Source organism: Diceros bicornis, chromosome 13, assembly GCF_020826845.1.
Source record: "Diceros bicornis minor isolate mBicDic1 chromosome 13, mDicBic1.mat.cur, whole genome shotgun sequence".
Lineage (NCBI taxonomy): Eukaryota > Metazoa > Chordata > Mammalia > Perissodactyla > Rhinocerotidae > Diceros > Diceros bicornis.
The window spans coordinates 49,562,072-49,768,482 of record NC_080752.1 but is presented as its reverse complement, the minus strand read 5'-3'; the positions used below and the strand labels follow the sequence as shown (position 1 = coordinate 49,768,482).

Sequence of the window (206,411 nt, the reverse complement as noted above, 5' to 3'; positions counted from 1 at the left end):
CCAAACCTAAAGCAGAAATGAAGTTACTAAAAAGCAGCATCAAAAATCTGACCACTCAAGGCAGAAGTTGTCAGAATGGATATTAAACCACCACCACCACCTCCAAACAGAATTAACAGATTGGTATAATTGTAAACTCGATTTACGAGAGAGACAACTAAAAGATAACAGAAAGACTGACAATAAAAGGACAGTAAAGACATAGTGGAGGCTTTGGTTCCCATTAAGACAATGAAGTAGCATAGGCTACGGGCTCCCTCCCCAAAAATTAACCCTAGAAAAACAAAGCACCTTAGGAAATAGCACCAACCTGAGGAACTATCACCAAAAACCAAACCAAAATCAAAACCAACAAGAAGGGCCGGCCCCGTGGCTTAGCGGTTAAGGGCGTGCGCTCCGCTACTGGCAGCCTGGGTTCGGCTCCCGGCCGTGCACTGACGCACCGCTTCTCCGGCCATGCTGAGGCCGCGCCCCACATACAGCAACTAGAAGGATGTGCAACTATGACATACAACTATCTACTGGGGCTTTGGGGGAAAAAAAAAAAAAGGAGGAGGATTGGCAATAGATGTTAGCTCAGGGCCGGTCTTCCTCAGCAAAAAGAGGAGGATTAGCATGGATGTTAGCTCAGGGCTGATCTCCTCACAAAAAAAAAAAAAAAAAAAAACCAACCAACAAGAAATCCCCCCAAATCCAGTAAGAACCCCCAGGAGACTGAAGTCATCATAAACCGTAAGGGGAGGCAGGACATCAGTGAGATGTCTACTCTTGCTGTACATGGGACAATCAGCCACGTCACTGGTGTCAGGGGGGCACTGTCAGGGCAGCCCGGAAGCTCTGCTGGCGTGAAAAGTGGGATGGGCTAGGCAGCTGCTCCTGAGATTAAAATCCTTTCCCCCTCCAAAGCCCCAGGGCTGGTAGATGACAACTAGGAATTGTCGTTGCTTCCTGAGGGGCTGAAGATAAACCTTCGAGCAATTGCTGGTGGGGTGGTCCACAGTGACTGTGACATGCCGAGAGGTCACAGTCCCCTTCTTAAGCTCGTTGGGAAGGACAGGGTAGAGACTGGCCTTGGCCTTTCACCAATAAACACTACCAGACAGAGGAACTGGGGTTCTGAAGGAACACGAGCTCATAGGCCAGAACAACCAGATGCAGCCTGAGAAGTACAAGCCCCGGCCCCCAAAGACAGCAAACTCAACATAGACTATCTAACCAGGAATTGAAAATAAAGCTAAATAAATATACAAGGCAATATTAGCAATATGAAACAGGAACAAGAACCAAGTGGAAATATTAAGTATAAAAAATATAATGAGGGGGGGCCGGCCCGGTGGCGCAAGTGGTTAAGTGCGCGCGCTCCGCTGCGGCGGCCCGGGGTTCGCTGGTTCGGATCCTGGGCGCGCACCGACGCACTGCTTGGTAAGCCATGCTGTGGCAGCGTCCCATATAAAGTGGAGGAAGATGGGCACCGATGTTAGCCCAGGGCCGTCTTCCTCAGCAAAAAAAAGAGGAGGATTGGCATATGTTAGCTCAGGGCTGATCTCCTCACAAAAAAAATAATAAATAAATAAAAAAAAAATAATGAGGGGCTGGCCTGGTGGCGTAGTGGTTAAGTTTGCGCACTCCGCTTTGGCGGCCCGGGGTTTGTGGGTATGGATCCTGGGCGTGGACCTATGCACCACTTGTCAAGCCACGCTGTGGTGGCATCCCATATATAAAGTAGAGGAAGATGGGCACAGATGTTAGCCCAGGGCCAATCTTCCTCAGCAAAAAAGAGGATTGGCAACAGATGTTAGCTCAGGGCTAATCTTCCTCACCAAAAAAAATAGACAGAGTTGTATATGGTTATATGAATATGTGTATATATTTGTTTATGAACTGATTGATTCTAACCACTGACAGGGCATGGAAACAATTTTACCTTAGTAGCAATGAGTGTACCAAGTGCTAAGGCATTAGGGCTCCATGGCTGATTCCAAGCCTGGGGCAGGGAAAGCATAAAATAATCCTGGAACATATTGAAAGCTGAAAAAATGATGGGGACAATGTCAGAAGGACATAGGAGCCAGCCAGGCGAGGCTTCCATGGGTCAAATCTACGACAGTTTGAGTATCAAAATAAATGAGTATCAGATTACAGCCTAATGACTAGGAATCCATGAGTCTATACTGATATAAATAAATGACTAAAAAATTAAAAAGACTCAGTATGAATTCTATTAAAAAAAATCTAACAATTTAGGGCAAAAATGATGGAAAAAAACATTATCAGGCAAATATTCACCAAGAGAAAGCAGGGGAAGCAATATTTATTGCATCTGATAAAACAGAATTCAATGCAAAAAAGAAAAAAGGTGGGAGATTATATACTGATGAGAAAGAACAATTAATTAAGAAAATGTAAATATCATGGATATTAGTACACCTCAAAAACAGCCTGAAAACTGACAAAATTGCAGGCGAGAAAGGGAGGATGGATAACCTTAGGGTTAAAACAGGAAATGAAAAAACTCCAACAATGGACAAATGAAAACTATTATGTCTGAATCTGGAAACACAGCTAAAGCAGAACTGAGAGGGAAATATAGATTTGAAATCATTTTTCATTTTCATGAAATCATTTTCAGGAAATAAGAAAGCAATCATTCAATTCAATAATTTAAAGAATGAACAACAGGAAAAAACAAGAGAAGAAAAACAGTAATAAAATCAGAAATAAATGGAAAAGAGACTGACAAAATCAAATGATGGTTCTTTGAAAAGATTATAAGACTGATCAGCAAAAAGGGAAAATGCAAACAGAATAACAAAAAATACAAAATGGAAATAATTATGAACCATATGCTAATAAACCTGAACATATAGATGAAACTGAGAAAATTGTAGAGAAATATAAAAATTCAAATTGACAAGACATCAAAAACTTGAATAGACCAGTGAGCATTAAGTAAATTAAAATGGCATAGACTTCCCCTTAGAGGGTTAAAAAAAATAAACAGAATTAAAAATTTTATAGTTTGACTATACTTTCAAGAACAGAAGTTTTATATAAGTTGTTCCACAAAATGGAAAAGCAGGGAAGGCCCGGTGTGTAGTGGTTTGGCGTCCTGGGGTTCACAGGTTTGGATCCCAGATGTGGACCTACTCACTGCTCATCAAGCCATGCTGTGGCAGCATCCCACATACAAAATAGAGGAAGACTGGCACAGATGTTAATTCAGGGCCAATCTTCCTCACCGAAAAAAAAAAAGGAAAAAAGGAAAAGGAATAAAACTTGCCTAACTCTTTTTGAGACTAGTGTTACCAGTGATTCCAAAATAAGATGAGAATTCAAGAAAAAAAACTTAAGAAATATTTCATTTGTGACTACAGATACAAAAACAAAACAAAAACCAAATAAGATATTAGCTAGCCAAACCTAACAGTATATATATATATTTTTAAATCAACAAGGGTTTATCCAAAGAATGCGAAAACCACTCAACATAAAATCTACCAATGTGCTTCACAACATTAATAAAGGCAGAAAAGTAAGATGACTACTACAATAAATGCCAAAAAAAAACAAAAAAGCATTTGCTAAGTTCAACACATTTATAAGCGAAAGAAAAACTCATGACAAACTAGGAATAGGAGGAAATATCCTTAACTTGATAAAGGTTATATATCTAATCCAATAGTATATATAAAAAATACATCATGATCAATTAGGGTTTTTTTTCAAGGACTGCCAAGATGGTTCAATATCAGAAAAATCCATCAATGCATTTCCCTAAATGAATAAACATAAAAATTATATGATCATATAGACACAGAAAAAAAGCATTTGATAACACTGATCTTTTATTTAATGAGGCAGGGAAAATTTCTTAGTAAAAACCATCAAATTTCTTTAACTTTATGTTTAAGATTACTCTCCAGATTGTATATACAGTTCTACCTTTATTCTTGCAATATGTAAGGGCTTTTAAATCCCTATATCACCACCAACACTTGGCATTGTCCATTTTTCTAATTTTGGCCAGTCTTAAGGATGTAAAGTGATAGCTCTTTAAAAAAAAAACCATGATGGGGCCGGCCCGGTGGCGCAAGTGGTTAAGTGCGCATGCTCCACTGCAGAGGCCCGGGTTTTGCCGGCCTCTGGGATCCTGGGCGCGCACTGACACACTGCTTGGTAAGCCATGCTGTGGCAGCGTCCCATATAAAGTGGAGGAAGATGGACACGGATGTTAGTCCAGGGCCGGTCTTCCTCAGCAAAAAAAAGAAAAAGAGGAGGATTGGCAGATGTTAGCACAGGGCTGATATTCCTCGCAAAAAAAAAAATCCCATGATTACTAATAAGTTTGAAAATCTCTTCATATACTTGTTACTCTTTTGGGTTTCCCTTCTATGAACTATCTATTCATTATCCTTTGTTCAGTTTTCTTTACAATTCAGCAGTTTTTTGTATATTCTAGATATAAATCCTTTGGTGGTTTTACACATTGCAAGTATCTTCTCCAAGCCTGTCATTTGTTTGTCAAACTTGATTGACAAAAGTCTTTAATTTTGATGCAAAATTAATCTTTTTTTGTTTTCTCCATATGGTTTGTGTTTTGGGGGATTTTATTTAAGAAGCTCTTTCCTTCCCCTAGATCACAATATTCTCCTATATTTCTACTAATTTTATAATTTTACCTTTCATATTTAGACCTTTAATCCATCGAGAGCCCACCTTTGGACTTAATGCTAGTTAGGTATCCTGTTTAATTTTTCTCCATGTAAAAAGCCAGTTTTCCAACATCATCTACTAAAACAAACATAGGGGCCTTGTGTATTACTTCATTACTAAATATAGCTTTTGTTGCTACTATCTTTTCCTTTTAATTACATTATCTAATTGGCTATTGCTCTTGTATAAAAATGCTTGTCATTTTTATAAATATTTTGTAGCTAGCATCCTTACTTAAATTTATTTTTACTAGTTTGTTGTTTCTCTTGGTTTTTTTATATAGATGTTCCTGAACATCTGAAAATAATGACTTAAAAATAGAGTTTTATTTCTCACTTTCCAATATTGATAATCTCTTTCTTTCTTTTTCTTTCCTTACAGTCTGGATCAGAGCTTCTGGGTCTATGTTAAACAGTACCATGATACCGGGCACAGTAGATCTATTAATTAGGATACTGATTTGGCTACTTTATTTTTTTATGTGAGGAAGATTGGCCCTGAGCTAACATCTGTTGCTAATCTTCCTCTTTTTGGTTGAGGAAGCTTGGCCCTAAGCTAATAAATCTGTGCCAATCTTATTCTACTTTGTGTGAGGGAAGCCGCCACAGCATGGCTTAATGAGTGGTGTGTAGGTCCACAGCCGGGATCTGAACCTGAGAACCCCGGGCCGCTGAAGCGGAGAGCGCACATTTAACTACTATACCACCGGGCTGGCCCCTGGTTTGGCTACTTTAATGGAGACCAAATAACAATGTCTTAAATAAGATGGAAGGTTTCTTTCTTTCTTATGTGAAGGTCTGAGCTAGTAGGCAGTTCAGGAGATAAGTGGCTCTGCCCCATGAGGTTAATGTACTTTTGATATACTGCCCTTTCCCACAGAGACAAAACTGGTTTGCCATGACCACATTCACATTCATGCCCATGGGAAAGGGGAAATTAGAAAAGGAGGGCAAGACCTCTTCTTTTAAGGACGTGGCCTGGTAGTTATAAACTCACTTCTGCTTCTATCTCATTGATCAAAACTTAGTCACATGTTCACAGCTGGTTGCAAGGCAGCCTGGAAAATACAATCTCTTACCAAGAAAGCTACTGCCCAGCGAAAACATGGGGGTCAGGGGTTTCTGTTAACGAAGGAAGAAGTGAGGAGACATATATTGTTGTACAGTTGTCTTGTTCCTAAGTGATGGTATATAACCAGTACCAAGTAAAAGGAATTTAAGAGTTTCTCCAATTAAAAAAAAAAAACTATATCACATGCTCTTCTTTTATCTATTGATATACCATGTATTTCTTCCCTTTTTCAATGTAGTGAAGTATATCAATGGATTTTTGTGATGTTGATTAGTATTGATATGCATTTAAGCACATAAGAATGCATGATTTATTATATATAGCATTTAGTTATTCTAAATATGTGATTCAAATATATAGAATTGATCATGTAGGGTATTATGTTTTGCAGAATCTGAAGCACTGAACTTAGTGAAAATTCAGACTGTGGTAGGGGAATTAACATTTATTTAAAATTTTACTACATGCCTAGCAATTTGTGCATGTTATAATAAAAAATACTTGACATCTGAAAGCCTACTATGTACTAGGCACAACTTATAAAAGAGTTATTATTACCCTCACTTTATGAGAAACTGAGGCACAGAGAGGTTAAGTAATTTACCTAAAACAATATAACCAGTAAGTGGAAAGACTAGGCTTCAAAGCCTTGGGACTTCCTACTCTGTAACAATGCCTCTCAATTATTATTTTTTAAATGATGATAATAAAGTATGATGATGATAGACAAGAGGAATTGGGGGTATTATTGCTTAATTTTTTCCTAAAATTTCAACTTGCTATCATAGGGAACACCTTTATATTTGCATGGAAAATTAAAGATTTTAATTCACATGGAAAACTAAGATTCATTTACAGAAATTCATTTTACTTTAGACTTTTTGGAAGACAACTGTTATACAAAATTAGGAATGCCACAGGGCAGGGAGACAGAAACCGTCACTATGGAATATGAAGGTATATTTGCACAACACCAAGCAGCTCTGGAGTCTGGGGAAAATGCCATTTAGTCCCACATTCCCAAATTAAATATGTATTTATACTTAAGAATGGACACATTCTTTATTCTAATCTCACAATCTCAAAATCATTCGAGCTGAACTAACGCCAGCTTTGAAAATCTCAAAAAAGTTTGCCTGAAACAAAATATATACATGGTACCTGATATTTCTAGCTTTCAGAGCTTTGAATACAGTTAATAAGTTAACTAAAAACTGGAATAAGTCTTTTGATGGGAAAAAGAAAACAACTGAAAAGACTTTGCAATGAAACAATATGTTTACTGGACTGAGTAAAAATCAAATAATTTATTTTCTCAAACTGCTCTCTCTGTAATAATACCATCTGTTGGGTAATACCAATAAGGTCAAACAGAAAAAAATACTTAAAATTCTTTCAAGACATAAAAAAAGGAATAACTCACCCATCAAATACAAATATACTATTTTATTCTAAGGGAATATTTCTGTGGTTTCTGCAAGAGGAAAACCCAAAAGTGGTTAAAAAACAAAAAAGAACAGAAAGAATAATTTAGATGTTTCTCTTGATGTCTTTTTTCTCCCCTGGAAAAAAAATGTAATTTTACATAATTTTAATAAAATTTAAAAAAGCAAATAGTCTGACACACATAGCAACAGCTACGCTTATGAGGAATGACCAATAATTAATCAATATTTTCTTTTACAAATTAATTTAGTGTCTGGACAGCTCTGTGGACTAACATGCAATTGAAATCCTGATATAGTCACTGACCCCGGTATTGGCTGTTCTCAGTTAAAAGATACAGATTTTTTTATCTCTGGTGTTTCATAACAATTTATCTACTACGCCAACAATGTTTTTCATACAGCTACAGAAGGGGAACTGTTAGTGTTTATACAAACCATAAAATTCGTATAGTGGGGACTATTACACCTGACGTTTCTGGACAGTTTATTGGCAGACTTATCAGACAATCCAATTGTTTTTCCTCCACACCAGACAAGGTCTGGAAGTAAGAAGTTTTTCAGTCAGAAATGACAAACACAGATGGAATTAATCATACAGAATTGGGGCAGATTTACTTCTTTCACACAGTTTTCGGTAACAAAAATGAAATTTGTTACAGGCAGAGGGACAGAACCATCAAGTACACAATTTCAAAAGGCCTACTTTTTAATTTTTATTGTAGTTAAATGACTTTCATTTATTTATTAAAAAAAAAAAAACCTGCCACCCCATCTAAAAAAATGGGACATTGAAAACTCCTTCAAGGTTAAAACTTCTGAGAGGCTTTTTGGACTTCTCTCATTTCTATTACAGGGTCAGGTTAGTCAGGCTAAGGAAGTTCTGTGATTGGTCAACATCATAAAAGCTTTGATTCAAAATTCTGTGGGGAAGAAACTGAGAATGGAGATGAGGGAGATGGATTGATATGCCAAACACACCTATGACTTGCAATCCTCATAGAAGTACTAAAACAGCTAGAGTTTGGAATAACGCTATAAGAAGACCTGCTTGTGGATACGCAAGACAGTCAATGTCTCTGTATCCCAACCCCAGAATCCCTATTTTCAAGTTTCTTAGGGCAACGAGGTCATCTTTCAAATGCTTTGTATAGGAACATACTAGAACCTTTTCTACCATAATTCTGATAGCTAAGTAATACTGTGTCTTTGTGGAATCACCCACAGGTTTGCCAGAGTAAGGAGAGAGACTATCTGAAATGACAAGGGCCTCCAGAAACTGGTGTAAAAGACAAAATAAGAGGAATTATTTGGGAAATAGGAAGATAAGACAATGGGAGAAAAGCTGCCATTTGGGGATAAAATGAAAACAAAAGGAGAACCCCTATTTCTGTGTACCACAGCTCGTGCTATGAGACAGCAGCAATAAAGGGTGACACCCAGAGAAGTGGGCTATTTAGTGGGTTTTCTACAAACATTTCAAGACACTTGGGAGGGGGTTCTATTGGGCTCCATAGATTTTCTCTGTGCATAATCAGTTTGCAGAGTTTCAGCCCCTTTACCTTAATTTATCCACATCCAGACCCACAGCTGAGAAGGCTAGACCCAGAAAGTGAAAGGGACACCTTACTGTGCGAACAGCAGTGAAGGCCTTTTTCCCTGATGTGAGGGGCCCATGGCAAAAGCACCAGAGGCTTCTATCCTTCACAGAATTAGCTTGGCAGTGAAAATCAAAATCAAGACCACTTCACTCTCTACCTTTTAAAGAAAGTTGAGTATTTTTATTGGGTCTTCAAGTGTGGGTCCCACAGTCCTCATCTGATGTCACTCTTAGCTCTGTACTGATGTCTCCCCTGACTTCTACATAGGGTTGGCCCAAGTCACCTATTGCAGCCAAGGTTTCACTCAAAGCTACCTCTCTAAGGTCTAAGGTTACTATGGTAGAGTTTTATACAACAGTTTTCCTTAAAAATATTCCACAATTTGTTATTCCCAAACAAAATAAGATTATGCACCACTCAGAGAAATTGGTTAGTCATTCTGAAGATGTCTAAGAACTATATCACTGCCAAAGAACATTTCTCAGTTCATATTCTTTCCTTCAATTTTCATTTGTACATCCACACTGTGGTTCACGAGTCATCTGTTTTCTATTATCTTATAATCAAGTCAAGAGGACTTGGACTATACATCGTTTTCCAAAGCTGGATGCATTCACAGTTTGGTGCATACCAATGTGTATGAAAATAGGAACCCCACGTCAGCTTTAATCTGACAATTCAACATCAGAGTCTTCTGATTTGGCTTTGGCAAGTTCTTCGTGTACCTCCCTCACCATGAGAATACGTGTTAACATGGTGTCCAGGGTCCCAGGGTCTATTGGGAACGTGGAGTACCACATGGGGCTGTTGGGAACACAGGAGCGCTCAGGTTGAAGGTAAAACACATCATTCCTCTGCTTCACACTTTCAGAACTATCCACAGAAAAAAAAGAAAAAAGAAAGAAAATTGGGGATCAGAGGGTAGAGGCAATGCATAACTATTCTTTAATATAATGGCTCTCAACTTTTCCCTACTGTGACTAATATCATAGGCAAGCAATGTATCCACAGAGATAAGTAAGTTTATAGGCATTTTTCCCCCAGGACCAATCTAACTCTGTATCTTTATTCTCACACTCAAGAAATCACACTGGACTGGAAGTGAGTATAATGTTAATAGAAGACAAAGTATAAATCCTTCACAAACTTTAGTACTTAAAACACCACTAGGAGCAACAAAAAAATTCAACTCACATGTGACAACACTATGGCTGAGAACCACATATCCTCAGGGCCCAAAGACCTGGCATGAACCCCCAGAGCACTCAAAACACACTAACAAAGGGCAAACCTAGTCATTATATTTTGTTGAGAAAAAAGTGCTTTAGTGTGGATCTTATAACTCTAGAGTCAAAAAGTTTCTGTAAGAAAATAACCACTAAAAAAATTTTAATTCCTTAAAATAGTTTTTCTACTTATAGGTTTAGTAGTATGACCTTTCCTTGACATTTCTTTTCTATGTAAATAATAAAATCACAGCAGTTTAGATATCACATAAGGCTGAGCAACAGCTGTAAAGATCAAACGGCAGTGATTCTTGCTTTTGAAGAGATTTTTGGAAAGAAAATTATCAAGATAAAGCAATTTTTTTCTTGGTTCAAAATCCAGGCAGATATGAGAATGGGGAAAGACGAAATTAGAGGTAAATCCTTGTCTAAAGTCACAGGCCAGCTACATTTCTGATATTCAAGCATCTGAAATCCAAAATATGTTAACGCTCTTCTGACATGTGCTATATCTAGTTCAGACGAAGATCACGTACCATTTTGACAGGTAAAACTCATAAAGTCGGACTGGGCATCTTAGTGGGTTGTCAGTATTCTCTGCCATCTCCACACCCACTGGAACCTCGTCATCTTCATTTCGTTTCCTCTTGCCAACAGTTAGTTTATCTTGAGACAGGAGATAATAATCAAAAGATTAGAAAAATCTTTTATTCAAGTCTCAAAACACCCAATGAGCTTTGCTTCCAGTCACAACTGTCACTCCCTCCCCCTTCCTTTCACTTACTCATTCAACAAATATTTAGTGAGCACCTATGGAGGTGCTAGATATTATTTTAAGTGCTGGGTTAATAACACTGAACAAAACAAAGTCCCTGTCCTATAAAATTTAGGTTTCCCTGCTGACCAAAATGGGGGCAGCATGGCAAAACATAGGGTGCTGGAGGGGATGACTTAAACAGATTTTATTAGGCACAGGGTTCTTAAGCCACAGAGAGAGAAAGCAGGAAAAAAGGGTTCCATGTGCTCTTCTCCTACAGTAGAGATCAAGATAGAAGCTGTCACCTCTGTCTGAAAATACGTCTACTGTGGAGCATTTGTTCAAGTTTCTTTTATTTGCCATAGTATTATGAGAAATAGAGTCTTTGGTGGCTAAAGAAATTCTCAGTAAAGTTGACCATTTGATAAGAAAAGAGCAAACTCTTTTTCACCAACGGAATTTTGTAGAGGCCAAGGGTTATTAGAAAGAAGCTAGGGTGAAGACGTGGAAAGTGGGCTGTTTCCCGCTTGCTCCATTCAACCTTGAAGAGAACAGTAGGTGATCCGAGAACCTGAGGAAAAAGGTCTTCTCCTTCTTCTTCTCTTACAGCTGCTCTTAACAACTGGCACAGAACTTTCCTCAGCTTCCTGCATTAGCTATTAAACAAAATTCATCCCAGTTTTCTATTCAGAAGCTACATAAATAGAAAGACTTTGCCATTTCTTCAGAAAAGAAGCTTACTTACTACCAATTTTGTCAAGCACCTAATTAGAAAACAGGGAAATGTTACCTGATTGCCTCCCCCTCCCCCAATTAATATCAATTAAGAGCACAACGTGGGCTATGTATGAACAAAATGAAGGAAAAAGGACAGAGATGTGATGAAAAAGCAAGATAATCTTAGTATTTTCTAAAGTAAAGGAGCAGTTGAGAAAAAAGTTAACACAAAGATGAACATCACAATTATTCTTTATAGATTTTAGTTTCAGTAATTTTAAATTCTCACATTCAAAATATATTTCACTCTTATCCCAAGGAAGTAACAACTTAATTTTTGGAATTTTAGAACTTACAATTTTGGTCAAAATTAACAAATTTAATTTCTAGTTCCATAATACCAATATTAATTCTTTTAACATTAAAAACAAACTATCATTTAATAGGCTGTTTTTAGAATGCAAGACCATAAACCTTCTAATAAAATTGTCACTGCTGATATTATTCTGTACAAAAGGAGTATACTCTAGGCCAGCTTTTAAGTTCCTTCAGAATTTGACAATTAATGTTAACTAAAAAGAGGTGCACTGGTCACAAAAAGATTCAGAAACAGTAGATTGAAAAGTTAAGCAGGTTCCTTTTAACTAGCAATTGACTCATCTGTTGTCTCTAAGTCAATGATTCTCAACCTTGGCTGTATATTTAAATTCCCCGGGAAGTTTTAAACTGTAGATTATTGGGGCTGTAACCTAGACCAATTAAATAAGAATTTCTAATTTAAAAGCCAATAAAAGTATACTGAAGCAAGTGATTCCTCTCATTTTGAGGCAAGCCTTTAACCTAGCCTTGAAAATAAAGAAAAGTATTTGAATGTTATACTAAAGCTACACTTACCCATGTCTAGAATTTACAATTACCCCTCTGCGATAAGTCTCTATTTGAATACTAATAAGACTTCAAATAGAAACCTTACGAACTCCACCACACACCTGGTTCGGACTCCTGCTTTTGTAATGGTGGGAAGAACCTCAGATATGTCATCTTGGTACTGTACTTCAGAGTCCTGGTCCGTCTCATCACATGGGCAAAGGAAAGTTTCAAGTGCTCAGTAACATTCTTTAGTTGAAAGTATTTGGTATTGAAGAAAAGGAGGGTGTTCAAGAGGACGATTGGTGAGTAAGCGCCCAGCTGTTTGCACTCCCACAAATGCTCTTCTTCAATGCGAGAGAACATGTAACCTGGACAGAAGAAGGGGAAAAAAGAAGCAGTACTAAGCTCCTGCTAAGCAGGACTAAGTAATTTCTAAATTCCCAGACAGGAAGATACGAAGGAAAAGACTGATTGTTCCTCTTTCCCCCTCTCTTCCTTACACAGAAAAACAGAGAAGGCACCACAGAGAACAGGGCAGATGACTCCACTGAAGTAAACACTGTGAGCATACCCCTGAAACACTTTTAATCTATTGTTCTTCTAGACCAGGGGTTGGCAAACTTCTTCTGTAAAGAGCCAGATGGTAAATATTTTAAGCATTGTGGGCCATAGAGGCTCTGAACAACTTTGCTGTTGTAGAAGATAAGGAGCTGTAGAGACAACATATAAATAGGTGTGGCTATATACCAATAAAATTAATTTACAGACACAAATTTGAATTTCATACAATTTTCATGTCACAAAATATTATTCATCTTTAGATTTTTTCCCAACCATTTAAAAATGTAAAAACCATTTTTAGCTCAAGGGCCATACAGAAACAGGCAGCAGACCAAATGTGGCCCACAGGCCACAGTCTGCAGACTGCTGTTTGAGATTATTATACTTCCTGTTAACTGGTTCAATTTTATTTAGCTAAGATCATTAAAAGGCAGATAGCTCCCTCCCTCCACCCCTCTTATTTTAAATTTATATTAAGAATGATTACTTCATGATAACTTATCTGGGATTTTTCTTGAAAAGCAGAGGTCTTGCAGAAGAATTAAAATAAGGACACCTTTAAATGCACCTTCCTCGCGATACCCCTTAAATGCAGGTCTTTCCTAAAGTTCTCTCCCCAATCCTTTTTGTTGCTGCTTTTGCATTCTATTCTTGGGAGACTATCTACAAACATGAATTTATTACTTCCAAATCTATGTCCCTACCCCGCTCTTTGAATGCTAAATGCATCAAGCCACCACATTGCTCAGAATGCTTCAAAGGTGCTCTGTAGCCCAAGAGAAAGGGGCACAAATCCCTGAGCATCACGTTCAACCTCTTCATTCACAGCCGAGGAGCCTGAGACCAAGAGTGAATTAGAGACTTGTCCAACAACATATGGTCAGAGACAATTCGAGAATGAAGACTTAGCTCTCTTAACAACCAATACTACAAACTATTGGGAAAGGTCCACTGCTGAGAGGTAGAGTCTAGGAGAGCATGTGGCAGCTACTGGCACAGTGTGCAACTTTACCAACACTGCCAGATCCACAACAGCTTCTAGAAAGTAAATGTAACTTCCAGTTGTTTTTGATCTTCAACAGGTAGTATCTGCACAGGCACTGTGTGGAAATTATAGTTTTACTACAATAATCACTAATAAAACAAAGACTTTCTCTTCAAAAGTCCAAATATGTTATAAATCAGGACAGAAAGATAAAATGAACAATTTATAAAAAGATAATCATAAAACTTAAGCAATTTAAGAAGGCACATCATGAAAAGAATCAAAATAAAAAATAATCATCCTACCATTAGGAAGTATTGTAGGTTCCCATATTTTCAAGAGTTTGGTAAGTTCAATCATAAATCTGGAATAGGGCTCAGTAAAAATGTTATCTATTCTACCATTTTCAAACAGGTACTACGAGAGAAAAAATGAAACATATATGTTGATACAAAGACAACACAAGTTTTTTTAAAAGATTTTAAGGAATATAGTTTACCCTTAATTTTCGCCCTTACAATATCGTGAACCATTTTAAGGATACATGTTAAAAATACCAGGATTCGAGCTAAAGATGCCTTTCACATGAACTGACATTATCTCAAGCACTGAGCTTGCAAGATAGAGTTTTCTATTTCCTTTTTAAAACTTGGATGGTCAAAATAATTACAGTGAACAACATATGTACTTTTTACTCAGTACATGAAACTGATATACTAAAAATTTGCCCTTATTCGTATTTCCCAAATCATTCTTCTAATTCACAGTGCTGCAGACGTGCTCTCAGTTTTTGCTTGTTTTTCAGCCTACTTAAAAGATCACCTCCTGCACTACTACAGTTAGCTAGTGTCAGGTGACCTGAGGATACCCAAATTTAAAATCTACTTATTTGGAGCTTTCTAACCACAGGTCTCAACTCTATGCTCCACAACTCAGCCTTCAAAAAGTTCAAGTCTAATTATAGGACATAAAACTATGCTAATTATAACCATCAAGAACCATATCACAGGATGGGACACAAGCAACAGCTTGGGTAAAGTACTGGTAAAAAACATTTTGAGGGTGCAGGACAGGTCAGATAAAATCACTCGGGAAACACAATGAGCATTTACAGAACAGCACAAGGTAGTATAGTTACATGTAAACATCTTTTGGTGTTTTTAAGATTCTGCATTTTTAATTTATTTATCTATATCTATCTTGGTTTCCTGCTTTTCTATCAATGTATGACTTGGAGAGAATTTTTATTTCCACTTAAATGTATTTTGGCTAATAAAAATTACACACTATTTCAATGTGCATTTTTATAGGCCTCGTCAAAGGCAATTTATGATCGTATTGCCAGATTACAGTTTTGTTGTTGAGAAGTATCCTTTTTCTTTTAATCAAGTTATTTTCGCAACTTAAAAATATTATGTCCTCACTATGGAAAATGTTTAAAATACATAAAAAGTGGAATAAAGATGTACTGAAACTCACTACTCAAAAGTAACTCCTCTTGACATTCAGGGGTATTTCAATCTTTAAAAAAATTCCTTTATAAATACATAAAGTTGAGTTTGTACATTTAATCAAATATATGAGCACATATAGAATACTTTTTAAAAAAATCACTTCCCGCTTTGATAAGGAACAAGACAAAAATGCCTGTTCTTGCCACTTGTATTCAACATTGTATGGAAGTCCTAACCACAGTAATCAGGCAAGAAAAGGAAATAAAAAGCATTCAAGTAGGAAAGGAAGAAGTAAAACTATCTCTATTTGCAGATGATATGATCCTATCCATAGAAAATTCTAAAGAATTCACAAAAAAACTAGTTGTTAGAGCCAATAAATGAATTCAGTAAAGTTGCAGGATATAAGCAACATGAAAATCAATTGCAATAAACAATTCAAAAAGGAAATTACAAAAACAATTCCACTTACAATAGTATCAGAAAGAATAAAATACTTAAGAATAAATTTAACCAAGGAGGTACATGACTTACACACTTAAAACCATAAGAAACTGGGGCCCGGCCCAGTGGCATAGTGATTAAGTGTGCGCACTTCACTGCGGCGGCCCGGGTTCATATCCTGGGCACACACCGAGGCACCGCTTGTTAAGCCATGCTGTGGCGGTGTCCCATATAAAGTGGAAGAAGATGGGCACGGATGTTAGCCCAGGGCCAGTCTTCCTCAGCAAAAAGAGGAGGATTGGCAACAGATGTTAGCTCAGGGCTAGTCTTCCTCACAAAACAAAAAAACAAAAAAAACTACAAAAAACTGGTGAGAGAAATTAAAGAAGACCTAAGGAAAACATCTCATATTGATGGACCTGAAGACAATACTGTCATGCACCACACAATGACATTTCAGTCAGCAAGGGACTGCATATATGACAGTGGTCCCATAAGATTAGTACCATATAGCCTAGGTGTGCAGTAGGCTATACCATCTAGGTTTGTGTAAGTACTGTAAGGGATGAAGAAACTTTTCTCTACCCTTCTAGGTTCTTCTGGCTGCTCTAAGAATTAAATTGACATGAAACAGATTAGCAGGAGAAAAACAAACTAAAGTTTAATAACATGTATACATGGAAGAAACCCAGGAAAATGAGTAACTTGCCAAAACGGCTGAAGCCCTCATGTTAAATACCATCCTCAGATAAAGACAAAAGATGATGTTGGAGGTGGAGAGAGTAAGGGACTTCAAAAGGAAGGAAGACAATTCACAGGCAGGTGAAAAGGAGCAAATGTTTGGAAAACAAATGCTTGGCCACATAGAAACACAGGAACACAGAGAGGGGCCCAACAAACAGGCTTTTCTAGGTTCCTCCCTGTCTACCACCTAGTTCATGTTATGCTAAGGTGATAGCTCGCTTCCTGAAACAGGTTTTTTTATTGGAATTCTTTTAGGCAGTTAAGGGGGAGATAACAAGAAAAACTTTGAGTCTTTTGTTTCTTAAAAATAATCAGCCTAAAACAATCCTCATGTTAACGAGACACATTTTGGGGTGGCAAATTTTGTTCCCCTTCTGTATACTCTATGATGTTCACGCAATGATGAAATTGCCTAACGACGCATTTCTCAGAAAGTATCCCCATCCTTAGGTGATGCATGACTGTACTGTTAAAATGGCAATATTCCCCAAAGCAATCTACAGATTCAATGCAATCCTATCAAAATGTCAATGGCCTTTTTTTGCAGAAATGGAAAAGCCTATCCTAAAATTCATAGGGAACTGCAAGAAACCTCAAATAGCCAAAAGAATCTTGTGGAATCGCACTTCCCAATTTCAACTCACTGCAAAGCTACAGTAATCAAAACAGTGTTTACTGCCATAATAATAGCCCTGTAGACCAATGTATTAGAATTGAGAGTCCAAAATAAACATACATATTTAGTCAAATGATTTCTGACAAGGATATCAAGACCACTCAATGGAGAAGGAATAGTCTCTTCAACAAATGGTGCTGGGAGAACTGGATATGCACATATCCCTACCTCACAGGAGATATAAAAGTGAATTCAAAAGGGATCAATGACCTAAAAATAAGAGCTAAAACTATAAAACTCTAAAAAGAAAACATAGGGGTAAATCTTCATGAACTTGAATTTGGCAATGGGTTCTTAGACATAACACCAAAAGCACAAGCTACAACAGAAAAAATAAACTGAACTTCATCAAAATTAAAAATTTTGTGTATCAAAGTACACTATCCAGAGAGTGAAAAGAAAACCCAGAGAATGGGACAAAATATTTGCAAATCACATATCTGATAAGAGTTTAATATCCAGAGTATATAAAGAAATCCTATAACTCAACAACAAAAAAACAAACAACTCAATTAAAAAATGGGCAAAGGACTTAGACATTTCTCCAAAGAGGACATACAAATGGCCAACAAGTACATGAAAGATGCTCAATGTCATTATTCATTAGGGAAATGCAAATCAAAACCACAATGAGATACCACCTCATACCCACCAGATGACTATTAAAAAACAAACAAACAGAAATTAACAAGTGATGGAGAAATTAACAAGTCAAGGATGTAAAGATAATGAACTCTCAACTCTTATCCATTCCTGCTGGGAACATAAAACAGAGCAGCCACTGTGGAAAACGGTTTGGTGGTTCACCAACAAACTAATCAGAGAGTTACCATGTGACCTTGCAATTCTACTCCTAGGCATATACCCAAAAGAATTGAAAAATAGTGTTCAAAAAAAAACTTGTACCTGAACGTTCATAGTAGCACTCACTATTCATAATGGAACAAATGGTGGAAACAACTCAAATGTCCATCAACAGACGAATGAAAAACAAAATGTGGTATATCCAACAGAGAATATTATTCAGCCATAAAAAGAAATGAAGTACTGATTCATGCTGCATTCATGTAAACCTTGAAAACACTATGTTAAGTGAAAGAAGCAAGACATAAAAGGCCACATACCATATAATTCTACTTATAGGAAATATACAGAATAGGCAAATTCAGGGAGACAGAAAGCAGATTTATGGTTGCCAGGGACTGGATGGAGCGGGTAATGGGGAGCGACTGCTTAATGAGTAGACTGTTTCTATTTAGGGTGATAAAGTTATAGAACTAGATAGTGGTGATGGTTGCACAACATCATTATTGTACTCAATGCCACTGAATTGTACACTTTAAAATGGTAAATTTCATCTATGTGTATTTTACCATAATATAGATTAACATTACACTACACATATAAGTTTTGTAAGTTACTTTTTTAAACCTATGTCTCTAAGAGTTTTCCATGTCAATTCGTATAGAAACAATTCATTCCTTTTTAACTACTGTATGGTATTCAATTACATATTATAGTTGACTGAGCCATTACTCTTTGGATGAACACTTAGGTGGTTTCCAATTTTTTCCTGTTATCTAATTTTTTGCTGTTAAAAACAATGTTACAATGAATATGCCAGTATATGTCTTTCTATGTACATGCGTGTGCATTTCTTTAAGGAGAGATACTGATCAATGGATTTGCTAGACTGAAGAATCTAGATGCATTTAAAGTTTTAATAGCCATTGTCAATTTGCCCTTTGAAAAGGCCTCCAACAGTGCACATGTATCTTCACTAATACTTGGTACTATCAAACTTCTCAATCTTTCAAATTTTTAATCTATCTGATAGGTGAAAATTTGCCCAGATTACAGTTGAGCACCTTTTTACATTAGAGAGGCAATCCAACATAGTGATCATAAGCATGGACCCTGAAGCTGAACCACCTGGGTCCACATCTGGGACCCCGCACTTACTATGTTTGAGAGCTTAGACAAGGTGTTTAACTCACTGTGCCTCAGGTTCCTCAGGAGAAAATGGTGATGATAATAGTTCTTACACGTCATACGGCCACACTAACAATTACGTGAGTTACTATATGAAATGAGCGGATATTAACACATTGCATACATAGCAAATGATTGTTAGGTGATTCTGGTACATTCCGTCCATTAGCAATCTGTTGATTTTCTTCTGTGACTTGCCTATTTGTTTCTTTGGCCAATTATCGTCTTCCCAACTAATGTTAACAGTGGTGGTCCAAGTGTTGATATTATAGTTGAGTTTAGTCTCTTTCTTTACATTTTTATGTTTTTGAAATTCTTTACAATTAGCATATTTATTTTTATAATTAGAAAAAATAAAAGAAACACATTAGAGATGTCAACATAAGTAACTTTTTAAAATTCCTTACAGTTAAGGAAAGCTTATTTCTTGTCAAAATTGATAAAGGGTTCATAATATTTACTTCCTATAACAATCATCTGACAATTTGTTAACTTATGGCCTCTTTTTAATAGTACTGTTATATAAAGTCGTTTATTAATATAAACAAGTAACAGGATAAATATACTAGAAAAAACTTTCATAGGTTTATGATTTGTCTCACAAATTAGAGTATATTTTATATATAGCAGAGAATCTGATATAAAAGGACTCAAATGTTTTTGACTGACATCGTGGCAGTGACCACCTGTGTTTTGGTTATATTCAAATCATTAGAATATTAATAACTACCACAAAACATCTTGACATCTGCACTGATCAAATTAGAAAATATTCTTTAGATCCATAATATTGTACACTCCCAGAGTACAGGGAGTATGTCCAGAATCCTCACAATTTTTACCTGAGCAAAATGCATGCATGGCACATAGTACAGGCTCAATAATTTTTTTGAAAGAATCTATGAAAGTCCTCTTATATGTGAATTTTAAAAATATCTTTTACAGTCTAGAAATTGGATCAAAATATAATGGGAACGTATTAAATAACAAAGCAGCTATTTTGATTCTGTGGGAAAATGAATGCTGCTTGAATAATTAGCTACCCATCAGAAATGTCATTCATCAGAAATGTACTTGTAGCATGGACAAAAATGAATTTCTGGTGTATTAAAGATGTCAACCTGAAAAAAAACCCAAATATTTTAGAAAGAAATTCATGAGAATTTGAATTTAAATATTCAAGCAGGAAGACCATCTTAAGCAAAATGGAAAACCTAGGAACTATAAAGGGAAATATATGCATACTGGACATAAAAAGGAAAACTTTTTGAACAGCAAAACATAACAAAAACTGAAAGAAAAATACTTGAAAAATGTATTTCAAACACTTATATTAGAGTTAATATCCTCAATGTAAAAGAGATCCTACAGATAGAAAGGAAGAATCCAAATGACCAACAACATAAAGACATTCTACTTTACAAAAAGGGGAAAACACAAAGTGGAGCCACAAGATGCCATTTTCTTAATGCATCAGAATAATAAACATTAAAAAGAGGAGTGGTCAAGAGGATTCAAGAAATGGGCACTCACACACACTGCTGGTCAAACTGTAAATTACTATAACCATTTTGGAAAGTAATCAGAAAATATCTTAAAATTAGAAAAATACATATATGCTTTAACCTAGAATTAAAAGCACAAGTTCATCAGGTATGCAAACAAAATATTTACTGAAGCATTGTTTGTAAGACTAAGGGGGTGGGGAATAACCTGAATATATAAAAGAGGAAAGGCTGAATAACTGGGATATTCATACTCTGCAATATTACGCAGGTTTCTTTTTTAAAAGGAGGAGTGTGATTTATATTCACCTGGAGGGATACACAGATTGAGAAAAGCAAGTTGCAAAAAATGTGTATGGTATGGGCCCCATTTTGCTAAAAACTAAGCAAAACAAAAACTATTAACAAACATCTATACACATGTATAAACGTATGGCATAGAAGAAGGTAAAGAAGGACACTTACCATGCTGCAACACTGGTTACCTCGGGGAGTGGGAATGGAGGGAGATAAACTTTTCTTTATATGCCTTCACTTACTGTTTTAACAGTTACACTGAGCACATACTACTTTTGTAATCAAAAAACAAAACTTTAAGAACAAATAAATGCCTAAATAAAATAACACCCCCCAACCCAAACAAATGGAAGAACATCTGGCAAATAGAGAATAGAAAAAGTCAACGACATCCAGAGTTCTACCACACCGAGATGATAACCACTGTAAACATTTTTGGTGCATTTCTTTTGATGTATTTATTTGACTGGTTTTGAAACCACTATATGTTAACATACAGTGATACACATAGAATTTATACTCTTATTTTGTTCATTTCATGCTTTAATATTAATATTTTTACTGTTACTAGAAGTCACTTTGTAAACAATTTTTACTGGCTACATAATATACAACTTTAGAAATATACCATAATTTACTTAACCATCACACTTTGGTGGACATTGAGGTTATTTTCAATTTTGTGCAATGAAGATGTCTGAATTTGAGTATCAGCTTGGACAGACTTCCAAAAAGTGAATTACTGGCAAGAGTATGAACATTCAAAAATATTCCTAAAACATATGCTCAAAACTACTTTTTAGAAAGTATGTACTAATTACCACAGCTATGAAGGCAAACCCCATCTCATAAAACTCATATCAACTAGTGTTACAATTTTTTGATTTTTGCTAATGTGAGAGACAAAATAATAGTATCTATTATTTTAATTAGCATTTTAAAAATTTAAATAAGACTACATGATTTATACAAATACATACATATATACACATACAGAGTCATCTATGTCACTTCTTTTGTGAATTGCTGTTTATGCCTTTTTTGTCCATTTTACAATAAAATGCACCATCCTCGATTTCTGTTATTCTAGTAACAGTCTCAATTTAGCTTACAGAATGCTATATGATCAAGACTTTTAAATCAGGGCCGGTGGTTCATTAAGAAGACGGTACTAGGAGCAATACCAAACAACCAATATACACTATAATTTTTCAGCTTAATTCACAAGTTCTATCAGAATTATTAAATGTGCAATAGATTTTATAACAATTATTGAATTTGATACCTGCTGAATTCCAAGGCACAAGTATAAGATACTGTCTGGATCATATTTTTCACCATTTGGTCTCCGCACCTCTTGGATAAACTGGCATAAGCCCAAACTCAACTCAGCAAAAGTACAGGACAGAATATCTTCCTTCAGCTTGATAGAGCGGACTGTGGAAAGGTAGAAAACATCTGAAATATTAACTTGCAGGAAACATAGTAACACTCCTTGATTCACTGAATAAACATTGACTACTACTGTGCTCCAGGCACTGCGGTGTACACTGGTGAATACATGGATTAAAGACAGATCCTGATCTCAAGGCGTTTTTAGCTAAAGAAATAAAGACAAGACAGTGCACACAGTGTAATAGGTGCTATAATAGAGGTTTCACTTAAACAGGATTCTATGAAAGCAAATGAGGGATATCTAACAGACAGGGAAGGATCAGGTTAGATTCTGGAGGATGTGACACTAATGCTAGACCTTGAAAGGTGAAGAAAAATTAAACAAGTGGATAAAGAATTCCAATCTGAGGATATAAAAAGATTTTCCAAAGTATATTCCACAAAATACTAGTCATGCAAAAGCTGGAGAAAACTGAGTTTCTAAGATCTGATAAATTTGGAAAACAGCAGCATATTATATCTGCCTCTAAAGAAATCACAATGGTTTTTGGTATAGTAAAAGCTCTGAGGATATCTGCAAAAAAGAATGCTGTTTAACTTTAACTCAAATTTATTTGAATATAGAACACTTCAAATAACATATATCATCTTTATGCCCTTGGAAATGCTGGAATACTGTATGTGCTTGGCCACAAAAGTGAAAAGGTTCAGAGGATTTAGGAGTACAGGAAAAAAACAAGAAGGGCAGATGGGGGCATATCATGGTAAGCCTCATATATGATATCAAGATGTTGAAGAGAACTAAGAACTCAATTTTAAACAGGAGGGTTATCCGATTTGATGTGTAGAGATCATATTGCAACAGACTGGTCCACATTGTGGGATCAGAATTGAAACACCCTTTCTAGTTATTGCTCTTCTGCATTTAGACAAGTTTGCATATTTCCAAAGATATACTTGAGCTCCCTTGAGAAGGTTTTGCAAAAGGTAAGTGGTGGTTCATGACGGCAAGGACCATGTTTGACCTGCTCACCCAAGTACCTACCACCATGCTTGGTACGTGATAAATATTCAATAAGTATTTTTTCAATGAACGAGTAATAGAAATGAGTAGGCATCCCCCATGGCTATTGCATTCAGGCCTGGTAGTCTAATACACTATTATCTCTCCATTCTCACCATCCCTCTTTCTTTTTTAAAACAAAGAGTGCTGTGGCTCAAAAGTGAATGGTAAAGGGCCTGATAAACCTCCATAACAGGAGTCTATTTATATCATTCTGGAGCAGAGAGATTACACTTGATCTGTAGGAATTCATGAGTCAGTCACAGACCAGAGCAGCAACTAACTGCTCCAATAAGGAGGGTTATATGCACCCAAAACCCAGCAGGGTAGACTGAGGTGAAGACAAGAGTATATGCAATCACCCAGATGTTAGAGAGACGCTATATAGTTGGAAAGGGGCAAAAAAATCTAGTTATAAGGACATACTCATCCATTCCTGTCCCATCTCATTCCACGAAGACTGTTCAAGTATCTTACATAAAACACAGATAATAAAAAAGCAAAATATAAACTGAAAACAAAAGTTTAGAATAGGATGTCAAAACCAGGGAAAAAAGAAAGCTAATGTGGGCTCTAAAATTATACACCGCTGCTCTATTTGAACTCTTTACTGGGTTCCAAATTTCCTGGCACCCAAAGCAAAATCCACAAACATGGTCAGTTATACAGAGCTCACTGTTAGGAAAAATTCCTACAGAAAAATAAAGGTTTTCCAGGTATTTTTCTCAAAAAAAGAAAAAGTGTCACGCTGGGTTCTGTATGGGTTACTCTACAGACACAGGGCTCAAGAAGACAGATTTGAGCCACTTGCATAGGGTTAGAAAAAGAAACAAAATTCCTTACATTTGCATCACAAATTCATGATCAGAAAATACAACCTTATCTTTATAACAAGCTCTTTAAAATTGGAAGTAGGATATTAATTTCTTTTTACTATAAGACTTCAAATTTTAAATAATTTTAAATATTCCATTTATAAATTTAAAATCAACAAAGATATTACAAGTAATTCAGACCATAAGGAAAGAAATGAGTTTTACCTCTACAGCCTGGCTCTGAGGATTCTTGAGAGAGTGCATGGTCTTGAGCACTTCCTAAGGGGTCAGTACATGGGCTAGATGAGGCATGTTCAACTCCTGACAAGGAGAAAAAATAAACAAGAAGTTTAAATAAAAATGGGAAAAAATTTAAGTAAAGCCAAAACCAAAGTTTTATGGGATTTTTGACCTAGTATTTATCTCTCTTGAGAAGATTTATAACTTTATTGATATTCCCCCCACCTCCTAAATTAAGACACAAGTTCATGTGTATTTACCGCCACATTTCAGATCCCCCTGTTCTTCCTTGGCATTTTTCCACTGAACCCAGTTCTTCCAGGCATTTACCCCATACATGTATTTCAGTGTCATCCCAGACACTGAGCACCCTTGAAAGGCTCCTTGAATAAGACTCCTGGGCTCCACAGCTACTATAGACTTCTTCCGTCCCTGTAAGAAGTCCAAAAATTTACAGAACATAAAATTTAGTTTCGGATCTTTAAGAATCATGGTTCTCAAAGACAGAAAGGGCATAAATTTACAGAATATGGAATTTAGTATTACATCCTAAAGATTCAGAGTTCTTAGAACTAGAAAGAGCTTCAGAGATTACCTAATCCAATCCATATGAGAAAAGAAAAAAAGAGTTTAAATGTACAAGATCATATTGTAATAATTACTATTTAAGTACTTACTATGTGCCAGATACTGGACCCACACAATGAGGTATGAATAACAGTTATTACCACTTAGGTCTATTTAATGGAACACATGAATAGATCATATTCTGGGCTATAAAACAACGCTCAATAAATTCTCTAACTACAATGGAATTAAGTGAGAAACCAATAATTGAAAGATGTTAAGAAAATCCTCAAAAACTGGAAATTAAACAACACATTTATAAAAACCCCAGGGGTCAAAGAAGAAACTACAAATGCAGTTAGAAAATATTTTGAACTTACGTGAAAATTATCAGAATTTTCTAACAGTGCTAAAGCAGAGCTTACAGAGACATTTATAGTATTAAAATGCTTCTATGGGAAGTGAAAAAAATCTAAAACCAATAATCTAAGCTTCTATCTTAAGAAACCAGAAAAAGAAGACCACATTACAACCCAAAGTAAGGAATATCAAGGAAATAATAAAAATAAGAGCAAAAAATCAATTAAAAAAAGAGAGAGAAAACTCAATAAAACTAAAAGCTGGTTCTTTTAGAAGATTAAAAAAATTGATAAATCTCTAGCTAGAACAATCAAAAAAAACAGAGAAGATACAAATTACCAACACCTGATCCTACAGACATTAAAAGGATAAGAGAATGTTGTGAACATCATTATGCCAATTAACTTGACAACTTACATGAAATGAACAAATTTCTTAAAAGATACAAACTAACAAAGCTTGCCCTAGAAGAAAAAGATAACCTAAATAGCCCGAGAACTTGAATTCATAGTTTAAAACCTTCCCACAAAAAAATTCCAGATGGCTTCACTGTTGAATTCTACCCAACACTCTAAGTAATTATATAAATTATATTTCAGAAAACAGAAGAGGAGAAAACACTAACTTGCTTTATGATGTTACCATTACCCTGACAGCAAAGCCAGATAAAGTCATTATAAGAAAACTACAGACCAATATCCCTCTTAAACAGAGACACTTAAAACCTTAACAAAGTATTAGCAAACTGAATCTAGCAATATATAAAAGAATAAATTCATTATAAGAGGGTAGGGTTCATCCCATGAATGCAAGGTTAGTTTAGCATTTAAAAAATCAATGTATTTCACTATTTTAATAGACTCAGAAAAGAAAAACCCAGATGATGATTTCAATAGATGCAAGAGATCCACCTGACAAAGTTCAACACAGAATCGTGACAAAAACTCTCACCAAATTAGAAATAGAAGAGAAATTCCTGCACCTGATAGAGGCCATCTATGAGAAACCTACAGGTAACTTCATACTTAATGTTGCAAGACTGAACACTTGCCCTAAGACTGGGAACAGGCATGAAGGTGTGCTATCACCACTAACATTCAACGTGGTACTGAAGATCCTAGCTAGCGCAATAAATCAAGAAAAAGAAAGAAAATGCATTAAGATTGGAAAGGAAAAAGTAAAACTGTCTTTATTCACAGATAATATGATTGTCTACATAGAAAATCCTAAGAATTTTAGTTCAGCGAAATCACAGTATATAAAGCCAATGTACAAAAACCATCTCTATTTTCACACGCCAAAGGAATACTAGAAAATGAAATTTAAAAATAATACTATTTACAACAGGATCAAAAAATTTTTTAAATACTTAGATAAATTTAACAAATATAACACTTGTACAATGAAACATATAAAACATTGTTGAGAGAAATTAAAGATGATCTAAATAAAGCAGAAAGATACTATCTTCATGGATTGGACAGCTCCTAATTGCTAAGATGTCAATTCTCTGCAAATTGATCTATGGATACAGAACAGCTCCAATCAAAACTCCAACAGGATTTTTAATAGAAATTGACAAGCTGATTCCAAAATTTATATGGAAATGCAAATGACAATTTTGAAAAAGAAGAACAAAGCTGGAAGACTTACACTCCTGACTTCAAAACTGATTGTAAAGCTACAATAATCAAGATAGTTGGTACTGGTATAAAAACAGCCATATAAATCAATAGAACAGAATGGTTTCAGAAATAGACCAACACATATATGGTCAGTTGACTTTTAACAAAAATGTCAATGTAATTCAATGGGGAAAGGACAGTCTTTCCCAAGAGTGGTACCAGAATTACTGGATATCCTTATACAAAAAAAAATGAACCTTGATTCTTGCCTCAACTCATACATAAAAATTATCTCAAAATGCATCACAGATAAACCTAACAGCAAAAACTATAAAACTAGAAGAAAACATAATAAAAATATCTTAGTTACCATAGGTTAAATAAAGATTTTTAAATGGGATACTAAAAAGCACAAAGTGTAAATAAAAGAACAGAAAATAATAAAGTAGACATCCTCAAAATTTTAAAATTCTGTTCTTCACCATTAAGAAAATAAAAAAGGAAGTAAAAGAATAGGAGCAAAAGATATATTTGATAAAAAAAATTATATCCATAGTAAAGAACACTTACAACTAAATAAGATGATAACCAACCCAATAAAAATATGTGCAATAGTTTTGAATAGACACTTTACCAAAGAAGATACACGAATGGCAAATATGCATATGAAAAGATGCCCAACATCATTAGTCATTAGGAAAATACAAGTTAAAACCACAATGAGGGGGCCAGCCCCGTGGCTTAGCGGTTAAGTGCGCAAGCTCCGCTGCTGGTGGCCCGGGTTCGGATCCCGGATGCGCACCAATGCACCGCTTGTCCGGCCATGCTGAGGCGGCATCCCACATACAGCAACTAGAAGGATGTGCAACTATGACATACAACTATCTTCTGGGGTTTTGGGGAGAAAAAGGGAAAAAAAGGAGGAGGATTGGCAATAGATGTTAGCTCAGGGCCAGTCTTCCTCAGCAAAAAGAGGAGGATTGGCATGGATGTTAGCTCAGGGCTGATCTTCCTCACACACACACACACAAAAACCACAGTGAGATACCACTATACATTCACTACAATGGCTAAAATTAAAAACTGATACTACCAAGTGTTAGCAAAGTCATGGAGCAGATGGAAATCACACATTGCTGGTGGGAATCAAAATAGTACGCCCACTTTGGAAAACAGTTTGGCAGCTTTCTTACAAAGTTAAAAATATACGTACTATAAGATCCAGCAACCCCCTCCTGAATATTTTTCCTCAAATGAAAACATATGTTCACACAGAGATTTATACTAAAATGTTCATAGCAGCTTGATTCAAAATAGCCCCAAAATGGAAACAACTCCAAATTTCTATCAACTGTTAAACAGTTAAATGAATTGTGGTTTATCCATACAATGGAATGCTACTTGGAAATAAAAAGGAATGAACTACTGATACATGAAACACCATGGATGAATCTCAAAAACATGCTAAGTGAAAAGAGTGATACACAGAAGACTACAAATCATGAGATTCCATTTATATGACATTTTAGAAAAGGCAAAGCAGTATCGTTTTGCATTAACCTGCAAAGCAGATTGATGGTTGTCAGGAGCTGGAGATGACGACTGACAAGGTCACAAGGGAAGTTTTTGGGACAGTGGAAGTGTTATGAATGTGGTGGTAGTTACGTACTGAATATATTTGTCAAAGCCCATGAAATTGTACACTTAAAATTTATGAATTTTTAAATGTAATTGTAACTTAGAGCTAATTAAAAAAAATAAGGCTATTATTCTTTTAATTTTTGGTATGGGAAAGGTCTGTCAACATGAAAAACAGTCCATGTGAACTTCACTATTATACTACACTATACAAAATAGTGAACCTCATTATTATAATACGTAAAAAGAAAGCTAAATTTAAAAAAAGAAAAGTCCACAACAAGGATTATAAAAAGATTTTTAAAGTAAACAAAGCAAAACAAAAAAAACCCCTCAATTATAGAAATAAAAATAAATGTCCCTGCTAAAAGAAATGTAAAATAAAAGATACAGTTCTTAACTACAAGAAACAAAAACAAAAGCACAAAAATACAACGTTGTAAAACAATGTATGGAATTCCTCAACCCTGGCTGATACAGAGTTTTATAAACAGGAGGAACTAATAAACACAGATAGAACGAAGGAAAGAAAATACTAGAAAAATTAAGCTACTGCTTACTCTTCGTCTGGGCTGGGGGAAGCCATCTCTGTGTCGTCGTCTTGTTCGGGAACGTGCCTGGATTCCCTGTCCTTTATTCAGTGGGTCAAAGGATTCTATAAATAATCAGCAGAAAGCATAATGTGAGGTAAATAACTCCTAGACTTAAACAAAGACTTAGACTGGGGGAGGAAATATCAGGTAGTCATTACTATACTCATTATTTTGTTTGTAATAGAATAAGAATTTTACTTATATACTTAAGAGAAATAAAGGATATACAACTTAAAAACTTCAATAACAATCAAGAAAACCTCCTATATGGTTACTGGGGGAAAGGTAAAAAACAAAACAAAACAAATTAACCACTTATAAGAACAATATGGTACAAATTAATGCCTTCACAGGCAGGGACCATTTGTGCCCTAGATTATTATCACACATTATAACTGCTTCTAATGTCATTTCAGCATTGTACCAATGTTTTAAAATAAAGGACTTTCAGCAGACAGGTTACACTGTACAAACCTGATGGAAAATCCGCTTCCAGATCTTGTTCAGTTTCCCCTTTTGAGAATTGCTTCAGTTCTGAATCAGCCTCCTGCACTGCATTTGACTTTAGGGCATAATGATTCAACTCTTCCTCCCAGCTATGTGGAGTAGATACTGCCTCTGATTCAAGATCACCACTGTACGTACTTCCTTGGTCTAGAATACACAGAAAACAAATAAGCCCTCAAAATAAGATAGACTCTTGACATGCTCAGAAACCTTCCTGAACCCCTGAATACCAAAAACTGAGATTATGGTTGCTGAACAATTACCTAGGTACACTCAAGAATGAAGTAACTTGTTCACCAGCCTCACAGAACTGGATTCATCTCTTTGGCACACACCTTAAAGCAATATCTCACTTAATCCTTAAAACCAATATTTGAGGTAGTTTTTATTATTCTCATTACAAATCAGCACATAATCATAGACATCTGATGCCCCCTACAAATAGCTAAAATTGCAAATATTCAATACAAGGATGCTAATACTTTGTGAGTTTGTATCACTAACAAAGGATAATATTTCTAAGAGCCAAACATATTTACAATCACAAACCTTTTTCAAATATCTTGGTGTCTAGAAAGAGTTCCTGTTCAGAAGTTTGGGATCCTAAAGAAAAAGAAAAGCACATAATAAAACAACTTATATGTATAGTCATGTATCACTTAACGACAGGGATATGTTCTGAGAAATGTGTCGTTAGGCGATTTCGTCGTTGTGCAAACATCACAGAGTGTACTTACACAAACCTAGATGGTATAGCCTACTACACAACTAGGCTATATGGTACTAATCTTATGGGACCACCATCATATATGTGGTTCATCATTGACCAAAATGTCGTTATGCGGTGCATGACTGTATACACGAAGCAAACTGCATCTCAAATGAAATGACTGCCCTATACACATGAATCATACTAGGGAGTTCTAGGTAACTAGCCTTCATATGCAGAAAGAATGACTCATTAATAAAATCAGGCATTAGTGGTAAATGCGGTTAAACAAATTATGATTGATAACAGTGGTTACACTTCTGGATAGCAGTATGAAAGAAGTCATGAATAAAGAGAGACCTTTATTTTGAATTTTACACTCTTGTGCTATCTGAAATAACTGTTTTTTACAATGACAGACATACACACACACACACACACAATACTTATTCACAGATTGACAAATCTGCTCTAAATTGCTTTTTTCCCTCCAAAATATAATACGCTTTACCATTGCATTAGAAAGCCAATAGACTTAGAATATAAATATAAGTTACATGAGCAATCAGCACATGGAACTAAACAGAACACAGTTCTATCAATTATAAACTTCTTTAAAAGTAAGAAGCTTAAGGATTCAAATTACCAAAACATCAAGTTTTTAAAAAAAACCCAGGAAAATTGCTTCTTTCCCCTAAAATCAAAGATCAACTAGCCAGATCCCTTCAGTTGGAATTCATTTCTCCCTCTTTACGTTTCTAAACCATTTGATTTTACTTACACTATAGTGATTACAATATCTGTCATGAAGCTTAGTCTTGAAAGTTCTTCTATCTGACTCAATTGTAGGCTAAGGCAAACCCATGATATTTGCACAGAGGAAGCACTTGATAAATGTTAACTATTAATGTGAATGGAGAAGCCAACTTAAAATGAGGTTTATCATCAGGAATTGCTTAAACTTCCAAATTCAATATCAGAAGTTAGAAAATCAAGCATAGGAGCAATATTCTAAGACATTAAAATCTACAAATAAATGAATCAGAATTATGAGATTATACACTAAAGAGCAAAATGAGACCAGAAACATTGGGATAATAACTAACAAGCTTTTTATCCATCTCTCAGAATATGTATGATTTAAAAACTTACTAGCAACACAAAAGAAAAGTTGACTATAGTTTTTTGAAATGCTACAGTGTTTGGAAAATCATCTAGCATTTATTATGCAAAATCAAAACCCAGTAGCTAGCTTTCTAAAAACCATCACTGAAAAAAAGAAAAAATTGTCAGGAAAAGAATTCTTTCTTGACTTATCAGTGATATATGGAAAGGCCATTGTGAAAATTCATCTACGTATTTCAACTATCTTAAACATTTTCTCTCTCTCTTCTTATGATTGTCTCATCTTATATCCAAAATTCAAGGACGTGCTAATTAAGGATAGAAACCTTTCTGGAATATATATTACTAGGCTCTGGTTAATAACATTTGCTTTGGAGTCAGACCTGGATTCAACTTCCAGTTCCATCACTTCCTGGTTGCATAACCAGGGCAGATATAAACATCCTATTTTCCAAATGAGGAATCTGAAGTAAAAAGTACAGTCCTCAAAGGGGTGTTGTGTAGATTAATGGAGGCGATGCCATAGTGCATTTAGGACAATGTGTATGGTAAGCACATAAATCTTAACTATTGTTATCATCATTATTCTCTACTCATAAAATGGGATTTATCTGTGAGTCATTTTGAGCCAAATGTTTTTCATCCTAAGGTTCTATTTACATTCTACCAACATGCTGGTTATTATATAACAGGAATTCTTATCTGGGAACCATGGCTTTGATTACTGGGATAAAATCAGAAAATCATCATGAACCATGGATTTATAGGTTATTTTCCTGGAATCATTAAGAACTAAAAACTGTATTGAATATCGATACTTATTTGCCTTTATAAAAAGGATAGAGCTTTCAAAGGTATCAATAAGTTTAACAAATCCACAGACCTCGTATTTAAACACAAATAAAAGAAACTCCTTGACTGTATGATACTTAAAATTACTTGAGTTGCCTGAAAATCTGTGGGTGTGTTTTTTCTTTCTTTACTTTAAAATTCTACCAACCTCCCTGGGATAGAGTCTTCTCCTTTTCTTCATCTTCTGCAATCATTTCTGCCATCTCAAGGAGATCAGCTTCAAATGGATGTGAGGGAAGCTTTTCCTTAACGTCTTCGATACTCTCGGTGACTTTATCTTTGTTATCCATTGAGGGTGGAATAAGCATAGGGACAGGCATCTGAAAGACCAAGGATAGACTGAAGAGTTTCTTAGGCAACACGTTCGTCATCAAAACTATTAATTGTGAGGCTGGCCCGGTGGCATAGTGGCTAAATTCGTGCGCTCTGCTTCGGCAGCCCGGGATTTTTGGATTGGGATCCCGGGCGCAGTTCAGATCCCAGGCATGGACCTAGGGACCACTCATCAAGCCATGTTGTGGAGGCGTCCCACATACAAAATGGAGGAAGACTAGAACAGATGTAAGCTCAGGGCAAATTTTCCTCAAGCAAAAAGAGGAAGATTGGCAACAGATGCTACTTCAGGGCCAAGCTTACTCACCAAAAAAATCCTATTATTTGTGAGATGATTTAAGTACTACAATAAAAATGCAAACTATTTCTATTGCTGATGATTAAAATAGTCTTGCTAGTTTGTTTTTATAAGACTACAGCCATTTAAATAAAAATTGAGTAAAAGCTTTTCTGGACACTCAACAAAATATATCTCTGAAGCCTCTAAAAGAATAATTATCTAACACATTTTTGTTTTGTTTTTGATTATATTTCTTGCTTAACATATTCAAACAACTGTTTCCCTTAAGAATTCAGTACCAATGAAAAATATGCTTCCAATAAAAAATGAATACATTTTTCTTTAATAAAAAGTGAGAATCATGTAAATCATAGTATTCACCTTTCCACTCTTGCTAGAATCTAGGATTCTAACACACACAGTTTCTGATCTTTTTCTATTTGAGTGGTCGTATAGTGTATGAAACATGATAAAAAAGCTATATCATAGCTTTTTCTGAGAAGGCAGGGTACAAATAAAAACAGTTCTTTATATAAGCCATATTAAGTAATACAGTAATATGATAATAGCCAACCAGAGTCAGGTATATTTTACCAACAAGTGAAAAGTATTTTTAGGGAGCTGTAAAATTTTAATTGAGGAAAATGTATACTAGATTAGTCTTAATCTCTAAATGATTACTCACTGGAACTGGAATTCCAAATGGGACCGGTGCATACTGAGTATAAAGATGAAGAGGTATGGGCACAAACACTGGTACGGGAACTGGCACCACAATGATCTGGGGCTGACTTGGAGTGTCTTCTAATTAAAAAAATGGCACAAAAAACAAAGACGGTTAGAAACACTGTAACAAAAAATTTTTAAAAGCATATAGAGATTTATAGTTTAAAAGACGTGTAATCAATGACAGGAAGTGTTCATAGAAAGGAGAAATAACTGAAATAGCAAAGAAAGGCTTGAGTTCAGCACTAACAAAAAGTGGGCAACACAATCATTATCAACAATATGAGGATAAAATGAATGAAAGATAGAATCTGGATGGACGAATGGGAAGGACTGGAACAGTGACCTTAGAAGAGGGGTATGGAAAACTGCTAACGTGAGTAAGTAGTGTGAGTAAGTAGTGTATGTTCAAGAAGAGACCGAATAGGTAGAAGGACCATTTTTGTAAGGCTAGAATGCACATTTTAAAACCATTTCTAGTTGATAGCACGGAGCTACTATAAATCTGCTAGCACAGAGTAATGTGACGAAAATGGCATTAAAAAAGATTAATTTGGCTGCCATCTTGGCATGGAACAAAGAGTATATAAAGTGTAAAAGTAGGGCCAGCCCCAGTAGCCTAGTGGTTAAGTTCAGCGCGCTCTGCTTCGGCAGCTCAGGTTCGGTTCCTGGCGGCGGACCCACACCACTTGTCTATCAGTGGTCATAATATGGTGGCAGTTCACATAAAAAAAAGAGGTGGCGCAGCGGTTAAGTGCACGCACTCCGGTGTGGCGGCCCAGAGTTTGCAGGTTCGGATCCTGGGCGCGCACTGACACACTGCTTGTTAAGCCATGCTGTGGCAGCGTCCCGTATAAAGTAGAGGAAGATGGGCACGGATGCTAGCTCAGGGCCAATCTTTCTCAGCAAAAAGAAGAGGATTGGCATCAGATGTTAGCTCAGGGCTAGTCCGCCTCACAAAAAAAAAAAAAAAAAAAAAGAGGAAGATGGGCAACAGATGTTAGCTCAGGGAGAATTTTCCTCAGGGGAAAAAAAAAGCTAATTTCTCTACGCCTCAGTTAAAACAAACAAAAAATAAATAAATGAAGTGTAAAAGTAGGAAACGATTACAATATATAGAACTAAGGCCGGCCCCGTGGCTTAGTGGTTAAGTGTGCACTCTGCTACTGGCGGTCTGGGTTCGGATCCCAGGCGCACACTGACGCACCGCTTCTCCGGCCATGCTGAGGCCGCGTCCCACATACAGCAACTAGAAGGATGTGCAACTATGACATACAACTATCTACTGGGGCTTTGGGGAAAAAAAAGGAGGAGGATTAGCAATAGATGTTAGCGCAGAGCCGGTCTTCCTCAGCAAAAAGAGGAGGATTAGCATGGACGTTAGCTCAGGGCTGATCTTCCTCACACAAAAAAAAGAACTAAGATGATGAGGGCCTGAACTAGGGTGGTTATGATACCTACAAAAAAGAATAAATATATACAGCAGATGTTCTAAGGTATTAAAAAGATGAAACAAAACTCAGAAACTAACTTAAATATGAGTAGGGGAAAAAGCGAGAAAGATGGAGGATTCGTTCAATTATTTCACAAGTATCTATAGAGTCCTTTCCATGTGCCAGAAAAATATGCTAGATAATTATAAAATCACTAATGTAGGAGAAAGGCAATGCTAGTGACAAGAAGAGAAAAGGTGACAATTTGACTAGGGTTAAAGGTTGGAAATAACATGGGGTCAATTTTACCATGGTGCAGTGGACATAAAAAAAAACACATTACATGATTATAGATGTCTGAAAACCAAGCTACACAATACTAAATAAACCACTATTGATACAATAAAAATATAGGACTAAGTTATCTATAGCATTGCTATTCAATGTGGTCCACAGACCAGCAGCATTGATATTACCTGAGACCTCGCAAGAAATGTAAAACCTCAGGTTCCACTAAATCAGAATCTACTTAATAAAACTCCCAAGTAATTCATATACATACTAATGTTTGAGAAACACTGGCCTACAGGATAATCTTCCAGATCTAGGAATCGAGGATTTCTTTCTAATTTAAAAATTCTGGGACTTTCAGATGGCAGCGTGAGGAGCTCCACAGACCTATTCCCTAGTGAAATAAGCAAAGCTGGTGAAAACTGTTAAAAAACCACCATTTAAATTCTTTGGAAATTGTCCTAAGGGCATATAGCAAATATAGAAACATTTATTCAAGAAAATCTACTAAAATGCAGTAAGGACGCTAGAAGTCTATAACATTTGATCTATCACCTGCTCCACAGCCCCAGCTCAGCCAGTTCAATCTGACAGAAGCTCCACTCTGGGTGGGTATGGCCAGGAACATAGTCTCCTCTTCCTTCAGCTCCCGATCAAGGGTTACCATATCTCACCAGGAGGAATAGGCCACCATCATTTCTCACTCCCTCCAACTTAAGGTGAACAAGTTAATTCTCAGGTGATTGCAGTCAACAGGCTGGGGGCTCCCTTCCTCCACCTAGCTGCCACCCACAGGATAGAGGCCCTACTCCAGGAACTGCAGGCCAAGAACACTGGGGTCCCAATCACCCCCACCCCACATCACTTGTAGGGGAGAGATTCCAAGCCAGGAGAGGGAAGCTGAGAAGATCAGAGGCTAGCACTGTTCCCAGCATCCAGAGAAGTAGCTCAGAGATTTTGCCTGGGGGGGAGGCAGTTCAAAAGAAAAGAATGCCACGAAGCTCTCCCCAAAGGAACTGACTATTTGAAATAGTCTAGAAGATAATAATTCCTCTTAATTAAGACCCTGTCTACATAATTCCAAAGTCTATGCTTACTCCATAATATACAGTGCCATTAATGAGGAAATTAAACGAAGTGTTCACAGTATGGTATTATCAATTAACTACCTTCTCTTTGCCATAACTTGTTAAATCTCAGATGGTGAAAATACCTAACTCACAGGGATGTTGTGAGAACTAAATTGGGCAATGTATATAAAGCAACCAAACACATCACCTAGGAAACAGTAGATACTCAATTAATGTAAGCAGATCCCACATTCCTTTCCCCTAAAAAAATGAAATGAAGAAAGCACAAGGAACATACCTGTCTGGCATTCTTTGTTTTGAGTATGTGGTTTGCAAGAGGTGGCTTTAGTCTGTGTGATGGGTTTGCACAATAAAGCTTTATTCTTCAAAAGTCTTGGAGGCTGGGAAGGTGGCAGTTTCAGGGCATCTGTTTGTGTACTTGCCTAGTAAATAAATCAGAAACCAAAGAGGTTTTCAAAAGCTTATCACTAATTACGAGAAATATTATAATTTCGAAAGAAATACTATATTGGAATTACATGCAAAACAGAACATATTCAACTAAGTATGTAACCATACAATTTCCTGAAATATCAGTAGTGATAAAGGAATATTTTGATAACTATATATTGACTCCAAATGTATCAAATTATCAGTTCTGGTTACCAAGAAAAATGCTATTTCTATTGTATGACATTGTTGATCAATAACAATGTTGGCTGAGTTTAAAATGAGAACTGTTACTTCTTGACTAAGTCTTTTTTTTTTTTTTTGGTAAGGAAGATTGGCTCTGAGCTAACATCTGTGCCCATCTTCCTCCATTTTTTTTTTTTTTTTTGTGAGGAAGATCAGCCCTGAGCTAAGATCTGCCAATCCTCCTCTTTTTGCTGAGGAAGACTGGACCTGGGCTAACATCCGTGCCCATCTTCCTCCACTTTATATGGGATGCCACCACAGCATGGCTTGACAAGTGGTGTGTCGGTGTGTGCCCAGGATCCGAACCGGCGAACCCTGGGCCGCTGCAGCGGAGCACGTGCACTTAACCACTTGCACCACCGGGCCGGCCCCTTCCTCCATTTTTGTATATGGGATGCCGCCACAGCATGGTTTGATGAGCATTGCATAGGTCTGCGCCCAGGATCCAAACCCGCGAATCCTGGGCTGCTGAAGTGGAGTGCATGAACTCAACCACTACGCCACCGGGCGGTGGCCTGAGTTAAGTCTTAGAAGACTTAGTTTCATGATAATTAGAAATAACAGAATCACTTATGATCATTTAAGTAACTTGAAAAAAGATGATGTGAAAGTTATTCCAGAGACCAGGAAACACTTTAGAAATGCCACTGTTCTAGTTATAAGTTTTTCTCATTATTTATTTTAAAAAAAATACTGAGTAAAAAGAAAAAACGCAATGCTTATTTACAGCATAATCTCCACTGGATGGGAAATACACTACATTTTATAAATATTTTATTTACAGGGCCGGCCTGGTGGCATAGTGGTTAAGTTTGCATGCTCTGCTTCGGCAGCCAGGGGTTCGCAGGTTTGGAACCCCAGGTACCGAGCTATGCACCACTCATCAAGCCATACTGTGGTGGCATCCCATATAAAAGTGGAGGAAGGTGGGCACAGATATTAGCTCAGGGCCAATCTTCCTCAGCAAAAAGAAGAAGACTGGCAACAGATGTTAGCTCATGGCCAATCTTCCTCACCAAAAAAAAAAAAAAAAGTATACATTTTATTTACAATCTGACTACATTACAGAATGCTCCAAAAACCTTTTATGCCTGAATTCTGTACAATTTACTTTAATTCTGTACAATTAAAAACAACAACTTTCAGTAATGACACAGAGATAGCAAGCATTCAAAGAAATTAAAGTACCTATAAGATCTAATTAAATAACCAGAAAATCCTGTTCCTGAACAAAGATTAAATGAGCTCATGCTATTTATTTTATATAATAAATAGAGAATAAAGGAGGGCAAATTAGCTTAGACATATTCATACTGCATAAAAATGGAAAATAAATACAGTGGCAATACCAACAAAAATAATAAAACTTACATCCCCAATGATTTTCGCTGTTACTGTTGGAACTGCACCTGACACAAATTAAAATATATATTTAGGATCTTATACAATTATTTAAACATCAGCATTAAAAGCTTGGACAATAAACACAAAGTCTTATAATAAAAACATGTATTAATTTAATTCACGGGAAGACTAGCATCTGCAATATAATATGAGAAAAAGAGATCTGGAATTTATGAAAACACTATTTAATGCCCCAGCAGCCCACAGTGAGCTACCACTCCTAATATGAATGTGTCAAACATATGAAAAGGATCACTGACAGAAAAAAGGTAGAGAACCACTGTATTCAACCTCAAAAAGGCTAGATAAATGCTTTCAAACCAAGCCATACCTTGTAAGACACTGTTAGAATTCACTGTGGGCTGAGCAGCAGGAGCACTTGCTAATGATACTACATTAGCTATAACTGGAGTTGAATCTTTTCTTAGAGATGGGGGCCCTGCTGAAGCAGCTGGCACCATGGAAATACTTGCTGATCAAAATAAACAAAAATAAGAAAACCTCATGTGATTTATATGTACATACATAGAAACCAACATCTCAAGGAGATTAAACAACGCTTTCAGGTTAAAGTAAACCCTATTGGAGCAAAGAGTCACTTCAGTATTAACTAGGTTTTTTTCTATTTTTTAATTAGCAAAACTTAAAAGTATTCTATGTACTTTCTCTTGTATAACTATGCATGTGGTATATTTTAAAAGCCTTGTGATTTAGATTCTATGTCCTTTGTTTTATTCTCAAATCCTTTCTTAAGGAAGTCAATTACAAAACATTAACTGCCATTCTTCCCCACAAAGTTCTTACAGAGTTTACTTGATTCAATATGCTCAGAGAAAACAAAAAGAACTCATTTTACAGGGCCTTAATATAAGGTGTTAAACAAAAAGAGATTTAAATGTTAATGTCATTTGAACAGAACGATATTTACATTTCATGAAATTGACAACCATTTAAAGTTTCCAATCTGTAGAACAGTAGTTAGTACCTGGCATTGATCAAAGACTAAAGTTTAATTTTACCTGCATTGTTTTGTGAAGGTGGGTCACACATACTTTGTTGATTACAGAACATCAAGATACAAAGCAGGTTACAGAAATGTTTCATTTCTCCTCGCCATTTCAAGGACTCACTGAGTTTACCCTGTCGCTTACAACCATCACATTTGGCCATCTGAAAAAGAAACAGAAGACAGTAAAGGAGTAAGAAACAAATTATCTGTGGTCTGACAGAATAAAAGCAGGACACACATAACAAGTAAGGAAATTAACTTAGAATTTAGAGCACAAAAAATGAAGGTTAACTCTCCTAAAATGGTAAATATTTATCTATCAATAATTTTACACTAAACATTACAAAAAAGTCACATTATAGAGACATCAATAAACAGTAATTAAAAAACATAGTGGGGGCCAACCCGGTGGCATAGCGGTTAAGTTCATGCACTCTGCTTTGGTGGGCCAGGATTCGCCAGTTCGGATCCTGGACGTGGACCTACGCACTGCTCACCCAGCCATGCTGAGGCAGCGTCCCACATAGAGCAACTAGAAGGATATAGAATTATGACATACAACTATCTACTGGGGGATTGGGGAGAAAAATGGAAAAAAGGAGGAAGACTGCCAACATATGTTAGCTCAGGGTCAATCTTCCTCAACAACAAAAAATAGTGAAATGAAAATACCTATCTTCCTCAAAGACTTCAGAAGACAAATTCATTTTAGTTAAATACTAAATGAATAAAATTATAATTTTAAATATTTTAATGTCTTAACATTGATATGTCTTCTACAAGGAAATTAAAAACAAAAGGAATACAACTTCAGTGACATTAAAATTTTCTTAAATCATATATTAATACTGGAGAACATAATACATTTAATACTTGAAAGTTTTAAATCATTAAAATTGCCCTTTCTACTCCACAAAAGAATAAAAGAATAGAATAATGTATGCCCTAACTTGAAAAACCCAGGAATGTGAATTACATTTACCTGATAGAACAGAACTGTATACTTGGACATGCATTCTTCACAACAGAACTCTTCCACCTTCCCCCCCAAATTATTCTGTACCAATTTGGGAGATGTCTGTAAACAATAACTGCACATTTTACAGTGATTTCCCCAGCGTTTTGCCAAGTCATGTTTATAAAGCAATTTGCAACCTAAAAAATCAGGAAAGATAAAGTTAACATCAGGGAGAAATATTAACTATCTACATCTTTCATTTAAATGCCCTAAAACAAAGTTTTCACAGTTGGGTCCTCACCAATTAGTAGATCAAGAGATCAATTCAGAGGATCAATACTATCATTTTCTTTTTTTTAAACAAAATAAGACAGGATAGAAAATATTACAGTGCATCACATTTAGTAAAAGCCAGTTTTGCTTCACGAAACTTGTTTTCTTCGGTTATGTGATAAGAGACTGGGTCACAATGTAAAACGTATTTCTTCTTTTGTGTCGTGATCAAAAAGTTTGAAAGCCACTAGTTTAGGAGGCTAATCTTGTACAATGTAAGAATAAAACAAAACACTCTAAACATGTAAAATTGTCTTCTAAATAAAGAAGACAATCTAGCTCATATCAATTTGCATATTCAAATCATTTATATTCAGAAATGTAATGGCTATATAAAACAATAAAAGTATAATCTTAGGATGCTACCAAAATTTAAGAGTTCCCTTTAGAAATAAGTGCAAGAACTAAAAGATCCCTATCAACCCGATAACATTAAATGTTTTTCACAATACATCATCTTCTGCAATACACTTTGAGGATCTTTTCCTTCATTTTAACATCTATCTGAGATGAAGGATTAGATCAGAAAAGGGCAAACCAAGTGTAAACAAAACAAAAAGGCTTTGGTGTTATACACAAAGGATAAAATAGATAAACTTACATAGTAACAGCTTAAATCATCAACTACTTTTAAAACAACCAACGTGCTCAGTAGGTAAGATAATCTTCTGTCTTTACCTTCACTACAGAACGACTTGTCAGCACCTGAGAATCGCACAGTCTCCTTTACAATTTTCTCAATTTTACAATATTCACACATTGCCATTACATTATTTATTTTCTTATATTCATCGGAACAATTCTTGCCACAGAACTGAAACATTTTACCCTGCAAAGAAATGATCATTAAGTACTAATCAAGCATTTGGTTTATCTTACGGAAATCCTTATCTTTCTTACTTTCAAAACAAATAGTGTAATTTTGAGACATGAAAAGCCATAAAGAATTTTACAGACAGACCAGTTTATACTCAAACTCTTTATCATGACCCTATACTTTACCTTATAGTCAAGAAGTTCTGGTTTTGTGGCAAAAAGACGGTTACAGTGCTGACACTTGAGTTTTACAACACTTCGTGCAAACCCAACGTGTTGGGATTGGGCAGCAAGACGCTGGAGACCAGCTGCAGCAGAGCTATTGATGGAGGTGGGAGAAACAGCAGAGGTGTTACCTCCTCCTGCTGACACTGTTGAACCTGTGGGGATGCTTACAATTACTTGGCCCTGAGATAAGGGCACTACTGAAGAATTCATCCCTGTTGGTTTGTTGAACAAATTCTGGAAAAAACAAACAAACAAACAAAAAGATCAATCTAATTATTTGTTCAAACAAGTAAGGACTGAGTGCCTAGGTATGCCAGATTCATTTATGAATAGGCAAAAAAAAAAAAGCTGCCTTTGAGCAGCTTATAACTGAAGGGGGGAAGTGTCATTTATATCCAAAAAAATAAAATAATTTAACTAATAATCTTCTCCAAAAATAATATCCTCCCGGGGGCCGGCCCCTTGGCGTTCCGGTTAGGTGCTCACGCTCCACCGCTCGCGGCCCGCGCCGACGCACCACTTGTCAGGCCGTGCTGTGGTGGCGTCCCATATAAAGTGGAGGAAGATGGGCACAGATGTTAGCCCAGGGCCAGTCTTCCTCAGCAAAAGGAGGAAGATTGGCATGAATGTTAGCTCAGGACTGATCTTCCTCACAAAAAAGATAATAATAATAATAATATCCTCCCAACAATCTGGGTAATAATAGTATCATTTAATTTTACAGAAGGTAATTAAATGACATGCCTCCAAAAACAGGACGAATCAAAGAACCCAAGTTTAATAGGACTGAGATAGAAATTTAGCAATCTAGGAACTAGCAAACACCTAATAAGTTAACATTACTATAGTAGGCGACAAACTGACTGGAGAAGAGGAACATTCCTGAAGCCATACCTGGAAAGCTACCACACAACTGTAGCTGCAGAAGTTGCGTATACTTCCATCTGACATGGCTAGGTGATACTGAGGGATTGCTGAGGTTTTACAACTGTTACATTGAACTTGTACACCTTAGCAAATCAAAATAAAAACTGATGAGTAATATATACAAATGTGCATATATTTATCTCATATATTTACATGAGAAAGTAAGTATTATGCAATATGTGAAAATTCAAGGGCCAGGTTAAGTTGCAGCAACTGAAACTAAATCACATCACATATAGACAAAAACTAACAACATTAAAAATATTTCTTTTAATTTAACGCTGTCACAGTCTACCCTGAAACTACAAAATAAATAAATCTTGAAATAAGTCAGGTGTGGACAAAGAAAATACATTAAAGAAGCCATAGGGAATTCTTTTGGTAAGGGGGAAATGCACAAATAGGCAAGCAAGTAAACAAACAGAAAATAACCATCAAGGTAATAGGTGATACTTGATAAAACAGATCTGAAATGTTTTAAATTTGCCTTAAAAATCAACTAAATTTGAACAAAAATCTATACTATAAAAACAAAATAATAACCATAATTTTTTTCAACTATTATATTTACATAGTTTATGAAACCAATATTACCTGCAGAAGTAACCATTTTAACTCTGTAAGCAGATAAGCAATTAACAGAACAGAAAAGCTCTGTCTTTCCCAAGCTATTGGTATTTTCAATCATTTCTGCTGAGGATCTCAATGATTTGCAAAGCGCACATGGTGTAATTTTGGCTGATTTCTATTAAGAGAATAAAATAACATTCATTTTTACCAAATTACAAGTAAAAGCATAATTCTTTGAAAAGTTTAAACTTAACACTGAAATAACTGAAATATTTTAAATTCGTGGCTTTCAAACTTTTATGATAACAATCCTCAGTAAGAAATAAATTTTACAAAGTGACCTAGTACACACACAATTCTGAGGTTCTGTGTTTCTGTATTATACATGTATGTATATAAAACTGAAAAAAGCTTCATAAAATAATATATATGATAATAACATGTGATGCAATTTGATATTGTCTATTCTATTCTATTTCATTAAAAAATAATGCTGGTCACCACCCAGCAATTTTAATTTTGGGATTTATTAATTGGTTGTAACTATAGTTTAAAAAATGCTATTTTACAGGCTGGCCCGGTGGTCTAAGCAGTTAAGTGCACGCTCTCCGCTGCGGCAGCCCGGGGTTCGCCGGTTTGGATCCCGGGCACGCACCAACGCACCGCTTGTGGAGCCATGCTGTGGCGGCATCTCATATAAAGCAGAGGAAGATGGGCATGGATGTTCGCCCAGGGCCAGTCTTCCTCAGCAAAAAAAGAGGAGGATTGGTAGATGTTAGCTCAGGGCCGATCTTCCTCACACACACAAAAAAGGCTATTTTAAAAAATTCCAGGGGCCAGCGGGCCAGCCTGGTGGCGCAATCGGTTAAGTGCGCGCGCTCCGCTGCAGCAGCCCGGGTTCCCCGGTTCGAATCCCGGGCACGAACTGACGCACCAACCGTTAAGCCATGTTCCATATAAAGTAGAGGACGGTCCATATAAAGTAGAGGAAGATAGGCACGGATGTTAGCTCAGGGCCAAGCTTCCTCAGAAAAAAAAAGAGGAGGATTGGCATCAGATGTTAGCTCAGGGCTGATCTTCCTCACACACACACCAAAAAATTTCACAACAGGGAATTCATGCTCTAACACTATCCTAAGAATTGGAAGAACCTCCCCACAAAAGGTGCTATAGAAAACCATAAGATATGAATTAAATGAAATTAATAAACTTATTAGAAAATCTACTGTCAAATATTCTACAATAATAACAACAAAGCACATTGTAAGCAATGAAGTGGGAGCAAACTTTTGACTATCACAGGTGTCCATATATAAACAACGGAAGAGTCTGTTATCTTAAGTTCCCACTCAATCAGAGATTCAGCAGCAAATAATGCTAAACACTATTAACATGTCATACATTCAGGATAACTTGTAAATTATACCCAGCACCCATTAAGAGATTTTAAGACCTCTATTCCCTCTTCAAGGACAAATTTGTTAGACTTGCTATTAAAACAGATACATGTTAAAGTGAGCATAGTTCTGCATTCTGGAATGTCTTCTACATCTCCAAACCTATTTCTCCTTTCCTCATCCATCAGGACTGCAAACACAAACTTAATTTATAAGAATTAGGTCAAGAGTTATCTCTGTGAACTTTTTGCAAATATTCTCATCTTGCCCTATCAGGTAGAACTGACCATGCTTCCTCTGTGCCCCACTGTACCCCATAATACTTCCATCATAGCATCTCTACTCAGTTATATGTCTTATCTCGCCCAGGAGACATGTAGCCCCCTCAAAGCAGGAATCACATCTAATGTTTATTTAATGAATTATATATAAGAAGAAAAAAAAGTAGCAGAAATGACCATCTTCAATGTACCAGGTTCTATACTAGGTGCTTTCTCATTCTTCTTCATATAATCCTAACAAGATCCCAGTGACATAGGCAGTATAATGTCCATTTACAGATAAGAAAATGGACTCAGGGAGTTTAACTGCCTTCCCCAAGGTAAAATTCTATTTGAATAGAAAGTCTAGGAATCAAACCAAGACCTGCTTTACTTCTAAATCCAAATTCTTTCTCTACACCACAGTACATATTAATATGTGAGAAATTTAATAGGTATTGGCTAAATTAAAAATAATAAATAAGTTTAAAATTAAGATATCTCAACCTATTTCCCCTTCTCTTGTGGAATATGAACCATCTTTCAACGAACTGAACCCAAGTAACTTTTAGTACTTGATACAATATCAAAAATAAGTCTTTTGGACAAGGATAAAGTATATGAAAATATTGGAGGTTTTTTTCCCCTATGGGAGCAAAAACATGGCGTTTCTAAAGAAAGGAATAAATAGTAAAGCTAAGCCCTTTTAATGTGTTTGTATATTAACAAGAAATAAATGGAAATACTGTATAATGTTTAAAATCCCAAAATCATTGCAAAGATTTAAGAACAATTTTTTTAAAATTTCCCAATCAACATTAGTAAATTCACCAATTTTGGTAGACTGTATAAAAATTCACTATTCTAAGATAAAGAATGATCAGCAAATGCACTGAAACACAAAGGCATTGTAAAATTAAAAATGTAAAAAGTTCTTAATATTCTTTTGGGTTTATCAATTTTAAAATCTAATTTCTGATCAAAATTTACTAACAAAATTATAAATCTAGTAAAAACAAAACTGCAAGAAGACATTTGTCATACAGAATTCAACCAATTCATCCTTTACAACCCTTGTCAATTCACAAAATAATACATAACCCACATTTATTTCTTCTGTTTCAGAAGAAAAGAAGAAAACCTTTTGAGCAATTAATGGTAAGATTTTTATTTTCTGAATTGCAGTTTCAACCATATGGATCTGATTTCAAGAATACATAAGCAACTTGGACCTTACCTTGTCAAATAAAAAAGTATATATATGCAAACCAAAATATATTTCAAAGATTAGAAGGCTATACACCAAAAGGATGGGAGTGTGTATCTCTGGGAGATGCATTATTTTTCTTCTTTGTGCTTTTCTGCATTTTCAAAAACATGACTCATATTTGAAATAAAAAAGCCATATCCTAAAAACACATATTGCAAATGCATGAATAGAAATACATATTACTTACAAAACTCTATATGAGTTTTTAACACGCATTTGACAAATACTATTTATATATAAAAAACACTAATTAAGCTAATAATAAGATCTTAATATTTTTGTAACAACATTTTCATAAATAATTTCTACCAAAAATTTAGATCCTCCTGAAATGAACAAAGATATCACGATTAAACATGGTCATGTACCTGCTTATATGCTGTGACACACGTTGAACTACAAAACTTCTTAGACTGTCCCTCTATCTGAAGCATGTGGCATTGTCCAGAGCCACTGTAACAGTAACCCCCACAATTCTCACAACAGTTCATGGTGAGGTTGTTAGCAGAGCGAAACTTAGAGAAGCAGGCATCACTGCAAAGTTTATGTACCACATTCTGGTAATTAACTTCATGTCGAATCTAGAATTAAAAAATAACAACATACAAACAAGCAGAGACTATCAACAGCTGTACTTTAAGCACGAACATTAGACTCCTCCTCCCAATACAGTAAAAAGATAACTTACAACAGCATTCTTCTGACACATGCTGCATTTGGTTGAAATGCTATTCGTATTTATGGTAACAACAGGTTTTCTTTTCAGTTCATATGTTGACAAACATGATTGACTACAAAAATCTTTACTTGTGGTGGTATTTTCAAACTGGGCACTGATTACATCCTTTGGATTTAAAATGTCTCTAAAAATGATAACAAAGATAAAATAAGCCATGGTGTATAATTCATTTTTTTCCTTTTTGTGAGCTAAAATAATCAAACAGAGGCAATTATATGGTAGGGAAAGGGCATTAATATTTAAGTCAGAAAACCTGGATTTTCTTGGATAAACTGATAAATTACTTTGATCTTTAAGTTCTGTTCTATAAAATGGAACTAATACATGACTTACTTCATAGAACTGTTGTGAGAATTAGTATGTTTCAAGATTAAAAGGATATCAAACAGTTATTATTCACCATTTCTAGTAGTTGGGATTAGAGGAGATTTTAATTTTCTTCTTTAGGCTCTTCCATATTTTCAAAATATTCTTTAAAAATAATATTATACTAGAAAATTTTAAAAACCACTATCTTTTAAAAGTAAAAGTACATTTTGAACTACACAGTGTATATTCTAGCATGGCTATATAAAATCGAACATTTCCCTATCTAAATAATTTATTTGTAAGCCTTAGTAGCAAAGGCATGAAGATTAAAACCCTAATGATTAAGGCTCCCTACCACTCCATGCCTTATCCCACCCCCAAATCAGTCTTCCTACATAGTTGTTTATCAGATAGTTTATGTGTAAACCATTTTAAAAACCAATTTTTAAAAATACCTCGATGAAAATTTCTAAACAGTGTCTCTCTCCCATGGGTACACACTCACATAATAGTAAATAAACTGTGTTATATTCATTCCTGCATCTTAACCAGATTATACTAATGAGGACTTTTTAAAAAAGATTACAAATATCTCTGCTTCAATAAAAGATAATGCGAATCATCACAAGGAATACCTGATATTGTGCTATGCTCTAATACATAACTCCTTACTTCATCTTCTATACTTAGTAGCTTCAAACTACTCTACTTCCTGCATTTTATTTTTTGCCTTTACAGTTACTTTTCATTAGGTTTTAACGTATTTCATTTACATAAGTATTTACTGAGCAGTCATATTGAGACAGGCACTAACTAAACCCTGTGTCAAGGTGTGGTACAAGCATGCACTCAAGGAGCTCACAGTGTGTTGGGACAGACAGATAAACGATATATAAAATACCATAACAGAAGCATTCTTAAAATATAAAAGTATAATAATTTTGACACAGATATGTATAATGTACCATAGAAATAGAAATGAAGAAACAATTATTTCAGACAGTATGTGACATGAAAAGCTACCCAAAAGAAGGTGACACTTTAGCTGGACCTTAAGTAGGAGTTTCCTAGAAGGTTAAGGAGATAAGGGATGGGGAGTAGCATGGAACAAGGCAATGGAAGTATAAAAGTAGGTACTTCTCATTGCTCTCAGTATGCTTAGCGTCCAATTACATTACATCTTATTGTAGTAGATTACATTTTATGCAGAATGAGAAGGAGCAATCTTACTCCAGATAGTAAAATTCAGAGATGGCACAGACAATTCTTAAATGGTTACTTCTTTGAGTGCCATTATATCAAGAAATCTGATCTAACAGTATTAAAAATTACCTGGAGGGTAATTATCTCTTTTATGTAGGATTTGAAATAGATTTTTAAAAACATATCGTTAGGGGCCGGCCTGGTGGGGCAAGTGGTTAAGTGCCCGCGCTCCGCCGCGGCAGCCGGGGGTTCACCGGTTAGGATCCCGGGCGCGCACCGACGCACTGCTTGTTTAGCCATGCTGTGGCGGCGTCCTATATAAAGTAGAGGAAGATGGGCACGATGTTAGCCCAGGATCAGTCTTCCTCAGCAAAAAAATCTTTTCTATCTCCACTTACTAAAATTAAATTGAAATTTTTCTTATAGGGATTGACTTACAATTTAAACCTGTTTGACTATACGGACTGTCTGGGGGAAAAAATGCACGTGCCAAAATTAACCAGCTATGTGATACTGAGCAAATCTCTAACTTCTTTAAATCTAATTTCCTTACATATAAGGTACAATCAAATTCAACAATGTTATAATCAGATAAACCAGACTATCCCAAACTCTTGCCATGACTGTGTAAATAAGAGGAAAAAAGGGGAAGGAAAGGTAAAACGGTGAAAAGGAGATGAAAGAATAGTTCAGAAAGTGAAATAGAGCACAAGGAAAACCAGAACGATTAGTGGTTGAGGACTGAGCAACAAGAGAAAAAGGTATGCTGTAAAATGAGAAAACGGGAAAAGACAGACAGAAAATGAAGAAGAAAAAGCTGAGGCGATAAGGCAGGTAAGGAGTCCCTGAGAGAAGAACAGAAAGGGGTGAACGGAAAAGAACAAGGGATAAGAAAAGGGTACCAGAGTAAGTGAATGAAGAAGCAGAACAGTTGAGAGTCAAGGAATGACAGGTTGAAAAAATGGAAAATTTATGAACAAGACCAAACATAACAAAAGAAGAAAATGTAATCTTAGAGAATAATTGAATTTCATAAAATCAAGACAGCGATAAAATATGACACATAGGTAAAAATGACCTATCTCCAGATAATGCTAGGCAAATACTAGAGACCAAAGGGATGTAATAAAATCAGATGAAAAGAATCACATGTACGGACAAGAATTTAAAAACACAGAAAGAGGGCACACATTTTAAAACTTCTGTGAGTTTTCTATGGTCATTTTGAAATCCACTGATAAACCTTTGAAAGAAGTATCTATGACTATTATTATGAAAGGAGAAATACCTCTGAAATTTTAGAAAGTGCTGATCCCTAAAGTAAGAATTAAATAAGGAAGTATAAAAAGAAGTTATGTGAAATTATTTCATGGCAAAATAGACAACAGAAAAAAAAAAACCTATAAAAATTATAATTTTCATGTTGATTTAATCTTAGAATCTGATGATGAATATACCAGAATATAGAAATTAGACATATGGCATGTAAGCACTCATTTTTAAAAGCATCTTTCATAAAACAAACAGTATAAAGAAGTCTATTATTGCTAAATTAAACTTGAAACATGAAAGGATGTGCATATAACTAACTTCTAGAAAAACTTCTAACTACATTCAAATTTCTTTTAAGTCTCTTATCTATATGCCTTTTTCCAACTGAACCAGAAGAGGGAGCATCTTTTCCCCTTGCCAGACAGGGAAAGGGCAGAATCCATGGAAGGAACTAAACACAAATATCTAAACTTATAAACCATGGGTTTGAGTAGTTTAATAACAGAGGTCAAAGTGTTTCAGAACAAGAGCATTATCCATCTTTTTCTGGACTTAGTTTCTAACAATCACTCTCCAAAATTAGCCAAAATTAGTTCATATTCCTCAAATACATCAGGATGACCTTATTACTAATTCTGTAATCCTTGTATTGACATGTCTAAGGTTATATTTTTTTTGTTAAACACTGAAATGGAACATCTGAGGTACTTAAGAGATATTGTGAAGATAAAAATATATATACTAGAATCCTTTTAAAGTTAAAAAGTATTAAATGAATTCCAATTACATAATAGAAAACATAACTTTAAATATTTGTTGGATTTAAGTATTTATTACCTAGAGTTACAAGATAAAATATTGTGGTCTACCCCTAAATGGTGTAGTTCTTGTTGTATAAAGCATCTCAACTAACAAGAATAGAAAGGTTGGTTTCAAAAACATCTCTTAATGTACAAAAGGCACATTATTAAAGTTAAAAGAAAGCTGAGCACCTAGCATCCAGAAAGACTGAAAGCAGCAACAACATGTTGGTACAAAATAATCTGATATTTCTCAAAAAACATGGAAATGTAGAAAATTAAACAATACGCAGATAAGAACAAAGTATCTTAAAAGAAAGGAAATCAACAAAGAAGATAATTTAGAATTCTGCTATACTTTGAGCAACTTGAACAAGTTTTCTTGGTGGGAGGAGGCAGTGGGCGGGCAGGTGGAACTGTATATCCAGTGAGGCACAGTGTGGAGCAGAAGAGCTGAGTGGACCCTTTCCTCTGATAAGCAGTTTGCCCCTTCTGGAGGATTTTTTTACAACCAGAACAGGAAACTCGAACAGCTGTGGCTGGAACTGAAGGAAGCATTTTATTCATGCCAGATGATGCCAGTGAAGGCTGAAAGCCAGTAGTCAACTGCGGAGCTTAAAAAAAAAATTGAAAGAAAAAATGTTTTACTTTTTACCATGAATTTTAAGTGTGCATCCTTTCTTTCTCTTCTAGAACTAGTCTTGAAACCCAACACTAATTATGCAATATACAATTAAAGTTATTCTAAATGGGCAGAGAGAACTGCCTAGTTTACTAATACAAGTAGATACTTCCTCTCACTCATACTGGTCAGAATAAATAAACATGATTAATTTATTCAGTTCTTTTTCTTACCAAGAGGACTGCCACTGACTGAAAACACAGCACTAATTTTCAGTTCCCCCTCTTGAGTTTTTTGCTGTTGGCCATGACTATACTCCTTTAAAAAAGAAAACAAATAAATAAATATGTAGAGAAAATAAATACAATGTATCTTTAAAAACCCAGACGTTCAAGACATTTTACTATGGCTACATAGGGGTGGAAAATATTTACTACATTAACACTAATAAGAAATTATAGCAAGCAAACTATCATTACAATAAGGGTATAATATGTTTGTATATGCTGAGAGAGTAAGAGGCATAAAATGAAAGTTAGCTATCTAATTAGCCTGTAGCACTACTAGATATTTACAAATAATTTTTTAAAATTCTTAATATTATTACAGTAGTTTAAGTTGCTATTTATCTATTATAAAAGTAATACACACTCACTATACAAAATTTAGACAAGTAGAAATAAGAAAAATATTCTAATCACATTTCCATAACCCCAAAACAACCACTGTTATTCTTTTGGTATATGTCTTTCCAGTCTTTTCCCCTCTTGTATTCAGAGGTTTTATTTCTCTATACAGTTGTAATTATACTGAATGTACCATTCTTATAAAATGATTTTTTGATCACTGAATCAATTGAACATTTGCATATTATTACATATTACTCCAAAATAATTTCTAGTGGCTAAATATCAGTGTTTTGTAACTTGGAGTCCAAGAATTCCTGAGGTCTACTGATGTACTCTAGGGAGTCTGAGAATTCTAAAAGAATATAAACTGTCCTTATTTCAGTGGTGGTTTTTTTTTTTTTTAGTGAATGTAAACATATTTTAGTCCTGAATAACCACATATAACTGAGTTATACTATAAGTTTTCAGTGCTGTTTTTTGCTTTTATTTGCTGTTATTTGCTTTTATTATTGCATTGTGAAACCCCTAAGTGGTAGATTTAACTTTTAATTCATTGTTTATTACACTGAAACTTACAAAACACAGCAAGACCTCTAGACTTCTTACTGATGGAGTTCTCAGGCTACTCCATCATACTCTCTTTTTGGTGGTGAGAAGTGTCTGTACATTAGTCAAGTTTAAGAAATACTGATAGATATTATTTAATAGACATATCAGATTACACAGGGGTAATACTGGGGTGAGGTAAGAGAGGCACTTGCCTCATGCATAAAATTAAGGCATCAAAAATCTCAGTAATCAAGATAAATAATACTTGAATGCAATTTTTAAAAATCAAAAATGCAAAACTCTATGACAAACAATATACCAAAACTTTAAATGAATAAAGACAGGATCAGTATTACTGATTTTTCCCTTGGCCTCAGTCTGCAATTTGATGGCCATTACAAGGCATTGAGATTTAGAACCACAACCCAATGTTGGTCCATTTGTTTCCACACATTTGCTATTATCAGTAATGCCATGATGAACATCTTTGTGAATACACATACTCTCATAGTTGGGATTATCTCCTATGGAAAAGATCCTTAAAGTGGAATTACTAGGTAAAAAGGTATATAGTAAAAGTTCTTGACACACAATGACAGATTGTTTAAAAAAAACTTCTTCATTATATTTATTCTAGCAATTTGTGAAAAAAGTCATTTAAAAGTCTTTTCCCACTGTTGTTTCATTTTGCAATTCTTTTTTTAATATCCATTTACAAAAAAGCATTATAATGTAACAATATTAACTCTCTGTAGCATCTGTTATCAACATTTCCTCAATATGTACTTTGAATTCATTTTTATGTACTGAAGTTTCCATTTTTATGCCAAAAATCTGACAGTTTTTACCTCTGTGATTCCTTCCATTTCTTACAACATTCTACCTCTACAACAAAATACTAAGAAAGTGGTTTCATTGTTTATAATACAGTTCTTTAATCAGAGGTCAGCAAACTTTATCTGCAAAGGGCCAGATACTAAATATTTTCTACTCTGCAGGCCATACTATCACAACTACTCAACTCTGCCCTAGTAGAGCAAAAGCACCCATAGATATGTAAATGAATGAAGGTGGCAATGATCCAATAAAACTTTATTTACAAAAACAGTGAGCAGAAAAACAAAAATAAAACAGAAATACAGAGGGCAGGCTGAATTTGGTGTGCTGCTGATAATTTGCCAACTCCTGCTTTAATCTGTCTGAGATTTATTCATTTTGATATACAATGGGCATTTTTCTTTATCTTTCTCTGAATAGCTGGTGAAATCTTTCCATTCACCATTAACATATCAAATTCCTTAAAAACTGTCTCTTTTGTGGCACTCTACTCTATATCATTATCAGCCTGACTAATCATATGATATCACACCATCCTAATGAAAATAATTGTGGGATATTTAACCATTTAATAGAGTTTGCCACTATCAACCTCTCTATTTTTTAGAACCTATGTGTAACACGTGCATGTTTGCATGCCTATGTATTCTTCTTCAAAACATCAGAACCTATTGATATTGTCATCAGAATTGAATCAAAATTATATCTTAATTTAGGAATAACTGACATCTTATACATTTTTTAAAAAGTCTCTCCATTCATTCAAGTTGTCTTTTACCTGATATAAGTACTTTTTAGTCGCTTTGCTGTAAGGCATAGCATATCTTTTCACCACATTATCTACCTGGGAAACAAATGATTTACAGAAATATTTCTATCTTTTATATAACTAAAATTCAACTAGCTACTCCACTAAACTTTCATGAATTCTATTAATTCTTACCAGCAAACGATGATAATTTTGTCTCCCCTTTTCCATTATTTCTTCTAATTTCTTTAACATGTATTAGGTTGAAAATCCAACAAGAGTTAAATAATAAGGCTGACATCAGTAATTTGTGTTCTTTTAGTAATTATTAACAGGTTTCCATCATTTTACTTTTAAATTCAATGATTGTTATTGATCTGAAGTAGGTATTTCCTTACCATGATCAAGAGAGTATCTATTGTAAGAAATGCATAATGAATTACATGAGATGTCTTCTGGCATCGATACATCTATATAGTCTCACTGGCATACTTGAATGGCCTCCAGTCAGCTCTCTTACTGTCTGTGACAGTGATTTCAAACTTCTGATACATCCCTGAAGCCTCAAGTACATATTACTTACGTAATATAGTAAAATAAAGCATACATCTTAAGTACTCTGCTTGTACACCCCACAATGCCTTCAAGGCAGAATCATGTTTGTTAGTATCCCCCCAACAATGACTAGTTTTATAAATATTTAATAACAAATCAATGACTAATAACTTGAGAAGCAAAAAGCTGATGACCCAAAATCTTTCAGAAGCAGAAAAACAGGTGTCAAAACAAAATTTAAGAAATCCTTTACCAATACCTTTACTTTCTTTGTTTATTATAAAGAAAGGTCCATATCAGTATTTTAAAAATGAAGAACCCAGTTCCTATAGCCAAGTTAACTTGACATGGCTAAAAACAAGCCCCAATATTTAATAACTGCATTCTATTTTCCAAGACTGTATGACACACTACTGTGACAATTAATTAATTTGCTTTCCCATCCTAATCCATTTACTTCAATGAGAGATTACAGATTAGCTCCCCTTTTATCATGAGCAAAAAGAAAAGAAAAAATTCATGATTCAGTAATATTTACTAATTTCCAGCTTTTAGAACCTATAGAAAAAGGGAAAAGGGAAAAACAAAGTCTCTGGCTCTTTAAAGTTTCTATTTTAAAACCTTCTCTAGGTATTTTTTTAAATTCAACAATTTTTATTTATAGAAATTTGGTAGACTAATATAACATAACCTTGATTATGGCCCTAGATGGGCTCTTTCCTGACCATGTGGCCTTGAGTAATTAACCTCCATGAACTTCAGCTCCCTCATCTACAAATGGAGTTAATATCATCTACTCTGGCCTTCTTATATAGGAGGATGAAACAACACAGTACACATAAAAGCATCTGAAACTGTAAAAATACTACAAAAAATATTATAGTAACATGCAACAGAATTTGAATGAAGAAACTGGGAAGCCAAATGATGTTACGCTAGTAACAGAGGCAGGAGGATGACAACTGGCGAACCCAGAAAGTCATAACTGAAGAAATAATCTAGAGCAAATGAGTAGAAGTAGTTAAATATATATACATACATTTCAGCACATTAGTGATTTAAATGGGAAGGTAAAGAAATTAAGACCAAAATGAATTATGTAAAAAGGAGAATTAGGAAGTGAGCTGAAAGCAAATCTACAAGTTACGCAAAGAGAAAAGCCAAGGGAGTTTTGACAAGGTGCAATGAGCTAAAGCTATAATCTTCTTAAACCATGAGAAAATTACTACTACTAATTGATGGTCAAAAGTAAAGGCTGACCACAACTGTTAAATCTATCAGTATTTTATGAGAGTTAGGTTATAGTACTGTTGTAGAGACTAAGAAAATAAAACGTTGGAACTCCCTTTTCCAGTCTGTGGGAAATGAATAAGCGTGATAAAGCATTAGACATTATTGAACAGCAAGGAATACAGACTTCCAGCGGTCACAGGGGAGAAATACCTAAAAGAACAGGACAAGAAAGAAGAGAGGAGGAGAAGAGGAGAGGAAGGGGGAAGGGAGGGGAGAGGAGGGGAAGGGGAGGAAAAAGGAAAGAAAGAACCAGGTATTTATAGTTTAACATGAAGCCCCATGAGGGATTTCTAGAAGAATTATCAGCTGTCTGATCCTACAGGATTGGTATAGCTGATAACAGAGAGGACTTCTCAGAGAAAACCTAGCTTCACCCACTCACACCCTAGGGCTGCCTTATTGTGGGATAAGGGTAAAAAATGCTTCTGGACCTTATGCCCAGGACCTACACACAGCCCTGCTTAGTTCTCAAGAGTCCAATCAATCAGATGGTGAGCCTTTGGGGAAGGCTCTTCCCCACAAACATTACAAAACTTCATATTCGCCATTTTATAACCCAGTATTACTTTGAATAGTGTATAAAACTGCAGGTGTTTCTGTGTCCTAACAGTTCCATCCTATTGGCATTCTCCAGCCACTGGAAGCTCTGATTGTTTTCAAAACAGTAATACAAATAACCCTTCCTGAGGCCATCTTCCCCCAATGTATTTGGTCTTTGCTATAACTACCTTTTCATCCCAAGGAAAGTGTCATTGCGTCATGTACGGAGAACAAGTGATGCCTTTGGTATCCTGCCAGCATTATGATTTCTTATGATTCCCATGTCCACACTGTGGCATGTAAAAAGACAGGAGATCTGCCCTGTATACAGACACGGTTGTGATCTTCTGAGCCATATACTGCCCCGTGAACTTTTCCTAGGTGTCAGGACATTTCTTTACCCCCAATTTGAAGATCAAGATCTCCATTTTGCCTGCTTCAGTTAACATGCTTTCAATCTACCATCTATTCAAATATTTTCATATTCCTTCTCTATCATTTCCTTCTTTGTAGCCACCACACTCATACCTATCCAACTCCTACAGTTTTATCATCTCTACCCTACACAGCTACCTTCCACCGGGCACCATGGAATTCTCGCTTAACTGAATATTGATCTGACTCATATAAATCACCTACATCTATAAATCACCTATTTTTCCATCTCCTTACTCTAAAACAGTGGTTCTCAATAGCAGATGTTTGCCCCTCAGGGGACATTTGGCAATGTCTGGAGACACTGGTGGGGTGGGAGGGAGAGGGGGGTGCTACTGGCATCTAGTAAGTAGAGGCCAAGGTTGCAGTTAAACATCCTACAATGCACAGAATAGCCCCTCACAACAAAGAATTATCTGATCCAAGATGTCAACAGTGTCAAGGTTGATAAACCCTGCCCAGAGACATCTGAATGAAAAAAATCTCTTCCACAGAAATCTCACATTCTCAACTCTCCTAATATGATAGAAAGATATAGAAAGGTAAGCTTTCTCCAGATAAATGTCATTTCAGAGAAACAGCTAATTAATGCTATTTTTTACTTCTCAGCTTCTGAATTCATGCTATCTGTATGAAACACAGACCACCCTTAAATAATTGCTACCTTTGTGTACTCATCCTTTGGATCCCTTTCCTACATTCCAAAATGATTACAGCACCTGATATAACTTTTTTCTTCCATTCCAACCACTGCAATGTCATTAACTGCATGGATAACTTTGCTGACTTCCAGACTTCACAGTTACAGGATCTCTATGACTTTTACCTCCAGAGTAACCTTGAAATAGCAGAGCTCTATCCTTACACTTATTACTCAAATTTGGAATCCTTTACCATCCATCAAAGCCTCTGTTACCATCTACACACTAATCCAATGAACTGGTTCTTCAATCAGTTAACCCTTCCAAAGATAACTTGTCCATTAATCCCTCCTGAAAAACACTTAAATCCATACAAAGCCTGTACTTTATTAGCAGTAACTACAAAAAGCTTATTATCTTATATAAACTCAAGCACACTATAAACTCATAAATCACCATAAAACTTCAGCCATGTCTACTGAATCAATCTCAAATCCTTGAAGACTCACACCTTCCCTAATACTGTACTGAAATTGTAAAAAATCACAGAACAGTGGTATTAAGGAACAAAGTGGATTAAAAGCCTTAAATACAAGTCAGGAAAAGTTTCATATAACTCTTGTTGACTCCTCAACTTTATTCTCACAAGATAATTCAAAATGCCTCAATCTTCATCTAGAGTCTCCTCACCCTGTCAACAAACTACTTTACGTCTCAATCAAGAACTTCCTCTCTCAAATGAATAACTCATGTGTGGAACAAAAAGAAGGGGGAAAAAAAAAAAGGCGAAATGTTTACTTGAGCATTGTCAGGTTCATCTTTAATTCTGTCTAGTAGTCCCTGCTGTGGTGCCATTGCTTTGTCATACTCATCATCCAAAGGTTCTTCTTTAATTCTAATATTTGATGCAAAGGAATTCCCCAGTTCCGAACCAATGGATTCTTTATTGGCAAATGGATAGCTGGAATCCTAAAACACAATATAAAGGATTAATAAATATTCAGATTTAAAAATTATTCCTCTTCAGGTTTAACACCCAAAGAAAAGCTATTGGAAATGAAGAACTCTATGGACATTCATTAGAGTTTCTAGGCCTAAAAGCAAATGTGATATATGTCTAAATATCAAATACAAATGAAGAATCTAAGAGCTGAGAGTTCTTAGGACATCTCCAAAGATGTCCTTAACCAAATAATAAAGTAAATAAAAATCAGCACTCCACCTAACACATAGAGTCACAGTTTAGAAAATGACATAAAGAAAACTTTGACACTTGCCACAGTTACAGCAATCTACATACACACTGAAAACTTACCCTAAAGTTTGTTTCTGGGGTTTGTGGTAAATGGGTATGTAATGTTTCTTCAACTTGATTAGCTATTGAAAGAAAAAAAAAAAACAAAAAAAAACACATGTATATGAATAACAAATCTTATAAAGAGTGACCTAAAAAGCTATCATTTGATAACCACCTCTCTTTTCCAACAAAGATGTTCATTAGAGTGAAATGGGTCCCAAAAAATACCCAAAAGTTAGTTTCACTCAAAACAAACAATCTGGCCCCACCTAACTTTTAGCCTCACCTCACACTTTTCCTTGCTCAACCTAAATAAAGTGGTTACTTTATTTACTATGCTCTGAAAATTACTTGTATTTGTTCTTCCTCATTTCTGCTTACATCATTCCAAGTCCCCTCTATTTATCCTAATCTTTATGGTCTTCCTGACTCAGCTCAGTTCGAAATTCACCTCTCCTCTATAAGAGAGGACCTCACTTCTCCTCTATAAAACCTTTCCTGTCCACTGAGTTAAAAATCATCTCTCTTCTAAGAATACCCCAGACAGACTGTTTCAGTTATTTGAAAGAAATCTTCTTATACTGCCTTATGACAAACTCTTCTACCACTGTCTGTAATTATAAATTAAGTCTTATGCTATTCAACTGGTCACTGACACTCCTACTACTTGTCTTGTCTTTTCCCTTCCACTTCTTAACATTATGTCTCCTGAGAATAAGTACCCTCATAATTTATCCCCATAGGGATATTGAAAATATATATTTAATAACATACATTGAAAAATATAGTATACCCTTGTACAGCCTTGTACATAATGGATACTTAAATTGTTCTTTTGAACAATACTGATTTGTTCTTTCTACCATATTTTTCCTAGCATTGTCAAAAGAAATATAAGGGTTGGTATATTACACCCTGCTTTCCTTCACATCTACTGAACATTTATTGACATATTACTATTTTCACTGCATCAGGTTAGGTCTCAAAAATACAAAGATGAATAAGATACCGTCTGGCCCTCAATAAACTCCTATCTTAGTAAGTAAGGCAAAACAAATAGAAAATTATAATACTGTATGATAAGTACTGTAAATAACGATGTATGAACAAAATGCTATGGAAATATAGATAAGGAAACAATTTATTCATGATGTAGAAAGGTTAGGGATGACTACAGAGTAGAAGAGGTTTATGAGTTAGGCACTGTTGGATAAGAAGTACTTTTGCAGGCATATATACAAAGAGAGAAAATGACATGCAGGCAAACGGAACAGCAGGAGGAAAAGGAGGCAGAGAAATATGAAAATATATAATATATTCAAGAATGAAACTGGAGATAAAAGTATAGGGTATACTGGTCAAAGAGGCTCAAGAAGAGCCTCAAGAAATTTCTAAAACATAAAATAGAAATGTTACCAAAATGAAAAACCCTCCCTATTTGGACTAATTGGTGGGACAGCAGTTTGAATTAGTGCTTACAGCACAAAGAAGTTAATCCAACTTCAGGTTCCAATGTTCAACCAAAGAAAATGAACAGGTGATTCGAGTATCTTGCCTTCTCATCAAAATATTGCAACCAGGGGAGGGAGAAATGAGGTTTAGAGCTATTTTTCAACCATTTATACCATTACCAAAAGTTACTGGGAGAAATTCAGTCACTCTGCAAAGAACAAGGATAAAAGAAAAATGACAAGCTTACAATGAATTTAACTGTTCATACTTCGCTTAGTATCAGAAGTAATAAAAGCTATATTATTATCAGTACGTTGTTATTTATTGTGTTTTATGGCTCTATTCCAACAATTATTACCTGCTTTATCAAAAAAACTGCTTTTCAACCTTGAATCCAACTCTTTATGGGGTTTATCCAACCGTTTTTCACGTTCATGATAAGTTAGGTCTCTATTTTTCTCCTTTCCAGAAAATGTCTCTTTGCTGTTTTCTCTCACTAGACTAAAATCTTTCCGTATTGATTTAAAGACAGAAACCTGATCAAACTGTTTAGGAAAGTCTTTTTTTAATTTATTTTGAATCTGTATTTCATTTTCATTGTCTGATTCATGCTGTGTGACTCTTCTCTCTACTTCCAAGCTATCATCAGTATGAACTGAAGAAACAAGATTGTCCTTTGAACTAAAATCCTGTTCATCCTCATTGTCACTACCAACGACTGGAATTCCTGCAAGATCCCCAGAGTTCAAAAAATAATCATCTTCATCCAGCAATGAATTTTCAGATCCTGTTTGATTCGGCATTCCATAAGACATGCTGTCAAGGGTAGGAGTTAAGTTGTGGTCTATATCTTCAGACATTTCTGTATCCATGATACCACCACCTTAAAAAGTAAAATACTGTTTAGACAAACGATAGTGCTAAAGATGACCACATTAATAAGGCCTGTCTGGTATTTAACCAAATATATATTTTTTTCTTTTCAAACAGAATATAGATAATAGTACCGCAGTATTCAACTAGCACTTATTGATATAGGTGTGACAGATACGACTATCCCTATCTGACAGATAGGAAAACAGGGACCTAAAGCTTGAGAAACTATTTTAGGTTAGAAAAGAAGACAATGTGATATAGAAAAAAGAGTACCAACTTCAGAATCAGACATCTCTGTGTTGGAATCACAGCTTGATCACTAAAAATCTATGTGATCCTGAGAAGTAAACTTTCAGGTTTCTTTATCTGTAAAACAGTATAATACTCACCTTGGAGATTAACTTGTGGTGAGGATTAATGATAGTATGTATAAAGGGCCTACTAACACAGTGACTGATATGTAGAAGTGAATATAAAAGTGATAATTATTGTAGTGATTATTCTGGGGAGCTGAAATTAGAACCCAGGTCTCTGGTCTGAGTCCCAATTTCTCCGTACTAACTCTAATAAACACTTAATAGCAGTTAATGTTTACAATGGTAAATATTTAAACATAAAAATAAAATTTATCCAAGCTGGAATAAATTAAAAAACTGTTTACTATTCAAAACTACATGCTCAAGTCTCGCCCGTTCCAAAACAAAAAAATCTCTCAGCCCTGTATTTTTTTTCTCCTGCCCTCATTCACCTTTCCTTCACAGTCAAACTTCTAAAAAAAAGTCTACATTGGTTTGTTTCTACTTCATCTCCCAATCATTAATCCTTTGAACTTAATGCAATCTGGTTCCCAACTTCTAATTGGAACTGCTTTCACTAAGATCATCAATATCTCCTAATGGTCAAATCCAATTGATTTTTTCAATCCTTACGTGGCATATCCCTCCTGGATAAAATTCTTTTGGTTTCTTTGACACTATATTTCTTCCTACCTTTCTAATAAGTATATTGATTTATTTCATACTCCTCTTCCTCTGTTTATGTGCTCAATATTCCAGTTCTCTTCTCATTTTATACACTCAGACTATTTTATTCACCACCATAGCCTTGACTTTTGCTGTTGACTTCCTAAGCACTTTAGCTTAGACCTTTCTTCCAAGATTCAGATGTTTATTTGTATTCAGCGAGCTCTTACAGGCCCTCTAGGGACCTCCAACTTAGTACCTCTAAAACCAAACTCATCATGTTCCCATTCCAAGCATACTCTTCTTGTATTTCCACTACTTGTTTAACAGTATCACCAAGCTATCAGTTTGCTCAAGACAGAAAAGAGAACCACTCTAATTCTCCTCCCCCCTGGACAAATTCTGTCAACTGTACTACTTACTACCTTTCAAATCCATCTCCTCTACTTGGCACCATTCCAACACTCCACATCTCTTCCTGTTAACAGTGCAGCAACTCAATCCATATGGCTATCTAGAAGGCAACTATATTCTTACAAACCCTACCCCCAAATCGCATTTAACTGGTCCAAAAGCAGACAAACTGGAACTGATAAAAACACAGAGGGAAGATTATTAGTGAAAATATCAGTCACAAACAGTCTTGTTTTTATTTGTTCCTGAAGTCTTCAAGTGGTTAGTTCTTCAAATCATTCCCTGGATTCCATGACCCAGGATAAACTCCTCTTTTTGTTTAAGTTAATTTGCATTGGAGTACTTGTAATGAAGTCCTACCTGATACAGGGCCCAAATGAAAGCTTTCCTCAAGTTGCCCTCCTCCATAAAGACATCAGAATTATCTTTCTAAACCATAAATCACTTTATATTATACCTTCCCTTGAAATCCTTCAACAGCTCCCCACTGCTTAAAGTACTCACTCATTCATTCAGCACATATTTATTGTGAAACCACTCTCTGGTAAGCACTGTGCTAGAATCTAGGGATAAAATGATGACAAAGATAGCTATGATTCCCCCTCCTCGCAGAACTAAAAAAAAAACAAATAGAGGAAAAAAAATAATATTAGAAAATCACCATTTTTACTTAACTAAATAATAGTCAATTCAAACAACAGATGCTAAAATCTTAGGAATATCTACAACTTACTTTCACATGGCATACCACAGAGAGAGAAGCAGGGGGAGATGAGAGAGCATGCACAATATTATAGATATTCATCGTACTGTTCTTTCAATTGTTCCATTTATTTGAAAATTCTCATAATAATAGAAGGTTAGGCAGAAAATAGAAATAAAGAAGCAGAATGTTAAAACACACACATACATATAGTGTGATAAATCTACCAGACTGTAAGCAACTAAAGGTCAGAGTTAGGGCCTTCTCTATACAACAGTTTATCCTTAGTACCCGACCACATAATATGTGCTCAGTAACTGTTCCATGAATGGAGGAATATGCATTTCATGTATATGAGAAGTCAATACAGTCATGTGCTGCATAACAACATTTTGGTCAACAACAGACCACATGTACGATGGCGGTCCCATAAGATTAGTATCATATAGCCTAGGTGTGTAGTAAGCTATACCATCTAGGTTTGTGCAAGTATACTCTACGATGTTCATACAGCAAGAAAATTGTGTTGATGCATTCCTCAGAACAAATTCCATCATTAAGTGACGCATGACTGTACTAAACAGTAATATTGCAAAAAACTTTCAAAACTCTATGTTTAAATTCAGGATATGGTATTGGGAGGAAAGGGTAGCCACTTGGAAAAACTGGATCCCTAACTCACACCAAAATAATACCCAGAGGTATTTAAGGATTAAATATAAAAAATAAAACACTAATACTACTACTAATAATAATACCATGGAAAAATTATTTTTAAGTCTTAAAGTGGGGAAAAGCCTTTCTAAGGATGACACAAAATCCAGAATAAAAGACCAATTTATTGAATAAAAGACTAAAAGATCAAATGTGACTAAAAAATTCCTAAAGAGAAGAAAACACAAACCAAACAAAAAGATTAAGGATAAACTGGTTAAAAAGATTTTACTGCACTTTATATCACAAATGGTAACTTTCCTAACAAAAAAAGGTCAGACTCTTATCGTTTAATAAAGATACAAACAACCAAATACATATATAAAAGCAAAGGATTCGAACAAATATTTCACAGGAAAGGAAACACTAAGGTTGAACTTTGCTCACAAATGAAATGCAAATTAATAATGCAATGAGATACCATATTCACATAGCAGATTGGTAATGACAAAAGGTTTTGATAACAGCTTGGCAGTGACGCCATAGGCCAAAGCTGTCAGAATATGGCCCAAGACCAAAAAGTATACAAAGAAGAGTTTGTGACATACACCATATGTGAGCTGCAAAACCTAAGATATTTACTATTTATTTATATTTAATATATTTTTATATATCTATTTTTAATATTAAAATTTTAAATTTTAATAGTAAATATAAATATTTATATTTAATGTATCGATATATTATTTAATAGTAAAACGTTACTATATTTACTATATATAAGATACTTGGCCCTTAACAGAAAAAAAGTTTGCCAACCCCTGTAGTCAAATAATATCTATCAGTCAGAGTATAAACTGGTACAAGCCTAATAAAGAGCAACCAGGCAATATTTATGATACTTGAAATACACATACCTCTTGACCCAGCAATTCAACTTCTAAGAATTTATCCTATAGATATAATCTCACAAAACATCTATGAAAAAGAACATTTATAGCAGCAAAGACTGGAAACAGCCTACCTGTTCATCAGTGAGGCTAAACTAATTACAGTACATAACCCACAATGGACTATTACATAGTTGTTAAAAAGAATGAGGCAGCTTTATATAGTTTCCAAGGTCAATTAAGTAAAAATATCTACGTGAGGAAGAATATACCTACATATATTATGCTATCACAACTGTATTTTTAAAAATTTACGTTTATGTATAATTGTTTACACATAAAAAATATTTTCATTGATTTTTCTATGAAAACCAGATTTGGGTGGCTGGAAGACAGAAACACTAACTTTTCAAAGCATACTCTTTTGTATCTTTGAGTTTTGAAGCACATTCATCTATTGTCAATTGAAAAAAATTTCTTTATCCTTATTTGAGACTGCACTCAAGATTTAAAGCTTTTTCAGAGATGGCAATTTGTAACAAAGCATTTAATTTGAATTTGCAATTTTGCTAGTTATCACATGAATTTGTAGGCTGCATAAAATCTTATGAGGTTAAAATCTAAGTGCCAGCTGTATTAATATATGTAATTCAATGGAACAGAATTCTACTCATCCTTGTGACCCATATAATCAAACACTAAAGAAACACCTTCTGTTTCTCAGAGCCTAGATCTACAGAACAAAACACAACATATTATATTTAGGAATCACAGTAACTAGTGAAACACTGAGAAGCACAAATTGCTCATGAAAGATTCTTAGCTTTTAGATACTGTGAACATGCTTGGCATATCTGAGGATAAGCAAGGACTGTATGGCTGGAACTGAATGAGCAAGAGGTGCTAAAAAATGAGAAAAGAAAAAAGCCAAAGGATAGGTCTATTAGGAATATGCAGACCATAAAAAAAAAAGCAACATATTTAAGTGTGAAAGGAAGTCACTAAAAGATCCTGATGAGGGATTAACATGATTTATATTTTATAAGGATGACCCTAGCTTCTGTATGACTACTTTAAGGCTGTTAAATGTTACAGGGAGCGAAGAACAGAAGCAGGAAGACCAGTTAGGAGGCTACTGCGATAATCCAAGCAAAAACTGGTGGCTAAGACCAGGACAGTAATAGTGGATATGAGAAGAAGTAGTCAGATTTGGGTACATTTTGAAGGTAGAGGCATTTCCTGATATAAGAGAAGCTGGAAATGAAAGAAGTCAAGGACAACACAACAGAGTGCCATTTCTGGAGATGGGAATGCTAAGGGAGGAACAAACTGAAAGGGGTAGGATTAATAATGTGGTTTTAGACCTGTTAATTTTGAGAACCTTATTAAATCTTTAGAGATATCAAGAAGGAAGTGGATATATTAAAGAGGAGTTAAAGAGGAGACTTTGGCCGAGAAATGACATAGGGACTCATCAATAAAGAGATGGTACTTAAAATTAATGGGACTAGATAAAGATCACCTAGTGAGTTTATTTACTACAGACTGAAGAGAGTTGAGAGTCCTGAGATACTTCAACATTTAGAAATCTGGTAGAAAGGAAGGAATCAAGAAAAGAGACTAAGACGGAACAGCCAATGAGGGAGGAGGAAAACTAGGTGACTGATGTCATAGAAGCTAAGAGAAGGAAATATTTCAACAAGGAAGGAGTGACCAACCATAATGAATGCTGCTGAGATAATAAATAAATTTATTAATATTGGCAAAGCTGAAATGAACTTCTAACTTGACAAGAGCTGCTGTATCATGGGAAAATAAGTGTACAAGCTGCAGTGGGATGATCTCAATAGAGACTGAGAGGAGAGAACTTGGGAACCTTAAACATAGACAACTCTTCAGAGGGGTTTTGCTCTAAATTAAAGAAAATGAGCAGAAACTCAACTAAAATCTGGAGTCAAGAGTTTTTTTGACTTTGTTTTGTTTTCTTTGTTGGTTTTTTATTTTCTGGAAAGATTTTTTTTTTTTAGGATGGAGAATATTACATCTTATAGTTTGGTCATGGACAGGATCCAATAAAAAGAATAACTAAAGAATACAGAAGGAAAATCTTTGTGCAACAGGGGATGTGATCAGTACATAAACTTCCTTTGTAAAAGAATGAAAGGAGTACATGGGTTAAATGCAGGTAAGTTGTTAGATTTCATGAAAGGAGAATGAAAGGTATCTCAAGCAATTTAGGTACAATATTTGTGTTTGATAATGAGAGTAAATTTCATGATGCCAAGTCAACTTTTACTCCCTGTCCTCCTTCTTAGTCCTTGCTTTAGTGGCAAACTGATACTTGTATACTATACCCAAGAATCATTTCATTTTAAGGTACAATCATCAACTAAAGAATCCAATAACCACATAAATGAACACTGTGAAAGAGCTGTTAGTTACTTTCACTGCCAATATATTACTTAATTCCTCTCACACGTTTTTGTTTTTAATCAAAGCATAATTTTCAGAAATAAACTAATATCAATTATTATTTCAACTTTAGAAGTCATAGGTGTCTAACAATTATCTGAGGTTGCTTTTCTCTCATATAAAGGAACAAAGAATAAAAAGAAAAGAAAACACAAACTCCAAAGAATGCAAAAATAAACAATAAGCATAAAAATGAGATAATCTTGGTTCATTTGAAATAAAAGCTTAAATTAGCATTGTTTTGTCAGTGAAATATCTCTAAGAGACAATTTATTATTATTCAGTAAAATACAACTGGAGTGACATCAGCATCACGGCAGAGTAAGTTGTTCCCTGTGTCTCTCCCATCTAAGTTACAACTAAATGGACATTCATTAACCAACAGAGGATTCCCTACACAGCACAATAGGATGCCTGAGAGATCCATGCAGCCATACATCTGAAGGTGGGTGGACTGGATCCCAGAGAAGCAGAGGAACTAGACGAAAGGACCCCTCCTCCTCCCTGGTGGCAGCAATCCAGGTCACGGGTCCTCACACAGCAGCCGGTGCAACTATAAGAGGAGGCAGGGGCAGCTGGGCCTACACATGAATGCTTTCAGAGTGGTAGTCCAGCCCATGGGAGCGCCCACTGTGCTGTAGTGGCCGCACCCATGGGAACACTCCCAACGGAGTGGTGGTGGCTCAGCCCCTGTGAAGAAGCCCCATCCACTAAGAGCAGCAGGTCAGCCAAACCTCCAGGGAGCACAGAGCTGGCTCACACAGGAAAGAAAGTGCCCCTTCCCTCCTACCTAGTGCAGGAGCCTAGCCAGTCTGCTGCCAATCACAGCGCTCCTGCCCACAAGAGACCGACCCACTGATGGAGCACAGAGGCCTTGCCTGCACATGTGTGTGTGACCCATCAAGCAGCTGCGGCCAGCGTGCAAACAGCCCTGCAAACACAACTTAGAGCAGATGGGACCAAGTCAGAAAACACAGTGCCTGCACCCTCCCCCCTAGTGGTGGCAGGGAGAATCTGTGACCTGATACTACCGCAAATGCAGTAGCAAAGGATCAATTCATCAAACACCTTGAAGAACTATAGTAACACTTAAGAGCAGAAGGAAAATGACAAGTCTCCAAGGACTAATACTAAAGTCACAGAAATTTACAATCTAAACGACAGAGAATTCAAAATTCATAAAGAAACCCAACAAGTTACAAGAAAACTCAGAAAGGCAGTTCAATGAGCTCAGGAGTAAAATTAATGAGCAGACGGAATACTTCACCAAAGAGACTGAAACTCTAAAAAAAAAAAAAAAAAAAAAATTCTGGATATGAAGAACAATGAATGATGGAAAAAATAATCTAGAAACCATAAAAAATAGAGTAGACATTATGGAGGACAGAATTAGTGATTTAGAGGATAGAAATACAGAAATGCTACAGGTGTAGGAAGAGAGAGAAATAAAATTTTTAAAAAATGAAGAAATTCTTTGAGAAATATCCAACTCAATTAGGAAAAGCAACATAAGGACTATAAGTATTTCAGAAGGAGAAGAGAGGGAGGAAGGAGCAGGGAACTTGTTCAAAGACATAATAGCTGAGAACGTCCCAAATCTGGGGAAGGAACTGGACTTACAAGTACACGAAACCAATAGAACTCCTAATTACATCATGCAAAAAGACATTCTCCAAGGCACATAATATTAAAAGTGTCAAAAGTCAATGACAAAGAAAAAATATTAAGGGCAACAAAGCAGAAGAAAATAACCTACCAATGAACTTCTATCAGGCTTTCAGCAGATTTCTCAGCAGAAACCTTACAGGCTAGGAGACAATGGAATGATATATTCAAAATAGTGAAAGACAGAAGCTTTCAGCCAAGAATAGTCTATCCAGCAAAACTATCCTTCAGATATGATGGAGATATAAAAGCTTTCTCAGATAAACAAAAGCTGAGGGAGTTCATCTCTACTGGGCCTGCCTTACAAGAAATGTTGAAAGGAGCCCTCCCAACTGAAACTAAAAAGCAAAGGTTTACAAAAGGAGACTCCTCTTCAGCAAGGAGATAGATGGATGGAATCAGAATACTGCAGCTCGATATCAGAATAGGCTAGTAAATAATTATAAAAGACAAAGGGAAAGAAAGCATCAAAAATAACTATATAGGGGCTGGCCTGGTGGCTAGCGGTTAAGTTTTTGCACTCCGCTGCAGCAGCCCAGAGTTTGCAGGTTTGGATCCCAGGTGCGGACGGACGCACCGTTTGCCAAGCCATGCTGTGGTGGTGTCCCATATAAAGTAGAGGAAGATAGGCACAGATGTTAGGGGCCAGTCTTCATCAGCAAAAAGAGAGGATTGGCATTGGATGTTATCTCAGGGCTAATCTTCCTCACACACACACACCAAAACTATGTACAATTGCAACAAAAAGAATAAAATATCTAGGAATAAACTTAACCAAGGAGGTGAAAGACCTATACAATGAAAACTATAAGACATTATTGAAAGAAATCAATGATGATGTAAAGAAATGGAAAGATATCCCATGCACATGGATTGGAAGAATAAACATAGTTAAAATGTCCATACTACCTAAATTAGCAATCTACAGATTCAATGTAATCCCAATCACAATCCCAATGACATTCTTCACGGAAATAGAACAAAGAATACTAAATTTCATATGGAGCAACAAAAGACCCCGAATAGCTAAAGCAATCCTAAGAAAAAACAAACAAAGCTGGAGGCATCATGATCCCTGACTTCAAAATATACTACAAAGCTACAATAATCAAAACAGCAAGGTACTGGTACAAAAACAGACATACAGATCAATGGAACAGAATTAAAAGCCCAGAAATAAAACCACACATCTACGGACAGCTAAACTTCGACAAAGGAGCTAAGACCATACAATGGAGAAAGGAAAGTCTCTTCAATAAACGGTGCTGGGAAAATTGGACAGCCATATGCAAAAGAATGAAAGTAGACCATTACCTTTCACCCTACACAAAAATTAACTCAAAATGGAACTAAGACTTGAAGGTAAGACCTGAAACTATAAAACTCCTAGAAGAAAATGTAGCCAGTACACTCTTTGACATTGGTGTTAGAGGGATCTTTTCGAATTCCATGACTGCTCGGACAAGGGAAACAAAAGCAAAAATAAACAAGTGGGACTTCATCAGACTAAAGAGCTTCTACAAGGCAAAGGAAACTAGGATCAAAATGAAAAGACAACCCACCAGTGGGGAGAAAGTATTTACAACTCATATATCTGACAAGGGGTTAATTTCCATAATACATAAAGAACTCACACAACCGAACAAAAAAACATGATCAAAAAGTGGGCAGAGGATATGAACAGACATTTTTCCAAAGATGATATACAGATAGCCAATAGGCACATGAAAAGATGTTCAACATCACTAATCATCAGGGAAATGCAAATCAAAACTACACTAAGATATCACCTTATACCCATTAGAATGGCTATAATCACCCAGACAAAAATTAACAAATGTTGGAGAGGTTGTGGAGAAAACAGAACCCTCATTCACTGCTGGTGGGAATGCAAACTGGTGCAGCCTCTGTGGAAAACAGTACGGAGATTCCTCAAAAAACTAAAAACAGAAATACCTTATGATCCAGCTATCCCACTACTGGGTATTTATCCCAAGAACTTGAAATCAACAATGCAAAGAGGCTTATGCACCCCTTTGTTCACTGCAGCATTATTCACTATAGCCAAGAAGTGGAAGCAACCCAAGTGTCCACTGACAGATGACTGGATAAAGAAGATGTGGTGTATATATATATATATATATATATATATACACAATGGAATATTACTCAGCCATAAAAACAGACAAAATCGTCCCATCTGCAACAACATGGATGGACCTGGAGAGTATTATGTTAAGCGAAATAAGCCAGACAGAGAAAGACAGACACTGCGTGATTTCACTCATATGTGGAAGATAAACTAACACACCGATAGAGAGAACAGTTTGGTGGTTACCAGAGGGGAAGGGGGTTGGGGGGTAGGCACAAAGGGTGAGGGGCACATTTCTATGGTGACAGACAAATAATGGTGTACAACCGAAATTTCACAATGTTATAAACTATTATCACATCAATAAAAAAATTGAATTTAATTTAAAAATCTAAAACAAAAAAACTATAAACACTTCAATTCAGTCACAAACTCACAAGACAAAAAAGAACAATTTGTGACAAAAATTACATAGAAGGGGAAGAGGAAAGGGGTGGAACCTAAGAGGCTATCAGAAAATGGACTATCACATCTATGACATTTTTTATACAAACCTCATGGTAACCACTAAAAAAATCAGAGTAAAGCCACAAATCATAAATAAAGAGATAAATGAGAAAGCCATCACAGAAAACCACCAAACTGAAATGGCAGTCAGAAATACAAGGGAGAAGAAATAATGGAAATATACAACAACTGGAAAACAAGAGATAAAAATGGCAGGATTAACCCCTTATATATCAGTAATCACTCTAAATGTAAATGGATTGAATTCTCCAATCAAAAGACACAGAGTGGCTGGATGGATTAAAAAACAAGACCCAACAATATGCTGCCTCCAGGAAACACATCTCAGCTCTAAAGACAAACACAGGCTCAGAGTGGAGGGATGGAAGATGATACTCCAAGCAAATTAACAAGCAAAAGAAAACAGGTGTTGTCATACTTATATCTGACAAAGCAGACTTCAAGATAAAAAAGACAATGAGAAACAAAGAGGGGCAATATATAATGATAAAAGGGACATTCCACCAAGAGGACATAACTTATGAATATATATGCACCTAACGCAGGAGCACCAAAGTATATAAAGCAACTATTAACAGACCAAACGGGAGAAACTGACAGCAACACAATAATAGTAGGGGACTTCAACACCCCACTTACATCAATGGATAGATCATCCAGACAGAAGGTCAACAAGGAAATAGTGGAACTAAATGAAAAACTAGACCAGATGGACTTACTATATATATATAGAACATTCCATCCAAAATCAGCAGAATACACATTCTTCTCAAGTGCACAGGGCACATTCTCAAAGACAGACCTTATGCTGGGAAAAAAAGACAAGCCTCAATAAATTTAAGATTGAAATCATCTCAAGCATCTTTTCCAACCACAATGCTATAAAATTAGAAATCAACTACAAGAAAAAGGCTTGGAAAGTCACAAATACGTGGAGACTAAACAACATGCTCCTGAACAACCATTGGATCAATGAACGAATCAAAGGAGAAATAAAAATATACCTGGAGACAAATGAAACTGAAAACACAACATACCAACTCTTACGGGATGGAGCAAAAGCAGGGAAATTTATAGCAATACAGGACAACCTCAACAAAGAATAAAAATCTCAAATAAGCAACCTTAAACTACACCCAACAGAACTAGAAAAAGAAAAACAAAGCTCGAAGTCAGCAGAAGGAGGGAAATAATAAAAATTAGAGCAAAAATAAATGAAATGGAGACTAAAAAAACAATAGAAAGGATCAATGAAACTAAGAGCTGGTTCTCTGAGAAGATAAACAAAACTGACAAACCTTTAGCCAGACTCACTAAGAAAAAAAAAAGAGAAGGCTCAAATAAATAAAATTAAAAATGAAAGAGAAGAAATTACAACAGATACCACAGAAATACAAAGGATTATAAGAGAACACTATGAAAAACTATATGCCAACAAATTAGATAACTCAGAAGAAATGGATCAATTCTTAGTCTCAAACAACCTCCCAAAACTGAATCAAGAAGAAATAGAGAATCTGAATAGACCAATCACGAGTAAAGACATTGAAACAGTAATCAAAAACCTCCCAAAAACCAAAAGTCCAGGACCAGATGGCTTCTCTGGAGAATTCTACCAAACATTAAAGGAGATTTAATACCTACCCTTCTCAAAGTATTCCAAAAAATCAAAGATGACAGAACACTTCCTAACTCATTCTATGAGGCCAACATTATCCTGATACCAAAAGCAGACAAGGAGAACTCAAAAGAAGGAAAATGACATGCCAATATCGCTGATGAACACAGATGCAAAAATCCTCAACAAAATGTTGGCAAATCGAACACAGCAATACATTAAAAGGATCATACACCGTGATCAAGTGGGATTTATACCAGGGACACAGGGATGGTTCGACATCCACAAATCAATCAATGTGATACACCACATTAACAAAATGAGAAATAAAAACCACCTGATCATCTCAACAGATGCAGAGAAAGCATTTGACCAGATCCAACATCCATTTATGATAAAAACTTTCAATAAAATGGGTACAGAGGGAAAGTACCTCAACATAATAAAGGCCATATATGACACACCCACAGCCAACATCATCCTTAATGGTGAAAAACTGAAAGCCATCCCTCTGAGAACAGGAAGAGGACAAGGGTGCCCACTCTCAGCACTCCTGTTCAACACAGTACTGGAGGTTTTGGCCAGAGCAATTAGGCAGGAAAAAGAAATAAAAGGTATCCAAATTGGAAAGGAAGAAGTGAAACTCTTGATGTTTGTTGATGACATGATTCTATATATAGAAAATCGGAAAGAATCCACCAGAAAACTATTGGAAATAATAACAACTATAGCTAAGTTCCAGGGTACAAAATCAACTTACAAAAATCAGTTGCATTTCTGTACACTAATAACAAACTAGCAGAAAGAGAAGTCAAGAATACAATCCCATTTACAATCACAACAAAAAGAATAAAATATCTAGGAATAAACTTAATCAAGGAGGTGACAGATCTATACACTGAAAACTATATGACATTATTGAAAGAAATCGAAGAAGACATAAAGAAATAGAAAGATATTCCATGCTCATGGACTGGAAGAATAAATATAGTTAAAATGTCCATATTACCTAAAGCAATCTACAGATTCAATGCAATCCCAATCAGAATCTCAATGACATTCTTCACAGAAATAGAACCAAGATCCTAAAATATATATGGAACAAAAGACCTCGAATAGCCAAAGCAATCCTGAGAAAAAAGAACAAAGCTGGAGGCATCACAATCTGTGACTTCAAAATATACTACAAAGCTATAGTAATCAAAACAGTATGGTACTGGCACAAAAACAGACACATAGATCAATGGAACAGAATCGAAGGCCCAGACATAAAACCACACATCTATGAATAGCTAATGTTTGACAGAGCAGCCAAGAACATACAATGGAGAAAGGAAAGTCTCTTCAATAAATGGTGCTGGGAAAACTGGACAGCCAAATGCAAAAGAATGAAAGTAGACCATTATCTTACACCATACACAAAAATTAACTCAAAATGGATTAAATGCTTGAATGTAAGATCTGAAACTATAAAACTCCTAGAAGAAAATAGAAGCAGCACACTCTTGGACATCGATCTTAGCAGCATCTTTTCAAATACCATGTCTACTCAGGCAAAGGAAACAAAAGGAAAAATAAACAAATGGGACTACATCAGAATAAGAAGCTTCTGCAAGGCAAAGGAAACCATGAACAAAAGGAAAAGACAACCCACCAACTGGGAGAAAATATGTGCAAATCATATATCCAATAAGGGGTTAATTTCCTAAAATATATAAAGAACTCATACAACTCAACAACAAAAAAACAAACAATCAGATCAAAAAATGGGCAGAAGACTGACAGCCTAGTGGTTAAAATTCAGCACTTTCATCGCTTAGACAGCTCGGGTTCGTTTTCCGGTCTCAGAACCACACCACCTGTCTGTCAATTGCCATGTTGTGGTGGAGGCTCACATAGAAGAACTATAAGGACTTACAACTAGGATATACAACCATGCACTGTGGCTTTGGGGAGGAAAAAAAAATGGAAGATTGGCAATAGATGTTACCTCGGGGTGAATCTTTCCCTTAAAAAAAAAAAAAATGGCACAGGATATGAACAGATATTTTTCCAAAGAAGATAGACAGATGGCCAACAGGCACATGAAAATATGTTTAACATCACTAATTATTAGGGAAATGCAAATCAAAACTACAATGAGATATCACTTTACACCTGTCAGAATGGCTATATTCATAGCCATAAAAATAACAAATGTTGGAGAGGATGTGGAGAAAAGGGAACCCTCATACTCTGTTGGTGGGAATGCAAACTGGTGCAGCCACTATGGAAAACAGTACGGAGATTTCTCAAAAAATTAAAAATAGAAATACCATACGATCCAACTATCCCACTACTGGGTATTTATCTAAAGAACTTGAAATCAACAATCCAAAGAGATCTATGCACCTCTATGTTCACTGCAGCATTACTGACAATAGCCAAGACAAGGAAGCAGCCCAAGTGTCTGTCAACTGACAAATGGATAAGGAAGAAGTGGTGTGTGTGTGTGTGTGTGTGTGTGTGTGTACACACACACACAATAGAATACTACTCAGCCATAAAAAGGACAAGATTGTCCCATTTGCAACAACGTGTATGTACCGGGAGGGTATTAACGTTAAGCGAAATAAGCCAGACAGAGAAAGATAAACACCGTACGATTTCACTCATATGTGGAAGATCAACAAACACATGGATAAAGAGAACAAATTAGTGGTTACCAGAGGGGAAGAGGGTGGAGGGGTGGGCGAAGGGGATAAAGGGGCACATATGTACGGTGACAGATAATATCTAGACTATCAGTAGTGGGCACAATGCAGTCTATACAGAAACTGATATATAATAATGTACACCTGAAATTATACAATGTTATAAACCACTATGACCTCAATAAAATAATTTAAAAAAAAAATTTTTAATTAAATACATTTCCTAAATGATAAAGTCTCTTTAAACTATAAGATCAAGAATGCAGTTCAACAGTTACAAATCCAATAAAGCCAGGAATCATTAAAAATTGAAACATATATGCCTTAAATATTTATTTTTACATGGGATATATAAAAGCACATTGGCCAATCATTTGACGATCAGTCAAGACTTTGAGAATGGGTATGCTAATTTGAGTTCTTTCTCCAACAAATCACATCCATAATGCAATCTTCTGCAATTTTGGTTTCTTTAAAGTAAAACGAGATATGAAAGATATCTGACCTCCATGTTTTTACTGACTTACCTAGTAACTCTTCCTAAAGCATTCATATTATTCACAGAAACAACTCACTTTTCAGGGTAAATTTCATTAGTGTAAAAACAGTGCAATTAAAATTATATAATTATGACAAGTACTATAAGAACAAACAAGTTTGGGAACAACTGACTCTTAGTAAGCATGCAATTCATCAACAGCTGAATCATGTGACTTTCTCTGAAAATACTGGATGTTTCTTAACAGTCATTCTAGCCTCATCCCTTAATGACAGACCCTGATTCTCATCAGGGCACACTTACAGTAATAGAAAGAATGGTTAATTCCTATTCATGATTCTAAGCCGAAAAAGAATCTTAGCTATTAACAGGCCAATAACCAACAGAAAACTTTTCATAGAAATGGAATAATAACTAGACTACAAAAATCTAGTCCTCTTTCAAACTGCAGGTATCAACCCACTAGTGAGCCAGGGCCAGGATTTTTTTTTTTTTTAAATAGGTTAGAATAGAAAACAAAGTACATCATTCAGAGCGACCATAAGTAATGCTACAAAAAACTTTTGTGTGTGTAGACACACATACACACACATAGGTCTCAATGTAAAATATATTTCTAACAGTGTTTCAAAGTTAAAAAAAACACAGTGGTGATGGATGTTAACTAAACTTACTGTGTAATCATTTCGCAATATACACATATAGCAAATCATGCTGTACACCTAAAACTACTGAAAAGTTATATGTCAATTTTATCTCAATTAAAACAATGTAAAAAACAAAAACAAGCACCCCTAGATAATTTTGCTTCTGGTGCACAATAATGCTTGAGGATCACTGAGCTAAATAAAGCAATGCTTCTCAATGATTACTGGCCAGCAGAATCTCTTGCTAAGCTTACTGGGAATAGATTCCTGAGCTCCACCCCCAAAGATTCTGGTTCAGTAGATCAAAGGTAGCTGCCAAGAATTTGAGTTCCAACATACTCCCAGGTGATGCTAACACTGCTGATCCACAAACCACACTTTGAGTAACTAACAGGCTCTAGTTTTTTTGAAACACGTATAAACAAAGTGCAGATAAATCATTGCACTCAAGAGTTTGAAAGCAATCTTCAGATTCACCCAGTCCAACCTCTTATTGGATGGTTGAATTTCTTCCACAAAACCCCCAGGTGGTCAACCAGCTCCTTGAATGTTCTACCAACAAAGATGAACCACTGAACACTTTACCACACCAGAGATGAACTATTTACTTAAATCAGATCAATCCCTACGATCTATGTTAATTGCTAATGAAGATGAATGAGTTCTCTCAGGGATGAAAATGACTAAAGACTACAGCTCTCTTTTCTTGTTTTCATTTAAGTATGTGTTGTTATTGTGGTGCCCTTGTTCACTCTACACATTCAATGAGGAGAGATGAGACTCCTAGGTGAGAGTCACAGAACTTACCTTCACTAATTTTTGCTATTATTAGTTCCCATAGGAAAAAAAAGTTTGAAACCAGTGGCATATTCAGAACAATCTCATTTTATAACTTACTAAAAGGTGATTAACAAATATTGACACTTGAAACACCTCTGATAGAAATTAGTTACATTTTACCAATTTCAGTAGTCTACTTGTGCACTATTAAGGCTATAAAAATGTGATTTTACAGCACATTATAAAACATCATATAAAACAGATAACCATTTGTTCTTCACTATGAGGACAACTAAAGTAAAAACAACAGACTACTTTTTTGAATGTTCACTGTTATTTATAGTGCTCTGAAAGCAATGATCAAGAAGATCAGAGATATCTATAAATTGATACAATCAGTATGTATGTACCTAGAAACTGTCCAGGGTCTATTAAAACTGAAACACATTACCACAACAGAATATCATACAATTTAATGGAGTAAAACATTCATATATTTTTATGATGTTTCAATATTTCAGAGAGCATATTACTTTTATAAGCAGAATAAAGTAAAATTTTAACAAAATAATAAAAGCAAAAGTAATGTATGCCAATAGCTGCAGAAGCACAATGCCACAGAGGTACAGAAAGACAATTCCAACTGTGTCCCAATCTACAGTTCCACAACATTCCTGCTATTCTTCCTTCTAATTTCAAATTTTTTGTAACATAATTATGTTATTTATAAAATGAAACCTTTAATTTTCATCTTCTCTCCCTTCTTGTTACACCAGATTTTAGCTGGTATCCCTTTCTATTCAGATAAACAAGGAGTTGTTCAAGTCCTGAGCCCAATTTTTTATCCTAATCCTTATAGCGAGGAAAAAATGCACTGTTAAAATAATCATTTTTAAGGCTTTAAAACTGTAGAAACAAAGTAAGCTGCACTGCTTTGCCCTCAATGGCATCAGTACACTTTTAATGACGTCACTTTATTACTCTCATTAAACACAAGATACACCAATTCTACTACCTCATATTATGTGCGACAGTGAGCAACAGATACTTAAACAAAGAAAGAAAAAATCCTACTTGAACAACTTTATCTACAGTAGGGGCTGGTAAACTACAGCCCTTGACCAAGGGATGGCCCCTAAGCTAAGAACAGTTTTCACATTTTTGGAAGAGTAGAAGAAAGAAGAAGACAAAAGAAAAAGGGGGGTGGGAGAAAGGAAGAAGAGAATATATGAGAGCCCGTATTTGTTGGCCACACCCAACAGAGCCTAAATGTTTACTATTTGGCCCTTTATGGGAAAAGTCTGCTGACTCCTATCTACAGGAATATTGCTGAGTGTAGTTCACACAGTACCATTAGCATTATGCTAGAAAAACATAGTGAGCTAAGTAGGTCTAGACAACTCCTTAGGACAATCATCTATAGAAATATTTCTGAGTTAAATCCAAAATGATTTAGAACAGAGATTGTCAATTGGGCACTAGCTACAATCAACTGATCATAAAACTCCATCCACTTTCAGCCATGGCAGAGTACTGGTACCAGAATAATACTCCTGCTGTGAATAAGTAAAAAACTGGACAAAATATACGAAACAAACATATTCAGAGTACGGACAACAAGCAACACAAGACTGTGATCTCTGAGAAAAAGGAAACAAATGAGGTGACTGACCTTGGCTTTCTGCTTGGGAACATTTAGCAAACCCCAGTACAGAGAGAGAACACTCAAGTAGAGCACACCAGTCTTGATAAATTGGAGACAAGAGATTGAGAAAGCTGAAGCAGCTAGTATCTGCAGCACAGCTTACCACAGACAGGCAATACACATTGAAAGAGCACTAGAAATTCTTTGGTTAAACAGTAACCAGCACATGAGACAGTGGGGGTGGTTTATGCTTGTGTGAGGTAAGGGGATATACGGGAACTCTATCCATTCTGCTCAATTATGCTGTGAACCTAAAATGCTCTAAAACTTAAAGTCTACTTTTAAAAAAGAAAAAGAGATCTTGTCAAAAACCAGGGAGAATCAGTGGAGAAAAGTCACAGATTAAGAGCAGGGCTAAACTAACTCTCAAGTAAAGTCAACCCTAGAGCTGCCCTAACAAGGTTTAAAAACAAGTCTCAAAAAGATCAAGCTGATCCAAAGCAAACTAAGCGCATGTCAGAATAAAATTCAACATTCCTTAAAGGAAGAAAATACAATCCTACACTCAACAATGTAACATTAACAATACCAGCATCCAATAAAAAATGATCACATGGGCCGGCCCCGTGGCTTAGCGGTTAAGTGCACGCGCTCCGCTGCTGGCGGCCCGGGTTCGGATCCCGGGCGTGCACCGACGCACCAATTCTCCAGCCATGCTGAGGCCGCGTCCCACATACAGCAAGTAGAAGGATGTGCAGCTATGACAGACAACTATCTACTGGGGCATTGGGGGAAAAGTAAATAAATAAAATCTTTAAAAAAAAAAAAAAATGATCACACGTTTGAAAAAGCAGGACATGATAGCCATAACCAGGAGAAAACTCAGCCAACAGAAATGGGGCCAGAAATAATAGAAATAATGAAATTAGAATTAGCACGCAGGACTTAAAAAGTTATGACAAATAAGTAAAAAGATTTAAGGGAAAACATGAACATAAAGAGGAGAAAAATAGAGACTATATTTTTAAAAAAGGAACTCCTAAAACTGAAAAATATAATATCTGAAATGAAAAATTAACTGGATGGGTTAACAGCACATTAGACAATGCAGGAGAAAATAATAGTGAAACAAGAAGACAAAGCAATAAAAAAATGTAGAGGGGCCGGCCCCGAGGGGTAGCGGCTGAGTGCGCGCGCTCCTCTGCTGGCGGCACAGGTTCGGATCCCGGGCGCGCACTGACATACCGCTTGTCCGGCCATGCTGAGGCCGCGTTCCACATATAGCAACTAGAAGGATGTGCAACTATGACATACAACTATCTACTGGGGCTTTGGGGGAAAAAAGGAGGAGGATTGGCAATAGATGTTAGCTCAGAGCCGGTCTTCCTCAGCAAAAAGAGGAGGATTAGCATGGATGTTAGCTCAGGGCTGATCTTCCTCACAAAAACAAACAAACAAACAACAAAAACAATGTAGACAGAAGCACAGAAAGAAAAAAGATTGAAAAATAAGGAACAGACTATCAAACTTGTGACACAATATTAAGTAGGCCAACATATGTTTAATTGGAGTTGGAGGGATGGGTATTTGAAGAAATAAATTTTTTCCCAAAATCGTTAAATTTAAAAGTGCTGAAAGAAAAAATGCTGTCATCCTAGAATTCTGTAACAAGAGAAAATAATCTTCAAATAGGAACACGAAATAAAAATATTTTTAGATGAAAGCTGAAAGATTATGTTACCAGGAAACCTGGATGACAAAGAAATGTTAAAGAAAGTTCTTTAATAGAAGGAAAAAGACACCTCCTGGAGACCTAGATCTCCACGAGAGAATGAACACTGGAAACTGACTAAATTAAAAGTAAAAATAGACAACTCCATAATAATAGTTAAAGAGTTCAACATTTCTCTGCCAGTAATTGATTGAAAAAATAGTCAGAAAAATAAGTAAAAATATAAAAGACCTGAAAAGATGCTGTCAACCAACTGAACCTAAATGACATTTATAAAATATTAACCCAAAATGGCAGAACACATATTCTTTTCCAGTATACAAGGAACAATCACCAACACAGATCAAACAATAAATGACGGAAATATTGTATGGTAGAATTATCAAATAGTGGAAATCACACAGAATATTTACTTTGACCAAAATGGAATTAAATCAGTACTCAATAACAAATGCACATTTGGAAAATGCCCAAATATTTAGAAATAAAACAAAATACTTCTTAAAAAAAAAGTCATTGGTCGAAGAAGAAATCACAAGGAAAATTAGAAAATATTATGAACTGAATGACAATGAAAACACAACAAAATTTGAGAAGTACAGTAAAAGAAGGGCTTAGAGGGGCTGGCCCGGTGGCATAGTGGTTAAGTTCACACGCTCCGCTGCTTCGGCGGCCCAGCGTTCCAGGTTCGGATCCCAGGCATGGACCTACACACCGCTTCTCAAGCCATGCTGTGCTGGGCATTCCCATATAAAGTGGAGGAAGATGGGCATGGATGTTAGCCCAGGGCCAATCTTCCTCAGCAAAAAAGAGGAGGATTGGCAACAGATGTTAGCTCAGGGCTAATCTTCCTCACCAAAAAAAAAAAAGGGGGGGGGCTTAGAGGGAAACTTACAGATTTTTATGCTTCCCTTAAGAAAGGAAAAAAAGTCTAAAATCTATGACCTAAACTTCTACTGTAAGAAGCTTAGAAAAAGATAAAATTAAATCCAAAGTAAGAAGAAGGTATAATAAAGATAAAAGAAAAATCTATGTAATAGAAAACAGACAAACACTGGAAAAAAACTAATGAAACCAAAAGCAAGATCTTTGAAAAGAACAAAATTGATAAACCTCCAAACAAACTGATCATAAAAAAAGAGAGAAAAATACAAAATGACAAACAAGCACATGAAAAGATGTTCAACATCACTAATCCTTAGAGAAGTGCAAATCAAAACTACAATGAGATATCACCTCACACCCATTAGGCTGACTACTATCAAAAAAACAAAAATAACAAATGTTAACAAGGATGTGGAGAAATTGGAACCCTTACTGTTGGTGCAAATGTAAAATGGTGCAGCTGTTACGGAAAACTGTATGGTAGTTTCTCAAAAAGTTGAAAATAGAATTATATGATTTCAAAATAACTGAAAGCAAGGACTTGAAGAGATATTTGCATACCATGTTCATTGCAGCATTATTCACAATAGCTAAAAGGTAGAAACAACCCAAGTCCCTGTCCATTGATGGATCAACTGATAAACAATATGTGGTATATCCATAAAATGGAATATTATTCAGCCTTAAAAAAGGAAGGAAATTCTGGCACATGCTATAACATGGATGAACCTTGAGGATATTAGGTTAAGTGAAATAAGCCAGTCACAAAAAGACAAACACTGTATGATTCCACTTATATGAGATACCCAGAGTAGTCAAATTCATAGAGACAAAGCAGAAAGGTGGCTGACACAGCCCAAGGGAGGAAGAATTGAGAGTTGTTGTTTAACAGGTATAGAGTTTCAGTTTTGCAAGATGAAAACAGTTATGGAGAGTGGTAGCACAACAATGCGAGTGTACCAACACTATTAAACTGTACACTTAAAAATGGTTAAGACAGTAAATTTTAGTTTATGTGTATTTTACATTTAAAATATTTTAATAAAATTAATACAAAGAAAGTTGAGAGAGAATAAAAAGACACAAATTACTGATATCCCACATGAAAGAAGGGACAGCACTAAAGATTTCATATAGACTAAAAATAAATTAAGAAAATACTATAAACAACTTTATAGCAATCAATTTTAAAATACTATGAACAACTTTATGATAATACATTTAAAAATTATTAACAACTTTATGGAAATGAATTTGACAGCTTAGATCTGCAATGTCCAATACAGTAAGCCATCGTATATACCATATTCATGAATTGAAAAACTATTATTTAGATGTCAATTCTCCCCAAAATGATCTACAGATCCAACACAATCCCAATCAAAAGCCCAGGAAGCTCTTTTATAGAAACTGACAAGCTGCTTCTAAGAAACTGCATGAAAATACAAAAATCTAGAACAGCAAAACAACTCTGAAAAATATGACTTAGAATATCTAATTGAATACAAAACTAAAATAATCAAGTGTAGTATTTGCCTAAGGATAGACATATAGATCCACAGAACAGAATGAGTCCAGAAACCGACCCAAACATACAGATCAATTGATTTTCAACAAAAATGTCCAAGTAAATTAATCAGAAAGAACACAATGAATGGCACTGATACAACTAGACATTCATATACAAAAATTATTTATTTTGACTCTTACATTACATTATATAAAAAACTAAGTCGAAATGGATAATAAACCTAACCATAAAAGCTAAGGCTAAAACAATAAAGTCTCTAGGAAAAAACAAGTGTAAATATTCATGATCTTGGGATAGGTTTCTTAGAGCACAGATCACGAAAATATAATAATAATAAAATGAGACTTCATCAAAATTTAAAATTTGTGCTTTTCAAAGGACACCACTAAGATAACGAAAAGACAAGAGAATGGATGGATAGATGGATGAGTGGATGGAAAGAGATATGGAAAGAGATACATACATAAATACAGATGGATGGAGATATAGAGATATACCCATCTATTTCTATCTATTGATCTATATGACAGAAGACTTGTATCCAGGATATATAAAAAACCTTTTCAACTTGATAATAAAAAGACAAACAATCAAATTAAAAAATGGGCAAATTGGGCCAGCCCCGTGGCTTAGAGGTTAAGTGCATGCGCTCCGCTACTGGCGGCCGGGTTCGGATCCCGGGCGCGCACCGACGCACCGCTTCTCTGGCCATGCTGAGGCCACGTCCCACATACAGCAACTAGAAGAATGTGCAGCTATGACATACAACTATTTGCTGGGGCTTTGGGGGAAAAAATAAATAAATAAAATTATAAAAAAAAAAAAATGGGCAAAGATTTGAACAGACACTTCACAAAAGAACATTTAAGAAGGGCGACCAAACACACTGAAAAGATGTTTGACATCATCAGTCAGCAGGGAAATGCAAATGCAGCAAAAAAATCACAATGCAAAGCCACTATCCTTCCCACTAAAAGAACTATAATTCAAAAGACAAAGGGACCACTTGAACGAAAAGGACAAATTCCTTGAAAAATACAACTTACCAAAGATGAAACTTGACACACATGAAACATAAAATACATATAACCCTATTAACTATTTGAAAAACTGAATTCATAACTTAAAACTTCAAACCAAGAAATCTCCAAGCCTCTATGATTTCGCTGGTGAATTCTATAAAACATTTAATAAAGCTATAACTCTAATCATACACAAACTTTGTGAGGAAAGTCTTTAAGAAAATATTAGCAAATTGAATCCAGCAATATATAAATACTAATATTCTTCAGCCATTCCTCACGGTAAAATGGGAAGATTAAAAAAAAATGTAATAAAGCCTAAGCCTATGTGACAGAAATCAACAATAATTAGCCCTAAATGACCAAATATGAGAACTACTTAACTGGAATCAGAAATTAGTCAAAGGTGACAACTATCTTCATATCATTTAATGTAATCCTACAAGTTTAAGCAAAAACAATAAATTATATAATTTGAGCCCTCACTGGGAAAAAAAAAGAATACTTTTAGTTGATAGGGTTTTATGTCGGGAAAACTACAAACTTAAATTTTAAAAGACTACTAGACTTAATAAGGGAATTGAGTAAGATAGCAAGACTATTCTTGCAATAAGAATCCAGAAATGAAAAAAATACTCCATTTGAAAAGGTCACAAACCAGATACTTAAGAACAAATGATACAAGAAAAGCACAATACACACTACTTGAAAACCACTATAAAATTTAAGTGAATGGCATAAAGTAAGATCTATATGATAAGATGTAGTCTGTTCCTGAATAGAAAAATATAATAAAAATATTGATTCTTCCAAGAGTAATATATTAATGTATGAATTTTCTTTTCTTTTCTTTTTTTTTGTGAGGAGACAGCCCTGTGCTAACATCTGCCAATCCTCCTCTCTCTTTGCCGAGGAAGACTGGCCCTGGGCTAACATCCATGCCCATCTTCCTCCACTTTATATGGGACGCCGCCACAGCATGGCTTGCCAAGCAGTGCGACGGTGCGCGCCCGGGATCTGATCTGGTGAACCCCGGGCCACCGCAGTGGAGCGCGCGCACTCAACCGCTTGCGTCACCAGGCCGGCCCCTGCATTTTCAATTAGAATTCCAACAGAGTATTTTTGGAAAGTGAATAAAATCATGTTAAAATTTAGTGGAGGAGTAGCTTAAAGAAAAGCTTTAAAATAAAAAATAAAACTAAGGGGCCAGCCCAGTGGTTAAGTGGTTAAGTTCACACATGGATGGGCATGGATGTCAGCTCAGGGCCAATCTTCCTGAGCAAAAAGAGGAAGACTGGCAACAGATTTTAGCTTAGGGCCAATCTTCCTGAGCAAAAAGAGGAGGATTGGCAACAGATGTTAGCTTAGGGCCAATCTTCCTCACCAAATAAATAAATAAATAAATAAATAAATAAATAAAATTAAGACAGTAGCTTGACGTATAGCAGATAAATGTCTATACCCCACAGCCAATAAATATATAGTAATAAAATATTTGTTATAATAAATACAAACAATAAAATCAATGATACCGGTATAGAAATAAATGTTAGTATTTAGTATTCATTATTAATATATAAATATTAATAGAATGTAATAGAAATTTCAAAGAGACTCCCATATATATAGAACTTAAATATATCTCAATGGTGCCAATTCAGTTCAATGATGAAAACATCAACTACTTAGATGAAAAGATGAATTATTTAACATATAGCAGCACAATTAGATACTTGTCTGAAAAAAAAAAGTGGACCCCAATCTTATCCTACATCCAAAAATAAAATTCAAATTAACTAAGATTTACATGCTAAAATATAAAATAAAATGCTTGCAAGACAATCCTTTATAGAGTAGATTATAAAATTTTATTGAAAGCATTAAAGATTTAAATAAACGAAAAGACACACCAAGTTCATACATAGGAAGACTCAATATCATAAACATGCCAATTCTCTCTCAGTTGATCTACAGACTCAAGACAATTCCAATCAAATTCTCAACAAGATTTTGTTATTTGATTTTGTCTTGTTACGCACTTGGCGAGATATTTCTAAAATGAACGGGGCAAGAATAGGCAAAACATCCCCGAAGAATAATTTTCAGGGATGTGAACCATCAGATTATCAAGACATATTATATAACTAAATTAATTAAAACAACCTGGTACTGGCACAGGAATAAACAAATAGTCCAATGGAACCGTAACCGAGAATGTGGGAAAAAGTCCACAGATACACACTATAGAGTAGCACTGCAGATCACCAGGAAAAGGAAATGGTATTTGACAAATGGTGAGACGATTTGTTAGCATTATGAAAAGAAATAAAATTAGTTCCCTAACCCAAGCCATATAAAAAATTAATTCTAGAATAACTCAAGAGCTGCAGGTAAAAGGCAAAACCAACAAAAATTTTAGGAAATAATATAGAGGTCTTTCTGATCTCAGCCTAGGAAAGATTTTCCTAAATAAAATGAAAAAAAAAAAAGCCAACCATAAAGGAAGAGACTGATACATTTTTTTATCATTCAACTACATTAAAATTAATTTCTGCTTATGAAAAACTTTATAAAGCCAAGTACAAATTAGAAGTTATCTGCAATATTTATAACTGACAAGTTTCTTCTTCAGAATATTCAAAGAACTCCTATAATTCAGTTAAGAAAAGAACAATCCAATAGCAAGTAGGCAATAGATTTAATTGAACAGGCATTTTACAGAAGAGGAATCAGAAATGGCCAATAAACGTGAAATAAGTTCAATTAAATTATTATTCAGAGAAATGCTTTTTTTTTTTTTTTGGTGAGATCAGCCCTGAGCTAACATCCGCCAATCCTCCTCTTTTTTTTTTGCTGAGGAAGACGGCCCTGGGCTAACATCGGTGCCTATCTTCCTCCACTTTATATGGGACGCCGCCACAGCATGGCTTACCAAGCAGTGCGTCGGTGCGCGCTCGGGATCCGAACCAGCGAACCCCGGGCCGCCGCAGCGGAGCGCGCACACCCAACCGCTTGCGCCACCGGGCCGGCCCCGAGAAATGCATTTTTTTAAAAAAAAATGAATTCCATGTTCTATCTATCATATTGACAAAGTTTAAACGTCTGATAATATCAAGTGTTGGCCAGAGGCATAGTGACCAAAACTCTAACCAATGACAGAAGTGTAAATGGATAAAACTACTTAGGAAAATAAGTTTTGCATTTCTAGTGAAGTAGAGAATGTACACACCCTAGGCCTGAACAATCACCTTCCAATATACTATACCCTAGAGTAGGGGTAGGTAATATGCCTGCATGCTAAATCCAGAAGTCACCTGTTGAATTTTTGTATAACCCATGAGCTAAGAACAGTTTTCACATTTTTAAATGGTTGGAAAACAATCAAAAGAAAAATATTTCCTGACACCTGAAAATTACGTTAAAGTCAAAATTCAATGTCTATGAAGTTTTATTGAAAACAAACAAGTTCATTCCTTTATGTATTGTTTATGGCTGCTTTCATGCTACAAAGGCAGAGTTGAGTTGTTGCAACAGAGAGAATATGACCTATAAAGCCTAAAATATTTACTATCTGGCCATTTAGAGAAAAAGGTTGCCAATCCTCATACTAAAGCAATAGGTCTTAAACTTTTTTTTGACAGAGACTCACCATAAGAAAATAGATTTTACATTGAATTCCATACATGGTACTTTCTTGTATGTATCAGAAAACATATATGAGGAACGTTCACAGAGGAAAAAGTTGTACTAGCAGCCCCGTGGCATAGTGGTTAAGTCCGGTGCGCTCTGCTTCGGCAGCCTGGGTTCACGGGTTCGGATCCTGGGCACGGACCTACACCACTCGTCAAGCCATGCTGTGGCAGCGACCCACATACAAAACAGAGAAAGACTGGCACAGATGTTAGCTCAGGGCTAACGTTCCTCAAGCAAAAAAAAAAAAAAAAAGAGGAAGATTGGCAACAGATGCTAGGTCAGAAAAAAAAAAAGAAAGAAGAACTAGAAACATGAAGAAGTATATAGACAACAGACTGAACTTGAAAATTATGTATATTTTAAACATAAGACCTAAAACTATAAAACTCCTAAAAGAAAACAAGAGATAAGCTTCATAGCATTGGATTTGGCAATGACTTCTTGGATATGACACCAAAAGCACAGGCAACAAAAGCAAAAATAAACGAATGAGACCACATCAAATTTTTTAAACTTCTGCACATCAAAAGAAATCATCAACAGAGTGAAAGGGCAACATATAGAATGGGAGAAAATATTTGCAAATCATACATTTGATAAGGAATTAATATCCAGAACATATAAAGTACAAATCAACAAGAACAAAAAACAAATAATCCAATTCAAAAATGGACAAAGGACTTGAATAGACATTTCTCCAAAGATGATATACAAATGGCCAATAAGCATACAAAAAGATGCTCAGCATCACTAATCATTAGAGAAATGCAAATCATAACTACAACGAAATATCACCTCATAACCATTAGGATGGCTACTACCAAAAACACAGAAAGTAAGAAGTGTTGGCAAAGATGTAGAGAAGTTGGAACCCTTGTGCACTGTTAGTGCAAATGTAAAATGGTGCAATCGCTACTTGAAAATAGTATGGCAGTTCCTCAAAAAATTGAAAACAGAATTACCATGAGTCAGTAATCCCATATCTGGGTATATATCCAAGACAAATGAAAGCAGGCTCTTGAAGAGATATTTGCATACCCATGTTCATTACAGCATTATTCACAATAGCCAAGAAGTGGAAGCAACCCAAATGCCCATCAATGGATGCATGAATAAACAAATGTGATATATCCATACAACAGAATATTATTCAGCCTTAAAAAGGAAGGACATTCTGACACATGTTGCAACACGGATGAACCTTAAGTGGGGAAGGGGAATTTTTGTTCACTGGGTATAGACATTTCAAGATGAAAAAGTTCTAGAGATCCGCTGCACAATAATGTGAATCTACTTAACACTACTAAACTGTACACTTAAAAATGGTTAAGACGGTAAATTTTACATTGTGTGTTTTTTAACACAATTTTAAATAATTAAATAAATAAAAATCATAATATATTTATAAAATGAATTACTATACATCAGTGATGAATGAATGCGAGCTACATGCATCAATACAGTCAAATCTCAGGAATACATAATAAGAAGGAAGTGATAACACGTATAGTATAAATTCAAAAATAATACAAAGTTCATGAACAAGCAAAACTAAACAAGATATTGATTAATAATGTAAATGTGGTAAAAACTATAAAGAAAAGCAAGAAAATAAGCAAAATTCAGGATATAACTGTTTGGAGTGGAGAACAAAATGGGACCGGGGAACTGGCATCAAAGGCATGATATTTTCTTATTTCACATTTTTTTAAAGCTAAGTGGTAAAGCCGAGAGTGTTTTTTTTTAAATATATCTCACATTATAAATATTTTTTGTGTTTATTTAATACTTTATGAAAACAGTTCTCTAAATATTCCAAGAAACTCTAGGATAGCATAAAATCAAGGGGTAAGGAAAACTTTTTTAACCATGACGTTAAAAAAGATCAAATTTTTGTATGTTAAAAACATTTGTTTAGGAAAAGATGACATAAACAACAGGAAACAAAGCCAGGGAATTCAAAACCCCCTACTCCATTATCAAAAGAACTTTAGGTCGCGCATTCTAAAAGTTAGATTTTCTGAATGAACAAGTGATTGTCTATCTTTTTTTTTTTTTTTTTTTTGTGAGGAGATCAGCCCTGAGCTAACATCCGCCAATCCTCCTCTTTTTTTTGCTGAGGAAGACGGCCCTGGGCTAACATCGGTGCCTATCTTCCTCCACTTTATATGGGACGCCGCCACAGCATGGCTTACCAAGCAGTGCGTCGGTGCGCGCCCGGGATCCGAACCAGCAAACCCCGGGCCGCCGCAGCGGAGCGCGCGCACTTAACCGCTTGCGCCACCGGGCCGGCCCTGATTGTCTATCTTTTTAAATGTATACCTGAATCTTCTTTCAGATTTATCCTTTACCATGCTTACTATGACTTAGCTTAACAACTATTATTACAGTATAAAACAAGGCTACAACTAGACATGAAAAAAAAAACTTTAAGAAGTGAGCAAAGGATATTCATTTATTTAACAAATATTTATGACTAGACAATACAAAGGAGCCAATCCAAACATTAAACTCAATAAAAGCTGCTTAAATTCAAATTCAATAGGAGTTAAGAAAATACAAATTAAAGTTAACATTGTGATACTTCACATCCATCAGATCGCCAAACATGAAGAAGAATTATAATATACAGTGATGAAGGGGAAAAGATGTTGTTATACATTTCTGGTGGAAATGTGAGGCATTAAAGCTTTTTTGAAAAGGCAGCAACACCTATTAAAATTATACATACCCTTTACCCCACAATCCCCACTCTCTGTAATCTATCCACAAATATAAAACCACTAATATATAGGGACATACATTAAAGGATTTTTAACGCATCATTGTTTATAACGGCAAAAAAACTAGAACAATATGAACGCCTAAAAACAAGGCAAACAATGACTTGTACATCTAAATCATGGAATGTTATAGTATAAGAGTTGGAGCTCTCCCAATTGAGGTGAAGGGATATCATGAAGTACTGGAGTGAGAGAAGTGAGGTGCAGAAATGTATGTATATGATGCTTCCATTTGTTAAACAAAAAGCAAAAACCCTCAAAATCCTTACATATGTCTACCTGTATACATTTGTGCATATAATGATTTTACGAGCATTGGAGAAAAACATGAAAAGCTACCTACAAAGCTGTTGACATGGCTTATGAGGAGTGATGGAGACAAGGAGATGGAAAGGAGAGGCTAAGCCCAAAGAAAAGCCAAAGTTACTCTTAAAAAATCATATATGATCCAATTCATGAAGTTTGTGTTTATGTATTATAGGAAGTAGTTAATGTTGTGAAGATCCAAATACAGAGCTATAGTATCAATTTTTTTAAAGCCATCTTCTGGTTTAAAATATCCTAAAACAGGATTATATGCTGTGACAGCAAGCAGATTGTATTTTCCAAATATGGTTGCAACAGTACCTCCCATCTACATGCTTTTCTACAACATGACCTTGACCCTACTCCTATCAAGAAGTGATGTCTATGTCCTCTTCTCCTGAATCTGGGCAGGCTTGTGACTTGCTTGTAACCAAAAGAATGTGACGAAAGTGATGCTGTGTGACTTCTGAAGCTAGGTGAGAAAAGATGCAGTTTCTGCCTTATTTGCTGAATTACTCTTTTGCTTGGAGCCCTGAGCCACCACAAAAGAAGTCCAACTACCCTGAGGCCGCCATGCTATGAGGAAGGCAAGGCAATAGGGAGACCATGAATAGGTGCTCAAGACAGCAGTCCCAATCTTTGAGTCCTCCCAACTCAGACTAGACATGAATGAATGTACTTCCAGATTATTCCAACACCAAGCCAGTGAGCTTTCAAATCTCCTCAGCTAAGACCTAAGACACACTGTGGAGCAAAAACACAGACATCTCCCATATACCCTTTCTGAATATCTGAGCCACAGAATCCATGAGCATAATAAAACTGTTGCTGTTTTACACCACTAAATTTGGGGTGGTTTGTTAAGCAGCACATTATCAGTTATCAGAATGCAAATTCAAATTGTTTTATTAAATAATTTAGACAATAGGCTCTAGAAAATTATGTTAACTGACTTAAAAAGTGACACTAGTGATGACAAAGTCAAATTTCTAAAATATGCATCTTAGCTACTTAAATAAAATTCTTTCACAAAATAATGGGGAGAAAAGCATTATTTTCTAAATTAATATTACTTAACGTAACGAGGTTTAAATACATATACAGTTAAATTAACAAATGATCAGGAGACATCTGACTTTCATCCATGTCTGAGAACATATATTCTAGATGGCAAAAATTTTAGTTTCTAGATTTTTTCATTGGAAAAATGGGTGAGAACCCTGTAGAAACATCTACAATATACTTTTACTCTTTACCAGTCTCTTCTACTACCGATCAACGTAAACTAAAATTCACATACAACTTATGCCTTCTTTTCAGTGTCGAAGTTTTTGTGCCACCATTCAATTTCCAAGATAATAATCTTGAAATATAGCTGTGAATTGTTTGCAAAAATATACACCTTTCAGCAATACTATAGAGATAAAGCAAAAATTAGTTTAGTCCATTTCACTCAAAAACTTGACACAATTTGTTTAATTCAAAAAGAATTTATAACTTTATTTAAAGAACTATATATTTAATAACTAAACTACTACTGAATAACTAAAAAATGCTTGAGAATAGTGAGGTGTTTATATAGCCAACGTCATCTCAATTTTGTACCCACGTTTACACCCCCAAAGAAGACTTCAGGCTTTGGCTTTAACATTTTCATGAAGAAGATACTCCTTCACAATGTTGGAAGGACCCAAACAATATTCAGCAATAGACTATGTAAACAGAAATTTTTAAGTTGTTCTGGGTTTTAAAAAAAAACTGCTCAATTTATCAGTTCTTTTAAAAATTGAGCTGCACTGATAGGACAGATATATTATAATTCAAACACAAACCGATGTTGATACTCCATATGGAGCCACAAAAACTTGTCATGGTTAACACCCATTAAAATATTTGAGTTACTTTACAAATTATTCCTTTATTTCTACCAAATTATTATTATTCTTCAAAACCTGTGATTCCAGTGAACTAGGGGGCAGTTCAGAAATAGGTAATGAAAGATTTAAAAGGAGGGGCTTTGGAGTTAGGTAAACTACATTCAAATCCTGATTGCTGCCCTTAAAAGCTAAAAAATGTCTCTAAGCCTTAGTTTCCTCCTTAGTAAAATAGAGACTGTTCTAATAGCTTTGTCTAGAGGGTTGGTATGGCAGAGACTGCATACCTAGTAGCAACTCTCCCCCTTTTCCTTACCAAGAGATCCCTGATTTTATTGTTGGCAACAATGTGCTCAGCTAAAGGGTTACAATTCCCAGTTTTCTTGAAGCTGGGGTGGCTAATAAGATGTAAACCAAAGCACACAGGTAGAGTTGCTAGGAAAGTTCTTTAAGAGGCTGATTCTGTTGAGAAGAGTGCCTTTTTGCCTTTCTCCCTAACCCACCGCAGGCTGAAGATAAAGCAGCCATCTTAGAACATCAGGGAATGGAAGCCATGTGCTAAGAATGTGATACAGAAAGCCAGAAGGCCTCTGGATTCCTGATAACCAGAGCCATCTTATCATCTGGGCTTCTTTAATATGAAAAATAAATTTCTATTATGTTTTATACATACTTGAACCTAATCTACTAGTTAATACGATTAAGATTTTTAAAAGATAACATATGTAAAGTTTTTCACAAATAAACTCAAATGCTACAAGAAATCAAAATAATATGAATAATTTTTGGAATCCAAATAACTGTACTTCATGAACAAATCAGCAACGCTCTTATTTTTTCCTTAAAGTTGCCAAGTCTGTTATATATATATATGAGTAAGAAAATTAACCATTGGTGAATGACCAGGTGGTTATCTTAGAGTCATTTAATGAATAAAAGTCCTCAATTTAAGGAAACAGCTATCTGAATGCGTTAAAAAAAAAAATCTCAGGGGCCGGCCCGGTGGTGCAAGCGGTTAAGAGCGCGCGCTCCGCTGCGGCGGCCCGGGGTTCGCTGGTTCGGATCCCGGGCGCGCACCGACGCACTGCTTGGCAAGCCATGCTGTGGTGGCGTCCCATATAAAGTGGAGGAAGATGGGCACAGATGTTAGCCCAGGGCCGTCTTCCTCAGCAAAAAAAGAGGAGGATTGGCGGATGTTAGCACAGGGCTGATCTCCTCACAAAAAAAAAAAAAAAATCTCAGGGGGGCGGGCCCAGTGGCGTAGCGGTTAAGTTCACGCGCTCCACTTTGGCAGCCTGGGGTTCACCAGTTCAGATTCCGGGCACCGACCTACACACTGCTTATCAAGCCATGCTGTGGCGGGCATCCCACATATAACAAGTAGAGGAAGATGGGCATGGATGTTAGCCCAGGGCCAGTATTCCTTAGCAAAAAGAGGAGGATTGGCAACCGACATTAGCTCAGGGCTAATCTTCCTCACACACACACACACAAAAATCTTGGGGCTAGCCCAGTGGTGTGGTCGTTAAGTTCACGCACTCCGCTTCGGTAACCTGGGGTTCACGGGTTCAGATCCCAGGCGTGGACCTACACACTGCTCATCAAGCCATGCTGCAGCAACATGCCATACATAAAGTAGAGGAAAATTGGCACAGATGTTCTGCTCAGCAACAATCTTCCTCAAGCAAAAAGAGGAGGACTGGTAACATGTTAGCTCAAGGCCAATCTTCCTCAGCAAAAAAAACCTCTATTCTATCAACTTCTTTCAAACTTCACCTAAACTGGCAATGGTTAAGGAAACAAGAGTTATGATAATCCACTGTATCAGTCACTTTCTATATCACTATGTATCTTAAAAAACCCACAGCACAAATTCTCCTGACAAATGATAAAGTAGAAGTTGGACAACTCTTTCTCTTTTGACTCACATAAAATGATGAAGGCTTTTTTTCTTTTAAATCTTTCATTGAAAATACTACATTTTTGGAAAGTCAACTCAGCTCTTTCACGTTTAAACCAAATTTCCCAAATTTCTCACTGATGCGGTTAGGCTCTATCAGCTTATGAGTACCAATAATTAGCATATAATATTATACTTTACTGAAATTCCAGAGGGCTATACCCTAAGAGGGCTGAATTTGATCTACAAAACAAATATTGGAAGCCCCATGTCCTGGTGATCTTGGGCAATGAATGCTTGGTAAGTCTAGTATTATACTAGACATTTTGAGGCACTTGCCTGAGAAACAGTGAATCTCCTTTTTTCTGGACATGGACCTCAAGACAAGATGGTGGGCCTTGAACGACCATCTTTGGAATCAGACACTTCCTGAATATCATCTATGTAGCAATCTGCCCTCATCTCTCCTGGACAGGTGTCTATGATGTTCCTGAATCCTCTTCATGGAGAGAGGCCAGTCTCCTCTCTTCTCTGCCTCCAGAGACTTCAATAGCCCCTTAATGATAAAGTACCAGAGAGGAGGAGATAAAGAGTAATCTTTACTGCACCACTTGCACTCTGTTTGTAAACCTCCAGCCTAATAAAACAAAAGCACCAGGCATCAGAAACACAAACCCCAAATGTTGGGTGTAGGAACCCAAGTACAGCAGCTGGTTTACTTTTAAGATTCCTGCTACCACTTTTAAGATTGTTGTTACTGCAGTATCTTTAATAAATAAAGCATCAGATTAAAATCTTCATTAGAAAGCTGTTTGATTAATTTCTATTACCAGTATACAGACTTGAGCAAAGCAGAAGCAGGTAATCAAAAATTATTTGGTGAAAGTGTGAACAGTGGCTGAGGGATACCTTCTAACAGTCATGTTTTACTTTCTGACCGTTTTCGCTGACCACACATGATTGGTTCAAAGATAAACATCAAATCCAAGCTGGCCCAATCATAATCTTTTTCCCAGGAACCTGAAATTTAAAATGGATATACAGAAAGACTAAAAGTCACTGGAGCATAACTGCTTTCTGGCATTACTAGAAAGAGCAGGCCCATGATCTCCTTTCATTGAGTTCCCTGGAGGAAATTTGTTCTTAACCTCCTCCCTATAATCTGAGAAATACCCCAATGTATTTCTAAAGTTTCTTCTGCATAAGCTAGCTGGAGCCTATTTTTGTTGCCTATATGCAACAAAAAGGAGATTCAATCACTAAATACACTGATGATCAGGAGAGCCAGTACCTCTCAATATGTAATCTAAAAAAACTGTTATCTCACAAAAATATTAACAAACTAATTCCAAAGAGAAAGAAGGTACTCACAGATCCTACTGGTGAAAGTAAACTTAAAAAACAAAACAAAACAAAAGAAATGCACATTGCCCTTAACTCAGGAATTCTAGATGACAAAATTTATTCTTCATAAACAAGTGCACAAACATCCTTTGATGTTTCATCAATTCTATTCTTAGAAGCTATCCTACAGAAACACTGCAACAAGTAGACAAAGATGTGTATAGGAATACATATTCAATATTGTTTATAATAGCGAAAAACTGAAAATAATATACACACATATAAAAGAGGAAGTTGGTTAAATTACAGTATAGCCACACAGTAAAATATTAAGTAGCCATTACAAAGAATGCAATAGGTCCAAATTCACTGACACAGAAAGATGTCTAGGCAGTTGAATGAAAAAAGCAGAAACAGTATTCATAGGATCCCTACATACATACATAAATGCCCACCTACTATATATACATCCATAGAAAAAAGTCTGGAAAGATATATATTAAACTCTTAAAATTGGTTATCTTTGGAGAATGGTAAAGACAATGGCTTTTATTTTCTGCTTTACTCATTTTTGTACTGTAAAATTGAATGTATTACTTTCATAATCATAAGAAACAAAAGTTTTTTAAGAAAATCATGTAACATGGAAAGAATATAAAGCGAAAATTAAGAGACTCTCTAAACAAAGTAGAAAACTTTGCTGAGTGTTGGCTAAGTTTAGTATCAACATCTATACAATTCACACATAAGCAAAGCCTTGCTATATTTCAATATTAATAACCATGAGAATAAAGTATTTACTTTAAAAAAACAGAGTAAGACTCTTACAATTCAGATCAACTTGCTGAAAATACTAAGAGTGTGAGGAGATCTAAACTAAATCAAATTGGACCATCACATTAACCAGCCCTAATGAAACACTGTTATAGATAAATGCTCTATCTAGACTTATATTTATTATCTATCTAAAGACATGATTGGTTTTTTTCTAAAATGGTACTTACAGTTCTCTACAATTTCATCAAAAACTGCACCAGTTTTCTGCTCAAACTGAAAAAGCAAAAAAGGAAAGAGAAAAGTAACATTACCATCATGTTCTTCTATCAGACTTCTTGGTATCCCTCCCTGCACCCCCAAGAGCTGTAATTTGCAACCAAAAGTATACAAATACACAACAGCATAAACAAAAACACTGCCAAATAGAGTAAAATAAAATTGAGAATGAACAAAAGAAGTTCTCAGGCCAAAGCTCCCAAACCAAAAACAAAGAGATAAATACACGCCCTCTCTATAAAAAAACTTACTTATTTCTTAAAAATCACTTTTATGTCACAAAATACGGAGGATCATACATATCAAGGATCATATTTGTAATAATACTAAACAAAGCCAACCCTTATTGAGAACTTACTAACAGTTACTGAGAACTATGTAAAACTTCAAATCAAAACTGAATAGGACAATCAGCATCAATAGGTTTTGCTCTTAGGCTAAAGGCAGAAATCTGCTGCACTTTAAACAAGAGTTGGCCATGTTACAGGGATGGTTTCTGTTGGAGTATGTTAGGGCTTAGGACAGAAGCAGAGCTAAGTTTGAGGTAATTTCAGACCCTCAAAACAGATAAAGAGGAAAAAATGTAAAGCAGCGGCAACTCCACCCAGGAGCTAAAGACACTAGCATGTTCCACCCCTAATCTTTAAAGGTCTTCTGACTTTGGCAAGTAGGAGCCTTCCAGCCTCCTGCTTCCCCGCCTACCTCTCATCAATGAGGGAAGAACACAAGAAAGGCTGCTTCTTGATAAATCTTGCCTACTAAAACCCAAAGTGTGAATCCCCATTCAAGGGAGAAACTTTTAAAGGAAAAAGAACTACCTAGTTACCTACATAATGGCTGAGGAAACACAACAGCTAGCTATAGTAATCAACACGATCTGATATTCATAAACATCAACAGACAACCAAGGGTCCCAGGTTTCTGAAAGAAATTAACTATGTGAAAGAGACAGTTCCAGGTGAATAAACAGAACAACCACTCCAGAAAGAAACAATTAATTTACAGAAAAGAAACTTGTAAAAATTATTTTAAGTGGTATCTGAAAGGATACAGGTGCAAAAGGCTAAACACAGACAGCCATGAAAAGAAGACATGAGAGAATATTTGGAAACAAGAAAGTGACTACAAAAATAAAAATTTTATTGGACAGGCTAATGACAAAGTTTCCAATCAGTTTCAAAAAAATAAAACAAAAAGTCAAAAAGTTGGAAAAGATATGTTATATGACGACATAAAAAAACTGAACCAATTGATCTCAAAGGCATCCCCTAAGACAAGAACAATGGAGAAGTGAAATAACAGAAAAAAATTTCCCTGAACCAAAAATATGAATATTTGAGATTAAATGGGCCCACCAAATACCAAAGAGAAATGATTAAAAGATACATCCTGGTGAAATTTCAGAATTCCAAAAGAAAACAAGAGGAGGAATACAAAAAAATATAGTGCAGGTGATTCATAAAACACATTTAATGTAACTGAATTCAACTATACAAACAATGAAAAGGAAAGAAATAGCAAAGTCCACTCTACCTACCATTGCACGCAACAACTTATGCTCCAGAATGAAAGGGAAATGGGAGATGTGACTCTGCAAGCCAAAGAATGAAAGCACTTGTCTGCACTAAGAGGTATCCAAGTGTCTAAAGATAAAGCACTTTTTGTACAATACTGCCTCTAGACACTTTACATGGTGCTCAAAGAAACTACAATCCTACTCAACATTACAGAAAAAGAAAAAAAAAATGGTAGTGATATTACCAAGGGTGGTATAGCTATACTTTCTGGGTAGCTTAAAGAGATTTTCTAAGATAATTTGAACTATGTGCCATTTCATCTTGTGAGCTGATTATAAAACCTAACTCCTAAGACTGTTCTACAACAAGAATCACATGATATCACATTTCTCCTCTGCAAGCTGGAACACAAAAAGATCAATGACTTCTACATTCTAAAAAGGAAAAAAAAATTGGAATTTAGACCACTCAAATTTTATTATAAAAAATATTTAACAAAATGAAATACATTAATTAAAATTATACTGGATACAAAAAAATAATACAACTGATTACGACTCAGAAGAAATGAAGAAACTCAGATGGGAAGAACATCAGGTGTTGACACTTTAGAAGACACTCTTACTAGCGGCAAAAATTCCAGGATTAAATTTCCTTCTCTATGGTTCAAAACCAAACCCTTGTTTTCCTACTTCTCTCTCCCTTTCAAATAGAAAATAAAAAACAAAGACTAAAACATTGTCTCTTGACGCCAAACAATCTATATGCTTGTTTACAGACATAATATCATCCAGCAAGTCCCTTTTGCTGACACTGGGTACACATTTCTTTTTTTTTTTTTTATAATTTTATTTATTTATTTTTTTCTTTCCCCCAAGCCCCTGTAGATAGTTGTATGTCATAGCTGCACATCCTTCCAGTTGCTGTATGTGGGACGCGGCCCCAGCATGGCCAGAGAAGCAGCGTGTCGGTGCGCGCCCGGGATCCGAACCCAGGCCGTCAGCAGCGGAGTGCGCACACTTAACTGCTAAGCCACGGGGCCGGCCCTGGGTACACATTTCAAAACCACAATTACAAAATAGATCAGTGCTGCCTAAGGCTCGGGGTGGAGGAGAAATAGAGAATGATTGCTAATTGGTAGAGGGTTTCTTTTTTTGGGGGGCAAAAATGTTCTAAAATTGATTGTGGTTGCACAATTTTGAAAATACTAAAAACTATTGAATTGTGCTCTTCAAATGGGTGAATTGCATGGCCTATGAATTATATCTCTATGAAGCTGTTTTAAAAACACATTGCGCAAAATACTTTTATGAAGTTTAGGTATTAAAAACTGAAAGACACTACTGAAACAAGATTAACTAGGGAGATGTTATGTGGGCATACAGTACCAGCAATTTTAAAGAGTATTTTTTAAAATATACATTCAAATGTGTTAAATAAATGTTTAATACCATGAAGCCCCTCAGGTGCAATTCCTATGCTAAAAGGTTACCTCATTTTAATGCAAACCTCTTTATGTATTTGAACTTCTTGATAAGGTAGAGTATCAATTAAGGGAGAGTCTATCTTGGACTCTCTCTGATTTTGTTTTGTTTTGTTTTTATTTGTTTTAATTCAAACCTGCTGGTAACTACTTACTTAACATCGTACAAGCAGTTAACACTAACACTGCTCTCAATTAAAAGATGGCCAGCTCTCCAGAACACTGCTTGGCCTATAATCTCACCAACTGGGTAACAACAAATTTACAAGTAATATTTAACTCTGTGATAATATGATCGTTTTACTAAATGTGTTTGGGTGCTTCTTGTCCAATCTGTATATTTATAAACAAGAAATTGGATATAAGCAGCTAGTAATTTAGCTTTGAAATTAATGTCCTACTACTTATCCCTCAAGTTTCATGAAAGATTTAAATGAACTTAAAAGCCAAGATGATTTTCTTTTTAAGAATCTGTAATAAATTCTGTAGAGGCAAGGATTTTCTCAATACTACAAAACCAAAAGTAAAAATTAAAAAAATAAAAGAAGGGCAGGAGGAGGGTGAAAGGAGTAAAGGGGCATATGTGTATGGTGATGGCAATTAGACTTTTGGTGATGAACAGGATGCAGTCTATACAGAAGCTGAAATATAATGATGTACACCTGAAGTTGATATAATGTTATAAACCAAAGTGACCTCAATTAAAAAATTTAAATTAAATTTTAAGAAAGCAAGAAAAAAGAATAAAATATACAAAATAAACTGTGGATACTGATTTAAGACAAAAAAATACCAGCTCGTTTCTAGTTATCAAAATAGTTTCATGGATCCCACCCATTGACTTCAAAATATGTAACTGTTGCATATTTAAACTTATAAAATAAATGTCATCACTTTAAGAGGTATGACAGCTTCAGTCTCAAATTACTTGAGTTTGAATCCCAACTCTGGTGACTTACCAGCTATGGAACTTTTAGCCTCAAATTTCCTCATCCATAAAATATAGATATAGTGCGATACCTACCTTCCCAGAACTGTCAGGATGATTAAATGAACAGCACTTAGCATGGTACTTAGCAAATTGTTAACACACAATAAATGCAAGCTATTATTATTACACTAATAAAAGATATCTTCCCTTGTTTTAAAAATTAGGGTTCACTACAACATTTCATTTGTAAAAATGTATCCACTGCTTGAAATAAAAGGAAAGCAATGGGCAAATGACTCAGTTCCCTGTATTTAAAAATTAAGCACCAGAGGGGCTGGCCCTGTGGCTTAGCAGTTAAGTGCGCGCACTCCACTACTGGGCGGCCCGGGGTTTGGATCCCGGGCACGAACCGACGCACCGCTTCTCGGGCCATGCTGAGGCCACGTCCCACATACAGCAACTAGAAGGATGTGCAACTATGACATAGAACTATCTACTGGGGCTTTGGGGTTTAAAAAAAAAGGAGGAGGATTGGCAATAGATGTTAGCTCAGAGCCGGTCTTCCTCGGCAAAAAGACGAGGATTAGCACGGATGTTAGCTCAGGGCTGATCTTCCTCACCAAAAAAAAAAAAAAAAAAATTTAAGCACTGGGGATAAAGTACATTTTTACTTACAAAATAAAACACTCAAGTTCCCTAACCCTGGATGGGAGGAAAAATCAAAATATACTGTGAATTGGTAAACATACCATCTACCTACCCACCAAAAAAAAAAAAAAAAAAAAGACAATTAGAAATTTATTGGATCCTGGACCAATAATTTTTATTTTTAAGAAGTTAATTTTCTTTTCTATCCTCCATACAAAAATGATGACACTTCACAAATTCCCTGGACATAACTGACAGAATGACTAACACCATAAACATTATTTTCAAACTGATTTTAATACTTGTAACAATTTGAGAGTTTATATGACAAACTTATTCAATGAAAACTAAACGACAAAAAAAATAAAAATAAAATAATAAGGATAAAAAAAAAAAAACAGAAAACTAAACAACAGACCAATAGCTCTAAAATAGTTTGGGGAGCTGAAGCTGGGTTTTTCAATGATTAAGTAGAAACTGAAAACTGTCAAATGTCCTTCATTTTCTTCCTCTCTAAAACCTACTCTTTTCATCACGGGTCCCTTTTTCATTTTAGTGGCAGCCCCAACACCCTAGAAGTCAAACCAAGAACTCTCAAAATTAGGGTATTCCCCCCCATTCCCTTCAAGTGATCAATAGAACTATCGTCTCTCTATCTAACACATCCTAGTGTTTTAGATAAATCTCTGCTCTTCATGGTGAACTATCCTATACAGGAGGTCAGAAACTGCTCTTTAATTTAAGATCTGAAGGATGATTAAGAATTAAAACAGGTGAAAATGTGAGAGAGAAGATTCAAGAAAAGAACAGCAAATTTAACAGTTTTTAGCAGAAGAAAGAATAGAGAATTCAAAGAACAGAAAGGCTAGGTGGATTCGAATTCTGGGAGTAAAGCAGGCCAGCACTGGAAGATAAAGCTGTTGACAACTCATGGGCCAAACACTGCAGGCCATTCTTCACAGACAGGGTGACCACATATTCCAGTTAGCTGAAAGCATCTCAGTTTACACCTATCAACTCCATGTAACTGATAATGTGCTCCCTTTCACTCGCAAAAGTGTCTCAGTTTGGTCAACCTAAGTATTAGTTCTGTTTAGATACTGGGTTTTACCCTAAGAAAAACCACTGAAGGATATGGCAGGAAGGAAGATCTGAGTTCTGAAAACAATCACTCTAGCTATGAAGTCAAGTTATTTCTCACTCCTACCCAAAGTTTGAATCACACTATTCTCATATTGTTTTCTCCCTACTGGGAATGTCTACCTGGTGAAATCCCACTGCTTCTTCAAAGTGCAACTCTTCAGTGAGGCCTCTTCTGATAACCCATTTAGAATTCATTACTCCTTCTCCGTAGTACTTGATTTATATTTCACTTACACTTGTGGCACAGTTAACTTACATATATGACAGTATCACTTTCTAGATGAATTTTTTCACCCTGGAATGGATACACACAGGCACTAGCACATTGTACTGCATAATCTCTCAATATCTTTTTTATTAACTGAATGCCGTAACTTTGAATTTCTCAATATTTGTGATGCAAAACCTGCAAGATGCTCTAAGAAAAAAAGAGTTCTGTGATCAAATACAGGAAATATAAATCTCTTTTTTTGGTGATTAACAATGCTTGTTAACTTATTAAATGCTAAGAAGTTTAAAACTAAAGAAATCTGCATTGCTTTGTTTTGCCAATCATTTCCAAATGTACTTGATCACAGAACCCTTTTGAAGGACAACATTTATTAACACACTACAGAACGACTGTGGGAAATGATGCTAACTGATGCTAGCATCAGAGGTTCGTAGGTTTTACACATTTTAATACAAGGTCATTTTTTAACTTAGCAATATACTCCAAAATAATATTTTTTAGTTTTTTTTTTAAATAATCATGCCATTTGACCATCTGTGGTTTTCACAAGTATCGTTATAAGCAAAGACTTTTTCACTTGATAGTTTAACAAATACATAGAACAGAATGTAATTATTTAAAATGCTAAAGAATATTTCAAATTATCAGCCAAGTTTAATAGGGAAATATTAAATAAGAATAGTAAATACTTGGTTCCTAACACTCTCTTCCTACTAAATCTCTCCTTCCACCACTAATCAGCCATAGCAATCTTTCTTACAAAGTATAGATATGTTATCAGAATTGTTCTCAACTCAAAATTCAGGTGTCCTTTAATAATCAACTGAAGTTGGCAGGCAAGATCAAATATTTACCATTTAATTACCATTAAAGTGGTAATATTACCACTATTTTACCCTGTTCTGAAAGTACTAGTCAATGCAATAAGAAAAAAGAAATATAAAGTATCAAAATAGTGAAAAAAAAGTTATTTTTTTACAGGTAATATGCTTATCTACTTGAAAAATCCAAGAGAGCAGACTGAAAAAGTATGGGAAATAAGAATACATTTCAACAGTGACTGTTTACAAAACGCAACATTCAAGAAACCAACAGCATTCCTATGAACCAACAACAATTAATTAAAATATAAAGGAAAAACAAAGATCCAATTCAAAATAACAACTACATATAAAAAGTTCTGAAAATATTCTTACGAAATGTGTAAGATTATTATGAAAAATACTTCAAAATTTTTCAGAGGGTAAATAGGTGATATATAATGTTTACAAAAGGGAAAAATCAATACTATGAAGAACTCAATTTCCTCACAAAATAGCGTGGAGTGAGTGCGAGGAAACTAGATAAAATCATTATCAAAGACATCTGGAAGAATAAAGGTAAAAAGAATATTCAAGAAAATGTTGAATTATAATCATAACAAAGAGAAAAATATGTCCTACCATATATCAAAGGTACAATAACTAAAATATGTGGTACTGGCACGGCAACTAATAGACAGAATAATGAAACAGAATAGAGAACACAAAGTCCAAAGTATCCTTCAGAATTAGAATATGACCAGTAACCATTTCAGGTGGAAAATCTGGATCACCACCTCACACTTTACACCAAAATGAATTCCAGATATATTAAAAACAAATTGAAACACTAGAACACTTGAAAACAATTCAAACACTAGAAGATAGGAAAGTCTTTTAACCAGAAACAGAAACAAATATTCTTCAGAAAGTTTAACAAACTTAACCATATTAAAAATAAAAATTGTTTGGAAAACTTAAAGACAATCTAGGAAAACAGTTTGTATTAATACATACAAAGCAGTCTTAGAATCCACTAAGAGTAGCATCCAATAGAAAATGATTCAAGACCATAAACAAGCACCAAACATTCAATCTCACCTGAAAGCAAAATTAAAATGAGATATCATTTTCTCTCAGACTAGCAAAGATACAAATAAATGAATAGAGATAGAAATTCTCCTCTTACTTTTTTTAAACCTAAGTGTTATCTAGGAAATTTCTCATTACACAGAGATTAATGCACTCTTTTTAGTGGCTACAAAGTCTTTTATTGTACTATTTTGATGGACATTTAGGTTGCTTTGAGATTTTTTTTTTTAATGCATAGTTGTCATCCTTGTACATATCAGTTGGCTTATATATGTGAATGTGTGTGTATGTGTGTGTTTGTGCGTATATATATATATATATATAAAATCGATTCCTAGAAGTGGAATCATGAGGTTAAAGGGCATTGGCATTTAAAGTTTGTTTGTTTGTTTTTTGAGGAAGATTAGCCCTGAGCTAACATTTGTTACCAATCTTCCTGTTTTTTTTTTTTTTCCTCCCCAAAGCCCCCAGTACATAGTTGTATATCCTAGTTGTAGGTCCTTCTAGGTCTTCTATGTGGGATGCCACCTCCGCATGGCTTGATGAGCAGTGAGTAGGTCTGCACCCAGAATCCCAACTGGCGAACCCCGGGCCGCCAAAGCGGAACACACAAACTTAATCTCTGTGCCACTGGGCTGGACTCTCAAGTTTTGATATATGATACCAAATTGTCTACCAAAAGCATTCCACCAATATATATAGATACCAAGAGAGTGAGTTCCTGTTTCTCAAGAACTTCATAACTACTTGGCATGAAGTTTTTTTTCATCTTCCTCAATTTGGTAGGCAAAAAATGTTATCTCATTGCTTAAATTTGAATTTGTTGTTGTTTTCTGCATTTCATTGTTTTCATTTTCACTTCTTAAATTTTGAATAAGAATCTTTCCATATAGTTATTAACCACCTGTGATTCTTGTTTCTATCTATTGCCTGATTATGAAATTTTTTAGATGACCCGAGGCAGTGGTTCCGAAACCATTTTAATTAGTGGTTAAACACTTCGCAGAAACCTCACCCTGTGCCTGGCACTTTTTTCAAGCACTTTATGTGACTTAATTCAATTTCATCCCCATACAATCTCATCAAGTAAGTACTGCTAACACCTCTATTTTATAGATAAAGAAATGGAAGCACTGAGAGGTTAAGAACGTGCACATACAGACAAACACAGTGCTCTGAAAAAGGCTCCCCACAAAAAGTCCAAATTACCGACTCTTTAAAATACGGCCCTATCTTCCTCTATTGCTTCATCTTTTCCTGTCTTCATGTTCCCATTACATCCCATCCCCAAAACAAATGCTCTAGCTATTATGAATGACCTGTAGCTCACCTAATCTTTCAGGTAGTTTCACACCTCTGGACCACTTTGCACAGTGCTTAAGCTTTTCCAGTATTAATTCAACAGTAAACACCTAACGCAGCTTTCATGACTGAGTTAAAGTTACAACTCCTTAATGATGCCATCTCACACAACCCACACACACACAACTTCCTGAACAAGGTAGAATTCACAACTCTCTTTCCTAGCACTACTACAGGAGATGTGTCTATGATGGCAACTATAAAAATTTTACTCCAAAGTTGGGGACGCTACAAGGAATCAAGTACCCATACACATTTCTGAAGCTATATCATGAAATACCCCATTCTTTTGGTAGATCAATCTGCTAACAACTAACAGGAGTTATATAAATATGGAGTTTTAACCCCATTTTGGAGACTATCTGAAAAAGAAATCAATAAAAATTAACACTGTTTTTATACAAAAGCCTTTAGAATTACATAAAAATTAAAAATAGTTTCTTTTTTAACAGAACCTAAATAAAATCAAAACCCTGTAAAGACTTAGAGATTTCACATTTCTCAAAGTAGAGGGCAGGTTGAATTATATCCTAGTCTAGAGAGATTTCTGTCTGTTCCTTTCTGCTGTAAGCCTAGCACCTACAACAATGCCAAACATGTAACAGAAGCCCAATAAATGTTTGCTGAATGAAAAAACTTTTATTAGTTAATAAGTAATTTAAAACTTGTTTATATTAAAAACTTAAACATCCTATGGTGGCCAGCCCCGTGGCTTAGCAGTTAAGTGCGCGCCCTCCACTACTGGCAGCTCGGGTTCGGATCCTGGGCGCGCAACAACGCACCGCTTGTCCGGCCACGCTGAGGCGGCGTCCCACATACAGTAACCAGAAGGATGTGTAACTATGACATACAACTATCTACTGGGGCTTTGGGGAGAAAAAGGGAAAAAAAGGAGGAGGATTGGCAATAGATGTTAACTCAGGGCCGCTCTTCCTCAGCAAAAAGAGGAGGACTGTCATGGATGTTAGCTCAGGGCTGATCTTCCTCACGAGAAAAAAAAAATCAAATTCAATTGTGAAAAGCTATCAACCTAAAATGACTTCTTTACACAACAGCTAAGGAGAGAATTAAGCTATCCAGAATTAAAAAGGAAACAGAAAAGTCATTTTTGAATAGGTGGATAACGTCTCCCTTTCAGTCTGAATGTGGAGAATGCTATATTTACCCTTACACGTAAACTAAAGAAGAAGGAGAATATGTGTTCCCGTGATTCTTTATAACATGTTTGGAACTATTAAACTACACTTTTGACACCAAGTTTTCTACTCCAAAATGATGTATAAATTTGGTTACTAGTTTGGAAAATCAAGGACATTTATAATAAAATCCATAAATGTTCCTCAAAGAAAATATTTTCAGGGCTTCCTAAAATCTATAGCAAATATGAACTTGTAAATTATAAGACTTACAACAAATAAAACTTTTCTTTAGTTACTTAGGGTAAACATAGAAACCTCAGATCCCTCAAACTGTCACAACCCAAAAAAGTAAAAATCAATCCAAAGAAATCTGCTAATGCTTTGTCCTCATATGTTGACAAAAAATTGAAGGGCCAACTGATGTCTAGCTTGAAAGTATCTGTGGAATGAAGACAGAAGGCAAACAAAGATTACTCAGCCTGCAGATACCTGCAGTCATATAAGAAACCTTTGAAAAAGAAGAAAATCCCAGAAGTAGTGGTTCTCTATGTGTGGTTCTTGGACTCTTACAGGTCTCCCATAACGCTTTTGATTCCCACAACCCTTTCACAAATCCCCAAAGTCAAAACTATTTTCACAGTAATACTGAGACAAAATTTGTATTTTTACTGGGTTGACATTTGCACTAATGGTGCAAAATCAATTCTGGATACAATTACTGGACCCTTAGGCAGTGGTACTGGTAGTCACTGTATTCATCACTGCCCAATAATGGCTGTCATGCATATATATTAGAAATAAAATAGGATTTAAATATTTTTAAATTTCTTAAAGAGAGATTATCTCTTGTAGAACTAACCAAATATCATCAAGTACTTCTATTTAAAGAATAATTATTTAAAAGCAAGCCCAGTCAGTTCAGTCTTAATTGTAATTAAAATATTTATTCCTTTAGTGATATCCCATTAACTTTTTCTATCGTGAAAAACATTACCAAAATCTAAATTCTTTGTGTTTTTTCCAAAGCCATAATTACTGTAGGGTAATGAGATTGTATATAATTATACTTTAGTATAATATTTAATACATTAAACAATATAATATAGCTAGAGACCAGAAGGATGAAGCTTAAATTGTCAATAAAAAATAATTATAACTAAATTTCCATAGTTCTTAGGTTTCAGACCTAATTTATATAGTGTCATGTTATATTAATCCCAGATGATCTAACAGACCAGCAAAAAGGAAAGCAATAAAAAGATATCTAACAAGTATGAAAACTTAGCATTTCTGGGTCATTCACCTTATACAAAACAAGAGTTATTTGTCTTTTTGAATGAACATTTTACTAAATGCATACATACTCTCTCTCTCTCTAAAGGTGAGGAAAAGACATAATGTATATAAATTAGTTATCAGCATGTTACCTGCTGGAAAGTAATCTAGTATTGTGCCTTCCTAGCTATAGAAACTGGATGCACTCAATCACGTCTCTAAAATTCTTAATTGATGAAATGTCTATAAATCCTGTTTTATTTTATTTTATTTATTTATTTTTTGTGTGAGGAAGATGAGCCCTGAGCTAACATCCATGCCAATCCTCCTCTTTTTTTGCCGAGGAAGACCGGCTCTGAGCTAACGTCTATTGCCAATCCTCCTCCTTTCTTTTCCCCAAAGCCCCAGCAGATAGTTGTATGTCATAGTTGCACATCCTTCTAGTTGCTGTATGTAGGACGCGGCCTCAACATGGCCGGACAAGCGGTGTGCCAGTGCGTACCCGGGATGCCAGTAGCAGAGTGCGCGCACTTAACCGCTAAGCCATGGGCCGGCCCCTAAATCCTATTTCAGAATTTAGATTAACTGCTCATTTTTTGCAAGGACCCACACACACTTGAAACATACCTCTTTAAACCAAGAATATTTACCAATTTTATATATATATATACAATAAATTGTATGTGTATATATAAGAATTGATATAAATAATCTCAATATATAGTTCTATAATATTCAAAATCTTCAAATTATCACGTATCACTTTGATAAGCAGAAAATAAAATTTTAAGCCCCAGTAAGTTATATCATATATACATTTAAAATATAATATACATTTTTAATATGACTTTTTAAAAAAGAAACGGCAACAACTGATAATATAGTAAAGGCTTTTATCTTAGCCAACACACAAACATACATCCTTTACAAATCTCCTAACTTCTAAAATTGTCCCTAGGAACAAAAATAACAGCTAAAAGCTTACCTTTAACATATGCAGGATAGACATTTGTTGCCACATTATTTCCAACAACGAAAAATTGCAAGAATCCCTCCACATGGAAATAATTAAGTGATTTATTAATACAAATTATACTATGGAAATCTATGCAGATTTTACAAAGAATAAGGTAGAAAGTTCTGGAGATGGGTGGTCATGATGTTTGCACAACAATCTGAATATAATTAATGCCTGTGAGCTATAAACTTAAAAATGATTAGTGACAAATTTTATGTTATGTATACTTTACTACAATAAAAAAAAAAAGAATGAGGTAGATCTGAACATATTTCTTTGATGGGACACATATACTGAGAGAAAATAGAGATGGTTTAACGCTCTACAACAACTAAGGATAGACACTTTTTAAACTAATAGAAAGACAAAACGTCTGAACACAGAAATAGAAGATATTATGAAGAACCAGACTGAAATTTTAGAACTGAAAAATTAAAAAACCAAAATAAAAACTCATTGAGTGATTACCAGGGGCTGGGGGAGGGGGTAATGAGTCATTATTATTTACTGCGTACAGAGTTTGAGATGATGGAATAGTCGTAGAGATGAACAGTGATTACACAATGTGAAAGTTATTAATGCCAATGAATTATACACTTAACAACGGTTAAAATGGTAAATTTTACGTTATGTATATTTTACCACAATAAAAAAATTCATAATGAATAAAACTCAAACAAACTCTCTATTCATGGGCTCAACAGCAACACAGAAATGGAGAGGAAAGAGTGGTGAAAACAGATTAATAGACTACCTAATCTGAATAACAGAGACAAAAAATATTGAAAAGAAATGAACAGAGCCTCAGAAATCTGTAAGACAATATCAAAAAGTATAACATTCTTATAATCAGAATCCCAGGGGGAGAGAAAAATTGTAGTGTAGAAAAAATACTTGAAGAAACAAAGGCTGAAAACTTCCCAAAGTTGAAAAAAGACATATATCTGCAGATTCAAGTTAAGCAAACCTCAAAGAAAATAAATCTAAAGATATCCACACCAAGACACTCATAATCAAACTGCTGAAAACTAAAGACAAAGAAAAAATCTTTAAAACAGCCAGAGAAAAACAACACATTACTTATCACTGCAGATTTATCATCAGAAATCTTGGATGCCAAAAGAAACTGGAAAAACATTTTTAAAGTGCTGAAAGAAAAGAACTGTCAACCCACAAATCTACATACAAAGAAAATACTCTTTAGGAATAAAGATGAAATAAAGATATTCTCCGATGAGGAAAACTAGAAGCATTCACTGGCAGCAGACGTGCTCTAAAAGAATGGTTAAGGAAGGCTCTTTAGCCAGAGCAATTAGGCAAGAAAAAGAAATAAAAGGGATCCAAATTGAAAAGGAAGAAGTAAAATTGTCACTATTTCCATATGACCCAATTTTATATATAGAAAACCCAAAAGAATCCACCAAAAAACTATCAGAAATAATAAATGGGTACAGTCAAGTTGCAGGATACAAAATCAACATACAAAAATCAATTGCGTTTCTATACACTAACAATGAAGTAGCAGAAAGAGAAATTAAGAATACGATCCCATTTACAATCACAACAAAAAGAATAAAATATCTAGGAATAAATTCAAACAAAGAGGTGAAATACCTGTACACTGAAAACTATAAAACATCGTTGAAAGAAATTGAAGACGACACAAAGAAATGGAAAGATATTCCATGCACTTAGATCGGAAGAACTAACATAGTTAAAAAGTCCATACTTCCTAAAGCAATCTACAGATTCAATGCAATCCCTATCCAAGTTCCAAAGACATTTTTCACAGGACTGGAACAAAGAATCCTAAAATTTATATGGAATGACGAAAGAATCTGAATAGCCAAAAGAATCCTGAGAAAAAAGAACAAAACTGGAGGTATCACACTCCCTGATTTCAAAATATACTACAAAGTTATAGCAATTAAAACAGTATGGTACTGGCACAAAAACAGACACACAGATCAATGGAACAGAATAGAGAGCCCAGAAATAAACCCCCACACCGGCGGACAGCTAATTTTCGACAAGGGAACCAAGAACATACAATGGAGAAAGGAAAGTCTCTTCAATAAATGGTGTTGGGAAAACTGGACAGCCACATGCAAAAGAATGAAAGTAGACCATTATCTTACACCATACACAAAAATTAACTCCAAATGGATTAAAGACTTGAATACAAGACCTGAAACTATAAAACTTCTGGAAGAAAACATAGGCAGTACGCTCTCTGACATCAGTCTTACCAGCATCTTTTTGAATACTATGTCTCACTAGGCAAGGGAAACAAAAGAAAAAATAAACAAATGGGACTATATCAAACTAAAAAGCTTCTGCACAGCAAAGGAAACCATCAACAAAATGAAAAGACAACCTAACAACTGAGAGAAGATATTTACAAACCATATATCTGATAAAGGGTTAATATCCAAAATATATAAAAAACTCATAGAACCCAACAACAGAAAAACAGACAACCCAACTAAAAAATGGGCAAAAGATCTGAACAGACATTTTTCCAAAGAAAAAATACAAATGGCCAACAGGCACATGAAAAGATGTGCAACATCACTTATTATTACGGAAATGCAAATCAAAACTACACTGAGATATCACCTCATGGCTATCAGAATGACTCTAATTAACAAGTTAAGAAATGACCAGTGTTGGAGAGGATGTGGAGAAAAGGGAATTCTCATACACTGCTGGTAGGAACGTAAACTGGTGCAGCCGCTATGGAAAACAGTATGGAGATTCCTCAAAAAATTATGAATAGAACTACCATATGATCCAGCTATTTCACTGCTGGGTATTTATCCAAACAACACGAAAACACAAATGCATAAAGATATATGCACCGCTATGTTCACTGCAGCTTTATTCACAATAGCTAAGACTTAGAAGCAACCTAGGTGCCCATCAAGGGATGAATGGATAAAGAAGATGTGGGATATATACACAACAGAATACTACTCAGCTATTAAAAAAAAAAAAAAAGATGAAATCTTGCCACTTGCAACAACATGGATGGACCTTGAGGGTATTATGCTAAGTGAAATAAGTCAGATGGAGAAAGTCAAATACCATATGATCTCACTTATAAGCAGAAGATTAAAAACAACAACAAACAGATACATAGATACAGAGACTAGATTGGTGGTTACCAGAGGGGAAGCAAGGAGGGCAAAAGGGGTGACAGGGCACATGTGTACGGTGACAGATGGTAATTAGTCTTTGGGTGGTCAACATGATGTAGTCTACATAAACATCAAAATATAATGATGCAAACCTGAAACATATAATGTTATAAACCAAAGTTACCTCAATTAAAAAAAGGTTCTTTACACAAAAGTGAAATGATATCAAAAGAAAATTAAGAATATGAGGAATGAAGAGCAAGCAAGAGAATTGGTAGCAATCTGAATAAATATAACTATTTATAAATACAGACCATTCTTCTACCCTTGACTTCTTTTTCACTTGGTTGCCAGTTGAATGTAAAAATTATAACATTATATGATAGGGATTTGGTATGTATATGTAATATGACAACTACAACATAAAGGGGGAAAATAAAACAGCCTATATGGTAGTATCTAAATTTCACTTAATGTGAGAAAATATTGATTCTAAGAAGCCAGTCTCAAAACGTTACATACTATATGAGTCCATTTATGACATTCTCAAAAAGACAAAACTATAATGACAGAAAACAAAACAATGATTGTCAGTGGTTAGGAGGGAACAGAGAGTATGATTACAAAAGGAAAGCATGTGGGGGTTTTTTGGGGTGACATAACTGCTATGAATCCTGTTTGTGGTGATGTTTACAGGAATCTACACCTCAGTTTAAAATTCATACAAGTATATACCAAATATGAAAAAAGAAATTTTAGCATATGCTCATTTCTAAAATAAAATATATATATAAAGGTAGATAAATTTATGCATAATTGCAAATAAATACATTTAGTAGTAAAATTACAAGAGATTTTTATCTTTTCTTTGTACCTTTTTTAATCTTTCAAATCATCTACAATGACTAAATGCTGCCTTTATAATAAAAATAAAATGATCAAAAATAACCAAAACATACTTAACTAAGCTAAGAATATGCTACTTAAATACAATTCCTTCATAGTATTATTTGGGAAATGAGTAAATGAGAACACTGTAAAGTGTTCTGAGATGTCAAAGTATAAAGTTTAATCATAATGGCAGACAGCTGCTATCCCCTGCCCCCACTCCCTCTCACAATCTCTCTCTCAAAATTTACTAACAAATAATTACAAGGCTTCTAAAAAGTCAGATGAAACTGTACAGTCACACGTAAAAAAATGAAATTGGACCACTATCTTACACTGTACACAAAACCTAACTTAAAATGCATTCAAGACAAACATAAAACCCAAAACCATTAAACTCCTAGAAGAAAATATAGGTGGTAAGCTCCTTAACTTTGGTCTTGGCAATGATTTTTTGGATTTGACACCAAAAACAAAGGCAGCAAAAGCAAAAATAAACAAGTGGACTACATCAAACTAAAAAGCTTTTTGTACACCAAAGGAAACCATAAACAAAATGAAAAGGGAACCTACTAAATGGGAGAAAATATTCACAAATCATGTGTCTGATAAGTGGTTAATATCCAAAATATATAAAGAACTCATACAACTCAACAGCAAAAAAACAAATATTCCGATTAAAATATGGGCAGAGAATCTGAATAGATATTTTTCCAAAGACATACACAGAGGACCAACAGGCACATGAAAAGATGTTCAACATCACTAATCATCAGGGAAATGCAAATCAAAACCACAATGAGATATCACCTCAAACCTGTTAGGATGGCTATTACCAAAAAGATAAGAAATGACAAGTGTTTGTCAGGACGCGGAGAAAAGGGAAACCTTGTGCACTGTTGGTGGAAATGTAAACTGATGCAGCCACTATGGAAAACAGTATAGAGGTTCCTCAAAACATTAAAAATAGAACTACTACATGACCCCACAATTCCACTTCTGGGTATTTGTCCAAAGAAAATGAAAACACTATCTCAAAAAGATAAGTGCACTCCCATGTTCACTGCAGCATTATTTACAACAGTCAACACATAGAAGCAACCCAAGTGTCCACTGATGGATGAACAGATAAAGAAAATGTGGTATATATACAGCAAAATATTATTCAGCCATAAAAAAGAAGGAAATCTTGCTATTTCTGACAACACTGATATACCTTGAGGGTATTATGCTAGGTGAAATAAGTCAGAGAAAGACAAATACCATATAATCTCACTTACACATGGAATCTAAACAAAAACAAAAACAAATGGAGCTCATTGATAAGAGAACAGATTGGTGGTTGTCAGAAGCAGGGGTTGGGAGGTAGGCAAATTAGGTGAAACAGGTCAAAAGGTACAAACTTACAGTTATAAAATAAATAAATCCTGAGAATATAACGTACAGCATGGTGACTACAGTTGATGTATTGTATATTTGAACGTTGCTAAAAGAGTAGATCTTAAAAGTTCTCATCACAAGAAAAAAAATTTTGTTATGGTGATGGATGTTAACTAGACTTACTGTGGTGATCATCTCACAAGATACACAAATATCAAATCATTATGTGTACCTGAAAGTAATATAATGTTATATGTCAGTTTTATCTCAATTAAAAAAAAGAGATGATGAGTCAGGATAACCTACAAAGTTTCTTATGTGTAATCCCACTTTTCAGAATATATAATCATTATACATACATAAATGATCATTACAAAGTCAACCATTAGACTAAACTATTCTGGCTTTTGAAATTCTTTACTATTCAATTACCCAAGAGAAAACAAAATTATCCTTTCTTTGTAAGATAAACTTAAAACAATACTTGGTTCAATTTAAAGAATGAATATGTTTATTGAATAAATAATACAAACATGAAGCTATTCTTATACCTCAGGGAAAACATACTGTTCAATCTATACCAAAGAAATAAGCTAAATTTACAATAGTGCATCCAAAAAATAAAGCTTACTGAAATAACTATTTTCATAAAAATTCCCAAACTTGCAAGATATATACCCAAAGTTTTATAACTAATGACATAAAATGTCAACAATTAGGTCACCTTGTTTCATTTTTCTTACTTAATGAGCTTAACATCCATATTAAGTCAGGACGCTATCCGTATTTCAGAATCTCTCTCAAACCCATCCACCATTTCTCTCTAAATTCACTATTATCACTATAATACGTCATTGTCTTCTGTCTTCTGTCTCTCACACCATTTTTCCACTCTCGAACAAATCTGCCTCCTATAATTTTTAAACTTACATATGTTACTGATTTGGTATTAATGATTTGCATGAACCTTCCAGAAGTACAAAATTTCCTTTTATCACCAACTCGCACTACAAGAATTCACTTTGATTCTGCTACTTCAAACAGAACACTACAGTAGACTAGTTCAGGGGACCAAGGTTCTACACTAGCTCAAGCACCAATTTTGAGACATTGGACCTAAAAGTCTGAAATTTCTTTCTTTTTTTTTTTTTTTTTTTGGTGAGGAAGATCAGCCCTGAGCTAAGATCCGTGCCAATCCTCCTCGTTTTGCCGAGGAAGACTGGCCCTGGGCTAACATCTGTGCCCATCTTTCTCCACTTTATATGGGACGCTGCCACAGCATGGCTTGACAAGCGGTGCCTCAGTGTACGCCCCGGATCCGAACCTGGGCCGCCAACAACGGAGCGCACGTACTTAACCACTACGCCACTGCGCTGGACCCTGAAATTTCTAAATGACTGAATTCCTATTTCTTGAACACCCAGTATGAGATCGCTAGTTTGTATATACCATTATATTTCATTTCTGTGGCACACAGTAGGTGCTCTATACATATTGTTAAATGAATAAACAACATTAAAAATTAAGTACTACATGCATTTATAGACACACAGATAACACAACTTATGACTAAATTCAGCTTCCCCAAGGTTACCTAATTGGTAAGTGTCAGAGACAGAATTTGCACCAAAGTGTAGAGATTTTTCCACTGCATTCATACTCTGAGGAGTTTCTAAACTGTGAAGCATCAAATAAATCTAAATCTACCAGGTTTTTACTACCCATCCAATGTTTTCTCACCCTATTCCATGATGTGGATATTCACACTCAAATTCAGTAAGTTTCCTTATCATTCCCACCACATACAATTAAGGAATTTCAAAGATGAAAGTGATATTAAGATAATTTAGTTTTAGCATAGACCTCTCATTTTATATATTATGAAATAAAATAAATTACCCAAGGACACAGAGACAGTTAATATGTCCAGTTCAGTCACTCACCAACACATATTTGTTGAATATTTGCCTGCTACAAGTCAGGCACAAAGTGCTAGTCACAATGTTAAAATAGAGCAGGAAACAAACAAAGAGTTCCTGTATTCCTTCACAGTCTATTAGAGAATATAGATATTAAACAAAGAACTACAAAGTTAGATGAATGCTATCATGGAGAGGAAAAACTGCTATGGTATTTAATTAACGAGGATTTACCCTAGATTATAAATTAAAAAGGAATCTTTTAGATCAGAAGGATAAAAAAGCATTTACTATGGAGAGTTTTAAGGAGAACAGAGAGTATACAGAGAAATTGAAAGAGGTCCACAACAATTACAAGAAATGGGGAACTGGTGTAAGAGAGATGTGAGAGAAAACTAATTACATAATCAGGGCCATGTATTCCCAGCTATGAATGGTTTTTGACTTTATCGTATGGTTAATGGAAAGCCACTCAAGAATTTTAAGTAGAGGAGTAATGTGATTAAATTAAAGATTTTAAAACATCACTATGGAACATTTTGTGTCAAGAAGTAAGAAAAGACTAACAAGCTGGTAGGTATCTTAAAAAAACAGAAACTGGGTTGGAGGGGCTCCCACAGGCTGAATTTAGAATAATCTGAGCATCAAAATAAATAATGGCAACAATGGATCATAATACATTGATGTAAAAATCCATGAAACCACATTGATACTAAAAAATAAATAAGCATACATGGAAGTAAAATATAAGACAAGGGCTTAAAAGATGATGAGGGGAAGGGGAAGGACCAAGATAAATGGAATATACCACTGTAAAGGACAACAAATAATACAATTTTTAATGGTGATACTTGATGCATGTTGTAATCGCTAGGGAAACCTCTAAAAAGAAGTATCACACAAAGAAATACAGCTAAACACTCAAAATGGAACAACTTCGAAAAGGATGCAACCCAACTATGATATGGGAGGAACCAAGAATGAATGGGATAAACAAAAAAACAAATATCAAGGGCCGGCCCAGTGGTGCAAGTGGTTAAGTGCGCGTGCTCCGCTGTGGTGGCCCAGGGTTCACGGGTTCGGATCCCGGGCACGCACTAACGCACTGCTTGTTAAGCCATGCTGTGGCGGCGTCCCATATAAAGTAGAGGAAGATGGGCATGGATGTTAGCCCAGGGCCAGTCTTCCTCAGCAAAAAAGAGGAGGACTGGCACCGGATGTTAGCTCAGGCCTGTCTTCCTCACAAAAAAAAAAAAAAAAAAAACAAATACCAAGATGGAAGATGGAAGACTTAAACACAACTATATAAGAAATCACATTAAATCTAAAAGGAATAAACACCACAACTAAAAAGTGTCACACTACAGAAAAAGGCAAGACCCAACTACATGATACTACAAAAAACACATTTTAAACATAGAGACACAGATATATTGAAAGTAAAAGGGGAGAGGGAAACATATACCATTAAATACTAAGCATAACAAACCTGATGTAACTATATTAATGTCAGATAAAATAGATTTAAAGAGAAAGAGTATTACAAAAATAGTCATTTAATAATGATCATCAACAAGATGTAATTCTAAATGTGTGGTAACTAACACAACTTCAAAAATTATGAAGCAAAAAACAGAACTAAAGCAATAAACATAAAATCTCCAACTATGATTGTAGATTTATAGCTCTGTCAGTAGTTTTAGAATAAGGAGACACAAAAAAGAGAAAAATTTAACAACCGTACCAATAAAATTGATCTAATTGATACTTATAAAAACATCAAGCAGCTGTAGTATATACTTCTTTTTAATATACTTCTTTTTAAGTGTACATAGAGCAAGCACCAAGACATACCACATGCTGAACCATAGAGAAGCATCAATAAAAATAAAATAATTAAAATAATAGAGGATATATTCACTGACCTCAGCAGTATTAAGTTAGATACCACTAACAAATAATACCACCAAAATCTGTATACTGGGGCCAGCCCCAGGGCTTAGCCGTTAAGTACGCATGCTCCGCTGCTGGCGGCCCAGGTTCGGATCCTGGGCGCACACCAATACACCGCTTGTCAGGCCATGCTGGGGCGGCGTCCCACATGCAGCAACTGGAAGGATGTGCAACTGTGACATACAACTATCTGCCGGGGCTTTGGGGAGAAAAAGGGAAGAAAACAAAAAAAAAAAAAGGAGGAGGATTGGCAACAGATGTTAACTCAGGGACGGTCTTCCTCAGCAAAAAGAGGAGGATTGGCATGGATGTTAGCTCAGGGCTGATCTTCCTCACATAAAAAAGAAAAAAAAAATATTAACAAAATCTGTATACTAAATATGCTTCAAAACAAACTATGTAAGTAAAAAAAAAAAAAATCACAGAGGACATAAGAAACTATTTTCAACTAAATGATAATGAAAACAAAACTTACCAAGAGTTTTAGGATGCATTTAAAGTAGTGCTTAGAGATGTTTATAGCTTTAAATATTTGTATTTTAAAAAGGGGTGTCAAATCAGGAAGCTAGGAAAAGAGAGCAAAGTAAACCCAAAACAAGTGAGAAAAAGGAAATAAAAAGATATGAGCAAAAATCAATTAAACAGAAAATGGAAAATATTTTTAAAAATGAGTGAAATCAAAAGTTGATTCTTTCAAGGCCGGCCTGGTGGCATAGTGGTTAAGTTCACGACCTCTGCTTCAGCACCCTGGAGTTTGCGGGTTCAGATCCCAGGCGCAGACCCACACACCGCTCATCTAGCTCATCAAGCCATGCTGTGGTGGCATCCCACATACAAAATAGAGGAAGATGGGCATAGGTGTTAGCTCAGGGACAATCTTCCTCACCAAAAAAAAAGTAAAAAAAAGAAAAAGTTGATTCTTTTAAAATATCAATATAATTGAAAAACCTCTAGCTAGACTGATCAAAGAAAAAATAAAGAAGACACAAATTGACAATATCAGGAATCAAAGAAGGGACACAACTACATATCTACAGACATTAAAAGGATAATAATGAAATATTTGAATAATTTTACGTCAATAAATTCAACTACTTAAGATGAAATAGATGAATGCTTCAAAAGAATCAATTCATCAAAAATAAAACAAGAAAAAATAGAAATTCCTGTATCTATTTTAAAACTCAAATGATTAACTGAACGTCTCACAAAGAAAATTCCAGGCCTAGATGGGTTTATTGGCAAAAACATCAAACACTTAAGAAAGATATAATAGCAATCTTACCCAAACTTTTTAGAAATTAAAAGGAATATTTCCAAACTCAATTTGTAAGACCAGTATTACCCTGATACCAAAACCAGACAAAGACAATACAAAAAAATAGTTACTAATCAACACTGCACATGAATATAGATACAAAAATTCTTATCAAAATATTATAAAATTAATCCACCAGCATATAAAAATATTATCCATCATGATTATATAAACCTTACTGCAGAAATGCATGGTTGGTTTAACATTCTAAAAGCAAATGAACAGACTGAAAAAGAAACTATGAGATCTTCCCAATACATACAGTAAAAGCATCTGACAAAATTTAACGCAATTATGTAAAAAACTCTCAGCTAATAATAATCGAAGGGACTTTCTAAACCTGAGAGATGGAATCTACAAAAATTCTACAACTAACATAATACTTGATGGTAAAAGACTAAATGCTTTCACTCTAAAATTTGGAATATGGAAAAGATGTCCACTCGCACCACTTTCATTCAACATTGTACTGAAAGACCTAGCCAGTCCAATGTTGTAAGGAAAACAAATAAAAGACATAATAATCAGAGCAGAAGTAAACCACCTTTATTCAGATAATATAATCATATGTACACGGACAATCCTAAGAAATTTCCAAAATGCTTCTACAATTAATGAATTTAGCGAGATCTGAGTTAAAAGAGGTAAAAATACAAAAATCCAATTTTATTTCTATGTACCAGCAACAACACTCGAAAAATGACATGTTAAAAGTATGTATATATTCATGTTAACTAGACTTATTGTGGTGATCATTTTGCAATATATGTAAATACTGAATCATTATGTTGTACACCTAAAACTAATATAATGTTATGTCAATTATACTTCAATAAAAAAAATGTATGTATTGAGATTCTGGGAAGATGGAAAAGTAATGAACCACCAGGATTCTGAGTCCTCACCTAGACAAAAATTGCACAGGCAGAAATCTGTCTGATGTAACTATTTTGGAACACCAGAGTCTACTGAAAGCTTGCAAAACTTCCAGGGGGAAGGTTTGGAAAGGAAATTTCCGTCAATTTCAGCTAAAGGCAGAGGAGCAGCTATCCATCCTCCACCACCTCCAGCTATGTGGCAAGCAGCTGTACAAACCTTCTAGGAGTAGCCTGTGGGAACCAGGGTGGGCAAAAATGACCATGTCCTCCAAATATCAAGGATCTGTGCAGTAATTCCTCATTGCTGCTTCTGATCACAGAAATGAATACACAGAGGCAGGTGGTTGTTTTTGTTGCACCTCCCCCCACTGCTACAAGTTGCTCCCCTTCCAACTGGTGCCCTTTTCCCCTCTTCATTTTCCCCTTTTGTTCCCATTTGGGAGCTAGACATTAAAAACTAGGACATTCAAAAGCAACTGCATAAACAGAAGACATTAGAAAGTCACCATGCATATCAGGGAAAGGCATAGACTGAGGGAAGACCTGAGAAGACTTTCAGTTTACACATCAGGCTGATCCTAAGCACAAAGATGAACTACAACAATCAAAAAAAAAATGCAAACTCTGGGAAAAGGGAAGAATCAGATTTCCAGAGTTACCATATTAATAAATTGAAATGTCCAGTTTTCAACAACAAAAAAAGTCACAAATAACAGGAAAGTATGGCTCATACAAAGGAAAAACATAAACTAACAGAAATTGTCCCTGAAAAAGACCTGATAGTGGATCTACTAAACAAAAATATTAAAAGAATTGTCTTAAAGATGCACAAAGAACTAAAGATATGGAGAAAGTCAAGAAAACGATGTATAAGCAAAATAGAAATATCGATAAAGAGATAAAAAATCTATAAAGAAACCACAAAGAAAGTCTGAAGACAAAAAGTACAATAAATGAAATAAATGCACTAGAGGAGGGCCGGCCCAGTGGCATAGTGGTTAAGTTCACATGCTCCACTTCAGCGGCCCAGGGTTCGCAGGTTCAGATTCCAGGCGCAGACCTACACACCACTCATCAAGCCATGCTGTGGCAGGCATCCCACATATAAAGTAGAGGAAGATGGGCACGGATGTTAGCCCAGGGCCCATCTTCCTCAGCAAAAAGAGGAGGATTGGCAACAGATGTTAGCTCAGGGCTAATCCTCCTCACCAAAAAACAAAATAAAACAAAACAAACAAAGAAACAAAAATTCACTAGAGGGCCAGCTCCAGTGGCCTAGTGGTTAAGTTCAGCACACTCCACTTCGGCAGCCCAGGTTCAGTTCCCGGGCTCAGACCTACACCACTCGTCAGTGGCCATGCTGTGGCAGTGGCTCACATACAAAAAGACGAAGATTGGCAACAGATGTTAGCTCAGGACGAATCTTCCTCAGCAAAAAAAAAAAAAAAAAAAAAAAATTGACTAGAGGGATTCAAAGGCAGATTTGAACAGGCAGAAGAAAAAATCAGCAAACTTGAAGGTAGGACAATGAAAATTATCAAGTCTGAGGAATAGAAAGAAAAATGAACAGAGAGTAAGGTACCTGTGGGACACCAATAAGCAGACCAATATATACACTCTCAGAGTCCCCAAAGGAGAAGAGAGAGAGAAAGGGGTAGAGAGAATATTTGAAGAAATAATAACTGAAAACTTCCCCAAATTTGATTAACGACATGAATATAAACACCCAAGAAGTTCAACAAACCCCACATAAGATGAACTCAAAGAGATCCACACCAAGATACTTAGGACAGCTAAAGACAAAGAAAGAATCTTGAAAGCAGCAAGAGAGAAGTGACTCATCACACACAAGGAATCCTCAAATAAGCATATGAGTAGATTTTTCATCAGAAACATAGGAAGTCAGAAGCCAGTAGGCTGATATATTCAAAGTGGTAAAGGAAAAAAAAAAAAAAAAAACAGTCAACCAAGAATCCTATATCTGAAAAAACTGTCCATCAAAACTTAGGGAGAAATTAAGGCATTCCCAGATAAACAAAAGCTGAGGGAATTCATTACCACTAGATCTGCCCTGCAAGAAATGCTCTAGGGAGTCCAGCAGTGTGAAATGAAAGGACACTAGACAGTAATTCAAAGCCATATGAAGAAATAAAGATCTCGATAAAGGTAAACACATGGGCAATTATAAAAGGTAACATTATTGTTAACTTTGGTTTGTAACTTCAAATTTTGTTTTCTACATAATTTAAGAGACTAATCCAATTTGAAGAATTCTTTATGTTTTTGGGCACGCAATGTATAAAGATGTAATTTTGTGACATCAACAACCAAAAGAGGTGGAGTTCGAGCTGTAGAGGAGCATAGTTTTTCTCTGTTATTGAAATTAAGCTGGTATAAATTCAAATTACAGTCATGTGTCACTTAATGACAGGGATGCATTCTGAGAAACAGGTCGTTAGGTGATTTCATTGTTGTATGAACATCATAGAGTCTACTTACACAAATTTAGATGGTACACCTAAGCTATATGGTACTAATCTTATGGGACCACCATCACATACGTGGTCCATCATTGACCTAAATTTCGTTATGCAGCACATGACTGTAGAGTATTATAGCTTTAGAATATTAAATGTAATTCCCACAGTAACCACAAAGATAATAGCTCTAGAATATGCACGCAAGGAGATAAGAAGGGACTTTAAACATTTCACTACAAAAAATCAACTAAACACAAAAGAAAACAGTAACGCAGGAAATGAGCAACAAAAGAGCTATCAGGCATAGAAAACAACCAGTAAAATGACAGAAGTCCCTCCTTATCAGTAATTACCTTAAATGTAAATGTCTTTAACTCTCCAATCAAAACAGAGATTGGAAGAATTAATAAAAACACATGATCCAACTGTATGCTGTCTGCAAGAGAATCACTTTAAATCCAAATATACAAATAGGTTCAAAGTAAAAGAATGGAAAAAGATATTCCATACAAACAGTAACCAAAGAGAGCAGGGGTGGCTATACTAACATGAGACAAAATAGAATTTAAATAAAAAGGTTGCAAGAGACAAAGAATGACATAATATATTAATAAAAAGGTACAATACAGAAAGAAGATAAAACAATTATAAACATTTACACACCTAATGACTAGCAAAATACATGAAGCAAACACTGACAGAATTAAGGAGAAAAATAGACTGTTCTACAATAATTGTTGGAGACTCCAATACCCCACTCTCAATAATGGACAGAACAATTAAGATAAAACAATTATAAACATTTACACACCTAATGACTAGCAAAATACATGAAGCAAACACTGACAGAATTAAGGAGAAAAATAGACTGTTCTACAATAATTGTTGGAGACTCCAATACCCCACTCTCAATAATGGACAGAACAATTAAGACAGGAGATGAGTAAGGAAACAGAGAATTTAAACAACACAATAAACCAACTAGACCTAACAGACATATACAAAACACTCTACCCCACAATAAGAGCATATACATTCTTTTCAAGTGCACATGGGATATTTTCCAGAACAGACCATATATTAGGCCACAATTAAGTCTCAACAGATTTAAAAATATAGATATCATACAAAGTATCTTCTCCAACCACAACACGATGAATTTAAAAATCAGTAACAGAAGTAAAACTGGAAATTTCACAAATTTGTTCAAATTAACATACTCTTAAGCAACCAAAGGACCAAAGAAGAAATCACAAGGGAAATTAGAAAATACTGAGAGACAAGCGAAAATTAAAATACAACATACCAAAACATATGGTATGCAGCGAAAGCAGTGCTAAGGGGGAACTATACATTTATAAAGACTTAACTTATAAAAAAAGGAAGATCTCATATTAACAACATAACTTTACAACTTATGGAACCAGAAAAAGAAGAACAAACTAAACCCAAAGCAAGGAGGAGGAAGGAATTAATAAAAATTAGAGCAGAAATTAAAAAAACAGAGAACAAAAAACGAACAGAGAAAAATCAATGAAACCAAAAGCGGATACTTTGAAAAGATCAAGAAAATTGACAAATCTTTAGCTACATAGATCAAGATAAACAGAGAGAAGACTCAAATTATTAAAATCAAAAATGAAAGTGAAAACATTACTGATTCTACAGAAATAAAAAGCACTACAAGAGAATGCTATGAACAATTTTATGCCAACAAATTGGATAACCTAGATAAAATGGGCAATTTCCTAAAAACACAAAACCTACCAAGACTAAATTATGAAAAAATAGAAAATCTGAATAGACCTATAACTAGTAAGGAGATTAAATCAGTAATCAAAAATCTCTCAAAAAAGAAAAGTCCTGGACCTGATGGCTTCACTGGTGAATTCTACCAAATATTTAAGGAACTAATACCAATCCTTCTCAAGCTTTTCCCAAAAAACTGAAAAACTTGGTGAATTCTATCAAATATTTAAAGAAGAACTAATACCAATCCTCCTTAAACTTTTCCCCAAATTGAATCCTAACACATTCTATGAGGCCAGGATTACCTGGATATCAAAGCCAGACAAAGATACTACAGGAAAACTATAAAACAATATCCCTTATGAACACTGAAGCAAAAATCCTCAACAAAATACTAGCAAACCAAATTCAGCAGTATATTAATTCTACTGACTAAGTAGAATTTATTCCTGCACTACAAGGATGGTTCATCATATGAAAATGAATCAATGTAATTCATTCATTTCATTAGCCACATTAACAGAATGGAGGGAAAAAATACATGATAATCTCAATTGATGCAGGAAAAACATCTGAAAAAATACAAGACCCTTTCACAATAAAAATGCTGAACAAACTAGAAATAGAAGGACACTATCTCAACATAATACAGTCCATATATGAAAACTCACAGCAAATATCATACTCAATGGTGAAAGACTGGCGGAAAAAGCTTTTTCTCTAAGATCAGGAACAAAGCAAGGATGCCTACTTTCACCACTGACATACAACATAGTAATGGAAGTCCTACACAGAGCAATTAGGCAAGAAAAAGAAACCAAAAGCATTCAAACTGGAAAGGAAGAAGTAAAATTTTCTGTTTGCAGATGATATGATCTTAAATGTGGAAAACCCTAGAGATTCCACAAAAAAACTGTTAGAACTAATAAATGTATTCTGCAAAGTAGCAGGATACAATGTCAACACACAAAAATTAGTAATCACTTGCATTTCTATACACTAACAATGAATAACATGAAAAGGAAATTATAAAAACAATTCCATTTACAATAGCATCAAAAAGAATACAATACCTAGAAATTAATTTAACCAAGAAGGTGAAAGAATGAAAACTAAAAAAAATTTCTAAAAGAAATTACAGAAGACATAAATGGAAACACATCCCACATTCCTAGATTGGAAGACTTAATATTGTTAAGATGTAAATACTACCCAAAGTGATCTATAGATCTAATGCAACCCCTATCAAAACCCCAATGATGTTTTTTGCAGAACTAAAATAACCCATCCTAAAATCCATATGGAATCTCAAGGGACCCTGAATAGCCAAAACAGTCCTGAAAAAGAACAAAGCCAGAGGACTCACACTTCCTCATTTTAAAACTTACTACAAAGATACCGTAATCAAAACAGTGTGGTATTAGCAAAAAGACATATAAACCAACGGAATAGAGAGCTCAGAAACTCTCGCATATATGGTCAAATGATTTTGACAAGGGTGTGCCAAGACCGTTCAATGGGAAAAGTACAATCTTTTGGGAAAACTGGATATCCACATGCAAAGGAATCAAGTTAAACTCTTATCTCAAACCACATACAAAAATTAACTCAAAATGGATCAAAGACCTAAATGTAAGGCCTAAAACTATAAAATTCTTAGAAGAAAACAAGGTAAAAGCAATGACTTCTTGGGTATGACACCAAATGCAAAGGCAGCTAAAGAAGAAATAGACAAGTTAGACTTCATGAAAATGTTAAAATTTTATGCATCAGAAGACTGTATCAACAGAGTAAAAAGGCAACTCACAGAAAGGATTAAAATATTTACAAATCTTATATCTGATAACAGACTAATATCCAGAATATACAGAGAACTCCTAAAACTCAACGACAAAAAAAAATCACCTTGATTCAAAAATGGGCAAAGGACTTGAACAGACATTTCTCCAAAGAAGATTAACAAACAGCCAACAAGCACAAGAAAAGATGGTCAATATCACTAATCATTCAGGAAACGCAAATCAAAGCTACAATGAGATACCAACTACACTCATTAAGATGACTACTACCAAAAAAACAGAAAACAATAAGTGTTAATGAGGATGTGGAGAAATTGAAACCCTTATGCCTTAGTGATGGGAATGCAAAAAGGTACAGCTGCTGTGGAAAACAGTACGGTGGTTCCTTGAAAAATTAAAAATAGAATTACCACATGATCCACCAATTCCACTTCTGGGTATACATTCAAAGAATTGAAACAGGGTCTTGAAGAGGTACTTGTACACCTATGTTAGTAGTATTCTTCACAACGGCTAAAACCTGAAAGCAACCTCGGTGTCCACCAACAGAAGAATGAATAAGCAAAACGTGGTATATACATATAATTATTTAGACTTCAAAAGGAAGGAAATTTTGACAAGTGGTACAACATGGATGAAACGAGCACATTATACTAAGTGTAATAAATAGAGACAGAAAGTAGGATGGTGGTTGCCAAAGACTGGGGGAATGGGAAACTATTGTTTAATAGGTATAGAGTTTCAGTTTTACTAGATAACAAGAGCTATGGAGATGGATGGTGGTAACGGTTGCACAACATAATAAATGTATTTAATACCACTGAACTGTACACTTAAAATTGGGTAAGATGGTAAATTTTATGTTACATGTATTTACCACTATCTTATTTTTTTTAAAAAAAGGAAAATAAAGAGTTTTTCAGATGTACAAAAGCTGGAAGAATTCCATCACCAGCAGACTAGCACCTTTTAAAGGTAAGTCCTTCAGGAAGAAGGAAAATGGACACCATCTGGAAATCAAGGTCTACCCAAAAGAATGAAGAGTACTAGAAATGTAAATATCTGAGTGTACCAAGTATAAATGTTTTGCCTCTCTACTCCAAATCTACTCTTCTCAGCCCTGCTTTGTGATAAGGAAGCTGGCACCTGCAAACATTTCCTTGCCAGCTGGCACAATGTTAACCTTTGTCAGCAGATGGTACTGGAGGAATACTCCAGAAGGAACAGGGTTCTCATCCTATTACACTGTGCTCTAACCTGCTTGCTCCAGTGGAGGCTAGTGGTTTGCAAGACACCCAGTGGCGCTCACGCCAGGTGCCAACTTCCCACCAAGTCTCAATGACACTCAAACACAACCCCATGGGTAGTTTCCTAGCAAGTTTTGTCAGCACTCCAGAGGGTAGCTACCCAACAAGTTTCAGCAGCACTCCCATGGGCAGGAGGTTTCCCAGAGAATTATGTCAGTGCCCAAGCTGGCTTCTTAGGCAGGTTCAGCAAAGAGCTTCCCATAGTGACTTCTGTCAGCATCCCAGAGGGAGGTTTCCTGCTTGCCAGCAAAAATCTACAGCAACTCAAACTTCTCCAGCATCCAGTAGAGCATACCCTCTCCAACAAGATCTGAATTTCAGCCTTGAAGCTGGGAGATGGGGCATCTTCCAAGTATGTTTCATCCCTGTTACTCTGCCTCAGGCTAAAGGTAGTGGCTGCTCCCTCTACCTGCTACTACATATACTTTACAGTTCTCCTTCCCCATTAGGGTTAATTCTGTTACTGGTTAATAATTCTTTATATTAAACTTTCCCTATTTGAATATTGTGTGGTTTCTCACCTCTGACTGATAAAGGACTGGTAGTGGCAGTGGTCACAGCAGATACACCCACAAAGATGAGATTTGGAGACTGGCCTGGTTGTGTCCTTGGGCTTAAGCATAGGGCTCAAGCAGGAAATAGGATGCTAGTAATCCCTGGCATGCAGTGGCATCAGAGGTAATCAAGCTATCACATGTGGGTGACTGTGATGAAGTGCCAAGTGAAGCAAGTGCCTTGGGAATCCAAGCGGCTGTTGCACTTGATTGTTAAGGCAGTAATGATGACTACAAGGTCTGTTATGTGAGATGGATTCTCTAAGTGCTCTTGAGTAGATACAGATGAAAATAAGCTCAGGTTCATTAATTCTCAGATCAAATCACAATCTGAGAAACAGCACTTTCACGACAATATAAAAAAAATCTCAATTCCTGTAACTATAGGTTGATACTGTTTAAAATTAAATGCAAAATTTAGGGGCCGGCCCCGTGGCTTAGCGGTTAAGTGCTCGCGCTCCGCTGCTGGCGGCCCGGGTTCGGATCCCGGGCATGCATGGACGCACTGCTACTCCGGCCATGCTGAGGCCGTGTCCCACATACAGCAACTAGAAGGATGTGCAACTATGACATACAACTATCTACAGGGGCTTTGGGGGAAAAAATAAATAAATAAAATTAAATGCAAAATTTAATTGTACAAATAGCTGAAGTACAACACCAGATAAATTCATAGTCTCACCAAGGTTCTCATGTGAAAGTAAGAGCAATGACTAGGAAAAAATGGGACCCTGAAACTTGGAATGAGAACATGTGGTTGAACTAGAATGAAAAAGACAATTTAAACCTCCAGTGGAAGTAACTTACCCTTCTGTATTTAAGGAAAGTAGCCTTCTTTTGCTTGAAAATCCTGATATCCTTATGTGCAGCAAACGACTTGCAGGAGAATGTTCATTTTCCCCAAGACCAACCACAACCAACCTTGTTGCCACTAGACCTAGAACTAGGTTCAAATCTCAGCATGTTATAGAGGGACAGGTACACCCTAAGACCCAAGAGGAAACAGCTTACACTTCAAAAAATGCCAAGATTTTACTAATATATAAAAGCAAAACCCTGGTGGATATGTGTGAAAATAGATGCTAAGGGTATTAGACCAAGGAGATTAGAATTCATTAACATGGATGAGCTTACTACAGATTCTATATTTAATGTGTTAGCCTGTGCAGTTGGAGGTGACTCTAACGGCTTACTTGTTGATTAAAACTTATACTCAATAATAACTGATAATTGTTAGGGAAATGCAAATCAAAACTACTCTGACACTAACAACGAACCTTTAATGAGGCTGAGATACTAGAGTTTCATTGGCATTATGTGGAAGAGGAAATCTGAAGGCTTAGGGAGATGGGAACACTGGAGTGGATTTATCCTCTGCAACCTGTACACCTACCACCCAACAACATTCCCTGAGAAGGCCCAGAAGACGCTACATTAGTGGAGGGAGCACACACGTTTGAAAAGCTGTGTGGCTGCTCTCTTTTGTAGGTCAGGTATGACTGTAGGGAATATCACCACTGAGATAGCTCCCTGATTTCACTGGGGATGATGGGATCCCAAAGTAGCAGAGGCCAAGTGGCAGCACTTAACCCCAAGGATAACGGCAGTAGGGACATACCAGTACTCGGAATGCTTTAGCTCACAGGGATCTTTGACAGTGGCTAATTGATTATGATGTTCCTAGGAATGAAAAAGATGGGCAACTTTAATCTATATAACAGAAAAATGCCTAAATGTGGCGGCCAAAAGCTAACTTGAGTCATCACAGTGGAAATCACAGACATTCACCCAGTTTCCAGACCTAGTCAATTCACAGACCCATAGCCTCTTGATTAAGGAGATACTGGGTCCCCTTGAGGAAGGGACCCACACCATAAATCTTCCTCCAAGCCTTCCCCAAAATGACCTACAGCCATTTAGTAGAGCAGTGGTTTTCAATCAGGGGCAATTTTGCTCCCCAAATCTAGAAAATTTGGCAATGTCTGGAGGCATTTTTGGTTATCACAACTGGGAAGTTTTACTGACATCTAGTGGGTAGAGGCCAGGGATGCTGTGAAACATCCGATAATGTATACACAACAGCCACCACAACAAAGAATTATCTGGCCTTAAAAGCCCCTACATGATCTAGACAGTTATCTCCTGATCTCATCTCCTAGTGCTCACTACCTTGCTCATTCACCTTCAGCTACCACTTCTCTGCTGTTCATAAAACATGCACAGCACTCTCCTGCCTCACAGCCTTTGCCCTTGTTGTTCCCTCTACCTGGAATGTTCTTCCTTTCAGATAGCCACATGGCTGGCTTTCTCATTTCCTTCAGATCTTTGCTTAAATGCCACTATTTTAAACTGCAATGCCCCTTCCACCATAGCACATAGTATCCCCTTTATCTGCTTTATGTTTCTCTATAGAAATACTCCATTTTAAATACTCTATATTAATGATTGATGAGCAGTTCTCTCTCCCATCACTACAGTGTAAACTCCATAAGAGCCGAGATTTTCTCCATTTTACTCATTACTGTATCCTCAGTACCTACAATGGTTCATCATACAAAATAGACACTCAAAACATTTGTTGAATGAAAGCATGAATGGTGACTGAATGGAAATTAGAGATGTGGAGCACTGAGGAATTCTAAAGGTGACTCCTAAAGTGGTTATCTACTTTTATCTGCCCAGTATCCCATTCTTCTGAAAACAGTCACTACATGTTTGTCAGATATTTCAAACACTTTTTCCTTTGGAAAAATATGATAATTTTTCAATGTAGTCAAATCTATCAATCTTTTGAATCACATTTTTCTTGGTTTATGCTTAGAAAGGCACTCTCCCTATCGAGATGTTATATATACCTATACTTTCTCTGGGTACTTGAATAGTTTCATTTTCTTATATTCATATATTCAATGCCTCTATAATTTATTTTGGTATCTGGAGTGAGAAAAAGATCTAACTTTGTTTTTTGCCCAAATGACCAGCAGATTGTCCAAAGACGATTTAATGAATAAGTTATAACCATATTCTTATATATAGACATGAATCTCTTTGTGCGTAATACTTTGAGCATTCCTATACCGATATTATACTCAAGATCCTGTAGAAAAAGGTACCCACCCATTCCCCTACTCCTCCATGCCTCCTATTATTCTTCTAATTCATAACTGTTTTGGCTATCTTTTACATATTTATAATTCCTAATGAACTTGATCATTGTTTTCTCAAACTCGACCCTCCTCACCATCAAAAAGGAAAACAAAAATCCTATTGGGATACTGACTGAAATAATATTAAATTTATGGGACATATACATTTATAATATTAAGTTTTCCCATCCAGGAACATGGTATATCACTCCATTTTTTCCAAGAGTCATCAAAGCATAATGGTTATAGAGTCTCTGGAATTTGGAGTCACACAGCCTGAATGGGTTCCAATCCCCTTCTTCCTCAGTCTAGCCAGCTAAACAACCCTGACAAGGCACTTTACCTCTCTGTTATCCTCAGACATAACACTATATTATAGGGTCATTTTGAGGATTAAATGAGTTAAGACGCGCTTAAAACAATGCTCAATAAAGATTAGTTGTTGTTGTGACTATTATTATTACCATGTCCTTAGGTAAAGTCTTGTCATTTTCTTTAAGTTTCACATATTTCTTATTAAGTTTACCCCAAGAAATTTTAATTTTTGATTGCTTTGTGAATCAATCTTTTTTTAAAATATATTTTCCAACTACTCATAATCCAGTTGTCGGGTTTTGTAGATTTTTTTTATTTTGTAACTAGGCATTTTACTGTTCCCTGTTATAACCTTAATACATTTTCTTCTTTTCCTCCAGCTTGTTTTCATTTTTCCTTCTTAGCCCTGAAACATCTTTACTGATACTCTTGACATTTCCAGGGAAATAGCTATATCATCGGAAAATAATCATTTTTTTGCTCCCCAACTTTCCAAGATTTACACCTCTTACTTCTTTTCCTCATCTAACTACATGACCTAGAACTTCCAGAACAGTAATAAGTAATTCTGGTAATAGCAGGCATCCTTCCTAAATTTCAAGGGATGTTTGTTGGACTCTAATACACACATCTTATTATGTGAAGGAAATAACCCTCTATTCTTAATTTTACAGATAGAGACTTTATCAGAAATAAATACTAAACATATCAAGGTCTTTTTTAGCATCTTGATGTAAGATCTTTTCTATTTTGGCAAATATTTTCAAAAACATAAAAGTAAACTGTTCCTCAAAGGTTACAAAGATTAGAAACTTCGGAGGTTGTTCTTTGACATTATTTACCAATTCTTAAACAGTTATTGGCCTATTCAGGTTTTCTACTTAAATCAACTTTGGTAACTTATTTTAGAAAAGCTTCCATTCTTTTTAATTTATAGATGTATCAGCATTGAGTTAATTATACACAGACTAGTTCAAGACATTATCCCCAATCTATTTATCATTATAAGACTTTTCTTCTCCTTAATACTACGTATTTCTCTTTTTCTCCCCTCAATTAGACTTATCAGAAACTTGTTTCCTTTATTGGTCTCTTCACAAAGAATCAGCTCTTATTTTTACCAGTCTATAGATTTTCTATGCCTTAATTCATTTTTTCTAACACATTACTTTCAACTACATTAATTCTTCCCTTGTGGTTTCCTCAGGTTTATTTCATTGTTCTAACATATAAAGCTGAATACGCAATTCATTTTTTTTACACTAAAAGCATTTAATGTGATTTTCTTTAGAGTATAGCTCTGCTTATACAGCAAGTTGTGATACGGCATGCCCTCATTGTTATATTGTTTTTTTTTTAATTGAGGTATAATTGATATATAACTCATTATATTCTAAACATTTTGTAACTGAAGTTAGTTTCACTTGTTTAACCCAAGAGTTCCTTAGAAGTTTTAAAATTTCCAAATGGTTGGGCTGTTCTAATTGACACTTTACTCATTTCAGTTCTATCGCACTGGGGTCAAAGAATGTAGTCTCTAAATTTTTAGGTTTTAAAATTTTCCATTTTTTTCTGAAGTGTAAATTATGATTAATTTCTGTAAATGTTCCATGGGAGTGTAAAACGAGGATGTTTTCCCCATAGTGTATGAGTTCAATTAAACTTCAGTTCCTCTAAACCATTTAAATTTTTGTTTTATATACTTGAATGCAAGGTTTTTTGATACATAACAATTCATGGCAGTTACATCCTCAATATGAATTACATCTTTTACAAACATAAAGTCAGAAATTTGTTAGTGGCAGTTAATTACTTTTCCCATGAATAGTTTCGTTTTAATATTAAAATTCTAATTTTTGCTGCATTTGCTTTATACATCCTTTTATTTATTTATTTATTTTTTGTGAGGAAGATCAGCCCTGAGCTAATGTCTGATGCCAAACGTCCTCTTTTTGCTGAGGAAGATTGGCCCTGAGCTAACATCCGTGCCCATCTTCCTCTACTTTATATGGGACGCCACCACAGCACGGCTTGACATCGTTTTATTTTTAACTTTTTTTAGTTTCATTTCATTTAAGATTTCTCTTATAAGCAACATGGAGATCATATTCCATATGAGAATCTTTGTCACTTAACCTTTTTAAATGGTCTTCAAATGAGTCCAATTATTAACGTGCAAAATACCTAGGACACAGATTCCTACACTGAGTAGAAACTCCAAAGAACATTTCTAAATCTAAAATTTAAGACCATGTAACTTTATAAAGTGATCAAGTGTTATGGTCTCTAAATACCATTTCCCACTATAAGGAACCAGGGCTCCTAGGTGAAATGGCTGACTTCAGGTCTGGACTAGGGAATATACAGATAAGCCTCATTAATCTTGGACCAAAAAGCAAATAAGTTATCAAAGACTACGGAGGTCATGACAAAATGACTCAAGATCTAACCTGAAGGGGCTTTTACTGACCAAAGATGGTACAATCGACTGACATACAATAAATATACAGTCATTGGTCACTTAACAACAGGGGTACATTCTAAGAAATGCATCATTAGGCGATTTTGTCATTGTGCAAACATCATAGAGTGTACTTACATGGTATAGTGTACTACAGATGGTATAGTGTACTACACACCTAGGCTATATCGTACTAATCTTATGGGACCACCCTTATATAGGCAGTCCATCCTTGACTGACACATTATTATGCAGCACATGACTGTATATAAATCTATTTAAAATTATTTATCCTGATACTCTCCTCATTCCCTCAATCCCAAAAAACAACCCTCACTGGTTGTGGAGCTGCCTCGGCACCAACTCATTCTTAAAAATGACAAAGAATCAAGCATTTATCTTATCTTTTCTATATTAACAATATTTCAAGGTACAAAGGAAACCAAATAGGGAGAGTTCTTCTATATAAAATAACCATAGCTAATAGATACTGGAGAAATAAAAGAATTAGGAAACCATCATGAAATGAAATGGTGAACCAAGAAATAATTATCAATAAATGCTAAAACCATTAGATCAAAAAGTGAAGGGGTTTTCCATTAGGTCAAAAAGTGAAGGGGTTTTTTTAATATATGGATTAGGCTGACATCAGCTGAAGTAGGATGAACACCACTAAAAGTGATGTGCTTCCACTAGTGGTGTCATAGGAAGAACATAGCACCACCTATGAAGAAGTCTTTCCAAAAAAGCAAAACTAATTGAACCTGAATCAAATCACACATCTAACAAACAGTCTACAGGGAACATGAGGGATAGAGGTACATGTTCAATGACACCAGGATATAATCAGCAAAACCCAGAATGTGGGAAATGCTGCAGAACAAATCATCCAGTGTCTTCTAAAAATAAATGGCATTTTTCAAAATGGGGAAATTTATTGATTAAAAGAGAGTAAAGAGACATAGCAACCCACAAACCTTGTTTTAGCAATACATGAACCTGTTTTAGCTCCTATCTTTTTGAAACAAATAAGAAAGTTTAATAGAGTATTAGGTGATAGTAAGGAATTATTGTTGATTTTGGTCAGTGTGGTAATGGTATTATGGTTATGTCTTTTTTAAAAAGAGACTATTTATTAGAGATACACACTTTATGTATTAGGCGAAATAAAATTTGTCTAGAATTTGCTTTAAAATATTATAGGGAAAGAAATGTGGGAGGAATAGATGAAGCAAGAGGCAGAAAGTTCATGACTGTTAAAGAAGAGGAATGATGAAGACATGAGCATTAGTTGAACTATTTTCTCTACATTTATGTTTGAAAATTTCCACAATAAAGGTTAAAAAAAAAAAAAGGAGTGATCAACTAGAAACCTCTTAAATGCAGAGTTGTATTCCTCACACTAAACAAGCAGCTTTTTTCTGAATAAAACTTCTTACAACACCCCTAAAAATAACTCACTATTTTGGGGCCTTTCTGTATTCTTTTCTTCCAACAAATGGCAACTAAACAAATAAAGCAAATCCTCCTTTGTTACAAAAGACAGCACCCTTTTTTCTGTTCATCATGATCAAATCCTGCTTCATTTAAAGTAAAATTATTTTCCATATATAAAAATTATAGTAAGGAAAGTATTTACTTCTCTAATATGTACGTTAAGACAACAAACATGAAGAAAAATTGAAGGACAGTAAGCATGCATATATTCTAGACCTATCTTTAGAGAAACATTTCAACTTGGACATAAATTCTACAAGAAATCATATAAAGAAGCAAGGAACTTACTATGATATATTGAAATTCAAGAACTTCTGAAGATGTCATAGTCAATTTCAAGAGAACAAAAGGGTTGAATGAAAGAATAACTGGAGCAAACATTTGCTTCTTAAGTAATTCAAGTGTCACACAGAATGGAAGGCACGAAAAGAGTAATGTTCATTCCCACTTCCTGGCAATGACTTCCAAGGCTTCCATGACACTATCCTGGGGCTCCTTCTCCTTCTCCTGTGCTTCTAGAAATTACCACCTACTATATGCTAGGTATTTCATGTTCACTAACCTACTGAAACCTAATAAGAGTTAGATAGTGTCTTTATTTCCATTTTACGCATGAAGAAACAAAAACCACATTACTGACAAGTTGTTAGTGCCTTCGAGTCAATTCCAACTCCTAGTGACCCCCTCTACAGCAAAGCAGAACCCTGCCCGGTCTTTTTTTGCTCCATCCTCTCACCCTCTGGCACTATATCAGACAATGCTCCGCTACTATTCATAGGGTTTTCACAGCCAATTTTTTGGAAGTGGTGGCCAGGTCCTTCTTCCCAGCCTGTCTAGTTTGGAAGCTGCACTGAAACCTGTCCACCATGGGTGACCCTGTTGCTATTTGAAATACCAGTGGCATAGTTTTCAGCATCACAGCAACACAGCCGCCACAGTATGACAACCAACAGACAGGTGGTGTGGTTCCCTGACCAGGAAACGAATCCAGGCCACAGCAGTAAGAGCACTGAATCTTAACCACTAGACCACCAAGGCCGGCTACTGGTAAATACCAGGGCCAAATTCTACTATGACAGCGGTTCCTATGCTGCAGTCCTCCACCTTCTCCCCCATATTCTATTTCAGAAGGTCTGGGATAAACAGGGACTGGACATTTGTGTATACTGTGAGGGAGGGAAGACGGAATTGCCCCAGGGAGTTCTGAAGCATATTGCTAATTAAAAATAAATACACCATGATATGTTTTCTTCTGGGTCCTCTAATGTTATCTATCTGCTGATTCCCACAAAATTAAATTTGTGTCTGTGTGGGTATTTCACCAGCCTCAATCTCAATTTCTGCTCTTTGGAAAACACTGTTAAGAAAATGAAGATGGGCTGTAGACTAGAAGAAAATATTTGCAAAACACATATATAATAAAGGATTTGTATCCAAAACATATAAATAACAAAACGCAATGTAAGAAAACATATACTTATATGGCCCAGCAATCCCACTCCTAATTATTTACTCAAAGAAAACGAAAAATATATGTTTATAAGAAACCTATAGACAATAAATTCAGACCACTTTTTTCTGTTAAAAAGAAAATGTTGGGGCTGGCCCCATGGCATAGTGATTAAGTTTGGTGCACTCTGCTTTAGCAGCCCAGGGTTTACAGGTTTGGACCCCAGGCACAGACCTACCCCACTCGTCAGCCATGCTGTGGCACCGACCCACATATAAAAGTGGAGTAAGACTGGCTTACTCCAGATGTTAGCTTAGGGCAAATCTTCCTCAGCAAAAAAAGAAAAAAGAAAATGTTACTGAAGACAATGTTCATTACATTAATCAGTGTCTCCTACTGAAGATTAACATCTGAAATTACTTCTAGAATCAATGCTAGAAAACTCTGTTTCTTCGCAGATGCAGTAATGTTTCCTCCATTTGATAATGGGACATACTTAACTAATCATATTCCCTAATCAATCACAATATTAGAATTATCATATCTGTATTTTCCTTTACCATGGTCCTTATTTCATCTTTTTTTTAACATATCTTTTTGTAAACTGCCTCAAATTCACTGTGGAAAGAGTTAAATTTGAACAAATACAAATAAAGAAATTATACCTAACATATAAGCCTATTCCTTTTATTAATTCCTTCTTGGGAATGAAGCTTTTTTTTCCTTTTGTATACTTTGCTTTAAAATTTTCTGAAATGGCAAATTGTTAAAGGAAATATATTCTTGTTAAAATAAATATAGTATGTTTTTTTGTGTGTGTGTGTGTGTGTGTGTGTGTGTGTGAGGAAGATCAGCCCTGAGCTAACATCCGATGCCAATCCTCCTTTTTGCTGAGGAAGACTGGCCCTGGGCTAACATCCATGCCCATCTTCCTCCACTTTATATGGGACGCCGCCACAGCATGGCTTGACAAGCAGTGTGTCAGTGCGCACCCAAGATCCAAACTGGCGAACCCTTGGGCCACCACAGCAGAGCGCACGCACCCAACCGCTACGGCACCAGGCTGGCCCCTATAGTATGTTTTTTTAAAAAGAAACCTATACGCAAATGTTTATAATGACTTTATTCATAATCACCAAAAACTAAAAATAATACAATTGTCTTTCACCTGGCAAATGGATAAACAAATTGTGGTACACCCATAAAATGGAATATTAGTCACCAATAAAAAGGAATCGCTGATGCACATGGATGAATCTCAATTGCATACTGCTAAATGAAAGAAGGAAAACTCAAAAGGTTGCATACTACATGATATCATTTATTTGATTTTCTGAAAATGCAAAATTAAAGAATAGAAAAATAGATCAGGGGCTAGAGGTAGGGGAAAGGCTGACTATAAAGGGGCATGAAGGGGCCGGTCTGGTGGTGCAGCAGTTAAGTGCACGCACTCTGCTGTGGCTGCCCAGGGTTCGCAGGTTCGGATCCCGGGCGCGCACTGATGCACTGCTTATCAAGCCATGCTGTGGCGGCGTCCCATATAAAGTAGAGGAAGATGAGCACGGATGTTAGCCCAGGGCCAATATTCCTCAGTAAAAAAGAGGAGGATTGGTGACAGATGTCAGCTCAGGGCTGATGTTCCTCACAAAAAAAAAAAAAGAATAAAGGGGCATGAAGGAATTTGGGGGGTAATGAAACTGTGCTATATCTTGACTGTGGTGATAACTACAGAACCATATGCATTTGTTAAACTTACAAAATTGTACAATAAAAAGGGTGAATTTTACTCTATATAAATTAAACCTCAATAAACTTTATTTAAATATATCTTTGACATGCCTTGAGTCACTAATTTCACTTCTAGAAAACTAAAGCTACACACAAAAGTTACACATAATGCTGTTTGCTTTAGCCTCCTTTTTCTGTAACAACTTTATTGAGATATAATTCACATGCCTTATAATTCACCCATTTGAAGTATACAATTCAATGATTGGTAGTATATTCAGAATTATACAACCATCACCAGGATCAATTTTAGAATATTTTCATCACCCCAAAAAGAAATCTTGAATCCTTTGGCCATCACTCCCCTGTCCCAGCATTCCCCCCAGTTTAGCCCCATATTTAATAGGGAAAAAAATTTAAATAACCTAAGAATGGAAGAATATTCCTATATTATAGTTTAAGCCACAGAATATTATAAAGCCATTAAAATTATGTTTACAAGTAGATTTTTAATAACAGAGAAAAACGCTTAGGATGAAAATTTAGGTTAAAAAACTCAAGAAACAAAATTGTACATACGATGTTAATTATATTAACACATTATATATATAATGTTAATCATGTACACATGCATAGAAATATCCTGGAAAGAAATATACTAGTAGTAGTTATGGCTAAAAAAAAATTATGATTTTTAAAAAGGGACAATGGTAAGAAAACTGGCATGTCAATCAATGTGGCTTTATTATCTGAATTTATACAAGAGAATGGTTTGAGAAACAGCTGGATACATAGACTAGAACAATTTGGACACGTCTTTAGCATATATGGTAAAAATATCTAGACCAGTGGTACTCAACCAGGGGCACTTTTGCCCCCCAGGAGACACTTGGCAATGTCTAGAGATATTTTTAGTTGTCACAAATGGGGAATCATTACTGTAGTTGTAGTGGGCAAGTAGCTGATAGTAGGTAAGTATGCTGCTAAATGTCCACAATGCACAGGACAACTCCTTCCTTCCCCAACAAAGAATTATCTGGTCCAAAATGTCAACAGTATCAAGGCTGAGAAACTCTGATCTAGACTTTACATTGAAGGTGTTACATAATCATCAGCAATTTAGATCAGTAGAGCAATCTAAAGTAAGGAAATAATAGTTTCCTCCTTCATCCCCATACTACGTGTATTCTTTCCCAGTTTTCCCATCTTGGTTTATGGTGCTACCAACTATCTAGTTTTTCAAAGTGAAAACCTAGGGGTCTGTAGTCTTCTTTACTTCCCTACAATCATCAATAAGTCCTATGGACTCCACCTCCAAAATATATCACAACCGTCACCATCTCCACCTACTCCAATGATTACTTTCACTCAAGGATTACACCAATAGCCTAACTGATGCTGTTTCCCATCTTGCTCCCTAAAGTTCATCCTATACACAGGAGCTAAGGAATCTTTTAAAGAGATCATATTTAATAAACACAAACTAGCTTCTCAGAGAAATACTTAATATTGTTTCTACACACCCCAATCACTGACTATCATATTATCCTATGCTATCTGATTTTCTTCACTACTCGAAATTATTTTATCTAGTTCTTGTTTATTTTCTATCTTGCCCCCCTACCACTAGCATAAACTTTGTCTTTCTTGTTCATTATTATTTCTCCAGCACCTAAAACTATGCCTGATACATGTCCTAAATATTTGTTGAATGAGCGAATCTCTCTCATACTGATGTTGGTCTATTTGCTCCATTGGGGCTAAAGAGTAATGATATACCTCTGAAGGAAGGAGATTGAATCTCCTGAGGTGAACTGATATTCCCAATGGTAGTCAGCCTAAAACCAACAAATAATAGGTCAGGATGTTAGGTCCTTAGAAAAACGGAGGGAAAATGAATTCTTCCTCCCAGATCTCAAACAGCTTTTGGGTTCCAAAGAAAAGATGTCTGTCCTCTGCTCACTGAAGTCTGGCTGAAGGCTCAGCAGGTAAATGTTGCCCATTTCTCCTAGATCAACCATATTTAAGAGCCAGCTATATTTGTTTTGTAACTCTCTCCTACTAAGCTTTTAATAAAGTCTTGTTTAAAAGTCACAGCCTGGTCTCAGCCATGCTGGGTGGAATTAAGCAAAGATTCTGCATCCACATTTGGGCTGCAAGACCCCTACCAAGGCCAGCATGATAGTAGCAGAGATAATCAGAAAAAAATCCTTCCGTGAAGGAAAAGTAAATTTCTAGGAGGAGAGCCAGAGCTGTGAGGCAACCTGCCTCTTGCGAGAATTCAAAGAGTACCTATCTTGGGGAATTGGAATAGTACTAAGGGAGTCAACTCATTACCTTATAGATGAAGAGATCTTCATTTCCGAAGATAAATCAGTCTCCAGTGTATAAAATGAACAGGGTAGAAGAAACAGTAGAGAAGGGGGAAGGAAAAGAAGAGTTGCAAAGGCCAGGAAAGTAAGAAGACAAAGCAAGCAAAATGAGTATCAGAACTAGGGTGCTGACAGTAGAAATAAAGTTTTAAAAATCGTATCTCAGGTAGTCTCTACAAGACTTACCAATTAAAACTGGATTAATAAGGGTAAGGGAAAAGCAAGATGACTCAGAGGTTTCTAACTTGGGTGACTAGAAGATGGTAATTAAGAGAGAGAATACAGGAAGAAAAACAGGTTGAGAAGGAATGGGGCACTATTTCGGAGAGCAAGTACTTGCCAGGGGAATAGAGTTCCGTCTTAGGCATAGTGAATTAGCAACACTTGTAAGACAGCAAAATACAAGTCAAAGTATACATTTGGAAATACAGATTTTGAGTTTTAGAGATAAAAAAGAAGCAAAGAAGTAGAAAGGAAATCACATAATATTATTTAATGGATAGAGGTTAAAACTGCTGTAGAAGAGACTACCCAAGAAAAATACAGGCAGAGGAAACACTTATTGAGCATGCAAATGAGTCAAAGATGATGAAAAGAAGCAATTCAAGAGAAGAACCATGAGAACGCCACCTTATAAATGAGGGAGAAGTTTCAAGGAAGGAATGGGCAATAGGGTCAGATGTCTAAGAAAGATCACATAAGAAAAGCTCTGAAAAGCATCCATTAGACTTGGTGATTATTAGGTCATTTCAGTGATCTTAAAAATAATTTCAACGGCCAAACAGAAGGAAAAGCCAGATGTAGGTTGAGGAGTGAACAAGAAATACACAACTGGTACCATCTCAAAAAGACTTTAACTTCAAAAAGCTTGCCTGAGTTCTGACTGTAGTCTCTACCACTTCCCACTGAAAGGCACCAGGGCTTCTTGGGAGTTAATTCCAAGTCTCAGACAGTAATGTATAGCCTAGGTACATCTTTTTGGCCAGAAAGAGAAGAATCTTTCAAGGACTACTGGAGTTAAGCCAAAAGGATACCAGTGCTAAATTTTTTTTTTTTTTTTGATGCTAAGATAAATGAAATCATTTTCTTGATTTCCTTTCAGGATTGTTCATTGCTAGTGTATAGAAATACAACTGATTTTTGTGTGTTGATTTTTTATCCTGAACTTTGCTGAATTTGTTATTAACTCTCACAGAGTTTAGTGTTTTGTTTCACTGGTAAATTTTTAGGGTTTTCTACATATACGAGCATGTCATCTGTAAACAGAGTTTTAACTTCTTTCTTTCCAATTTGGATGACTTTTATTTCTTTCTTGCCTAACAGCTCTGGCTAGAACTTGAAATACTACGTTGAGTAAATTTGCCAAAAGAGGACATCCTCGTCTTATTCCTGATCTAAAGGAAAAGCTTTCAGTCTTTCACCAATGAATATGATGTTAACTATGATTTTTTTTCTTTTTTTGGTGAGGAAGATTAGCCCTGAGCTAACATCAGATGCCAATCCTCCTCTTTTTGCTGAGGAAGATTGGCCCTGGGCTAACACCCGTGCCCATCTTCCTCTATTTTATATGGGACACCGCCACAGCATGACTTGACAAGCAGTGCATTGGTGCGTAGGCCTATGGCCAGGATCTGAACCTACGAACCCCGGGTCACCGAAGCAGAGGGCGTGCACACTTAACCACTAGGCTACCAGGCCGGTCCCCAACTATGATTTTTCATATATAGCCTTTATCATGTTGAGAAAGTTCCCTTCTATTCCTAGTTTATTGAGTGCTCTTATAATGAAAAGGTGTTGGATTTCTTCAAATGCTTTTTCTACATTAACTGAGATGATCATGTGGTTTTTTTCCTTCATTCTATTAATGTGGTGTATTACATTGATTGATACTTAGGAAAAATTTAACCAAGGAGGTACAAGCCTTGTACACTGAGAGACTTGTACAAAACATAGCTGAAAGAAATTAAAGACCTAAATAATTGGCAAGACATTCCATGTTCACTGATTAGGCTTAATAGTGTTAGGCTGATAATACTACTCAAGAGATTTACAAATTCAATTCAATCCCTATCAAAATCCCAATGGTATTTTTTGCAGAAATAGAAAAAAAGAAAAATCCTAAACTTCACATGGAATTTTAAAGGACCTCCAAATAGCCAAAACAATCCTGAAAAAGAAAAACAAAGTTGGAGGACTCATACTTGCCAATTTCAAACTTCCTACAAAGCCACAGCAATCAAAGAGTGTAGTACTGGCACAAGGAGACACATAGATCAATGGAACAGAATTGAGATTGCAGAAACAAGCCCTTACATACATGGTTGTTATGGACTGAATGTTTGTGTCCCCAAAATTCATATGTTGAAGCCTGAAACCTCAATGTTATGATTTTTGGAGACAGGATCTTTGGGAGGTAATTAGTGTTAGACGAGGTCATGAGGGTAGGGCCCTCATGATGGGATTAGTGCCCTTATAAGAGACACCAGAGAGCTTGCTCGATCTCTGAGCACACACAAAGAAGAAATCATGAGAGCACACAGCAAGACGGCAGCCACCAATAAGCCAAGAGAAGAGGCCTCAGAATGAAACCGACCTTGCCAGCACCTTGATCTTAGACTTCCTAGCCTCCAGAACTGTGAGAAATTTCTGTGGTTTCAGTCACCCAACTATGGTATTTTGTTATTGTAGTCCAAGCTGATTAATACAAAGGTCAACTGACTTTTTTTTTTTTTTAAGGAAGATTAGCCCTGAGCTAACATCTGTCGCCAATCCTCCTTTTTTCCCCTGAGGAAGATCAGCCCTGAGCTAACATCTGCCACTCCTCCTCTTTTTGCTGAGGAAGACTGGCCCTGGACTAACATTCATGCCCATCTTCCTCTACTTTATATGGGACGCTGCCACTGCATGGCTTGATAAACTGTGCGTAGGTCCATGCCCGGGATCTGAACCTGCAAACCCCAGGCGGCCAAAGCAGAGAGTGCGAACTCAACCACTACGCCACCAGGCTGGCCCCAAAGGTCAACTGATTTTTGACAAGGGTGCCAAGATCATTCAATGGGGAAAGAACAGAATTCAACATGTGGTGCTGAGAAAACTGGATATCCATGTACAAAAGAATAAAACTGTACACTTACCTTATGCCATAAACAAAAATCAACTGTAAAAGGATTAAAGACCTAAATTAAAGAGCTAAACTATAAAACTCTTAGAAGAAAACATGGGAAAAACTACATGATCTTGAATTTGGCAATGGAGTTTCTTAAATATGACAACAAAAGCACAAGCTACAAAAAGAAAACAGATAAACTGGATTTCAACAAAATTGAAAACTTTTGTGGATCAAAGGGCACTATCAAGAGAGTAAAAAGGCAACTCACAAAATGGGAGAAAATATGTGCAAATCACATATCTGATGAAAGTTTAATATTCCAAATATATAAAGAACTCCTATAACTCAACAAAAAACAAACTACCCAATTAAAAAATGGGCAAAAGATTTAAATAGACATTTCTCTAAGGAAGAAATACAAATGGCCAATAAGCACAAAAAAAGATACTCAACATCATTAGTCATTAGAAAAATACAAACCAAAACCACAAGGAGATACCACTTCAGGCCCACTAGGATAGCTATTATCAAAAAAGAAAAGAAAAGAACAAGTATTGGAGAGGATGTGGAGAAATTAGACCCCTTGTGCATTGCTAGTGGGAATGGAAACTGGTGCAGCCTTTGTGGAAGAGATTCCTCTCAAAAGCGATTCCTCAAAAAGATAAACATAGAATTCCATATGACCCAGCAGATCCATTTCTAGATATATGCCCCAAAAAACTGAAAGCAGGGACTCAGATACTTGAAGTTTATAGCAGTATATTTCTCAAAAGAGCCAAAAAGTAGAAATAACCCAAGTGTCCATCAACACATGAAGGGGTACACAAATGTATTATATACATACAACGGACTATTATCCAGCATGAAAAAGAATGAAGTTCTGATACACACTACAGCATGGATGAACCCTGAAAACACTATGCTAAGTGAAATAAGCCAGACACCAAAGGTCAAATATTATCTGATTCCACTTATATGAAATATCTAGAATAGGCAAATTCACTGAGGCAGAAAGTAGATTAAAGCATACCAGGGCCGGCCCGTGGCTTAGCGGTTAAGCGCGCGCGCTCCGCTGCTGGCGGCCCGTGGTTCGGATCTCCGGCGCGCGCCAACGCACCGCTTCTCTGGCCATTCTGGGGCCGCGTCTCACATGCGGCAGCTGGAAGGATGTGCATCTGTGACATGCAACTATCTGCTGGGGCTTTGGGGGAAAAAATAAATAAATAAATAAATAAAGCATACCAGGGGCTGGAAGGAAGAGCAATGGGGAATTATTCCGTAAAGTGTACAGAGCTTCTGTTTGGGGTGAAATAGACGGCAGTAATAGTTGCACAACACTGTTAATGTATTTAATGCCACTGAATTACACTTTAAATGATTAAAATATACATAACAAAATTTACGATTTTAACACAAAAAAATTTAAAGTAATTGTTCAAATATAAAAACACAACTTTTAAAAAGGATTCAGGTGGTAACCTTAAAGAGCCTGTTGTAGGCTAAATTGTGGCCCCCAAAAGATTATGTCCACCCAGAATCTCAGAACATGACCTTTTTGGAAAAAACTTCTTTGCAGATTTGTAATTAATGCAAAGATCTTAAGATGAGATCACCCTGGATTAGGGTGGGCCCTAAATCCAATGAAGACACCAGAAGACAGACACAGAGGGAAGGCCACATGAAGGCTCCATGGAGGCAAAAACGGGAGTTACGCAGCCACAAATCAAGGGACATGTGGGGACCACAAGCTGGAAGAGAGAAAGAAAGATTCTTCCCTAGAGCCTTCAGAGCGAGCATGGCCCTGTCCACACCTTGATTTTGGACTTCTAGCCTCGAGAACTACGAGAGAATAAATTTCTGTTGTTTTAAGCCACCAAGTTTGTGGTGATTTGTTATGGCAAATCAAGGAAACTAATACACATCTTGGTACATGGAAGTGACGTGCTGCTGTAAGAAATACCTAAAATGTGGAAGTAGCTTTGGAACTGGGTAATGGGTAATGGCTGGATAAATTTCAAGAAGCATGATAGAAAAAGTCTAAATTGGCTTGAAGAGATGGTTGGTACAAATATGGGTATTAAAGGCAATTCTGGTGAAGGTTCAGAAGGAAGGGAGAAGCAAAGAGAAAGCTTCTATTATCTTAGAGAATACATACACCATGAATAGAATGCTGGGAAAAATATGAACGTTAAGGGAGCTTCTGATGAGATCTCGGAAGGAAATGAAGAATACGTTATTGGGAATTAGAAGGTGATCCTTGATATAAAGCAGCAGAAAACTTGGCTGAATTGTGTTCTGCTGTTGAGTAGAAAGCAGAACTTGGAAGCAATGAACGTCGATATTTAGCTAAGGAGATTTCTAAGCAAAGTGTTCAAAGTGCAGCCTTGTTTCTCCTTGCTGCTTATAGTAAAAGCAAAAGGAAAGAGATAAATTGAGGAAGGAACTGTTAAGCAAAAAGGAAACAACTCTTAATGATTTGGGAGGTTCTCAGCCTATCCAGATTGCAAAGGATGCTAAAATTAGGAAATTCACTGTTAGAAAAGTGTGCTCTAGAGACAGGGCCAAGAGTGTGGCTGGAAAACCATTTGCTGAAGATATTAGGTGTGTGACTCATGGATCCAATCAATCACCTCAACTTAAGTCAGAAATAAGAGATGGAGTTATCCAGGAAAGATCTGTTAAGAACCCTCTTGTCTAATTGTGTGGGTACCCTTAACATATACAGGAGACTCACAAGGCTTCTGAGCATATTATGCCAGTAAAAACGCTGCCAGCCTGTACTTAAAGGAAGAGACTAGATAAAATGAAAAAAAGCTGTCTGACTTCTGGAACTCTATGGGCAAGAAAGACTTAGTAAAGCTACCCAGCTGCAAACATGTGCTACCATTCAAGAAAAAAGAAAATGACTCTAAAGACAGAGCCACAGACACAGAGGCAGAGGCCAGAGAAGTAGGCCCAAAGCAGGGGTCTATGGTGCCTCCAAGGACCCAAAAGGGCAGAGGATCAAGCCACAGATAACTATTCTCAGGCCTTGAAATCTAATGAAATTTGTCCTGCTAGGTTTTGAACTTGATTGGGACCAGTGATTCCTCTCATTTTCTTCCTTTTGGAATGGGACTGTCTATCCTATGCCTGTTCCACAATTGTATTTTGGAAGCAGAAAACTTGTTTTCTGGTTTCACAGGTCCACAGATAAAAGAGAAATTTTATCCCAGATGGATCATACCCAGAGTCATACCCATACCTCATTTAGATGATTCAGATGCTGAGATTTGGGAGTTCCTGAGCTGATGATATTTAGATGAGATTTTGGGCTTAAGAGTTCATGCTGTAATGGGTTGGGACTTTGGGGGATGTTGAGATAAGGTGAATGTATTTTTGCATATGGGACAGATGTGAAGTTTTGGGAACAAGTGGGTGGACTGTAGTGGATTGAATTGTGGCCCCTAAAAGATATGTCCACCCAGAACCTCAGAATGTGAGCAGAATGCATCTTTGCAGATGTAATTAAGGTCAGGATCCTGAGATGAGATCATTCTGAATTAGGATGGACCCTAAATCCAATTAAGAATATCTTTAGACGGGACAGTAAAGAAGACACAGAGAAGAAGGCCATGTAAGGATAGATAGAGGCAGAGATTGGAGTTATGTGGCCACAAATCAAGGAACAAAATTAAATCCACCAGAAGCTAGAAGAGGTAAGGAAAGATTCTTCCCTAGAGCCTTCAGAGAGAACATGGCCTTGCTGACACCTTGATTTAGGACACCTAGCCTCCAGAACTGTGAGAATCAATTTCTGTTGTTTTAAGCCACCAAGCTGGTAGTAATTTGTTATGGCAGCCTTAAGAAACTAATAAGATAGCCACTGATCAAAAATGTGACAGATTTAAATACCAAAAAGAATACTGACCACAATAAAGTTAAATACATCAAATATATTAAAATCCATGATTTTAATGATATCCCCTCCAAAATCTCACCTTTGGGATTTGCTAAGGCATCAATTCATTCCTTTGAAAATTGATTAAAAAAAAAGGAAGGAGGGAGGATAAGCATTTACTTTGCTTTTCCTGTACAAATTATATTACAGAGTAACCACATAATTTATGAAGGAATTGTTTATGGAAGAATTCCAGTGAATAAATATAGGACAAATGATAGAAAATCACTCTTCTAATGAAATAATGGATCTAGGCAACAATCATCAATGGCTGATAAATCCATTAGGTGAAAAGTTAAGAAACTATGTTTGGATCCCACTGACAGAACCTAAACTGATCAATTTTAATATCACTGAAAGTGTGACAACCACTTACACGTCTCCTGGAATGATGCAACAAGAATTCGCAGCATCATCTAATAGTGTGACTATACAAATTAGAGTGACTATACAACCTAATTTGTCCAGAACAGTTCCAGTTTATGGCTACAGTCCCACTGTAATTATTAAATAGCACACCCTTTTATTCTTAAAATTATCTAATCAGAAATAAATTCTACAATACTCTACTTATGAATTTTTCTTTCCAAAGAAACTGAACCTAAATCTCATAGTCCTACCAATTCAAGTTCTCAAACTTGACTGCAGACTGAAATTACTTGGGAAATTTTTTTAAATATTGATGCCTAGAATCCACCCGATGAATTCTGATTTAATTGACCTGAGATGTGACTTGAGAATCAGCATATTTAAAAGCTCTCCAGATAATTCTAAAGTTTCTGTCAAAGTTGAGAACCGCTCCTCTATATCTAACACTAATTTGTGGGAAATATGAAGGGTAACTGAACATGTTAAACACTGCAAGGATTCAACCAGCCCCCAAAATGTGGGAAATTCTCCTAGTTTTTTTGACAAATAAACAGCATGGGTAAAAGTGCAGGGGGTACAGGGTAGGAAGGGAGATGGTTAAAGTTAAGAGAAACTTAGACATATAAACTAAATGAAATGGCAAATCTTATTGGGATAGTGACTTAAACAAACCAACCATAAAAAGATATTTAAAGAATCAGAGAAATCTGAAAATAGACTGGATTAAGGAATTCTTAATTTTGTTAGGTGTAATAGTATTATCGTGGTTGTATTTTTTAAAAATTCTTACCTGTTAGAAATACATACAGAAGTATTTATAGATTAAATGATGTGATGCCTGAGACTTCTTTGAAATTATTTCAACCAAAAAGAAAAGAAAAAGAAAAGAAGGAAGGGAGAAGTTAGATGAGACAGGAATGGCAAAATTACTGTTTAGTTGTCAAAGATGGGTAATAGGAACATGGGGTTTCACTGTACCAACCTATATTTTATATTCTGTATTGATATAGAATTATCAAACAAAAAGTTTTTTAATTTTTGCCTATAAATATATAGGCATGAAACGTATGCATGTGAGTACATATATATATATTATATATTATATGTAATGTAATATATATAAAACATTTAAATATATAAGACAACATGTTGGGAGATGTAAAGAAAGATGAACTCATGATCTTTGACCTCAAAGACCTTACAGGAGCGGGTAGTCTATACATTGGATAGAAGACGTTTGCTCAGGTACTATCTTTCATCGAAGGCAGGAAGGTAGCTAGCTCAAGCTCTGGGAGGCCAGCAAGATGGTAAGAATGAAATTAAAATAACATTATAAGCATTCTCTAAGTATAAGAAAGTGGATGGGGGTGTTACCATCCCAATATTGCTAAATACTAGAGATTGTATCATAACCTGACTTTGAAAATCTCATGCTCTTACTATTAGACTGAGTCATATGAAAATGCACTTTTGTAGGTCAAATGGTCTAATATCAGCCATTCCATATGGTTCAACCTAATACTATGCCATAATGCCTTCCTTTCTCTTTCCTTTGCTAAACCAGTTACATACAGTTAACGTAGTAATATAATCAGAATATTTAAAAGAAATGTCAGTCTTCTTTAAAGAGTAGCTGGTTTCCTAAAATAGAATTCAAAAATATAAATATCCACAGAAATTGCAATTTAACATTTACCTACTTATATATTCTTTGTAAATAAGATAATCATTCCATTTTCTAAGGAAGTGCAAACTTTAAATCATAGCTTTAAAATATTTAGTGTGTATTTTCTCAAAAATAAACCTATGAGTTGCAAACATATGTTTTAAGGTTATCTCAAACAAGAACGTATTACTTATGCAAAAAGTCAATTTGACGCTTCCTGAGAAGTAACTTGCGTCGATTTGATTTAAACATAATTCAATTTATTTTAACAACCAAAAATTCCATATAATAAATTCTGAACCTACACTACTATTATATATTATATATAATTAATCAATGTATATATTAATTATATATTATAATTAATTCTAACCTATACTATTTATCGAACAGTACAATTTTTCAAATGGTACTTGATCCTGGTTAGGCTATTATATTATGACCTTGAGCTCTGTGCCTCAGTTTCCTCATTTATAAAATGGAACAGTAATAGTGACTACAATTTATGGAACTGAGGATTGAAGGATATATTACATATAAAATATTTAGAATAATCACTGGAACTTAAAGGTTTATAAATACCAAGTATTACCATTATTTACAGAAGTCTCTGCTAGTTACAAGATGGGCACTGTGAAACAAGTCGGGATCATTGTCAACACCAGAATGGTCTCTTCAAATGCTTTCTACATATACAAAGGGCCAATGCATTCTTGAAGCAGATGATTTACATTGTGTACATATGAACTGCAAATATTTTTAATGATTTGTAGCACCGTGTTTTTAAGTAACATATTTAGCAAAAAGACAAAAGATAAAAAGTTCATTAAGGAATTAAGAGGGATCAACCTTTTGCAATTATTTTATTATAGAATATTAAAATAACAGAAATCCAAAACAAAACTTGTCCATAATCCCATCACATAATAAAACCAGCATTTTCATTTGTTCATATTTTCTATTCCTTGTCTACATGCACATGCACATTCAATTTTTACATATTTACAATAATAATATAGACAACATTTTATAGTATACATTTTCACTTAATTTTATACCATATTTTTCCATTTTGCAAAATTTTCCCCTTTACTCTCCCTTTCCTTTCTCATCCCCATCCCCTGAAGGTAATCAACGGTAACAGCCTATGTATGCTCCACAATATTCTCCAAGCTCATACATATACAAGTATAGACACATGTCGGGAGGAGAGAAAGGTCAGTTTGTTTTTACAAAAACGGACGCATACTCCTTATACATATGCTTTCTCTTTCTTTTAAGCATAACAAACATATACCTCAAATTTAATATACGGAGAATTTTAAGTATGAAAATAGATACAGCTTACTAAAGCACGTAACAATACATACATTTACAAAAGTTATTATTATTTTGTACGTAAACTTTGAAAAAATATAGGGATTTCACAAAGAAATATGGCCACCAGATCTAGTCATGCTTCATAACAGTTTATTATAATAGCCATGCATAAAATAATTCCACTACTTACAACAAGCCTACCTAATTGAATTACAAAACTTATTTTAGAAAATAAAAATTGTACAATCTTAAAAAAATTCATAAATAATATCTCAAAAAATATCTCAAAAAAGAAAGAGAAAGAAAGTGTGTGTGTGTGTGTGTAATACTGGCCTTCATATGAACTTGGTTCTTTTGATAGCAGAGATGATAGATGGATACAGTGCTGACCTACCCACATACTCAGCTTCCCCGAGCCCACAAATTAAGAGACTGGCATTCAGATACAGTCTGAATATAGTCAAATCAATCTTACCTAATTAATACCTATTGTTCTAACTGCCCACAAGCATGAATATAGGACACCAGAGAAGGCCTACACAGAATTTAAGGTTATTAACCCAATGGTCTTAAAATACAATCTCCCATCTAACCATAATCCAAAACAAGAAGATCCCTAAATCTGGATCCATAGGAGAGAACTTTGGGGTATAAAGGATGGTATGAAAGATTTATAGAAGCCCCCCAAATTACAAAGCAGATAACTTGGTACTCAAGCCATCGAGCCTCTACTGTAATAGGTAAACTTTTCTTACCAAAACCCAATATAAGTCTCTTGAGTTCCTATTATATGGAAGTCATAAGTGTTGGAGATGCAAAAACCAGTAAAAAGGACCCTACCCTAAAGGAGTTCACAATTTAGCAGTAGAGACAGAATATATTATCCTAAATGATAATAAATACCATAGCACAATGTCTAGCATACAGTTCATCAACTAGCATAGGTACTCAATGACTTTTTGTAACTTATGATTATAAAGGTCAAAGGCAGTAAGCATCATAAACACAATATCATGTCATCAATGCAATTTCAGATTAAATAACCTAAACTTATTATCTAGGCCTATGTAGTTTAACTGCCTCAAGGCAAACAAATTATCTAAAAAGATTGCACTTTTGTACATAGTCCCCACTAATCTGCTTGGAGTGTACATATGGAATCCCTGTGGAGTTTAGCGCGCGCGCGCACACACACACACACACACACACACACACACACACATACAGAAAGAGAAAAAAAGCACATGTACCATGTGTACCATTCAGGACAACCCTACTGAACATTCTAACCAAATATCAAAAACAAAATGGATTACGGAGCCTAAAAGATACTGAATGTAACCTTCCTCCACAATGACACTGGTAAAATAATAGGGAAAACCTGTACAAATGCTTGGTATACTACATGTTGTCAAAAAATAAAGTTTAGACTGATATCAGTGTGGCACCTTTTTAAGTGTATTAGAAGAGAAAGAAGTATTTAAAAATCTAGTTGAATTTGTTACCAAAGTGCATAGATGTTTTCTAGAACATTCTATCTTATATGGTGAATGACAACAGCATTAGTAGCAACTGGATTCAGAGATCTCCTTGAAGGAACATTATACACCTAAAGTAATTTACCCTATATATTTTAATTGGACCACACGCCACATGCCTCCACTGAAGCATAATGAGGATCCAGTTTAAAACTGACAGCTTCAAGGACAATTTAAAATTTCAAAACACGTGCAACTCCATACCCAATATTTATACTAAATAAACTATTCAGACATACTATCATATATTTTAATTTGTCCTATGACTAATTATTGGACAATAAAGATCTAAAATTGTATAAACTTAAGACTATGAACATTAATTTATTTTATTTATTTATTTTTTGCTGAAGATGATTAGCCCTGAGCTAACATCTGTGCCAGTCTCCCTCTACTTTATACCTGGGTTGCCGCCACAGCATGGCTGACAAGTGGTGTAGGTCCGCCCCCGGGAACCAAACCCACAAAGCCCAGGCTGCCCAAGCGGAACACACGGACCTTCACCCTTAAACAACAGGGCCGGCCCCTCAACATTAAATTTTAATTGCTCAAAAACTACAATGAAATGCATCAAAATAACTGATGATTCGATAAATGGATATGGATAAACATAATAAAACAAGTACAGTAAAACGTTAATGGTAGAATCTAGGTAGTGGGTATATGGATGTTCCCTGCAAATTTTTTCAATTTTGTTGTGTAGTTGAAAATATTTTCCTAATAAATTGTAGAAAAAAATACTATTTGACACTTCTTTGGTTATTTATAATTTAAGCTTTTAAGAAGAGAAACTGATTAAAGAAACTCCTATGTGGCATCCAACACAAGCACTGTAGTTGGGACAAACCTAGATTCAAATCCCAGCTCCACCTCTTAACTACGTATCCGATCTTAAGTAAATTACTTAACATCTTTACGCCTTCATTTTCTCATCAGCAAAATGGATTTTATATAATGTTAACATGAGGTTAAATTCTTCCTATAAAGCACAGTGCCAGGCACATGGTAAGCACTCAAAATGTTAGCTGTAATATCATTATGAGATTGCTAATTTCATGCTAAATCGAAAGAGCATTACCAATAAAGATCAAGTAGTAATTTTCTACGTGATTGGCTTAACACTAACGTGATCATTTTGAGACCATTCCCAAAAGGAAGATTCCTGATAGGAAACTTACTGCTTAACATTCTAGAAGAGGAGGAAGGAAAAGGAAACTCTGAAAAATACTGCTCAATCAATAGTACAGTATTGTTCTCCAACTGAAAAAAATCATTCTGAGTTAAATAAGAAAAGTTTCAAGACAAACTTTAAAAGGCACTCAACAACTCCTATGTAGAATTGGCTTCACCTCTGCAGGCTGGTTGGGTACATCCTTGTTATGACAAAACTTGTCATACTCTTCCACGTTCTTAATAGCTGGTAAAGAGTCTAGACTAGAACATGACCATTTACAGTTGCCAAAATCTTTCTCCTAAATCAGGACATGCCAACGACCCCACTTCTTCACAGGTAGGAGCACCACCTCCACCTTGGTCTTGATAACGGTTATGGGGGGAGGGGAAAGGAGGCAGGAAAATGAATTCGCGATGGTGTTACTGAAGAACCCTCCTGCTTATTCCTCTTGAGACCCCTCCACGACTTATTCCCGCCACCGCTGCCACCACCACCCCCACCTGACCTCTCCCCAGTTAAACTTCCAGACTCTGATTTCCTAAAGATGCACTTAAGAATCTGACACCTTCTCTCCCCTGTCCCAGATAACCCACCCCCAGTGCTGGAAAAATTTTAAAAAGCAAACAACAGTCCCCGCCCCTCCCCCTCCCAACCAGCGGCAAATCTTTGTCCCACCTGCCCAAGGACCACTCTCCAGCACGCTCCAGACTCAAGGTTGCCTCAGTCCTGCCCGCAACGTCTCCCCAGCCGGTCCCCGGCGACTCCGCCACGAGCCTGCGCTTGGCCCATTCCCGGGCCCGGGACGCGGCCCCCGCCCCGCCCCCCGCCGCCCGCCGCCCGAGTTCTGCCTCACCTCACCTACCCTCTTTCGGGGGCCGGACTCCACCTCTCTCTCCGCCATGTTGGGCCCCGCTCGGAACCGCTGCGGCTCCCGGCGCAGTGGCGGCGGAACCTCTCGGGCCCCCGGCCCCCGCCCACACTGCAGGCACGACCGCCTCGCGGCAGCCTCCCCGAACCCGGCCGGGCCCGGCGCTGAGAGTGGGGAGGGGGCGGATGCCGCGCGCCGGGTCGGCGATCTCGAGATCCCACGGGTGCGCGCGTGGGCGGCAGGGCCTGCCCGGGAAAGGGGGGGCCGGGACTCGGGGGGTTAATGGCCTCCAAGGGGCCCCGTGAGTAGGATTATTTTCTCTCAGAGAAATTCCTCCGCCTGCGGTTTCTTAAAGGGATCACCAAACCAGCCCCTTGCGCGCGCCCCTGATGCGCAGGCGCACCTTAAGCCCCTCCTCCCTTTCCCACCAAGCCCCCGGTCCTGAGCGTGCGCGGTGAGTGGCCCAGGGTAGGCCAAATCCTGCAAGTCTCTTTGCTGCCAGCAGCTGCTCCCACCACTCAACTATGGCCGCTGCCTTAAAGGGACCATGACGGAGTCATGAAAGAAATTTGTGAAAGGGCCATCTGGAGAATTGGGTGAAATGTCAGTGAGGGGTCCAGATCACCATCTTACACCTGACTGCAGAGATACCATTGTAAAGGGAAAATGATGGTGAGCTGAAGTTCTCAGTGGACCTCTGAACACGAAGAATCCCAAATGATGAGGGAACAAGCCAGTGATCTCAAGGAGACCCAGCTTTCCTGTCTTTAGCCTGATCTGAAGCACAGGGCATAGAATATTAAGAGCCAACTCTAATAGCCAAACCTCAAAAATCAAATCCTCTGGTGATTTTGAAGACTGAACCAACAACTGGAGATAATTTCCTCAATGTAATTTGTCATTAGAATATCTAAATCAAGAATGGTCTTAGAAACCATCTACTCCGATGGTCATCTACTCGGATGCTCCGAATGGTAAAATTGCAGCCTAGTCAAGGGAAGTAATTTGCCCCAAGGCACCTAGAGCCTGATGTGAAATTAGAATGAAGATTTGAGTCACAGCCCTCCAGACTTTCAATGCACCAAGCTGTCTTCAAAGCAAGAGATAAATTCCTTTTAATCTAGAAGATTAAACATGAAAGTTCCATGATATTTCAAGAATATTGTTCTTCTCCTCTGAAGATGTGTGGTGATTTGCAGACATTGTGTGTCCTCATTCACCTCCATTGAAGGACTTTGAGAATCCGCCTTCGAGATGAGCATCTTATTCTCTAAGCAGAACACTGGGAAGTAGATTTGGGTCTATCTTGTCCTGAAACCAAAGCTGAGGATAGCTGAAGAGAATGGGGGTTTCATTCATTCCTCTTAGTCCATTCCAGTCCCCCAGCCTTAGGTGGAGAAAAATTGCCCTAATGGAGTTTGTAATGATAGCTTAGGGGCAATCATATAAGACGTGTAAATAAGAAATAACAAAGAAGTTGCTGCCTGAAAGGTCATTCCCCATAACAAGAAACATTCAAATGCAAATAAGCAACTCCTAAAATTGCAGGATAATGAGATGTAACTTCCAGGTGTCTCTTTAACTTTTGAGTGTCACTTGGTAGCCATTTTGAAACTGAGAAGTTTCCTAATTCATCACATTTTGCTGAAAATTCTCTGTGAAATTGCTGGAAGTTTCCATGCTGGTCCTTGCTTAGTTAGGCTTGTTCATCTTTAATTTCACTTCTGGGTAGGAAAGAGAAGAGAAGGACAAAAAAAATGTATATTTCATCCAGAATTTTAAAAACATGTCAGACGCTTTAGTTCCATGTTCAGGACAAGAAGGAAATAAAAAGAGAAGCCAAGAAAAGATAGTTCCAGGGAAATTGAGTACATGAAAGTCCCAGTAGTTTCCACCTGTTTTATTGGCAGTGGAATACTCCCTTATAATAAAATCTGGTGGCTTAAAATGGAGTTTCTAAATTTGAAGTGGAAATGGGGAACCCATAAGGCTGCTCACCCAGCCTCCCTCTTGCCCTCCCTCTTCTTCTTTTTCATGCCCCCTCCCACCATTAGGAAAATGTTGCGTTTCCCAGAATGAAGTTTAAAGCCATTGATTTTGTCCCACTCCACATTTTAAAGATGGAGCCACTGAAGCCCAAAAAGAAGACGTGACTTGCATGAGATGACACAAAGGATTAATAATAGCATCACAACTGGAACAGGCATCTTGACCCCCAGCTTAGTGTTGTCTCCTTTATCAAACTGTTTCTAGAGGAATTGGGAATGTGTTGTCTTGAATGATAGGCACGATTTTTGCATTCTGGATAATATACAAGCATACCATGAATATTCAGTGCAGTCGTCCATATGGGAGAAGGAGAAAAGAGAAAACCAACACTTAGTGAGCCCTGCAAGGTTAATCATTTGATCCTAATTTTACAGAGGGATTTATAGAGGTTAAATGACCAGTTCAAGGTCATTCAGCAGAGAAACCAAGCCAGAATTTAAAGACTTTTTCTTTCTGGCTTATTCAAATATACCATAAACTGGAGGTTGCAAATTGGTAGACTTGCAAAGAAATCTTTCCCACAGACATGTGTTTGGTTTACAAAATGTATGGCTATGTGATCTTGGTCAAGTTACTTGCTCTGTGCCCCAGTTTCCTCATCTGTAAAATGGGTTGTTGGGAGAATTAGTTAATACCATACTACTTTTTGTTCCCGACCAGTGAGATCTTCAGAACTACTTCCCTGTATACTTGCCAGCCAGTTCTCTTGGCTACCTTCCTTATTCTTCCACAGATATATGGGAACTTCTGGATACATTGTATATCACACTAGAGTTAAGGGCCACTCACTTCCAGAGTTCCTTCCAAGACCCTGTATCTAATTTTGTATATAGAATTTTGTGTTCTATTTCTTTAAAAGCTCCTCCCCGCCTCCATCACATAAGCTGCAAGACCCACAAAACTTGGATTCGTCCCTGGCTAAAAGACACTCTGAGGGGCTAAGTACAGGCCTTCTCTCTCTTCCCAACTACATTGGGCCATCACTTTTACTCATATGTGGTTGTTTGCTTGTTGATGTGGGCATAGTCTACAAGTCATCTCTACTTGGAATTCCAAACAGAAGCAAAGCAAGAATGCTTTCTATTTTGAAGAGCTGGAGTGGGAAGACAGAGGCACGTGTTCCTCAATCACTGCCTCTCTTACATCTCTCTTCCTTCTTCCCTCTATCCCTAAATTAAGAGTCAGGCTTTTCTTTTACTTCCCCTATATCACAGTTTCATGGCTTAGCTGTCTTAGATGGAAGGAGCATCTCCTCTGGAGTATGGGAAAACTGTATAAGATTCTTACTATGTGCTGAACTTCATAGGTTAAATGGAATTAAAGAAATTTAGCAAATTCTTTTTCTCTCCACTAAGCCTATTCTACTCTCTCCTGATTAGGAAAATAAGTCTCAGGGCTACAATTCAGACAAGAGTCTATAATGGAACATGATTTAAAGAAAATTAAAGTGAATCAGCTTGATATTTGCAAAATATCACACCATTATATTCTACTTTTTTTAGAGAAGTCAGAAATTTGGGTTTGTATGTGAAATATCCCATTTCAAATGTTGGCATAGAATTTAAAATTTAAAAAATTTAAAAAATATATAAAATAATGCACTCTTATGGTGCTAAGTGATTTAGAGTTCTAAGAGATTTAGAGTTAAGTAACAGCCAGACCTCAGGAAGAGTTGTGTTTTGCCTCCAGGCTTTTAGCAAACTTAGGGAGGCCAAGCTACAAGATACACCACTTACTGACCAACAGATGGCTGAGCATCCAGAGAAATCAGAGAATAGTACAAGCACACCAAATGGATTCAAGTTCTCAGGCTTCCTCAACACCATAACGCCTCATACACGCAGACGCCATCTTAAGGACACGCACTGAGATAGAGAGCAGCTGTAGGAAAGACTTGGCGTTTCTTCCCAAAAGAGGTTATTACCTAAAGGAATTCTATCCATTAGATTCAAATATGTTTTAAACCAGATTGGAAATTTAGATATATTTGATAAATTCTGAGAATGTTAAGAATAAAATGAAACAGGGTGCCAGGATTAAAAGTGATTGGAGTTAGGGCTGCTTTAGTTATGGTAGTCAGAGAATATTTTTCTAAGGAGGTGACATTTGAGCTGAAACTTAAATAATGAGCAGTAGCTGGCTGTGTGCAAATATCTGGGCAGATCATCCAGGCAGAGAGATCAGCAAGTGTAAATCCCTCAGCAGGAACAAACTTGAAGTGTTCAAGAACGGCAAAGTGCCAATGTTACTAGAGCTAAGTGAGAGAGGGGCAGGAGATGAAGTCAGAGAAGGAGAGGCTATGGTAAGGATTTTTAATTTTATTCTGTGTATGAGGGAAAGCCATTGGAGACTAAAAAAAAAAAAAAAAAAGAGTGATGTGAACCCTGCGGATACCGTGTGCAGAATGGACCATAATGGAACGTGAGTGGACATAAGTTAAGAGCCTTTACAGTAATCCAGGCGAGAGATGGCAATGGTTTGACCTAGGGCATTGGCAGTGGAAATAGTGAAAAGTGGTTGAATTCAGGATATGTTTTGGAAGTTTAGCCAATAGGACTGCTGCTAATGAATTGGATGTTGCGGTTGAGAGAAAAAGACAACTTAAGAATGACTTTTAGCTTTTCAGCCTGGACAGCTGGGTTAATTGTGTTGTTCATTATTTGAAATGGAAAAGAGTAGAGCAGAAAAGTTGAGGGAGTAGGGCAAAGAAGGAAGCAAGACTAATGTCTTGGACATGAGATGCCTCCTAGACATCCAAGTGGAAATGTCAAATGGGCAGTTGGACATTAGAGTCTGAAGCTCAGGAGAGATAACAGGGCTAGAGATAGAAATGTGAGAGTCATCAGTATAAGCCATAAGACTGGATAGGATTACCCAGAGAGTATAAATTAAACCAAGCCCTGAAGTACTCCAACATTTACAACTCAGGAAGAGAAAGAGGATCAGTAAAGTAGCAGGAACACCAGGAAAGCATGTGGTCTCAGATGTAAGTAAAGAGTGTTTCAAGAGAGGATCAATTACCAATTTGTGAAACGTCACGGAGAGGACAAGTAAGATGAGGCCCAAGAACTGACTATAGAAATGGAAGGTCATTGGTGATCTGGACTAGAGCCATTTCAGGGCATTGGTATAGACAGAAGCATGATTGGAGTGGGCTAAAGAGAGAATAAGAGGTGAAGAATAGGAGATAAAGAAGACAGTAGATATGGACAATTCTTTCAAGAATTTTTGCTGTGATGATTGGAGAAATAGGATGATAGATGGAGGGAAATGTGGGTCAAGAGTTTTTTGTTTTTTTTTTTAAGATAAGTGGGAATCATTAAAGCATATAAAATAGTAAGAAATAGTAAAGCATCACCAAATATATTGGAAAGGTCAAAAGGGCAACACACTATCAAAGACCTCTGCCTTCAAGTTGGCACAAACTATCACATGAGGCTGAGAAATAGATGAAGGCTGGGAAGTGAATGATGGAGTGGGTTGAAAAGAGGAAATCATGCTTGTCAAGTCAACTTTAGAAGCTAGTGCTCCATCCAGCATTTAAGCCTTGGGAAATGCATCCTGTGGAGTTGTCATAGTTATTGGTTTCTTTAAGGGGAGGTAAATATCGTTGTACTGCTTCTTCTGTGAACCTTATTCTTCAGATCCTAGTGAATGAGGTAGAATTCAGGACTAACAAGGACATGTTAAAGATGAGCACATTTAATGCTGATGAGTTAGATATTTTGAAAGTTGAGGGGGAAAAGCTCAAGGACATAGCTTGGCAAGTGACAGTACTTGTAAGCCAGCTAAATAATCATGAGATATTTTTGTTTCCTACTATAACAACAATGATACAAAGACATTGCTTTCAATAATACAGAAATTATTTTTCAAAAGTAAAGTTTTAAAAGGTTGTATTTAAAAATCACCTCCTCCCAAAAAGAATATACATATATGCTTGAATATGCATTTACAAAATGGAAAGATACACAGAAAATGGATAGTAGTTACCTATTTGGGGCCAGGTGAAATAAGATGAGGGAGAAATAATCTTCACTCTATACCTTTTTAAAATTTTGAATTATGTAAATGTATTTTAAAAATTAAGTAATTTAAAATTCCCTCAAAATCCTGATTAAAATAATAAAGAGCTAAAATAAATGAGAAAATTATGTTATAATAAACTAACAAAAAAATCCAGCATACATTAAATAATAGGTTTGGGACATTATTTATCATGCTATCCCTATGAACAGCAATTTTTTACTTACAAGATACTTTCACAGTCATTATTCGTCTTGCCTGTTAGGTAGAGAACATTTTGTCCACAGTATTTTACAGGAGAGGAAGCACTCTCAAAGGTTAAGTGACAAGACCAAGGCCACATAGCAGAGGAACCTGAGAAACATCTAGGCTGTGTGATGCCACATTTAGATGATTTCACATTGGGAGGTAGTGCAGAGTGGGGAGAAAACAGAGAGGAGGTGAGAGACCTCAGGACACAGGTTACCAATGCAAATAGCTACAGGGGGCAGTAGGTAGTATAAATGAATAGAATAAGCCAAGTAGAATAGTGGAAAGCTCATGTCCACTCACAAGCAGGAACAGCCTCTATTCACTCAAGAAGATTGTGGCCATGATGGGATGCCAGCCCAGAGTTTCCAGATATTCAAATTGCAAACTCAGAAATTGCGTTTTTATTTGAAATTTCTCAATGTTTGAAAATTTTTAATTGTGGCAAAATACACATAAAAAATTTACCATCTTAACCATTTTTAAGTCTACAATTCAGTAGTGTTAAGTATATTCACCTTCTTGTACACCCAATCTCCAGACTTTTTTCATCTTGCAAAACTGAAACTCTATACCCATTAAACAATAGCTCTCCATTTCCTCCTCCCCTAGAACCTGGCAACCACCATTCTACTTTCTGTTTCTGTGAATTGGACTACTTTAGCTACCTCATATAGGTGGAATCATACAGTATTTATCTTTCTGTGACTGGCCTATTTCACATAGCATTATGTCCTCAAGGTTCATCCATGTTATGGCATGTATCAGAATTTCCTTCCTTTTTAAGGAAGGAATAATATTCCATTGTATGACTATACCGCATTTTGTTTATCCATTCATCCATTGATGGACACTCGGGTTGCTTCCACTTGTCACCTGCTGTGAATAATGCTGCTATGAATATAGATGTACAAATATCTCTTTGAGACCCTATTTTCAATTCTTTTGGATATATACCCAGAACTCAATTATTTATTTATTTATTTATTTTTAATTTTAATTTTTATTTATTTATCTATTTTTTTTGTGTGAGGAAGATCAGTCCTGAGCTAACATGCATGCCGATCCTCCTCTTTTTCCTGAGGAAGACTGGCCCTGGGCTAACATCCGTGCCCATCTTCCTCTACGCTATATGGGACGCCTCCACAGCATGGCTTGACAAGCAGTGCCTCGGTGCGTGCCTGGGATCCAAACCCAGGCCGCCAGCAGCGGAGGGCGTGCACTTAACCACCTCGCCATGGGGCCGGCCCCTCAATTTTTTAAAAACAGCTTCACTGATACATAATTTATATACCATACGATTCCCCCATTTAAAGTATACGATTCTATGGTGTTTACTATATTCACAGATATGCGCAACTATCACCACACTTTTAGAATGTTTGCATCACTTCAAAAATATACCCTTTAAGTATCACTCTCCTATCTTTTACCCTCCCAGCTTCCCACCTCAGCCCTAAGCAACCACTAATCTACTTTCCGTATCTACAGATTTCCCTGTTATAGACATTTCATATGAATGGAATCACATAATATGTAGTCTTTACGAATGGCTTCTTTCATTTAGCATACTGTTTTCAAGGTTCATCTATGTTATAACATGTATCAATACTTTGTTCCTTTTTATGGTTGAATAATATTCCAATGTATGGATATACTATGAAATTTCCACATATTTTAGTGCTGTCAATTAAGTCAAATAGTTTTAAACTTTCCACATATACCAACAGAAAGCAACTGCAAATCCCCCAGTTTGCAACATCTCCATAAGCTTCAAATAAATATCACCTAACAGAATTGTAAAGTAAAAGATAATGAACAGCAATAAGGGAAGGCATGCAGGCAAACTTTGGGAGAAAACACAGAGAGGCACAGACCTGACAGGTCAACACAGTCCACTCCCTTTGTAGTCACCTGAACAGCAGGGGCAGCCTGGAGACACAGCAGGCTCCAACTCCTGGGATGAAAAAGAGAAAATTACATGGAAAAAAGCATTTATTTTCTTCTAGGCACTGAATGTCTGTCCTCCTCAGTTTCAATTGCTCTAATCTTGGGCATTTGCATGTGAGATCAAACCTAAAGTGGGCACTTCCCAGAGTGAGATAAACAGCCAAATTTTATGAAGTTTGTGAAAACCTTAACTAAAGCAGATTGAAAGAGTTTGTGGGCATGCTGGCTTCCACAAGGTAAGTCTATGTCGCCTGGAAATACTCCATTGGCCCAGAGAGCTAAGTCTTTTGTCCTTTTCCTCTACCTCTCACCAGATGCCCACAGCCAAGCCCTACAGAATAGTAAGGTGATGGTTAATTTTATGTGTTGACTTGGTGAGGACATGATGCCCAGATATTTGGTCAAACATTGTTCTGGATATTTCTGTGAGAGTGTTTTTTGGATGAGAGTAACACTTAAATCAGTGGACTATGAATAAGCAGATTGTCCTCTATAATTTGGGTGGGCTTCATCCAATCAGTTGAAGGCCTTAATAAAACAAAGACTGACACCCTCTCACCCCCACGAGTGAGAAGGAATTTTGCCAGTTGACATCCTTTGGACTTGAACTGCAACATTGGCTCTTCCTCGGATCTCCAGCCTGCTGACCCACCCTGCAGATTTTGGACTCCATAATCATATGAGCCAATTAAAATAAATCTCTTTCTATATGTATACATTATTTTTTTGGTGAGGAAGATCGGCCTTGAACCAACATCTCTTGCCAATCCTCCTCTTTTTGCTTGAGGAAGATTGTCCCTGAGCTAACATCTGTACCAGTCTTCCTCTATTTTGTATGTGGGACACCACCACAGCATGGCTTGATGAGCAGTGTGTAGGTCCGTGCCTGGGGTCCAAACTCGCAAACACCATGCTGCTGAAGCGGAGCGCATGAACTTAACCACTATGCCGTGAGGCTGGCCCCCTCTTTCTCTATATATAAACATCTTATTGTTTCTGTTTCTCTGGAGAACTCTGACTAATATAGGCAATGAGCAGCCAGTGATTACTTTTCCAAAGGAAGGAAGAGGTGCTATCATTTTTGAGCACCTATGGTGTGCCTGACACTTTATTTTTTCTAATTGCTGATAACTTGCAGATTTTCTTATTATTATAAAGGCAATATATTCCTTAAAGAGCATTTAAAACACAAAAAAGGAAGAAAATTAAAAGCCAATACATCACCATTGCTCAAAGTAGATGATCATTGGCAAATTTTTTGTGGCTTTTTATATCTTTTGACTTTATCTCCTGATTTTTTTCATTTAATGTAGCCTAAATACATTACCATGCTGATAAAGATTAATCTACAGCATTTTTGATGGCTTCATATATTCTGTTGTGTGGCTATACCATGTATTTTTTAACCAGTCCCCTTTCATGGGACATTTAGGTGTTTTCCAGTTGTTTGCTGTTATATGCAATGTTACAGTAAACATCGTTTTACACACAGCTTTGCAAACATCTTAAATATTTCCTTATGATAAATTCCTAGATGTAGAATTGCTGAGTCAAAGGTTATGGCTTTTGATGCATGCTGCCAGATTGCCTTCCAAGAAAATATCAATTACACTTTCACCAGCAGTGTCTGCTTACTGCAAGCTTCCATCCTAGATACTATATATTTTTTTTAATAATTAAAATATAACTTGCATACAGAAAAGTGTGCAAAAATATATACATATACAAATATATACAAAAGTATATAACTCAATGGATTTTTTAAATTGTGGTGAAAAACATATAAAATTTACCATCTTATCATTTTTATGTGTACAGTTCATTGGCCTTAAGTACATTCGTATTGTTCAGCAACCATCACCACCATCCAATTCAGGAATTCTTTTTATCTTGCAAAACTGAAAATCTGTACCAAGTGAACAGTAACTCTCTATTGCTTGATGAATTTTTAAAATATCAAATCAGCTCCCAGATCAATAAATAAAATATTACTAACCTCACTGAAGCCCCCTTAGTATCTCCTTCTAGTAACTAAACCCACACACAACAAGGTGACTTTCAGCTGGGTTCTGTTTCTAACAATGCCAACTTGATAAAAATAATGGTATCTTACTATTAACTTAATTTCTTTGAATGACTTAAGGAGGCTAAACTCTTTAAAATATGACTTTTGACCATTTATATTTCATCTTTAGGAACTGGTATCACGTTATTTTATTTAATCCTCACAAAAAGCCAGTGAGAGAAAATCAATGAAACCAAGAGTTCATTCTTTGAAAAAGTCAACAAAACTGTCAAACTTTTAGTTAGAGTAGCTAAGAAAAAAAGAGAGAAGACTCAAATAACTAAACTCTTAAATGAAAGTGGGGGCATTATTACCAATTCTACAGAAATAAAAAGGATCATAAGAGAGTACTATGAACAATTTCATACCAACGAATTGGATAACCTACATGAAATGGACAAATTCCTAAAGACACATAATCTACCAAGACTGAGTAATGAAGAAATAGAAAATCTGAATAAACCTGACCAGTAAGGAGACTGAATCAGCAATAAAAACAAAAAACAAAAAACATAACCATCCAACAAAGCCCAAAACCAGTTGGATTCACTGGTGAATTCACTAAACATTTACAGAATTAACATCAATCCTGCTCAAACTCTTTCACAAAATTGAAGAGGAGAGAATACTTCCTAACTTATTCTATGAGGTCAACATTACCTTGATACTGAAGCCCAAGACACTACAAAAAAAGAAAACTTGTAGACCAATATCTCTTATGAACACTGAAGCAAAAATCCTCAACAAAATACTGGCAAACTGAATTCAACAACATATTAAAAGGATTATGCATATGACCAAGTGGGATTTATTCCTGGAATGCAAGGATGCTTCAACATATGAAACTTGATTAATGCAATACACCATATTAATAGAATTAAGGGGAAAAAAACACATGATCATCTCAATTGATGCAGAAAAAGCATTTGACAAAATATAATATCCTTTCATAAAAAAGACACAGAACAAACTAGGAATAGAAGGACACTAAATCAACATAATAAAAGCCACATACGAAAACCCACAGCAAGCATCATACTCAGTGAAAGAGTGAAAGTTTTTCCTCTAAGATCAGGAATGAGGCAAGGATGCCCACTTTCACTACATATATACAATGTAGTAATGGAAATTCTAGACAGAGCAATTAGGCAAGAAAAAGAAATAAAAGACCTTCAAATTGGAAAGGAAGAAGTAAAATTTTCTCTGTTCACAGATAATATGATTTTATTTGTAGAAAACCCTAAAGATTCCACAAAAAAGTGTTAGCTCTAATAAATGAATTTAGCAAACTAGCAGGAAACAAAGTCAACAGACAAAACTCAGTTGCACTTCTATCTGCTAATAACGAACAATCTGAAAACAAAATTACAAAAAACAATTCCATTTACAATAGCATCAAAAAGAATGCAATACCTAGAAATTAATTTATCCAAGGAGATAAACACTTGTACAATGAAAACTACAAAACATTTCTGAAAAAAATTAAAGACATAAATAAATGGAAACACATCCCACATTCATGGATTGGAAGACTTAACATTGTTAAGATGTCAGTACTACCCAAAGCAATTTACAGATTCAGTGCAATCCCTATCAAAATCCTAATGATGTTTTTTGTAGAACTAGAATAATCCATCCTAAAATTCACGTAGAATCTCAAGGGACCCTGAATAGCCAAAACAGTCCTGAAAAAGAAGAACAAAGATGAAGGACCCACACTTCCTGATTTTGAAACTTGTTACAAAGCTATAGTAACCAAAACTGTGTGGCACTGGCATAAATACAGACATACAGACCAATAGAATAGAATAGAGAGCTCAGGAAAAAACCCTTGCATATGTGGTAAAATTATTTTGACAAAGGTGTGCCGAGGACATTCAATAGGAAAAAGACAGTCTTTTCAGCAAATGATGTTGGGAAAACTGGATATCCACAGGCAAAAGAATGAAGGTAGACCCTACCTTACACCATATACAAAAGTTAACTCAAAATGGATCAAAGACCTAAACATGTGAGCTAACACTATAAAACCCTTAGAAGAAAACATAAGGGTAAAACTTCATGACATTGGATTAGGCAACCATTTCTTGGATATATCACCAAAAGCATAGACAACAAAAGAAAAAATAGATAAGTTGGACTTCCATCAAAATTTAAAACTTTTATGCATCAAAGGATACTATCAACAAAGTGAAAAGCCAACCCACAAAGTGGGATAACATATTTGCAAATCATGTATCTAATAAAGGATTCATATCCAGAATAAATAAGGAATATATAAAGTCCTACAACTCAACAACAACAACAAAACCAAGCAATTAAAAAATGAGCAAATAACTTTAATAGACATTTCTCCAAAGAAGATATATAAATGGCCAATAAGCATAAGATGCTCAACATCACTAGTCATTAGGGAAATGCAAATCAAAACCACAATAAGATACCACTTCACACACGTTAGGATTGCTGTTATAAAACACAAAACAAAAAATAACATATGTTGGTGAAAATGTGGAGAAAATGGAACCTGTGTGCATTGCTAGTGGGAAGGTAAAAAGGGTATGGCAGTTCTTCAAAAAACTGAACATAGAATTACTATATGATCCAGCATATCTACTTCTGGATATATACCCAAAAGAAGTGAAAGCAGGAACTTGAACAGGTAGATCTGTGTTCATAGCAGCATTATTCATAATAGCCAAAAGGTGGATGCAACCCAGGTGTCCATCGACAGATGAATGGATAAATAAAATGTGGTATATCCATAAAATGGAATATTATTCAGCCTTTAAAAGGTACAACATGGATGAACCTTGACAAATTATGCTATGTGAAATAAGCCAGTTGCAAAAGGACAAATATCATAATGATTCCACTTATATGAAGTACCTAGAGTAGTCCAATTCATAGAAACAGGAAGTAGAAGAGTGGTTACCAGGGTCTGAAGGAAAAGGAGAATGGAGATTTAGTGTTTAATAGGTACAAAGTTTCAGTTGGGAAAGATAAAAAAGTTCCGAAGATGGATGATGGTGATGGTTGCACAACAATATGAATGTACTTAATGCTATAGAACTGTACACTTAAAAATGGTTAAAATAGTACATTTATGTTATATATATTTTACAATATAAGAAAACAGTGAGGTAAACAACTTTCCCATTTTATGGATGAAAAAATTAAGGTCTATCAAGATTATGTGTCTTTACATAGTTAAGAAGTGGAAATGGTATTCAATCCAAGGCTTTTTAACACCAACACTTATGTTTTTTCCACTACATCAGTTTTTGTTTGTTTATTTGTTTCTTAAGGTAAAATTTAGATACAGTGAAATGCATAGATATAAAGCGTACAATTTAATGAGTCTTGATAAATTTATATACCCCTGTAACCATCACCGCAATCAAGATAAGGCACAATTCCGTGAACCCCAAGTGTGCCCTCATGCTCCCTTCCATTCAATCCCCATCCCCTTTAGACAACCATTATCCTGATTACTATTGTCATAGATTAGTTTTACCTGTTCTGCAATCTCATGTAAATGCAATCATTCAGATGTACTCTTTTGTGTCTGACTTCTTTGGCTCAATGTAATGTTTTTGGTGTTCATCCACATTGTTGCTTTTAATAGTAACTCATTCTTTTATTGCTGAGTAATATTCCATTTTGTGCATATGCCACAATTTGTTTTTTCTTTCTCATATTGACGGATATTTGAGTTGTTTCCAGTTATTGGCACTTATGAATAAAGCTACTGTAAACATTTTTTCACAAGTCTTTGTATGGATATATTTTCATTTCACTTCTCATGTGACTTGCTTCAGTCAATGGGACAGTAACAAACTTGATGTAAGCAATTGAAAATTTGTTTATGTGTTTTCTCTTCCTGTCTCTAATCCTGCCACTGCCACGAGAACAAACATAGGCTAGCCTGCTAGAAGATGAGAAACCGTGGGAGTGGAGCCAAGTCATCCCAGCTGAGGCCATTCTAGACTAGCCAACACAGCTAACCCACCAGGTATTTACAGATTCATGAACAAGTCCAAGTGAGATTAGCCTAGCTCAGCCCAGGTCAACAGAACTGCCCAGGTGACACATAGAGTCATGACAAATAATAAATGATGGTTCCCTTAAGCCACTGAGTTTTGGGATGGTTTGTTATACAGAATTGTTGTGGCAATAGATAATTTATACACATCTAGTTTTCTATTGCTACATAACAAATCATTGAAAATTTAGTAGATTAAAATAACACAGATTTTTTATCTCATAGTCTCTGCTCATAGAAATCTGGGCACTGGTTAGCTGGGTCTTTGGCTGTGTTGTTATCAAGCTGAAATCAAGATGTCAGCCAAGACTTCAATCTCACCTGAGGCTCAGGGTCTTCTTCCAAGCTCACTGGTTGTTGGCTGAATTCAATTTTTTCTAGATAGGACTGAGATCCTCAACTCTTAGAAATCACCAACCATTTTCTGCCACATGACCCTCTCTACAACATAGTAGTTTGCTTTTTCAAGGGCAACAGGTGAGCATCTCTGGTGCTTCAAATCTCTGTGACTTCTTCCATCTCTGACTTCTAGACCCCTTTTTAAAAAGCCCAGCTGATTAGGTCAGGCCCACACAGGATAATCTCCCTTTTGATTAGCTTAAAGTCAACTGAGTAAGGATCTTATTACATCTCCAAAATCCTCTCACTTTTGCCATATAAGATAAGCTAATCACAAAATTATGTCCCATCATATTTACAGGTCCACCCACAACTTAAGGGGAAGGGATTTTATAAAGTACATACACCAGGGGATGGAAATCTTGGGAGCCAAGTTAGAATTCTGCCTACCACAATGTCCAAACCCAAGATAACGCAAAAAATTTTGAGTATTCTTAAAGTTTCTACTGCATTGAAACTTCTTCTCTGTACTTTTGTTACTTCTTTGCATTGAGATTCTAGAATGTGCATTACAACTATTTTAATAGCTTCCTCACTGGTGTCCCTGCCTCCAATTTTTCACCTTTTCAGGCTTTCCATAGACCACCTTGAGAATTATATTGTTTTTTTTTTTTTAGGTAAGGAAGATTAGCCCTGAGCTAACATCTGTTGCCAATCTTCCTCTTTTTGCTGAGGAAGATTGGCCCTGGGCTAACATCTATGCCCATCTTTCTCTACTTTATATGTGGGACACCTGCCACAGCATGGCTTGATAAATGGTGCGTAGGTCCATGCCCAGGATCTGAACCCACGGTGCCCAGGCCACCAAAGTGGAGCACACGAACTTAACCACTATACCATCAGGCTGGCCCCTTGAGAATTATATTAAAAACAGTTCTGGGTCAGCCCCTGTGGCCTAGTGGTTAAGTTTGGCACACTCCACTTTGGTGGCCTGGGTTTGGTTCCTGGGTGCAGACCTACACCACTCATCAGCCAAGCTGTGGCAGCAACCCACATACAAAATAGAGGAAGAGTGGCACAGATATTAGCTCAGGGTGAATCTTCCTCAGCAAAAAACAAACAAACAAACAAACAGTTCTAATGTTGCACTCAGCCTCTAAATCACCAGTTCTCAAGCTCTTTGTATCAGGACCACTTTACACTCTTAAATATTACTTGGCTTTTGTTTATGTATATTTACTATATTTGAAATTAAAACTGAAAAAATTTTTAAATATTTATTAGCTCACTTAAAATTACAGCAATAAACCCATTATTTTATGAGAGAGAACTATATTATCCAAAACAAAAAAATTTTGAGAAAAGTGGGATGTTTTACATTTTTGTAAATCTCTTTTATGTCTGACAATAAAAAACAGCTGGACTCTCATACCTTCTGCATTAAATCTATTGTGATATGCTGGTTTGGTTGAAGTTTGTGAAGAAAATCTGGCCTCATGCAGATATATTATTGGAAAAGAGAGAAGTATTTTAAAAGTCTTCTTGAATATGGATATTCTTCTTTGGTATTACACTAATAATCAACATATAGTAGTTTATTAAAGGTTAGTTTCAACATGGAACCTGAAACCATATCAATGAATTCTGTATTCTGTTACACTAAAATCCATCGATCTATGTTGTACCTTGAATGGATGTTCTACTCATGAATAATTTTATAACAGCATGCATTGGTGATTTGGAAAATATTGGTTCACTATATTACATTGATCTTCCAAATTCTGACACGTTTCATTACAAAGTATCAAAAATCTCATTCATTTATGTCACTACCAACCTTATTATAAAAGTCTTCATGGATTGCAAAGCGGTCAAGGTCATGATGGTAGATACAAGTTTTTCAAAATCCTAACTTCAGGTGAAAGCTTGAATTTTATTATTGACAGCTAATACTGTCAGTTGTTTTCCGTGAAGTAACAGCCTCATTTCATTCAATGTTGAGAAAATGTGTGCCAAATACCCAAGTCTGTATAACCACAGTTTGTCCGTCAATCATTCTTTCAAGTAAAAATGTGTTCCATGAAAAAAGCAGCTAGATCTACTCCCAACTCAAACAATCCCACGAGTGCTTTTCCTTGAAATAAACCTCATACTTTGATATGCAACTTTAGTGCTTTATGCCTTCATCACATTTAATCACACAGAATATTAAAAAGATATGTACTCGAGATTTAATAAAATCAAAATTAATAATTTTTACTGCTTCATCAAGAACATTTTTTTTACTGTGATTGTGTGGTGGTAAAGAATGCAGATTCAGTCTGGGGCCACTGCACCCTAGTGACAGCAGATTAACCCACCATTGATTTGCAACATTAATACAAATGTCAACACAGTTAAAAGGCAAATAACAGAATGTAAAACAGTGCAACCACTACGGAAAACAGTATGATGGTTCCTTAAAAAAATTAAAAATAGAATTATCATATGATCTATCAACCCCACTTCTGGGTATATATCCAAAAGAATTGAAATCAAGACCTCAAAGAGATATTTGCACACCCATGTTCATAGCGGTATTATTCAAAATAGCTAAGAGGTAGAAGCAACCCAAATGTCCCTTAACAGATGAATGGATAAACAAAATGTGGAATTCTATTCCCAAAATGGAATATTATTTAGCCTTAAAAAGGAAATAAATTCTGACACATGTTATAACATGGATGAACTTTGAAGAATTATGCTAAGTGAAATAGGCTAGTCACAAAAAGATGAATACTTCATGATTCTACTTATATGAGGTATCTAAGGAAGTCTAATCCACGGAAACAGCAAACAGAATAGTGGTTGTGAGGGGCTAGTGGAAAGGGAAAATGGGGAGTTATTGTTTAGTGGGTATAGAGTTTCGGTTTTGCAAGATGAAAAAGTTCTGGAGATGGATGACAGTGATGGTGGCACAACAATGTGAACATACTTCACACTACTGAACTGTACACTTAAAATGGTTAAGATGGTAGATTTGATGGTATGTGCTTTTTTACCATAATTTTGTAAAGGCGAATAATGTATTATTATTATTAAAATGGTTTTGACCTCATGGACCCTTTGGAAAGGTCTCAGGGACTCCCATGGACCACCCCTTGAGAACTGTTGCTCTAAAATGTATGTTGGCTCCTGATTGCCTTCAGAATCGAGTCCACACTCCACAGCATGGCCTTCAAGACCCTTCATGATCTCGCCTCATTTCCCCTCTTTGCCTCTACCTTCTCTGTGCTCCAACCACACAGATAGTGGCTGTTCCCCAAACACGAAATGCACTTGCATACTTCTGTGGCTTTGCTCAAGCAACATTCTAGGGACTGCCTTCTTATTCTATTTAAAATCCTACTCATCCTTTAGGGCGCAGCCCAAACACCTGTCCTCGTCAAGTCAGGATAAAATCCCCTTCCTGTGTACTCTCTGGACATTTTGCTTGTACCTTTATTTCCCCATTTATTTCCTTTGTTTTATATTATGGTCATTTGCGTGCCTGTCTTGCCATTAGATTGTAAAATTTGCAGAATAAGAACCTGTTTCCTTTACAGCCTACTCTGTACAGTGCTTCCTTGGGTGAACCTGGGCAAGTTAGCTGCCCTCCTAAGTTCAGTTTCCTTATCTGTAAAATAGGGATAATGACACCCATCTTGCAAGTTCCTGGGAAGATTCAATAAGGTCATGTCTGTGGATGCCTCCCCAGTGCCAGGCACATAGTAGGCCTTAAACGAATGGGAAGACTCTTTCTTGCCTCAGTGTGTGTTGAATGAACAGATAAATCAATAGATTTGAATAGGGAAGCATGGTAAAGTTCACAACAAGGGGATTTAGAGAAACATTTGTGATCTTGATAATGGTTATGAATTAATAATACTAGGATGATGAACTCTTAACAGCTGTTGCTAGAACACCTGGAGAAAATCCTTTGTTTCAAGGGAAATCTAGTCTTCTCTCCTTAGTCCTCTGAGCTTCCTCCTGCAGGTTTGATCTCATGAATCTTTTCAGGCTACCCCAGAGAACCCTGGGCATTCAAAAGTTGGTAGAATGATCTTTTAGGCTGTAGCTGCAAGTCAGACAAAATCTATGAGATATTTAAAATTAAATGAGATATTTAAAATATTCAAAATAAATACTTGTCTCACTCTAGGAATGCATAAGAATACAAGATTCTAAGGTTCCTTGAAGTTCCAAAGTCTTTAAAACTCAAAATTTTAGTGGAAGACATTAATATATCCTAGGATCCCATCAAATTCAATGGTTCTAAAAATTAGAAAGAAATAACATATATGTATCTCAAGAACCAAAGAAATGCAAAATTCAATCAGTTAACATGAGTAGAATGTAAGAAAAAGGAAAAGTCAGGAAATGTGTGTATTTAACGTAGGCTGTGTGATCATACTCCACTTGAAGTTAATGAGTCATTGATAAAATAATTTCAAAGAGGGCTCTGTATGTCTGTGCTCATTCATAATCTCAGTAAAGGTCTCCCTGGTCTGCATCTTGTAACTCTGGGAAGTTTTAGAATTTAATATAGAAAGGTTGAAAGTTTAAGAATCAAACTATATTATTACTATTAGTGTGTTAAGAAGGAATTTATGCACAATTGATATTTATATTCTCTTATGTTAAGAGAAATTGTCTCCACGTTGAAAGAGCCTACCAAAGTGCTGAGCATGATGAATGAAAAGAGGCTCACTCTAAGGCACACTATCTTACGGTTTCAGATTACAAGCTATGAAAAGAAATTCCTGAAAGTTTCCAGACACAGGAAAAACAGAAGACATTCTGAAATCAGAATCTAACAGTGGAAGCTAGAAGACAATGGAGCAAGCCTTTCCAAATTCTGAGGGAAAAAAATGGGGTATCAACCTAGTTTTCTTCACCTCACCGTACTATTAAGCATAAAGATAGAATTAAGACATTTCTAATCTACAAGGATTCAGTAAATTTACCTTACATGCCCCCTTAATAAAGAAACTACTAGAGGATATGTTCCAGTAAAATAAGGGAACAAACCTAGAAAGAGGTCGAAATAACGTGGAGGAAACAGAAGACAGAACACAGGAAAACGGTGAAAAAAAGTCCTATGGTAATAGCTTGCAGCAGATCTAGAAATCTAGCTCTCATTCCAGAACAGAGCAACAGAAGGCTCTGGAACAGAGATGTCTGGGGGGGAAAAAAATGAAACTGATAGGATATCTTGACCAGTTGAGAAATAATATTGATAGAGATATGGCAGATCCCATGGAACACAAAAAGAAAGCTTATTTCATGAATATTGAAAACTAAGCAGATGTAAAAGTGAAGCAATAACTGTAGGAAAAACAACAACAACAAACGGATAAAAGCTAAATTGCAATCATAGTATCCTACACAGCACAGAAGTGAATAATGCTTATGAAATCATAACGCAAATATTGATTACTGATTTAAGAAACAACTGTGATACTGGGAGAATGAAGAGAGGAAGTGGGAGAGGAGAGTGTAAGAATCTAAATTCTCACTTACCATAATAGGAAATCAATGAATAGTGTCTGAAATTGAAAAATCAAGAAATAGTGTTGTGAGCATATGGTTAAGAGACATGCAAGAAGATACCAGAAAAAAATACAGGTAACATAGTCGACGGACTGGGGAGTGGAGCTAGTGGGTGGGGACTGGTAGGAAAAGGATTACTAGGTTTCATGATATATAAACGTATATATGTACACACACACATATATATCTTTGCACTCATTTTTGATTGTGCTTTTAAAATCATTTCCAAGAAGTAGAATTTCAGGGTCAGAGGGCATGCATATGTTCAAGGCCTTTGATCCTGGCTACCAAATAACTCTTCAGCAGTGCTAGGCTGATTTGTACTCCTCTCAGCAGATGGCTAGCCCCACCCATCACCTCCCCACCAGGTTGTCAGCAGTTCCAAACCCAACTGAACAGGTTATTCTTATTTGCTTCCTGGATCATTCCTCTGCCTTCTATTAGAAACTGAGATTTTGAGCTGGGAAGGTTGTTTGGTCAAAGAGAAGCCTGGACCAGTAATTCTATTCTGGCTCTGCTACTGCCTGACTATGTGGTTTTGAACACATCTCTTGCTTTCTCTGGCCTCAGGTTTAGCATTTGTAAAGTGAGGAGCTTGGACCGGAACGGTACTCCTCAACATTTTTACCACTAAGTCCCCTCCCTTGAACACCATGTTTTTATGTAATAAACAAATTGCATTTACTAAGAAATTATTTATTCTCTTGCCTGGTGTGTACTACTCATGCAAGGTAACAGTCTATGAGAATTTCTGAATAGCAGGGGAGATATACCTCTTGCAACCTAAGTGAATTAATAAATTCAAGCTAAAAGAATTTTATTACCCAGCTTGCACAGCCTGGCTGAAACAAATACATAAACTAAGTTGGAATCTTCACAGGCCCCCTTTGCTGTTTTCAGATTCCCCAGGGTGAATGGGGTGGGTTAACTCTCTCAGATCCAATAATCCATTTTCTCTACCTATAACCCCGCCATCATCAGAATTTATTTTGTCAAACAACAGACACACAGATCAATGGAACAGAATAGAGAGCCCAGAAATAAACCCACACATATATGAACAACTAATTTATAACAGAGGAGCCAAGGACATACAATGGAGAAAGGAAAGTCTCTTCAATAAACGGTGCTGGGAAAATTGGACAGCCACACGCAAAAGAATGAAACTAGACACTATCTTACATCATACACAAAAATTAACTCAAAATAAATTAAAGATTTAAATGTAAGACCTGAAACCATAAAACTCCTAGAAGAAAACAGAGGCAATACTCTCTGACTGGTCTTAGGACTAACTTCTTGGCTATGTCTCCTCAGGCAAGAGAGACAAGCAAAAATAAACAAATGGGATTACATCAAACTAAAAACCTTCTGCATAGCAAAGGAAATCAACAACAAAATGAAAAGACAACCTACTGAATGGGAGAAGATATTTGCACACCAGACATGCGATAAAGGGTTAATATCCAAAGTAAATAAAGAACTCATACAACTCAACAACAAAAAAACAAACAACCCAATTAAAAAATGGGCAGAGGATCTGAATAGACATTTTTCCAAAGAAGACATACAGATGGCCAACAGGCACATGAAAAGATGTTCAACATCATTAATTATTAGGGAAATGCAAATCAAAACCACAATAAGATATCACCTCATGCCTGCTAGAATGGCTTTTATCAAAAAGACAAGAAATAACAAGTATTGGAGAGGATGTAGAGAAAAGGGAACCCTCATACACTGTTAGTGGGAATGTAAATTGGTATGGCCATTATGGAAAATAGTGTGGAGATTCCTCAAAAAATTAAGAATAGAACTACCACACGATCCAGCTATTCCAATTCTGGGTATTTATCTGAAGAATGTGAAAACACTAATTCGAAAAAATGTATCCACCCCTACGTTCATTGCAGCATTATTTACAATAGCCAAGATGTGGAAACAACCTAAGTGCCTGTCAACAGATGAATGGATAAAGAAGATGGCGCGTACACACACACACACACACACACACACACACACACAGAAGAATACTACTCAGGCATAAGAAAGATGAAATTTTGCCATTTATGACAACATGCATGGACTTGAGGGTATTATGCTAAGTGAAATAAGTCAGACGGAGAAAGACAAATATCGTATAATTGCGCTCATATGAGGAATATACAAAGCAAAACAAATGAACAAACAAAACAAAACAAAAGCAAAATTCGTAGAGGCAGACAACAGATTGTCAGTTACCAGAGGGGAAGGGGGGTGAGTAAGGGCGAAATGGGTAAAGGGGGTCAATTGTATGGCAACAGAGGGAAACTAGACTTTCGGTGGTGAGCATGCTGTTATGTATAGAGATGTCAAATTATAATGCTGTACTCCTGAAAACTATATATTATAAACCAATGTTACCTCAATTAAAAAAAAAAAAGAATTTATTCTGTCAAGATTGTTCCCCAGGCCAGCCAAGTGGGCGCAAGCGGTTAAATATGCACACTCTGCTTCGGTGGCCAGGGGTTCGCAGGTTCGGATCCCAGGCGCACAATGACGTGTCAAGCCATGCTATGGCGGTGTCCCATATAAAGTAGAGGCAGGGCCCGTCTGCCTCAACAACAAGAAAAAAAGAGGAGGATTGGCATCGGATATTAGCTCAGAGCTGATCTTCCTCACACACTCACACAAAAAGATTGTTCCCCAGCTAAATCATTTAACTGGCCTGTGTGTATTTGCTGAAGCTAGCCTACAGCAAAGGCCACGAGAGCAAAGATTAGCACTTTGCCTTGTAAGGAAAGAAGAAAGGAAGGAGGATTTATTGTGAAGCTTAAGTTTCGGGGCCCGTCACTTGCAGAGGCCCCTGTGAGAGGTGACAGTTGATGGGAGTTGTAGTTTGGGAGTTGAGAAGAAGTAGTTTGCAATCAAGAAGCATTTTTGCGTAAGCATTTCTGGAAAATTATCTGAAGATCTCAGAAAAGAGGGATCTGAATCTGAGTCTTCAATAATTTGTCTTCGTTACTTTTCTCTCTAAACAAATATTCACATTCATGCTTAATATTGTACTTGTAATTTTGTATTCTTTTTCTTGGAGAAAGTCTCCAGAATTGTAAAAGCTCAGGTCCTACAAAGCCTGGATCCTCTTCATATATAGAAATTCATCCCTCCCAGCTAAATAAAAGCTGGCTTCTCCACTGGAAGCAGAGGAGAAATGGCTCTTGCCTCTCTGTCTTTGACCAGCTTGTCGGGGCAGGCACACTCTAGTCCTGTAACGTGAGAGCACGCAGGTAACCAGCACCTGCTGTGTAGTCCCAGATTACTGCAGCTGCTTCTCTGGAGACACCAAGAGTCCATGTGAGTGATCGGCCATTCAGATAATTTCTCAATTTCTTCTTGACCCTTGCTTTTGAATCTCCCTCCCCCAAGTTTTTTGCCCTCCCTTCTAATACATTTCAAAAGCAATGTGTTTGCTTTCCTATGCCTGGCACATTTGAAGGCATGCAATACATAATTGTTAAATGAATAATTTAGAAAAATGAATCCTAGCCTTTCTGGTTCCCAGCCTCTGACAAGAGTGCTAACAAGCTTATAAAATTACAAAAATATGAGCAGCCATAGGAAGGAGGAGGACAGCTCTTCTTTTCTGTTTATTCACTAAACCAACGATTTGCAAACGTAGTGTGCTTGAGTCTAATTTAAAATGCAGATTCCGGGCCGGCCCACGGCTTAGCGGTTGAGTGTGCCTGCTCCACTGCTGGCGGCCCGGGTTCGGATCCCGGGCGTGCACCGACGCACCGCTTCTCCCGCCATGCTGAGGCCGTGTCCCACGTACAGCAACTAGAAGGATGTGCAACTACGACATACAACTATCTACTGGGGCTTTGGGGAAAAAAAAAAGGAGGAGGATTGGCAATAGATGTTAGCTCAGAGCCGGTCTTCCTCAGCAAAAATAGGAGAATTAGCGTGGATGGTAGCTCAGAGCTGATCTTCCTCACAAAATAAATAAATAAATAAAATAAAATCAGCTTTAAAATAAATAAATAAAATAAAATAAAATGCAGATTCCAAGGCTGTGTCCCCGAGGTCAGAACCAGTAGTTTGAGAAGGGATTCAGGAGGCCACATTTTGATTAAGGGCCCCTGGTGATTCCATCGTAGGCCACTTCTCGAGAAACAGTGCAAAAGGGACTGGGTCTGGCTGGATGTAGAACTCACTCATCTCTTGCAACCACTTCCTATGTTGCTAATCCTAGCCCAAGATCTGTCTGGGAGTAGTTTCCAAGAAGATTTGGTCCCTTGAGATTGTAGCAACCCTTAATTTCTTTTCTTCAGGCAAATAGTCACAGCGGCCATAGTGGAAACAATACAGATTTGGAAAATCAGACAGATCTGGGTTCAAATTGTTACATCTCTCTGAACTTCAATTTATCTGTAAAATAGGGATAACAATGCCACTCATAATTAATGCGAGGATTAAATACACTGACTTATGTGAAAATGTTGTACACAATGCTTATTACATACTAGCTGTTCAATAAAAGTTTGTTTTTATCTCATTCTTTCGCCTGAATGATATCAAGGATGAAGAATTTCCCCTGAGAACTATGAGATACTTGAAATTTTCCCGTTCAGACATTCACCTGTTAGCTTCAGTCTTTAGTCCTTGTTAAAATGTAAATGGCTCAGAAATTAGTAACTAGGTATCCTACTATATTTATGCGTTAGTCAAATGTGGTTCATGAATTGTTTTGAGAAAGCAAAGGCAGGAGGAAGGCTTGAGAGTCCCATGAAGGGAAAGGAAGGAGGGGAGAGGCTGCAGGAGAGGCGGAACGTCTAGGGAAAAACTGAAGACATCTGAGAACAAACTTTTCCAATGTTGTAGTCTTACATAGGGCCAGCGAGCCTGCTGTGAACAATGGTTTTCATCTTGTACTCCTGGTTGCTGTGTGAAGAAATGTTCAAGGAGTGCCAGACACAAAGGAATTTTACCTCGTCTGTTGGTGGGAAGGTTGTTCTTAGCATAAAGGTACTGAAAATTTTAACAGTTTTTCTAAGGGAAGGTCTTTCTTTGGATAAATATCTTGATAATCCTCTTGAAGTGGACGGTGAAACCCTAAGGGCATGGCTGTGGCTGGATAAACCACATCAAGTGCATCCAGGAGTTTGGTTTTGCTCCTGAGAGGGAGAGGAAAGGAGAATGGGATAGGACAGAGAAGGGTGGAAATGGCATGAGGTTGAGGACTACGTGGAGTGAGAGTGGTTGGTGTAAATTCCTTAGCAGTGGGCTGGCCAAGGGACATGAGAAAAAGGAATGTCTGGTGTTCACACTGAACTTTTTGGTGGTAAGGTAATGAAGGTAATGATTAATAGCCACTAAAGTGTTGGATTTTCCATATCCATCTTTTGTCCTTGCAGTCCAACTTTGGCAGAGACTGCTGATTGTCTCCCCAAAACCCAGCCTCCCCTTCTCTAATCATTACAGAATTTTTGGCTAAGCACAGAGTTGCCTATAAGACTATGCTTCCGAGCTTCTCTTGCAGCTGGGTGTGGCCACATGACTAGGTTCTGGCCAATGGAATATGAGCAGAATGAATGAAATGTATAACTTCCAGGTGTGTCTTTCAAAGGAAAGAGTATATTGTCCCTTCCCACTGGATGTGGATGCCATGGCAGGCTCTAGAGCACACATCTTAGCCATGCAACCATGGAAGCTTCCATTGTAGCTGTGGAAGCTACTTGTTAAGGAAGACAGAACCACAAGATTGAAGGAACTTGGGTCTTTTACCAACCTTGTGAAGCAAATTGCACTACCAGCCCTGGACTGCTTTGTCTAGACCTTTTTGAAAGAAAGAAATTAATTTCTATCATGTTTTAATATTTTTATTTCTTTTGTTATAGCAGCCAGACCTACATCCTAAACTACTATATAAGAAAATGCATCACCTATGTTCTTAGGCAGAACTTTAAAAAGCATAATTATGGGGGCTCGCTGGTGACGTACTCATTAAATTCAGTGCGCTCTGCTTCGGCAGCCCAGGTTTGCAAGTTCAGATCCCAGGCGTGGACCTACACCACACATCAAGCTGTGCTGTGGTAGCAACCCACACACAAAATAGAGGAAGATGGGCACAGATGTTAGCTCAGGGCCACTCTTCCTCAAGCAAAAAGAGGAGGATTGGCAACAGGTGTTAGCTCAGGGCCAATCTTCCTTACCAAAAAAAAAAAAAAGCACAGTTATTTTTGCATTATAAAAATAACATACTAACAGTGATAATAAGTACCTTGATATGATGTGATGAGAATGGTACTTTACTTCTGTGGTCTTCTTCCCCAAAACTTGTAACTCTAGTCTAATAAGGAGGAAAAACATCAGACAAATTCCAATTGAGGGACATCCTACAAAATACCTGACCAGTGTTCCTAAATATTATCAAGGTGATCAAAAATAAGGCAATTCTGAGAAACTGTTACAACCAAGAGGAGCTTAAGGAGTCATAACAACTAGATGTATGTCGTATCCTGGAACAGAAAAAGGACATTAGGTAAAAACTAAGGAAATCTGAATAACATATGGACTTTCATTCATAATAATGATCAATATTGGTTCATTGATTGTGACAAAAAATGTTAATAATATGGGAAACTGAGTATGGAGTATAAAGGAACACTCTGTTCTATGTTTGCAACTTTTCTGTAATCTAAGTCTACTCTAAAATAAAAGGTTTATTGAAAAAGTAGAAAAAAATAACATGCCTCATTTCAGAAAATTTGGAATATAAATTGAAATTTTAAAAATCACCCTAAACGTCATAATTCAGCCTTTTGCTGCATCTATCTCTGTGTGTTTTTTTTATTTTTATTTTTTTTATAATTTTATTTATTTATTTTTTCCCCCAAAGCCCCAGTAGATAGTTGTATGTCATAGTTGCACATCCTTCTAGTTGCTGTATGTGGGACGTGGCTTCAGCATGGCCAGAGAAGCGGTGCTTTGGTGTGCGCCCGGGATCCGAACCCAGGCCGCCAGCAGTGGAGCGCACGCACCTAACTGCTAAGCCACGGGGCCGGCCCTGTGTGTGTGTGGTTTTAATGAAAACTATTGGACCTGCCCAGTGGCGCAAGCGGTTAAGAGCACGTGCTCTGCTTCAGTGGCCCAGGGTTCGCAGGTTTGGATCCTGGGCATGCACCGACGCATCGTGTGTCATGCCATGCTGTGGCAGCGACCCATATAAAGTAGAGGAAGATGGGCACGGATGTAGCTCAGGCCCAGTCTTCCTCAGCAAAAAAGAGGAGGATCGGCATTGGATGTTAGCTCAGGGCTGATCTTCCTCACCAAAAAAAAAAAAAAGAAAGAAAACTATCATAGTGTATGCACGATTTTCTGTCTTGATTATTTTACTTAACATTTATCATTAAGCATTTTTGCATACATTCATTTTTCTAGCCCTTCAAGAGCACCTAAAAGCAATGACACTATAAAAACATTGAATACACTTGGTTTGTGCAAGGAACCAGGGCCCCTTACAGAAATGACTGACTATAGGCCTGGGACAAATATTTTGTTGTGCCAGAAAGTAAGTAGCGCTCAAAGAATGATGGAACTTGTCAAAAAGACACGTGAGCCAGCTTGAAGGAGCTCCTGGTCAAATCTGGGACAATTTGAAAATCAACACTCATTAAGTAGTCAATCGTTATTGATTAGTCAATCAATAGTGAGAGTGATGAAAAATAACCCATTGAGTAAATAAGAAAGCGATTTTACCAGTTTACTCTATTTCCCCGTACCCTTGCCAATACTAGATATTAGCAATATTTTTCCTTTTTGCCAATCTAAAAGGTAAAAAGTGGTAGCTCACTATTGTTATAGTTTTAGGAACCACTACTTACTAGTGAACGATATTTATTGACCATATGTGTTTATTTCTTCAGTGAATTTTTGATGCATATTCTTCGCCAATATTTCAACTGGATTATCTGTATTTTTCTTATTGATATGTAGAACTAAACTGCATGGGTTCAAATCCAGACTCTACCACTTAATAGCTGTTTGATATTGAGCAAAATATTTAATCTGGTTGTGCCTCATCTGTAAAAGGAAGAGGATAGTAATAGTGCCTGCATCATAAGATTATTAGGATGCTTAAATGAGTTAAGACATGTAAAATGCTTAGAACAGAAACTGGCATGTATAAAGTGACAAATAATCACTGGTTATTATTATTCTTCAGGCAGAAAGTTTTCTTTTTTTATGTAGTCAGATCTGGTTATCTGTTTCTTCAAGGTTTTCTGATTTTCTCTCTTGTTTAGGAAGGTTTTATGCACTCTAAGAATATAAAAATAAATGTTTTCCAATATCTCCTTCTACTATTTTTATAGCTTGTTTTCTATGTTAAAAACTATAACAATAGGTCAAACATTGTGTTGGTTGCTGGGGATACAAGGTTAGGCAAGACTGAGGGCCTGTTCCTTGCTCTCCTGGAGCCTACATTGTGGTGGGGTAACAGACAAAACCCAAGAAACCAATTAATAAAATGTCAATTAGGTGTGTGCCATGAAAGAAACAAAAACATTAACTTTTCTATGTATTTATAATCTGTTACCTCCTCCCAAGAAAGATCTCTCCTCATTGTCATGTAGCTTACACTTAGCATTAGAAAAGCAAATAGGAAAAAAAGGGGGGAGAAGGTAATAAGTCTATCCCAGCAGCGTTTGGGACAGTTGCATCCCTTTTCCTCCATCTTTTCTGGCCTATGTGTTGTCTCCACTGTTCTATCTTTTAGTGGAGGATCCTTGTAACCTTTTTTATTTTTTTTTGTGAGGAAGATCAGGGCTGAGCTAACATCCATGCCAATCCTCCTCTTTTTGCTGAGGAAGACTGGCCCTGAGCTAATATCTATTGCCAATCCTCCTCCTTTTTTTCCCGAAAGCCCCAGTAGATAGTTGTATGTCATAGTTGCACATCCTTCTAGTTGCTGTATGTGGGACGCGGCCTCAGCATGGCCGGAGAAGCGGTGCATTGGTGCATGCCCGGGATCCGAACCTGGGCCGCCAGTAGCAGAGTGCGCGCACTTAACTGCTAAGCCAGCCCCTTGTAACCTTTTTTAAAAAAATGTTTTTTATGGAGATATAATTGACATATAACGTTATATTAGTTTCAGGTGTACAGCATAATGATTCCATATTTACATATATTGCAAAATCACCACCACAGTAAGTCTAGTTAACATCCATCACCACACATAGTTACAAAATTTTTTTCTTGTGATGAGAACACATACCTTGTAATCTTTTGACAGTGTCCTTGCCACTGTCCCCCGAACATTCTTTTTAGGAGCTTGAAGTCTTTGGTGCAGAGCCAAGAAGAAATTACAAAGATTTAAGAAGGATGAGGGCTCAAGAAAGGCCTCGACAGGCTCAAAGTGGACATGGATGACCTTTCAAAGTAACACTGTAGTTGTGCAGTTGTGACAGGAGCTGAATTCCAAGGCACTGAAACTCACCTTTGGTCGTCTGTGATTATGGGCTCTGCTGACCCTTCTAACTCATGGATCAGTCCTTGGCATCCTTTTTGAGAGCTGCTCTTCCTCCATTCAACTCTGCAAACTATCTCATTTCCATGAGTGGAAGTCTCTTCAAACCTAGAAATTGACCTGCTATGGTTTCACCAAAGCAGAAGTTCTGACCAGATGGGTTCATTTCTCTTCTTTCAAGAGTGGGAGGTGCTTTATTCTTGTAAGAACAAGTATTCAGGTGGCCAAGTAGGAGGACGGTATAAGGTTGGAGCAGGGTTTGAATGGACTGGGAATGGTGGTTTGTCAGAATGTACCCAGGTAACTGAGCTATTAAGACCTAGGCTATATTGCCATGTATATATTGGCGTTCAAATCTACATTTTAATGTAGCATATGTTTAATATGCTACATTATATAATATGTATATTATATATACATATATAATATATATAATAGCATATGTTTTTATAACATGTCTCATGTGCTAGGTGCTGTTGTATCTGTTTTAAAATACTCATTTCATCCTCCTAATGCTAAAAGCAAGTACTATTATTATCTTCCTCATATTACAGATGAGGAAATCTCTCTCAAGGCCCAGAGAGGTTAAGAGACTTGACAACACCATATAACTAGTAAGTGGCAGACCCAGGATTCAAACCCAGACCATCTGGCTCTAGAGTCTATGTGCTTCTTAAAAGCTATGCTTACTGCCTCTCAGGAGTGAGTTGGTTTCTATTTCCTGAAACTTTTTGGTTTTGTTGTTGCTTTTTTCTTTTATAAAAAAGAAACTGATTTAAGACATCTAGGGGTAGACAAACCTTGAGAATTTTGAATGGACGAGAAACATAGCATAGGGCAATTTTCTTACGGAGTTGGATAAAACATCCCAAAAAAAGAGGTTGGAGGTGCTAATGTTTTAGAATTAAGGGTTTTGAGCTTTTTCAAAATCATAGCTTCAGACTTGTGAGGCTGAGGTTATTTTCTGAAAAATTTTTTAAGTCTGGGAAGACAGTGGGGGCAGAAGAGGCCATTCTCCACTGAGTGGGCCACAGCTGGAGGCAACGGAAAAGGGAGAGGAGGCAGTGGGCAGTGAGGGCTGAAGTGATAACTTGAAGGGATTGGTGGCAGATGATGGATATAATCCAGTTTTGTGAATACGCTGTTCATAATTTTACGCTATTGACCCCTAGAGTCACCTCTCATGTGACTGCATCTTTTCCTACTCAATAATTAGGACCAACTGAGGAAAACAGAAGGAACAGGCTATTTGACTTTGTGCCGTGGATCACTGGTTGTTTCAGAAGCACCAGATTCTCACTCCCAGGAGGGCTCTGAAGAGGCAGCAGGCACGTGGTTCATAGTCTAAATTCAACAAGCAGTGAAAAGGCAGTGGGGGGAGGTGGGTAAGGCAGGACTTGGGGCAAGAGCTACTGCGCACCTCAGAATCTGGCTTACTTGGGTATCCGTAGGAAAATCTCTCCACTCACCCCTTTGGTTTACCTCCCCTTCTCATCATTTTTTTTACCCTCTGTCCAATCGGATTTGTGTTTATTTAAAATCCGACTCCTCTGTCAGACTCAGCCCCTGCTGTTAGCCATCCACCAGGCCTGGTGAATCCTGAGTCCTTTTTCCAGCCTTGGACTGGTTGGGGTGATTCACAAAGAAGCCCCAGGGGAGGCGGAGGATGCACTTAGCAGGATCTATTAGTGTTTGTGAAGAGGGCTGGGAAGAAATGCTGCTGCCTGAGGTGGGGCAGTGGAGCCCCGACTCCCTGATGACTCCTGCCCCAGACTTTCCCTCCTGTGAGTAGTGTTCCTTGAATTAACTCCAAGGAGAATGTATTTTTATCCATTATAGTATATCAGAGAAGATTTAATTAAGCCCAGTAATAACACATCAGATTTTTCCTTCAGCTAACACAGCCACTGCTTAGCCAAAGACATCACAGTACTTTACATTTATCTCACGTATTGTTACTTCGTGAGAATTTTACAAATGGAGACTCAGAGTCCAGGAGATTTATATTTTCATTTCTTTAGCTTATCAGTATAAGTTCCTAGAGGGGGAAGGGAACTCATTTACTGAGCACCTAAACTTGACCAGGTCCAGGGGCTCCCTCCTTTCCTACGCTATCCTGTTTGATCCTCACAACAATGTTAGGAGGGAGTTAATATCATTCTTGTTTTCAGCAGAGGAAACTGAAACTCTGAAGGAAGTAACTTACTATAAGGGACACACTGCTTTAATGCTGAAGTTGGGATTCAAATCCAGGTCTATAAAGTTTCCAAAATGCATACTTTTTACTTTTTTTTGTGTGTGTGAGGAAGACCAGCCGTGAGCTAACATCTGCCAGTCCTCCTCTTTTTGCTGAGGAAGACTGGCCCTGGGCTAACATCCGTGCCCATCTTCCTCCACTCTACATGGGACGCTGCCACAGCATGGCTTGCCAAGCGGTGCGTTGGTGCGTGCCCGGGATCCGAACCAGTGAACCCCGGGCTACCGCAACAGAGTGTGTGCACTTAACCTCTTGCGCCACCGGGCCAGCCCCCTAAAATGAATACTTTTTTCAATGTACTTTGCTTTATTTAACAATCATGAAACATTAAGCACCCAAGATATGAATTCACATAGGACGTGGTCCCTGCCTTCAAAGAACTCACAGCCTTGTGGAAGAAACATGCAAGTCAGCAGACAATAGAAATGCAATATGGAGTGATACGTACAATGACAGAACAAGAACAGGAGATTTAGGACCCCAAAGGAGCAAGTGACAGGCCCTGCCTGAGGAAGTCCAGGAAAGATGACCTTTAATCTACCAATGCGTAATGCAGTCATGTCAGCATGGAGGTACAGAGGAATAACAGCCAACATTTTGTGGTGGGCACTGAACTAACTATGCACTATCTCATTTAATCCTTTCAACCTTGATCCTGAGTTGGACTTTGAAAGATGGCAAAGGGATTTCGAGGCATGCTGCCTCTCATGGTGTGCCCCCCCCACACCGTGTGGTACTGTGTTCACAGAGCTTCTAGGCATGTTATGCGATGATAGCGAGAGCCTTGAATAGTGGCACTTAACCTGGGGCTAAGGTCCCATTCTGGGCCTGTCAGAGGGGAAGCAGATGAGACAAAGGCTCTTTTGCTGCTCTTGATGCAGTCCCAGGGACTAGGAGGGGAGGGCCAGCACCCAAACTGGCTCTCACTGCAGTGTTAGGAGTACAGGAAGCCTATCCCCTTTGGGGCCTGAAGGATATTAAAATTCAATCCGGCTTGCCCCAGATACCCCCCTGCAGTGCCTAGCATACTTGCCAAAAACCAACCAGCCTTGATGATCATGCCTGCTTTGCCCTGCCCTTCCAGATTGTTCCTTTAGGCTCTCTCAGGAAATGTTACTCAAGCTGTGCTTTCACTGTGTCCTTCCTTGCTCAAGCCAGTGAGGTTATTTTCAAACCTGACCCCGTCCAACTGGAGTCACCACATAAGAGCCCTAGTTGGGTTCCTCAAACTTGGATGTCACAATGATAATAATAACTAACTTTAATTGAGAACTTACTAGAAGCCAGACCCTGTGTTAGGTGCTCAATATGACCCATTTCGCTTAATCCTCAAGCCAACACCAGGAGGTATTATTACCCTTATCATTTTCAAATGAGGAAATTGAAGTTTAGAGAGTTTCAGAAACTTGCCCAGTGACAAATGCCCTGAGATGGAGCTGGGATGGGAACCTGAATGTTTCATTCCATATGCTGCTTCCAACATCTGAGAATGAAACTAGGAAATGGCAACACATAATTGATGAGACATCTACCGCCAACCTTCAACATGATCTGTGAATCTATATCCGAGGAGACTTGGGAACGCTCAAGCCCATTAAAGGCAATTTAATTGATTGGTACTTGAGTAGTGTGATTCAGACACGTAGGGTGATACTTGAATATACCAGGGTCCCTTTTTTTTTTAATTTTTTTTTGCTGGGAAAGATTCTCTCTGTGCTAACATCTGTTGCCAATCTTCCTCTCTCTCTTTTTTTTTTTTTCCTCTCTAAAGCCCCAGTACATAGTTGTATATTTCAGTTGTAAGTCCTTCTAGTTCTTCTATATGAGCCACCACCACAGCACAGCTACTAATAGGAGTGGTGTGGTTCTGTGCCTGAGAACCCAACTTGGGCCATCGAAGTGGAGTGCGCCTAACTTTAACTGCTAGGCCATTAGGGCTGGCTCCTAGGCTCCCTTTTAAGGAGATGATTTAAATTTTGTCCTCCTGTAATATATGATAAAAAAGTGACTTTAAGTTAAATAATTTATTTTAGAGTAACATATAATTAAAGGTAGCATGGCACAATTGTTTTTATAAATCTTTATTAACACTCTAAAGTATACATAATTTTTTACATTTCCTCATTTAAATAGTAATGCATATTGTTTAATTTACTTTAAATTAATCATGTAAGAAAAATATTATTTGTTCACCAACACATTTAAAACAAATATTTTTATGGTGGGTTTTTAATGTATGTTGAAACTTAGAAATATAACCATGTATCAAAAAGAGACATTCATAATTTGGTATTTGAGATTCTTACAGTTTACTCATTTGTTTATGAAGTTTTGCATCTTATGTTTTTTTTAAAAAATCAACTGTTTATATTTAAAATGTGTTTCTAATTAATAGACTTAAAAGAAAATATTTTGTTTCTAAGAGATAGAGACCTTTTGGGGCTATTATTTGTAAGCACTTTTCAAATAACGTTTATGAGCACAGGTAGTCTTTATTCCCTCATAAATGCCCAGTTGGATATAATTGTTCCTATGGACAGGGTACCTTAGTGTTTAAATGTCCAGAGATGGACTGCTTGGGTATAAATCTTGGTTCCACCACTTAATAACTGTGTGACTCTAGGTAAGTAATTTAATCTTTCAGTACTTCAATTTCCTCCTCTTTAAAAAAGCAGTGAAATGAGAAAAAAGAAATAATTATAGGGTTGTGGAAATTAAATAAGTTAATCCGTATAAAGCCTATATGCATGTAAAGTCCGTTTTAGAAAGTCTGAGAATTACAGAAAAATAGAGACAAAACCAGAAATCACCCAACCTCAGTAACTCCATGGGCAGCAGCTAATCCCAATGGTGCTTTTGTACGAATTAGAAAAGCTGGACCTTCCTCCAGATACTTGACTGCCATCAGCCAGAAAGTCTTAATAGGAGGCACCATTTAATAATTACGCTGGGACATCAAGCATAAACCAAGATTGTCCTAAGCAAAACAAGACATCATCACTTTGTCTATGGATGACAAGGTAGGATGTTTTCAATTTGAGACTATTACTGATCATGTTGAGATGAACAAATTTTTACATAAAGTTTTTTTCTGTATTTAGAATTTAGGCTAGAATCCAGCAAGCACACAGAGGGTATTTGTTGAATAAAAATGGATGAATGAAAGAGAGGGGCAGGAGGGAGCTGGAGGGAGAGGGAGACTGTGAGGGAGGGAGGAGAGAGAGACAGAGAATGAATTGGCTAAAGAGTATGCTAAATTAGTTTCCAAAAAGGTTATATCAGTAGTGGCTGTTTCAATTTGTGTTAACTCAAATGAAAAATGGTATCTCATTTTAATTTGCATTTCTGTAATTATCAGTGAAGATGAATATTTTCCATATGTTTGTTCATTTATTTTGGCTATTTATTTATTGGGATCTTGGTGATTTTTCTTGTAAAATTGCATGAATTCTTTATATATTAAAGATATTAACCACTTATAATTTTTCTTTGCAATTATTTTTTCAGTTTAACTTTTAATTTTTGTTACTGTCTTTTTTTTTATTAAAGCTTTTATTTATTTATTTATTTTCCCCCCAAAGCCCCAGTGGATAGTTGTATGTCATAGCTGCACATCCTTCTAGTTGCTGTATGTGGGACGCAGCCTCAGCATGGCGGGAGAAGCAGTGTGTTGGTGCGGGCCCAGGGTTCCAAACTGGGCCGCCAGCAGCAGAGCACGAGCACTTAACCGCTAAACCACGGGGCTGGCCCTGTTACTGTCTTTTTTTTTACATGGTGAGTTCTAATCTTCATGCAGGGAAATTTATTGATATTTTATTTTATAATTTATTTTGTCATATTAAATCTTAGAAATTTCTCTTCCTGACAAAGATCTGATATTCACTTCTATTTTTTCTCGTTCTTTCAGGAGTGATTTTAAAATACAGTTACCTCTGTAATCCACCTGGAATTAATTAGATAATTTGGGGGGGGAACTAGTTATTCTAATACCATTTGTTGAATACTTCTTTCCTTTCACACTGGTTTCTGATGTCCCCTTATGGAAAAAAATTCATATATATATGGGATCGGTCTCTAGGTTATCTTCCTTCCTTTGGTGATTCTTTAAATTCTAACTCTTTTTGACCTTTAAAATCAGTCCAAGTGGTCAGTTTAGCTGCAGTCGAAGAGTGATAAATGCCTTCAAGACTGTAGTACCCGTGTGGAAAAAGCCTGGAAGGACATTTAGTTCATTGTGGGGGTGAGAGGTGATCAAGATCAGGTAGAACATCATAATCACTTCAGGCTAAGGCTCCTACCTCCCCCTATAAATAAATTAATAATTAATTAATTAAATGAATGCACTACAAACACAACAGGTTATCCCTTAACAAAGGAGAGCAATAACAGAGTGAGACACTCTGGATAATCCAATGTTTCTGCTATTCAGAGAGGCTATGTGCATACTGATTAGATCTGCTGGAAAATTTACCGAGGTATTGAAATCAACCCTTCGGAAAGGTTATCTGCTTGGAGGCTCAATAACAATAGAGTAACGGAGTATGTGCAGCTAACTGCTTTCCAAGGAGGTGGAGGAAGTGGCACAGCCACTGAGACACCTAGTGGTGAGGATCTTTACTGCACCATTAGAGTACGTCAGTTGGGCCCCTCTAGGAACCACTTTTTACAGGGGAGTGCGCATTTTGGGAGCTTATGTGCCCTCTTTTCTGCTCCTCAACAAAATAATTTGAGGCCTCTATTGTATACATGAAGCTACAGAGACAAGTGCTGATAGATCCAGAAACTGAATAGCCTCTGCAAAGTTGGAACTGTGAAGCTAAACTAACAGGTATCAAGCTGACCAACATGGTTTCCCAGGTCCTGGGATACAGTTGAAGATGTAAATTTAGTCAATTCAATTAATATTCATTAGGGAGCAGCAATATGTTTCATCAAGCATATTATCTCCATCCTCTACCCTTCTAGGCCTCATAAAAAGTCAAACCAGAGGATAATTGCACTTTTTATTTATTATAATTATAGTTTTGAATTGTAAGTTCACCCACATTCAGAGTATTACAAGGTGAAGATTGTTCTGCATGCCATCCAGCATAATTTACACACATTTGAACTATAGAGTTATATTTAATATCTGAAATTAATCATTTATGACTAGGGGCATACTTCAATGGTTCAGATAAGGAAAGATTAATGGATCCATTCATTCACTCATTTATTCATTCATTCAAATATATATTGAGTACCCAGGCACTAGGCTCTGGGGATTTGGTGGTTAAAAGACAATCTCAGTCATTGCCCTCATGATCTTCAGTCTAGAGGGTATAATTTAGAAAGTCTCTGCGATACAGTGGGATGAGTGTTATGAGAGTGAAAGTATGGAGTGCCAATCAAATGAAGCATCTTCTTCTTTGGGGTCACAGAAGGCCTTCAGAGAAGGGCAGGTGTAAGGCAAGTCCTGAAAGATAGACAGGAGCTAACCAAAGAGTGGGAAGAGAGTGGCTAGGGAGAGATTATTTCAGGTGAGAGCATGATAAGTTAAAAGAACTAAAAGGCAGGGGCCGGCCGGTCGCGTGGTTAAGTGCGCACGCTCTGCTGCAGTGGCCCCGGGTTTGCAGGCCCGGATCCCTGGTGAGCACCAACGCACCTCTTGTCAAGCCGTGCTGTGGCGGCGTCCCATATAAAGTAGAGGAAGACAGGCATGGATCTTAGCACAGGGCCAATCTTCTTCAGCAAAAAGAGAAGGATTGGCAACAGATGTTAGCTCAGGGCTAGTCTTCCTCACAAAAAAAAAAAAAAAGAACTAAAAGGCAATCAGTGTGACAGCAGCAAAGAATGCAAGAAGGAGAGATGACTGGAGAGGAATGTGGAGGCCAGGGAATGGAAGGCCATCTTAGGAGTTTTATTTTTCTCCTAAGGGCAAGGTGAAGACAATTGGGAGTTTTAAAGAGGTAAGAAGCGTCAGATCTGCATTTTTTTTTTTTTTGAGGAAGATCAGCCCTGAGCTAATATCTGATGCTGATCCTCCTCTTTTTTTTTTTTTTTTTACTGAGAAAGATTGGCCCTGAGCTAACATCTGTGCCCATCTTCCTCTACTTTATATGGGACACCGCCACAGCATGGCTCGACAAACAGTGCATCGGTGTGCCCCTGGGATCCGAACTGGCGAACCCCAGGCCACCGCAGCGCAGCACGCGCACTTAACTGCTTGCACCACCTGGCCGGCCCCCAGATCTGCTTTTTAAAAAGATAATTTTGGTTGCTGCCTAGAAAATAGAAAGGAGGAGGGCAATTGTGTAACCATTTAGAAAGCTTTTGCAAATGGGTAGGTGAGAAATCATGTTACCGTGTTAGCTTGGATTACAGTGGTCATGGTTTTTTAATCTGTAAAATGGGAAAACAATACTATCTATCTCAGAGTTGTAATGAGAATTCAATAATAAGTATTTACTATTGTATCTAGCATCTAGTAAATGATCAATTAATTTTGGCTATTGTTATGATATTTGCTATTATTTGGGGCAGCTATTTCTTATCATATTGAAAAATTTTCTTTTTGGTACACACATCAAACTTTTGACAATAGGGTGGGAGTGAGTGAATGAGGGTTGAATTTTACTCTAGAAATTTATTCATTACTTGAATCTTTTGCAGTTAACATGCATGTAGTGTACTACTCATGTAATTTTTAAAAAATTAATGACAGCCTATAACTGAACCTAAGCATCAACATCTAGAATGAGAGAGAGGAAGTATAGCAGAATGGCTAAGAGCTTAAAATTGAGAGCCAGAGAGATCTGGATTCAAATCCCAGCTCTATCATTCACTAGCTGTGTGATGCTGAGAAAGTTACTCAGCTTCTGTAAGCTCGTTTCCTCATCGTAAAATGGGAATAATCATAGTATCTGGTTCATAGCATTGTTGCGAGGATTAATTGAGATAATGGAGTGACTGCTACAAAGTTGATGGTCACTAAGTGGCAGCTATTCCCATTATTTAGAATGGAGGAAATTAGTGCTTTTCCATTTCCAGATGTAGTTGGTATAACCTGAACACTGTTTTACCAATAAAACAATAAAGATTTTTTAGAATTATCATCCTTGGGCTCCGTGGCCGGCTAGAGCTGGTGGGGTGGGAACTGGAGGTGGTGGGCTCCCCCTTCACCAGCAGCTTGAGCCTTCCTGGGCAGCTCCTGGGTGAGGCTGGGGGGCTTGGAGTCATCCTGGCCACTTCTGTCCTCCGAGGGCCAGGTCCGAGGGGCAGCTCTGACCGCAAGGCCCACTCTGGACCACCATGCCCAGACCAACCCCAGGCCCGAGACCTGGCTCTGGTTCATGAAGCTGCAGTCCAGTTTCTTTTCAGAAGAAGGGAGAAGAGGAATCTCTCTGGTAGGCTGTTGACTCTCCATGTTTGTAATATCCATATCGAAATGATTGTGTATTCAGTTTAGTTACTCATTATTTCTTTTTTTTTTTTTTCATTTTTTGTTTATTGCAGTAACACTGGTTTATAACATTGTAAAAATTTCAGGTGTACATCATTGTACTTCTATTTCTGCATAGATTACATCATGTTCACCACCAAAATACTAATTACAACCCATCACCACATACATGTACCGAATTATCCCTTTCACCCTCCTCCCTCCCCCCTTCCCCTCTAGTAACCACCAATCCAATCTCTGTCCCTATGTGTTTGTTTATTGTTGTTATTATCTACTACTTAATGAAGGAAATCATGTGGTATTTGACCTTCTCCCTCTGACTTATTTCACTTTGCATTATACCCTCAATGTCCATCCATGATGTCACAAATGGCTGGATTTCATTGTTTCTTATGGCTGAGTAGTATTCCATTGTGTATATATACCACAGCTTCTTTATCCATTCGTCTCTTGATGGGCACTTAGGTTGCTTCCAAGTCTTGGCTATTGTGAATAACGCTGCAATGAACACATGGGTGCATGTACCTTTACAGATTGGTGTTTTCAAGTTCTTTGGATAAATACCCAGCAGTGGGATGGCTGGATCATATGGTAGTTCTATCCTTGATTTTTTGAGGAATCTCCATACTGTTTTCCATAGTGGCTGCACCACTTTGCACTCCCACCAGCAGTGTATGAGAGTTCCCTTCTCTCCACATCCTCTCCAACACATGTTGTTTCCTGTCTTGTTAATTATAGCCATTCTGACGGGCGTCAGGTGATATCTCATTGTAGTTTTGATTTGCATTTCCCTGATAGTTAATGATTTTGAACATCTTTTCATGTGTCTGTTGGCCATCTGTATATCTTCTTTGGAGAAATGTCTGTTCAGGTCCTTTGCCCATTTTTTAATTGGGTTGGTAGTTTTTTTGTTGGTAAGATGCATGAGTTCTTTATATATTTTGGAGATTAAGCCCTTATCAGAAGTATGGGTTGCAAATATCTTCTCCCAATTGTTAGGTTGTCTTTTCGTTTTGTTGATGGTTTCCTTTGCTGTGCAGAAGCTTTTTAGTTTGATGTAGTCCCATTTGTTTATTTTTTCTATTGTTTCTCTTGCCCAGTCAGACGTGGTGTTTGAGAAGATGTTGCTAAGACTGATGTCGAAGAGCGTATTGCCTATGTTTTCTTCTAGAAGTTTCACAGTTTCAGGTCTTACATCCAAGTCTTTAATCCATTTGGAGTTAATTTTTGTGTATGGTGTAAGGTAAGGGTCTACTTTCATTTTTTTGCATATGGCTATCCAGTTTTCCCAACACCATTTGTTGAAGAGACTTTCTTTTCCCCATTGTATGTTCTTGGCTCCTTTGTCAAAGATTAGCTGTCCACAGATGTGTGGGTTTATTTCTGGGCTTTCGATTCTATTCCATTGATCTGTGTGTCTGTTTTTGTGCCAGTACCACGCTGTTTTGGTTACTATAGCTTTGTAGTATATTTTGAAATCAGGGAGTGTGATACCTCCAGCTTTGTTCTTTTTTCTCAGGATTCCTTTAGCTATTCGGGGTCTTTTGTTGTTCCATATAAATTTTAGGATTCTTTGTTCTATTTCTGTGAAAAATGCTGTTGGAACTTTGATAGGGATTGCATTGAATCTATAGATGGCTTTAGGAAGTATGGACATCTTAACTATGTTAATTCTTCCAATCCAAGAGCACGGAATATCTTTCCATTTCTTTGTGTCTTCTTCAATTTCTTTCAGCAGTGTTTTATAGTTTTCCGTGTACAGATCTTTCACCTCTTTGGTTAAGTTTATTCCTAGGTATTTTATTCTTTTTGTGGCAATTGTAAATGGGATGGTATTCTTAATTTCTCTTTCTGCTACTTCGTTGTTAGTGTACAGAAATGCAACTGATTTTTGTATGTTGATTTTGTATCCTGCAACTTTACCATATTCGTTTATTACTTCTAAAAGTTTTCTGGTGGATTCTTTAGGGTTTTCTATATATAAAATCATGTCATCTGCAAATAGTGACAGTTTCACTTCTTCCTTTCCAATTTGGATCCCTTTTATTTCTTTCTCTTGCCTGATTGCTCTGGCTAGGACTTCCAGTACTATGTTAAATAGGAGTGGTGACAGTGGGCATCCTTGTCTGGTTCCTGTTCTTAGAGGGATGGCTTTCAGTTTTTCACCATTGAGGATGATATTAGCTGTGGGTTTCTCATATATGGTCTTTATTATGTTGAGGTACTTTCCTTCTATACCCATTTTATTCAGAGTTTTTATCATAAATGGATGCTGTATCTTGTCAAATGCTTTCTCTGCATCTATTGAGATGATCATGGGATTTTTATTCTTCATTTTATTAATGTGGTGTATTACGTTGATTGATTTGCGAATGTTAAACCATCCCTGCATCCCTGGAATAAATCCCACTTGATCATGGTGTATAATCTTTTTAACGTATTGTTGTATGCGATTTGCTAGTATTTTATTGAGGATTTTTGCATCGATGTTCATCAGTGATATTGGCCTGTAATTTTCTTTTTTTCTGTTGTCCTTGTCTGGTTTTGGTATCAGGGTAATGTCAGCTTCGTAGAATGAGTTAGGGAGCTTCCCCCCCTCCTCAATTTTTTGGAAGAGTTTGAGAAGGATAGGTATTAAGTCTTTTTTGAACGTTTGGTAGAATTCACCAGGGAAGCCGTCTGGTCCTGGAGTTTTATTTTTGGGGAGGTTTGTGATTACTGTTTCGATCTCCTTACTGTTGATTGGTCTATTCAAATTCTCTACTTCTTCTTGATCCAGTTTTGGAAGGTTGTATGATTCTAAGAATTTATCCATTTCTTCCAGATTGTCGAATTGGTTGGCATATAGCTTTTCATAGTATTCTCTTATAATCTTTTGTATTTCTGAGGTGTCTGTTGTAGTTACTCATTATTTCTATGCTGAAAGAAGGTTTTTAACAAAGAGAAAACAAGAACAGCAATAACATTCAGATCTAGGGAGCAGCTAACTCATACACATAATATTCTTTTCCTATAAAACTAGCCAATGTAAAAACAACGACTTTGTAAATTACTTTGTGTCCTTTTACACTGTTGTATCATATGTGTATATGGTGGTTCCTTTTTCAGAAACTCTTTTCTTACTTGGTAGTTGTCTTGTTTTCTGGGTTGTTTTTAACAGAGAAAGAACTCGCTCAGCTGGCAGAGGGGATGAGAAATCCTTTTGCCACTTTTCCGAGCAACCTCGCCCCGGAGCTCCACACAGGTTGGATCCTCTCCAATCCTTCCTCACGTACCTGTGTCCACGAGGTTCGAGGGAGGCCTCTTGTTGCTTTAAGTCAGGAGTCACAAACATTTCTTTTCAATTAATGAAAAAAACACAACTCTACCTTCATATCCGCCAGGAGCATCTTCCTTTGCTGCTGCTAATAACAATATGATGACTTTACTATTCGAAAACTATTTTTATGTAATTAACGTATGCTTTCTTGTTTATAAATACCTGATCTAAAAAGAAAAAAATTTATCCTCCTGTTTCAAACGTTTAAAAACTTTAAAACTCAATGGGTGAATTTTATCAAATGCCTTTTCAGCATCCACATGCTTTTTCCTTTTTGATTTATTGATGGGATGTATTAGCTCAATACTTTTCTTCTAATATCTTAATAGCTTTCCTAATATTAAGACATCCCATTTCCCATTAAGAAAAACCCTACTTAGTTGTGGTGGATCATTCTTTTAATCTACTGTTAAATTCAAGGATAGACTTTCTTCTAAAATGCATTACAAACTTCCTTGCCTCTTCAAGAATACACTAACCAGACTTTTATTACTGAATTCCATTTGTCTTCTGGGCTGTAACACTCAAGTGCCTTTAGAGGTCTCTGATTTTTTCATAACAATTGCTGCTATTTACTGAGCACTTAGAAAGTACTAAAGACTTCACATAATCCTCACAACTTCCCTAAGGAGTGTGTACCCCTTAGGGAATGTGTCAGAAAAGTGAAGGATCTTGGGGCAAAGGCCCTGGAGATGGAACCAGAGCCTGTTCTTCACCATTATGCTTTCATTCATTATTCATTCAATACATATTTATTATACATCTCTGTGTTAGTGTCCACGTTAGGTACTAGTAGTACAGCCTTAAAGAACTCAGACAGAATCCCAGTCTAACAGAGGAAACAGACAATAAACAAGATAAATACAAATTGTGAAAAGAGCTATCATGTATATTACATTATATACAGGATGGTGTAACAGAGAGGGGAGGCTTACTTTAGATGTGGTGATTGGCAGGGAAGGCTTTTTTGAGGTGACATTCAAGCTGAGATAGAATGAAGAAACCATAACTCTGCAGAAAGTTGGGGGAAGGGCACTTCGGGCTGAGTAAACAGCAAGTCCAAATATCCCCAGGCAAAAAGCATGCAGAGGAAGTAACTTGATAAATCCTAAGAACAGATAGGGGCTTCCTGTGGATGGGGTCAGGGAACCAGAGAGATAAGATTAGGGAAGTAGACAGGGGTCAGATCAAGTCAGGCCTTGTAGATCTGGGTAGGGTGTTTGGATTTTATTCTAAGAGCAATGTGAAGCCACTGAGGCCTTTAAATACGGGAGGAAAATAACATTTGAATAATTTTTTCTTAAAAGATCTCTCTAGCTGTCACATAGAAAATGGATTAGAGAGGACCCAGAAAGACAGCAAGGAAACAAGTTAAAAAGTGGTTGCAGTAATTTAGGTGAGAGATGGAGGTGAAAAAGATCAGGTTGTAGTGGTAGAGAGGAAGAGAAGTAAATGGATTCAAGATATATTTTGGAGGTAGAACTGATTTTTGGATTTTATGAAGAGCATGAATCCTTGTTGTTATTTAACAACTAGGTGATGCTATTTACTAAGCTGGGGAAGATTGGGGAAGAACAGCTTAGGCTGATAAAATCAAGAGCTCCAGTTTGGACATATTAAATCTGCTACGCCAGCTAGACCTCCAAGTGGAGATGTCTAATAAGTAGTTGGATATATGAGTTGGGAACTCAGAGGAGAGATCTACCCTACCGTGGAAATAGGAATTAGATTATTAACATTTAGATGTTAATGTTAGGTGTTAATTTAGGTGTTTGAAGTCTTGAAGAGATGATCTAGATAAGGAGAGAGTGTTGTTAATGAGGGCCCAGAAATGAGCCCTGAAATATCTCAACATTTAAAGGTCCTACGACTGAGGAGTCAGCAAAGGAGACAGATCTGAGGCAGGAGGAAAATCATTAGACTGTGGCGTCATAGGAGCCAATGAGAAAAGTGTCTCATGAAAGGCAGAGTGCCATATATGTTGAATGTTGCCATCAGGTACAAGGAGATGAGTATGGAGAAATGTTTATTGGATTTGACAACATGTGGATCATTGGTATCCTTGGCAAGCTTAAGAGGAGACAGGTGGACAGATTGAGGTAGATTGAAGAGGAAACAGAGGTGAAGAAATGGAGACCTCTAGTGTAGACAGCTTGTTTTAGTTTTGTCGCAAAGGAGTGAAGAAATGAGATGACAGGATAAAGGGAAGGTTTTCTTTATTTTTAAGATGTAATGATCCAGTATAAGTAATTGATGATACAGCAAGGAAAAACCTTTGAGAAGGCATGAGGGGGTAGGATCCATAACACTAGGGGGGTTTGCCCTTTGATAGGGGCAAAGACACATCTTTTATAGTATTAGGAAGGAATACAGAGAAGGTGGGTACAAATGTAAGTAGGCTTGCGGATTTCCAGTTGGATGAGAATGTTCTTGTCTGATGATTTTCATTTTCTCAAAGAAATATGAGAAGTCGTTAGTTACGGTAGAGTGAGAGAAAAAGCAGTCAGAGTTTGAACAGAGAAAGCATGAAATATACTACCTCTGGAAGTGGGAAAGTGAACTTACTAGGGAAATTTAGTAAGACTGCCAGAAAAGTCTAATGCCCTTTTGAGGCTTGTGGTCAAGAATTTAAAGTGAAAGCCTCAGCCCTCGTTTTAACTTGTTTTCTTTAGAAGGTGAGTTGTTGGGTGCAATTAGAATCGGAGTTTTTTCAGGTGAGTATAATGGAGAAAGAGAAAAACAAGAGTTGTATGGGTTTGTAGGCAATCTACAACGTCTAAACTGGGTGACACAAGTTATGAATATAAGAATGTGACAGTGAAAAGTAATACATTTAATGGTTTGGAGGTTTTGATGAAGTCAAAGAATCAGGATTACTATGACCAGACAGTTGGGATGCTTGAAATAGCGACTTTAGAGATGGTGTAGTTACTGGTAATAACAAATAGAGGGATAACCATGATGGGGGCTGGGGTGGCTGATATAGGATGGAAGAAAAGATTGTTGGAGGTGAGGAGGTAAAGAACTGACAGCGTATTGAGTGGTCATCCACACAGATGTTGAATGATGAACAGAAGTAGAGGTGGAAAGGAAGACAATGAGCCATGCGCTAAGATTAACTGAGGGAGGAATGATCCACTAAAAAGTTCATAGATGGCAGTAACTAGGAGGGCTATTAAAACGTATGGCTAGTGCACTTCAAAGAAGTTGGAGATTTTGAAGTAAGAAGGATGCTGCCCATCGGTTGATTCCATACAGATATTTTAATATTGTAATTTTCAAGTATCTTACTCTGTTCATAAAGTGTTGAGTGGTAGTGGAATTAAGAAAAATGTCATATTCCGCCTGTGATTTGTGTTTGTAAATTATTGGTCTACATACACACACAGGAAATCAAGGCTTTTTTTCTTTTTGAACAAACAACGGACTCACTCAAGCTTATTGCTTAAAGTTTATACTGCTAGTAGAAACCTGTACTCCAATGAGGTTCCAAAGTGAAATCAGTAAGTGAAATCGGTAAGATTTTATTTCTCTAATTTCATTGGCCCAGCACAAGGTAGATAGTAGGCACTTAATTTATGCTTTTGACCCGGGGGACGTCTATTCTTTCTGGGAAAGGATATCCGCAGACTATTCGTAGGGTCAATCAAGAAAGAAAAGGACCCTGGAACCACTCTCTCCGGGAGTTGATAGGGCCCTGGCTACTTGCCTTCACGGGAAAATTACTCCGGAGAACGCATTCAAATTTCTCCCAGCAAATCCCAGTGGTCTACAGCCAACTCCTTTTCCTCTCATTGGCCGACTGGAAACTTCAGCCACTCCAAGCCTCCCGCCTCTCACCCGGGAGCCAATAGGCAACATTATCGCTTCGTACCTTAATGTCATAAAGTACCGTACTTGCAATTGGCTACCGGAGCTACGATCGAGAAGTGGGCGGGGCCACGCCAGCCGGCCTATATAAGAAGAGGACAAAGGCGGCGCGCCGCCTGTGTCATCCGCCATCTTGTGCGAAGCAAGGTGGCCTCTACCTTCCCCGAGCGCCTTCTCCGCTTCTGCCTTGACCGCCCGTTGGTCACAGACATGTCTCGGGATCGGTTCCGGAGCCGCGGCGGTGGCGGTGGCGGCTTCCACCGGCGAGGAGGAGGCGGCGGCCGCGGCGGCCTCCACGACTTCCGCTCCCCGCCGCCCGGCATGGGCCTCAGTCAGAACCGCGGACCCATGGGTCCCGGGCCGGGCCAGGGTGGCCCCAAGCCCCCGATCCCGCCACCGCCTCCGCACCAACAGCAGCAGCAGCCGCCGCCTCAGCAGCCGCCACCACAGCAGCCGCCGCCCTTGCAGCCGCCGCCTCACCAGCAGCCTCATCAGCCACCGCATCAGCCGCCACCCCATCAGCAGCCGCCGCCGCCACCGGACTCGTCCAAGCCTGTCGTTCCTCAGGGACCCGGCCCGGCTCCCGGGGTAGGCAGCGCTCCGCCAGCCTCCGGCGCGGCGCCGCCCGCCACTCCCCCGACCTCGGGGGCCCCCACGGGGCCAGGCCCCACCCCGACCCCGCCGCCCGCTGTCAGCTCGGCGCCCCCCGGGGCGCCCCCGCCCGCGCCGCCGAGCAGCGGGGTCCCCACCACCCCGCCTCAGGCCGGGGGCCCGCCGCCTCCACCCACAGGGGTCCCGGGCCCCGGGCCTAAGCAGGGCCCAGGACCCGGCGGCCCCAAAGGCGGCAAAATGCCAGGCGGGCCAAAGCCCGGCGGTGGCCCGGGCCTAAGCACTCCTGGCGGCCACCCCAAGCCGCCGCACCGGGGCGGCGGGGAGCCCCGCGGGGGCCGGCAGCACCACCCGCCCTACCACCAGCAGCACCACCAGGGGCCCCCGCCCGGCGGGCCCGGCGGCCGCAGCGAGGAGAAGATCTCCGACTCGGAGGTGAGTGTCTGCGGGAGGACGCGTCGGCTTCCCTAAGATGGCGGCGGCCCTCTCCTCCTTCCCCTCCCGGCCTCCATTTTGTCGGAGACCGGAAAGGGCGCCTGCGCGCGGGGGGCGGGGCCGGCGGCCCCGGGGAGGGCGCCGGCGTGGGGCCGGGTGGCGGAGGACCGAGGTGGGGGGCCGGAGGAAGGCGGCCATGAGAAGCTGTGATGTGGGGCCTGGGGGCCGTGGTAGAGGAGGGCGAGAAATGTGAGTCGGAGAAGTCGGGCGAGTTCCGGTCTTAAAAGCGCAGGCCCAAGTCGTATCGGTGACAACGGGCTCTTTTTTTTGGTCGTCGTCTTGTTCCGTTTAGTATTTGCCCACCGTTTTAAGTTTTGTCTGCTACAATTTAGATTTATCAGGGACACTCAACAGACACGGCTGACGAGCTTGCTGACGTGGTCTGTTCTGTAGAGAGGTCTACGTGTCTATTGTCAAGAGTGTCCTGGGTGATTTGGGCTTTTTGATGTTAAGATGGTGATTATATTGGAAATTCCGCAAGTGTAGTAGAACTTGACTTTGACTTTAAACGGAACGGCAGAGCAACCTGATAACATCCCCAGTTTGGGAAAAGCGAAAATTATTATTGGGTTTTCCTACTTGCAGAGGTCCCTGGTGTCTGAAATTCCCATCCTTTTTCATTAGGGATTTAAAGCCAACTTGTCTCTCTTGAGGAGGCCTGGAGAGAAAACTTATACTCAGCGTTGTCGGTTGTTTGTTGGGAATCTACCAGCGGATATCACGGAAGATGAATTTAAAAGACTATTTGCTAAATATGGAGAACCAGGAGAAGTTTTTATCAACAAAGGCAAAGGATTCGGATTTATTAAGCTTGTGAGTTTGATGTTATGTAGAGTTAAAAGGGTCTTTTTTATTTTACCTATTACAGATCAACCAACAAAAATAAGTTGGTTTTTAGAATTTTCATCGTTCTTAAGAAAAGATGCGATTGCTGCATAGTTGTTGGTACCTGAGAAAGGAGGGGAAGTGGGTAAAGCTTTTAATTATCTACCGTGAATGGTGTCAGGGAGGGCTGCCTGAAGATATTTGAACTGAGCTGGAGGAAGAACGGGAGTGGGAGTTAAGCTTATGGCAGGCAGTTTTTCAGAGTGGGCATTAGCCAATTCTGAGGTCATTAACATGAGTATGTCGGATACTTTCAGGAGTCTAGAGCGTTGGCAGAAATTGCCAAAGCGGAACTTGATGATACCCCCATGAGAGGGAGACAGCTTCGGGTTCGTTTTGCCACACATGCTGCTGCCCTTTCCGTTCGAAATCTTTCACCCTACGTTTCCAATGAACTGTTGGAAGAAGCCTTTAGCCAGTTTGGTCCTATTGAAAGGGCTGTTGTAATTGTGGATGATCGTGGGAGATCTACAGGGAAAGGCATTGTTGAATTTGCTTCTAAACCAGCAGCAAGAAAAGCATTTGAAAGATGTAGCGAAGGCGTTTTCTTACTGACAACGTAAGTTCTTGCGCTTATTCTAATAATTTCTATTTATTAACTTGTGTGAAGAAGTTGCAATAAAATTAGAACAAAGTTAATGTGGCGCTATTTTTGTTACTAGAACTCCTCGTCCAGTCATTGTGGAACCTCTTGAACAATTAGATGATGAAGATGGTCTTCCTGAAAAACTTGCACAGAAGAATCCAATGTATCAAAAGTAAGATCAATTAAACTTTTGGGCAGTTCTTAATTTAAGTGTAAACGACGATTTGTTCTAGTAATTTTTCAGTTTTGCTTAAAATATGCAAAATTCTTTTAAATGGATATGCTTAAAAAGCTCAGGCTTAGGAAGTTACAGGTTTTGAAGCAATTATTTAAATGCCTGATGTCTCTTTCTGAGGTGGCTACATTTCGCATGCACTCCTGTTTTGTCCTTAACAACAGTTGCGTGATGTGTTGGTAATGTCATTTTTTAAGATGGAAAAAATAGTCCTTGCATAGGAA

The 206,411-nt window shown here is 36.7% G+C and overlaps 2 protein-coding genes across 9 annotated transcripts in view; one reads left to right on the top strand and one right to left on the bottom strand.

Annotated features, from left to right (window-relative positions):
* Positions 1 to 7,210: 7,210 nt before the first annotated feature.
* ZMYM4 (zinc finger MYM-type containing 4) lies at positions 7,211 to 157,023 on the bottom strand. 7 transcript variants are annotated; one of them, XM_058553636.1, is made up of 30 exons: positions 156,674 to 156,790; positions 97,682 to 97,727; positions 60,828 to 61,352; positions 59,036 to 59,097; positions 58,519 to 58,689; positions 51,727 to 51,811; positions 51,230 to 51,485; positions 47,237 to 47,411; positions 46,917 to 47,129; positions 43,646 to 43,796; positions 43,019 to 43,134; positions 42,083 to 42,358; positions 41,759 to 41,909; positions 40,772 to 40,944; positions 39,800 to 39,950; positions 39,112 to 39,252; positions 38,748 to 38,785; positions 36,979 to 37,123; positions 33,846 to 33,964; positions 32,696 to 32,867; positions 30,411 to 30,464; positions 29,829 to 30,008; positions 29,322 to 29,416; positions 24,832 to 25,003; positions 24,557 to 24,652; positions 22,344 to 22,495; positions 14,252 to 14,363; positions 12,520 to 12,768; positions 10,593 to 10,722; positions 7,211 to 9,703 (listed from the first exon to the last, which is right to left on the bottom strand). In XM_058553636.1, the coding sequence occupies exons 1-30, from the start codon at positions 156,719 to 156,721 to the stop codon at positions 9,496 to 9,498; spliced, it is 4,662 nt and encodes a 1,553-aa protein (XP_058409619.1). In that variant the 5' UTR covers positions 156,722 to 156,790; the 3' UTR covers positions 7,211 to 9,495. The 7 variants fall into 7 exon arrangements, with proteins under 7 accessions (XP_058409619.1, XP_058409620.1, XP_058409622.1 ...); XM_058553637.1 differs by having other exon boundaries at positions 156,683 to 156,790; XM_058553639.1 differs by having other exon boundaries at positions 156,679 to 156,697.
* A 46,475-nt stretch (positions 157,024 to 203,498) lies between these two features.
* Positions 203,499 to 206,411, top strand: part of SFPQ (splicing factor proline and glutamine rich) — a 15,562-nt gene continuing 12,649 nt past the window's right edge. For both annotated transcript variants that reach the window (XR_009221893.1, XM_058553635.1), the window contains exons 1-4: positions 203,499 to 204,421; positions 205,106 to 205,294; positions 205,624 to 205,925; positions 206,029 to 206,124. Coding sequence is in view for 1 of the 2 variants with exons in the window: in XM_058553635.1 (XP_058409618.1) it covers positions 203,588 to 204,421; positions 205,106 to 205,294; positions 205,624 to 205,925; positions 206,029 to 206,124 (1,421 nt within the window). In the remaining variant the exon portion in view is untranslated. The remainder of the gene's footprint in view (positions 204,422 to 205,105; positions 205,295 to 205,623; positions 205,926 to 206,028; positions 206,125 to 206,411) is intronic.

Excerpts from the sequence above, each read along its gene's own strand:
- ZMYM4 (XM_058553636.1), bottom strand. The coding sequence starts at position 156,721 with ATGGCGGAGAGAGAGGTGGAGTCCGGCCCCCGAAAGAGGGTAGGTGAG. Across the intron at positions 47,412-51,229 it reads ACTTGTTCAAGTTGCTCAAA|AGACATTTTAAATCCAAAGG; the intron begins GTATAGCAGAAT and ends TATCATTTTTAG. Across the intron at positions 14,364-22,343 it reads TGTGCCTTGGAATTCAGCAG|TACCTGTTTGAAAATGGTAG; the intron begins GTATCAAATTCA and ends TTTCTCTCGTAG.